At 51.9% G+C, this 207,984-nt stretch overlaps 2 protein-coding genes across 9 annotated transcripts; one reads left to right on the top strand and one right to left on the bottom strand.

Moving 5' to 3' along the window:
• Positions 1-10,262: 10,262 nt before the first annotated feature.
• On the top strand, positions 10,263-16,353 carry TIMM22 (translocase of inner mitochondrial membrane 22). Of its 4 annotated transcripts, none has more exons than XM_024980096.2 (4): positions 10,263-10,523; positions 12,383-12,579; positions 13,191-13,263; positions 15,009-15,274. In XM_024980096.2, exons 1-4 carry the CDS (start codon positions 10,286-10,288, stop codon positions 15,083-15,085), a joined length of 585 nt encoding a protein of 194 aa, XP_024835864.1. In that variant the 5' UTR covers positions 10,263-10,285; the 3' UTR covers positions 15,086-15,274.
• Positions 16,354-17,744: 1,391 nt separating this feature from the next.
• Positions 17,745-206,242, bottom strand: ABR (ABR activator of RhoGEF and GTPase). 5 transcript variants are annotated; one of them, XM_005220104.5, is made up of 23 exons: positions 205,015-206,242; positions 117,679-117,863; positions 92,217-92,315; positions 84,151-84,336; positions 78,460-78,567; positions 75,615-75,675; positions 70,142-70,194; positions 69,431-69,571; positions 67,167-67,288; positions 65,353-65,518; positions 61,241-61,363; positions 60,829-60,904; positions 60,271-60,375; positions 59,476-59,550; positions 56,962-57,059; positions 56,366-56,497; positions 26,873-26,932; positions 26,492-26,601; positions 25,631-25,770; positions 24,361-24,495; positions 23,217-23,322; positions 20,956-21,103; positions 17,745-20,386 (listed from the first exon to the last, which is right to left on the bottom strand). In XM_005220104.5, the coding sequence occupies exons 1-23, from the start codon at positions 206,069-206,071 to the stop codon at positions 20,297-20,299; spliced, it is 3,576 nt and encodes a 1,191-aa protein (XP_005220161.3). In that variant the 5' UTR covers positions 206,072-206,242; the 3' UTR covers positions 17,745-20,296.
• Positions 206,243-207,984: the final 1,742 nt, after the last annotated feature.

The following is a 207,984-nucleotide window of genomic DNA, read 5'->3' as shown; positions in this document are numbered from 1 at the left end:
TAGGAGTAAACCTACCATATGACCCAGCAATCCCACTACTGGGCATTTACCTTGAGGAAACCATAATTGAAAAAGACACACGTATCACTACGTACAATAGCTAGGACATGGAAGCAACAAAGATGTCCATCGACAGATGAAAAGATAAAGAAGTTGTGGTACAGATACACAATGGAATATTACTCGCTGTATTTCTACAGCTTTTTGAGTTGGTTCTAATGAGGTAGATGAACCTAAAGCCTATTATAGAGTGAAGTAAATCAGAGAGAGAAAGACAAATATCACATATTAATGCATATATATAAAATCTTGAAAGATGATACTGATGAACCTATCTAAGGTTGATAGAGATGCTGACATAGAGAACAGACTTTTGGAAAGTTGGGGAGGAAGAAGGTGGGATGATTTGAGACAGTAGCATTGAAACATATATGTTACCATGTGTAAAATGGATAGCCAGTGGGAATTTGCTGTATGTCACAGGGAACCCAAAGCTGGTGGGTGCTCTATGACAACCTAGAGGGGTGGGATAGGGAGAGAGATGGGAGAGGGGTTCAAGAGGGAGGTGACATATGTACACCTATGGCTGATTCATGCTGATGTGTGGCAGAAAACATACTGTGAAGTAATTATCCAGTTAAAAATAAAATTTAAATATATGGTGGTGGTTTAGTCACTAAGTCATGTCTAACTCTTGCGACACCACAGACTGGAGCCTGCCAGGCTTCTCTGTCCATAGCATTCTCCAGGCAAGAACACTGGAGTGGGTTGCCATTTCCTTCTCTAGGGGATCTTCCTGACTCAGGGATCGAACCCAGGTTTCCTGCACTGCATGCAGGTTCTTTACCAACTCAGCTACCAGGGAATTCCTACATATATATATATATATATATATATATATATATATATATATATATGTATTGTGCTATGCTAAGTCACTTCAATTGTGCCTGACTCTTTGCAACCCCATGGATTAAAGCCCACCAGGCTCCTCTGTCCATGGAATTCTCCAGGCAAGAATACTGTATATATTTACACTTGACTGAGAACTGGGCACAAATCAAAGAAATGACAAGGAGTCCTAAAGTCCAAATTCACCTCACAAACACTAAAGACCACACGTTATTGGAATGATTCTGAGCCACCACTTCCAGATCCAAAACAGATTATGGAAAGAAGACCACTGGAAATGGAAATGTTCAAGAAAGCACTAAGCTTGGACAGAAGCATATGTCTTCCTGGGCACAAGTTGTAGAAGCAACACATCAAATATAGACTTTACTCTGACACAGAGAAGAATTCTGAGCAGGACATATGATCACGCTTTGGTGCTGAAAGACCATCCTGTGGATGGTTTGGAGAAGAACAAGACCAGAGGCATGCACAACAATTAAGAGTCAGTTATTAAGTGAGAATTGACTAGAGGGCTTCCCTGGTGCTCCAGGGGTTAAAGAATCTGCCTTGCAATGCTGGGGACACGAGTTCGATCCCTGCTCATGGAAGATACCACATGCCTCAGAGCAACTAAGCCTGTGGGTCACAATAACTGAAGCCTGAACACCTAGAGCCCGTGTTCTACAACAAGAGAAGCCGCTGCAATGAGAAGCCTGGACACCAAAGCTAGAAAGTAGCCCCTGTTTATGGCAACTAGAGAAAGCTTACACACAGCAGTGAAGATCCAGTGCATCCAAAATTTATTAATTACTGAAAGAAAGTTGACTAGAGGCTAAATCAGAGCATTGAGTCTAAAAAGGAAGGATGGGTTTAAAAAACATTTAACAGGCATACCTCAAGAAACAAGAAAAAAGTCAAATACATAAGCTAACTCTACACCTAAAGCAACTAGAAAAGGAAGAAATGAAGAACCCCAGGGTTAGTAGAAGGAAAGAAATCTTTAAAATTAGGGCAGAAATAAATGCAAAAGAAACAAAAGAGACCATAGCAAAAACCAACAAAGCCAAAAACTGGTTCTTTGAGAGGATAAATAAAATTGACAAACCATTAGCCAGACTCATCAAGAAACAAAGGGAGAAAAATCAAATCAATAAAATTAGAAATGAAAATGGAGAGATCACAACAGACAACACAGAAATACAAAGAATCACAAGAGACCACTATCAGCAATTATATGCCAATAAAACGGACAACTTGGAAGAAATGGACAAATTCTTAGAAAAGTACAACTTTCCAAAACTGAACCAGGAAGAAATAGAAAATCTTAACAAACCCATCACAAGCACGGAAATTGAAACTGTAATCAGAAATCTTCCAGCAAACAAAAGCCCAGGTCCAGGTGGCTTCACAGCTGAATTCTACCAAAAATTTAGAGAAGAGCGAACACCTATCCTACTCAAACTCTTCCAGAAAATTGCAGAGGAAGGTAAACTTCCAAACTCATTCTATGAGGCCACCATCACCCTAATACCAAATACCTAATACCAAAACCTGACAAAGATGCCACAAAAAAAAGAAAACTACAGGCCAATATCACTGATGAACATAGATGCAAAAATCCCTAAGAAAATTCTAGCAATCAGAATCCAACAACACATTAAAAAGATCATACATCATGACAAAGTGGGCTTTATCCCAGGGATGTGAGGATTATTCAATATCTGCAAATCAATCAATGTAATATACCACATTAACAAATTGAAAAATAAAAGCCATATGATTATCTCAATAGATGCAGAGAAAGCCTTTGACAAAATTCAACATCCATTTATGATAAAAACTCTCCAGAAAGCAGGAATAGAAGGAATATACCTCAACATAATAAAAGCTATATATGACAAACCCACAGCAAACATTATCCTCAATGGTGAAAAATTGAAAGCATTTCCCCTAAAGTCAGGAACAAGACAAGGGTGCCCACTTTCACCACTACTATTCAACATAGTTTTGGAAGTTTTGGCCACAGCAATCAGAGCAGAAAAAGAAATAAAAGGAATCCAGATTGGAAAAGAAGAAGTAAAACTCTCACTGTTTGCAGATGACATGATCCTCTACATAGAAAACCCTAAAGACTCCACCAGAAAATTACTAGAGCTAATCAATGAATATAGTAAAATTGCAGTATATAATATCAACACACAGAAATCCCTTGCATTCCTATACAATAATATGAGAAAACAGAAAGAGAAATTAAGGAAACAATTCCATTCACCATTGCAATGAAAATAATAAAATACTTAGGAATATATCTACCAAAAGAACTAAAGACCTATACATAGAAAACTATAAAACACTGGTGAAAGAAATCAAAGAGGACACTAATAGATGGAGAAATATACCGTGTTCATGGATTGGAAGAATCAATATAGTGAAAATGAGTGTACTTCCCAAAGCAATCTATAGATTCAATGCAATCCCTACAAAACTACCAATGGTATTCTTCACAGAGCTAGAACAAATAATTTCATAATTTGTATGGAAATACAAAAAACCTCAAATAGCCAAAGCAATTTTGAGAAAGAAGAATGGAACTGGAGGAATCAATCTGCCTGACTTCAGGCTCTACTACAAAGCCACAGTCATCAAGACAGTTTGGTATTGGCACAAAGACAGAAATATAGATCAATGGAACAAAATAGAAAGCCCAGAGATAAATCCACGCACCTATGTGAAGAAGGCTGAGTGCCGAAGAATTGAGGCTTTTGAACTGTGGTGTTGGAGAAGACTCTTGAGAGTCCCTTGGACTGCAAGGAGATCCAACCAGTCCATTCTGAAGGAGATCAGCCCTGGGATTTCTTTGGAGGGAACGATGCTGAAGCTGAAACTCCAGTACTTTGGCCACCTCATGCAAAGAGCTGACTCATTGGAAAAGACTCTGATGCTGGGAGGGATTGGGGGCAAGAGGAGAAGGGGATGACAAAGGATGAGATGGCTGGATGGCATCACTGACTCGATGGACGTGAGTCTGAGTGAACTCTGGAAGTTTGTGATGGACAGGGAGGCCTGGCATGCTGCGATTCATGGGGTCGCAAAGAGTCGGACACGACTGAGTGACTAAACTGAACTGATGGACATGTTATCTTTGACAAAGGAGGCAAGAATATACAATGGAGAAAAGACAATCTCTTTAACAAGTGGTGCTGGGAAAACTGGTCAACCACTCGTAAAAGAATGAAACTAGAACACTTTCTAACACCATACACAAAAAATAAACTCAAAATGGATTAAAGATCTAAACATAAGACCAGAAACTATGAAACTCCTAGAGGAGAAGATAGGCAAAACACTCTCCGACATAAATCACAGCAGGATCCTCTATGACCCACCTCCCAGAATATTGGAAATAAAAGCAAAAATAAACAAATGGGTTAAAAGTTTCTGCACAACAAAGGAAACTATAAGCCAGGTGAAAAGACAGCCTTCAGAATGGGAGAAAATAATAGCAAATGAAGCAACTGACAAAGAATTAATCTCAAAAATATACAAGCAACTCCTGCAGCTCAATTCCAGAAAAATAAACGACCCAATGAAAAAATGGGCCAAAGAGCTAAACAGACATTTCTCCAAAGGAGACATACAGATGGCTAACAAACACATGAAAAGATGCTCAACATCACTCATCATCAGAGAAATGCAAATCAAAGCCACAATGAGGTACCATTTCACGCCAGTCAGAATGGCTGCTATCCAAAAGTCTACAAGCAATAAATGCTGGAGATGGTGTGGAGAAAAGGGAACCCTCTTACACTGTTGGTGGGAATACAAACTAGTACAGCCACTATGGAGAACAGTGTGGAGATTCCTTAAAAAACTGGAAATAGAACTTCCATATGACCCAGCATTCCCACTGCTGGGCATACACACCGAGGAAACCAAAATTGAAAGAGACATGTGTACCCCAATGTTCATCGCAGCACTGTTTACAATAGCCAAGACATGGAAGCAACCTAGATGTCCATCAGCAGATGAATGGATAAGAAAGCTGTGGTACATATACACAATGGAGTATTACTCAGCCATTAAAAAGAATACATTTGAATCAGTTCTAATGTGGTGGATGAAACTGGAACCTATTATACAGAGTGAAGTAAGCCAGAAAGAATAACACCAATACAGTATACTAACGCAATGATAACCCTGTATATGAGACAGCAAAAGAGACATAGATGTATAGAACAGTCTTTTGAACTCTGTGGGAGAGGGCGAGGGTGGGATGATTTGGGAGAATGGCATTGAAACATGTATAATATCATATAAGAAACAAATCGCCACTCCAGGTTCGATGCATGATACAGGATGCTCAGGGCTGGTGCACTAGGATGACCCACAGGGATGGTAAGGGGAGGGAGGTGGGAGTGGGGTTCAGGATGGGGAACACATGTACACCCATGGTGGATTCATGTTGATATATGGCAAAACCAATACAATATTTTAAACTAATTAGCCTCCAATTAAAATAAATAAATTTATATTAAAAAAATAAAAAACATTTAAAAGGTGTATAGGAGATGCAGGAGGAATGGAATCTAAGACTAATGGAGCACATGGAAGCACCATTCACCCGGTGGGAAGCTCAAGATGAGCAGGTTTGAGGAGGAAAATAAGTTCTAACTCAGGTCCACCTGAAACCTGTAACCCTACAACAGGATCTGCCTGTGGGTGCACGATTAAAGCCACACCCCGTTAGATGAACCCTCTCTTCTGCCTCTCAGATCTGCTTCCTTAACCCTGGGGAGCCTGATTTGGAAATCTGATAGTTTTTTTTTTTTCCCCTGGCTAACTGCTCCCCTGATGGGTTCAGGCTGATCTTTGCTCTTTTTCTTTTTCGACGGTTAGTGTGTTTATTTCTTTATTTTGATCTTTGCTTTCTGAGGTCTCCTACTGGGGCGAGAGGCTTCTGTCCTTTCACTCCCAGTTTACAGTCCAAAGCATTTCCTGCCAACCTCACACTGGTGCTGCCTCCTGAGTGCTCACAGAGCCCATTTGGGGCCAAAGTCTCTTCTCTTGGATGGAGGGATGGAAGTTTCCCTCTAAAACCCAGGCTGGCCTCAGCATCCTGAGACCTGGTCCAGCTCTCAATCTTACAGCTTCTTCTCATCCATACAGGGCACTGACGCCCAAGCACTGCATTCAATGACAGGCTTATTCTTCCGTCTGCTCAGAGGCCTACCTGCCAGTGTTCCTTGCAGATCAACAGAGCTCACAAGTGACTGAACTGTGGCTAAAGAAGTTATTTACAAGCGAAAATAATACCTGCCCTGCCTGGACCCAGGCCCCAACAAAGCTGCATGCCTGCTGTGCTCCTCCTAGGAAAGTTCCTTCTTAAACCCAGAGCACTCCAGGCTTTCTCATTCATCTATCAGGACATGGAAAACTTTGGCTTTGGGGATGGTGACGAGTGGGTAAAGGGATCACTGACAGTTTTGTGCCCGGAGAGTGAAGCAATATGGCAGTACATCCAGGTAGGGGCAGCCTCTGTTCGGATGGGGTGTCTCACCATCATTCCTTCCTAACCAGAAACTCTAGCCAACAGATGTGCCAGGCTTCAGGTGGCCATCTGTTAAAGTTCACCCACTGCCTTATGTGACCACGTGTGACAGGGGGTGCCAGAATTGTACTAAGTCTTTTTTAAAAATATATTTATTATTTTATTATTTATGTTTGATTGCACTGGGTCTTTGTTGCTGCAAGCAGGCTTTCTTCAGTGGTGGCGAGTGGGGGCTCCTCTCTAGTTGTGGTGCTCAGACTTCCTGCAGTGGGTGCTCTTGTTGTGGAGCACAGGCTCTAGGCTCACAGGCTTCAGCAGCTGTGGTACCCGGGCTCAGTTGCTCTGTAGGATGTGGAATCTTCCTGGACCAGGGATCAAACCCATGGCAGGCAGATTCTTAACCACTGCACCATCAAGGAAATCCAGGATCGTACCAAGTTTTGATTCTCAAATATCCTTGGATTTCTTCTCTGACCTACATTCCTCACATGAAGAGGAAGTCATCCTGGGGATGCTGGTGAATACTGTCACCTTCTCGGGGTTCCTGAGCATCTGCTCCAGCCAAGCTTCAGCCACTTCTTGTTAGTATCTTCTTCCATGTGTTTCTCAGCTGCCATATTTCCATCCTTAGCTCCTAGCTGTGCTCTGATTTTGAAGGACATGGATCAGGGCCCTTTAAATACAAAGTCACTTATCCAGTACCCACCATCCAGGGTGACTCAGTTGGCTACTCAGTTACCTATGTGGCCAGACCTCCTGCTAGCAACGGGACTATTCAGACGAATCGCTGTTACCAAATTCACATACAACTCAAATCCACACAGGACACACTGTGCTTCTCAACTCGGACCTCCTCATTCCATCCCACTCATGCTGTTTCTTTTACTCCTGGGCTCCTGACAAGCTGAGGCAATTACAGGCCAGCCAGGCTCTCCCAGACACCCAGGACCAGAGATGATCAGGCCCTCCTCCAGTTTGGCACCTCCCCATCTGTGCCACTACCCATCAGTCCAAGTGATGGGTCATCAATTCAGAGTGTTCTGACTTCTCTGTGAATCTCATTTATCATGAAGTGTCTCCTGTTCTCTCTGACCCACTGAGATGCTGCCTCAACCCTGTATCCCTGTGGCCAGAACAGACAACGTGAGAGCGACTGGACTCCCGTGAGGCCATGACCAGATAAAGTCCCTAGAGTACGGGCAAAGGTTCAGGCCAGGGAAACAGAGATGGGAAACAACTTCTTACTTGTGGAATATGCTTGAAGAGGTTCAAGCTTTCCATCAGGTGAAACCCATTCCACCTATGGAAGGAGATGGGTGGGGGAAGAGAGGTACCGGATCAGGGTATCTGTGTCTCCTTCTGTGATCCAGGCCATCATGTTCCAGAAAAGGCTTCTCCCCGCCTCACCATGGTCACACTGGTACCACAGCTTTAAAAAATTTTTTTATCTTTGCCTGCAAGCGTCTTTGTTGTTGCCGTGCAGGCTTTTTCTAGTTGCGGAAAGCAGGTGACTTTGATTTCACTTGCTGACTTTGATCTCATCTGCACTCTGATGCAGACTCTTCATTGTGGGATTGACTCTTGCTCTCTAACTCATCCCAGGGATTAATTGTTTAGATCGTTCCTTGCTTTCCAAGGCCACCTTGCCTGAGACTTGCCTAGGAGTCTGTCCCAACTTCTCTCAGATCCAACTTTGGCTCTTAAGACCTCTGCGTGAATCAGAACCCTGGACCCCTCACTCTTCTGGAAGGAATGGGTGGTTGGCAGGTTGTGCTGAGTTAAAGATGCCTGTAGGGAATGTCTGGTTCCCATGCTGATGAGAAGGCTTGCAGCTGGAGATGAAGATTTGAGAGTCACTGCTGCAGTAACAGGGGCTTACCAGGTGGCACTAGTGGTAAAGAATCTGCCTGACAATGCAGAAGAGACACTGGTTCAATCCCTGAGTTGGGAAGATCCCCTGCAAGAGGGCATGGCAACCTACTCCAGTATCCTTGACTGGAGAATCCCATGAGCAGAGGAGCCTGGTGGGCTACAGTACAGGGGCTCGAAAAGAGTCAGACATGACTAAAGCGACTTAGCACACATGCCTGCATGCACCCTGCAGTACAGGTGGTAGTAGAAGTCAGGAGCGTGGATGAGCTGCCCAGACAGAGTGAGGATAAAGGATGAAGCCCCGAGGGGACCAACAGGAAAGGGTCAGGCGGAGAGGTGTCAGCACAGAGGACTGACAAGCTGGAGAAGCTTTGGCAAAATGAGGAGAGAGGAGCTCCACAGAAACTGAAGAAACTTCAAAGCAAATGCAGCTGAGCCATCGAGTGCAATGATGAACTCAACAGCTGGGAAGCTACCAGTTAGGATGAGTGGGTTCATGGTCTGGTGGGAGCTGAAGCAGGGTGAACTGTAGGTTCTGCCTGGTGACACAGACAACTCTGGCTGCCAAAGGGGTCTCTCAGTCTCTGTTGACTGGCTACCCTCCCCATCTTCTGTTTCCATTTATGTTTCTCTTAGCTGATACAACCAGATATGCTGCAAGTCTGGATCAATACAATAGTTTGGGATCCATTTTGGTACCACAGAAACTACTGGGTTCATACACGGTGCTATCTCTCAGTTAACCTCCAGGTTCTGAGTTTGCAAGCTAGTAAACACTTCAGCTGATTCAGCATAATAAAAGTGGCTTTCACCGCAATGCTAGTGCCACATCGTCAACTCCATTGACAACAACTGGCTGGAGGGAGTAGCAGCCTCGGCCTCCCTCGCTCTCCATCTGGCCATAACCACCTCGTGCTTAAACTCGGCTAGTTTCACTAATTTTTTTTTGGCTGCGCGGCTTGAGAGATTTTTAATTCCCCCATCAGGGCTGGAACCAGGGCTCTGGGAAGTGAAACACGGAGTCCTGAGAAGGCAATGGCACCCCACTCCAGTACTCTTGCCTGGAAAATCCCATGGACGGAGGAGCCTGGTGGGCTGCAGGCCATGGGGTCGCTGAGGGTCGGACACGACTGAGCGACTTCACTTTCACTTTCATGCATTGGAGAAGGAAATGGCAACCCACTCCAGTGTTCTTGCCTGGAGAATCCCAGGGACGGGGGAGCCTGGTGGGCTGCTGTCTATGGGGTCGCACAATCGGATACGACTGAAGCGACTTAGCAGCAGCAACAAGCAGTGGATAGCCAGGGGATTTCTTTTTTTTCTTCTTTTTTTGTCTTAAACTTCACTCATTTGTTCACTCATTTTTTTGGCCCCTTCTCTCTCCCCTCAACGGCTCAATTACTGAATAAAACATTTATTCCTTACATTCATACCACGTTTTCATGTTAATTTGCAAAGCACCTCACCCCATCCGCATCTCACAACACACTCTGGGAATTTCTAGGCTGGAAAGACAGTGGCGAGGCGCGCGCACCCCCTGCTGGTGCCCCGGCACGCTGCAGCCTTCCTGCCCTCCCGCCCGGCAGGAGCTCGAGAGGTGGCGGAGACGCGCGTACCCGCGCAGGGCTTCCTGGGAAATGTCTGGGGTGTAAGTGTCTCAGAACTACAAATTCCAGTACGCCCCGCGTGCAGCCGCGAAGAGGGCGCTGTCTGGTGATTCGAAATCTTTTGTCAGTGTCGTTAGGAATGACTCACAAGCTTGACTCAGTATTCACAGGAGGTTTTGGGAGAACATGATAGCTCTTCCGCCGGGTGTGCACGAACGGACTTGACTTCCGCGGCTTCCTCGAGCTCGCTCGGTGTGGCGAATCTGCCGTTGCGGCACGGTGGCTGGGCGCGCAAGGCCCGACGGGAAGCTTGTGGAATCTGCTGCGGGAAGAAGAACGCCAGGTTTCCTGGGCAGCCACAGTCATGGCAGCGACCGCCCCCAAGGCTGGGGGATCCGCACCTGAGGCGGCGGCTTCCGCCGAAGCTCCGCTGCAGTACAGCCTTCTTCTGCAGTACTTGGTGGGCGACAAGCGTCAGCCCCGGCTCCTGGAGCCTGGGAGCCTGGGCGGGATCCCGAGTCCAGCCAAGAGTGAGGAGCAGAAGATGATCGAGAGGGCGATGGAAAGCTGTGCCTTCAAGGCTGCATTGGCCTGCGTGGGAGGTGAGGCGGGGCCAAGGGCCCCTTGGGAGGCTGAGGGCTTGGGCTGCAGCGGGGTCCACTGCTCAGAAGACCACGCACCTAGGAGGCGAGGGGGCCCTGGGCCGCGACCTTGACCCACCCCCGCCTGTTAGTGAACTTGAGCAGCGCCTCCCTAGACCCCGAGGTTGGCTTTCGCCTCTGGAAATTCGATCAGAGAATCGGTCCTGGGTCGGGACCTGGGGATTATAAAATGGTTGACTTCATTCATTCATTCATTCGTTCGCTATAAAATAATTACTTTTCAGCAAATTATTACTGAGCAGCTGTCACGTGCCAGGCGGTGGAAAGACAGAATGAGAGACAAGAGCCTTGTTCTCATGAAGCTAATATTTTAACATATACAGAAAGGAGAGTGTTGAGAAGGAGGACAGTGCTGCAGACCTGGGGCGCAGCACTCGCAAAGGTCTGGCCGGAAGTGACTTCAGGCTAGAAAAAACAGAAAGGCCAGTGAGCTCAGTGTGACTAGACAGCTGGAACGAGGGGGAAAGAAGTCTGGACTTGGCATGTTTTTGTTTTGTTTTTTAATCCTTTGAGGATTTGAGAATGTAGGCGTCCCTTCTGTGTGCTAAGAGGCTGATATTTGCAGGTGAGTTGAAGTCTCATTGAAATGAAAGGAAATTAAGAAACGAATATAGTGAGGGTGGAAACGTGAAGTTGAGCAGAAAGAAGAAAGATCTTTTTGTTTGGGAGAAGGCCACAAGAGGTGAGACTGGAGCTTGTGTCTTGAAGGATTAAGAGAATGAGGGTAGACAAAGAGAAATGGCATTTCAAGTTGGGGTGGAGTGGTGCAGGTTGAGCTTTTTGCCTGTAGGCATTAGGGCAGTCATTGATGGGTTTTTAGAGTTACCAAGAGCTTGATGACTCATGGTGGAGTGTGCAAAGGGAAGGAAAGTCAGTAGGCAGGGCGACCATATAGGGAATTTGCTAGACTGAAGCTCAGTGAGACATGGACTGGGTCTTTGTTCATCATTGTGTTCTACCCTAGATCTCTTACATATCTTATTGAAATAATGAGTGAGTCTTTGTAGGGCTCCAGGGTGGAAGTGATGAAGGCCCTAGGCTGGATGATAATTGTGGACTTAGTGTCACAGGAGGGAGCAGAGGAACAGCCTTAAGTGCGCCTGAAGTTTGGCGCGGGAGTGACTGAAGAACAGGAGCCGTGAGCTGGGAGGTCTGGAGGGGAGGTGTCCATGATTTCGTTGAACACATACTGTTCAACGAGGTGGCGAGAGGACATCCATGTGGAAATGTCCAGCAGGCTCAGGAAGGTCAGCTGTGGACCACAGTGTGGCATTTGCCGTTTGGGAACTTTGTGACCCTAGGGAAGTTAGTTTACCTCTCTGAGCCTCAGTTTCTTCGACTACAGAAAGGAATGGAAAATGGTATCTACCTCACAGGATTACTGCAAGGAATAAGTAAGGCTGGGACAGTTAAGTGTCAATGATTGGTATATGGTACTTACGAAATGACTTTTATGAATGTCACCATTGTCAAGGGAGTGATTTGCAAAGTTGATACCTGAACTTGAGGGTTTACGTGTGAGAGTGTAGAGAGAGAAAGAGGGTTAAAGATGGAATCTTGAAGAATGTTAGAAAATGAAAGGAGGAAGAAATACAAAAAGAGTCAGAGAAGCAGCTGCCAACTAGATCGACCTTGGATTTTGTAATGTGGAAACCAGGCCAGTGGAGAGTTTCTGAGGCAAGAAGGGGACGGGGTATCCTCTTCACTGGCGGCCATCCAAAAGGTGCAATTTGAGTATGACCCTATTACAGTCATCTGAAAAACGTGCCAAGGAAATCTTCATCTCTGTTCATTTTTAGGATTTGTCTTGGGAGGTGCATTTGGGGTGTTCACCGCTGGCATCGATACCAACGTGGGCTTTGACCCTAAGGATCCTTACCGCACGCCGACAGCCAGAGAAGTTCTTAAAGACATGGGCCAGAGAGGAATGTCCTATGCCAAAAATTTTGCCATTGTGGGCGCCATGTTTTCTTGCACTGAATGTTTGGTAGAATCTGTAAGTGTCCCTGCCTCCTGAGAAAGCCTTGCCTGTTTCCATCCTGTGAGTTCTCAAGAGAAATACCCAGTGCTACTAGAAAGCAGGTCAGAGGTGTCCGATACTCGCTAGATTCAGTTTCCATTAAATAGTCCCTAATGTACACTTGTGAATTTGTGATTTGGGCTTGCCTTATTTTTTGTTTTTATAGGCCAGAAGTTGGCTAATTATTTTTTTACTATTGCTTTTGGCTGCACCTCGTGGCTTGTAGTGTCTTAGTTCCCCAACCAGGGGTGGAACCCGGGCCCCTTGCAGTGGAAGCAAGCATGGGGTCCTAAGGATTGGATCACCAGAGAATTCCTGGTTAATAATTTTAAAGAAGACTTACTGGGGAACCTGAGAAGAGATTCTGATTACTTCTCAAATGTGACACTTGGCTCAGCGCTTTGGTACCGTGTGCAGGAAGCATTTGTGAACACGTTCAAATTTTAGGAATTATACTTTTGAAAGAAAAAAAGATAGGTTTCCTTTGGGGAGGGACTAAATTAGCCAGCTAGAAACCCTGTCTTTTTTCCTTAGTTTCCTTGTCTGGCTTGTTTCTTTGGCTCTGAACTGCTCTTCTCCACCCACAGTACCGGGGAAAATCAGATTGGAAGAACAGTGTCATTAGTGGCTGCATCACTGGAGGAGCCATTGGTTTCAGAGGTTAGTAAACAATTCTCACATGCTTTTCTTTGTGGCCTTGGACAACATGCTGAAGTTGAGATTTCCAAACACATGAGTGTTCCAATGACAGCTCAAGGCATATGTGGAACTTGATATTCTCCTCTCCTGACAAGTAAATCACATTTTCTGTGTTAACTCAATTTTGGAAACTTCTAGTATCTAGATCAAGGTTTCTGATCCTTGGCATTGATGACATTTTGGACCAGAGGAGTGTTTGCTGGCCCAGGGGAGTTTTGTTCCTGGCCTCTCCCCACTAGATGCCAGTAGCACCCCCTAGTGGTGACAAGTAGAAGTGTTTCCAGTGTACCTTGGGGGACAAATCAGTCAGTTCAGTCGCGTCCAACTCTTTGTGACCCTATGAACCGCAGCACGCCAGGACCCCCTGTCCATCACCAACTCCCGGAGTCCACCCAAACCCATGTCCATTGAGTCGGTGATGCCATCCAGCCATCTCATCCTCTGTCGTCCCCTCCTCCTCCCGCCCCCAATCCCTCCCAGTATTAGGGTCTTCTCCAGTGAGTCCTCTACACATGAGGTGGCCAAAGTATTGAAGTTTCAGCTTCAACACCGGTCCTTCCAATGAACACCCCGGGCTGATCTCCTTTAGGATGGACTGGTTGGATCTTCTTTAGAAAAGGCAGAGGAACAGAGATCAAATTGCCAACATTAGCTGGATCATCAAAAAAGCAAGAGAGTTCCAGAAAAACATCTATTTCTGCTTTATTGACTATGCCAAAGCCTTTGACTGTGTGGATCACAATAAACTGTGAAAAATTCTGAAAGAAACGGGCATACCAGACCATCTGACCTACCTCTTGAGAAACCTGTATGCAGGTCAGGAAGCAACAGTTAGAACTGAACATGGAACAACAGACTGGTTCCAAATAGGAAAAGGAGTACTTCAGGCTGTATATTGTCACCCTGCTTATTTAACTTATATGCAGACTACATCATGAGAAACGCTAGGGGACAAATAGCCCCAGGTGAAACCCATGGAGAACTATATCTATCTTAGAATAAAGAACTGTCCCCATATTGAACATATGGGAAGAACTCATAATAATAAGTAATCTCTGGAATGTGTTGCTCTGCAGGATAGAACAGAAGCATAGCTGGACCCCATTCAGCCCTGGGAAGCCCGTTTGTCCAAACAGCAAGCTCTGCTTAACTTTCAGCTCCACGCATTTCAAACAGGCATCTTTCTTCATACTGTGCAGTAGTCATTTTAATTCTATATATAAGTTCTCACAGTAATGTTTTTGCAGTTTAGGGTTCTTAGATCTTCACCCTTTGAAAGCCAAATATAGGTATCCTAGAAATGTTGGATTATCTACTGTAAGCAACCAAGAAACTGGTTCCCTGCCACTTCTCCCTGTTGGCGTATCTATCAAGAGTGCAGAGCAGGGCGTCAGTGACTTAACTTCCCCAACAGTGTCTGTCACTGGGCCACTCTCCATCTGCTGTGCCCAGACCTACCCAAAGCAAAAAGGCTGTTTTCTCATTTTCTGAAAGGCAGGATGATTTTCTGTCATTAAAACCTGATTCTCCTCCTCACACAGCCATTTGTGATTTATGGCGTAACTTCTTTGGTCTTCCCATCTCTCAGCCTTGTCAGGGCCTTTGAGAGGCTCAGCTCCCTCTGGGATTGCTTTGATCACCTTCCCAGGAATTTATTCCATAAACAAATCAGAGTAACAGGCCATATGCTTTCACTTGATTCCAAGGGCTGGTTCTGTTAACCACTTTCCTGCCTGTGAGGAGCTGTTTTCACGAGACTAGAAATCGCAGTTCTTTGGAATGAGAAACTTAAACGAACATACAGTTAGATAAAAGCACACTGGATCAGCTCGTGTGCACAGCCTCACTGAAGTCTTCCAGCTCTGCTATGCTGAACGACTGAGAACATGTTCACCAGCTTCTTTACATCTCTAAGTACCCAGACTCTTCCTGAGTGCAGCTTGACCCAGCGTCTCTCACCACAGGTAATGTCATTTGTGTTTGCTTTACAGCTGGCTTGAAGGCTGGGGTCATCGGCTGTGGAGGTTTCGCTGCTTTCTCCGCTGCGATTGACTATTACCTACGGTGAGAACACTGGTGTCCGGCAAGGACAATGGCAGCCCAAGATCAAGGCTGCTCTGTGGAGGGCAGTTTCTGCACCACTCCAGGGCACTTGCTTCAGAGACTGAAGACATTTGTTTTCTCTCACATAGTTGGTATTGTGAGGGAGCCGCCTGGCTACAACCGGCTACCTCTGAGCAGCCATGCTGTCTGCACCTGGACTCGAGCCAGTCTGTGCAGGGTAGATGCCATGACAGACTCTCTCTTTTGGGCAGTCAAGGAGTCAGCGTGTAGACCTGTAGGAACTGAGTCCCACAAAGGTTCAGCCCGAAGACTCTGGTGCTGTGGGGATGGAGAGGACTTGACCCACGCCTGCAGTCACCCATCTCAGACCTCAGGGCAGGGCCGAGTGGAGCCGTGCTGTCTGACCGGTCGTGTCCTTTTGTTGAGTGCCCTGCTATCCTTGTTATATAGATGTATGTGTATAAGTATTTATATTACAGTTCAGAAGTTTGGCTTATTTTTATTTTCAAATTCCACAACTCCCCAAAATAGTACCAGGTGGCCCAAAGATTGAACATCCAGAGAGAAAGCATGAGCCAGCTCCTGAGAAGTCTGGGAATGCTCGACTCCCAGGGTCCGCAGAGCAGCGTTATCCTCACTGAGATTGCTGCAGTGGCCCAGCCTTCCGCTGAAGAAGCCTGGCCTAACCGTGTCCTAGGACGCAGTGACATTCCACGCGTAACCCTGCTGGCCTCGTCTGCGAAACCCTCGGGCTGGCCGGTGGGAACGCCCGCGGTCTGAGCCACATGTGGGTGTTCTGCCCTGACCATCCGCCCAGGCCCGCCTCAAGGACAGACTGTGAGGGTTGTGTTGCTGTGGTCATCCTGATGACCCAGTTCCAGCAGCCGCTGGTAACAACCAGACTGTGTTCAGGAGCTGCTCACCAGCACCCTGTTCCTCTGATGTCAGGGGTTTGTTCCTTACTTAAACATTGGTGTTTTTGACTTGACCTGGTAGCCTTTCTCTGACAGTAGCAGCTCAGCCTAATTGTGTGCTATACACAAAAAAAACGCCCTTTTACAATCGGGACCTGCTGCAGATGCTGCGTTGCTCTGGTGCCTTGGTGGTGGGGTGAAGATGAACTTAAGACCAGCAGGGAGCACGGTGGGGGCCTGTAATTCCAGCCGCCTGCAGCCAGTGGTCTTGTCTCCTTTATCCCATAGAGTCATTCCTGTGCCTTTTTTGGCTGTCTCCCCCACTGTGGGCTGTCTTCTAAACCTTAACCAGAACTCAGACTCAGCTGAACCATCTAGACATCCTGAGTGTGTGTGTGTGTGTGTGTGTGTACATGAGTGATGATGTCAAGCCCAGCTGGTAACACCTTCCTCTGGCCTTGTCTGCTGTTGCCTTTGGAATGAGCATGAGCTAGTGCACAAGGCTCGTGCCCTTCTCAGGGGGAGGAGGTGGAGTAGTTCTATAGAATGCCTGTCCCAGTCTCGGTCAAGAGGCTTCACTGCTGCTAGGCTGCCTGGAGAATCCTCACAGGTCTGAGAACAAATGTTGGAGTGGGTCCTCCACTGTCCCTAAACAAGGCACCTGTAAGCAGTTAGAGCAAGCGCAGACACTCTTACCTGCCACCTGTCAGCAGTGCCAGAAGCCTGGCGTCTACAATCCAGTCTAGCGCATGGGGTCAAACGACCAAGAACAAGCACCGCTGCCCTCGAGGCTGCCTTGGGAATGACGAGTCCTGGGCTGTCAGTAGCCGTCAGTTCAATAAGCCAAGCATTGTCCACTCTGACTATTCAGTCAGGAGAGGAGATGAATAGTTTCCTGTTTTAGATGGCTAAGGAGGCAGTATGAGCTCATAAACCAAACACCAATTTTCAGAGACATCTGTTCCCAATCTCCAGAATAAACACAGTGTCCAATGGCTGAGGCTGGTGGGAGCCGACATTAACCCCGCTAGCTCTCCTGAGGGAGGCTGGGACCTCTAGAGGATCCAGCCTCCCCAACAGAGATTAGGCCAGCAGGCTGCCCCAAAGACCTGCAATTTCCAAGGAAATTGTAGAGATGTTTGCATAAAATAAACTCCACTTGAATAGACAACTTCCTGCCATCTCTGAGGCATATTGATGGCCAGGTCTCTGGTGGGGCATTTGTATTTTCATGAAAAGAACTGGCTGGTGACAGCTGCGGGCATTTGTGAAAGAGCAAGGCGAGGGCGTGGGCTCATCTCCCAAACTGCCATGGTCCCCACAGGCCGAAGGGACGCACCAGGGGGAATTCACTAGTAAGGAGATTCTTGGAAACTCACATCTGGATGCAGCTGGAAGAGTTAAATATTTAGATTGGTGATCTTCCCTGGACTCCCGGGAACACAAACGTCCACACCGCAGGGCTGAGTTGTGTGCAAATATCAGGGCTTTGCAGGTTTTTTTTTTTTTTATTAACATTTTCCTCTCACGTGGCTTACATCAATTTATAATAATCTACATAAGTTGAAACAGAACATAGACCAAAGAAAAATATATCCTTACCAACTTATGAAAGTCAAATATTAATGAAGGGTCCCATCATACCTGTAACAGCACAACACCGGCAGCCCGCAGCCATCGCCAGCAAGGACAGGTGTGTGGATTCTTGTAGCCTGTCTGTGGGCTCCTGTCGGCACAGCCTGCCCTGCTGGGCACAATGGCTGGGATTCTGTACAGTCCCTGTCGCTCAGGAGAACCCATGGGCTGTTCCTCAGCGCAGCTTAGTCCAGGTCTGGTACCCACCCCTCCTGGTTCTGGGGGTCGTTGATAAATATGCTGAGCCTTTCCCATTTCTCAGCCCTTCCAGCCTTCCTCCCATTCTCATCACCTAAGAGGTTGGGGGGCTGCAGTAGCTACCTGACGCTGAAGGTGGGAGGCACCTGTTAGGGGCTGTAAATAGCTCTAGGTGGGGCTCCAATTCATTCCAGTTAGTAGCCGTGGAAGCAAGAACCTTCCAGGCCACCTGCCGGCTCCCGAGTGTCGAGCAGGCTCCAGGGATGGTCAGACATGGGGGATGTTCAGACTGCAGCATTCTTTCTCCACCTGTGGCTCAAGCCCTTCATCTTAGGGAGTGGGGCTCCTCGCTCAGCTGCTTAGCAGGCAGCCAGGGCGTCAGTACCTCTCTCCTCTTGGGCATCTATCCTCCGATGTTCACAGAATGTGTACCGTTCTGCCCACGCCGGGGCCACAGGTGTAAACGAGACAAGAACGGGGCCTTCCTTTCACTGAGCCGGTACTAAGGCTTCAGGGCCCCAAACCCTTCTTTAAAACCGCCCTGAGCTCAAGCTATGGGGAGCTCTTCTCCCCAACCCCCAGGGCTTGGAATCTAGTCTCAGGAGAGCCAGGGAGCCCTGTCCTGTAGCTCCAGCCCCTGCTGCCAGGGCTGTCTCCTCCCAGGTGAACTGCTGGAGGCTGGCAGCGCTGCTCAGGAGAGAAGAAACTGCACATTGCAGGCGCTTCTCTCTCCTTTCCAGTACTGAGCAGCGGCCCTCAACATGGGGATAGGACCCTGCGGATGAGTCGAGCATCCACCACCAGGGTCCCCTGCAAAACCCAGTCCCGAGACAGGCAGGTACCTGGCACACCCCAACTCCTAGAGTTCCCCCGAGTTCACCCACCAGGCTGCGTTCAGAAGCCAGGGGCAGGAGGCAGCACCATGACGGCTGGCTACTGCTGGACCGCGCCTGACTTTCCCAGGCCCTGGGGCGCACGTGGCCGTGGGGGCTGCCCCATGGCAGTGCTTGGCTGTGGAGTGTGTAACGTCTAAGGCAAAGGTACCACGAGGTATGGGAGGCACCAGGAAGGGCTAGCCCTCTCGGACGGAGCCTGCCTGTTTCGAGACGTCTGCTTCAGCCCTCGTGGTTGCCCTCCCAGAAGCCTGGCTCCACCAGAAAAGCCGCCATGACAACTCCTTGCTCCCAGCCCAGGATGCCCAGCACTCCCTGGCACTCCTCTCAACAGCCCACTTGCTCTGTCTCCTTGGCAACCTGACTCTCCCACCTCCCCCGATTCTTTCCTGACCCTCTAGCTGCCTTGACAGCAGGTCTCTGGTGAGTCTCTACACTCAAAATAGAACAGCAGGAGAAAAACTGAAAAGCAGAAGAAGAAACAGTCAAAGGCGCCTCACGGGGATTGGAGACAGAACAGACACACCCCAGAAACGGAGGTTCTCAGGTGGAAAAAATCCCAGCAATCTGCTCTCCAGCCTGTGCTGAGCCGAGGATCAGTGCAAGTCTGTCTCCTTGTCCAACATTTGCACAGGCAGCAAGGCGGACAGGCGCGCCTCCACAGGTGGGGGGCGGCAGCATCGGACCGGCCGCCCCCCGCCACCGCTGCCCAGGGCCGCCTCAGAACTTTCGAGGTGATGGGTCAAAAACCAAAGCTGCAAATGCATGCAGGCAGGCTTGGGGGGGGCGGGGGGGGAAGGATGGGGCAGAGGAAGACCGAGGGGAGGCCGCCAGGAGACTGCGATCTGGGAGCAGGGCCAAGAGAGGCGAAGCTGGCAGCAGTTACAGAGCGCAAAATAAAAGCCTTTGGACCGGACTCAGGAGGAAAGAAAGTGTTGGAGGAAATCAAAGAACAAAGCAGGCTGCCTGTGTGCCCACACCGGGTCGGCCACTACCTTTTCTGCATGACAAATAGACATAAAACAATTCCCGAACAGCACGGAGCATTAGACACGACTAGAGGAACGGAGGGCAGAGCCGGGGTGCGTGGCGGGGCCGGGGCCGGGTCGGCTGGCTTTGTACAAGGTGGCACAAAAGATACACGTCTTCCAGTTCTTGGAAATCTGTGTCCCTTGGAGTGTGGAGCGCTGGGTTTGGGAGTTCTCTATTGCAGTCCTTCAAGTCTGGGTTGGGTCCCTGGCTGGAGAGGCTGGCTCGGAGCTGCCCTCCCACAGCCGCTCCCACCTCGGGCTACACGTCAGTGGAGAAGTACAGTGTGTTCCGCTTCAGTTCTGCGAAGGAGATGGGAGGATGCTGCAGGTAGTAGAGGAGGACCTGGACCTGTGGGGAGACAGGGGAGACTGAGGCTGGGGTCCTCACCCCGAGGGCTTCCTCCGACCCGCTGAAAAGACACGCTGTCTGGCCTGGGCTTCTGTGGCTCCCCGCTTCCCCTCTGGCTGGCTCCAGCCACTTACCCTTCCCTGGAAGCCCAGGTGTGGCTGCCCGTTTGTGGCAGTAGGGGGTGATGCAGGGCAGAGGGCAGGGTGTCCAGGGCCACTTCCCCAACCTCAGTCCTGTTCCAGACCAGACCCTGCCCTGGGTCTCACCGGGCTCCCCCCAACTTCCACACATGAGGGCAAGGCCCCAGATTTTCCTGACACCCCTGGGTTTGCTTCCCGAGGCTCAGGCAGCTCCTGGGACTGCAACCAGTATCTGGGACACCCATCCTCTGGGCTCTTGGTCCAGATGCCTACTTTTTAGCAGGACCATCCAGAGCCCTGACTCCTTGGTGGCATCCTACAGATCCATCAGCCCCGCTGCTCAGGATAGGAGGCGGGTAGGAGTCCACCACTCAGGGGGGGCTCGTTTGACCCCTGCACCTGCCACAGGCCCGTGCAGCATGGAGGTACCTGCGCCATGACATCGTGAGACCAGATGTCGGCAGCCGATGTGAGGTGTGCTTTGCTCTCCACTTCCGAGGGTCTCAGTAACGTGGGGCCAAACACGGTAGCCAGGTTGTGAAGGGACATTTTGTTGACGGGCTCCTTCTCAGCAACCCTGAAAGGGACGGGAGGGGCGGAAACACAAGTCACGTCTGGCCGCCACGTGGAGCTCCAGACCCTTGGCTAATATTGCTCCTGGGAGGATTCCCCGAGGGGGTCACTAGCCCGCCCTCTCCTGAGGGTAGAGACTGCTCCGTGAGGAGGGGACTCAGCCAAGGGCCCATGTTCCCAGCTACGTTCCAGTACATTCCACTGACAGATTCCCAGCTCCTGGGCCACCCCCTGAACTGATGGTAAACTGCGAGAGCCAGAAGGACCCACTCCAACTCTCCCTTGCCTCAGAGAGACTATTACAGGCCCAAGAACTTTCCCTGTAATAACTCATGCTTGTCACAAGCAAGCCTTTGGGTAGGTAACAGTTTCATCCCCCCTGGAGAGATGAAGAAACCAGAGTACAGAGAGGTCAAATGGCCTGCCCAAGGTGACCCAGCAGGTGGCAGAGCAGGGATCCGAACCCAAGAGGTCTGCTTCCTGAGCCCATGCTCTTCCCCACCCTGTGCGCTGTCCACAATCAGCCCAGCCGTGGAGAGGGGCCCAGAGGAGGAGTCCCAGGGGGCGGAGGCCAAAGGCCAGAGGCTCTGCCTGCTGCGCTGTGGCAGGAACATCCCTCGTCACAGATGGAGCCCAGGGGCTGTCCTCCCAAGCTTTTCCAGAAGGGTCTGCCTCCTGGGATCCCGGAGCTGCCTCCTGGATCCTCCTCTGCTTCTCTTGCATGATCAGCCAGATGTCTGTAGCTTATTTCCCGAGTGACAGCAGGGGCTGCCATCTGGGGCTGGTGTCCAGCAGGCTCGGTACCACCCAACACATCAGAGACCCTGCACCTCCCCCCGATCCCAGGCAATGTTTTGGGGTGAGACCCAGCCGCCCCAGGCAGCACCTCTGACCCCAACTCCCACTGCAGCATCACCCCACCCTCCAGGCAGGAGCCGTGGATGCGCCTGCTGAGCACCTTGGAAACGAGCAAACACTGCCATGCCAGGAGGCAGCTGTGCAGCTGGCCCTGCCCCTCACCAAACACACACACACACACGCACGCCAGGCGCCCAGATGTGGGAACAGACTGTGCCCGGTTCCCAGGGTGGAAAACCTAATGAATTTTCCTCCCCACTCCTCTGTGTGTCCTCCCCACAGTGCTCGCCAAACTATCTGGGGATTGGTTGGGACCTTGGTCCCAGCCAAACCAGAGGGAAAATGTCTCATAATGGGAAAAACAAGACGGCAGCCCAGGCGTTCCCAGGTCTCCGCTGGCCCTCCAGAGCCTGGCCTGGCCTGGCCAAGCCGCCACCGGGGGCCTGAGGGCTCAGAGCCCCTCACCGGGGGTGCCCTGGTCCTGGATGGCAAGTGGATTTAAGGGACGCCTGGGGACGTCTCCTCCCCACTCACACCTGGGGCCAGTCCTGGGCTCCAAAGTGAGTGACGAGGTCACAGTCAGGGCTAGCTTCCGTTCCTAACTTAGGTGGTGTCAGCTTTGGCAGCTCTTGGTTTGACCGGACTGTGGAAGGGGCAGAGCAGAAGGTGGGGTGGACCACAGTTTAGGATCTGGGAGATGTGGACTCCAAGGGCAGAGCTACTGGTAAACCCCAGCAAGTCCCCATCGAGCTGGGGACTCAGATTCCCTACCTGTTTGATGAGGTGTGGGTCAAGACCAGTGGGCTTCAGGCTTTTTGGACTGTGACCCATAATAACACACACGCTTTACACGATCATCCAGCACACGCAACCAGAGTAACTGAACAGAACAACATGCACGCTTGCCCTCTGCAGTGCACCCTGGGGCTGTCTCTCCTACTCTGTTTAAAAAATGCTAAGTGGACTGAGTGGCCTACTGACTGGAAACTCCACCTACAGTCCTTGGCTCTAGCCCTGCCTCTCTAACTGTTCTATGGCCAATATTTGAGGTGGCCCCTGGGATCCAAATATTTCTCCAAACAGAAGAATCTGAATGCCAAGAATCTGAAGGGCAAACTCTCACCTGGCTGCGGTGGCCCAGAAGAGACCAGCACCCACAAGGAGGTGCCCAGGATGTGGCTTCCCAGGGCATGTGTCCTGCCCAGCTGGAGCCCGCCCCCCCTCCACCCCCCGGACTGGGCAGGGCCCCTGCCCATTACCTTTTCAAGTGTTCCAGCAGGAATAGGAAGGTGATGAGGTTGGGGTCGGGCAGGGAGCGGAGCAGATGCATCATGCAGTTCTCCTTGGCAGCAGGATCTGACAGGGCTGCAGGGACACGAGGGGTTGGGGTGGGGCTGGGCTCCGGGCGGGGAGGCCTTGGCCAGCACCCTGGGGTCAGGAGGCTGCGGGACCCTGGGGTCAGGAGGCTGAGGGAGCCTGGGGGGAAAGCCTGGGCTGCTAGGGGTCAGGGGGGCAGACCCAGCAGGGATGGGGCTGGTATTTTCCCAGGGGTGGGCTATTAACAGGCTTCTGCAGGAGGCCCCACTCATGACCTGGAACCCAGCCAGGAGGCGGGCAGGTGGGGAGCAGACACCCTTCTTCCCTGCAGGGTGTGGGCCTGTGGGGCTGGAGCCACTCCACCCCTGGTCTGTAAGGATACAAGGATGCCCCTGGCGTCAATGTTCTTTTTTTTCGGCTGCGCCACTCGGCTTGCAGGATCTTGGTTCTCCAACCAGGGATGGAAACCAGGCCCTGGACAGTGAGGGGCACAGAGCCCTAACCACTGGACCACCAGGGAATTAACTCCCTAAATGTTCTCTTTTTTAAGCACTTCTGATGCCAGAGCCTGCCAGCGGCCCGCCTTCCGCTGGCTCTTCATTCCACTGACTGGCCCAAAAGAAGGCGAGGCAGGAGGGATGCACCCAGGCCTGGATCTGGCTCAGCTTGGGGGGAGGCCACAGTCCTGCCAGGCAGGGCCCTTGGCTTCCTCCCAACCCTGGGCATGGGTCAGAGAAGAGAGCGCGCTCTTCTGGAAGGCTCGGTACCGCCGTGTCGAGTGCACTCCAGGCTCGCTTCTCCCTGGGCCTGGACCCCACACCCTTGGGGCAGATTTCCCTGGTCCTAGGGCTTCTAAACAAGGAGGTCAGCGTCCAAGGAGGAAGCACAGAGGGCAGCCCCGAGGAGAGATGGGCAGGGGTAGAGTGGGCCCAGCCTCTGGAGCACCAGAAGGCCATGTGGGCCCAAGGCACAGAGCAGATGGACATGCCAGGTCGGGGGTGGGCAGGTGGGCACAGATATCTCATTCTCTCTGCTGGTCAGGGAGGCCTGGCTCAGCCTAGCCCTCAGACCCCCGCCGCTGCTCACCGATGCCCTCCATGAAGGCGGGATACAGTCGGTCTGTGAGGAGGGGCTCGGGCAGCTCCCGGAAGTAGAGCTTGAGGGTGCCGGCAATGGCATTGATGTCCATGTCGCTCAGCATCAGCAGGATGTCCTTGTTATCTGTGGGGGCGGCGGGAGGGCAGGGGCTGTGCTGGCTGAGCCACCTCCCACCCCCATGCAGCCCTCAGCGGGACAGGGAGCCCCAATCTGTCCCCCCATCCACCCTGAGACAGCCTGCTTGGGGCATGCACCCCCAACCCACTCTGTCTCTGGTCTGGTCTCCCCAGCAAAGGCAAGATGTAGGTAGTGCCCACAGGTGGTCTGTGACTCAGCTCCGTGGGGGAGAAGGGGAGGGGAGCACAGTTCACCATCCAGAGTCCTGGAGCCACATTCACACCGCGTGTCACATGCCCCCCTTCCAGCTGCAGTCTCCCCGCCGCTAAGCCCCTCTCTGGAAGGCACTGCGCATTTTTATGCCTAAAATCATGTTCTGACAAAGCTTTGGCTTCCGGGTGGCATAGAGGAGCCATGTGCCAGCCTGTCCCCAGCTTACCCCCCACCCCCAGGTTCCCTGAACATGTCTGCTTGGCAGCTGCCTGGAGACACCCACCAGACCCCCTCTCAGCTCCCACAGGATCAGCACTGCCCAGCCAGTTCAGGGGTCCTGACTGCTAGCAATGCTGTTGCTGCAGCCTGAACGGCAAGATGGGGGAAAGAACCAGAAAGGTCAGGCCCTCCCACCGAGGGGCTCAGTCAAAGTGAAAGGTAGCAGCGCCTCTCCCAAAGGGCACTGGGGAACCGCAGAAGGTGGGGGTGCCAGAGCCAGCCAGCCCGGCTGAAAGCTCTTTAGTTTCCCTGCAGCCTGGGAGGCCAGCAACAAAGCCAGGAACACAGACTCTGGAGTCAGCAAGATCCGAGTTTAAATCAGGCTCAAAGCTTATGAACTGAGTAATCCTGAGCAAGGTACTTGGCCTTTCTGAGGCTCTGCTTCCTTATCTGTAGCAACGGAGGCAAGACTGGAGGGCAACGGATTACATGAGAAAATGCAGGGCAGGCCCATGTCACAAGGACTCAGCAATGGTCCACCCCATGCCATGCCGGGCCAGAGTGTACAGTCCAAGGCTCCTCTGCCATCGGCTAGTCAGGGTCTTTCCATGGAGAAGCCTCCTGCTTTCGTTACGCTCTCCCACCAGCTCTAGGAACCTGCTGGAGCGCCCCCTCCCCACAACCACCGGGCTGGGCCTCCCAGACTCACTGGCATCAAAGACGGCCTTCAGCGCCTGGATGTCTGTGGCCACCCCTGATATCCGGTAGATGCCAACTTCCTCGATGCCCCGCTTCTCCACCTCCTCCACACACTGCCGCACGATGTAGGGCACCTTGGAGCGCTCCCGCCTGGGGGTGGGGGTGGGGTAAGGATGTGAGAGGAGGGAGGGGAAGGGGGCCCCCAGTGATCCCTGCATGCAGCCCCTCCCTCTCTGCAAACCGTGGCCTTGGAGCGTTTTGGCCTCTGGTATCAGGAGATGGGGGACAAGGAAAGGGCTGAGAAAGAGGCCATGCTGCCACCCACCACCCGCCGCCACAGCCCACCCCAGGCCTGGGTGCTGAGGGACAGCAGGGGCAAAGGCAGGAAGTTTTAGGAGATCAAAGCCTGAAGTAAGAGCTTTCCTCAGAACAGAGGGTTCATATTTAAATACTAAGGGGGACCCAGTGGGTCACCTACAGAGCAGGGTGGGCCAGACCCTGAAGACAAAGGGAGGGGAGGGGGCTGAAGGATGCCTTCTCCTGGGGGGCAGCCACTTCTGGATTCCAGCCGGCCGCTGCCACACCAAGACACAGATGTACATCTGTCATATCTCCCCACTTATTACAGGATGCTGAGGATCTGGGGTTTTCACGTGCAACCTCCCAGTGTCTTTAAGTGCTGGCTCATTTATTTCTAAAGCACTGTGTGAGGCAGGGAACACACTTCTGCTGGCCACTTTTGCCCATCCAAGTGGCCGTTGTGACTACTGAACTGGAGGGTGACTGCTGGTGTGCCAGACATGGGTGGGGGGCCTGGAAGGCGGGGGCCCTGGAGAGCGGGGCTGGCAGGGACCCCAGACGCAGCACCTACTTGGTCACCACGCTGATCTTCACACCGAAGACGCCGCTCTGCTTTTTGGAGGGGGTCCTCTTCAGGCTCATGTCTCGGCTAGTGAATTTCATGGAGAATTCCACTTTGATCTGGTTGGGGGCAAGGCAGGCACAACCCCCCAGGGCATGAGTGCCCAAGGAGTGCCCCCCAACACAGGGGCCCCCCAGGACTGCACCCGGGGGCTCCCTGAAACACTCACAGGGTGGGAATGGGAAGGGTGCAGGTAGAGGAGAGGGGGGAGGGGCTGGATGAAGGGGGCAGGGGGTGGGTGGGTTGGGGGAGGGACAGCACCCCAGGGCACCAGCCAGAGGCTCGGCCGCCCACCCACTGCGCAGACACTTCCAGTCTCGCCCGACTCACCCCATTCATCTCAATCACATCGGTGTGCCAGTTCTTGGTTTCTACAGTTTGTGGATCCAGCTGCAGAGAAAGAAAGAGAAGGTGAGAAAGAGAGAGAGGTAACAGCAGAGACCAAACCAGAGCGCCTCCCTGCTCCTCAGGCTCAGACGTTGGCTAAAAGTTCAGGAAGATGGAACTGGGGGCTGATGCTCATCTTGACATCAGTCCTTCAGAGGCTCCACGCCCCAGGTCCTTCCTGCCCGTTAGTGAAGGATTCCCCCAACTCTGGGAAGGAGGTGGGGTGCGCTCTTAGACGCATTCACCCATCACCTCTCATTCACTCCTGACCCTGCCCTGGGAGAGGTGTACTATCACCCCATTTCACGGATGCACAAACTAAGGCTCACAGTCTATCAGAAACTTGCTCAACTGCCTGTATTGGGGTCAGGAACGCTGCGGGCACAGCCCATGTACCTGGAGGTGGTAAACAGGAGGCGGTGCCACGCAGAAGTAAAGAAGAGCCCTGGGTCTGAACCCCAGCTCAGCCACTTCTGGCCGGGTGACCTTGGGAAGTTTCTACCTTGCTAAGCCTCATTTGTTTGGTCTGTTCATTGCCAGTAAAGACCCTGCCTTGCTGGATTATTGTGAAGACTCATTTAGATAACAGGTAAGTGGCTGGTCTCCCAGGAAGCAAACACGCTGTAGAGGGGGCCCCCAAACTGGGCAGGAGCCCCAGGGAGGTGGAGATGGCAGGGGAGGCCCAGAGGTATCCCTCGCAGGTGACCAAACAGGGCTCGTTCCTCTGGCTCAGGGGCCTTCGAATGTTTTTCCTTGTCCATCCATAAACTGACTTGGAAAAACAATGTACACCCTGGCACATTTTTAAGTCAACATCTGAATATTTCCAAATCAAGTTTAAATAGCTGCAAAGAACATAATTTCCAGAATAATGTAAATATTTACATCTTGAAACAAAACTGTTACATCATTCTCTTAAATGTATTCAGTGGAATCCAAAAGCCATAGTGATTTGATACTCACCATCATCCATTTAAAAAACACATAAACAAGTTCTCTTTCCCTCGTAGAAACCTGTAACATTCCTTTTTCTCCTTGATTTTGTGTTTCTAGTCTATTTCACCCAAAGAATTATGCCCTCGTTTGTGTTTTTCTTTTTTAAAGTCTTTTATTCTTCACCCTATTATATTTTGCTTCAACGAAAACATCTGTGTAAATACAAACGAGAAATTTCCTGAAACCACAAGGCTCCAAATGTTCAAAACATATTCTGGATTCACTATTACAATGATCAGCAGTATGTAATAAAAAATTTAACCAACATATTCAAAATTTTAATAAACATTCAGCAGCAAAGTACCATTTTGGTGGAGCTACATCTCTTAATGAGATTGGGTAGAGTGCTTTTTCTGTTTTAGTTCATGTATGTACATGCATATTATTTTTTGCTAGGGTGAAATGGGGTTTCAGTTCAATACTTTTATTTTTTTGGTTTGGTTTTTTAAGATGTAAAAGATGAAACATCTGCTCACATAAAACAGATGGGGCTCAAAATAGTTTTTTGGGTTTTTTGTGGCCGCATTGTACAGCATGCAGGATCCTAGTTCCCAGACCAGGGACTGAACGCCCCCTTCCTGCAGTGGAAGCACAGTCTTCATTTCTGGACCACCAGGGAAGTCCTTTTTTTCCTTTCGTTTTTGAAAATAGTTTCATTATAGCAATGTTTGCATTTCTTTAACCTCTTTCCTCGGTGTTTGCTTTAAATTGCATATTATCAATATTTATTTTAAATGGTCTCTCAGCTGACAATTCTGCCACTTTGGTGGAAACAAAAAACCGGAAATTACGTGATTTGTGAAAGGATCAGAAACCCAGCCTTTTGAGTCTTTTACCTTCTCAACTCCCACATCAACATTTTAAGGGGCCCCCCTGTTGTCACCGAGGGGCCCTGGGAGCCCTGGGCAGGGGTCTCCAGGGGGCCTTGGGCTCCTCTGCAGAGCAAGGGGTAGGGCAAGGCCATTCGCTGGTGAGTCACTTTTGGGGCAGCAGCACTTACGGGAGCTGAGGATCTGCAAGCTGATTCTCTTAGAATGCTCCTGCCCTCGTACCCCTGGATGACTCCCACCCCCAGGGCCTATATAGCATAGTCTGAACACTTCTGTTCTAACAGGCCCCTCACTAGAGTCTGGGTCCGCCCAGCGTGGCCTGGGCCCTGGGGCTTCTAACAGCTCGAGGTATTGGTAAGTCTTCTCCCCATCTTCTATCACCACATACCTGCTGGGGATGGGGGCACCTAAGCCTGCAATGGGGTCTGGGGGCCTGCATCTGAGCCCAGGCCCTGCCTCCGGCTGGCAGTCCCCTGCCCGGAGAAGGGAGGAAGTGGAGAACAGGACAGACGGAGAGCCGTGTGGAGAGGACCGAGCATCTCCTCAAACATGCAAAGGAAGAGTGCGGGGCTCACTGGCTGGCTGCTGCCCCAGCCCTCTATTCTGGAAGGCCCCTGGAACCTCCCTCCCCTAAACTTTATGTCCCACAGCCTGTGGCACGGGCTGCCCCTGACAGCTTCTTTGTCGCCTCCAGAATGCCAGGTCTTGGACACAGAGCCTCAGGGCATCCCCAGCCCTGTCCTCCATCAGTGACCACCTGGAGCAGAGAGATCTCCACTGCCCTCTGCCAGCGGAGGCGGCTGCTGCCCTTGGGGGACACACTCTGGAACAACCACCCCCTTCTCATGTAGGTCTCTCCTGGCATCAGCGTAAACCTCAAGTCAATTCCGTGGTCCTGGCCCCTAGGGCCCCTCCCCTGCCCTAGCTCCCCCGGGGTTGGACCTGAAGTGGCATGAGGACACAGCCCAGGCGGGGAAAGTGCAAGGACTGAGAATAAGACTGATCTGGGTCAAAATGTCCACTCTTCTACTCAACTGTGCGAATCTGGGCAGGTCACTTAACTGGAACCTCAGTTTCCCCACGGTGGGGCAGGGTGTCCACACCTGCCTCAGTGTTGCTATGGAAAACAGTAACACTGACCGGATATGTTGTAAGCATTTCCTGTAAGTCTGGCTCCAGGACAAACCCCTTACTTACAGCATCTTGCTCAATCATCAGGCCCATGAGGTACAAGTCCTCCTAGCTGTTTCCATTCTACAGATGAGAACACTGAGGCTTTAAAAGAATGAGGAGTATGCCCACTGCCACATGTCTAGGAAGTGAGAGCTGGCGTGCAAATTCAAGTCTCCCTGACTCAGCTTGGCTAGACCTGCAAGGTCTCATGTACAGCACCCAGCCTGGCGCCTTCGCCTCTGGCAGCTGCTGTGATCAGTGTTTATCTGAAAGGGAGACATGAGGCCTCCACCGTCTGGCACCACAGGCTGACCTGGGGGCTGGCAGGTCGTCTCCAGTACGATTCTTTCATTCCTTCCCTCCCCCTCGCTTCTGTTCCAAATGCCAAGTAGCAACCCCACGTGTTCCTGGAAGCACCTGAGACAGGACCTTCGCAAGCCTGATGCGAAGGCTTAGTCCCAGCCCTGTTTCTTCCCGAGAGCCCTCTCAGGTTAACTCCAGGCCTCAGGGATGCTCACTCCCCTCTGCCTCCCTGCCACACTACCACCCTGTCCCCTGAACCGTTTGCTGTTGCTGCAGTCTGTCCCAGGCCAGGTCTGGGTAAGGTGGCACCGTCACGTTTCGCCGTGAGTCCCATCACCACCCTATTCCAGACTTCCCTCTGCAGGTGCGGCCCTGGCACCCGCGGTGGGGAGGGCGACCCAGCCCCTCAGCGCCCCGACAACGCAGCCCTGTCTCCTGGGAGGCCAGCACAACTCCAGAAATCAAGTCTATTTCAGGATGTCATTTAAATACAGAGAAGGGAGGGTGCGGAGTAGAGACGGACATGGCACATTTTCCAGAGAAATGATGCTGTCTGAACTGCTGTGGTTATTTATAACCCCTGGGAAAAGTGGACTTTGCTATTTCCTGATTAGATTAGTGCTGGGGGCGGAGGAGCCAGCCTCCTGGATGTCAGTGGATAGGAACATCGATGGCTCACCATCCAGTCCCAGCAGATAGGTGCCGTCCCCTCACCTGGGGACCAGGTACCAGGGGGACACTAGATCACCTGCGGGAACGAGACAGGCTGGGGAGATCCCCCATCAAAGAGCGCCTCCTTCACCACACAGGTCACAAAAATGCCACGGGCCCACCCCCAGGGAGCACAGGCAGGAGACAGAAGCAGGTCCCAGAACATCCTGGAGAACGTTACCAATGAGTGGCCGAACAGAGTCTCTGGGAGCGGCTCACCCATGTCCTTTCTGCCTTTGCCTTTAGACCTGGTGAGGTCTTGGCTGCACGTTCAGACCTCTCCCAAGGAGAACCTGCTGCCCTCTGGGACTGATATCCCCCAAAGAACCGCCATCCCCCAAGGGAAGGCCGCATCCCAGGCAAGGTGTCTGCAGAGTCTCCCAGAGAACCGGCAGGTGGCTGGGAGGCCACCTTCCCCTCTTGGCGTCAGCAGCCTCACGTTCAGGACAGGAAATGGGCTCCCCAGACTGGCAGGGGGCTCAGAGGAGGCTGCCCTGTGGGCACCCAAACCCCCTCCGGGTGGTGGGTGCCACCTTCATTTCAGAAATGCCCTCAGGGGTTAAGCCCTTCCTCCTGCCCGTTTCTCCCCAGCCTGGGACAGGAGACCCCCAAAGCCCTCCCTCTCTCTGGCTCGAGGGCTGTTCACGGCCATCTCCCAGTGCCTGGGAGGCATCAGTGAATTTGGGGGCCCCGTTCCTGCTCCCTCGAGTCAGAGTCCTTCTGACAGTGGGCACTGTCCCCCCACCATCCCACACTCCCTCCACCACGCAGCTCGCTCAACCCTCTCCTGGTGATTTCTGCTGCCGCCCCTTCCCCCACTCCTATCCCGGGCCTCACGTGGGCGCCTTTAATCCACAAGGAGGGGGCAGGGGAGGGGGGCGGTGAGCCGTAAGAACTGGCAGCTGCCATCCCAGCAGAGGGGGGCGCAGAGCAGCGGTGGTTACTTTGGCAGCTTACGTGGGGGGCTTGCAGGTGACAGGGGCCCCCACCTCCCTGCCTACAGCCCCGTGGCGCTGAGCCCCTTCCCTCAGCATATCACTGTCATCTCCCCAGCACAAGCCCCACAAGTCCTGAGGAGCCCGCCTCCCTGGGCCCTCTCCCACCCTTTCTTTCACTGAGCACATGCTCTGCCCTCTGCACCCAGGGCCTGGCATCCGGGCCCTGTCCTGGGCGGTGGCGTGGACTTCACTCGAAGCCCAGAGTTGTTTTTAGGGCTACTGAAAATTAAGTGCAGTGACCCAGCATGGCCAAAGCTGTCACCCTCACAGGTGAACGGGACACTGAATAGAAAGCAGAGGCGGGACTTTCCCTGGCGATCCAGGGGTTAAGAATCCGCCTGCCAATGCAGGGGACACGGGTTCGATCCTGGTCCAGGAAGGTTCCACACACGCCATGGGACAAGGAAGGCCACGTGCCACAACACTGAGCCCGCACACCTAGAGCCGTGCTCCACGTCAAGAGAAGCCACCACGAGACGCTGATGCGGCGCAATATAGAGTAGCCCCCGCTCACCACACCTAAGAAGGCCCACACGCAGCAACGAAAACCCAGTGCAGTCAAAATGAATAAACAACTTAACACACAGAAGGCAGAGGTGTGTGGCTGTGTCTTGGGGAACGGAGGCTGAGCGCTGGGTCGTGAAGACCAGGCCCTGAGCCAGGTGTGTTGTCTGATGGGCGTACACTTCCCGGGGCTCCCGGTCAGTGGCCACGGTGGCGGTCCTGGCTGGCCTTCCCCTGCCCTCCCCAAAGTGCATCCACACGCTCTGGGCTGGTCCTCCTGGGACACTGAAGCCAGCCTGTCATTGGGGCAGACCACAAGCGTGAGCGGCATGGGCTGGCAACAGGCCGAACAATGGCGCTGCAAAGAGCCTGCCTCCCTGCCCCCTCACCCCCCGGGAGGGCACTGGAGCTTCTGTCAACGTGGCCATTCGAGAGACACTTGCAGAGAGGCAGGGCGGAGCAGGAGGGGGGCGTCGGGCCTGCACCCTGCTGTGTTAGGGGGAGACCAGGGTCAGGCTCAGTAAACTCACCGTTTTCCCAGAGGCCAGGCCCCCCACCATAAGGCCAAGCAAGCTGTGTCCCCCTGCCCCCCGGCCCCGCCCTGCAGGGTGAGCTACTGACGGCTTGTGGCACCGGCATGAGGCCACTTGGCCTCTGCTCGCCTCCCCTCCCCCCAGAACTTTGAAGTTCCCAGAGGCCCACGTATGAAGGGGTCGGCAGCTCTGAATGTGGCTTTTATTGAAGCCAGGTTAGCACCCATGGTGACCCGCGTTTCAGGGCTCAGCCTGCCCTGCGCTGCCATCGAGCCCTCAGGCTGAAACTTGGAGTGGGCACATCTCTCCCCGAGCCTTGGGGCCCCGGCCTCCAATGCCCGCCCTGCCTGCAGACTTCACTCCAGAATGAGGCCTGTAACCAACAGCCAGGAAGCTGCCCCGCCCCAGCTCAGGGACACCAGCTGGGTCACTCTTAGGAAAAGGAACTGGTCAGGGCTAAATCAGGGCTTCCCAGGGGGCACTAGTAGTCAAGAACCCGCCTGCCAATGCAGGACACATAAGAGATAAGAGTCCCATCCCTGGGCTGGGAAGATCCCCTGGAGGAGAGTATGGCAACCTACTCCAGTATTCTTGCCTGGAGAATCCCATGGACAGAGGAGCCTGGGGGGCTACAGTCCAGGGGGTCACAAGAGTAAGGACACGACTGAAGCAACTGAACATGCACACACAGGGCTAAGGAAACACAGAGGCAGCCCCCAGCAGCTCTGTCTCCAAAGGGAAGGGGCCACCTTAGAGGTCAGAGTCCCAAGCAAGAGGCTCCCCGAGGTACATCCGGGGAGTGTCACGCTGCGGCCACAGAGAGGACAAGGGCTTCTGGGACTGCTGTGGGCTCAGGGGCCTGCCTCTGGACTTGGAGCGGTTTGGTAAGAATTACGAAAAGTCCTCCTCTGAAACTGACCTCATCCTCTCTGCCCCTCCATGAACACTGTCTGGGCACAGAGCCTGCTGGTGGGAACGAGGCACAGCAATCCCCCAGCCTGTGCCCACTCTGAGGGGCCCCTTGGTGGATTCTCCCCAGGTCCTCCCCACTTGCAGGCTCAGCTTGCGAGGTGGGGCTCCACACCTCCGGAAGCTCCCCACCCAGGGCACACAGCCTTGATCCCGATGGGGCTCTGTGACCAACCAGGACAATGAAGAAATGGCCAAAAACTCAAGTGAGCCCTGGGTTGCACAGGGGCATGAGCGGTGAAAGCACTTCCTGCACTAAGCCACTCATGGGACCTCATCATGTCACCCTCTAAGCCTATCAGCATCTTGGGAATTATCACATCGAGAGATAAGAATGATGTCTGGAACTCAGTACATGCTCAAAACGTGTCTGCATCACTAAAATTGGGCTTAACCTCCCCAGTGGCTTCCCACCACACTTAGATTAAAAGCCCACCTCCTCCGAGGCCGCTGCCCACTCTGTCCAAGGTCATTTCTATGCTCCATGCAGCCTCTCTCTGCCTCCAAACACACCATGGTTGCCCCAGTTCAGGGTTTTCACCTCTGCCTGGAAGGCACCCTTCCCAGATCTTTCAAGAATCTGTGTCATTTAAGTCTTAGTTCAAAATTATTTTTTCAAGTGAGGCCTCTCCCCTCCGCTTTGCTCTCTGATCTGTTACCCAATTTTATCTTCCTCACAGTACTTGTGCAGCATGAAATGATCTCATCTATTGCCTGACTAATCCTATGGACAGAAAATTCCATGAGAGCAAGGCCTCTCTGCCCTGGGCCGCCTCTGCAGTGCCCAGCACATGAGGGTGCCCCATCAGTATTCCAAGGCCAAATGAATGAATCGGGGTATATAGGCTGGAGAAAGCAATGTCCTTAAGCCAGGGGTCCTTCGGGACAGGGGTTGAGAAGCCCCACACTCCTGCTCACCTCTCTCCTCCTGTGGTCAGTGAATGGCTGGCTGTGGCCCAGGGGTAGCCCTGTGACCTCTTCCACCCAGACTTTCCCAGCGTGTTGAGAGTTTTAAGGCTTAGGCGTAGGAATCTTGAGACGTGGCCAAAATCATCATATGAACTGGATCTAGGAGATCATCCTGTTCAGATCCTTCTTATACTGAGGCCAGAGAACCAGAGAGGTGAAGAGATTTGCCCAAGGTCACACAGCAAGTTAAGACAGTAGACTCAGGATTAGAAAAACAAGGCCTCGTGACTCCCAGTGGCCCAATGCCTTTCTTTCTCTGGCCTCCTGGATTGGAGGTGGGGGTGCTCCAAGGAGGGGGCCAGAGCACAGAGGGGACACTCAGGCATTCAAGGGGAAGAGGAGCTGTAGCTGCCATGGGACCCTGGCTCTGGTCACCGTTCAGCAGAGAGGGGGTTCCAGCTTCTGGCTCAGGCATGAGTCCCACGTTCTCTTAGCCAAAGCAGAATCAGGGAAACCACTGTGGGGCTCCCTGGAGAAGGCAATGGCAACCCACTCCAGTGCTCTCGCCTGGAAAATCCCAGGGACAGAGGAGCCTGGCAGGCTACAGTCCATGGGGTTGCAAAGGGCTGGACACGACTGAGCGCTGAGGGACTAGGGGGCCTCCTGGCCTCTCTGCAGCAGAGTTCCCCTAGCACTCCACGGTCACTTCCCACCTCTCTATGCCCACCTTTGGGGGTGGGGGGGGGCAGGGAAAATGGGGCCTTAGTCTAAGGCTCACTAGGATCCAGGCTGACTCTGGCTTTCTCCTGGGGATTGGGGCAGGAGGCTCCAGATATGGGGATGTGTGTTCCTTTGGGTGCTAGGAAGACATCAGAACACAACTCCCAGTGAGATTTGATAGGGAAAAGGAAGCCCAAACAGCACCTGCTGATTAGCTCCCGATAATCTGGGCAGACGGCAAGGCCACTCAGCAGAGGACTGGGCCTGGCCAGACTTGTGTGCCCTGACCCGCACCTGGCAACTCCCCCAAATGGACACCTGCAGAAGTTTCTGGGCTCTTCCCAAAATATCTGCTCTCCTGGGGCTTCGCGACCTTTGGCTAGTTCTGCACTACTGGGCTTGGGCAGCACTGGCAGACTCAGCTCCTGCTGGGCTGAAGCCATTCAAAAGCCAGGGGCACCAAGCCCGGCATGGCTGCCTGGCCAAGCCACCTGCGGACTGTGGAGATGCTGGAGAGGGCTGGCGCCCCTTCTAACCTCCCCAGGAGCCAAGAGACAGCAGCTTGCCAAGTGCACTAAGAGCAGGGGCTCCTCCTCTGTGAAGGGATCTGTGACCTCAGAAACAGCACAGGATAGTGGGAGTCGTTCAGTCGTGTCCGACTCTGTGCGACCCCCTGGACTGTAGCCCACTAGGCTCCTCCGTCCATGGGATTTTCCAGGCAAGAACACTGGAGTGGGCTGCCATTTCCTTCTCCGGGGGTTCTTCCTGACCCAGGGATCAAACCCTGATCTCTTGCACTGCAGGCAGATTCTTCACCATCTGAGCCACCAGGGAAGCCCGAAACAGCAGAGAGTTTGTGCATGCATCTGGCTTTGGGCCTAGGCAGGGCTCCATAATTGCCATCAGATTCTCTGAGTGGAGGACTCCTGCTCTGTGGAATCAAACAGGCCTCTTGGGAGCCAGCTTCAGGGAGAAGTGGGAGCAGCAGGGGTCCGGAGACCACCTGTGAGGCCCCAGGAGTAAGATCTTCTCCCTCTGGGGAATATGTGTTAATATAATGGCTGCAGGAGCACAGGAAGATCTCTCTACTCTGCCCTTCAGGCCCCCAAACCAGCCAGGGTGGACACCATCCTGGGCCCACACAGAGGCCCGGACAGGGAGGAAATGGGCTGCCCACGGGGGTCTCCAGCCCTCAAGAGAAGTGTTACTGCCCCTTTCCTGCAGCCGAGGGATGACTACAGGGGTGTGAGTGGGCGTGTGAATGGTGAAGACAGGACGCAGGTCCCTTCCGTCCAGCAGATAAGGTGTGTGGGGTGGGTGCCAGATGGGGGCAAGGGGGCAGGGAGGTGGGCAGCCGGGGCAGGAGAGATATCTTGTTGCCTAAGGTTTTAGGATCTTTTTTGATGCCCACAGCCAGACGCTGAAGGAAATGATGATGGAGTAAGAGTAAATGAGCCTGAGACATCTCTCTACCCCAACACCCTTGTACTCTCCGTGCCTGGAACAGCCAGTAAATGGCAGACTGAACCTTGGGGACATGCACGTGGCTTGCATACCTGATGCTACCTGTAAGGGAACTGTCAGGTTAAATGACAGACTCTGGGAGGTGCCAGGAGCTGACCAGTGGATGCCTTCAAGATGATGAAGAAAGGGACCTTCTTGAACCCTAAGCTTCCCCAGATGAGCGGGCCAAACCGCACCCCCTCCATCCTTTCTTGGGTAGCACCTCTGACCCTCCTGAGCAATAGAGGGGAGCAAACCCCATCTTAGAGCAGGTGGCCCTATCCCGGAGCTCAGCAGGAAACATCTCAGTTCACCTTGCTGGCCTCTGCCTTCCCGAGAGACGCTCTTCGGAGTGGGTAATTCCCAGACCCCTGAAGCAGAGGTAGGGTCATCAGGAACCATCCTCAGTTCTCCCCCACTCCCCTGGACCCTCCTAGTTCAGCCGAAGCCTCCACCTCCAGCCAGTATCTGGCCTGGTGTGGGTCTCGACGTCTCCACTTGGGCTGCAGGGCGACAGCAGGGGCGCGGATTCCTGCCCACCCACACCCCCCACTCCTGAGACAAAAAGCTCTGGCCTGGCCACTGCCTCCGTGGGGCTCTACTAGCCTCTCTGGCTCCCACAAGTGACCCCATTAAAACCTGTGGACACTTCTGGGGACAGGATGGGATTCCTCTTTCAGCCCTTCTCCCTCCAAAGTGCAATCTAAGGATCTAGAAAGAAGCAGAATGGGAGAAAGATCAGGCACTGAGCCTGGTCTCCCTGAGCGTGATTTAAAGCCAAGGGGAAAAAAAAAAAAGGAAAAGGAAAGTAGAAATGTGAAGTTAAACGCAGAGAGCACTGGCAGAACCCACAAACTCAAATGCCACGTGTCTCCTCTGCTAAGCGCTTGCACAACAAGCCGACTGCCAAGTAAGAGCCTAGTGTAAAGCTCCAGCCCCAGGAGCCTTACCCTCCGGGATAAGCACAACCCCAACCACAGCCCCCACCCAGGACCCAAAGGAGAGTCTGCCAGTGGCTCCTGCCACCCCTCTTCCAGCAATTGCGGACTCCTGGGGCCAGAGGCTCTACAGGTTGATAACACTGGGCTTTTCCCATTCAAACAGATTCTTCAGCCCCAGCACTGGGTCCCCAGATGAGTCACTTGCACCCCCCTCCAGCCTTCCTGAATCTTTTAGTTAAGAGGCAGCAGGAGGGCCACAGGTGTCTCTGGCATCCACAGCATCACATCCTTGTGGCAAAAAAGCTGGATGAGGAGTTAATGAGGAGACCCCTCCTGCCAGGCTGGGCAGTACCTGGCTCCCTTCCCCCAACCACCTAAGCTGCTGTCTGAGTCCAGCCCCCTCATCTGGCAGTGAGCCTACTGCACTGAAAAAAAAAAAAAAATAGGTTAATGCAGCTGGGAAAAGAAAGGAGGTGGGCAGCAGGTCTGGTTCCACAAGTCTGCCTGCTCATCTACCCAGCCCCAGGCACAGCAGGGTGAATGGATGCCCCTCTGTCACCCACGGCACAGACCCTTGTGTCCGTGATACTGACATACTGTGTCGCACAGCAGGGGCTAGGGGACTGAGTCATCTGCCCCACGGAGCATCCCAGAGCCACAGCCACCCTGCAGTTGTGCGGACGCTGATCAGCTTGGCAGCCCAGTTTGGTTGGCCCGCCACCCTTTGCCCAAGGAGCTATCAGATACCAAAAGAGGCGAAGCTGGCTGAAAAATTCCTCAAGTGACTTTTTCATTTTGTTATTCACTACTGCACAAGGGAAGAACTCAAAGTCTGGAGTTTTTAGGTTGACAAACTGCCCCCTACCTGCCAGCCCTCTCCCCGCCTCCTCCCCACCCCCCGCAAAAAAAAAAGGGCAGGTAAACCAGAAAGCCTCTGGCTGGCACTGGGCCAGGAAACTGCAGGATCCCTTTCTTGCCAAGCTCTAGGTCTGGAAATGGACAACGAGCTTAGGGCTGGTGTCTGCTGGCCTCAGCAGGGGGTGAGAAGGGGGTCCAGGCAGGGGATGGCTCCGAGCTGCCGGGGACAGACAGCTGTCTCAGCACAGAGGGGCTCTGGGAGCCGCTGAGGCCAGCAGGGCTCTGCAAGTCTGGTCCCTGGAGAGGCTGAAGGTGACACAGGGGCCAGTTGCGGGCCAGCTCAAGTTGCTGCCCAGCACTTTCCAGGACTGATGTCACCTCTGGGAGGTCACGTATACCCCACTGGCAGGGGATGAAACTAGACAAGGAGCCAACAGGCCCCAAGATCACTTTTTCTTACGGGTGCCAGGAGCCTCTATGCTGCCTGGCAGTGAGAATCTGGCCAGGGGGTCCCTCTTGGAGCTATAGGAGGATGTGCAAATCTCCACCAAGTCACACAGACCAGCCCAAGCCTCCTTTATCACTACCTTGAAGGGCAGGCACCCTGCAACACTTGCTGAGGTACCTGATTTGGTCAACAGTTATCAAGCGCTTCACTGTGCTTGGCACTGGTCTGGCTCTTGCTCAGATGCCCCATGCCAGGGCCCAAAGCCAGCCCCGCGGCAGCCTGCCCAGCTGCAGGACAGTCAGCTTCTATCTCAGATTTTCATCCCCACCCAAGGTCTGGGGCGACAGGCAGGACGGGCAGTCTGCCCTGGCTTGGTCTGAGCTGCCCGCTGGGTCAGGAAACCCCTGGCACACTGATTGAGTTGCCTGGTGCCTGGCTGGCACTGGGCCAGCAGGCCTCTGGGTGGTCCCTGAAGAGGCAGCCTAGAGCCCCCAGACCCGGCAGCACCACGACCTCCCCACAACCTCACACAAAGAAACCTCACATTGGCCAGTGGCACTGAGGTGTTTCTGAGGTTGCCTCTCAGCAAAGGTGCGGCCAACTGCGTTCTGGACACAGGGGATTGGGGCTGGGCTGGGCGCAGGAGAGGAAACTGAGACTCAGGGGCCCCTCGCCTCTGTCAGTTCGTATTTCTGAGCCCACAGAGACTCAGAAAGGAGCCAGGCATTCCCCTTTTCCTAAGACAGGGATAGATGCAGAGAAAGTAGGGGTGTGGGTAACAACGGCATTACTCATATTGAGGCCGTTTAGAGCCAACCCACAGCTCACCCCAGCCTCTGTCCTAGGACCCCATGGGCAGGCAGGAGGCGCAATGAGCTCCCAAAAGGGGATGCCCAGGGGCCCAGCACCCCCCCACAGACCTCAGTCCCTCTCTGTCCACCCGCTCCGGCCCCCTCGCACACCTTTTGGCGGAGGAGCTTGCTGCGCACACGGCCCCAGAGCCGCGCGCCGGTGTTGGGGGGCCGCTTGCTCCCCGGCTCCTCCAGCGGATCCAGGCAGCAGCGCTCCAGGGGCTCGCACACTGCCTTCAGGCTGCAGTCGGGCTGGGGCAGGACGTCGGTCATGCCGGTGGTGGCGGCAGAGCCGGGCCCGACGACGGGCGACCCAGCCTGCGGGGCCAGCTCGTCTCCGGGGACTGGGAGGCGCGGGCGGCCGAGGGGTCCGGAGCCGCTGGAGGGCGGGCAGGCGGGCGCAGTTACTCGAGCCGCACAGGGAAGCGCATGGTGCGGGGCGCCCCTTTCCGCTCCCTCTGCGTCCTCCCTCCCCGCAGACGCTCGGTTGGATTGCGGTCCGGCCAGGTCCGGCCAGGCGAGAGGGCTGCCAGCGCGAGCTCTCCGCGCAGGCAGCGCCCGAGGCCGCCGGGGAGCCCCCGCCCCCACCGCCCCCACCGGAGGAAGTGACTCAAAGGAGGCGCGGGAGGCTGCCCCCTCCAAAACACCCAACCTCCCGCTTTTAACTCTTGGCAGGCCGGGCCTCCTCCTCACCCACCCCGAGGCCCTCCCTTCAGCCCCTACTAAATAAAGTTTGACAAGCAGCGAAAGCAGCCAGTCCCTTCTCCACTAGAGCCCAGGTTAACCCCTTCCCCACCAGACAGCGGTGCCCTGCGGCTGAGCTGTTTGAGGCAGCGGCTAGGGGAAGCCAGAGGGGGTCTGCAGTGCCAGGAGCCATCAACAGCTGCCCTTGTCCCAGGCAAAGAACTGGGACTGCCCTGGAGCTCTGCTTTCCCTCCCCCAACTCTGGTCCCAGACGCCTCCAGCGATGCCAACTCAGGGACCGGGCCAGACCCGCATGGACTGGCACTCACAAATCTCCTCCTGTGTAAAGAATAATGAAGACCCCCTAGCTGGGCAGCTTCCTGGGCATTCGCAGCCCTGAAGGAATTGGCTACTACAGGTTTTCTCTGGGGACCTGAGTGAAAAAATCCAAGGATGACACTGGTCACGAATGTCCAGCAAGAGGTGCTTCTTTCACGGTGGTTTTTAACCATGGCCGGTGCCCTTCACCAGAAAAGCCACAAAAGGGGCTGTGCTGCTAGCGGTGGAGAAAGCCCACTGACAAAGGAGCAGTGAGCCACTGTGTGCCGGGTGCCTCAGGACAGCAAAGGAAGAACCTGCTCTCCTCCACCCTCAAGTTGATCAGTGTTCATTTAGCAAAAGGCCTGAACCCCAGATGATTAGGGTCCAAACAAGCCAGAGGCATTGGGATGTCACACCCTCCAGAGCTTGACTAGGCAGAGGAAGGAAACCAGCAGTGCCAACCATAAGCCGAGTCCCGTGCAAAGGACGTTCAAATATCCGCTTAGGTGGAAGCCTCGTGACTTTTGTGACGTTGGTGTTACCGTTTAGAGTTGTGAGGACCGGGGCTCAGGGAGGTGAAATTCTTGCTTGAGGTCACGGACACTCAGCTGGCAAGTGACAGGTCTCCTCCAAAGACCCTGGGGCTCCCCACCACTGAAGGGTGGCTGGTTCTCTGGATTCAGGGGATAGGGGGGACAGAGCTGCGGGGGGGGGGGGGGGGGGAGCTGGGTAAGGCCCCCAGGGCAGGTAGGTGGGGGCCCAGAATCAGCCCCTTGGCATCTAGAATACACCAGCTGAATCCCAACCAGCACGCAGGTCTTTGGGTTAACGTCGGAGCCTGTGGTGCTTTTCGAAAAAGCAGGGGCTTCATCACAGAGGTAACCAAGACCTGGTCACGACAAGGTGACCCTTCACTGAGTTTACTAGGCGACAGGTACCACGCTAACCCTCCACGTGCTCTTCACACGCTAACCCTTCACAGCTCCCCTGACCTTAGGAAGTATGTCTTGGCACCCTCATTTTCCATTTGAGGAAACTAAGGGTACAGAGAAGGTAAGCACTTGCCCAGACCAGGCTGGGCCACGAACAGAGGTCTGGCAAGGCCCTCGCCATCGGGATGACGTTCCAGTGTGCTGGGGGCTGGCCCTGCACTGCCCTGTGCCCTGGTGGTGGAGGCAGGGTCCTGGGACTCTGCTGGTCCCTGCAGGGTAGCTGAATCAGCCACCAGAGCTCCACTATTCACACCCCCTTCTGCACAGCACAGACAGGGCTGAGCTGCCAAGGCTGCACAGACCCTCTTTCCCTACTTGAGCCCAAGTTGCTCAAGCCGGTGCAGCTCAGTGGGGCCACAGTTCTCCCAGTAACCCCTGAGGGGGAGGGGAAGAAGCCCACTGAGGCAGGGGTGTGCCTATGTCCCCTGGGGCCTGACCTACTCTTGATCTGCTCCCCCAGGGAACCTGGGTGCTACCTTGGAAGAGAGTCTTCCTCCAACCCCATGAGGGGCCAGCAGCTTCCCCTCCTCCCCCACCAGCTGCATAAAACCCACCTCCTCCAAGGCTTCACTCATTCCTGGGGTCTTCACCTCTCCATCCCAGTCATTTCATTCAAGAGGCACTGCCTTACAGCCTGGCTATGTGCCTGACTCTCGAAATCACAAAGAAGAACCAAAAGCCTGTGCTTGGGACTTCCCTGGCGATGCAGGGTACTTGGGTTCGATCCCTGGTCCGGGAAGATCCCACATGCTTCAGAGCAGCAAAGCCCCGGTGTGTGGCAACTACTGAAGCCCGAGCACCTAGAGCCCATGCTCTACAACAAGAGGATCCACCTTTGAGAAGCCTGATCACTGCAACGAAGAGTAGCCCCTGATCGCCACAGAGAAAGCCCAAGTGCAGCAACATAGACCCAGCACAGCCAAAAAAAAAAAAGGCCTGCGCTTGATAAAGTTGACAGCCCAAGAGAGGAGAGGAGGTGAAGGCTTAAACACCTCCAATGGGAGACAGAGAGGCATTCATACATTTAGCATTTATCAGCTGTGCAACTACCACGTGCCATACCCAGATGGACAAAGCACTGTCTTTCTGCCCTCAAAAACCCTGTCTTGGGCCACAAGGAAAGCACAGATCAAGTGCCATGGAAGTTGAGAGAAAGGAGAGAAAAATTCTAGCCAGAGGGCATCAGGGAAGGCTTCCTGGAGGAGGAGGGGTTGGCCTGGGCCAGAAGAAAAAAAAGGTCACCCTCCCCAGCTTTGTTCTGCATCCCTCAGCTGGTTGTGTAACTGGCTGGTAAGGTGCCATTATAATTGCTGACCATGCTCACCTGCTGCAGACACGTGGTCCATGCTGGGCACTGCCAGCTGTTAACTTCAGAACTGGCCCCTCGCTGGCTTTCTAAGGTTCTCTGCCCTCTATCTGGGTCACATGCCACAGGGTGCAGGTAGGGGATGCTGTGCAAGGTGCGTCCCCCAGCAGGTGTGTGGGAGAAGGGGGACGGTGCAGATCCTGTCCCCAAAGCCTTATACTTGTCTGTCTTAGGAACTCCAGACTCAACACTTGTCTGGGTAAATCGAGCTCTGATTGGATGAAAGATGGCCAACTGGTCTCCATGGTGACATAAGCGCCTTAGCAGATGGGTAGCTGTTGGGAGGCTCTTCCCTTGAGATGCTCATCTTTCCTTCCTCCCCGTGGGCTGGGGGTTCTCCTCCAGGGACAGCACAGATTTGCCTTCTCTTCCCCAAGCTTGACTCACTCCTTCCTGGAAGCAATGGTTGAGGAGCAGGCTGTGGGGTGGGGGGCTGTGCAAGACAAATGTTCCTGAGAAGTTCCTCAAAAGCGGTCGTCTGAGTTCTGGTCCCTCCAGCGCACCACAGACCCTTCCTCAGCTTCGCTGGGTGTCCCGGCCACCCAGGAAGTGACAGCACCCCCTCCCCCTCTGTCCATCCCGCCACACCTGGCAGAACCGGCCTCTGAGGATGAGCAAGGGCCCCCTGACTGGATAAACAGAGCCTGGGTGGGAAGGCCCACACGAACAGATGTCACTGCCTTTGGAATTAAAAACATTCCTAGTAGACCATCCCATCCTTCCTCACCCCCCTCCCCAGGCTCTCCGCCAGAGCAATGAGAGGGGCCGTCCCCAGGGAGGTGCGGGCAGGACCCTGGGTTACCCCGAGGGAGGGGGAGACACCTGGGGTGGCTGGGACTGGCCACCCAGCACAGCGGTGATGGAGGCAAAATCGGGCTGAAGTGATCAGCAGCGGCATCGCTGAAGAAAAAAAGGTCAACGGGGAATAGCAGCAGCTGAGCTGTGTGGGCAGGCGAGGCAGGGACTGCCACTGGGCTGCCTTGGCGACAGCGGTGGGCAGGGACGGCTCCAGGCACGTCCTCCAGCCCGTGAACACGAGGAGGAAAGTTCTTTCTCAGAACCTTGCGGAGCTGCTGCAGCTTCTCTGGACTGACCTCCTTTTCCCCTCGGTGCAGGCTGGAACCCTGACTCCCCATCCCTGTCCTCCAGCCGAACGACTCGAGGGCAGGAAAGGGGGCTCCTGCGCGGCCAGCTAGACCAAGTCCACGGGCACTCCAGCGAGGACAGCCTGGGAGTGGGGGCAGGAGACAGCCCCCAGGGGCGACCTGGAGAGGCCAAGTGCTGGCACTGGAGCCTGAGAGGAGCCGGGGCTGGCGCTGAGGTTGAGGACCGCGAGGGAAGTCCAGCCAGAAAGAGAACCAGCAGGGCACGCAGCACCCAGGAGCCCATGCAGAGGGCGTGTGAGTTGGCAAGGAGGGCGGCACACCACAGGAGAACTAGGAGAAAGGGAGGCAGAGAGTGCCCTTAAGATGTACAGCTCGGGGGTCCCTGCATTGCTCATGGGTGTTCTCACCCTGCTCTGCACCCATCTTGACCCAGACTGTGGACTGGAAGGGCAGAGATCACCAGAGAAGGAGAAAGGGAGACTCGTTTACGTTTCTCCATCCTTTCCGAGCATCTGCTATGTGCCAGGCCCGCGTTAGGACTGGAGATGGGAACACTTTGCTCAAAGTCTCCAAGTAGCCAGTGGCAGAGCTGATCCTAGAAGCTACATTTTCACTCATTTACCCAGTCACCCATCACTGAATAGACACCCACCACATGCCAGGTGGGGAGGACCCAGGACGCAGCTCACTCGGAGCTGTGACACTCCAAACCAAGCCCTGGCTGCCCCACCACTGACCTGCCCTCCGAGGAGATAAGTGTCAGCAACGGAGGACTCTCCCAGGCATCCAGGCCAGGACTTCCGAGCCTGAGTCCTGCCTGCTAACAGTGTGCACGGGGTTGCAGGTTTCTGAGCTCTGGCGCCTGGACTCTGCAGATAACTGGCTACTGGTGGCTTTAGATGGCCACCCAGGGCGGGGGTGGGGAGCAGCTTTTGACCCGAGGTGTAAGGTGTTGGGTCAGGGGTCCACCAGGATTCGAAGGCAATTGCTCCGCAGCCTAACCTCAAGGTGTACTTCCTGTCTCCCAAGGCCCAGCCGAGTCACAAGTCAGTGCAAATGACGCACTGCTCCCCATGCACTCTGCGCGGCCACCCCAGGCTGGTGTGTCTCTGGAGTGTCTGGGGGCTCCAGGAGAGGATGAGAGAGCCACAGAGTTTGTCCATTGCCAGGCTGTCCTGATGGCGCGTCCCTGGCAACCCCGAGTGATTCTCACAGCACATTTGGTCACGGAAAAGGATGGCAAATCCACTTGAGCCTTTGGGAACATCCTGCTTACCTCAAACAAAACCCACCCAGGACAGAGTGGGCAGAGCACGCCCACCACACGTCCGATCCATTCCTTACCGCACAAGTCATGATGTAATTCACGGCCAGACTGACACCCAGACCCCCTTGGCCACCTGTTTGCTCCTGCTCCCAGGAAGGAAGCGCCTGACCAGGGGGGGCTCCCACATAGCAGCGGGTGGGCAGAGCACTCCATGGGGCCCGCCAGGCCGTGTACTGAAAACATAACAGCCTCAGGCAGGAGGGTTTGAAAGGAGCTCAGGGTCCCCTGAGCCTCCATGCTTTTTTCTCTTTCCCTATTATTAAACAACTCTTTTTTTTCCCACCCAACACTGAGCTCCAAACAAGCAGAAGACAGTTCTTGGGAGCCAGGGAACCACTGTGGCAGCCACTCCCTCTCTCTGGACGAAGCTTTCACACCTGTCCAACAGGAGCCTGGACTGGACAAGTGGTCAGTGATGAATTTTTTTTAAAGCAGAGGACACACCCTGCTTTCTTTTCTTACGCCTGCCCCCATCAATTAAGGGCAGAAGCAGGGAGCCCCTGGCTGAAATGGGAATACAGGACTTGCCACTCCCACTGCCTTTGTCCACCACTCCCTGCCTTGGGGGCACTTCAGGTCACCTCAGTAGCCCCCAGGCCTGCAGACCTTGAAGCCTCTGGTCCTTCTTTAAGCGGATGGACCGTTCCCATGAGAACTACTATTCCTCTACCACAGCTACTGCCCCTCGGTCCCCTCCAAGGTGGGTAGATTAGGGGCTTTTTAAGGAAACTTCTGGGTCAGACTACTGGATCTAAAACTTATGTCTTAGCTCTACTTTTCTCTCTGCTTTGACAAAGCTCTGGGTCTCTGCTTTGCTGGTGTGGGTTCCCTTCGTTGGCCTTACAATAGGGTTAACACTTATCTCATGGAGTCAGTCTAGCTGGTGTTTTCTGGGTCACCTCCGCCCAGAAGCCAGCACAGCTCAGCTCTTGCCTCTAAGGGTATGAGAGGCTATGCCCAGCTTCCCCTGTGTCAGCCCACATGGAATGGGCTGTGCCTGGGGGTCAGACCCTCACAGAGAGCTACCACACAGCTCCTGCCACGGCCAGGCTGGGCTGAGTGAGGGGTGGAGGTAGGCTCTGCAGCACCTGCAGTGAGGGAGGCCAGCAGAGACCACCTAAGGTGCCCCCGATCTGCATTCATGTCCAGCCTCAGCCCTCACTTGGGGAGTCCTTGGCAATTCCCCCACTAAATCCTCTTCTCAAAGGTTTTGAATCAAATCAAAAGCAGGACCATCCTAGGAGGATGGAGTCACAGCTTCCGCCTGCAGGGAGGTTAGTGGTTCCTGGAGCATGCAGTAAGCCAGGCGTTGTCACCACAAGGACTCACCTAGGCCTCACACGGGTCCAAGAGGAAGCACTCTGAGAGGTCACTTTGCTATTAGGTGGTGGAGGGCGATAAACCCCGAGTCTTTCACCTCTGAGTCTAGGGGACAACACCCTCCCTTGGTTTGTTAAGACTCAGGACTGTGTGTTCTCGGGGCCTGCCGGAATCAGTTCCCAAGTCCTCTCTGGATCAGTTTCTCTGCTGTCTCTCACCCCTGCCAGGCGGGCGGGGGAGTGGGCACCACGTCCGCCTGCCAAGGGGGCATTCCCACGCAGGGCAGGAGGGAGAGAGGAGACCTGAGCCTCCATCTGCTTCCTGCCCAATGTTTCCTGTCTCCAGAACCCACTTGGCAGAGCCCAGGCTCCCCAGATCAGGAACACCCGGGAGACGAAGGCGGCTGAGCAGGGGCCGGAAGAGAAGTCGTCTGCAAGTTCAGGGAGGCCTGTGGACAGCAGGACAGGCCCTCTCAGGGTATTCTGGCCCTGGCTCTCGCCAACCCCACTGCCCACTCCAAGTACAACCGAGCCATCCAGACCTGCTGTGAAGATGGCAGGTGAGGCACTGAACAGAGAATGGATCCGAAACAGCTCTAATCACCTGGGCCCTGGGAGGAGGAGGGGAGGGTGTTGGAAGCAGGGAGGGGAACAGTCCTGGTGCCTCCAGGCTGGCACAGGGTGATGATGGCAGCCAAGGGAGGGGGCCCCCTGGGGACCTGATGAGAGCAGCTGGCAGCAGGGATCTAAAGCACGGACTCCAGATGCAGATGGTTCCCAGGACCCGCACACCCAGCCCAGGCTGGGGGCAGGGAGGGGCCCATCTCCCAGTGGAGAGCCTGGAAAGCCGCACTTGGCACGACCACTGTGGTGTCCCAGGACAGGGAGCTGCCTAGGGCTGTGAGGTGCCAGGCTGGGCGTTCGGGGCTGGGATGAAAGCTCTGACTGCCCCTGCAGGCAAGGTTTTCTCACAGCTGCCCCTAATCCTAGCCAAGACCAGCCACTCTCAGGGGACAGGGCACAACTGTGGTAGGTGTGCCCTGAAGGATGCCTGGGAGAAGGTGCCAAGGACCCACTGTAACGCCCCTCTGGTCATTCCACCCATGGAGGGATCCAGGCATCTTGTGGTACCAGTTCTGAGGAACCAGAGCAGAAGGGGTTCCAGGTCAACCCAGCTAGCACCCCAGAGCCCAGCTCCCCAGGCAATAGAGCTGGCACGCTAGACCCTCGGGCAGAGTCAAATGGGGACAACAGGCCCTGGGGGACCAGAGGGAGGGAACTGGGCTGGAGTAGCCCTGCACTGCCGCCCCAGCAGGCTCCTGACCCATGCTCACTCCCAGCTCCCGCATGCCCTGCAGAGCAATTGAAGCCAGACGCAGCTCCCTCCAACAATGACCCCCTTTTCCCAGCTCATCACTCACTCTGGGCCTGACCACACCAAGCCGAGGTGAGCACAGCTCCAAGGGGACAAGCCTGGAACTAATTAGCCTGGGGTAGGGGCACGGGAGGGAAACTTCAGGCTGGCAGGCAGTGAGGACCCCCACCTTGACCTCCCGCCCCCTCAGAGGTTGGTTCATCAAAGCCCGTCTGGATCCACCAGCCTAAGAAAACAGACATGGCCTTGGCCAGCCTAAGGCCCAAACACAGGGGCCACTCGCAGGTGACAGCCTTTGGAGGCAGGAATGCTTCGACAAGCTACACGCAGAACACCCACAGGAAGGTGGAGGACAGTGGACCTGGTCCTGCTTGGCTCAGGCAAAAAGCTGACGTCACTAGACAGACTCTGTGCCAGGCCCTGCAAAGGGCCTCACGCACTTTCCCATTCAGTTCTCTTGACAGCCCATTTTACAGGTGAGGAAACTGAGGCTCAATGAGGTCAAGTAACCAGTTCTCCCAACTAATGAATGGAGAAAGCTAGACTGAAGCCCAGATCCATCTGGCCTCAAAGCCCCTCCAACACTGACTGAATGATCCCAGTTCTCTTCTGCTCTCTTCACTATGTGGGGAGGTCCCGTTCATTCTTTGCATCTATTGCACAGTGCCTGCCACTTAGATGGAGCTCAACAAGCAGAAACGCAGGGATAAACCAGCGAAAGCATGGATGTGCACTGACCAGCTCTTTCAGGGACATTCCATCCTTTGAGCCTCATGTCAAGCCTATGACAGAGGCAGCGTGGGGGTAACTGTCCCCATTTAACAGATGAAGAAACTGCGGCCCCCAGAGGTCAAGGGACCTGGATGCTTTCTCCGACTCTCAGTCCAGGGTTCTTCCTATACTGTCAGGGTAAACCGCACTCCAAACTCAATCTTTCTAAACCACTGACCAAAGGGAGGGCAGCCAAGGAAGGAAAGGAGACCCGAGGAGACGGGGCCTAGCTAGGGTGGGGGTGGGGTGGGGGGAGAGAAAGCGGTGGGGCAGCTCTTTTCTTTAACTGGAAGAGGCTAATGGTGAGCGATATAAGCTTTTATATATAGAATGGATACATAAGAAGGTCCTACTGTGTAGCACAGAGAATCATGTTCAGTACCCTATGATAAACCACCATGGAACTATGCCGCACAGCAGAAATTAACACAACAGTGTAAATCAACTATACTTCAACTTAAAAAATGATGCTTTTTCAAAAAAAGAAGCTAACAGTGACCAGTTGTGTCCTGGGGGTGTGGAGGCCTGCTCTCCTATTACATCCGAAGAGAGATAGCAACTATGGGTGGGGGAGGGACATGGTGACCCTGGGCCTGGAGGGAAGGAGCTGAGAAACTCCATCCTCAGAAACTATGCTCTTTCCTTACTTAAATGTAAGAGTCAGGGACTTCCCTGGTGGTCCAGTGGTTAAGAATCTGCCCTGCAATGCAAGGGACGCAGGTTTGATTCTTGGTTGGGGAACTAAGATCCCACATGCCACGGGGCTTGTGCCCTAACTATGGAGCCTGAGAGTCGCAACGAAAGATCCCACATAATGCAGTGAAGACCTTACGTGGCGCAACTAAGACCCGATACAACCAAATTAATTTTTTAAAAAAGTAAAGTCTAAGGTGGAAACAGCCCAAACGTCCATCGATGGATGAACGGATAAGCAAAATGCAGTTTACACATATAGCGCTGTTCAGCCTTAAAAAGGAAGGAAAGTCTGTTGTTCTATCAAACTACGTAGACCAGACTTAAAGACACTGGGCTGTATGAAGTAAGCCAGTCACACAAGGATAAGCGCTGCAGGATTCCATTTACATGAGCTACCTGGAATAGTCAAATTCCGAGAAGATAGAATGCTGGTTGCCAGGGGCTGGGGAGGAGGAATGGAAAGTTTCTGTGTAATGGGTATAAAGCTTCTTTTTGGGAAGATGAGAAAATTCTAGAAATGGATGGTGATGATGGCTACGCAACAATGTGAATGGACTTAACGTCTCTCAAGTGTACACCTAAAAATTATTAAAATGGAAAATTTCACAGTATATATATATATTTTATCACTGTTGAACCAAAAAGTAAGTGGGTCTAGATATTGTCAGATGAGCCAATCTGGGCTCTAAGAATACTCTTAGTTCTGAAGGCAGGGGACTGGCCTTCATGACCTCCTCCCTGAGTGTCATTTCTAATAACTAACCCCTCATAAGCTTCCAAGTAGCCAGGTCAAGAATGTCAAAGAAATTACTCTCCTTTCCCGCTTCAGACACAGGCTTCAAGCTCCAGATGGGAGGAAGACGAGAGGGCGGAGGCTCTCACAGGCCTGAATGTTGCAATCAGGGCTGGGGGAGTGGGGGGCAGTCGGGGGGAGGCAGGGAGTTATCCCTCCAGGCATCAGGACAGCTGGGGCTTCCTTCTGGGCCTGGAGCCCTGCCCCTGCCTCACCCTGGGGTCTTGAGTTCTCCTGTGTCCGGGGAGGGCAGCCCCCAGTCAGCTCACAGGAGTGTAGCTGCCTTCCACCAGGGAGAAGAGAACTGAAGGTTGGGGGCCCATCCCCAGGCTTCTGGCTGAACTGGGAAAGGGGGAGCAGAGGCATGAAGGGGCTCCTTGGTCTCAGACCCCTCTCCGGTCTGAAGTCAGTGGCAGGAACTGAGCTGTGAGATCCTTCGGGAGAACTCTCCCCTCTGGCCCGGCCAGTCAACCAGGGCTGGATCCTGGGAATAAGCTCACAGGCCAGCGAGCAGGTCCCAGTTGAGACAGCACATCTGGAGCCCGGAGTGGCAGGGCTGGAAATAGACAGGGATAAACACGCAGGAGTCTCCTGGGGCTGGGGAGCCAAGGCGGAGGAAGGGGGGCCTCCTGGCTGAGGGGTTCCTGGGCTGGGCGGGGCAGCAAGGAGGAGGTCTGGGGAAGGAAGGGGGTGATCAGAGACGCTCCACGCTGGGGGGATCTTCTACCAAAGTTGCAGTGACAAAGGGCAGACCCCTGAGTCATGGGCTGACATCCCAGTCTGCCACTGCCCCATCCAAGAGTTTTCATTTCCCTCATTTGGCCAGCAGCCGACCAAGCAAGACCAAACTGGGACCAGGATCCCAAATCTGGGGCCCCTGCTCAACCACTAAACAGCTGTGTGACTGCGGTTATGTCACTCACTCTCTCTGGTCTCAGTTTCTTGCTCCCTGCAAATCAGAATTGAAAAAACCCTCCAGAATTCCTGCTGACATGAACACTATGAATCCCTCCTCTTCTATTCATTCCTTCAACCTCCCTCTTACTGGCACTGCTCACCATAACTTCAGCGCAGGGCAGGCGGGCTCCTTAATTTCCTGGGACACTCCCTGTGCATTCCTGCCTCCCTTCTCTGGGCCACGTGGGCCCTTCCCCCAGAATCCCCACTCCTTTCTGCTGATCCAGAGCCTGCCCACCTTGTTAGAATAACAGAGCCTTAAAATGGCAATTAATGGGCTGGCCATTATGCAAAATGATTTTTATAAAGTACTTTTGACAATGTAACCCCAAAACAAGGCAATTATAAAGACTACCTTCAGCCCTAGAAAAAAGGAGGTTTATGATAATGTTACGTGAAAATAGAAAAAACAAGATAAAATATGCACTTATCATTAAAACCACATAAAAATCTACATCCCTTTAAAAAAAAAAAAAAATCTACATCCCAAGGAAGGGAAAAGGCACAAAATAAAATGGCTGGTTCAGAGGAGTGGGAGTCAGGACGGTTTGTGATTGTGTTTCAAGCCTCATTATTATTATTGCAATTTTCCTTTTAATATAAACATAGCTTTGGGAATCAAAAAAACCCAGCTCTCAAACCTCTGCCACTCTACCTCCTCCTGGAAGCCTCCCTAACTCCTGCCCACCAGGATCTCTCCTCGTTTGAATTCCTGGGGCATAAGTTTGTGTCTTATTATGCAGGGAACAGTGCGGGGAACAGAGAGCCCTGGGGAGGGCCAGGCAGAGGCCCTGGAGAGTTCCACTCTCCTACTAGCTGCCTGGCCTTCGGCAGGTTCCTAAACCCTTTTCTGCCTCAGCTTTCTCAACTTTAAAATTGTGAAGGGGACTTCCCTGGTGGTCCAGTGGATAAGACTTGGAGCTCCCAATGCCGGGGACACAGGTTCAACCCCTGGTTGGGGAACTTAGATCCCACAGGCTGCAAGCAGACAAGCCGGCACACTGCAACAAAGACCCGGTACAGCCAAAAAGGAAAACCAAGAAAATTAAACTGTGATTACTTTCCTACCCTGTAGGAGACTATGAAGGTCCCCTGGGGTAACCGCTGTATTAGCCCACTGTGGGGGTCAGAGAAAGCTCTCTGATGGGAGGGCTCTTATTCCCAAGCCCCTCCCATCATCATCATCACCCTCTCCATCATCGTCTCTGGCGTCTTGCTTTGTGGCCGAGCAGCCTGGCATATAGGGATACGCCTGTCTTTCCAATCTGGCAGTAGATTCCTTGAGGCTGGGCGCCCACACCTCAGAGCAGCCAGTCAGTGCCAGGCACACAGCAGAAGCAGAGGAAGTCCCCCTCCCCTGCTCTTTCCCGTGAACACTCATTCTGCTTCCTTCCAGGTACACCAGGCAGCAATAAATGTCCCTCGTTGGGAGGTAAGAGGACTCCAGACAAAGGAAGCCCTTTGTTCACCATGTGCCATAGAGCCGGCTTCCCAGGCGGCGCAGTGGTAAAGAACCCGCTTGCCAATGCAGGAGACACAAGAGACATGAGTTCGATCCTTGGGTCAGGATGATCCCCTGGAGAAGGAAATGGCAACCCACTCCAGTATTCTTGCCTGGATAATCCCACGGACAGAGGAGCCTGGCGGGCTACAGTCCAGGGGGGTCGCAAAGAGTCGGACACGACTGAGTGACTGAGCACACACACAGGCCACAGAGCAGGATGTGGGATGGGAAGTCGCCCCGGCTCCTCCCCCAGGCCACGAGCCACCGCAGTGCCCTTCACCCAGGCTGGGGGACTCCCTGAAGGCCTGGCCCAAGGGGACACAGCGCAGAGGAGAGAGCGGGGCCTTTCCTGCACTGCCAGTAGAGACGCCAGGGCCGCTCCGTCCTTGTCTGTAAATGGGGCGGATGCGACTGTCCTTTTCCCGGAAGAGCTGTTGCAAAGACCACATGAGAACATTTGGGAACAAGCCTCCAAGAGTGCAAATGCTGGACACACACGCTGGTGATTAGCGCTGCTGTTTGTCCGTCACTCCAGGCCGCCCCTTCCTCGCCCCCAGCCTGCCGCTCTGGGGTCCCTGCCCCCACCGCCAACCAGAGAGGGAAGCTCACCTGGGAGGAAATGCCTGGGGTCTCCGGCTGTTCCCTGGATGGGCTGAGAGGAGGGCCTTAGGAAGAAGTGGGGGCCACAGGGGGCGGGCCTTCTCCCCCTGCCTTCCTTCAGGCCAGCTGAACGGCCCCAAGGCCTCGGCCCCTACTGTGAGGCCACCTTTAGTGCCATCCTTGGCGCCTGCTGAAGGGGCACGGAACCAAGTGCCAGAGGCTGGTGCCAACTCCCTTCCTTGGACACCAGCGGGAAAGGGAGGTGGGAGTGAGCTGTGGGAACAGACCATTCCATGGCTCCGTGGGGCCTGGCCACGTGGAAATGGCTCCGTGTAGCCTCTCCAACCCAGCCCGGGCATCCTCAGAAGGGTGAGTGGACTTCACACGCACGGTGCACCCCCTGGTGGGGACAGACCACCCCCTCTCCACACCCCATCCATAGGAAGAAGGCGGGCAAGACAGTTCCATGGCTGAAGACCAAGGGCTGGGCCTCAGAGGGCTGAGGGCTGGGCGACTTCAAAGCCCTCCAGAGGACGCTGGCTCTGAACTGGCCGCTCACAGGCCCAGGTCAGCTGGCAGCAGGAAGGTTTGTGTTTCTTTTAATATCAACTCCCAGGCGTTTAACATTCCTCGAAGCTTAAACACAGAAACGTTTTCCTTACCAGACTGCGCTCTCGGCTTTGCCAAACATAACCTGGCTTCTTCCCCTTCCCCCACAACCTCCATCTGCTCCTGTCTCCAAGATGTAATGATTTATGGCGTGCTTCCCCTGGGCCCATGCAGTTGACAGCAGCGAGAGGGAGGGAAGTGACAGGACTGCGAGTCCAGGTGGGGATGAGGCCATCGAGCCCTGGAATCCGGGTTTGCGGAGCCCTGGGGGTTGGCGTCCATGGTGCTCCCTGAGCTGGCTGCTCAGAACACCATTTTAACCCTTCCATCCCATAGCCACTAATGGCCTGGAGGGCATGGGCACCGTCATGCTTTTTGGCTGGGCATCTCCTGGGGCCAGATGGGCAGCCCAGGGACGTGGACATGGGGCTCCCAGTCATTATTCTGCAGGAAGTTGCTTCCCGGGACTAAATCTAGAGCTCACTCGCATCAGCTCCTGTTCCCTAAATAATGAAGGACTGGCTCCTGGTTGCCTGGCAGCACCATCTCCCTGGCGACGGTGCTGAAGAGTGAGGTGCAGGTCCTCAGCATTAAGAAGGGATTATGCTCAGGAACACTGGGTGTCATGAGGCGGACGGCCGGGCCCCCACCGAATAGTGCCATCTTCCTCGTTCACACACAGGTGCCTGAGACAGGGTAGGGGGAGCACACAAGCCCCCAAGGGGACACTGCCTCTGAGGACACCCAGCCAAGAGTCAGATACCAAACTCTGCGGCCTCAGCAGCGCATCAGAGAACAAACGCTTCCTGGGAAAAAGCATCATTCAGCTTCAGCTCCTGCACCCAGAGGACACCTGGCACAGCTGCTAAGAAGCCCAGAGCACCCAATGCCCACCGCTCAATCCCAGGGCGTGTCAGTTACGGATTCCCTTGATTGCACGGTCAAAGAATCCACACCCAAACCAGGCCACTTGTGTGATAAGCACAAGGCCACACAAAGTGCCAGACAGAATGTGGACAGCTCCACACCAAACGCCACGCCTCCAAGCCTACATCCCCTTGACAGGCTAAGTGAACAGCAACCATCTTTAACAGAATTTCCAAACTCACAGGCTGCAAACAAAGCCCTTTTCCCTACGTACATTTATAAGGCAAAGAAAAAGAGCTGGGGTGGTGCATATATCTGGACTCAGGACCTATCTTGATCTGCTTGGACCACAAGACCCACCCTAAGCCAACAAGCTCCTGGCACAGGCGAGTCAAGCCCAGCAAACCTTGCAGTGGGGTCAGAGGTCAGCCCCTAGCAGCCCAGCTACATCCTCAGCCCTTCCAACAAAGCGGCACATGCTTGGGGTCTCACTGCTTCCATGGCAGACAGTGCTAATCTAACACAGCATTCACGATACAACCTCAGAATCCTTCTTAACATAGTATTTCTGGAAAAGAGCCATCAGAAGGCCACAGACTGGATGTGTAAACAGTGGCACTGTCATCCTTCCAGGCTACCCTGCAGGAGTGTGGATGACCTGAGTGCACAAGATGTGGAAGCCCAAGGAACCAGGCACACATGGACTTCTGGGGCTAGAATACGACAGCATCTCCAGCAGGGGGAGAATGACGACCTCGGGGAACTTGGCTCAAGATAGCTGTGAACCCAAGTCACAAAGGCCAATACCTTGACCGAGAAGGTAGAAGAGAAGGACACCTTCCCAACTGGCACTGCCTCCCAGGCACCCTTGCCTTGGTGCCCTGGCCGCGCCTGCTTCTCACCTGAATCTGCCCTTTGCCCATGATCTTATCCACGATCTCATTGTTGTCCTTGTTGACCTTGGTCTTGTCATAGCACTTCTCATAGCACAGGATCCTTAGGGACTGAGAGCCCTCCAGCTCAATCTCGAACTCCTGGGGAAAGACGAGACAGGATGCTGAACACCTGCAGCTGACCTGGGTTCCCAGCAAGGGTGGGCCCCACCTTTGCAAGGGTGAGAGGGGGCGAGGCGGGCCCATGAGGACCACGTCATGAGGTCTGGAGCAGCTTCCTCATTCTCTGGAGCTCCGGAGGCCTAGGAATCACTGAGGAAGGGGAGTATAGACCCTGAACTGTACGCTCCTTATCTCATCTGATCTTGGAAGCTAAGCAGGGTCGGGCCTGATTAGTACTTGGATGGGAGACCCCGAACTATAATATAACCCTGTGTCTAGACACAAACCCAAGATCAGAAGCCAGATGAGCAGGGAGAGGAGGGCAGAGGGACAGAGCTGGCCCAGCAGCAGGCTTGGCCATCCCCAGACAATAGGACAAGAGCGCCGGGAGCAGGGTGGGCACGGTGGGGGATGAGCCCGGGGTCCCTGCGGGGACCACTCACCTCGTCCCACTTGGGCTCTGTTGTGTCCCGGAACACCCTGGTTTTGGCTTTGCTGACAAAGTAGCCAAAGGAATCCACCTCCAGGGTACAGTACAGGTCTGTGGGGACAGGCAGAGACACCGAATGAGGCCCAGGGCTCAGGAACCCAGGAGGGAAGGGGGATCATGCATCAGTCTTCCCAGGGTTCCCGTGGGCGCTCTGCAAATCCACATGCACGCCCAGCCTCAGGCCCCGCAGCCTGCCCCTCCCTGGGCACTGACTAGGTTGTTTCCCAAGGCAATGGTGTGTGCTGGGGGGTGACTTTGGGGAACCACAGCCAGTCCTCTAGTGTGAATCAGGGGCAGGGGGCGGAGGTCAGAGGGTGGCTGTACATGCCCTTCCCAGGCCCCAGGAGCTACCCAGCTGGGCTGTTCTCCATCAGGACTCTCCTGCAGAGCTAAGACTGGGGAGAGCTGTCCCTCACTGTGTGTGATGGAGACTGGATGTAACCAGGTATCTGAGCACAGCAGGTATCTGAGCAGGGCGCAGGTGAACAGGCGAATGAAGCAGAAGGCCTAACGGGCCCCCATCAGAGCAGAGAGCGCGTCTGGGCTGCTGAGAGATGGATGGGCATGAAGTGTCCCTTCACTGGCTCCCCTGTGAGGGAATCCCCATCAGGGACTAGTTCTGGTATAAAAGGGAGGGCTTTGGAGTCGGCCTGTCTGGGTCAAATCCTAGCTCTGCGCAAACCACCCCCTCTCTGTGCCTGACTGCTCTCCTCCGGTCAAGATGATGGTGCCTGCAGGCCAGGCTGGACTGTGTGGACCTGATCAGTTTACTAGGACAAGCAGCCGTGACTGAAGATTCACAAAGCCTGAGTCAGAAGGAATGTCCGAGCGGGTCAGGGGGCTGGCGGAGGGAGGTGAGGACTGGCTGGAGGCAAGGGAGACTCTGGAGCCGTAACTCACCCCGTGTCTGAGCACCCCAACCCAGTCTGAGAGGTCGGACCCCTGCTCTGGGGGAGTGGGACGCCCCACCCTAATGGGCCTGCTCCTGAGGCCTATTCCAGCTGACAGGAGGCAGAGAGACAGGAAGGGGGAGACATCTGGTCACCATGGAGACATGAGGGCCCCCGTCCAGCTCAGTGGGCTGCAGACTTGGTGTGTGGAGCAGCCCCAAGGAGCTGACTGATGAGGAATATTCCCAGGCAATGCCCCCATCAGCAGATTCTGTGGGTTTGGGGGCATCCAGGAAACTGGTGCTGTTTCGCCAGCACAGCCCGAGTGATGCGCGAGGGGGTCCTGGCCACACTGAGAGAAACGGTGCTCTAGAGGGGAAAGCATGGGCCTTGGTGTCAGAAGGCATGGATTCAACTCCATCATCTGTGTGCTCTGCTGGGCCGCCCTGGGAAAGTCCCTGGAGCTTTCTGGCCTCAGCTTCTTTGTGTGACAAGTAGGAATGGCATCAGCAACCTAGAAAGGGTGCCAGGAGGCTCAGAGCAGATAATGCACCCGAAAAAGCTCTGAATGTGCCAACCACTGTCAGCTCACTGGCCACATCTGCATTTTCTCTAGCACCTAGTAAGGGACCCGGCAGCACAATAGGCATCTGGAAATAAACTACTTCGTTCAGCATTTTGAGCTCCTGTTCATTCAGCGATGAAGGAGACGTGGCTCCTGTCCTCTCAGAACTCACAGTGCATGAAGCACATTTTAAGTGACAAAAAAGTACGACAGGTGCTGCCCCAGGGTGATAGGAACACAGAGAAGGCAGGCAGATTTGCTGCGGGAATCCAGGTGTCACAGAGAATGTTAATTGAATGACTGTTTGCAAGTCAATGGCATACCCTCTGTGTGGTGCGCTGTAGGAAGAGAGGCAGAGGGCAGATCTTACCAGAGGGGAAGAGGAGGGAGGGAGAGGAGTCAGGTTTCTGATCCTATATAATACCAAGTCCTTTTCTTTCTCTGTGACTCAGTTTTCTCATCTGGCAAATGGGAAGAAACTATTAGCTGCCTAACTCACAAATTCCTACAGGGAGAAAAGTTAGATAAAAATGTAACCGTATCTTGTAAAATACTAAGAACTGCATGGACGCAGCAGATGGTGATAAAGAAGGAAAAAGAATGTGTAGTAGCAGGGCACTGGCCCTATACATAAAGCTCATACTTAAGCCAGCTCTTAGGTAAATATTGCCCTTTTTGTAGAAAAAAGAGAAGGCTCAGAGAGGTTAAGAGATTTGCCCAAGGTCACACAGCTTGTGATCTGCGGATGTGGGATTGGAGCCCCATATTTCTGATACCTGGGGGTAGAGAAGGGCTTAGGGCAGAGCAGACTTTGGAGACAGAGCGCAGGGATGAACCCCTGCCAAGAGGAGCTAGCTCCTGACCTTTAGGGGAATGCCACACCTCAAAGCAGCTGGCAGTGCCCCAGCCTGGGCAGACCAAGGCAGAGCAGGTGGGAGGCCCCATGCAATGGGTCCACAGGAAGGATGAACAACGAAGCCTCTTCCTGGGGCAGGTGGTCATGGGTACTTACTGGCTGACTGCTTAAACCCCTTGGCAGAATGGACGATGACATGGAGGAAGCCATAGAGCCCTGGAGACTCGTCGTCTGCAAGAGAGAAAAGCCCCCCAGGGAAGACGGTGATGAGAGGCCTGCTTCCTCCCGGGCCTCACCCCTGGCTGGTTGGTTACACAAAGGATGGGAGCAAGTCTGCACCTCGGTCCGACAGCACCACCTGGTGGCCAGAGGAAGAAGCGTCCACAGTCTGTTGCAGCCTGGAGTGCGAGCTGACGCACTCCCTCCACTCAGCCTGGGTGGTCAGTCCACACCTTCCTCCTGGGCTGGGAGTCCCGATCCCTGGGAGCACTTTCCCTCCTCCTATGAATCCTGCCTATCCCACTGCTGCCCTCCTCAGTCTAGCCTTCCAAAGTGGAAATTAACCAACATAAGTCACTCTGTGCCCAAGAGCGGGTCCAGCCTTATTTCTCACACTCTAATCCACACCTTGTGCTCCACCACCACCCTGCCCCAGGCTTAGCCTTCTGCTTCCACAAACATATTAACATCACAGTCCCAGTGCACCAGGACGCCAGATTCTTCTCTTCAGCCAGAGGTCGCCAGGGAGGAGTTGGGCATCATCCAGGGACTCAGCAGAGAAAAACATCTGTTCAAACTCCCTGTGTATCTGGCAACTGAGTCTTCCCAGCTCAGCGGAGCAGAGGTCAGCTACTGGTAGCCAAGTGACCAGCTAGGTGTTTGTGGAAGGCCCTGGCAATACCCCGGGGGCTTGGACCCGCTGATTGAGCAACCTCGGATTCCAGATCTTACCGTCTTTATTGCTGGTGACAGGAATGTTGTGTACAGTCCTAAGTTTGAAACAGGATCCTGTGAGCACCTGGAGCTCCACCGAGCTCAGGACAAAGGCCTGAAGATCTGTAGGAGGAGCCAAGAGAGAGCGGAATGTCCTCACAGGTCCACTAGGACCCACTGCTCTTCTTTGAGGGCTACCTCAGGAAACAAAGATTAGCTCTAAGGGCAGAGTCGGTCATTGGAAGGGGGAGTAGACACTCAGCTGGGGAGAGTCAGGGGTGCTGCCAGAAGGATAAGAAGCGCAGGATCTAATTGGAGAGGTTCATGAATTATGTACATGACAGCAAGACAGACGGGTAACTCTGGGCTCTGGGTCCAGTCCTGCTGACAATTCACTATACATTCTTAAGCAAATCACCTAAATTCTTTGGGCCTCAACTGATCAGTAACATCAGTTAAGATGTTACTGCCCTGGCATCAGAGGAGCCAGTGGACATCAAAGTGCTTGGAAATGCAGAAGGCCCTCTCTTGCCACGGACACCAGCAGCGCAGCGTAGAGTAGAGGTGGGGCATTACCTTTCTTCTGCAGTTTCTGAATCGCTTCTCTCCACTCTGACCTCTCATAGTCTGAGGACAGTAGGAACAGGTAGCTCTGAAGAGAGGAGATGACAATTCACTAGAGTGACCACAGTCAGACCCAGGACATTTTTGGATTCTGGGGCCCCCAATAAAGCGCCTTTGTACCCAGGCACCCCTAGGCTTGGAGAAGAAGGCAGGTGGGAGGAAGGCCTTCCTCCTAGGAAGCCAGGTGATGGGAGTGGCAGTGCCAGTGATGGCCCGCAGAGGGCACTGGCTGTCCATGAGTGGGGGAGGCAGTCCAGGGCAGGAGCCATGGCAGCCTTGTTGGGAAGGTTCAGGGCCAGGAGCCATAGCGAGTGGGCAGCCCTGGAGGAAGGGGGCTGTCTGTCCTATCTCCGTCCTTTCTGACCTTTCCATTCCGATTGTGGATCCGAAACGGGATTGTGGGGGAATTGAGCAGCAGTAAGAACTCATTCTCAAACATCTTCTTCTTCAGGCGTTCGATGGCCCGGCTCTGTCCTTTGTTGGCTTTCTGCAGGGGACAGAGGGCACAGGCGGTTCTCCTTGCACTCAGACTCCACTTGTCACCCTGTAGTTCTACATACAGCATTCCTCTGTACAGTCATCATTTTTTTTCCTATATTTTATGACAATTTGATGTCTTGGGAGGGCCAATCAGCCACAGAAAAAAATGCTCCTCGCAGGACATGCTAATTCCTAGGCTACTACATGACTTCCCTGTGAGTGCATCTTTCATGTGCAAACCAGTCAGTCTGGAGTCCACACCCCTTATCCTCTCCTTTAACACAAGCCAGGATTTCTTCTGCCCTAAGTACCCCAGGGCAACTAGATATGACCGCTCTAGCCCAGAGCCTGCTGACTTATTCAATTTGCCAGTCCTAAGCTGTTTCTTGTGGAAAACACAATCTAGGCTCTGGGCCACGCACTTGCCATGCTCCTTCTGCCTCTTTTTTTTTTTTGCCCACTCAGCATGGCATGCGGGATCTTAGTTCCCAGACGAGGGATGGAACCTGTACCCCTGCATTGGAAGCACACAGTTTTAACCACTGGACTCTCAAGGAAGTCCCTCCTTCTGTCTCTTGACCAAACCTCATGCTTTCCCACATAGCCCTGCGTGGCGTGGCATATGCCACCTACTCCTGGAAACTATAAGTAATAAAATAAATCTAAGGAATAAAAATCTTCCAGTGGCATCAAGATCTCTGGGCGATCACTCAGTCATCTCCATAAATTAAATTCTGGGTACCACCGAGACGCCCTGCTTAAAAGCAGCACACACCTTTCAGCATAAAGCCCCCACTGCCTCTGGCCCCATGGGGCCTCCCCAGGCCTGGGTTCTAGCTTCCACGCCCGCCACACATCCCCTACATCTTCCACCCCAGGCTCACGCTATTATTCCCTGCTCTCTAACAAGCTGCTCCCCATCTCAGCTGTCTCCAGTTTTTCCAGTCTGTATCGTATAAAGGATCCCTTCCCTTTTATGAACCACTATTATGCTTCACATCTCAGTGCCAATGCCATCCTCAAGCTCTACAGCTAGAATTCATCTCTGCTTTTTTTTTTTTTTTAACCCACTAGACTGGCAGAATTGTGACAATTGCTCACAGCCGGTGCTGTGACACTGTGGGGGAACAGATGATGACACACTGCTGGAGGGAACACAATCGGATGCAAACTTTGCAGACGTAAACCTGGCGATGAAATGCGCAAGCCCTCTGCCCCAGACATCCCGCTCGTAGGGGATCTGCCGGGAAGAAATAGAAGTGCCGAGGAAAGAAGGAGAACCCATCTAAAGACCCAAATATGTTGTGCCGTCGAGTGAGAACAGGAAACAGTTGTGAAAAAGGATCTGACAGATGAAACTGCAAAACGGCACGTGTAGTCTCATCAAAAAATACATAGACACACACATGTAAACACAGGAGCGTCTAGAAGAATATATCTCAAACTAGGAATGATGGGGGGAAGGTAAGAAGTTCTATTCTACGCACTTTGGTATTGTATTTCTTGTTATAAAAAGTCAGTGTGACACTGGGGATTAGGGAAAAAATTAGGCTTAAAAATATTATTGAAAGAATAAATTGCTGCTGCTTCTGTGACTCAGAGAACAACACCGTGCATCTCCAGTGACTCTCATCACGCTGTGTCACGTGTTGCGGTCACACAGAAGAATGTGTGCCTTCTCCACTGGATGAGGAGGTCTGTGAGCATCTGGCGCAGCCCTGCAGCCGTCAGTAAGCATGGATTCAATGAAGCAGAAGGCCACGTCTGCACACATGGGGCAGGACGGAGGGCCCAGAGCCTGCAGCTCCCAGGACCGGGTGAGGGACACACATGCGGGATGCCCCTGATGTGCAGATGCTGGCAGACCCAACTGAGGAAATAGGCTCCCCTGAGGCTGGCTGTTTAGGAGGACACCTGTGCTGCTCAGGGGGCTCCCTCCGGGCAGGTGTACCCCAGTCCTAGACACTGTGAAAGTGAAAGCCGCTCAGTCGTGTCCGACTCTTTGCGACCCCGTGGACTATACAGTCCATGGAATTCTCCAGACCAGGACACTGGAGCAGGTAGCCTTTCCCTTCTCCAGGGGATCTTCCCAACCCAGGGATCGAACCCAGGTCTCCTGCACTGCAGGTGGATTCTTTACCAGCTGAGCCACAGGGGTAGGACATTCTCATGACCCAAACATCCCTGGGTTATTACTGTGGTTTTCCTCTCCTCTGTTCAGAGAAAGATATCTGGGTTGAAAGAATCCTTAGAAGCCATCTGGGCATGTGTCCTTCAACAACTTTTCATAAAGCACCTATTTATTACATGTTAAGTAGTAGGACATAGGGGACTTCCCAGGTGGCACAGTGATAAAGCATGTGCCTGCCAATGCAGGAGATGCAAGAGACGCTGGTTAGATTCCTGGGTCTGGAAGATCCCCTGGAGTAGGAAATGGCAACCCACTCCAGTATTCTTACCTGGAGAGTCCCATGGACAGAGGAGCCTGGCAGGCTAGCAACTGAGCATTAGCACACAGAACTGAAGAAAACAGTCCCCTCCCTGGAGCTGAAATTCTAGTGGGGAAGGGAGACAGCAGAGTGTGCAATAACAACTCAGCACCAATAAAGCCAAGCAAAGAGGTAAACATCAAGAACCAGGAAGCCAGGCACCCAACCGAAACCCCCAACAGTGGGGAGACATCGGGGAAGGCTCATCTGGGGACGCGAGGCCTAAGCCAAGCCTGGATGGGTGAAGAGAAGCAACAAGGCCAACTAACCAAGCCCCGCCATGCTCTTCTTTCCATTCCTGGGGAAGGTTCCTTCTGGGGTGTTTTCCTCTAGCCACTGTTTTCAAATATAATGAACTTAAGGCTGTACATTTTCCTCTAAAGAGCACTTTGGCTGTATCCCCTGGGTTTTAATATGGAGTGCTCTCATTTTCATGCAGGTCTAAATAATTTGCAGTTTCCCTTTTGATTTCCTCTTTACCTGGAAAGTTTTAACTTCCCAGGTATATAATTTAACTATATTCTAGTTGTTGACTTCTAATTTACTGCATTGTTGTTTGTGAACATGACCAGTACACTTTTTTTTTTTTTAAACTTGAGATTTCCTATTCCAAAACACTGACACTTCTGAATTGTGGTGCCAGAGAAGACTCTTGAGAGTCCCTTGGATTACAAGGAGACTAAACCAGTCAATCTGAAAGGAAGTCAACCCTGAATATTCATTAGAAGGACTGATGCTGAAGTTCCAATACTTTGGCCATCTGATGGAAGAGCCAACTCATTGGAAAAGACCCTGGTGCTGAGAAAAACTGAGGGCAGGAGAAGGGGGAAAGAGAGGATGAGATGGTTGGACGGCATCACTGATTCAATGGACATGAATTTGAGCACACTCAGGGAGACAGTGAAGGACAGGGAAGCCGGATGTGTCGCAGTCCGTGGGATCACAAAGAGCTGGACATGAACTTAGCAACCGAACAACAGCAAAACGCAGCCTAATACATGTTAAATTATCTGTAAATGTTCCATGTATGTTTGACAGAATCTCAGTTCTCTATCAGGATACAAGCTTCTGTGCATTTTTAGACCAAATGATCTCCAAAGCCGCCTCTGTTTATTTATCTGCCTACTCGACCTGTCAATTTCTGAGGAGACTCCCAGGCCCTTCCTTTCTCACACATCCTGCTTTTCCTTAAGAAGACTTTTTCTCCTCTTGCTTTTGCAGTGTTTGGCATACACTGTTCCCCAGGAAACGTCCCATAATTAACCCCACTAAATTCTGAGCACTGACTCCTTGGCCCGACTTCTATCTGCCCAGTGCTCATGTGTCATGGTCAGACATGTTATCTTGAAGATTGTAAAGAAAGGCCTTCCTCTCTTACATCCTGCCTCCCTTGTCAGACTCCCAAATTTTATCACTTCTTCCTCCATTTCCCTGGCACACCCAATTCCAAGGTCCGCAATGAAAATGGCCAGCTTCTCAGCCCCAGCTGATGCCAGGCTCTGCTCACCTCCTTCTGGATCTCACTCTTAAGGGCAGAGATCTTCATTTTCATGTCCTCCAGCTCGTGGTCTGGGAAGGGGTGCACCTGGGGACTGGCTTCAGACTCCTCAGGGGATGGAAACACTAGGTCAGCCAGGGGGATGTACCATTTGCAGTCATACTGCTGGTGCTTCCTGCAAACAGGTCAGAGGGAGATGTGAGCCACAGAGGAACTGGTCTTCAGGCTCGAATCGCTAGAACCAAAACCACCTGACAGGGACTGACTGAGAACTCGTCACAGGCAAGAATGATCCGTAACCTGAGGAGCCTGATCAGGAAACATTCGTGGAATAATGATAGTCAGAGGGTCAGGCAATGGCAACCCACTCCAGTGTTCTTGCCTGGAGAATCCCAGGGACCGGGGAGCCTGGTGGGCTGCTGTCTCTGGGGTCGCACAGAGTCAGACACGACTGACGCGACTCAGCAGCAGCAGCATGGTCAGGCAGCGGTAAGGGCTCTGGACCTCCAGCCTGACATTCTTCTGGCCCAAGACGACTGACATTCTTAGGCAGCCCAAACCTCTAGTGTCTCAGCAAGAGTGGTCTCTCCTGTTCCCCATCCAACTCTTCCTTCCCTTCCAGCTTCTCTATACATAACTTACATTCTTTATCTTCTTAGCTAGAGATACAATACAGATGTAATTTTGAATGCCACCTCTTCTCAATAGAAGTCACATGGGATAATGAGTTGAGGATTATAAAGCCACATCCAGGTCCAACGAGAAATAGTGCTGTGATCCACTAGTAATGTCTGCCGTGGGCAAAGGACTTAACGCAGAGGTATGTGTGCTTACGACTGTCACCTCTGCTTTAGAATCATCTCAAACGTCATCCCCTCTACTGAAACTCAGAATAATAGCTTCTCCTTCTCTCACTTTCCCCAGGACTTCGCTTTGTACCTCCCTGCAATATTAAGCCTGTGGCCTGCCTCCCTCAGCACACCATAGGTGGTAAGAAAATAAGGCTGGAAGACCGTAGGAATACATATTGAAGAACCTTTTCTGCTTGTGACAGAGACATTCTAGTCACTGGGTACAGAGATGGAGCTCAAAAGCAGCTTTCAAGTCAGATGAAGGTTCAAATCCTGTTTCCTCTACTTTAGTTCTATGACCTTGGGCAACTTATTTCACTTTCCTAAGCCTTTTTTCTCATCTGTGAGATGGGGATAATAATACCTACTTTGTGAAGTCACTGGGGAGATTAGAAATAATATATTCAAAGCATTTGTCATGGCACCTGGCATGGCACAAGCACTCAATAAATGGTAGAATCAGATTTAATGAATATTCACTGAATTGCAGTTAGCAAAAATTTAGAGCTGTCTAATAAAAGGAGAATGCTTAAGTAAATTATGGCATATCCACTTGTAACATCATGCAGGAAAGTAAAATGATGATTATGAAGATTAAGCAGCAACAGGGAAAATGCTTATGACGTGAAATGGAAAAAGCAGAGCCCCAAATTGGGTATTCACTCTGATTACAAGTATATGAAAAAAATAAGAACATTTAAAAAAAACTGGAAGGAAATATAGCAGCAGGAGACTGATGCTTATGTTCGGGTGGGTGACAGGGTTTATTTCCCACCCCCTATAATTTGGTTGTATTATATTTATAATTAAAACCATGATTTATTTTTAGAAAAAGGCTATGAAGTAAAATAAAATTAATTAATATGTTTTTAAAAAGGGGGGAAAAAATGTAGATGGCCCCAGGCTGCTGACAGGCTCCACTGGGGGGTGGGGTCTAGTTCCCCCCGCCCACCAACCCCCCTGCACACTCACCCCGCTGATGTCTTCTTTAGCTTGGCGCACAGGAGGACGTCGGTGAAGAGGAAGACGTGCCGCAGTTTCCGGGAGCCCTCTGACACTTCCACTAGGAAGCCGTCCTTCACCAGTTGCCGCGTCTGAGAGAGACCCACCCCCGCCTGCTCAGGGGGGTCAGCCCAGGGCCCAGCCTGCACCCATCCAGCTGTGGGGGTGGGGGTGGGGGTGGGGGTAGGGCTCCAGGGAGGGACCATAGTGCCTGGTGGTTAGCAGCACTGGCTTTGGGGTCAGGCACCCAGGCTTGGGGATTCCAAGGTGGCACAGCGGTAAAGAATCCACCTGCCAGTGCAGGAGATGCAAAAGATGCGGGTTTGATCCCTGGGTCAGGAAGATCCCCTGGAGTGGGGAATGGCACCCAGCTCTAGTATTCTTGCTTGGAAAATTCCATGGACAGAGGAACCCGGCAGGCTACAGTCCACAGGGTTGCAGAGTAGGACGTGACTGAGCTCATAGCTAACATCTAATCTACCATGGGCTTAAATCCAGATTCTGCCACTTCCTGGCTGAGATCTTGGGGGTAAGTTCCCCGACTTCTCTGAGCCTCAGTCTTAGCATCTGTAAAACGGAGACAATGACATTGGCCCCCATAGCATAGGAGCCATGGTATATGTAGAACAGTCAGTAGAGTGCCTGGCATGTAATATATGATCCGCAAGTGGTAGCTTTCCATTTCTCCGCAGCCCTCAACAGCTCATCCCTGGATGGACCCACCTGGGTCATACATACCCCACCCACCTCCACCCTAGAAACGCCTCCCTAACTCTGCCTAAGATGTTGATCTCGTTACAGCGGAACTTTGATCTGCAGAACCACTCAGGCCTCTGCTTCTTGAGTGGCTTCTGCAACCCGCCTCAGGCGGCTGGATGGGGGACCCTGGGCTTCCCTCCGTGGGGCTGTCGCAGTGTCCTGGGGATCCTGCAGCTGTCTCTACCCTGGGCTCTGGCTGGTCTGGAGCATTTCGCTCCACGCATAACTTCCAGAGCCTCCTCCCCACCACCCTGAGCCCGCGGGCCTCTGTGGGGCTGTCACGGTCTGTCTCGGGCTTCTCTGTGTGACCTATATATGCTGCGTATGTAGGTGAGCACGTAGAGAGCACACTATTAAAACGATCCCAAACTGGTAGTGTTCGAGGGCCTCTGGAGATCTCTCAGACATCCTCAGAGTCAAACCAGCTGGTGACATTCCAGGGTCTGCAAACCGGGGCTGGGGCTACATGCAGGGACAGCGCGCTGGTCCCATTAGCCAATCCCCAGATCCTGCCCCTCATTACTTCCCTCCCCAGGAGACACTGGAACTTCATAAACACTACAAAGGAGCAGAAAGGCAGCCAGCCTTCACTCCTGAACGCCACTTAATTACCTCTTCTGGACAGGAAGCTCCATATGTGGGTCAGGCTGCTGACCCACGCAGCTAACTGTCCCTCTGATTCTTCAAATTGCTTCCCCTCACTGAGGCACCCCCACTCCTCTAGCAAAAAGGGCCCCCAGGGAACTGGAGCTGCTAGCCACATCCAGGCGCCCACCTGGGACAGTTCAGTCACCTGGCAGCTTCAGCCACCTCTCCCTGACTCTCCAAGCTCCCTCTGCCTGAGCCATTATTTTCCAGAGGACCCTGAGAACACCATGCTGCCCAGAGGAGGTGGCTGCATTCAAGAATGAGACAGACAGAGCCCTGGTGCGGGGGTCAGTGCCTGAGGCTTGCTGACAGAACACCCCAGCTATGGCTGCGGTCCCCAATCTTTCCAGCACCAGGGACTGATTTCGTGGAAGACAACTTTCCATAAACGGAGGGTGAGGGGGATGGTTTCGGGATGATTCAGGCTCATCACATTTACTGTGCCCTTTATGTCTAGTCTAATGCTGCTGCTGATGTGATAGGAGGTACCAGTCCACGGCCCAGAGGTCAGGGACCCCGAGCTAAAGGATCCAGTTCCAACACTGATAGCCAGGAGACCTTGTGCGGGAGACCTGGAGAGACTCTCCAGGCCCCAGTTTCCTCATCTGCCTCCGTGGACCATTATGAAGATTAATGAGATGCTGGACTTTAAGCGGTTGGCCCAGGACCTGAAGGCCTGTCCTTGGCTGGGACTGAGCGGTCAGGGTTGGAGAGCCACCGGGCATCGGGCGGTGGTGCCCATGTGTGCAGGAGAGCAGGGATGGGCGAGCTGGTGCCGGGCACCCTCCTCACCCTGGGGGCCAAGCCCCACTAGATCCTGAGCTCACCTCCCCCTTGGGGGTTGTGACTGCAGTCCGGCGGGGGTCGATGTCCTCGTTGATGCTGGACAGGAAGTTCTGGGAGATGCGGAGGGCATCCTGTAGCAGCGGGTAGTCTGGGTGGTCCACAGGTGTGTGCTTCAGCAGGTCCTGGGAAGGATGGGGTGGTGAGATGGGCGAGCGGGGTGGGGCTGAGCGAGAAGACAGCGGGGAGAACTCAATCCGCACTGAAAGAATTCCAAGGGGGCCAACTAGGGACCTTACTCTGACTCGGTCATGCCTGCAAACGCTGAGCTAAGAATTAGGGTCAGAGCAGCAGGGCAGTGGCGCCCCTTTATTACTGCTGCAGTCGTTATTCTTCTCCCTGGTGCTGCAGACCAGGTGGAGTCTCCTCTCACCAAGCAGCTGGGAGAGACACCCCCCACTTACCCTACAGCTGCTCCAAGGACACTGGAGACCAGGCAAGGAATGAGGAGGCAGGAAGTGCCTGCCTCCCAGGGAGCATTTGGCCAAAAGTCAAGCTTAGTGGCCAAGCTATTTTTAGGCCCTGGGCCCATCAGCTGGTCACCACAGGCCAGGCAGGTGCAGTCAGGGCCCAGGGACCCTCTGCCCAACTCCCCGCATGGGCTGTTGTCAGTGACTCCGGCGCTTGTGCACCCTGGGCTCAGTCTCCCACCCACTCCTAAGCCCTCCCTGGCCACTCGGCAGGGAGACACTCACGTGTAGGACCAGGGTGCTCCTGGTGACTCGGTCAATGGGCTTGTAGAGCAGAGCTGTTGGGGAAGCAGGAACAGGGACAGGTCAGATGAAAGACAGGGAGGAGTTTGAGACCTGAAGGGCCAGCCTGTGCCCCGAGCCGCCTCCCTCCCCTGCATGGACGTCCACTCACAGGAGGCCAGAGTGGATTCCACAGCAACCACGCCTCCATTCTCACCCCAAAAGACGGACACACAGCTCTGGTGACCTCGGCCCCTTCCACCCACCTCATCTTGACTCCCACTAGACATGATTTCTTGAAGGGCTATTTGTCCCCCAGGCCTGTCCCAGCCTGACCAGGCTCATAGCAGACACAGATGCTCCTCTGGACTCTGCTGAAATCACACAGCCTTACCCCTAACAGCTCCAGGACAGTGGGGGTCACACCCAGGACCCCAGACTGCAAGAAGGAGACACTGTTTTCCCAGGGAGGGAGGTATCCCCAAACCCCATCATTCTCATATCCCTCTGGTCCAAGGCCTGGCCCCACCAGCTGGGAACGTCATGCTTCGTTCTGACCCATGTTGTTGACCTCATCTCCACGAGGAAGACCCTTATCTGTGCCCTCAATGCCCTCCTGGCTGAGGACCAGGGAGGCACGCCTGATGGCCACGGAGAGGCTCTGTTCTCAAGTAGCAGCTGATGGGGTAAAGATTTCCGAAAGGAATTCAGGTGGGGCTTTGAGTCAGAGAGCCCCTGAAGAGGCTTGGAAAATGCAAGCTCAGCAGGACCTCCCCTCCCCACAACACCACAGGCCACACCCTTCGGCGACCAGGATACCAAATGAGGATGTCCAGGATTCAAGGGAACAGGTGAAGGCGGCAGCTGGCCGACCAACACTTCCGAACAAAGCTCCTGCGGCAGCTGCGCCCTGCCCCTCCCAGCCTGGGTGGTTCAGCTCCGGGCCTGCACCTTTGCCCACGGGGTCATGACCTCTGCCCCCCTGCTGAAGGAGCAGTAAGAGGCAGGATGCTGGTCTGGGGAGGAGGTCCAGAGTGGGTATCCCATGGGATCAGGCTGTGACAGGTACCAGGGCTGACACTCATGTTCCAGCCAGCCCCCAAACCAAAGAGTTCCCCAAGGCCCTGGATATTAATACCCTGCGCATTGCTAAATGGTCACTTGGAAACAACTGCTGGCTACGGAGAAGATGCAGTCTCAGCGGTGTGCCCTGAGCCTCATCTGCTGGCTTTGCTTGGCTGCCCGTTAGAATCAGTGGGGAACTCTCAAAAGATTCAGATGCCTCTTTTTCCCTCTCCCATCAGCTAAACAGCAGGCTCTGCTGGGCAGAACCCAGGCATCAGCATTTTTACAAAGCTCCTTTGTGGATTCTGAGATGTCATAAGGGTTGAAAACCACTGCTTCAGGCAAACACACCTCCCATGATTTATTTGCAGCCCTTTCTTAATCTAGCAACTTCTAGAACCCCTCCCTGTCCAAGGGCAATGGGTGCTAGAATGGACAAGATCAGGTTGGCCTATCCTGGGCCAATGAGGATACAGATCGGTCACCAGCCCAGGAGGGGCAAGTTCTGAGGCTGTCTAGGGCAGCGGTCCCCAACCTTTTTGGCGCCAGGGACTGGTTTGCTGGAAGACGGGAAGAAGGGCATGGTTTCAAGGTGATTCAAGTGAATTGCATTTATTATGTACTCTGATTTATTATTATTATTACATCAGCTCCACCTCAGATCATCAGGCATGAGATCCTGGAGGTCGGGGACCCCTGGTCTAGGGTACCCACCTGTGGCTCAGCCCATCTGCAGGGCAGGGGGAAATCACTCTCTGAGAACCCGAGACCCAGAGAAAATCCAAGTTCAGCAGACACCAGCCAGGGTGGGCCTCGAGTTCCTGCCCAGAGAAAGTTGATACTGCAGTGTCAGCCCCCTCCATCCCTCTGCTGGGTCCCAGGAGGAAGAGGTTTCTGACTAAGCTCAGAGGTCTGCACAAATGGCAGGTTGGGTTTCAGAGGGGTTATTAATATGCCTCGAGTCACCTCAAGAGTCCACTTGATTGTGGCCATGGAATGAGTCCTAATGTATCAGCCCCAGATTGGGGAGGGGCAGCTGGGAGGAAGGTGGGGAGAGGCCAAGAGCAAGGACAAGGCCCCGGGGCCGCGGTCAGATATGGAGGGAACCAGGGCGGCCGTGATGGGCGTGCCCCACACCTGCTTCCCCTGAGAATGCAGAGTGCACAGCTCACCCCCCGCCCCATACACACCTGCTCCCTGCCTCTGCTCCTCCCCCTCTCCCTGCTCCTCAACATGTGGTTCCCATTTCTGGGGCACACACCGTTGACCAAGTTGCAATGCCCGTCTCTCCCCCTCCTCCTAAAAGCCTTCCCCAATCAGGACTTTCACAACCAACATTCACACAGCCTAAAAGACAAACCATGACCTGTGCAAGGTGGGCCTCTCTCTAGCTTGCTGAGTACTTTACTCCGTGTCCAATGGCACTGTTTTACATGTGCTATTTCCTTTTAATTAAAAAAGGAAGGGACTGTCCTGGTGGTCCAGTGGCTAAGACTCCACGCTCCCAATACATGGGGCCCCGGGTTCAACCCCTGGTCAGGGAACTAGACCCCACATACCGCAACGAAAGATCCTATGTGCCACAATTAAGACCAGGCACAGCCAAATAAACAAATAAAGGAATAAATACACTTTTTTTTTAAAAAAAAGGAAAGCAATGATCACTAGTCCTATTTTACATATGCAGAAAATTCTCCAAAGTACAAAGAAGTTTTATGTAACTTGCTCACAATCACAAAGCTGTAAGAGGCAGCTGGGTTTTGAATGTAGGTCTACCACTGCTCCCTAATTTTGAGCCGTCCCCCTCCATGGGGGAGGGCAGCACCAGCAGAAGCCCAGTGGTCCTTGAGAGGGTTCTGGGAAAGATTCATCAAGGAGTGGATAAGCTGGCCTCTCTTGTTGCCAAGGTGAGCCCCCTCCTTAGGGGCCTGAGTCAGACTCCCTTTGCCTCCCACCCCCCCAACCATGTTTGGCATGGAGCCCTGGAGAGTGGACATTCGGTACCTAACCACTAAGGCAGACAACCACAGTGGTGGTGGTTTAGTTGCTAGGTCCTGTCCGACTCTTATGACCCCATGGATTGTAGTCCACCAGGCTCCTCTGTCCATGGGATTTCTCAGGCATGAATACCGGAGAGTGGGTTGCCATTTCCTCCTCCAGGGGATCTTCCTGACCCAGGAATCAAACCCAGGTCTCCTGCATTGCAGGCAGATTCTTTACTGATTGAGCTATGAGGCAAGCCCAGAGTGAGCCCTAAGTCACTCAGCCTCTCTCAGACGTCAGACCAGCACCCTTTGGAGGGGCTGAGAAGGTTCAAACAGTGTGGTCAGTAAGGGCCCCTTCGCACCTAACCCCTCACACTTTGAAGCCAACTTCATCTCAGGGGTGGAAGAAACCCTGAACTTCAGGTCCTGAGCCTGTTTCACTAAAACTAAGCTTCCTTTTTGGGGAAGAAAGAGGAAGCAAAGGGCCGACTGTTTCCTCTTTAGAGAAGCAGAGTGGAGACTTGACCAACTCCCTGGCCAGATCGAGAAGGGCATTTCCCCTCCGATCTTCAACCAGGCCAGCTTCAAGTCCAGACTGTCAGGATCTGAGCCGAGGGGTGGGGCCCAGGGCAGCCTCTGCCTGCTAACTAGTGCTCCCCGTGCTGTCCAGCTGGGACAGCCAGAGAGGGACGACTTCAGGGTCTCTCTCCATCATGAGCAGTCTTCTATACAGGACATCTAAGAAGGGGAGGGGACAGCTGATTGTGCACAGAGGTCGCAGGGAAGAGCCCGGAAAACCTCAGCATCGCTCCTCCAGCAAGCTGCCGCCCGCCTCTGTTCAGCCTTCAACAAGGAGCTCCAGGTTACCACGGAGACATGAAAGCAAAGTGACTGAGAGAAGCTGAGACAAAACGCCTGCCTGGTGGGAGGGAAGACGGTCCTGAAACCAGCCGCCTGCCCTAGGGGCCCAGAGCAGCAGGCCGGGGGCATCACTTGACCCTTATGCCCCTGCCAAAGGCAGCCTGGGTCATCCCGAAGGTACCTCTTGCCTTGGAAGGTGGGGCCTGCCGGCTTCCGGACACCTACCTCTTTGCCTAGGCTGGTGCCAGTCTCCTCTGAGCCGAGAACCTGGGTGGCAGCACACACCTGTCTTGGGACCCCTGTCCCTGAGGGAGCTGCAGAGGATGCTCCGTCTGCCCCCTGGCCCCCCACCCATCATACAGTGGGGGTGTGACCTTCACAAAGCAGAACCTGCCACGCCCCCCTCTCCCACCAGCACTCACCGCGGACCTTCTGCACTAAGCGACAAGACCTCAGCTCAAGGGTCTCCAGTGGTTAGAACGAACCCCCTGGGGGCTACCCAATTCCTTCCTGCTCCCAACCACATTCACGTTCTCCAGTCGCCTGTGCACAGAGCAGAGAGCCAAGGCAGCGTGTGCGCTCCAAGCACACAATACCCTGGTCGCTCACCATCCTCTCCTCTCGCCCTAAACAAAGAGACTCCCAACTTCTCCCTCCAGCAGGAGCTGGCACCCTCCGAGCCCAGGGCACTGCCATCTGGACCACCTGGCCCTCTCCGACCGGCCCCTGCTGACCCCTCTCCAGCCCCGGGGTGGCCACCCCTGCAGGTGCAGCCTTGTCACTTTCTCTCCTTGACAGCCTCTCCAGGAAGTTGCTCCCAGCTTCTGGAGCTGAGCCGCGAATTCCCCCCACAGATCCTCGGAGGAGCCTGGCCCCTTCAGCCCGGTCCTCCCATTTCCAAGCCCCCTCTGCCTGGAGGGGCCCCCAGACTTCAACTCCAGGTTGGAAGCTGGCCGCCCGCGGCTTAACACAAGTCCAGCCACTTGTTCCCCCTCCCTACCCTGCTGCCCCCCACCCCCCCTTGCCGGCCACATTTCCACCCCTTCCATCCACCCACTCCATCCGGCTCCCAGAGGTGGGAGGACACCCCCACCTCCCGCGAGAGGAGGCCTGGGTTACCATAGGTGCAGTTACAGCAGAAGCGAATGATGAGAAGTATTTCCATGGCAGCCTGCGTCCCCGTGGCGGGAGCGTGCGGCCATCGCTCCGGGCTCCCCGGCTCCCCTCAGCGGCCCGGCCACTCAGCCACCTTCGCGGCTGCGGCTGCACAGCCTCCAGAACCAAGCAGCCGCTTCTGAGTGCGCCTCTAGCCAGGGGGAGGGGAGGGAGGGCGGTGCGCGTGGAGCGGGGAGGAGGAGGGGAGCGAGGCGCCTGCTGGCATCCTAAGGAGGAGCACGTTTGTAGCTGGCCAGCTGCCTGGGGACAGAGGCTGGATTCCTCCTCGCGTGCACGCGCTCACACACACACACACGCGCGCGTGTGAGTACGTGTGCACACACCTACAAGCAAGGCACAAAGCCAGACAAAGGAAGGTGACTGTTAATCCAACCCTTTCCCCATAGTACCTTCCATAGTGACTGACGTGTGGCTGTCCCTGGAGTCCTTGGGACCTTTCACCTTGAGTTCCTGCCAAACAGAGGAGAGGAATCACTCTACCAGGCCCAGCCCCACCCCCCGGGCCTCCCCATTCCCCATGGTGAACACAGCAGGAAACAGGGCTCTGAGACCCAGGGGTGCAAACAGGAGCAAAGAGACAAAGACTGACAGACATGGGTGGGCTCTGTTCTGCCTCTCTGACTCCAGAGCCCCTGGCCACACCCGTCAACTCCTGGAGCCTCCTAGGGTCCAGTGGCTGATGCAGGCAAGAAGGAGGGGCTCTGGGGACCAGAGAGGACTGTGATCACAGTCAGTGCTCCTCAGGCCTGTCCCCTAAAGCCCCTCCTCAGCGACTAGGAGGGCCTTCAGAGGATGAGCAAGAATGGGACCACCCTTTCCCCACCCCCAGCAGCAGCCACTGCTGCACAGCAGCTCAGGGCACACAGGGTTTTAGTGGACAAGCACCAGCATACCAGCTGGTCTTTGGGCATGAGCAGCCCTGGAGAGGAGGAGACAGGGGTCCCACACGCCTTTATGGGGGCAGCAGGGACGTGGTGCACCTGGGGCCGAGAGGTGCAGGGCAGTCCGACCTCTACTTCACCCATACCGAGAGGGACTCACCCAGCCACCAGCCCCAGCTGCACTCCCCACCTACTGTGCCTGGGCTGGACATCCAAGCCCACAAACTGCCAGGAAGGAAACAGCAACACGCCCCCCTGGATGCCACACAAAGGGACAGGGGTGCTGGCAACAAGCCCCAGGGATGGCTTATCTGATCCTAACCTCTTTCATCTGCCTTCAGGACAGAGGTTCCAGCTCCGGCCCTTTGCCAGTAGACCAGTGTGGCCTGTAACTGGAGTCGTAATGCAATCCCCACCTTGGAAGACTGAGTACATGGAGTGGGGGCTCCCAGGGGACTGTCAGCAGGAAGGCGGGGGTGAGGTGAGGCCAAGGTCAGGTACCAGGTGATGCTGTCTGCTCTCCCTGGCAGGAAATGCCCAGGCCACGGGCACTCTACACTTGCTACTCCTGCCTCAAGCTGTTTCTAGACAGAGAAAACCCCCAGGGATGAGCCTGGGGCATGGGGGTGGGGAAAAGTGAGGTTCCTCAGCTTCTCAAGGCTGTGTCTCTGGCTGGTGTCTAGATTCCCAGCTTTAGGGAATTTTTCTCCATGCGCGCTTCCAGCGCAGCCTAGAAGTACAAAATCACTCCGCGGCAGAGAAGGGCCTAATTGCAGTAATGAAGCGGCAGCACTAGTAGGGAGCGACTGCGACCGCGCATGAGTCAGGGTGAGAAGCCACTGGCAGCCGGCCATGGGCCTCGCTCTGCCCTTGTAGGGCTGGCTTGGAGGGGAGCTTGGCGATGAGCACAGGGGTTTCTGCTGCTGCTGAAACAGGGGGAACAGAGAACAGGCAGCCAGCCCAGGCTAAGAGGAGACCCTCTCCCACTCTCTGGACAGTACATGACCCGGGCACCCAGGCAGCCTTGGCAGGGCCACTCGAACACAGATAGGGACCACCCTTTCTCCAGCCTCACTGTTCCACGTACTGGGACCTTCCTACCCCTCGCTCCATGCCATCCTTCCAGGCAGAAGGTGACTCACCTGACCCCTGGGTTTGGAAACAAAACAGAGCTCAGCTCTCCTCTGTCTGCCCCCATGAAATGTGTTTGAACGTGGAAGGGAAGTGTTAGCAAACCCAGTGTGGCTACAGATCCACATCCATGTTATTTCAATCCAGCTTTGATGGGTAATCAAGCTCACACTTTCATCTCCATCTGCCCAACACATGTGTTCCCTCTCGGCTGATTCCAAACTTGGGTATAACCCTGTAGCTTCCCGAAAATTATCCTGCATCTCACCAACTTTTCTAGCACTGGAGCTGAGAAAGCAAAGGATCAAGAAAGACCTATAAAGAAGGACTTCCAAAACTGCAGAAAGAGCTCCCTCTCCTTGGAACCAGACATTCTCTTACCCTGAGCTTGGAGCTGGGAACTTTGATTGTAAAGCCAGTGCCTTAAGGCATATCCCTGAGATCTTTTTGGCTCAAGGGGTGAGCTGGGCTGTGCTCCTGAAGAATTCTAGGACACTTCCTGGACACAAGTGTTGACGGCAGATGATGCCACATCTTTGCCTTGTAGAGGAGGATGGAGTTGGGATTGGATGCTCCCCAGGAAGGACAGGCATATTCCTAGCCAGAGGGTCTAGAGCTTCTTCTCCAGATAAAGGGCCCTTATCCTCTCTCTGTGAGATTTCAAGGATCTTAAAGGATCACCTAGTCCAGACTCCTTCAAGCCACTCTGATTATAAAAATCACCTGGGCAAGCTTGTTTAAAAACAAAATAGACTCCTGGGCCCCGCCCCAAACCTTCTGAATTGAAGCTCCAGGGAAGGTGCCTGAAGATCTGCATTTCAAACAGTGGGCAGGTGGTTCTTGTCAAGCAGACTTGGGGTAAGCTGGACCAATCCAGACAGCTCATTCTACAGCAGAGGAAGTAAGCCCAAAAGAAGGGAACTGATTTGCTTAAGGTTACCCCAGTGTGGGAGAATGCTGCCTTTTTTCTTTTTGCTTCCCCTGTTCTAACACAGAATAACCTAAATCAAAATAACAGAAAAATAACAGAATCATATAGAAATTGATATTCTTATATTAAGAAGGAAAATGTCAAGGGCAAAAAAGCAAATGTCAGGCTGTTACCCATCAGGAGAACTATTTTTCTCACGGGCAAGCAGAAGAGGAGAGGCTCTAAGTCTGGAAGGCTCTGACCAGCCCCTCAAAACCCTGAGTAGGGGTGGCAGTGCAGGGAGCTGCCCACCTCGGAGATCTTCTGGAACTGGTTGTTGGACTGGCTGCACTTCTCAGCTGTCTCCAGAGCGACTTTATAGTTATCCACAAATGCTTTGTACACACCAAGCTGGCTGGCCTGCAGGGCGGAGAGAGAGGAGGGCAGGAGTGGGATGGGGAGAAAGGATTAATGAATGGATGAAAGCATAACCAGAGCACCTGGAGCTCCCTTAGCGCTCAGAACCTCTAACTCAGTCCAAATGGCTAGCTGCGAGCAGAGAGAAAAGGCAGGAATGAACATACTACGGCATCCCTTTGAACTCCACAGTTTCCATGGAAACTGGCTCAGCCAATAAGGTTAACAAGGGGGTTTGTGGGGTTGGGGGGAGCAGGGCAGGGCCTTTGTTGGCTTGCTAAAACTCAGCTCATAGCAGCATTTGGCTTTATTTAGCATCATCAAAGTCTTGCACAGTTTGAAGCCCCTTAATGCCTCACACGTCTTTCACATCCTGGAATTAGCTGAAGCACTGGGAAGGGGGGTGGGCACGTGTGGCCCGCTCAAGGCTCCACTCCCCATGCTGAGACTGGGAAACTGCATTTAAAGGCACAGTCCCCACTTCCCTTGGCCTCCAGGTCCCTGTCCCCACCTCCTCAGCCTTCAAGGAACCAGAGGTCCTTCTCCTCTACACATCTGCATGTCAGTCTGCACCTAACACAAAGCTTTCCCCGGCTTAGGACCACACAGAGCCTCGCCTTCTCGGGGAGGCAGAACAGATGCCATCAGCCCTTACTGCAAAAGGGGAAACCGAGTTTCATTAATTCAATTCTGCAGGTGTATTTATGGAAAGCCTTCTCTGTGCTGTGCATGTGTGTTTCCTCTTACAGGAGCAAAGGGCGGAAATTCAAATTGAACCACAACGAGATACTATTTCATACCCATCAATCTGGTCAAAATGTTAAAGTCTAATGATATTAAGAGTCAGAAAGAATGTAGGAAAACAGGAACTTTTAAAGACTGCCTGTGGGTGGGTGTAAATTGGTATAATTATTGGGAAAATAATTTGTCAATAACCAATAAGGTTGAAAATATGTTCAGTTCAGCCTATTGAGCATATCCTCTCTACATACAGACCCCAGGGCTACGCTGTCCAATACGGGAGCCACTTGCTACACGTTAGTCAGTCGTGTCTGACTTTGCAACCCCATGGACTTGTAGCCCGCCAGGCTCCTCTGTCCATGGAATTTCCCAGGCGAGAATACTGGAGTGGGTAGCCATTCCCTTCTCCAGAGGATCTTCCCGACGCAGGGATTGAACCCGGGTCTCCTGCATTGCAGGAAGATTCTTTACCATCAGAGCCACCAGGGAAGCCCTACACATGAGCACCTAAAATGTGGCTAGTCCAAACGGAGGTGGGCTGTGAGTGTAAAACACACACTGGGTTTCACAGGCTTCGTATGCAAAAGAGAACGTAAATTATCTAATTCCTTAATCTTGACTGCATGTTGAAATGGTAATATTTTGACTCTATTAAGCTAAATAGAATATATTCTTCACATTAATTTCACCTGTTTATTTCTACTGAGTGTGGCTGCTGCTAGAAAAATTATATATGTGGCTCACACTATTATTTTTACTAGAAAGCACTGCTCTAGAGAAACTTGCATGTGTGTGTGTCCAAGGAAATGTAAACATGGGTATTTTACCCACTTCATTTTTTCTTTTGTGAAAAGACTGCAAACCAATGCTCACAAAGAAAGGAACCCATACACACTGTGCAGTTAAAATGAATGAACTAGATCTCTGTGTAGCAACGATGAGAAGTTTCAAAATGAATGCTGATCGAATGGCAAAATATGATACATATATACATATTTTTTTCTACACTTTAAAAGTAAATGCAATGCTTTAAGAAGATACAGATATGTAGCAAAACCCACAAACTGCAGCCTAAAAGACTACACACCAAATTCATGCCAGTAGCTGCTTCTAGATTGAGAGGAAGGGCAAGAGGAAAGGGTGGCAGAGAGACTAACTTCATCCTCATTTGTAATTCTTTAGCTTCTTGATTAAAAAGTCTTTCCCTGTATCTTCAGAGAGTTGCTATAGCTCAAACCGTAAAGAATCTGCCTGCAATGCAGGAGACCCGTGTTCGATCCCTGGGTCAGGAAGATCCCCTAGAGGAGGGAATGGCAACCCACTCCAGTATTCTTGCCTGGAGAATTCCATGGACAGAGGAGCCTGGTGAGCTACAGTCCATGGTCGCAAAGAGTGGGACACGACCGAGTGACTAACACCACTACTACAAGCTCTGAATTCTTCAGAGCTTAGTGTCTGTTAATTCTGGGAGGTGAGTGTATTGTTGTTTGCTACATTATTCTCTAGATTTTCTGGTTAAGTTGTTTTTCAATGAAGTAGCAAGGAAATTCAGCTGCTGGGGCCTTCTACCCACCAAGGTGCGGGGAGAAGGGTGGGTAGGGGAGGAAGTCTGCTGCCCCTGAGGCCTGCCCAGACAGACTCTGCTTTCTGCACAATACCTGCACTCCTCAAGGACCCAAAGAGGTGGGCTAGGGAACCTGGAGCCCTCCAGGGCAGAGACAGCTCAAGGAAGCTGGCAGGTGGGGCCCAGGAAAGCCAGAGGAAAAAGTGAGACCCAAGATGCTTAAGAAGCCAGGGCCAGAGCCATGCAGGTCTCAGCCCCAGATGGGCCAGACTTCAGAAATGGGCAGGGGTGGGAAGGGATGGAGTCCGTTTCCTCTTTCAGGGAGTGTCCTGGCCCCTGGTATCTTAGGCTACAGGGGTTGTGCTAGACAGTTGCTTCCTAAACCAGGATTACTGATATCCTTCCAGGTACACATCTTCCTTGTCCACCTTTCCATGAGAGGGATAAAGGCTGGGTGCTCAGGGTGGAATGCTACCTTCCTAACCCACTGCCAAGGGTGTAGCCGGAAACAGGCTGCAAGCAGGAGCCCCCTGGGCAGAAGGCCTGTGCGCAGGGGTCACCGGCCATCCAGGCACCGCCATCTGCATGGAGCACCCGAGTCTGCGGGGCCCGACGCCTGGCCTGCCTGGGCCATTCCCTGGGAAGTGGAGGTTGCTTTGGAAACAGCAGCTTGGCACGGGGGTGATCTCATAAAACAAATAACAGAGATGCTAATTCCCCTCTCTCAGTAATGGATAATCAAATACCCAGAGGCCAGCTGGAAAGAAACTGCCTCCAGATGCCTGGGCTGCCCCGGCCTTCTCCCAAGCCCGTAGGCTCAGGGGCTTCAGGAGTCAGTTCATGAGGCAGGGGAAGAGAAGTGGGGGGTGGGGGCTGGGGTAGCAAATACATGGCCAAGCCAGTGGAGCTCAAACCAGAAGGGGGAACCCTGGTGACAGCAGGGTCCAAATGACAAAGACAAATTGGGCAGGCATTCCGCTATGCTCCCAGCTACTCACTCCTCCCACACCCCCACCCTCCTCTCTTCTGCCCTCCTGAGGGCTAGGAGAGACTCCCCCTCAAGCCAGTCAGCACAGGCTCCTGGACCAGGTGGGCGGTGATGACTGGGTGTTCATCATCCCTGAACGGGGGCTAGTACTCTGGGGCTGCCAGAACCGGAAGTGTGGGGTTCCCTGGCAAGAATGCCTTTTGCAGGGGCCCCTTCCTAACAATAGTAATAACAGCAGTAATAATAGTAATAATGGTAATGATAATGACTAAGTATTAAGTATTTCCTAACTTACTATACTCCAGGTCCTGTTCCAAGAACTTTTTAGGTATTAACTCACTCAGTCCTCACAATCCAACAAGGTAAACACTATTATTATCCTCATTTTTACAGACGAGGAAGCTGAGTCAGGAGAAACTGGGTACATTGGCCAATGTCACATGTTTACATCTAACCTGTGGCAGAGCCTGGATTCCAACTCAGCTGTGACCTGGATCTAGAAACTGTGTTTATCTCTGTGTGTCCCTCAGGACATGGACCTCAGGTCCTGTGATGTCTCCTCAATGCCCTTCCAACTTCTACCTGGCCCCAGGGGCCAAGAACAAGGTGTACTCCATTCGCCCATTCATTCATTGGCTCATTTGTTCACTCATTCACTCACTCACTCACTCACTCATTCACATATTGAGTTCTAGACTGGTTCTGAGAGTCCAAACTGAAGAAAACACAGTCTGTCCTCCTGGAGCATATTCTGGGGAGTCAGGCAGTTTCGTGTTCATGGAGGGTGTAAGCACAGCAGCTGCATTCAAGGGGCTGCAGAAGCGTTCTCCACAGAGGTCACTTTTAAATTGGAAACTGACCAGAGATGCCAGACAAGACAGAGAAGGACATTTGAGGCTAGAGCCGCAAGTACAGAGAGGTCAAGTGTATCTGCGGTGTGAACTGAGAGACCAGGGTGGGGAAGGCAATAGCCAGAGGCCAGGGTGGATCGAGGCCAGCAGCAAAGGGTCTCATAAACCAGACAGCGGAGACTGGTCTTTATTCAATGGCTAAGGGGAGACCCCTGAAGAGATGTGAGCAGGGAGGAAGTGAGGTCCAGGCAGGAGTTTAGAAAACATTCTCCTGTTGCTAGGTAGAGGCAGGCCTGGGGTAGAATGCATTCCTGAGCCCACAGCAGTGGTCCAGATGAGGGCACTAGCAGGTGGAGAGAAGCAGGTGGCTGTGAGCTTTAAAGAAGTGGACTCTAAGGGATGCAGGGAGGGGAGGTGCCAAGGATGAGTCCTAAGGAGTCACGGATATCCATCCATGGGATGTGGCCACACCCACTGAGACAGAGGCAGGGAAGACAGCAAAGAACCTCAGAGCCAATGAGTTCAGTTTTGAGCATGCTGAGCTTGTGGCCCCGGAGCATCCAAGCAAGAGTCTTCTCTGGGTAAGAAAAGCAGAGGCCTATCCATTCAACGGGTCCGACCCCTGCAGAGAAGTCCTACCCCTGCTCCCTGCCCCCCACCACTTACACCCAGAGGACAGGACCACAACTCCTATGCTCCATCCTGCCTCTTGGGCTGGCGAAGTTATGGGGGGCAGAGCCAGATTGGGGGGGGTCCATGGGTCTGACTGGGGGTCCTCGGGGGACATTGCCAGAGACAGACACTGAGCTGGAGCAGACAGTGTCACGGAAGCCCCAGGAGCTAAGACCTCAGGCAGCCTTTCCCAACACCAAAGCCACACGATACTTCTGCCTCCTCCTTCCTTCTCCCTGCCCGGCCATGGTAGGGGGCTGGGCTCTTAGTGCTTTCCATCCAGGGCCCTCAGCAGAGGATCGTTAGCTGACACTGTCTTCCTCCACCCCAACTCTTCACTTCATAGGTACCACGGAAGTGAGGAGAACGTCTGAGGTCTCAAGTGAGGGATGCCTGCCCCTCCACCCAGCACATGCCCCTCCATCAGCTGAGGCCCGCAGGGGAGCCTTCGGTCCAGCCCTGAAGCCCCCTGCCAGGGGCACCCACGTACATGGCCTGTCTCCGGCAGCCCTAGAAGAACTCTAGGGCTTCCCTGGGGAGGCCGAGAGCCCAGGCACGAGGCAGGTTCCCCACAAGGCAAAAGCCCAGGCTTTTCTCCAGGACTCAGAATGACCCAGTGTCAGTAATGCCCATCAGGAGCCGTGTTAGCCATTACCAACAACCCAGGCCTTCAAGAAAGCCAAGGAGGTCTGGGGCCAATCAGTTCTCTCTCAACATCAGTGGCTCCACTGAGACCCCAGGTAAGCACGTTCCATCAACAGGAGACTCACCAGCTTTTGGAAGAGGTGGCCCATAGTGACCTGGCTGTCCCACTGTTGCACCTTGGGGCAGAGGTTGTCATAGAACTCCTTGTGGATCTCGTAAATGTCCTGGATCTTGTAGAAGATGGTCTCGATCTGCTGGATGGTGAGTACGGGCTGGGAGGTGGTGGCAGTGGCCTTCAGAGGTTTCATGGGCTAGAAGAGAAAAGGAAGAAAGAGCAGAAGTGAGAGGGAAGTAAACTGGAGGGTCAGCAGGCTCAGGGCCCAGGTTAGGCCTTCCTGGTGCCCAAGTTCCCCCCAGACAAGGCCACTGAGGGCTGGACACCCAAAGTTCGGTTTGGATCTAGCAGCAGATGTCACAGGCCCCAGCAAGCCACGAGCAACTGCAAGAAGAGGGCACCTGATAGCCAGAGCCTGGCCCGGCAGCTCTGCCAGGCCCAAGGGGTAGTGCCTGGACACACTTCTCCCAACCCTTGTCCCTCGAGGGGGCCCAGGTTCCCAGCCTGTCGTGGGTTTGCCTGAGGGTCTAACAGGATCCAAAGCTTTCTTCCACAATGGCCTCAGGCTCGGAGTCATAAACCCCCTTGCTGTGCTTCAGTGGGAAGGAGGGTTGAGTGAGAACTCAATCCCTTAGCTGTTTCCTTTCAAGAAACAGAACATGATTCTAGGACTTGGGGGACAGAGTTTCTAAGGGACCAAACCGATCTCAGCTGCACTGACATCTTAAGTTCCCATCACTCGGTATACAGAGGGCGAGCAGGTGGCACCCACACCACTGTCCCACCTGGACCTGTGGCAGACATGACTAAGCGATCACAACATCCTTCTCACTGAGCCTGGTTGTAGCCTCAGACCAGTTCTCAACGCCAAGGCCGACATGCAAGACAATCTGTCATCTCTGCTTGTCTACACCAAGATGCTCCCAGGCCTGCTGGTGGAGAGGGTGAGGTGACAGACAGAAACTCAAGACCATTCCCAACACTTGCTGAGAGCTGAAATCACCATTTTAAAGCCCAGCATTAAGGGAAAAGGAGGCTTGGATATGTTTTCTTCAATGTGATTTCGGTATTTTAGAGTTCCCCGACAAGGACTGAACCTATGCCCCTTGGACTAGAAGCATGGAGTCTTAACCTCTGGACTACCAGAGAAGTCCCTGTATTTTCTAAATTACCTCCAATGAGTAAATATTTATTTTCTAATCAGGGAAAAATAGGTATTAAAATGCATAGTTGAAACAAACAAAAAGTGATATTGAAGGGTAAGGAGCTCCTCCATGGTTGATCTTCTTTCAGCCCTAAAGTCCCCAGAGATGCCCAGACTGTCCACCTTGGGGGACAGGGTCTGGAAACCTTTCCCACAGAGAAGGCACAAGCGGGGAGGGTGTGGGGGGCGGAAGTTTACCTGGGAGAGAGAAGCCTGAGTCAGACATGGTGGGTGTTCTTCCTCTCGCGTGTAGATAAAGGGCTGGGTGGAGAGAGGCTTTTGACTTAATCTGGGTCATTCTGGAGACCCAGGAGCAGAAAGGAGAAGTTGCAGGAGCAGTTATGGGCTCACAAAGCCGCCCTCCATGATCTCACAGGATTAGGTAGTGAGCTTTTTGATAAGAGAAGCATTCAAGCAGAGGATGGGCAACTCAAGGCTGGATTCAGGGAACACCTCCTCTGGAGGGAGGCCCAAGTTATTGCTGGCTCACCCCGAGAGAAGACACCTGCCCCCCAAACCCCAGCTCGAGCCAGCCGCAGCAGCCAGATGCCCAAGCCAGGCTTCCTTGTATCTTTCCATCTATCTGTCCACATGAGGAAGTCCCATCTACTTAAAAACCCAGACAATGCTCTGACTTCTGGTTCCCCATCCTCCCAGCTCTAAAAAGTCCAGACAGAAGGATGAAGGCAAGAAAAAGCAGAAGTCCTCCTTCTGACCCTCCTAGCGCTGGAACCAACAAGGCCTTCGCATCCAGCCCTTTGCTGGGAACGCTGGATGGGGTCTGACCTGGTGCAGGCCAGGCAGTGTGGGCCAGAGTCCCAACTTTGCCACTTGATAGCTCTGGGCAAGTCACTAAGCATCTCTGGGCCTCAGCAGCCTTATTTGTGGAACTGGGATAATATTATCAAATCCATAAGCCATAATTTATATAAAATATTGAGCATATGCCTGGCACATAGGAGGCAATCAATAAATGCTAGCTGCTACTATGATTAGTATTCACTCCACAAATAATGGACCGAGTGCCTACGTGGGGCCAGACCGGGGTTGTGTGGAAGGTTATTCAGTGTTTCACTAGTCACTGCCCCCATGAAGCCTCCCATGGAGAAGCAGAGACAGACGAAACACAAGGACACAATCAAACACAAGATCGTACATAAATGCAGTGAAGGAAATAAGAAGGGGACGTCGTGCGGGAGGACAAGGAGGGGATGCTGACTTGAAATGGAAGCATAGGAGCAAAGGGGACAATATTCTAGGCAGATTTCCCCAATGCCTGAGACTGAGGCAGGAATAGCTTGGGAAGAGAGAGGAGCTGGAAGCAGGCTGGTGACCCTGCGTGCAGCGAGCAAGGGGGTTGGCAAGCAGAGCCCTAAAGCAGGGCTGGAGGGGTGAGCAAGGCATGGATCACACAGGGGAAGGAATGCGGCTAAAAAGCCCGTGAAATGACCTGGCTTTCCCTGGAGGGATTGACAGGGTCCAATTTTCCCTTTGGAGATTATTTGTATGACTCACAGTCCTTGTTCTGCAGAACATTATAATCTGTTCGGGTAAGGTGGACCAGCACAAATGAAACGTTCTTGTGCACAAAGCAAGATACGGTTATTACTCAACTTGGACTGCAAATACCAACCAACCGGTGCCAAGGTTGTCCTGGCCCAGCTTGGAGAGGGCTTCACAGAGGTGATGGGAACAGGGCCTCGGAGGGAAGCTCTGAGCAGGTGGAGAAGCGGGGCCTGGGGAAGCCTGCAGGCAGGAAGGAGATAGAGGGAATCTGGGCCAAGAGAAAGGAAGAGCATTGTCCCCACCACAGACAGGCGCCCCATCCAGCTCGTGGCCCCAGTGCTCTGTGAAGGATACTGAGCTGGCTCTCAGGACTGATCAGAGTTTATCCTTAAGACTTTTTTGATGTGGACCATTTTTAAAGTTTTTATTGAATTTATTAAAACATTGCTTGTGTTCTATGTTTTTGGTTTTGTGGCCCCCATGCATATGGGAATCTTAGCTCCCAGACGAGGGACAGAACCCCCACCACCTGCATTGGAAGGTGAAGTCTTAACCACTGGACCACCAGGAAAGTCCCAGACTTTATCCTTTTTTACTTCTATCTACCCATGCCGATGACACCACCCTTATGGCAGAAAGCGAAGAGGAACTAAAGAGCCTTTTGATGAAGGTGAAAGAGGAGAGTGAAAAAAACTCAACATTCAAAATACTAAGATCATGGTATCCGGTCCCATCACTTCATGGCAAATAGATGGGGAAACAATGGAAACAGTGACAGACTTTATTTCTGGGGGCTCCAAAATCACTGGAGATGGTGACTGAAGCCATGAAATTAAAAGACACTTGCTCCTTGGAAGAAAAGCTATGAGAAACCTAGACAGCATATTAAAAAGCTGAGACATTATTTTGCTGACAAAAGTCCATATAGTCAAAGCTATGGTTTTTCCAGCAGTCATGTACAGATGTTGAGAGCTGAATCATAAAGAAGGCTGAAAGCCGAAGAATTGATGCTTTTGAACTGTGGTGTTGGAGAAGACTCTTGAGAGTCCCTTGGACTGCAAGGCGATCAAACCAGTCAATCCTAAAGGAAATCAACCTTGAATATTCATTGGAAGGACTGATACTGAAGCTCCAATACTTTGGTCATCTGCTGTGAAGAGCTGACTCATTAGAAAAAGACTCTGATGCTGGGAAAGATTGAGGGCAGGAGGAGAAGGGGATGACAGAGGATGAGATAGTTGGATGGTATCACTGACTCAGTGGACATGGGTTTGAACAAACTCTGGGAGATGGCGAAGGACAGGGAAGCCTGGTGTGCTGCAGTGCCCATGGAGTCGCAAAGAGTCAGACACGACTGAGCGACTCAACAACGACCACCACAACCCAGGTCCAGGTGAGGGGCCAAGTCACCACAGAGTCCCTGTTCCTGCTGGGGTGTAATCCCACCCAGGGTGGGAATAAAGGAAATAGGAAAGAACAGCCTGGAAAGGCAGGGGTGGTCAGGATTTCTCAGAAACTGCAGGGGAAGCACTCAGGGCTATGAACAGACAAGACACAACCACTCTGCTTCCTCCTAAACTCCCACTCCGTCTGCAAAAGGGGAAGAGCCGGCGCTCAGCAGGGCGGGTCACATGGACAAGGCCAGCTCTTGGGGCGTCAGGCCGGCTTCTCAGGACAAGGTTGGGGGCCTTTGGGGGAGGGGAAGTGCTGTATGCGTGCCCCTGGCTGGCCTGAGACCCTTGGAGGCAGTTATTTTTATCTGGTGAAGCTCTGAAAATAGGTCTCAGGCGGGGAGGGCTGGCTGAAAGGCACAGGCGGCCCCACACTGAGCTGGGCTCCGGTCCTGCTCTCCTGACAGAGCAGCTCCAGTCCTGCTCTCCTGACAGAGCACACTCAGTTAGCCCTGCTTCTAGAATCCTGCAACAGAGGATGCAGTGCTGGCTCCCCATCTGATCAGTTAACTCTGGCTCTGGGTGTCCTGGAGAAGGAAATGGCAATCCACTCCAGTATTCTTGCCTAGAAAATTCCACAGACAGAAGAGTGTGGCGGGCTACAGTCCATGGGGTCGCTAAGAGTCAGACACGACTCAGCACGCATGCTCCGAAACAAACTGGGTGTCCCAAGAAGGGCTCCTCAGGGAGGCGGGCCAGGCGGGCTTGAACTTGTTCGTGACTTCACACTGTCATTTGTTCGCTCTGTCCCCCAGCAATTTGCTTTCTGCCTTTCGAAACAGGGGAGAGAAATCGACCCACTTCCTCCACCTCTGATTCCAAAAGGCTTGGAGGCTGCCACATGCAACTCTGCTAACTGTCACCAGAGGCTGGGGGTAGGGGGGGCATCCTGAACCTATTTTACAGATAAGAGACAAAGCAAACTCCAGAGGGGAGTCTGAGAGAGGGGCCCAGCGGTGGGAGGTGCTGAAGGCCCAGGAAGCCCAGCCGCAGCACCCAGCTCACTAACCAGCCTGGAGACACGCAGCATGAAGTGCAGTTGGTCTCCTGCCTCCCTTCTTCCACCTCAGCCCAGGCTCCCAGACCCTCTTCCTTGTAACCTGAGCCCACCAGGAACTGGAAGGTGCTTGGAGGTTACCAAACCATGCCCAGCCAGCAAACCAGGCAGCGTGAACAGAGGCTCCTGCTGTGTGTCCCCAGTCCTGGGTGTACACACCCAGCCGTTTGCATAGCAGGAAGTGTTAAACCAATAACAAACACACAGTCTAGTGGAGCTGTGGGAATGGGGGCAGGGTGGAGAGAAGGCGCGCTGGGCGTAGGAGGAGGAGGGAGCTCGGGAAGGCAGGTTTTCTTCTCCAAACCCCTTTGTCAGATCACCTCTCAAGAGCCAAGGGCTTAGCTCCTGGAAGGGCCCCAGCTCTAGGAGAAGAGGGCTTGAGTCCTTAAAACCGAGGCTTATCAGCTGAGACTTGTACTGTGGGGGGGCCCACCAGTCACAGCCCAGGCCGCCTAGCTCGTCTCTCCCTCACCCTTGCCTCTGCTCAAGAAAGAGCCAACCCAGGATGAACAAGCTGGGGGGAAGTGGAGGGACCTACCCTGGGTCACACCCTGGGAGTGGGAGCCCCAGCCTCACGGTTTTTGTCTTGAGAGCATGAGCTGTTAGAAAGGCGAGCCGGGAGGGAGTGTCTTGGACCCTAAATCTGTTGTTATCTTTACCCAAACTGAACTCAAATCAGGCCCAACGACAGATGAGAACCGAGCTGGGCCCCTCTCTAAGAGGGGCCCGCTTCCAACGGGAACATGCACCTCCCCTTCCTTCAGGGAACGGGTGTGTGGACAGAAACAAACAGGTTCTAACCTGCGCTCCCAGAATGGGAGAAAATAATAGAATATGCTCTCACTTGGCCTCAAAGAGCTTCCCCTACAGACTCACTCACCCCTCACAAAGACCCCAAGAAGAAAGGATGAATATGAGTATACCCAGTTTGCAGATGGACAGAATGAGGCACAAAGGTCCATTAATATGCTGAAGATCTAGAGCCAGCAGGCGATCAGGTGGGGATTCAAAGCCGTTCCTCTGAGCCTCTTTCAAATATGCATCCTTTTATTCATAGTAATGACAGCCATGCCCCTTTGTTTAGCACAGCAATTCATAGTTTATAAGGTGTTATTTCTGGGACTTCCCTGGAGGTCCAGTGGTTGAGATGCCAAACTTTCACTGGGGGACTGGGTTCGATTGCTGGTCAGGGAATGAAGGTCCTGCATGCTGCACAGTGAGGCAAAAAAAAAAAAGGCTATAAGGTGGATTTTGGTTGCTTGTCCTCCCCTTCCTTTGACTGATATTTGAGTGTCTAAGAACCTAGCATTGTACTAGGTCCTCAAAATGATCTTCTCAACCACATAAAGGACAGAGAGAAGGTAATGGCATTGCTCTCATCTTCAGATGAGAAAACTGAGGCTCAAGGAGATTATCCATGGCTTTAAAAAAAAAAAATTTTTTTTATTTAATATTTTTAATTGGGTGAGGGGCAGTGTCTCATAGCATGTCAGATTATAATTCCCCAATCAGGGATTGAACCCATGTCCCTTGCATTGGAAGTTCAGAGTCTTAGCCACTGAACAGCCAGGAAGTCCCATCAGTGGTTTTGAAAACCAACAACACACGTCAGAAGGCACATGGCCCAGTACATACATACACATATCCACATAAACCAAAAGCTGCCTGAAACAGTACTTATTCTTACTACGTGGGATGCATGCTGACGTTTTCTTTCTCGTTCGTTTTAAAATGTTGGTTCACTCCACTTCGCTGATTGAACAATCCACTAGCAATCAAGACGCATAGTTGAAAGGCTGGGCAGTAAGTCCACTATTCATGGCAGCGTCAAGTCTTGCCCCAGCTCCGGCCCCAGACCAGAGTCCTGATCGACCTGCCAAACTGTTCCTCCCTTGAAGAAATAACTGTGAAGACCAACAGATTCCCAGTAAGACTGACCACCAACTCATTCCCCTGTGTTACAAAGCGGCGACACACCTCAACAGTTACTCCTGGGGAAACAACTGGTAAGCCCCCTGGGATTCCTGGCGACAGCAGCTCACATCACAGCAAGTACATAAATGCAGATCTTACAGTACTTTCCACTGATCTACATCTTCATTTCTTATTCCTCCTTGTTCTGGTATCATCTGATGTCTCAGTCTGCAAAACACCCCGGGCAGAGAACTTTCCACGCACAATTACTCTGCATAATATCCAGATGCATCTAATACGCACTTTCTTCAGAGGCAAAAACATCTTACATCTGTGGTTACTTCTACCTTTTGAAAACATTGTATTCTTCCCCTCCCGGTCGGATTCTCACAACAACGCCTCCAGCTTGGAGAAGAAACTAAGGCACATTTCACAGAGGGCGGCGGTCTGTCTAATGCCTCAGAGCTATGGTGCTTCTGAAAACGACACAGACAGCCTTCCACCTCATTTCCTGCCAGAAGGCCTCAGGATGGTGCTAATAGTTCACCATTCCAGGCAGGAGGAAGGACTGGGACCAGGGATGACAAAGAGGCCTCAACATGATTGATTGGTAGAGACTGCCCACAGCATCAGCTGGAGGCAGAGGCTAAGATCCCACCTGGACAGAGCACTGTGATCCATTAGTAATGTCTGCACTGTAGTTAGGGGTGATGGCGTGTTTGCCACCCCTAACCAGGTGGTGCTTCTTCTTCCACCTTTCCCAGGGTAAGTAATGGAGAATTGGGATCGAGAGGCACGGGCCTCTTCTGGCAATGACCTTGGCTGCCAAGCTGTAGGCAGAGCAGTTCCACAGACCCCGGCCCTGGGAAGGACTGGTCCACCTCTCTCTCTCTCCAACTCCAAACACAGTCTCAGAGCACAAAGACCCTAAAATACATACTTACCAGCAACAGAGCTTCCAGCTGGTTAATATAGATCTCTTCACTGGCCAGGAACCCCGAGAGAACCAGCTTCCTCATCTCCAGGCCCTTCCCTGCTTCCACCTGTAAAAGCAGATCAGAATCTGAGCAGCCTGTTTTCTTGCCTTTCCCCCCCTCTTCTTTAACATTTTTGTAAGGGGGCAAAAGCCAAATACTTATTATAGAAAATTTGGAAAACACAGAAATATAAAAGGAGAAAAAAAATCATCCATACTCCTACTGCTCCCTTCTCGCTTAATTTCTTTTCCATCCTTTTTTCCCCCATGCTTCCTTATCTGATACCCATCTACCCTTATATCTTCCTGCCTCCAGGAGCTCAAACCCACAGCCAACAGAGGAGCCTGGCAGGCTACAGTCCATAGGATCACACAGTGTTGGACATGACTGAAGTAACTTAGCACAGCACCCTTATAATGGCTTCCCTGATAGCTCAGATGGTAAAGAATCTGTCTGCAGTGCGGGAAACCTGAATTCAACCCCTGGGCTGGGAAGACCCCCTGGAGAAGGGAATGGCCACCCACTCCAGTATTCTTGCCTGAAGAATTCCTCAGACGGAGGAGCTTGGTGGGCTACAATCCATAGGGTTACAAAGAGTCAGACACGACTGAGCGACTTAAATCCTTTCACCCTTATTAATAGTGAGCAAGGTAAAAAAAAGAACCTGAGCCCATGTGTGGGAGCAATTTAATGGAGGAGGGGAAACAGTCAGTCAAGGGAAATCAGAGTCATGACTGAGATGGGCATGGTCACCTGGAGAGCATAGCAGGGGCCAGAGAAGGTGCTCGATGAAGACATGTATGAAGAGAGAGGAGGAGTAGGGTCAGAGATGACGGGATGGAAGTGGCCATGGGACTCCTGGCCAAGCGGCCTTCCAGCTACACCTCTGACTTTATCTTCCTGCCCCCAGGAGCTCAATCCCGCAATGGAAGGTGCTGGCTGTGGGCCCTCAACCTTACCCCTTGTACCCACCCCGCCCCCAGCATCTCCTGACCCCAACAGGCCTCCTCCCCGCTCCAGAATTCTTTCTCCTCTATGGCAGAGATCATACCCCATTTAGCTTTGAATGGCCACCAACTAGCCAATGTTTCCCGTTGTATCTACAGGATAGGTGGGGCATGTGTTGAATGAATAGATAAATAAGTGAAGAATCTACTCCAATTCCCCAGTAATCATTTTTTGCAGTATTAAGTGCCACCAACAGTTCCTGGCACAGAGAAAATGCTTGAACACTTTTTCTGAGTGAAAAGACATATAACTTTTCTTGTCATCTAAGATCCCCAAGTCACTCCTAGCCTCTTCTCTCCTTCTCCTCTGCCACACGGAGTCCCCAGTCCCTTCAAAGTGTTCTAGCTCATCTCTTACGAGGATTCCTTCCTCTGCTCCACCCTCTTCGCTGTTGTAATTGAGGCCCACAGCAACCTAGTCCCCACTGGATTCGGACTGCCCTCTGCCTCTCTCTCCTGCCTCCACTGCACTCAGAGTCAGATCAGTCTTCCCAGAATGCCAGCCTACACCTGATGCTTATCAAAGACTTAATACTGCAAAAAGTGATTACTGGGAAATTCAAGTAGGTTCTTCATTCGTTTATTCATGCAACACATGCCCACCTATCCCGTAGATACAGTGGGAAACAAGCATTCGATAGCCCTTACTTTCATATGGCTTATAATCTAGTGGGAAAGAAACACGTTAAAACCAAAGCCAAGGATTTCCCTGGTGGTACAGTGCATAAGAATCCGCCTGCCAATGCAGAGGACATAGGTTCGATTCCTGGTCTGGGAAGATTCCACATGCCACGGAGCAACTAAGCCCACAACTACTGAGCCTGTGTGCCCCAACTGCTGAAGCCCACTTGACCTAGAGCCTGTGCTCTGCAACACAGAGAAGCCACTGCAGTGAGAAGCCCACACTGCAACCATAGAGTAGCCCCTGCTTATCACAACGAAAACCCAGCACAGCCAAAAATAAATACATTACAGCAAACAAACAAAAACAAAAGCCGAGTAAGTATCAATATATGACTATAAAGTGTGATGGGGTCCAGCTTATTCTTTCCTTAAACACCTGCAATGGCTCCCAGCACCTCTCCCCACCCTTCTGATCTCTCCAACAGCCATCTGCCTTTCCAACAGGCCAGAATGCTCCAGCCTCCAGACTTTGGTTCTAGCTGACCCTGCTACCTGTAATGCCTTCTCCCACGTGAGCACTTCTCTCCTGAAGGCACAGCTGAAGGCCCTGGCCCTGCAGCTTCGGCTCTCAAGGAGGCAGTCCGCTGCCCCTGACACATGCCTGATCTTGTTACCTGCCCGGTGATTTTGCAGGGCCACCTGTATCTTGCTCCTCCGGAATCCGCCCCCTCTCCCCACAAAGCCCAGCACCACGTGATGCTCCTGACATGTGGGCACCTGACACTTATTAAGCCTTGTAAGTTCTTTCCACTCTCTCATTCAGCTTCATTGCCCTCTCAAATACCTCTCCGACGGGGGTACTATATTTTTCCATGATACAAATGGAAACAAACAAATAAGACTTAAAAAGAGGGAGGGGACCAGTCCAGAATCACATAGCCAGAAGGTGGCAGAGCTGGGACTCCCTTCTCCTCCCAGGTCCTTGAACACCAAATTCAGGGCTCATCTCCTGCTCTGATGATTCCCTCACTCTTATGTTCCTTTGTCAAGCTTCAGATGCTTACCTAGAATCTCAAACAGTTCCCTCTTTGGGCATTTAAGCACATACCCTTAGCATAAGCTGAAGCTATGCCAAGCTTCATATTTCTGAAGCTATCAGAAATCTCCTGGGTCCCAGGAGAGCTGCTTCCTGCCTGCTGCTTGGCTGCCTAGCAAGTTCTCACAGGCCTTGCTACCCTTTCCCCAGGTGAGGAACTCTTGATCTGCTATCAGCAAACCAGTTAGCAATTTTGCTGGAGGCAGTCTTTCCCAGAGTCTCTGAAATAAAACCTGATCTTATAATTGGACATTCTGCCAAAGATGTCTACCTCCTCAGCCACAAAGCCTGCGACTATGCCACCTTAGTGGCAAAAGGGAATTTGCAAATGTGACTATGGATTTTTAGGTGGGGAGGTTATCCTGGGATTATCAGATAGAGCCCAGGTAAGAGACCTTTTGGGGTTTCCCAATGGCTCAGTGGTAAAGAACCTGCCTGCAAGGCAGGAGCCACAGGAGACACGAGTGTGATCCCTGGGTCGGGAAGATCCCCTGGAGGAGGGCATGGCAACCCACTCCGGTATTCTTGCCTGGAGAATCCCAAGGACAGAGGAGCCTGGTGGGTTACAGTCCACAGGGTCGCAAAGAGTTGGACATGACTGAAGCAACTTAGCACAGCACAGCATGCATGCCAGAGACCTATGAGCAGGAGACAAGAGGGTCAGGGTCAGAGAAAAGGCGACTAGCTCACAGAAGGAGAGAGAGAGGGGATGGGGGCGGGGACAGGGAGAGATTGAGTGAGAAACTGAAAGATGTGACACTACTGGCTTTGAGGACAAAGGATGGGACCACGAGCCAAGGAATGCAGGGGCCTCTAGAAGCCAGAAAAGGCAAGGGAACAGGTCATCTTTCCTAGAGCTTCCAGGAGGAATGCAGCACTCCTGACCCTTGAGACTTGCAAGAGAATAAATCTGTGTAGTTTTAAGCCACCAAATGTGTGGTAGTTGCTTTTGGCAGCATTAGGAGACCAGTATGGGTGCCAAGGTTCAGGGAAAAACAATAGTTACTTATCGATGGCTTCACAAGTACCAGGCACAGTTCTAAGTGCTTTCCGAGGATTAACTCTCTGGAATCCTGCAGTCTGGATGGTGTTATCATTATCCCTCTGAGGCACAGAGAAAGGAAACTGCCAGCTGTCTAGAGCCATGAGAATCGCAGGCAGGCAGCACCACCTCCGAGACTGGAGCTTGGAGCAGGGCCCACAGGCCCTGGAGGCGGAGGTCAAGGTCAGACCCTGCTGCTTCTGCCTGACAAGTGGGAACTAGCCCTCTATGTTGGGGGCCAGCACTTCCCTCCTGTATCCCATTCCCTTCCTGTTCCCTGCCAACCCGGGATGTGCCCAAGGGCTTGGCAAACACGCTCTCCAGAAGTCACTTGGGGGCACAGTGTGAGCTTAACTGTAGGCCTGGCTGGACAAAGTCCAGGGTGAAGAGCTGGTGACTCATGGCTCCCACCAAGCCTTTACATTCCACCCCAGGCACGAGTACAGGCCCTGGGGTCAGCCCCCATGACAGCCCAGTGCAGCAGGACCCCCTCCTCATGAGACTCCAACCTCGGAGTCCAATCTTGAAAGAATCCCCCCAGATGCAGCAAGTAGTCACTCCCAAGCAGCCCCACTCTGGGCTGTATTCATTCTGATGTTTTGGCTGGTGAGGGGATGGAGGCAATGGAAAAGGATGTGAAATTAACCATTTTACCAACAGCTAACCTGTTCTCAGTTAACACCCCAATCCTCTTCCATCTTCACTTTCCTCAGACCCCACCTGTTCCTGGTTTGGAGTTGCCTGGAAATTCACAATTCCTTTTTCAGTCCTCCTGGGGCTACTCTCATCCCATAAAACACTAGGCCCCAGGATTTCCCTGGTGGTCCAGTGGTTAAGACTGTGCTCCCATTGCAGGGTGCCTGGGTTCAATCCCTGGTCAGGGAACTAACATCCCGCCTGCCGCACGGTGTGGCCACAAAACAAAAAAGCCACCAGGGCTCAGCATCCATTCACTCATACCTCACTGTGTGCCCAGCACTGGGAAAAAAGGGGAGAGGACAGTCTTGACCCCCAAAGACCCCCCCAGAGGTGCCTACATGCCCAGAATCACCGGGGGGAGTTCTCGGGAGTTCAGGGCCCCCACAGCCTGTGCCAGGCTGCCTGCCAGTCCTGCACACAGGGAAGCTGCCTTCTGGGCGACACTGTCCCCACTTCCTCCCCAAGCAGAGCTTATGAAACTCAGCAGCCATGGTGGGCTCGATCATGGCCAGCATTTTACACAATCTGCTGGGCTGGAAGGCTGTCACAGCCTGAGGCCCCAAATCCAAGAGGTTAAGTCACTCTGAAGGGGACAGTAGCTGCAAGTTAGGCTCAGCTGGCTCTGGCCTGGTCTTCTACAGTCTGGGCTAAATAAAGCCTCCAAGGCTTTGGCTGCAGGCCAAATCAAGACACTGTCTCTAGGAGCCTTAATCTCCTCCAAGACAGCAATGTGGGCTGAACAGGCAGGACCACCTTAGGCCAAGTGGCTCTGCAAACAGCAGAACTCAGCCCATTGGCCACACTAGTATGCAAGGGGCAAGGAGGTGGCGGTGGGGCTGTCTGGCCAGAGTCGATGCCACTGAGTCTAGGCGCTGGGTCCATGCCAAGCATCAGCCTCAGAATAGCTGGCCCCTCCCTGAGTTGAGTCGATGCAGGGAACTCAGCCATTCTCTCCTCTTCCCAGCCCTAGGCACCGGGAAGTTCTCTTTCAGTTAGTTCCTCAGCAGAATGGAAGGCAGAGGACAGGGGCCACTGCTGGGGGACTCTCCTGAAAGGCGGAGCCCCATATTCCGGGCTCCCTGCTGTCTGAAGCCACAGGCAGGCCCCACGGGATCCAGCAATACTTCACATCCCACATCTCTGCAGTTGTGTCATACTCACATACCACCAGCATGCTTGCTTAATACTGTTCTTTACAACTGGCTTCTAAAAGCACAGCCTTGGGCTTCCCTGGTGACTCAGAGATAAAGAATCAACCTGCCAATGCAGGAGATACGGGTTCAATCCCTGGTCCAGGAAGATCCCACATACTGCAGAGCACCTAAGCCCATTACACCACAGCCACTGGGCCTGCCTCTAGAGCCTGGGAACCACAAGCGCTGGAGCCCATGTGCTCTAGAGCTTGGCTCCCCAACAAGAGAAGCCACCACATAAGGAGCCCACAGACCACAACTGGAGGGTAGCCGCTGCTCGCCGCAACTAGAGAAAAGCGTGTGCAGTAACAAAGACCCACACAGCCCAAAAGAAATAAAATAAGTGAAATTAAAACAAAAACAAAAACACAGCCTTATCCCAAGCATTATATTTGAACACACAGGAAAGATGTACAAGTCAAACCCGCACCAGCTGCGGTGGAAGCTCGGCGTCTTAACCACTGGACCACCAATCAAGTTCTTATTTTTTTCCTAAGATACATTAAAATGTATGCTTAACTGTTAAAATGCAAAATCTATATGTAGGTGCTACCTAAAATCATCTCTCAAATCATCTCATCTGTGGTTCACACTTCAGGGAAAAACCTGAGTAGGAAACACAGGCACGGCCATGGCTACACATGGTCAGGGGGAGCAGAGATTTGGACAAGTGAAACAGAAACACAGGCAGTTGAAAATCCATTAAAAATCGGCACAGAATTCACCTGAGGAGTTAATCTGCATTACAAAAGGATTAAAAAATTCCTGACAATCGAGTTCCTTTAAATAGCAGCTTTTACATAGCAAGGCCTCTATCAGCCCAAGGTACCTTTAAATAGAATCGTATGTAAGATTTGGAGGAGGTTCATAACACCTTACGGAGGGGGGCGATGCCGCTCTCGGTATTCATGCATTATTCTTAGTTTATAGACTATTAACTCCCCAAAGGGAGGTGTGAGTTGAAACACATTCCAAGCTCCAGCCCCAAGCTCCATGGAGAAAACCACGGCCATCTTCATACCTGTCCCCTGGGCAGGATGAAGCATCTCAGAAACTACACTGAAAACAGGACTGATTTGACCTGTATAATAGGACTGGTGTTTGGACACTGTTGAAGGTAAGTACTCCTGAAGTAAAGTAATAGCAGCAAAGAGAGAACGGCCCTGGACTCCTACCAGGTGTCAAGAAGAGTCTACCAAGCAGGAGTGTGCCAAGCCCGGGACAGAAGCACACCGTCCAGAAAGGAGACTTGACCTCACAGGTGTACATGCCCACCCCCACACCCACACCCATCCCTGACTCAATGAGAAGCGTTCTCTCCTAATCTGAATTTAGTACCCTTTTATCAGAACCCTTCTCCTGGCTCTGCCTATTTTCTCTTTATATTCCTATTATCTGGGCACTTGCCCCTTGCTCTGAACTCTTTATGAGAGAGGATCAAGTCTTTCTCATCTCCTCTCCTCCCCAGTGCCAGGCATCCTGCTTTGACTAGAACAGAACCTGAGTGTTTGTTGAATGAATCAGTGAGCTTTCTGCCTGCTTTTCCCTCTATAGATGGCCAAGCCTGGTGGTGGTGAAGGGCTTCCTAGATGTGTTCAGGTTGAGACAGGGGGCCTGGAATTCTCCAACACTCAGGAAAGGGCCCTTCTCCCTGGAGTCAGGTAGGTACAGGAACACTGTGGCGGCAAGGCAGAGGGGAGGACTCAGCCAGGCACTCACAGGGCTCCTCTGGGAGGAACAGCATTTTTAGGTGTGATGTGTGCCTAAGCCCCCATGGCATCCACATGCTTCCTTCTTACAAGGCCAGGGACATCGAGCCTCACTCAACCCACCAATCCACCGGACACCAGCCACACAGCAGGCTCTGTGCAGTGCCCACCATGAATACAAGAGGGCTCTGCCCTCGAGGAGAACAGAATCAAGGAGGCGGAGTCTGGAGTTCCAAACAGAATGAAATATGGGCTAGGCTGGAATAAACCAGGGAGGAGACCCATAAGGCGGCACAGGAGTGGGGTCCCATCTGTACTGGGGAGGGCGTCTCAGGGAAGGACCATTAGGAACCCACGTAGGTCCCATCCCACAAACCACTAAACTCCCAGCAGGTGCTCTTGGTTCATAACCAGACTTTTCCCCATCCTGTTCCTGGGATGGCTGGTCAGACCCCAAGGGCAAGGCCTCAGGGGCCCAATTCGAGACATGACTTACTCCAATGTGCCAGGCTAGCACCAGATGAGCAGCCCAGGGGTGGGCATCAGCCACTGCCAGCCTCCCATTATAGCTCCTCTCTGCCCCACACCCAGGCCTACAGCTACTGCTCCGCCCCTTCCACACATCAGCCATCTACCGTGGGCCTGCAGTCTATTTTTACCTCCATTAGCTCCTCCTCGGAACCAGACTGTAGCCCGGATGGGGCAGGGCTCTGATGCCCATCTTACAGGAGGGACAAAGGGGCCCAGGGAGGCTCAGTGACAGTTGCCTCCTGCCCACAGCAAGGCTCTGTGCACCAAGCCCTCTGGGGTGAAGTGCTGCCAGGGCAGACGGGCCGGGGCCCACAGACAGGCGCTCTGTGTTAGGTAGCCTGGCTTGCAGCCTGCAAACTCCCTGCCAAACGTTCTCACTGGCCCTCCCTTCAAGCCGCAGAATAGGGAGGAGGTGAGCAAAACACTGAGGTCAGAGATCTTAGAAGCGGGCCTAGGTGAAGGAAAGGAAGAATATAGTGTGGTGTGCAGCACTGGTGTGCTTTCAAGGGGAAGCCCAGCCCCTGGGGCGCAGGTGAAGAGAAGGGAGGGGGTCTGAGGCAGTCCCGCCCCTCCCACTCTACCTTCAAGGCAACTTCTCCAACGACACAAGGGCACCACTGCAGAGAATGCCCACAGCCCAGCGTCGGTGGGCTGTTATGCTTCCTGCCAGTGCCCACCTTGGGTAAAGTGCCTTATCCACCCAGCTCTGGCCTCCAAGTGGGCTGTTTCCTCCCCTTTTCGGCTCATCCAACTCTTTTCCTTCAAGGAAGCCCAGTGACCCCTGGTTCTGGATCCCTCCAAACACCCGGAGCCCTGGCCCAGATGCTCCAAGTCTCCTAGCTGGGAAGAGCAAGGGTCCCCTTGGCCTGAACTTCCCACTGCACTTATCCCCCTGCTGCCATGGAAACAAGGAATTATAGCTTTCTGGTTTCAGGTCAGTCGACTCCTGGGGAGGGGGGGTGGGGGGCGGGAAAGCAGGCTCACACCCCTGGCGTGCCCCCCAGGTGACTCATGTCACTGCCAGAGAAAAAGCCACCGCCACCCCCGGCCCCCGAGCTGGTCTGGGGAAAGCCAGCAGCCACTCCCCTCCGAGGACAACTGGTCCAAGGGGAGGAGGCCGGCACTGCACCTCTCCCCCGGGAAAAACTGCCCAGAGCACAGCCCCTCGCATCCCCTGACGGGCGGGCGGCCGGGCGCCGGACCCCTCTCCGGTTGGGGTGCTCCAGCTCAGCCACGAGGCTGGTGCGCAAACCAGCCATTTCTGCAGTCAGAGCTGCGAGCCCTGCCCCCTCCCCCGACAAGCATCCAGGGCGTGTCACGTTCCCACCTTCACAGTCACCAAGAAGGGGGACCCTGAGCTGGGGCTGGTCGGGGTTCCCAGCTCGCACTCCTCCAGCAGAAACACATCTTCATCCTCCAGGACCTTGTCCAAAAAGCCTATCGCCTCCTCTTCCTCTTCCATGGCAGCCGGAGCCGCGGAGGGCAAACAGGAAGCGGGGTCCCGGCGGCAGCAACGGCAGCAGCCGTGGCCGCCGGCGCCCGGGAGGGAGCGGGGCGGGCCGGCGGGGACGGGAAGAGCGCGCGGGGCAGGCCTACACCAGCACGCGGGCCTCCCCGGAGTCCGTCCTGGCGCCGGGCCACCGGCTGCCGATGAAAGGGTCCATTATGAACCTTCTCGGGCCGCCGGCTCCCGGCCCTCCCGGAGAAAGGGGAAGCGGGGCGGCCCCGCGGGTCCTGGCCGCCTCTTGCGGGGAGCTCCAGCCGCCGCCGCCGCCGCCGCGATCCTGGGGCCCGCGCGCCCCTGCCCGCCGTGCGCGCCGGCTCTCCGGGCAGGCGGGGCCCCGCTCCCCGCGCCGCTCCCAGCCCGGCCCGGGCGCCCCGCCGCCGCCGCCAGCCGCTCGGATCCCGCCCTCCTGGACGCCGAGGCTCGCGTTCGCTCTCAAGGCAGGAAATGCACGACTCGACGGGCGAGGTGGAGCCGTTCCCCTCTCTGCGGTCGCCGGGCCAGCCGGCCGGCGGGAGGCTCCGGGAGCGCGGAGGAGGGGCGACGAGGCCGCAGCCGGGCCGGGCGCGGAGGGGAGGTCCGCTTCCCAGAGACAGGCTTTTATTTACAGCCCCTCACCGGCCCCGCGGGCTGGGCGGGCCGGCGGGCGGGGGCGGAGCGGAGGAGCAGCTGCCCGCAGGGCCTCGCGGGCCCCCGGGCCAACCTCGGTGTCACCTTGGGATGCCGACCAGCCCCTAGTCACTTCCGCCCCAGGCTCTGACACCTTTAGGCCTGGTGAGAAACCATAGTTTCCATCGCCACCGTGGTTGGGGCTTTGTGCAAAGGAGGCCTGACCTGCTTTCCCGAGGCAGAAGCACAAGTGCCAGCCAGGGGTTGCAGCGGGGACCGCTTGGGGCCGCCAGAGGTACCACACCTCTTTCTTACAGATGCTGCTGAGATTAGCAGCACCACACCTCTTTGGGGCTCTTCTCCTTCAGGAAGGGCCTCTGGGCCCAGTAGAACCAGCCCCGCAGAGAAGGGTACACTGAAGCCAGGATCACGAGCATCGCCAGCCCTGCCCATCCCAGCCTGATTCCCCTGGCTTCCCATGCTTCCAGAAGCTAAATGCATCCGCACATCCCCGGGTCCCCCTGGCCCCATCCAGAGATGTATCAATACATCCACCTACTCTTGCCGGGAAGGAGTTTCAGGGCGGCAGCTGGGAAAAGCTTTCACAACACAACATCTAGGACAAAGGTTGCAAACTCCAGGCCCCAGGAGGGTGTGGGTAAGATCGGTTAGTGAATGAGCCAGGTAGGGACCAGGTGAATTCAAGAAAATGTCACTCAGCTCCAGCTGCTGGCTGCCAGGGGCAGTGCAGGCTCACGGTTGCCCCCACCCCCTCCACCCCGGATCTTGGATTGTTCCAGAGAAGCCGGAATCTGGATTCTTAAGTGAGAGCTCTCAATTTAAAAATGATGGCAGAGGGACTTCCCTGGCAGTCCAGTGGTTAAGACTTCCCCTTCCAATGCAGAGGGTGCAGGTTCCCTGGCCTGGGAGCTAAGATCCCACATGCCAAAAAACCAAAATATGAAACAGAAGCAATGCTGTAACAAACTCAACAAAGACTTTAAAAATGGTCCACATCAAAACAATAAAAATAAAAAATAAACCATGGCAGAAGAAACAAGGTGCAGTCTAAATGAAACATCTGTGCACTGAATCAGGCTTACAGACAAGACTGCTGCCTTCTTACAACTGGTTGTTTCTTTGAGAGAAGTTTGGGAGTGTGTGTGTGTGTGTGTGTGTGTGTGCGCACGCGTGGGTGAGGGTGGGGGGGTGGGGAGAGGGTGTTGGAGGATGGTCCTGAATATTACCTCTGTCCCATTTCCTCCTGGTATCTTGGAATCAAATTCAGCTTCACACATGATCAGTCTACCACTTTGTAAACCTGTATAGTAAGTGCCACCAACCAGGCAGGTCAAGTGAACACTCTGGATTCTGCGTAATGAGCCCTGAAGCTCCAACTCCTTTCAAGCACCCCCCACCTGCCCCCATCCTGCCAATCTCCCACCAGCCCCCAAACTATGTCTCTAGTCAGGGATTTGTGCTTCTAGCTCACAAGTGACTCTCAGTACACAGTTGCCAGGACCAGCCAGTGTGGTTCTTAATGACGCAGTGTCTAAGTTGTCCCTAATGCCTTGTGTGTCTACCAGGACCTCCTTATGTGATGGTGCATCCCCGTCTGGTGGCAGGTGTATGGCCAGAGAGGGAAGAGTCCAGCTCTTTGGGACTCATTTGGAAATGCATTCCACAGTGGGGTCAACCATGGGCCACCCTGGGCCCACCTGGGGTCATCACCTCTCCTTCCAACTGAGTATCTCAGCTGAGAATAGGGTCCTTGGTTGAGCCTCCAGGCTGGGTGGAGAGGTTGAGGAAGAGGGAGGAGGGAAAAGGAGAGAGGTGGACGTGGTTTCTCATCCCAACTTCCCCCAAAATCTTTGAAAGTTATGATCTCTAGGTGGGGCTCCTGCCATTCTATTACAGCTGAAAACCTGTCTTCTCCAGTAAAAGATTTCTCCCTGTCACTGTAGCTGAAATACAGACCAAGGGATTTGGCGTAAGTTCTCTGGGGCCTCAGGGCTGACGGGGTTCCACACGGGCACACCCCACCCTACACCCGCCCTCTCCATCAGTCCCTGTCCCTGCCCTGGCTGGGTTATATATAGCCAGGGCACATCAGAAGAGCCACAATTCCTCATCTGGTGTGGGCGGGTGAGGCTGTTCTCAGGGCTTGGGAACAACCAGGGCTGGCATTCCCCAGGGCAGAAGTGTGCCAGCCCAGGGCTCTGTGCCAGTCTCCCACCCTGCAGGCTCCAAGTGCATGGCATATGGGGCTGCCCTCACTGGTCGGACAAGCAGGTGGCATGGGAGAAGGGCCTAACAGCCCGGGGGCCCCCCGTCTGCCTTCCCCCACCCAAAGGAACATGAGGGGCCCTGAGGGGGTCTCCTAGAAGTATCCCCCTCTGTTTCCCCAGGCTCCTCCCCAGCAGGGCAGGATCGACACCCACTTCTTCTGAACCCTGAAACCTCAGAAGCTGCTCCCTGAATATCCAAATATCTCCACTCCACCAGTCCTGGGGTTGGCTGGAAATTCCAGTGAGTAACTCGAGTGCCCTTCCATCTCCCCTGGGCACACAGACTCCACTCAAAGGCCCTCAGTCCTGCCCCTGGTGGGAATGACTCACAAGTCCCAGGGGGTATCCCCTCCCTTTCCCTGGCCCGTGCCCTGAGCCAGCCCTGGACCGGGCTTCCTCCCTGTGTCCTCTGCAGCTCTGCCTGCTCCGCCTAGCTCCTGATCCTCCTCTCCAGAGAAGCCGCCTGCTCCAAAGGCCTCACAGCTGCTGTATTCCCAAGTCACAGGCCCCCTTCTCTACTCCTTGGCCTCTGCGGTCTAGATGCTCTTAAACACCTCAGCTCCCATGGCCGTGTCGATGCTGCCTCTGACCACTCTGGTTTAGGCTGGCCCTTCTCTCTCCTGCTCCCTAGAAGATGGGAGTCACCCAGTTGGACCCAGGCCTCTGCACTTTGCTCTCTACCCTTGGGGAACTCATCCCCTGTCGCTGCTAGCCTGTCCCCATCTGCAGCCCCAGCGCCCTGCTCTGCTCCCAGCGTGATATCTGGGCTGTCAGCTGGTTCTTCTCACTTGGAAGCCCCACTGGCAGCCCCTCAAACGCCACTTCTCCAGACCCAACGAGCCTTCTCCGTCTCCCACCCAGCTTCCCCTTCTGGCTCCTCCACTTCTGTTGGTGGGGTCACCATCTTGTGACTGTTCCTTCCCTCAGGCCCCACATCCTTTTTACCAAGTCACTTAGTGCTTCCTTCTTTTCCTTTTCCAAAGCCACCACCCCAAGCAGGGTTTGCAGCATCTCACACTACACAGCTGCAATAATATTCCTCTTTGACTCCTGATCTTGTCTGTCCATCTGACGGTTCATTCATACCCAGAGAAGGCCTGGCATTACAAATACACAAACCTGGGGGACACAGCCCTTGCTATTAGAATGCTCTCAACTCAAACTTCCCTGGTGGTCCAGTGGTTAAGACTCCAAGCTCCCACTGCAAGGGCCATGGGTTCAATCCCTGGTTGGGGAGGATCCCACGCATGCCTCACGGCAAAAAAATGAAAACGAGGAATGCTCTCAACTCAACTCAGAGAGGGTGACGGGCCTATAAACAGATGAGGCAGTATTCTCACTGGTCAACACAGCGGGAACAGAGGACAAAGGCACTAATCCTGCCTGAGAGGAAAAGCTTCACAGGAGAGTGGTTTCTGAGCAGCATCTTGAAAAGGGGAAGGGTTTCCAGGCAAAGGGAGGAAAATGTTTTGCAAGGAACCCCAGGAAACACAGCAGGAGGACAGAAGAGAAAACGGGCAGGTGATGAACTTGGAGGGGTAGCGGGAACCACTTCGTGGAGGGCGAGGGGCATGGGCTCCCCCATGGGCAAGGGGCACAGACTGAGATTTCGGACACCTGCCAAGCCTACACTTTTCCAAGCCACCAACAGTTTACTCTCCCCAAACCCAGCAGCCTTCTTTCACACTCTTCTCCATCCCCTCATTCCCTTCCCCCTCCATCAACAAGTATCTATTCATTGCCCACAGTGCCTGCCAGGCGCTGGGGTAGCGCTCAGAACGTAGCCACCGTCAAGAGCATTTGTCTACCTCCGTGGAGCTGACGGTCTCAGGGACAGACTGGCCACTGCTCGCCAAGGTAGGGCCAGGGGAAGGGTACAATCTCAGAACTATTGGGCTGAGGTACAACCCTTTCAGAAAGAATCACTCGGAAATATCTATTGTGATTTAAAATGTTCACACCCTCTGACTCAGCACCTCCACTTTAAGGGATTTTTCTGCAAAAACATTTCTACAAGGGCTCAAAGATCTCTGCACAAAGATGTTCACTGCAATGATGGTTAAACCAGTGAAAGACTGGAAACAGTCCAAATGTCCATTTGAAGGGGACTGGCCAAGTGAATTATGGTACATCCGTTAAAAGAAGCACTACATACAGTTGTGAAGGAGAATGAGGTAAGTCTTTAATTACTGATATGCAAGATGCCCAAGACTTATTAAGTAAAATAACCAGAGCAAATTGCATAAAGTATCAATAGTATGATCCAACTTTAAAAAATATATATATGCTCACACACATATACACACTTTAGAGAAAGAAATGGCAACCTACTCCAGTATTTTTGCCTGGAAAATCCCATGGACAGAGGAGCCTGGCAGACTACAGTCCTTGGGCTCGCAGAGTTGGACACGACTTAGCGACTAAACAACAATATATACATATATACATATATATAGAATGTGCTTATATATGTATAATGCATATATAATGTATTTATATATTAATATATAATGTATAAGTAAATATATATATATTGTATAATGTATTTATAAACATACATAGAAATGTATCTTATGTATATAATATCTCACTTGAAAAAATAAGGAAAAATATACAACCATCTCTTAACAGATATTCTCTCTATAAAAGGAGACTTAAGGAGACTTTCACTTTCCATATTATACATTTCTATAAAATTAGAATTTTCCGTGATATAACCAAAAAATAAAGAAGTTAAAAAAAGAAGTGTGTTAAGTGCTACAATTGGGAAAGTAGACTGAGCTCTGGGGGCATAAGACACGCACATCTGATGCGGCAAAGGGGAGTCACAGGAAGTTCTCCAGAGAAGGTGGCCTTAAAACTCCTACCTGGGACTTCCCTGGTGGTTCAGTGGTTAGGACTCCACACTTCGACTGCAGCGGGGGCAATAGGATCCCCGGCTGGGGAACTAAGATCCAGCATGCCACAAGGCACAGCCAAAAGATTAAAACAACAACAAAACTCCTCCCTGAAAATCAACAGTGACCAGCCATGCCAGTGGTGACACGCGGACAGGCAGGATAGCATGAGGCACAGTGAAACGAGTTCAGTCTGGGTGGCAAGGCTTCATTCACTCAACCAGTACTTACTGGGCATCTCTGACGTGCCAGGCACAGTTCTAGGTACTAGAGTTTGCAATGAGCAAACATTTCAGTACAAAACTGACAGAGCTCCATGGCAGAGCTCATGTTCTAGCTGGAGGGCTGGTGATGAGGTTGCAGAGGTGGGCAGCAGTCAAGTGGTCAGGTTAGGCATGGCCTTGACAGCATTGCTAAGGGCAGGCATGGAAAAATCTGACTGGGAGTGACCGGACAGCGTTTCAATGTGTCCCTCCCGCTGACATCAGATTACTCTTTCTAACACATTGCTCACTCTGTGTCCAGCAGGAAGCCACCAAGTCAGCCCAAACAAGGACAGTGGGGCCCTTGCTGATGACTCAACTGATCACACTGTTGACAACAACCACCTCTGCTGTTTGCTGTCCCCTGAAAGGGCCAGGCGCAGTCTCGCCTCCAGGCCTGATCCTGGCTTGGAGCCCCCGCTCCCTCTTCTCTGCTTATCCCTGGCCCCTCCTACTTCCTTAGCAGGAACTCAAGCCCCACCCCTATGTTTTCCAGAGCTCGTCAGACCCTGGGCCAATGAGAACTGACCCCGGGGCCGGTGCCACGAGTAGACCCAGGGCCAGCATCCACCGCAGATACAATCAGGTTCATCATCTTGATAATCAGCCTCCTCCCTCTGACTTCCCTTTTTCTGCTACAGCAGAAGTCACTACAAACATCCCAGAGAGTTCAATCACATGAAGCAAATGTTGGATATAAGCCAGTACACGACACTGTTTATACAGTAAAACAACAACAACAACAAAAAACTCTCCTGGACTTTAGACTGGAATCCTTGTTCTGCCTCTTACCAGCTGTGTGACCATGGGCAAGTCATTCAAACTCTCTAGGCCTCGGTTTCCTCATCTGTAAAATGGGGATAAGTCTAACACCAACTCTAGGTTTGCTGAGGGCTTCCCAGGTGGCACTAGTGGTAAAGAACCCACCTGCCAATGCAGGAGACATAAGAGATGCAATTTCGATCCCTGGGTCAGGAAGGTCCCCTGGAGGAGGGCATGGCAACCCACACCAGTATTCCTGCCTGGAAAATCCCATGGACAGAGGAACCTGGTGGGCGACAGTCCATGGGGTCACACAGAGTCGGACACGACCGAGCGACTTGCATATTGCATAGCATATATGCCAGGTCTGCTGGGAGGACTTGTACACGTGGGGCAGTGTCTGGCATGTGTCGAGTCCTTGGCAGGCACCAGCTATTCTCCTCTCCTTTGGCAGGGGTGCTGGGCTGTGGAGAGTGCAGGAAAGGGGAGCCCTAGCCCAATCCCAGCCTCACCTCCCACCTCGTCCAGTGAACCCAGTGCTCCAGCCCCACCAGACCATTCCCCTCTTCTCACACCTCCAGACGTCTTCCCACATTCCAGAACTTAAACAGCCCCCTTTATCTAGAATGTCCTTCCTGACCAGTGCCCAGGCAGAACACTACCTACTTTCTGAGGCTGCCTCCTCCATGCTGCCTTCCTTGATTCCCGCACCTGAGGCCACATGGCTTCTTCCTTGAGATGCTGTATTAATACATCTCTCAAACCTTGAAATTGAGGGATTGTGTGCATGTGTGTGCATATGTGTGTGTGAAAGGGGGGGATGGTGAGGGGCAATTCCTGTTTATGCCACAGCACCCAGAACAAGAGCTTATAAAAGGTGTGCCCTGGTGGTATAGTGGTTAGGGCTCTGGGCTTTCACTGCCATGGTTTGGGTTCAAAACCTGGTCAGGGAACTGAGATCCTGTAAGCTGCAAGGTGCAGCCAAAAAAAAAAAAGGGTAGGTGCTCAGAAAAACACATAGTGAATAGACTTGACCTCAGGAGGTTTACAGGGCAAGACAAAGGGTCTCCCAAGAAGATAAATCAAGAGGTTCAGGTTGGGTGGATGGTACCTGAGGAAAATGCGCATCCACCGTGACACCCTCCAGAGGGGTCTCTGCCTCCCAGGCATGCCGGGGGAGGGGGATGCTGAGCCACCTCTGCTAGGACTAGAGTGGGGGTGGCAGGGCCCAAGGACAGCCAGAGCTGGGGACCCACGGAGAACTGGGTTCACATCCCAGGAGAGGGTCAAAGAGAACGATCACCTGAGGAGCTGTCCTCCTGGGGATGCAGACTGTGTTTTCACAGTTGCTGTGTCTCTTGGTCCTCCCAGCAGCCCTTCCAGATAGGAGGGATTTATCCTTATTTACAGCTGTGGGACTGGGACTCTACTGGTTGTTTCAACTTACAGAGCCAGGAAGACGTCAATCGAGCGCACCAAGACTTGTCCTGGACAATTGGTAGAGAAGCACGGAGATGAGCAGCCACCACTCATCAGCTCTGGGGCCTCGGGTGGGTTGTGTCACCTCTCTGTACCTCAGTTTTCACATCTGGAAAATGGGGCAGTCACAGTGCCTACCTCCCAGCGTGTGGTGAGGACTAAATGAGTCAGTGTCTATAAAGTGCTACAACAGGGCCCAGCCTTCTGTAACTGCTGTGCAAGTGTTCCTCTTCTTTCTGTCACACAGGCAGGAGGCGGGGGGGGGGGGGGGGGGGATCTGTGTGGCCTTCCAGATAGAAGTGACCAGCTCATAACCCTGTGGGAGGAAAGTCCACAAGAGCAGTGGTCCCCAACCGTTTTGGTACAGAGGGACCAGTTTCATGGAAGATAGTTTTTCCATGGACTCAGGTGGGGGGAGATGGTATGGGGATGAATCAGATACTTTATATTTATTATGCCCTTTATTCCAATTATTACATTAGCTCCACCACAGGTCATCAGGTTATTAGATCCCGGAGGTTGGGGACCCCTACATGAGCTCATCATCAGAGCATCATGGTGGAAAGAAAGCGCTAGCGCCCACTAGTGGAGGAACCAGGTGCGTGCGTGCATGATGTGCTGGGTCACTCAGCTGTCTGACTCTTTGTGACTCCATGGACTATACAGCCCGCCAGGCTCCTCCGTCCATGGGATTTTCCAGGCAAGAATCCTGGAGTGGGTTGCCATTTCCTTCTCCAGGGAACCTTCCCGACCCAGGGATCGAACCCACATCTCCTGGTGGATTCTTTACCACTAGTGCCACCTGGGAAACCAGAGGAACCAGGTGAAGATGATGGAAAAGAGAGTCCGTAGGTAAGATCCAGCCTACCACAGGGACATTCCCTGCCCTTCTTTGCCCTGGTAGAGCCCAGAGGCCATCCAGCCTCTGCCCCTTGGCGGCTCAACTATGTGGCCAAACGTCTCAAAGTGAAGGCATTCTCGGGGCAATTTCACATCTGTTGGTGTGAATAATGCAGGTCAGTTGGCCTCCCTGCCCCACCCTCAAAGACTCCAGAGCTTCAAGGGCAGAGGATGGGTCTGGCTGGGCTCATTCTCCTATCCACTGTCCTGGGATCTGCAGGAGATGAACCGACCTTCACCGAATACAGGCTGCTTTGGAAGTAGCCTTTCTAGCAAGTGTGAAGCATGTTAATGAACCACGATCTCAGCACACTAGCAGGGAGAGGGAGCCCCCAGACAGGCCGTGAGTGCTACAGGGATGCTCCAGGTTGGCCAGGTGTGGCAAATCAGGGAAGCCCAAATCCCATCCAGATGTGAAGAGGGGCGGGGGGGGGGGGGGGTTGGGCGGGCGGCGATGAGCCAGAGAGGCCAGGGAAGGCCAGCTGTGGAGGGGCTGAGGGCCACAACCAAGACAGTGTCTCCCCACTTCCTATTTACATCCTCCTTGACTCGGATAAGCCAAGCAACTGCCTGAGCCGTAGATGCCTCATCTATAAAATGGGGGCTCCTCCAGCAGTTGGAGGGCTGGGTGGCAATGAAGCCGGGCACTCAGCACAGCACCTGGCAAGTAGCAGGGCCAGGCAGGCTCCTTCTCTTTGCAGCGGGACCAAAGATCCAGAAAGGAGCCATGAGGAGCAAGGCTGCTGAGGCAGGAGGTTGGTAACTTGAGGAGTGATGCCTGGTTTTATCTGCAGCTGGAAACCCCTGAGAGATGTAAAGATCAGGGGCAGCCCCAAAGCCTCCCAACCCAGGCCTCAAACACCATCCAAAAGGAGCATACTGGGAAGCCAGCTGGGAGGCTCCTGGCTCTCCACGTGGCTTCTCCTTTCACCTAGAAGGAAGTTCCTTGTCCTGCAACCTCAAATCCTAAACCACAAGCCTCGGAACAGACCAGGAAGGGAAGAAGGGGCAGCGATTCATCCCAGCTTCATTCCCTGAGACTGCATCCACCTAACTTCCCTGCTCCCCGGCCATCCTGGTACTGGTTGGTTCAATTCTACAACACGGGGTGAACACCCCTAGGCGGCCAGGAGGCGCTGATAGGGTCCACAGAGATGATTGGGGATCAGAGCTCTTGATGTCAACAGGGCAGACGTGCCCCTCAAGTAACTGTGCACACTCCCCAAACACCAGAGGGCTCAGCCATGGGCTGGGAAATCTTCAAGGGGAGATGTCTGACTGGACTTGGCAGCACCACACAGACTCCAGCATCAGAAAAACCCACATTTAGGGACTTCCTGGTGGTCCTGTGGTTAAGACTGAGCTTCCAGTGCTGGGGGCGCAGGTTCGATCCCTGGTCAGGGAACTAAGATCCCACATGCCAGCATGGGCGAAAAATAAGAAAAAGAGAAAGACCCAAGTTTAAATACATCTTTGGCTCCTCTGGCTGGTCTTGGGCAAATATGTCACCTCTCTGATCTTCCATTTCCTCAGCAGTAAAAATGATGATCATTGCATCTACCACCGAGGGCTGTTGTGTTAGTTGCTCAGTCGTGTCCAGCTCTTGGTGACCCCCATGGACTGTACCCCTCCAGGCTCCTCTGTCCATGGAATTCTCCAGGCAAGAAGAGTGGAGTGGGTTGCCATTCCCTTCTCCAAGGGCTCATCCTGACCCGGGGATCTGAACCTGGATCTCTCACATTGCAGGCAGATTATTTACCATCTGGACCACCAGGGAAGCCCACATAGGGCTGTGGTGAGCCTTACGCGAGACAACCCATGTAAAAGGCCCAGGGTAAGTAGTTGTGGGGAAGAAAGGGTATTGGGGGAGGGGGAGGGATGAGAAGGACGACAATGGTGATCATCTCAAATATCCCCTACCCATCTTTAAACTGTCCTGCCCTGTGGAGAGTGAAGCCCTCAATTCAGCAGCTAGTGCAATCCTAACACGTACAGACCTTACAAAGCGCTCCACCTGGCACCATCTTATGGGAGCTTCCTGACAGCTGTGTGAGGTCAAGAGAAAGGAAATTCTCAGTATCTTCACCTTATAGATGAGCCAACTGGAGCTCAGAGAGGTTGAGTGACAACCCTTAGGTCACACAGCTAGAAAGTGGTGGCACTGAAAGAACACCCAGATATTCTCTCTGCCTTGTGACCCCTTTGCAGTGTGCCTCCCGAGAAGGGAGTCCGAGGAGTCCATGGTTTGCAGGGCGCATGCTTTTCTGTAAGACCAGGGTCCTGGCGGAGAAACACTTAACCCGCTTGTCACTGAGAGCGAGCCCCGCCCCTCCCTCCCAGGGTGAAAGCAGGCCCTCTGCTGAAGCCACCAGAGGGCGCTCTGCTCAGCCCGGGTTCGGGGAAAGGAATGCTCTGCAGGGCGTTGGGCTTCACTTTTGACACCTCACTGGGCTGCACACTGGGGCACGTCTAAGGCACGAAGCACAGTGAGGCTGCAGCGGTGAGCTGGGGAGCGAGGAGCATGTGTCCCGCCGACACCAGAGACCCAGCTTCATCTGGGCTCCTGCACCTGCGAGGACAGAGCCAACCCCAGAAAGGAGACTGCAAAAGCAGAGTCAGTCGTTGTCCCACAAACATTCATTAGACTGGGTCCTTACCCCTCTTAAGGCTGGTGAGGAGAGTCTTGTGGGCCGCCATCACCAAGAACTGAGTACCCACAGCGCACCAGGCCCAGCTCTACAGGCCTCACTGGGGCTATCTCAGTCTGTCCTCTCAACAACCCTTCAGGTATTTAGTCCTATTTAGACATGAGGATGTGGAGAAGGCAATGGCACCCCACTCCAGTACTCTTGCCTGGAAAATCCCATAGACAGAGGAGCCTGGTGGGCCGCAGTCCATGGGGTTGCTAAGAGTCGGACACGACTGAGCGACTTCACTTTCACTTTTCACTTCCACGCATTGGAGAAGGAAATGGCAACCCACTCCAGTGTTCTTGCTTGGAGAATCCCAGGGACGGGGGAGCCTGGTGGGCTGCCGTCTATGGGGTCGCACAGAGTCGGACATGACTGAAGTGACTTAGCAGTAGCAACAGCAGCACACATGAGGAAACTGAGGGTCAGAGGGGTTATGATACTGGTCTAAGGTCCCACTGCTAGAGAGCAGCACATGTTCATCTATCAAAAGCTCATGGCCCTGCCATTCTCTGAGCTGCTGGGAGAGTCTGACCATAGGGTTGGTTTTATGAGCCAAACCAACGGGGCTACAGGTGCCCAGACATTTGGCTAAATGTTATTCTGGGTATGTCTGTAAGGGTGTTTCTGTGTGAGATTAATGCTTGAAACAGTTGACTGAGCAAAGCAGTTTGCCCTCCCCAATGTGGATGGGCCTCACCCAATCAGTTGAAGGTCCAGATGGGCCTCAGCTAATCAGTTGAAGGTTGGGATAGCCCAAAAGGGTGACATAAGGGAAGAATTGATGCTTTTGAACTGTGGTGTTGGAGAAGACTCTTGAGAGTCCCTTGGACTGCAAGGGAGATCCAGCCAGTGCATCCTAAAGGAGATCAGTCCTGGGTGTTCACTGGAAGGACTAATGATGAAGCTGAAACTCCAGTACTTTGGCCACCTCATGGGAAGAGTTGACTCATTGGAAAAGACCCTGATGCTGGGAGGGATTGGGGGCAGGAGAAGGGGACAACAAAGGATGAGATGGCTGGATGGCATCACCGACTCGATGGACATGAGTTTGAGTGAACTCCAGGAGCTGGTGATGGACAGGGAGGCCTGGTGTGCTGCGATTCATGGGGTTGCAAAGAGTCGGACACAACTGAGCGACTGAACTAAACTGAACTGAAGGGAGAATTCACTTCAAGGTGGCTCAGTGGGAAAGAATCCGCCTGCCAATGCAGGAGATGCAGGTTGGATCCCTGGGTGGGGAAGATCTCTGGAGAGGAAATGGCAACCCACTCCTCTTGCCTGGAAAATTCCATGGACAGAGGAGTCTGGTGGGCTACAGTCCATGGGTTCGCAAAGAGTCGGACATGATTGAGTGACTGGGCATGCATGCACAAGGGAGAATTCACTCTCTGCCTGTCTTCGAGCTGGGACATAGGTCTTCTCCTGCCTTTGGACTCAATACGGACTAGAACTTCCACCATCAACTCTCCTGGACTTGGACTGTAACTAACTATTCCATCAGTTCACCTGGGCCTCCAGCTTACTGGCTGCAGAACTTGGAACTTCTCAGCTTCCATGATCTTAGTGAGCCAGTTCCTTTTAATACATCAATTCTTCTTCCTCTGTATCCTAAAGGTTCTGTTTCTCTGGAGAACTCTAATGCAATGACTTGTTCCTTGGGCTTCCAGGAACAAGTCGGCTACATATTTGGCTGTGGAATGCCCGGCTGCGAAAGGCCATATCTCTGAATGTCTAGAACAATCATCTGATTTGGTCCAAAAATCCCCTTGTTCCCAACGCCCCAACAGGAAGCCTGGCAGGGAGGGGACCTGCCTGGCCAAATGAGCAGAGCCAAGTAGCAGAAACCTTGGCTTTCTTTTTCTTTCCTTCTTCTTTTTTTTATAATGCTGAAACAGTTCCTAAGTACTCAGGAAGAAGTATGTGAACTCTCCAGCACCCCATTATAAACAGCAATAGTTTCTGTGTCCACTAGATGGGGCCAGTGGCACAGCAGAAAGGGCAGAAAGGCAACTCAGGAGAGAAGGTAGGCAGGCAGGGGGGTGCATGGGGCTGGAATCTTCAGTTGGGATCTTCAAGTTGGATTAATGCTTCCCAACCCTATCTTGTATCATTTCTAGCCAATGGCGCAGAAGTTAATCCTGGGGTTTCCAAGCCCTTTGGTCAGTTTTCACTGTAGCATTTCTTGGATTTTAGTCCTCAAACCTAGTTCTTCTCTTGTGAGTCACCAAGCAAAATGGGCAGTATTGTAGTAAAGGAAGTCCTTGCCCCAAAGCCCCAGGGCTCCAGGCGGGGGCATCTTCCTGTTATGCCTGGGATCTGTTTCACTAGAGAAAGCACCTGAGTACCTTTCACCAGGGCATCTAAAAGTTGATGGACAAGCATTCCTGCAAGGTAGTCATGTGACAAGGAAAGGAGACAAGACAGGAAGTAAGGAGGAAGGCAAAGAGGGGAAAGGAAACGGCTTTTCTCTCCAGCAAGCAGTTCTAATCTGGCCACACGTTCTCAGCTCTCAGCCAGCATTCCTGGTGCTGGGTTGAGTCCTGCAGTGAGTCTTTCTGTGTCTGCTCACAGCGGCAATGACGGACACTCCCCAGGATGTCTCTAAGCCCTGATGTGGTCAGAGACCTAAAGGCAGTGTCGGAAAGCAGTTTTCACCTTGCCTCCCCTGCTTGGAGTCAGTTCAGGTCCCAGAGCACCCTCTCCTCCATTAGTAGCAAATCCTGCCCTGCAGGTCCACGATGGCTGTCTCTCACCTGCCACCCTTCCCTAGGACCACAGGACAGCACCCCAGAATGCTGGTTGTGGGGGGGCCTGAGCCTGACCAATACCCTTGCCCATCATCTCCTCCTCCCACCTGCCCCCCCTCATCCCTTTCCAAACTTGTACTGCCTGGCAGCTGATAAGCTCTGCCTAGGCCTCTGTTGCCATGGCAACAATGTGGCTTCCCCCAAGTGGGAAGCTGGTTGCCAAGGCCCTTGTTGCCAAAGGCTATAACAGCCACCCTGGTGTGCAAAGAGGGGGTGAGAGCTCTCCGCAGGGGTGGAGGGTGGCCGAGGAGGTTGGGAGGAAGGGAAGCAGGGGTTTCTCAAGAAATGGTAGAGTCCAGGCAGCCTTCCGGCTGGGGCGAGCAGCACTGGGCCCTGAAGGAGAGAAACAAGTATCTCCCAGCATCTCAGCAACTGCTCCTCAAGGGTATTAGAGGGAAGAAAGGGGACTCCCTACAAAACACAGCCAGACAGGGCCCTTACCAAGTAGGACCGAGCAATCCAAGCCCCCCCCTCCACCGGGTAGAAGAAGAAATGGTTTTGATTCTTCCCAATTTCAGAAGAACAGCCCCCAGTAACCCCTCTGTCTCACTTCTCTTGTGTATCAGACACGTGGCACAAGCTGGGTCCAGACAAAGCCGGTCCCTGTGGCCAGGAACAGCATTAACTACCAGGATTGCAAACCTCCACACATCTTATCCCCGGGCCTGTCTCAGAGCCCATCCTCAGTACTGCTCCTGAAACGCTTCTCTTTGGAGCAGAGCTCTCACCAGTGGACAAGAGGAGAGGAGGACACCATGAGGGCTCATTCCCTTCCAGAGTCAGCAGAGGAGGGCTGGACGGGGCCGGGGTCCTCAGGGAATGCTACAGAGGCTGCTCACCGCCCCCCACCCATGGCCGGCACCCAGGCCAGCCTTGGTTTGCTGAGCCAGCATCTGTGCCCTTTACAGCCTTTAGGCCACATATGGAGCCAGTGCCCGGCCCGGGGCCCAGAGAGGAGAGCCTGTTCCCTCCACGAGGCCCCATCCTGCTAGAGAGGAGCTGAGAGAGAAGGCTGAAAGAGGTGAGGGGCCCAGGAGGCAGGGGGAAGCAGATGGCTGGTAGAGAGGCAGGGACAGGTACCGGGTGGCACAGAGAGCAGCAGGTGGTGGCTGGAGGCGAGGGCTGATCGGGGAGGGCTAGTCTGAGAGTCCAGGGCCAGAATGAGACCCAAGGGCACCAAGAATGGCCAGGCCCCAGTTTCCCAAGTCCAGCACCCCAGGAGCACCCCAAGCAGAGCCTGGCCCATGGCACCATGCCTGCCTACCCCTCCTCCTCCCCACAAAACACCCTCTTCCCCAACCTGGAAGGAAAAGCAGGGATACCTACCCCAGGTGCCAGCCCCTCGGGTGGGGTGGGGGAGATGCTGTCCCCGCCGCCCTGGCTCCGGGCGCTGAGCTGCGGCGACATGGTGGGCGACTCGTCGATGTACGGCATGGTCTCCGAGCCCTCAGGGGGCCCCTTCTGCTCCTCATTCCCCTCTGCGTCGTAGTCGTCTGCCCCGTAGCTGAAGTCTGAGACAAGGAACAAGAAAGGCCACTGAGAGTCCTCCACCAGAGCTGCCAGGGACTGGTAGCGCAGTGGGCGGCGGCGGCGGCCCCCGGCTGCCATGGCCCTAGCCCCACCATCCACGCCCGGCCCGGGCAGGGCTGCGCGGCCCGGGGCGCCAGCAGGCACCCGGCGCTGCGGTTCAGGGGCCGCGGGGAGTCCAGGGGGGGCGGCTCCGCGGTTGCCACCCGCTTAATAACATGTCAGTCGCGTACTTCGAGCTGCTGTTTCCTTTGCCTCCTGCCTAATTCCAAGTCTAAAAATTAGCAGTGGGAGCAGGAGGCAGGACGCTTCCAACTCTCCTCTCTGAGTCACCATTTTGCTTTTTATAGGGAGCAGGGAGGTGGGGGCGGGCCGAGCGATGTCACTTCCTGCGCCCCTCCTCCTTGGGTACCATTTGTACACGGAGCCCCATCCCTGGCTGGTGGGGAGCAGGGCTGGGTTCGGGGGGTGGGGGCTGAGGAAGGGCCCCCGAGGGAGCCCTGGCCCCTCTGAACAAGGCTCCGCGCAGGTCGGAGCCCAAGGCTGGCAGAACGTGGGCGAGAAGGCCGCCCGGGCCTGGCAGGGACCTGGTGGAACAGCAGAGTCCTCAAAAGCCGGCACTTATTTCTGTAATTTCCACGGAGGCTTCCTTCGGAGAAGGAGGGCAAAGAAGGCCGTAGGGAAGTCAAGCTGCCGTTAACCCTGCTGGAGCTGCCAGCACCACTTGGAGGCCAGGGCCCCCGCATAGACACCCCCTCCCTGGACAGCAGGCCGGGTCCGTGGGGCAGCCAGGACAGGACAGCACCTGAGAAAGGCCTCCATCTGACTCCATCGGTGGCGAGGTCTCTCCTGCAGCGGCCTGAGGGACCCTCCTCCACCCCCACCCCTCGTGGGGTCTGTCCCATCACCCGATCGGACATCACTTCCTCCAGGGTGCCCTCCCTGGTGTCCCAGCTCAGAACTCCTACAGCGTGTGGCCTTCTAGCGCCCCTGGTGATCCTGCCCATTTGTCCCTGAACCCCTGGGGTGGGGACTGGGTGTCAGCCCTCGCTGAGGGCCCAGCACCCACGGCCGACGCGAAGCAGGGCCTTGGAAACGTGCAGAGAGTGAATGGGCAGAGGAATGCACTGTGCCGCTCGGGTCCAAGGCTGGAGCCAAGTTCTCAGTGGGGGCCCTGGCTCCTCCGCTGTCAAAACACGCCGGCCCCCGGGGCAGCCGGCAGCCTGAGAATGGTGTCAACAGGTCACCAGGGCACCCGCCACGGCCACACTCAATCCAATCTGGCCCTTTGGCAGCTGAGGCCGCCCCCCCGCCCCCCACGGCCTCACTGCACCTGTTCCTGCTGACTTCCTCTCCTGTGCCGACGGCCCACTAAGCTGTCAGGGCTGTGAGCTACTATTTTTTTTCCCAGGACAGGCATGCACATGAAGAACCACAGGACCTAGCGACCCAGCCGCTGGGATATGTGTGCCCTGCACTCGGGAAATGGGACCCACTGATGGGGGCACACAGGAATTCTCCTGTTTTCAGGGGCCGAGAGGGAGGAAGAAAAGCCACAGTATTCAGCCTGCCCGAGTCTGGCACTGTGAAGGGGCCTGGCTGTTTGGTGAGATGCACTCACTCTGGAGAAGCACAAGGGAATGAAACGCCACATTAACCCTCCATCTGTCCTCCAGGAGGCTCCAGGCTGCCCTATTAGTGCCTGGAGTCAAGGTCAGGGGTGTGAGCCATGGTGAACCCTGCTCTGGCCAACAGTTCAGACTCCAGCAGGCTGCACTGATTCTCCTCTACACTGACCAATTCCCAGGGGTCACAGGACCAGCGCCTTCACTCTCAGGACATTTCCCCAGGGCAAGGGCAGAGGGGCCACAGGGAGGGTGGTGAGGCTGGACTCTACTGCACAGTCTGGAACTGCCTGGGTCATAACAGGGTGGGAAGTTTGCTGCCAGCTTCCCCGATGTGTGCCCAATTCATCCTTATCAGAGTGGGAGCCATGGACCACAGCTCAGCCCAGACACGTCGGTGAAGCTGCTCTCACTACCACCAGTTCACAGACGGAGTCTCTGAGTCTCAGAGAGCTTTGCACAGAAAGGATCTCAACCCAAGTCTGTCTGTCTCCAAATGCCATCTTTCCCCTTCTGAATCTCATTACTTTCTAGAGGAATCTCTTTCCATCAGTACAAGGATTGGAGAAGAAGCCCTGCTTGTCAGGGGAGGCTGACCAAATAGGCAAGGGAAGAGTGCCAGCCACAGCAGCGGGGATACCCAGGGGTGGAAGAGAATGCCCATAGAGCTCTCTGCAAATTCCCCATGGATACTGCCTCTTTCATTTCACACTCCAGGAGACCCCAATAGCCCAAGAAGCCAGCCAGAGACCCTGGAAACTCCTACCAGAAAAGACAGACCTACAGAAAAGATAGAGACACCACCCCTTCAAGAAGGAAGGAGCCCTAGGAACTTGGAGGATGTAAATCTGCCAAGCACAGCCTTCAATCTGCGTAGGTCCCCAGACAGGAAGGCTGAGTGGACATGGCTAGGCCACCAGGTGTCAAAAGAAGGAGAAGGGGATTTCCCTAATGGTCCAGTGGCTAAGACTCTGCACTCCCAATGCAGGGGGCCCAAGTTCCATCCCTGGTCAGGGAACTAGATCCCACATGCTACAACTAAGAGCTCTCACGCCACAACTAAAGATCCTGCAAGCTGCAATGAAGATCAAAGATCCCGCGTGCCGCCACTAAGATCCAGTGCAAAATAAATAAATACTATAAAAAAGAGAGAGAAGGTAGAAGAGGCTTCTGACAGCCAATATCCATTTCCCCTCCTAGTGTCAGAAATCTCATTATCTTGGAGTGGCAGTGTGCTCAGTGGCTGCTCTTCCTAGCGGTACAGAGTATGTGATGAAGTTCTGGCCAATGAGTGTTAAGTGGATATGTGTAGAACTTCGAGGAAAGTTTCTGAGATTGCTTCACCTAGAATGTATGTTTCCCCCGTCCCCATGCTTCCTCCTTCTGTTACCAGTTTGGAAGGCAGATAGGATGGCTGGAGCTCCAGCAGCCATACTGAACCATGAGGTGACCCTCAGGATAGAAGCCAGTGCTGAATACAGCTGAGCACAAAGCTAGGAGCCTGGGCCAGTGATGGCACAGCGAGCCAACATACCACCCCAGGGCTGTCTATCTCTGGACTTCTTCTAATGAGAGAAGAAAAATGCCTGTTATTTAAGTCACTGTTACTTAGTTTTTATGTTATATGTAGTCAAACCTAATTATAACTGATCCAGATGGTTTTCCTTGACATTCTATCTGGGTGCTTTTCCTACTGCCTTCACTGTTCCTTCTAGTATCCTTGGTAGAATCCTATCTCTCTGTCCATCCCTTAAAAAAATTCTTTTTTTTTTGGCCACACCTTTGGCTTGTGGGATCTCTGTTCCCCAACCAAAGATTGAATCCATGCCCCCTGCAGTGGAAGTGCTGAATCCTAAACACTGGACCACCAGGGAATTCCCCCAAACTGTTATTCCTACACATCTTTACAGGCTTCCCTGATGGCTCAGTAGTAAAGAATCTGCCTGCCAATGCAGGAGATGTGGGTTTGATCCCTGGGTTGGGAAGATCCTCTGGAGAAGGAGGTGGCAACCCACTTCAGCATTTTTGACTGGGAAATCCCATGGACAGAGGAGCCTGGCAGGCAACAGTCCATGGGGTCCCAAAGAGTCAGACACGACTTAGTGACTAAACTACACATCTTTATAATAGAATACTGCTCAGCAATAAAAGGGACAAGCTACTGAGACACAAAGAAATGACTCTTCACAGGCATTATGCTAAGTGAAAGAAGCCAGATACAAAGGAACACATCTTGTATGGCTCCACTTACATGAAGTTCTAGAACAGACAAAACTAATTTATGCTTGAAAAAAAAGAAAAAAGAGAAAATAGCAGTTGCTTGTAGGGGTCAGGTGGGGACAGGATTTGGCTGGAAGGAGCACAGGGAATTTTCTAAGGAGATGGAAATGTATCTTGACAGGGATATGCGGGTACACAGTGATGCATTCATCGACTTCATCAAATAGTACACTTAAGATTTGTGCATTTCACTAAATGTTGAACTCTAGTGATTGATTTGCATGTTAATGTATCGAAGAAAACAAGATGCATTGATGATGTTCAAGAGGGAATGGATAGATGTGTGATAAAGCAAGTGGAGAAAAATGATAATTATCGACTCCAGATGGTGGGTCCATGGGTGTTCACTATAAGATACTTTAAACTTTTATGTAGGCTTGAAATTTTTCACAAGAAAATGAGGGGGAGAAATTGGTGTTCTCCAAGCTTCTGTCACTTCTTTTACTCCCCTCTCCCAAATTTTATTTATATTCCAGGGAGAGGTCTGGGCTACAGACCCATCTCTTTGATCGTTTCCTCTACATCTCCACCCCCAGGAAATTCAAACCCAACCTTTCCCTGAAGTTAATGTGCTAGATTACTCAAGTTGGAAACCAAGGAGTCATTCCAGATTCCTCCCTCTTCCTGTTCATATCCTACACCCTGAGATATCCCCACTCCCCATCGTTTTTCCCATCCCCATCAACTCTTACAAGGACAATACCAACACTCTTTCCCCGAGAGTGCCAGACTACAGATCTGATGATTCAAAATTCAACATTTCCCCATTCACTTCAAGGGCCAAGCCAAACTCCTCAGCAAAAAGCCTTTCATGGTCATCATCTGCCTCTTCCTTTACAGAGTCATATTCTGCTGTTCTGTAATATCAGACATTTTCTAGGTATGTCCCTGCAAGCCCCTAGAGATATATATATATATCCAAATCCTAACCTTGGCACTCATAAATGTGACCTTATTTAGGAAAAAGTTCTTTGTAGATGTAATTAAGTTAAGGATCTCTAGAAGAGATGATCTTAGACTAACTGCGTGCATGCGTGGTAAGTTGCTTCAGTCTTGTCTGACTCTTTGCGACCCTATGGAATGTAGCCCACCAGGCTCCTCTGTCCATGGGATTCTCCAGGCAAGAACACTGGAGTGGGTTGCCATGCTGTCCTCCAGGGGACCTTCCCGACCCAGGGATCGAACCCGTGTCTCCTGCATTGCAGGTGGATTCTTCACCGCTGAGCCACCGGGGAAGCCCTCTGGACTCAGATGGACCTGAATCAGATGACGTGTCCTTGTAGGTAAAGCAGGGAGAAGACACAGACACACAGAAGAAGGCCATGTGCAAATGGAAGCAGAGATTGGAGTTATGCAGCCAGAAGTCAGGGGACGCCTGGAGCCACCAGTTGGAAGAGGCAAGCAAGGATTCTCCCCAGCTTAGTGCCTTGGCAGGGAGCGTGGCCCAGCCAACACCTTGATTTTGGACTCTGGCCTCCAGGCTCTGAGCAATTAAATTTCTGTTGTTTTTAAGTCACCAAGTTTATGCTAATTTTTTCTACTGGCAGCCCTATGTCATTAACACAGGGACCTAACGTGCTCGTTGTTTCCTACCTCTGAACCTTTGCCCGTGCTGCTCCTACACCTAGAACCCCCTCTTCACCCCTTGTCCGCCTGGCAAAGTCCTATTTAGCCTTCAAATACAGCTCAGTATGAACCCTTCTCCTATGAAACTCCTTGTCTCCTTCATATAGGAAGTGCTTTTGCAATCCAATGAGAAAAACTCAACTTGCTAAATGAGTTAGAGAAATGAACAGAAAATTAAAAGAACTGTAAGTGCCCAGTGTGTAATATGTGTGTGTATATATATATAAAATGTTAAATGTAACCTCAGTTGTAACCAAAGAAAATGCAAACTTCTATACTTTGCAATTTTCCTATCAAATCAGCAAGGAAAATACCCAAACTTGTACGGAAACAGGCATTCTTAGAATTTCTTGGAGGATATGTACAACTGGCACAACTTTTCAGGAGCCAGTTTGGTATCAAAAGCTTTAATAGTTGGTATAGTTTTTGTTTATTTTTTTCTGCACTGGATCTTTGTTGCAGTGCATGAGATTCTCCAGTTGTACAGGATGGGCTTACTTGAGGTGTGTAAGTAAGGGCTTACTTGAGGTAAGGGGCTTAGTTGCCCCACGGCATGTGGGATCTTAGTTCTCCAACCAGGAACTGAACCCAAGTCAGTCCTGCACTGGAAGATGGATTCCTAACCACTGGACCGCCCCGGAAAGTCCTGGTACAGATTTTTTGTTTGTTTGTTTTGATTACAGAAAAAAATTTGATTGCAACCAATACTTTCTTAAAGCAACAACATTGGTTTACAGGAGTTTAAGATAAAAGTACCACAGATGAACCTTGAAATCAGAAAGATTAACAGGATAAAACCTACATCTGACATGTTTAGCTCTATTCCCTCTTTCAGGTCTCTGGATTGTTGATATAAATTCTTCACAGGATGGGGGAGTGAAGTATATTACTGGCTAGAGTGATTATTTGACTTTGACTAGTTGCTGTGTTGATTCTCTCTGCTGCTGCTGCTGCTAAGTCGCTTCAGTTGTGTCCGACTCTGTGCGACCCCATAGACGGCAGCTCACCAGGCTCCCCCGTCCCTGGGATTCTCCAGGCAAGAACACTGGAGTGGATTGCCATTTCCTTCTCCAACGCATGAAAGTGAAAAGTGAAAGTGAAGCCGCTCAGTCGTGTCCGACTCTTAGCGACCCCATGGACTGCAGCCTACCAGGCCCCTCCGTCCATGGGATTTTCCAGGCAAGAGTACTGGAGTGGGGTGCCATTGCCTTCTCCAATGGTACAGATTTTAACCCAGCATAATCTAAGACTGTGTACTAAGAAATTAGTTGTAAATGTGCATAAAATAAAGTTATAAGATTATTAATCACAGGGCTGTTTATGATTGTGACATTAAAAACAAGCTGAATAATTATAGGGAATTATTGAGTAAATTATGGTATTTCATCAAGATGAACTACTACGTAGTCATTAAAAATTATATGGATGATTTACATCAGCTTATTAAGTAAAAAAAGAAATTAACAATAGTATGTACAGAATGTTGTTGTTCAGTCGCTCAGTCGTGTCTGACTCTTTGCGACCCCATGGACTGCAGCACACCAGGCTTCCCTGTCCTTCACCATCTCCCGGAGTTTGCTCAAACTCATGTCCTTTGAGTCGATGATGTCACCCAGCCATCTCATCCTCTGTGGCCCGCTTCTCCTCCTGCCCTCTATCTTTCCCAGCATCGGGGTCTCTTCCAATGAGTTGGCTCTTCACATCAGATGGCCAAAGTATTTGGAAAAAAAAAAAGTTTGTATGCTTATATCTGTATGTTGCCTAAAAGGCAACAACACAAAACAATTATAAAGCATTCAGATTCTAAGGATTTGGGAGAAATCATTAATAATTCATAGTCTCTGTTCTCTAGGCTACTAGCAGACACTGCTTGTCTTCTACTCGGTATCTAGCTTCTCTTCTTCCCTCATGCTGGTTTTCTATGAAGTGACAATGAACCCAGTCCCAGGCGAAATATCCACTTTCTCTGCCTCTCTTACAACCAGGAATGGCCACTTGACATAGTTCTGGTCAATGAGATGCTAGTGAAGGCCTCTGGCAAAGCATTTGCTTTAACAATTAAAAAGGGACTTTTCACCTTCAACTCAGATGTGATGAGTTCCAGTGGCCATACTGCTGCTATGAGGAAATAATCAAGAAAGAACACAGACATTTCCCTGATGCTACTGAGCCACTTTCACTTTCACTGAGCTAGGAGCCACACTAGAAACAGCCTACCTCATTTCTTGCTAAACAGGAACTATAAGCCCCTATATATTGGATTTCCTGCCAATTAAAACGAACACAGTCTTAAGTGAAATCCTTACAGCCCAGTAGAGGAAGACAGTCCAGTAAGCACAAAAACCTCCTAGATGCTATGACAGAAGCACCTCACAGGCAAGGCAGAGAGGTGGGAGGAAGAAACAGGATGGATGAGGGAGTGGCTGGATGGGCTTGGGTGATACTCCAAGGAAGGTAGTTTATCACTGTGGCGAAGAACAAGAACCCTGGGTTCACACAGGTGCGGCTCCAATCCGGGCTCCATCACTTCCTAACTGCTCTGTGCTCAGAGGCAGCCACTTACAAATGGAAATTGGTTGCTGTGAAAGAGGATGACGTAGAGATGGAGCGCACAGGGCTACTTTGAGGATTAAGCTGGATAACGCAGGCAAAGCACTTAGCACATAGTAAGCACCCAATAAAGCTTAGCTGCTATTATTAATATAATTAATTGAATAAAGATGTGTGGGTGCTTGCCAGGCAGATGGGGGACAGGAGCAGAGTTCTAGGCAACGAGAAGAGGCTTGGCAAAGGCACAAAGTGTGAAACAGCAGGGCCCCTTAGGGGGACTATAAATAGCCTGGCCTGGCTGGAAAACTGAGTGAGCAGAGGGCAGTGAGGGGCAGATAGCGCTGGAGAAGTGGGCACAGACCAGCACACCAAGGGCCTTGTGAGCTAAGCGTCAGGCAGGACCACTGGGGAGAGTTGATTTGAACCATTATCCACAGTGGGGTCTCACCAGCCACATTGTTGCCGAGCATCGCTAACTTTAGATAATGCTTCCTGGTGCGTATGTTCCTGTCGAGTTACAATGCAGGCAGCATCCTGTGACCTCCAGATTGCCTAAGAATCACCCAGATTGGGACCACATGTGATCACAGAGTTACCTATTTCAGGCCTGTGATGGAGCCTCTGCCAGATGCCAGGATATGAACCAACCAGTGTCAGACCATCTCAGACACGCTCCTTTTGGGTAATGTGAAGAGGTGGCCAGAGGCAGTAGGTTCAAACCCAAATGACCAGCCCTCACTTCTACCACCTCCAGCTCTAGTGGGCACAAGGGGGAGGAAGGGGCACCCAGATGGCTGGAGGCACACAGGTGTCAAGCTATTTACAACCTTTTCCTGAGAATGTCCAGTGACCGATGGACATCGCCAAGAATCTATCCTGGTATCCCGACCCCCATAAGAGATGCTGAGGACAGTTTGAGGGATCTTTCCCATCTCCTCTTGGACACTCTAAGAATCTGTGGGTACAGGATAAAGATGAGCTCCAGGTGTGGAATGGTCCTTCCCTACCAGCAGGGGAGGGACAAAGGCTGATAAACTCATTTTCTGCCTTAGAACTGACAATGGGAGTGGGGGTGGGGAAACCTTTGGAGACAGCAGAGGGAGGCTCAGGCCTGACCATGCTTCCCACTAACACAGCATCAAACATCTTCAGAGAGCATCAAAAGTCTCTGTATGTAGAGACTTTCCTGGTGGGCCAGTGGCTAAGACTCTGTGCTCCCAAAGCAGGGGGCCCAGGTTCAATCCCTGGTCAGGGAACTAGATCCCATATGCTGCAATTAAGAGTTTGAATGCTGCAACTAAAGATCTCGAGTGCTGCAGCAACAAAGATCGAAGATCCCATGTGCCGGACTCATACCTGGTGCAGCCAAAAATAAGTCTCCATATGCCACTCGCTGTGTCAGGTGGTAACAGAGCCAGGGGCACAGACCATCCCCGCTTCCCGACCTCACAGGGTGGTTCTAGCATCACTGCCATCCGTGCCTTGTCAAGCCCTGGGCTGTGCACGCACCTCTTTTCACCTTCAGAGCAACTCTGTGATAGACGAATCTTACAAACAATATGCTGAGCAAAAGAATCCAGACACAAAGGAACACACACCGCATGATTCTATTCCTATGAAGTTCAGCAGCAGGAAAACAAACTGACGGTGATGAAAGTTCACAGGAGAGGCTACCTGTGGGCGGGCCGAGGAAGGCAGTGGGTATTGACTGGGAAGGGGTATGAGGGAACATTCCAGGTTACTGGAAACATTCTACAACTTGATTTGGGTGGGTACATGAGTAGAGGTATGTAACAGTTCATATTAAACTGTATGCTTAACATTGGGCTTCCCTCGTGGCTCAGCAGTAAAGAATCCACCTTCAATGCAGGAGACGCAGGTTCTATCCCTGGGTCGGGAAGATCCCCTGGAGTAGGGCATGCAACCCACTCCATTATTCTTGCCAGGATAATCCCATGGACAGAGGAGTCTGGCAGGCTACAGTCTATGGGGTCACAAGAGTCAGACACGACCTAGCAACTAAACCACCACCACATACTTAACATTGGTGCACTTTAAAAAGATTTTTAAGGGACTTTCCTGGTGGTCCAGTGGTTAAGATGCTGAGCTCCCGATGGAGGGGGCCCAGGTTCCCCGAATGCCACAACAAAGAGTCTGCATACTGCAATTAAGACCTGGCATAACTGAATAAATTAAAAAAAAATTTTTTTTAATTAAAAAAAAAAACAAATTAAGCAGTACCATTATGATTCTCATTTATAATCAAGGAAGTGAAAGCATAGGGGGCTAATTCGGTTGCCCACAGTTTAAAAGGCTGTTAAATGGAGAACCAGTCTAAATACTAGTGGTGTGACTCTAGGACCTGTGCTTCAACCATTATAATAGGTACGACCTGTACAAATAGGAAGGGGAAAAAAAAACCCACCACCTGGGCAGGTTGCTCTCAGGGCCCTTGAGGGGAAGAGGCAACCTGTGGCAAAGCCTGAGGGAGAGGGCCAGTTGTCGAAGGGTCTGGGGGCGCCTTGAAGAACTGAGAGAAGAGGGGAAGGAAGAGGCCGTTCCCTGAGGGGACAGAGCTTCAAAGACGGGGCAGGACCACGCCCTTCTGCTCGGGGAACTGATGAACAGGCTGGTGAAGCTGAAGCCGAGGTCCTGGAATCCCTCCTCCTGCACCACTAGAGTCCTTCCAATTTGCCATTCCTGTCACTGTTGTTAAGTTGCTAAGTCGTGTCCGACTCCCAAAGACTGTAGCCCGTCAGGCTCCTCTGTCCATGGGATTCTCCAGGCAAGAATACTGGAGTGGCTTGTCATTTCCTCCTCCAGGGGTTCTTCTCGACCCAGGGATCAAGCCCGCATCTCCCGCATTGCAGGCAGATTCTTTGCCGCTGAGCCACCAGGGAAGCCCATTCCTGTCACTAGCTCCCAGCAAATGGTTCTGCCCCCTTCTCAGACCTCCCCTGGATGCCGGGCAGTGGATTCAGGCCGGTGCTGATTCAGGCCGGTGCTGACGCTGCTGTGAAACCATGAGCAGGTGGTTTCCCGATGTTAACCCCTCCCCCAGGAGGTACGCAGAGCTGCCGCGCGTGGGCACTCAGTCACTTTGGTCATGGCCAATCTTGTGACACTATGGACTAGAGCCTGCCAGGCTCCTCTGTCCATGGGACTTTCCTGGACAGAGGAGTGGGTTGCCATGCCCCCCTTCCAAGGGATCATTTCCCCCCAAATCCTTAAACTCCCCCCACCTTCCCAGCAAACCAGGACACCCCCGACAAGTGGGGTCGGTTCTGAGGCTGACGACCCTCATGGTGGCCCTCATCTCCTTCACACAGCTGAGGGGTACACAGGGCTATGAACCTTGCCCTCCCCTCCCCCCACAATCTGGTGGAAACCAAGACAGTCAAGGCAGACTCGGAGTCTGGAACTGAGCAGCCATAGAACCCGGAAAACTGCTCTGCGGATCATCAGCTAGTCGGCTCTGGCCTCCCTCTGAGCTTCTTTGAAACAAGAATAAGTGTCATGTCTCAGGCTGGCTGTGGGACATTAAACGTCATGGGGGTGAAAGAACTTGGACAGCATCTGGGCAGAGCAATCCTCAGTAGAGGTCAGCTGAAGGCACCGGAGAGCGGGCTGGACACCTTCAGGGCCCTGTGACCCCAGATATCCCATTGGGAGTCCCCTCAGAGGTGGCATGGCACCAAGGTGAGGCCTTTTGAGACCAGCATCTTTCCCACAGGTCAAGTCGCCTCATTCTCAGCACCTCCTGCTCCACAATTGATGGAAGAGGGAGCTGGGAGCCAAGACAGGACAGTGGTCAAGGGCCTGGGCTTTGAGTCAGACTCAGGTTCCAATCCCAGTATTGTCACTTAAAAGCCATGTGACCTTGGGCAAGCTACTTGACTTTCCAGAGCCTCAGTTTCTTCATCTGTGAAATAGGGATAACAGACAATGCCTATACCTCATGAGGTTTTTGCTGGGTCCCCATGAAAAAGTAGGGCTTCCCAGGTGGCACTAGTGGTAAAGAACCTGCCTGCCAATGCAGGAGAAACAAGAGACACTGGTTCTATCCCTGGTTCAGGAAGATCCCTGGAGGAGGGCATGGCGACCCACTCCAGTATTCTTGCCTGGAGAATCCCATGGAGCTAGGAGCCTGGTGGGCTACAGTCCATAGCGGTGCAAAGAGCTGGACACAACTAAAGCAACCCAGCATGTAGCATGAAAAAATAAGGGGCTTCCCTGGTGGCTCAGTGGTAAAGGATCTGCATGCAATGCAGGAGACGTGGGTTTGATCCCTGGGTCAGGAAGATCCCCTGGAGAAGGAAAGGGTAACCCACTCCAGTATTCTTGCCTGGGAAATCCCATGGACACAGGAGTCTGGTGGCCCATGGGGGTGAAAAAGAGTCAGACACCACTTAGCAACTAAACAACAACATGAAAAAATAAATGCAAAGCAAGGCACCTGGTTCACGACAGGTGCTAAATTAAAAAGTAACTATTATCCTCACTACCCCAGTCTTCTTGCTGAGCAATAAGGGCCCTTCGGGATCTCCTAGTCCTTGAAAAATAAACAAACAAACAAAAAGCAAATCGGAGCATTGAAAACATACAAATGGGCTAGGCTCCAGCAGGCTTTGCTTCATCAGTAGACCCAACTGTTCATTGGTCAGCCTGCACTCAGTAGGCTTAGCATCAAGCAAGGCGTCACAGGCCACGGGAGTATTTAAAATTTGAACTTGGGAATTTCCTGGTGGTCCAGTGGTTAGGACTCGGCGCTTTCAGTACCGTGGTGCAGGTTCGATCTGTGCTCAGGAAATTAAGATTCTGCAAGCTGCCCAGTGCAGCCAAAATTAAAAATATATATAAAAAATAAATAAAATAAAATTTGAACTTCAAGACACCAGCTCCAACCTTTTCTACACATTGGAATTCCCTGGGAAGTCTGGTGTCTGGCTCCCAAGCCAGAGATCCATATTAAATTGGTGAGGGGTGGCCAGGGCAGCAGGGCTGTTAAAAGCTCCCCGGGTGATTCTAATGTATTATAAGGTTGAGAATCACCAGTTTCAGATGAGGACCCCGAGGTCACAGCCCCTAAAGTCAAATGAAACTCGATGCCAAAACAGCCCCAGGAAGCCATCAGCCAGGCTGTCTGACAAGCACAGGAGAGGTGACTTGTAAGAGGCAAGGTTTGACTTAAGCCCTGAAGGACTGGAAGGATTGCTGGTGAAGAGGCGAAGGAGGTGCACAGACAGGGCTTTACTCTGGGCGAGCACAGGGGGCAGCCCCTGACACATTCACACGGCGGGGTTGGGGGGCTCAGCCTCGGCCTGCAGCAGCTGCCTGGACCGCAGGATGGTCTCCTCCTCACCCACAGGCCTCCAGGCAGGCCTGGTGCAGGGGTACTAGCCACGCGAAGGACCAACAGGAAGACAGAGCAGAGGCGCCCCGACAGCTGGTTCCCGGAGGTGCGGGCCGCTCAGCCCGAGCGCTCGGTTCTGGCTCCGCCCCCGCTGCTGAGAACAGGCTCAGACCCCCCGCGGGGGTGAGGCTCGGCCTCTCTGGTTGCCATGGTGACGCGATCCTCTCCTCCACCTCCCGGCTCCCCCGGGGAAGGAGGCAGAGACCGTGGCCGCCTGGAGAAGCCAGGACTCCAAGGCCTGAAACAAAGGAGTCCTAGATTTGGGGGCAACCGTAGCAAGGGCCGAAGAGGCAGGCGAGGGATAGGGAACCCGCCAAAACCGGCCCTGGGCAGAAAAAGGAGAGCGGCTTCACAGTGTCCAGGCTCAGAGAGACAAATGAGAAATGCTATTATCTGCACCATGTTTAACAGTACATATCAAGCCCACAGCCAGGATCTCATTTCATTCTCAAAACCCAGGGATGTTGTCAGAGTAGATATTACTCGCCCATTTTACACAGGGGAAGACTGAGGCTCAAAGAGGTTCTGGGTCTCATCCACAGCCACCTGGCTAAGAAACAACTGAACCACACCATCAAGCCTGCTCTTTGGACCAAGTCTATTGCTTTTTGTACTTGACCTAATTCCCCACTCAGGTAGAGGGGCCTAAAATTCCTAATTATTCTGTAGGAAATGCAGTTATATGTCCATCAAAACATATAGGAATAATGGTGCAGAACGACTAGATGACCTCACCACAGTGGAGAAAAACCTACTTCATGTATAAATGGGCAGCAGTCGTTCAACAAACAGCTCCTAAATTATGTACCAGACACAGTGACAGGAACAGACCCCAAGCAGGACTCAGTATCCCCAGCTGTGCTACCATCAGCCAGTCAATGGGATATAATGAGTGGACACTGGGGCCAGAAGTCAGATCTGGGTTCTGGTCCCAGCCCCACACAGCCCCTCCTTCCTCACTGTAAAATGGGGATGACACGGCTGCCCTGCCCAATCCACAGGGCTGCCCTGAAGATCAGGGAGGGATAGCAAACAAGGAAAGTATTCACAAACAGTACATTAGCCAATCAGACCCAAAAAAGAAGAAAAAAAATTCTTCTACGAAGAAAGTCAAGTTCATATTCATTTGGTCTTTGGTATATACTCCTCCTGAGATGGTAAAAGAATCTGCCTACAATGGGGGAACCAAGGTTCAATCCCTAGGTGGGGAAGATCCCCTAGAGGAGGGCATGGCAACCCACTCCAGTATTATTCGGAGAATCCCGTGGCGGGCTACAGTCCCTGGGGTCGCAGAGTCGGACACAACTGAGAGACTAAGCACAGCACAGCACATACTCCGGCTTACCCACTAGGTGGCAGAAGTCTGGAAGACAAGGATGGCCGTCTTCTATTCACTTCATTTTATTCATGGCACTCAGGACAGCATTCACACACAGTGGATCCTGGATAACTGTCATCCGGCTGATACACTCCCTTAAAAATCCTCTAATCTCATCCCATAATAGCCAATTCAATTACTTAGGGTCTGAGGCCAGGAGGTCACTGATAAATCCTATAGGAATTCTAACCTTTGATAGAGTTAACAGCTTTCCCTTGCCTCCTGCTTCCCCTCTGAACTGTCATGAATTGATAACAAGTAATGATCCTGGACTGATTTGATTTATTAAGGCTCTGCTCCTCCTCCTCCTCTCTCCCGGCTTGCTGGTAGGAAATGCGACTGGCCCCCCCAGGGGGAGAAGAAGCAGCCAGGAGGCGACGCAGGAGGAAGAATCAAAGGACCATTATGACAATGACCTTCGGATCCAAGTCCACTTATCACCAGCCTGGGCTGGCCTCCTCAGGGCCCCTCTCCCATATATGGTTTCATGAGTCCTTGGGGGTATTTATGAAAAATTAAATGACTCTCAATCTAATGCTGAGAAGAAGGCAGGGCCAGTTCAGAGGACAAATATCTAATACAAGGTCCAGAGAGGTTGGTAAGACGTTTAAAGAGGCCTTCACACATTGGTGGCAGCCAGGATCAGAATCTCTGCCCCTACCTTTGACATCATCCCTTCAATCCCAGAGCCTGGCAAATCCAGGCTCCCGCCTCTCTCTGCAGAATCAGCCAAGACATTCCCAACCTGCACACACCTGTACACCCTCACCCGGACATCCTCAGACACCCTGTACCTCTGTGCATCGCTGCCCGGCTCGCTGGCATTCAGTCCAGTGTGCTGGTGCTCCACACAGAGTCTCCCTAGACCCTAAAAAAAATCTCTATGATTGTCCAGGGTCATAAGAAGCTACCTCAAAACTCACTTCCTTCTCTCTTCCCTTCAGAGGACCAGGGGTTTCGCCTGCTCCTGCTTCCTTTTGTCACCCACCGAGGGGAGATGAGGGGAACTCCCCAAATCAATGGCTGCTTCCTGAAACACCAAAGTCATCTTTCCTCTGGGTGGTGCAAAGCCAGGTGAGGGCTAGGCTGGGGAAGGGCAATGGGGTTCCCCCAGCCAGCTCGTTTCTGCTCTTTGCCCACATGCATACACACACACACACACACATACACAGACACGCCCACCTCCTTCAGGCCCTGACACCTCTGCCTCCCCCTGCTCTGATGAGCCCCTGTACACAATTCTCCTTCTCCTTCTTCCCCTGCGGCGGTGACCTTGGAGGCCGAGGGTTCCAGATGCTATAGCCTCCGTCAGGCTGGGTCCCTGAGTAACCCTGTGGAGCAGACCCTGCCGTCCTTGCCGTGGACCAGCGTGAGCAAGCAGCAGACCTTGCCTGTGCTCAGTCACGGGGATTTCAGAACCACGCTGGTTCCCTGGTATCACCAGCCTGCCCTCCAGCCCCTCCATGGGAGGTCAGTCAGCCACCCCAGTCTCAGAAAGGTTCCATGTCCCCTACCCAGCGCCTGACACTCCCTTCCTCCCAGGACCACCCATGCCAGGCTCACGGTGCGCCCCTGCTGCTCTTCTCCTGTTCCGAGAGAGAACCAGGGACACAGCACCCTCTTCCAAAGGCAAAGGGGAAGGAAATCCGGAATGTCCTCAAGCAGCAGGCTGAGGCCAGGAGTGCTGACGTCTTAGTTTTGGTAGAAATAGACACCAGGGCGCCAAGCTTGGTGAACCACCCACTCTCCCGGGGCAGAGTCCGAGGGCCCATCCCTGGCCAAACCCCAAGGATGGCCTATTGCTGATGTCTGAAGCAAGCCCCATGTAGACAGGGAACACCCATGTTCACTGCAGCACTATGCACAACCATCAAAAGGTGGAAGCAACTCAAGCGTCCACTGATGGATGAATGGATAAACCAATTGTGGCATATATACACTGTGGAATATTACTCAGCCTTGAAAACGAAGGAAATTCCAGCATGTGCTACAATGTGGATGAAACTCGAGGACATCACGCTAAGTGAAATAAGCAGTCACAAGAAGACGGTAGGATTCCACTTATAATGATGTTCTCAGTCAAATTCAAAGACAGGAAGCAGAATGATGGTTGCCAGGGGCTACGGGAGGGGGAAGAAGGGGCAGTTAGTGTTCAATGGGTGCAGCCTTTCAGTTCTGCAAGATGAAAAGAGTTCTGGTCATGGATGGTGGTGATGGTTGTGCAACCATGTCCTTAATGCCACTGAACTGCATACCTGAAAATGATTATGATGGTAAATTTGATATGTGTTTTACTGCAACTTTAAAACTAGAATAAAACATAACTTAAAAAAAAAAAAAAGCACATAGCCAGACTTCCCTGGTGGACCAGTGGCTAAAATTCTGTACTCCCAATGCAGGGGGCACAGGTTTGATCTCTAGTCAGGGAAATAGATCCCATATGCCACAGCTAAGACTCAGAGCAGTCAAATAAATAAACATTGTTTTAAAAAAAAGAAAGAAAAAAAAAGAGCACAGAGGGAAGAAGCAACAGCAGAGAAACTCTTTCATGGGAATTAGCAGAGGGCTTCCCTGGTAGCTCAGCTGGTAAAGAATCTACCTACAATGCTGGAGACCCCAGTTTGATTCCTGGGTTGGGAAGGTCCCATAGCGAAAGGATAGGCTACCCACTCCAATATTCTTGGGCTTCCCTGGTAGATCAGACAGTAAAGAATCTGCCTGCAATGGAGGAGACCTGGGTTCGATCCCTGGGATGGGAAGATGCCCTGGAGGAGGGCATGGCTACCCACTCCAGTGTTCTTGCCTGGAGAATCCCATGGGCAGAGGAGCCTGGTGGGCTGCAGCCCATGGGGTCGCAAGGAGTCGGACATGACTGAGCGACTAAGCAGAGCACAGCACAAGGGGACTAAACTAGACCCGGAGCCCATCAGCTTCCAAAGAGGGCTTTTGAGCCATCTTCTGAGTTACAAAGCCACGTTCCATCTTCATAGCTTGTTTCAACTATGCTGCCAACTTCCTGGCACAAGACAAGCCTGGCTCTGCTCTAGGCAGGGGCTGCCAGGCATTTGTCAGCTCCAATTTCAATACTCCTTCCCCCACCAGGCGGCACCCAGGCGCCCACTACAGGTTCCACCTGCCAATGCCAGTGGCAGTGTCCCAGGGAGCATGCAGAACCCCAGGGGTCACAGCCAGATATGATACTTGCCCCAGGTCACCCCTGGCTCTACCCCTACTCCTCTGCCACCCCCAAGTCCTCCACTCACATCCACACAGCTCCTTCCTCCCACCTGGAAGCAAGAGATGCCTGACCTCACACAGGAAGGCAGCCTCCTCTGAGATTCGAGCTCAGGACCAGACATGGCCCAGAGGCTGGCCAGGGACAGAGATTAGGAGGGGCAAGTGGTGGCAAGGAAAAAGACATGTTTCATCTTGGCCCTCATAACAAGGGTGGCTTTAGACCACAGGTCAGACAAGATAGGAGAGAGAAAAGCAGCGAGCCTCCAGGGCTGGTGGGACCCACCCTACCCCTGGAGCTACCTGTGTGCAGGCAGATGTTGGGTGAGGCCAGAGCAGTAGGGGCTGTTAATTACCTCAGCTCCCCGGAGAGTTCCTGGAAACGTCCCTTCCGTGCCTGAGCATCTGAGCAAGGGGGAGAGCGGGGGAGGGGGCACAGCTCCCACAAAAACTGGCTGATGTCAGAGGCCACATTTCACCCACAGGACCTGTGGGCAGGCAGTGTGCACAGCCCAGTCTCTCGGGACAATAAAAACAAGATTCTGAGTTGGAGGCAGAAAAGGGTTACAAGATCCGGAGGCTTGCCTTGGGAGCCATGAAACGGCACAGCTGTGTCCTGTGCTTTCCTAGCACTTGCTCTGGAACCCGGCTGTGTGTGCATGCTAAGTTGCTTCAGTCATGTCCCACTCTTTCTGACCCTATGGACTGTAGCCCACCAGGCTCTTCTGTCCATGGAATTCTCCAGGCAAGAATACTGGAGTGGGCTGCCATGCCTTCCTCCAGGGCATCTTCCCTACCCAGGAATGGAATCTGCGTCTCTTACATCTCCTGCATTGGCAGGTGGGTTCTTTACCGCTAGCGCCACCTGGAGCTTGGCTCTGGGAACATAAATCCCAGTTTTAGCTGTGTGATGTCAGGCAACTTGCTTAACCTCTCTGGGCCTTAGCATCCTCCTTTATAAAATGAAGATAATAATAATAAAACTATTTCATAGAGCTTTTGGACAGTTAAATGAGTTAGTCCAAGTAGAGGCGCTAAGACCATTGCCTGAAAGTGAAAAGCGAATTCGCTCAGTAGTGTCCAACTCTTTGCAACCCCATGAACTGTATGTAGCCTACCAGGCTTCTCTGTCCATGGGATTTTCCAGGCAATAGAACTGGAGTGGATTGCCATTTCCTTTTCCTGCCACGTAGTAAGTAAGGTTGGTTGTTATTATTGTTGATTTCATTATTTTTATTATTATCTTACTTCTCCCTACAATCCTGCCCCTGGGGAAGATAGGCAGCTCAGTTGGTCTGAGAGCAGCTGCATGTTGTGTGGGCAGCACACAGGTGACCCAAGCACCAAAAGAGGCACAAGGGAATGGCCCCTCCCCACAACAACTGTGCTCCCACTTTCCCCGCCTGCTCCTCCTGGGGCCGCTCTTCACCCTCAGCCCAAGATCTGAGCTCCTTCCTGGAACCTTGGGCCCTTTGATATTAGGCCAGCCATCCAGGCTCAAGGTCTGCAGTTTAATATCCTCCACAGCTCTACACCGAGTGCCTGGCCTCCTGGGAGACACACAGGGAGGCAGCGAAGGAGGAAGGGCATCACACACAGGTACAGGTCCCCCTGGGCCCCCGACAAATACACAGGGGCCGCCACCAACACAGAGAAGCTCCCAAGTAGAGCCACGAGCCTTCCCTCCCATTGCCACTATACTGGTGCACGCGTGTGGGTATGCATGTGTGTGCACGCATGTCTGTGCAGACACATATGCCCATACACACTCCTCAGGGTGGCCCACACAAGCTAACTCACTATCAGCTTTCCAGAAGGTACAAGCAGAGATGGTAGAATATTTTGGTCAAGAACTCATACTCTGGAGCCAGACTGCTTGGGCTGGAATCCCCAGCGCTACCTCTTAACCCGCTGTGTGGCCTGGAGCAAGTCGCTCAACCTCTCTATGCCTGTATTTCATCTTCAAAATGGAACAGTACCAACCAAACTCCCAGGGATTCTGTGAAAATGAAATGAGTAACATCTAAAGTGCACTTAAGAGAGTGGCGCCCCCCTCTGGGTATTAACTACTGGTACTCTGCCTCATGCGCTCAGTAAGTCAGATCTCATCACTGACTGGCAGGCTCTCCCTGAGGGTCTAGCTGTCCTCTGCTTCTACATCTTACTCCAGACCAGTCCACCAGACCCCTCTCTGCTGAGAACTCATCTGGCAATTGGTCCGCACCCCTCAAGGGCCCCAGGCAGAAATCCCCGGCTGTCTCCATACCAAGTCTGGACTTTGTCAACGCCCTGTCCTGACCTCACCAACTGCTTCCTGAGTTTGCCTCTGTCCGCAGGCAACACCCACATCTCTCATTCTTCCCGTTCAGAAATCAGAAATAGCTCCAGTCAACCATTCCCCACCTAGAAACTGTTTTTCTCTGGGGAGAGAGATGGCCAAGATTTTTCCACTAGAAGACGTACTGCGTGTCTCTTTACTGGACATCCTAAGAATCCCTGGTCCTAAGGGCATCTAGAATCCAAAAGAACGCTGGACATAAAATGCGAAGATTTAGGCTGTCTTTGGGCCAGTGACTTAAACTCTCCAGGTCACAGGGCTTGCTCCCCTGCCGAACATGGACAGCATCACCTACAGCCTGGTCAGTGCAGCGGTAAGGAGACAATGAAATGATGAGACAGTGTTTAGTGTTTAGTGTGCCACCCAGCACACAGAAGGTGCTCAGTGTGGCTAGAATGTGGACTTTTTACCTCCTTTCCCACTGCAGGCAAAATCGGAACTAAGTATTAAGAGTATGGTGCTGGCTTGGCCAAGCAGCCATTACCTTTAGCAAGTCGATGAGCTCTGTCAGGTGGTTTGGGGGGAAAAAAAATCATGATGCAGCCTGAGCAGCTTTCATTGGCTGGGATTCAGAGGAGCCCTCCATTCTGGGTGAAAGGTTGCATCCTGGTCCCCTCCCTTCCCCCAGAAGCTGGCTGACTTGGTCAAATCACCCACAGCCCCCAGTAGGAGGTGGAAGGTAGTCAATTGTGTCCTCCGTCACACACACCCAACCTGGGCAATGTCAGTTTCTGGAGCAGCTGTCTATCAAGCCCACCTGAGCAGATGATGCATCTTCCCCTGGAAAGGCTAGGAATTCAGACCCCGTGTGCCTATCCCAAGTCATCATCCCAAGGCAAGAAAACCACACCCTGAGACTAACCCATCCTTTTCACTGGTTTGAAGCCTAGTGGTCACCATAGCAACTGGCTCCCGCTCCAGCCTGCCAGGCGGGGCTGATGCAATTCTCAGGCAGTGAGCAATTCCAACTCAGCTCACACCGCTCTGCTCCCACTCGGGGGCGGGCAAGGGGGGAGAACAACTGAAGAGGGAAGAGAGGGGCGCACTTTACAGAAATCTCTCCTCTCCCCCAGTGCTGCCTCTAGGGATCTAAGGAAGAAAGAAGTGGTTTCTCCTCCCAGGTCCCTAACAAATACAGTGTCACTGCAGTGGCTGTCATTCGGGGAAGATTCATCTCCAAAGCCTCAGGAGACCTGGAGGGACAGGGGACACACTGAACCCTGGGCGTCTCTACTACATGTGGCGCCCTTTCCCCCTTCTGAGCCGGCACCCCCCCAGCTAGGCATGCTCACTTTGCTCAGCCCACAGGCAGCCCTGCCCTGCCAAACCCAACGGCATTAATACAACTTTACACTTCTCTGCTCAGGTGCGTTCTCTGCCTGGGTTCCATAAACCTGGACCTCTGTGCAAGCTAGAACATCCCCAGGGTACCACGGAGAGCTATCCTCCCAGCTCTCCATCCCACGCCACAAGGGTCTCCGGCTGCCCTGGGGAGTCTTATTCACTGGCTGGAGTCAATGTGAGATAACAAAGTACTCCACCAAGGACATACTGGCCAAGAGCCACTGACCTCTTAGAGCACAAAAGTCTTGCAATCAGAAGAAACAAGCCCTCAGAAAGGATGGGAGTTGAGTCACCGGCTCACAGCACACACACACACACACAGATACACATAAGGAAATGGGGATGGAAGCCACAGCCTGGCGATACTAGTGGCCCTCTCTAGCCTCCCCGTGCCTACCCATGGATGCAGGCTCTCCCTCCTGAGGCCGCAGTCCTGCCGAAGATGCCTCTAGTGCCAGGAATGCTCCCCTCCCTTCCATCCCAACGGCCACTTCCCGCCCTATGCTCCCTCCTACCTGGCCCGCATCAAGGGCATCCACCCAATCAGGAGATGGGCCTCAGCACAAACAGCCCTGCTCTGGGACCTTGCACCCTGCTCTGGGAGGAGATGTGCAGGCTTGCCAGTGCGGGGAGGGAAAGCACATCTCCATGGAACCCTCCCCCGTGTGCCCTTAAGGGCCGGTCACACTGGGCCCTCCCCGTGGTCACCCTGACAGATGCAAAAAGTGATTAATTTCAGGGGCCACTAGGGAGATCACGCTGGGCTGTGGGATGTTCCCTTAGCACTTCCTGCGGGGGGGGGGGCTTCCAGGACTATCGAGAGCAGATGGGCAGAGTCGGTAAACTGTCAGAGATGGAGGTGGCTCTCTAGATAGACGGATCAATGAAGTAGACTCGAGAGTCCAGAAATAAACACATCCATGTATGGTTGGCTGATTTTTGACAAGGGTGCTGAGATCATGCAATAGTTTTTTCCAACAAATGGTGCTGAGGCAACTGGATATCCACCCACGAAAGAATGAAGTTGGGCTCTTACTTTATATCACACACACAAATTAACTCAAAACAGATCGAAGAACTGCAAAACTCTTAGAAGAAAACAGGGGTAAAGCTCATGACCTTGTATTTGGCTAAGGATTCTGAGATAAGACACCAAAGGCACAAGCAACAAGGAACACAGAGATAAACTAGACGCCATCAAAACTGAAAACTTCAGTGCTTCAGAGGGGGACTTCCCTGGAGGCTCAGTGGTAAAAAGTCCACCTGCAATGCAGGAGCTGAAAGAGACCAGGGGAAGCAGCTTCAATCCCTGGGTGGGAAAGATCCCCTGGAGGAGGAAATAGCAATCCACTCCAGTATTCATGGAAAATCCCATGGACAGAGAAGCCTGGTGGGCTACAGTCCATGGGGTAGAAAAGAGTCAGACATGACTGGGCAACTGAGCACGCATGTGCTTCACCAGACACCATTAAGAAAGTGAAAAGAAGGACTTTGCTGGTGCACGGCTTCAATCCCTAGCAGAGGAACTAGGTTCCCACATGCCAAGTGGCGCAGCCAAAAATAAAACAAATAAAATACGCATAACATAAAAAGAAAAAAGTGAAAAGACAACCCAAGGAATGGGGGAAATCTGCAGATCACATATTTGATAAGGGACTTGTAGCTACATTATATAAAGAAATCTCACAGTTCTACAATCAAAAGACACATAACCCAACTTAATCAAAAAATAAATGAAGGAGCTGAATAAACTTTTCTCCAAGGAAGGTAAACACAGCTTCCCTTCATTCAATCGACAGATAACCTGATGTCACCTACTATGTGCCACGTAGTAGGGACACAACTGGGAAGCAAAGCAGATTCAGCCTCCACCCTCAGGAGGCTTTATCTGGTGGGCAGACAGTTACCCACTTACCATATGACTGGTCCACGTAGTAATGCATTCAATCCCCATCCCCCATGGCTACATGGCTAGTTAACAGAGGCGCTGAGATCTGAATACACGCATCCTGAGCGCAGAACCAGCTCTTCTAGCCACCTCCAAGTTTCTTTTAACTGGGTATTTTGACCTCTTCCCAATATAGCTCCTGTGCCCAGGGATGCTAACAAAGAAATGGATAGATTTTGGCCCCGATGCCCAGCTGGGCTCTGTAGTAATAATAGCCCACACTTACACAATGAACTAACTCATGTGAGCCACACACCACCCTATGAAGTAGGTACTACAGTTGTAATCTCCCCATTTTACAGATGAGGAAACTGAGACACAGGTCACATGTCTGACCCAAGGTCACACAGCAACTGGATGGCTAAGCTTGGAATCCAGACAGTCTGATTCCACACACCACCCCCTCTCTTGCTACCTGACTAAATCAGTAATTCTACTGCACACACAATTCTAACACGCTCCCAGGTTCTGATGTCCCTCACGCCATGGTCCATGAGATGCAGCAACTACAAGGGCAAGGCCATAGCTAGAACACACCCAACAGGAGTGGGAAGAAGCCTATAGCCTGGACAGCTGGAAGGACGAGAACCACCGTGGTCTCGTGGCAAGCAGTGGGCAGACAGCCCTGAGGGAAGCAGCAGGGCCATGCCCTGGGCATGTCTGCTGGGCAAGTGGCCACCAAACTGGACACTCGGGGGAGAGCATCCAGCCACTGCAGCTTGACCCATTAGTGGATCATGCAGTCAGTTTGACAGGTCATTTTCTTTTTAATTATTTACTTTTGGCTGTGTTGAGTCTTTGTTGCTGGAAGTGGACTTTCTCCAGTAGCGGTGAGCGGGGCTACTCTTCATTGTGGTGTATGGGCTTCTCATTATGGTGGCTTCTCCTCTCGTAGAGCAGGGGCTCAGTAGCTGTGGTTCACAGGCTTGGCTGCCCATGGCACGTGGAATCTTCCTGGCCAGGGACTGAACCTGTGTCCCCAGCACCAGCAGGCAGATTCTTCACCTGGCAAACCACTTTTAAAACGGACTGAAAAGGAGCACCTCACATACTAAGGGCGGATGATTTTATGAAACTAATTCAAATAGATATGTGTACATATATATAAGGTGTGTGAGCTGCGTTGTAGACTAAAATGATTCTCCAATTTAGGATTTTGTCCAAAAACGGAGGTGTAGCATTATTACCACTAAATATGCTGTAGTTTATTCATATAATGGAAATTCTACGCAGCTTTGACAATGAATAATCTAGAGCTATAGGTAAGAACAAAGACCAGTCTCAAAACCATACTTTAAAGCAGAAAAAGGCAGTCACAGAAAAACACTTCTACTATTAGTCTATTTATATAAGTTGCGGGCAAAACTACGTTTATATAATTCAGGGACACATGCCTGAGTGATAAAACTCTAAAGAAAAAGAGGGAATGATTCACACAAAATTTAGGATGGTGGTTTTACCTCAGTCTGTGACGGGTGGGGGGCTTCCCGGGTAGCTCAGATGGCAAAGAATCTGTCTGCACGGTGGGAGACCTGGGTTTGACCCCTGAATCGGGAAGATCCCACGGAGAAGAGAATGGCAACCCACTCCAGTATTCTTGCCCAGAGAATTCCATGGATAGAGGAGCTTGGTGTCCATGGGGTTGAAAAGAGTCGGGTACACTGAGAAACTAACATTTTTACTTTTTTTTTTTTTTTCACATGAGTGAGGGTGAATGTGAGGGATTAAGACTGACACATTTTGGGGGGGACAAACTTAACCCCTCATCCCATCAGCTGAGGGATGAGGGATGCTCGTAGATCCTCCGAGCACTGGCTAATGGTAATGACAGCATCCATTCTCCTCTGAACCCCAGTGAGGTATATTTCACCACAGGGAAGCTCATTAAATGACTTGCTCGATGCATATGAACATTAAGCAGGGGCTCTGGGATTCAAATCCAGGCTCTTGCAATTCTGCAATTTCTCGTTCCTTTACCCATATGTCCCTTGAAAATGAGACTCCCCAGAAGAAGTGAGAATGTGTAAGACACATCCTGTGGGGGGAACCCAGTGAGTGTTTATCAACAACAACAATTATCCCTTACTCTGGTATTAAATGATTCGATGAGCACACGTCGTCACTGTTCATTATCTCAGCTGATTTTTACAACAACCCCAGGACATGCATGGGGCAGGCATTTCTTTCTTTCTTTTTTAATATTTATTTATTTGGCTGCATTGGGTCTTATTTGTTACATGCGGATTCAATAGTTGCTGGCACTGGCTTAGTGGGCATCTTAGATGGGCATCTTGTGGGATCTTAGTTCCCCGATCAGGGATCACACCCAAGTCCCCTGCATTGGAAGGCACATTCTTAACCACTGGACCACCAGGGAAGTCCTGGGGTAGGTATTTCTAACCCTCCCTTTGCAAATGGGGAAAAATCCAGAGAGCATCATTTTACCTGGAGCACACCCCTCCAGGTCCATTCTCCTTGGCTCTCCACCCTGTTTTCTGCCCCAGCCGGAGGTCACAGGAAGGGAGGGGTGCCAGGCTGGGCTCTCTCTCCCAGCAGCTCCTCCCTGTGGGCCACCCAGGCTGCGTGCTTTCCCTGAAGGTTGCAGCTCTTGCCAGGAAGCCACCCACGGGGCCTCTGTGTCTCCAGGTGTGGGATCCAGACCCTCCCCTCGCTCTGCCCACATTTTGGTCATAGCCCTATTCCAAGCTCTCTCCAAACCCCCAGGCTGAGTGTACCATCTGTGTTCTGCTGCCCTGACAAATACAGCAGTTAAGTTACCAGGTTGGGGACACTGATCTCCTGATGAATGAACCAGGGCCTCTCTGAACCTGCCAACAAGCACCTACCGAGCAGTCTCTGGGGGACAGGGAAAAAAGGGAGACAGCAGATATGTGGAAGGAGCTGGGAGCAGAGGCAATAGGCAAAGCTCTCGGTCTCAGATTTCTCTGTGAATGAACTGGATTTAACCCTCAGAAAGTGAGGAAAGACCACAACACTGAGAAGCTGAGCCTGGGGGAGGCCTGTGGTGGGAAAAGAGGCGGGAAGACTTGGATTCTGGGCTTCAGGCCAAGTAGAGCCTCTAGAGCTACCTACAAAGTATGCTGGAAACTGAGCTCCAGTCCTAAGCTGGGATGGGGCCAGGCAGCCCCTTTCAACAACAGGCACTTCCGCACTGCTGCTCCTGGGGTGGACGGGGGTGAAGAGCCAGCCAAGACTCTAGAAAAGGCAGGATAGCACCTCCTGGTTTCCAGATGCTCTTTCTGATTCACCATTCCCTTTGGCATAAGCATCCAGGGGTGGTGCTGGGACATTCGAAGTTCCATCATGCTCTGGCCTAGGTTTTGCTGGGAACGCACAGTCAGGCTGCAAGGCCAGACCCTGAGCAAGGAGCAAGGCCAGAAAGGGAAGAGCAAGGAGGAAGGCGTCATCTCAGGGCTGGGGCAGCGGCACGTGGATTGCCTTCCTTCTACTCTTAGGTTTTTTTCTGCCCCTGCTGCTTAGTCACTCAGTCGTGTCCGGCTCTGTGCGACCCTATGGACTGTAGCCCTCCAGGCTCCTCTGTCCATGGGATTCTGCAGGCAAGAATACTGGAGGGGGTTGCCATTTCCTTCTCCCGGGAATCTTCCCGACCCAGGGATTGAACCGGCTCTCCCACACTGCAGGCAGATTCTTTGCCACTTGAGCCCCTTAGGTATTTTTCTAGTCCCCAGTAACTTCATTTTGTTGTTGAGTGTTGCTGTTGTTTTAGTCGCTCAGTTATGTCCAACTCTTTCATGACTCCATGGACTATAGCCCTCGTGGCTCCTCTGTCCATGGAATTTCCCAAGCAAGAATACCAGGAGTGGGTTGTCATTTCCTCTTCCAGGGGATCTTCCTGACCCAGGGATCAAACCAGGGTCTCCTGTATTGGTAGGAAGATTCTTAACCGCTAAGCCCCCAGGGAAGCTAACATTCACTTTATCAAAGGAAAGGCATTCTATCCTGGAGAATCATGAAGAATTTCAAGAAGACATCCTATTGTGACACAGTTATCTGTGAGTTAATAAGATTGAAAAGGACTTGATTAGGGTCTGCAGGACTCCAGGAATGAACTATCCCCTGGGGCCAGCTCATGCCCCCAGGTGACAGGCTGGTACATGGCCCGTACCTCTGTGACATTCAGGGGTGGTGGGGGGAGGAAATGATAAACGCCAGCGTGAGCTCCTCATGCCTGACTGAACCCTGTCTCCGTCCAGGATCTCAGGGGACCCTGGGAAGTCACACCCTGCTCTGGGAGCACGCTGTGTTATCACCTGCTTTGGGAAACCATCTCTGGAGGTTTCCACGTCCTTGGCCTTAAAGGAACTTTACATCTTTAGCTGTGGCAGTCGGTAGGCAAGATGCAGTGTACTGTCCCATTTAACACCAACGATTTGAGGGCCAGATTGCTTGGGTTCATATCCAGCTCATCACTTACTAGCTGGGTGTCCTTGAGCAGGTTACTTATCTATTCTTTGCCTCTGTGTGCTCATCTGGAAAGTGGAGATAAGTGTCTTCTTCATAGGATTACTGTGAAGAGTAAGGGGGTTAACATACAGAAAGTGCTTGGAACATCGTGGGACACTCAGCTAGTGCTGGGTAAGTGACAGCTATTTTTACTGGCATTTTCTCACTAGTCGTTCATTACTTTTTGTGTCAGCTCTACAAAAACAACCTCTATATTTCTATGACTACTCCAAAGAAACAAACAGCTCAGCCTCTCGGGGTCAGGGGGTGGCCGAGGAGAGAGGGAAGTAATGAGATGAACAAGGAACATTTAGTTGGGTCTCTTGGTAAGTGTTACATACACACCATTTCATCCAGAGGTAGGGACACCAAGTAAAGTGCAAGACACCCAGTACAATTTGAACTCTGGACGAGTAACAAGTTTTGAGCGTAAGTATGTCCCAAATGCTTCCCCCGTGGCTCAGTGGTAAAGAACCTGCCTGCCAATGCAAGACACGCAGGTTTGATCCCTGGGTCAGGAAGATCCCTTGGAGAAGGAAATGGCAACCCACCCCAGTTCTCTTGCTTGAGAAATCCCATGGCCAGAGGAACCTGGCGGGCTACATACAGTCCATGGGGTCACAGTTGGACACAACTGAGCACATAAGCGCATGTCCCAGATATCGCATAGGATATACTTCTGCTAAGACAAGTATTCATTGTTTTAACTAAACTTCAAATTTAACTGGGCATCCTGTGTTTTTATTTGCCAAAAACTTGGGCAACCCTACTGGTGGGATTGATAAGATTGTTCCCATTTTATACGAGAGGAAAAGGAAGCTCAAAGAGGTGAAGTTAATCACCCGAGGTAACTGTCCCAGCAAGTGTTCAAAGGCTCTGTCCCATGCCCTCTGGCTGCTCTGCGCTCAGAAGGGCTCAGGAATCAGAGATACAGCCCTCCATCACCTGCAGAACCTGCTCCTCAGCCCCCAGGCAGGAGCCTGAATGCAGGAAGAGACATATTTTTATTTTTTTCCAGAGAGAGGGGTCTACTGCTCCCCAAAACCAGTGCACTGGGGGGGGCTTCCTGCAGGGGAGGGAGCTCGGGAGGCAGTCCCCGTGGGGGCTGTGGTCAGCCAGGGCGGCACCCTCAGCTCTTCCGGGAGCTGCCCCTGGCTGGGGCTGAAACCTGGAGGCAAAACAGCCCAGGAGAAAACTCAGGAAGCACCAAAGGAAACTTCTCCGGAAGTCCTGAAATATTTCCACAGCCAGGAGAGAAAAGCTTAAAGTGAAAGCAGCTATGGGCTGGCCTCTCAGAGCCCAGGGCATGACCACAGCATCTGGGAAGCCCCGGCCCAGGTCACACGGCCCCCTTCCCAGAGCCCCCACAGATGGTCTGGCCTCGTGGGCTCCGCAGAATGGCCCACCTGCTCCACTCTGCTCTCCCAGACCAGACTGGGGCTCCACTTCAGTCATTCTCAGCTCTATTTTTAGTGGAAGGTGACAAGACACAACAAATGTTCAAAGCAGGACAATGAAATCACCTGATTCCTCTGCAGGGTCAGGGACCTTGGCCAACCTTTGCTGAGAGCAGGGACAAGAAGGGTTCTAAGAACCTCCAGGGGGCTTCTCTTAGAGCTAGGGGTCTAGAGCCCACTCCCCAGTCTGTAACTTCCCAGGAAGGTGACCTTCAGCTTCATCCTCACCTGGCTGAGAAAGGCCAAAGCGCATGCCTCCAGGCAAAGTAACAGCCTGTGCAAAAAGCAGGCAGCTTTGACTGGGGATGGTGGTGTGTCTAGGGAGCTGTGAAGAATTCAGTGGGGCTGCAGGGTGGGGAGTGTGATAAAGAGAGCAGGAGGTAAGGCTAGAGATGGCTGGAGACAGTGTCTGAAAAGGCTCCCACCATGCGTGCTAAGGAGTTTAGATTTTATCCTCTAGGGAGGAGGGAGGCAGGAAGATGGTAGACTAGTGAGTGATGGAATCAGATCCTCCAGGAGGGCTTGAGAAATCCAGGGCCTTCCTACTGAACGGGCATAACCTGGAGGCTTGTTAGAAATGCCAAACAGGAGGCCCTATCCAAACCTGCTGTACCAGGATCTGCATCCTTATAAGATGCCCCAGCTCATTAGTGGGTCAAGGTGAGGTCAACCTGATTAGTGGGTCAACCTGGATTATGGTTGGGGCAGAGACAGGGTCGATGGTTTGACCTCTCCAATAGCCTTTTCTTTCTGTTTTTTTTTTAAAAGAGACATTTTATTTTACTTAATTTTGGCTGTTTTGGCTCTTCCTTTCAGTGCACGGTCTTTCTCTACTGCAGCACACAAACTTAGTTGCTCCAACCATGTGGGATCCCATGTGGGGTCTTAGTTCCCTGACCAGGGATGGAACCCACGCCCCCTGTATTGCAAGGTGAATTCTTAACCACTGGACCACCAGGGAGGTCCCTCCAATAGCCTCTTCTAACTCCCCATCTGTTTTCCCCCGCTCAGCTCCACTGCCTCCTTGCATCCTCCCTGCCCCGTGATTCTCTTAGGTGGCCCCTATATTAAAACAACACATCCTTCTCCTAGAGCATCTCCCCCTACAGCGTCCTTCTCTTCATAGCCCCTTACCCCCTATAATGCATTTCCAAGCTCTCAAGTGCTCAGGGCACTGCTGAGTGTTGAAAAGGGAGGTGCATGCAGTGGTTAAGAGTCAGTCCCCAAATCAGACTGGGTGTGCAGAGGAGCTGTGCAAACACACAGATGCCAGCGGCCAAGCCCAGGTTCTCACGCTGAGGGCCCTGGCATTTGAGAATCTCTGGTGAGGAGCATAAGCCAGGGCATCACACAGACCTGGGTTTAGAGCCCAGCTCAGCTCTTCCTAGGCCAGGTGACCTTAGGAAAACTGTTTACCCTCTCCAAAATCTTGGGGGGAAAATGGATAAAAATAGTTGAGAACTCTGCAGGGGGGTTGAAGATTAAATGGGACATTGTTTGTCAAGTGCTTAAGGACACTGTCTGACACCCTATAAATGGCAGCCTTTGTTATTCTTCGTGCCTCTAAGGAGTTTACAGTCTGGCAGAGAAGAAATGACAACAGGCACAAAGCCTACATTGGTAAACACTACGAAACAATAGATAAAAGGGCTCAGTGACTTGGCCTAAGCAAGGAGTGTTCAGGTTCTGAGCTGGGATGCTCACTGAAGCCAGTGCATAATCAGGCAGAGGGGCTTCGTGGAGGTGGTGGTAACCAGGGCTGAGGCTTAAGCACAGAGGTTGGCTGTGGAATGGTGAGGGGTCTTAGTGGCTAGAGCAGGGGGATGCTGGGATGCTGACAAATCTGAATGGATAGTGCGAGGTGTGCCACAGCACAGGGAATATCTTGAAGGCATTTGGATTGGATGGGGAAGAAAATGCCCCACTGAGGAATGCTGGGCAGAGGAGAAGTAGATGGAAGCAGGTTGAGTGTGGGTGGGCACATGTGTGCGTGCTAAGTTGCTTCAGTCATGTCTGACTTTTTGCAACCCAATGGACGGTAGCCTGCCGGGCTCCTCTGTCCATGGGATTCTCCAGGCAAGAACACTGGAGTAGGTTGCCATGGCCTTCTCCAGGGAATCTTCCCAACCCAGGGATTGAACCAGCATCTCTTATGTCTCCTGCAATGGCAGGCACCACCTGGGAAGCCCCCAGCTTGAGTGTAGTACCAGCCAACTGGATGGAGATGGCGTCTCAGGGTCAGGGAGGGAGTTTGCTCAGGTGTCTGCAGCAAGGGCCTGGCTGTGATGGGAGCTGACCAGCCGTCCTGGGTCCTCAGGCAAGATATAGCTCCTCATCAGATTTGCATCTTGTCCATCCTTTCCAGAGAGCGAAGACAGGACCCAAAGTTCCAGTGGTCCAGCGGTTAAGAGTCCACCTTGTAACACAGAGGACACTGGTTTGGACACTTCCTGGTCCAGGAAGATCCCACGTGCTATGGGGTCACTAAGCCCGTGCATCACAACTACTGAGACCACACCCTAGAGTCCGTGCTCCACAACAAGAGAAACCACTGCCATGAGAAGCCTACACACCTCAACTAGAGGGTAGCCCCTGCTCCTGGCAACTACAGAGAGCCTACACGCAGCAACCAAGACCAGTGCAGCCAACGGTAACTTAATTAAAAAAAAAAAAAAAGCCCCTGCTTTGGGTCTCTAAAAGTTCTGCACCCAAAAATAGCACAAGATGCCCACTGACTCATCCAAGTCAGGAGCTGCCACAGAGTCTGCAAAACGTCTGCAGACCAAATGCAAAGGAAAATGCCTTCCACAGAGCTGGGTGGCACACCAGCTGGTTGCTCATTAACCCTCTCAATTATGCACTAGAAAATTAACAACTGAGGTTTTCTGCTCCATTAACACCAAAGTTTGCTCTGGGCAGGGGATGTTGGGGGGTAGGGACAGGAAAGGTTTTGTCTAGACAGAAGAACTCATGAAGGCCAGCTGCCTGGGCTTCTGTCACTCAGGAAGAGGGTAGGCAGAGGGGATTTAGGGTGTTCCCCATGGCAGGTGTCCCCACTGCCCCGGCAAAGTCCCCAGGAGAGGCCAGTCACAATGGCCACTCCCTCTTCTCCTTAAAATGAGAGTAACAACATTTCACAGGTTTACTGTGAGAATGAAATGAGATTGTGAATGTGGGAGCACCAGCTCAGGTACGGTACTCACCAGGTGTCCCATCAATGGCTTCATCATTTTGATTGGGAAACAGAAGGGTCTGACTTGGATCAGGGTCCCTAGGAGAGGGTATAAAGAACCCTGAGGCCCTGCTACCCAAATTGTGGTCCCTAGACCAGCAGTAGCAGCACTGGCATCACCCAGGAACTTGCTGGAATACAGAATCTCAGGCCTCAGCCCAGTTCTACTGAATAAGAATCTGCATCTTAACAAGATTCTCAGGCCATTATTCCTGGTGGCTCAGATGGTAAAGAATCCGCCTACAATGTGGAAGAACTGAGTTGAATCCCTGGGTTGGGAAGATGCTCTGGAGGAGGGTATGACAACCCACTCGTATTCTTGCCTGGAGAATCCCCATGGACAGAGGAGCCTGGTGGGCTACAGTCCATGGGGTCACAAAGAGCTGGACACTGAGCCACTAAGCACACACAGGCTATTAAGATGCACACCAGGGACTTTCCCTGGCGCTCCAGTGTTAAGAGTCTGCCTTTCAATGCAGAGGGTGCAGGTTCAATCCCTGGTCGGGGACCTAAGATCCCACATGCTTCGTGGCCAAAAAAACCAAAACAGAAACAATGCAGTAACAAATTCAATAAAGACCAAAAAAAAAAAAAGAAAGTCCATATAAAAAAATAATCTTTAAAAAAATGCACAATAGAGTTTGAGAATCTGCTCTAGTATGTTTGTTCCTAGGAAAAACCAGTTTCTCCCCTCCCCTCTCCCAGCTCAGGAAATATGGGGCCCAGGACGCCAGGTGGATAGAGGCAGAGGATGCGGATGCCACAGCCCTCTAATTAGCACCTGCTTGCTTGCCATGCTGCACTGAAGCACACCAGAGCACATGTTGAGAAAATTACTCCCTTCCTGATTTCTTTCAATCTTTCCTGCTACTGTTTGGTACCAGTATGTCTTTAATATCTATCTTCTGTGTCCTTCCGTTTAAACAGAGACACAGGAGGCTCAGACCTAGAGCCTTCCAAGGGCAACAGTGTATAACTAGAACTAATAACACTGTTGAGTATTATTTATTTGCAAGGAAACTATTGCAAGAGATACATATTTTTTCTTTCTAGGTAAATGATATTTAAAATAATGAATCAAGTGGAAAGAAAAACAGTTCAGTCCATAATGACAGAAGTGTGTGAATCTGGCAAAAATCACAACAGTGGTACATACATTATTCCTTACAGTGCATCTCGTCCACTTATTTTTTTCCTATTGCAGGTCATGAAATCAATATCGTAGGTCATGACCAACACTTCTCGGGTTTGTTTTTAATGCAGTGGGCTGGAACAGACTAGAAGGGCACAAAATGATGAGTACCTTGCAAATGTGATGAAACAGTAAGCACTATCCCATAAACTTTTGTTTCAGTTTGTGTGCGCCCTGGCTCACAGTGTAAAATGTCTGTATTCTGTACGAGCAGTAGTCCAAAGAGTTAGTGAGTCACTCGTCTAGTCCAGGGCTTCCCTGATAGCTCAGTTGGTGAAGAATCTGCCTACAATGCAGGAGACTGCGGGTTGATCCCTGGGTCGGGAAGATCCCCTGGAGAAGGGATAGGCTACCCACTCCAGTATCCTGGCCTGGAGAATTCCATGGACTGTACTGTCCATGGGGTCGAAAAGAGCTGGACAAGACTGAGCGACTTTCACACACACACACACACACACACACATCTACCCCAATCTCCCTTTGGTAGGGGCCCCTGGCCTCTGCTAACTTACCCACTGCAGTATCCTGGCCTGGAGAATTCCATGGACTGTATTGTCCATGGGGTCGAAAAGAGTTGGACAAGACTGAGCGACTTTCACACACACACACACACACACACACACACACACACACATCTAGCCCAATCTCCCTGTGGTAGGGGCCCCTGGCCTCTGCTAATTTAATTCCAATGGTGGGGTGGGGAAGAGGGGGAAGGGGGGAGAAGTGGGGGAGGAGGGGAGTGGGGGAGGCGGGGAGTGGGGGAGGAGGGGAGTTGACTCCTTTGGCCAGGCCACCCATGAGCAGATCTCCAGGTCCCATCACAGCTCTCTGGCTCCTCTCTCACGACAGAACTGATAACAACAGCCCCTCCCACGAGCTATTAAATGGATGCTTCCCGGTCCTGCTGAGGTGAGGAAAGGCTCAAGCATCAACCCAGAACGAAGAGTGGAGACTCTCGAGTGTGAAACGTGCCATTTTTGGAGGGACAGGATTCCCTCTCCAGGCCTTCTCAACCCTCCCCGGCTTGGGCAGCCCTGTTTCATTGGCCTTCCCCGAAAGATGCCTTTTCCCTCGACGAGCAGCGAAGGAGAGGGGGAAGGAGGCTGGGGGCGGGGCCGGAAGAACGGGAGAAAGCTCTGGGTGGGGGAGGGGACAGAGGTCACCACCGGGTGGCACTTGAAGGATGCACTTGTCAAGGTGGAGCCTCTGGTCTGCTTGCATCCCGGACTCAAGCAGAGGGCAGGCGCACACCAGGGCAGCAGGAGGAAGAAGGCTGGGGCAAGTTCAAGGTGGTGGAAGGAAGGAGTCAGGAATGCCTAAGACTGTGGGGCAGCTGAAATTTCACATTAGCCTCTCTACAAACAGAAGAGCCAGTGAGGGGGGTGGTTTATGGGTCCCTACACCCTACCAAGAAGGAGTTCCTAAAAACGACTGCAGACTAAGAAGGAAGGAAGCTGACTGACATTTTGAGCAGCAAAGGGAAAGGAAGAGAATGGAGGCGACCCTCCCCTCCCCTCATCTACACTTTTATCCTCCTGCTTGGGTGGTCAGCTCAGGACAGGCTTTTACCCCGTTTATCATCACCCCTGAAACTCTCCACATACCAACCCTCTGCAGCAAACCCTCAGATCATGTCCTAGCCTTTCTGGCTCCACCCAAAGAGGGGCCTGCTACAGTGGAAGGCCCCAGATACCAGCCTCCACAGAGGCCTGAACTTTGGGCAGGGGACTCTGGGCCTGCGCTGGAGCCACCCCATCATTAGCATGCTGTGCGTGGGTGAGTTCAAATGCAGAAGCTGGATCTGTGGCCCAACTGGCCCTGGGCCTCAGAAAAGGACCTTGGTGCATGGTGGCCTGATTTATGGCCGAGAGCTCGCTTTATTTCCCTTTGGAAACTGTGGAGGTGAATTTAAAAAGGCCTGAGATCAGAGCCAATGCGCCAGGGCTCAGCCAAGTCCTCGCCTTCCCTAGTCCCCACCCATTTGTCCTTTGCCTTGCTCGGCTCTTGAAAATGGGCCTTAGCTGTTGCCCGCCCCTGCCCCCCAGTCTATTTTCTCTCCTTCCTCTTTATTTATTTTGGGGTTAACACAGAGTAGCTCTTGCCAGGAATCCAGGGACGAGGTAACTCTGGGATAGGGGCTCCAAGTACCCATGGGAGGGTTCCTCGGGATCCATTTTTAGGAAGAGGCAGCCCAGCCAGTGGGCACTTACAGGGCACCTGAAGGCTGAGAGCTGTCCGAATACCATGGGGGGACCAAGACCGTCTCCATAGCTGTCCTTCTAGTTAGAGATGAACAGATCAATCAACCTCCACAAAATACAGCTGCCATGAAACCCAAGGGAGTCAGAGAAAGAGGGGTTAAGAGTCAGGCCAGGGGATTTCCCTGGTGGTCCGGTGGTTAAGACTCCATGCTCCCAGTGAAGGGGGCTCAGGTTTGATCTCACATGCCACTAGGTCCCCATACCACAGCTAAGAGTTCACACGCTGCAACTAAACATCCTGAGTGCCACAACAAGGATAAAGACCCTGCATGCTTCAACTAAGATGCAGATGCAGCCAAATAAATAAAAATGCTGCTGCTAAGTCGCTTCAGTCGTGTCCGACTCTGTGTGACCCCATAGACGGCAGCCCACCAGGCTCCCCCGTCCGTGGGATTCTCCAGGCAAGAGTACTGGAGTGGGTTGCCATTTCCTTCTCCGAAATAAATAAATAAATATATATATATAAATGAGGCCAATCCTACACTCAACTCCTGGCTTGCACTCTAGGACCTTGAATTAATTACTTAACTTCCCTGAGTCCCAGTTTCCTCCCTGTAGTGATAATTCCTTCTTACCTCATAAGGTAGGGACTATTGAGGATTAGTGATAACACATGGGCAGTGCCCAGGGGCGTGCTGACACACAGTAGGTCCTCATGGGCGTTGGCTAAGATCATTATTGCTGTTGGCAGTTGAATCGGCTATAGGTAGAGGTGCAGCCATCTGCAACTCAACTACAGTTGAGAACTGACCCGGCTCAAACCAGGAGACCTTCGGCAATAACTTAACCTCCCAAGGCCTTGGAGTCCTCATCCATAGGCCGGGGGGATGATAAAAGGTGGCTTGGTGAGTTGTTAGGGTAATGTAAGGAAGTACCTAGCACAGCATCTGATATACAGTAGGACTAGTTAAACATTATGGCTTCTTCCATTCTTCCCAAACCAAACAGAGAAATCTAATATCTATGAGCTTGGCTGGACTACTGGGCTTTCTTTTCCTTGGGCCCAGTGGTTGCGAGAGACCCATGGATGAGGTTTCCATGTGGCTTTGCAGAGCTCAGACATATGTCCCTAAGAGGTCCCACAGCACAACTCCAGAGGTGCCATCACATAGAGCACACAGTCACCCAGACCCCTGACCTCTCAGAAAGGGATTGTTCTCCTAAAGCTGTACCTTCAAAGGGAGACATTCACTCAAAACGATGGACTGTATGCTGCTTAGGCCCAGGGTAACTTGCGACTGAATAGGGTGACCACAAGTGAGGAAATCAATTGCTGCTGTGGGGAGTGGCTACACCCAGCTCGGAAAATAACTAGGCTTAATTATACAACATCTTCGGTCTCCATGATCTTGATCCATTAAACCCTCACAGCTGGCCAGGAGGCAATGCCCAGGAGGAAGGGGTTAGCCCAGCACACTAATAGGATCAGCCCTTCAATCCCATGAAGGTAATTATGGTCACATTCTTCACCAGCAGTCCTGAGTACACCCACAGCTCACGTTCGTGCTCAAGTTGCTTCGGTCATGTCTGACTCTTTGTGATGGTCCATAGCGCACCAGGCTCCTCTGTCCAGGCAAGAATACTGAAGTGGGTTGCCATGCCCTCCTCCAGGGGATCTTCCCCACCCAGGGTGCCAAAAAGGTTGAGGATCACTGGTCTTGAGGAGCATGAAGACCTCAGAGGTGAGGGTGGAGGAAAGGGGGAAGGGCATGTGACCAATTAGGTCATCACGGAGCCCACCCTGTCTCCCAAAGACCATGCTGACCCTGTCAGTTTCTATGTGGCCAGTAAACCCATATTCGTTTTTCATCTAGCTGTGTGGTAGGGAAGAAACGGCAGGAAGAGAAGACAGGAATAAAGGGCAAGGGCAGAAAACCAAGAGAGGCCCAAATGAAGTCTGAGCCTGGGGAAAAAGATTTGGCTGCCCCATCTGCAGTGGGTCACGGGTCCAGCTGGCCCCATCTCAGCGGGCTCTGTGCCAGATGCCCTGGGCAAGGGGTAGGCTTGAACCTCTATCCCCAACCCTCCTATCCAGGTGCATCCTATCATTTGCCTGTAGCCCTGACTTCTTTTTTCTCCCCCATTTACAGGATCAGGTTCTCCCCGAGCTGCGGGGACAAGCAGAATGCTCCCACTGCCCCCAGGGCATCCATGGCTCCATCCAGCCATATCTTGCCCAAAGGAATGCAAGCAAGGGCAGACCAAGGCCACAAGTCAAAAGAAAAATCAGCTGCTTCTATGCAGCCCCGGAGAGAAGTGAGCCTGCAGGCCTCTTCCCTGGTACTCAGTGGAAAGTGCCAAGACCCTGTAGGTAGAATGTGGTGGGTCCTCCAAGCCCCATGGATCACCTCAGCCGACCAGAGCCAGGGGCCTGGCCGAGGCAGCTGATGATGTGGAGATGACACGCGGTTGTCCTGAAGCTGCCTGTTACCCCAAAGGGCTCAAGCCAAGCCAAACAGCTGCAGCACCAACGCTGGTGGCGAAGGCTTCCAATCACGTAATCACAAGCCCCAGCAATGCGTGGGACTCCCCTGGGGGGTCTCCGACTCCACTACAAGCTACTACAATTACCAAATCCACACAGCCGGAAACTTGTGAATGGGCCAGCTAATGAGTTTCTGGGGTTTCGGATGGAGTAAGGAGTTAAAGAAGTCAAGAACCCAGAAGTCTTCTTTTCCCTCTCATACTCACTCGTGCAACCAAAACTTACTGTGGGCTTACTACGGCACAAGGCCTTGGGCCAGGCACCAGCGAAGAACCTGGTTCAACACTCTGCTCCTGCCCGTCCCCTTGCACCCTTCCCAGCCCCTTCCAAACTCCTCGGGCAGCCTTTCGTGGATCTGCTCAGTGACAAAAGCTGGGATGAGCTGGACAGCTGAGCAGTTCAATAGCACTCCTCCTCTTCAAAACATTCGAGAAATATTAACCAATTAATCTCCATTGCACCCACGTGAGACATCAGAGCTTCACTCTAAAGAGGAGTGTGCATAACAAAGGTGTCAGAATCGCCCCCGGACTCAGAGAACAACCCAAGTTTTCCCTCCTACCCACTCTCCTCCCATCTTCTACCCACCTAGCTGATTCTTCACAAATGTTCTTGTCACTCCTTCCTATCTCTAAAGAACAATAACACCAGCAATCACAACAATGACGAAAAACTACATTTCTCTGAGTAGGAGACTTAATTCTTCTGCCAGGCCCACCTATGGGACTCCAGCAGTCATGTCAATTATGGGCTGGTGATGACAGACAGGAATAAATGACTGGGGCTTAGCCACCAAGGGACAAGAAAGCATCCATTTGCAGGTGTTCACTGGCACACACTGGGTTAGTCTGATGTGGCCTGAGTAAGAGAGTTGCCCTGATCAAGCCCACACCGACTGTCAGGTCAGTGGCTTGGTCTTTGGTGCAGCTAACATAGGAATATGGTGGGAAACTGAGACAGGTTCATGGTCATCTGGAGATGGGTTTGTATTCTCATAGCCCCAAATGGTTTCCTGGCCATTAGACAGGGCACCGAGTCTGTAAGGGGTTATAAAAATATCACCAGAGACAGAAATTTCCCTTGGAAATGCTGTTTCAGGTAACAGAAGTGAGCTCCGAAAGGCAGGTTTTTATAACAGATGATCATGCTCTGCCTTCTATGACATCCCAATAATAGAGGCTTTTGCTTGGCTCCATAGAGTCAGCATGTTTGAGGCCAGAGTTAAATCTCCTGGGACAAAAAAGAGGCTAGAAGGGCAAAGGGATACCTTAAATGTACCTTAAATTAGTCCTCAGTTCTCTCTTAAAGAAATCCTGAACATATAGTGAAAGATTTTCATCTCCACTCAGAGGGACAAGAGAAAGTTTCAGAGCCCGATCCAACCTGATCCCATGGTACAGAAGGAAGCCAAGAGAAAGTGGTAAGTATTTAGTGGAAGGAGTGGTGAAAGAGAGAAGATAAAATGAAGAACACAGGCAGAGAACACATACAGAGAGAAAGACAACAGCTTCGTGCAGACAGAAACACACCAGCTTCAGGGAAATAATCTAGGCGAGGCATTGAGAGGCACAGCTGATGCTATGACGTGAATGTAGGAAAATGAATGGTCTAGGGACAGGAAGTGGGGTGGCAGGAACCCTCATCCACCACACTAGCTGACCACGGGCCAAGACCTTGCTCCAGTCTGTCCCAGATCCACACGGGCAGCTGGGAGCCAACCCATCTCTTTGCGCCATCACTGCAGACCTTCAGGACTTCAACTACAGGGGAAAGAGGGAGTCTGCTATCTACCCCTTATCAAGGGACCATCAACCTGCCATGGAAGTGTGTACAGATGCTAAAGCCAGAAAGAAATGAGCTGACAATTCCAAAGGCAAGAAGTGTGTGAAGGGAGGGGCTGGCATAGAGAGCCAGTGGCATAGAGAACCACCAACCTCAGTGAAATCAGACAGAGCCTCAAACACCCCTGCCTTGGCTTCAGGACCAGTCTCCAGTTCCTCCAAGAGACATAGAGTCAACTGAGGCTCAGAATCACTGAGACCCCTTACCCTGCTGGACCATTTTGGGGACAACGCTGAGACAGAGGACCAGCGTGACAGATGTCCCCCATTCCAAGACTGTGAATAAGTTCAGACATATCTGGGTGACACTCAAGAGTCTTCCTCAACATCCTAGGGTAGGATCTGAATCCCAGCTTTGTCACTTATCAGTCATGTGACCTAGGGTAATGATTTGAGCCTAGCCAGCCACTTTTCCCATAAAAGAGAGATAAGACTACCCGTCTAGCAGAGTTGTGAGGTTTGCAGAGACTGGATGGAGAGCAGCCAGCACAGTGCCTAGCACACAGCAGGTCCTTGGAGATGCCACTATCACTGCCACCAGGGCTTTCACATCCCTGAGAAGTATCCTGGGCACCCTGTGCCCTGTGTATACCCCCTTTATGATTCCTGATGGATGTGGCTTTTGTGGGGACTTGCCACCCCAGGACAGTGAGACCTGTAACCAAACAGCTTCCCGAGAGGCATGGGAACTTCCTCGGGGAGCCATAAAACCATGCCGCCAGGCAAATGACAGCTCGGGTATTTGTTTTAATTTAGGCTCTTGTCAAGAGGAAACTTCATGGCTAACAGCCCAAACATGACTGCACTGCACCTCCCCAGGAAACCTCATTCTACAGCTCTCCAATAAGCTGTTTGGAAGAAGGAGGCAAGGACTCCTCACACTGCTGCCAAGCCAGTGCCCCCCGCCTCCCCTCTATCCAGGCTGCCCCAGGAGCCCAGAGGCCAAGGCAGCAGCAGAAGGGTAGACAGCTCAGATGCCAGACTGCCTGAGTCAGGGCTGATTAACAGGCACCCCCCACAAAGAAGCCCTCAGTCGAATTCCCTTTTCCAATCGCATCTTCCTCTAGCTGGACATTTTCAAAGCAATTTTGCTGCTTTGCTCCAGGTTGTTTATGTGTTGGGGGGAGGTGGGGTGGAGAGACAGGTGTTGGGGTAGAGTGGAGGATGTCAGGAAAACTTGGAATTGATCAGGCAGGGGAGGCTTCTTTAAGGCAATGAAGAGAAAGCCAGAGACAGCTTTTCATAGGAGTCTATGCCTTGGGAAATAGGGAAAGAAGGACTGGGTTTTGCAAAGAGCCAGAAATATTCAGGAACATAAGCTGCATGTGAATATGAGGCATTGTTATGACTGTTTTTTGCAAGCGCACAGTGAAGAGGAGGTCACTAATCCTCCCTTTGGGGTCAGGAGCTGATCTGCAGCCGGGCTCTGAGCAGATGTGTGCCCCCATTCAGGCAAACACATGTGTGCACACACGCCACACAGCAGCCGTGGACCCTGACCTTCACCCAATGGTGCTGGCCTCTGCAGGGGAAGGAGCAGATGGAGTGGCTGGGCTTGGCGCAGGACTGACACCCAGGGGATCCGGCTTTGCTCTTTTGATGTTGAAAAACCAAAGCAGAATGAACATCACAAGGAGAGCTGCTGGGGGGAGGAAAGGAAGGGAAAACAGATTGGGAGCGGGGAGGGAAAAGGATGGAGGGGGAGGAGGAGAAGATGGGGGAGAAAAAGCTATGGGGAATGATGGGGACCCAAGGGGATACAGAGGTCAGAGGCTGGGTAATGAGTACTGAGAAGCCTCCAGGGCAAGAATTTGGGGTTCAAGGCATCAACTTGTCCACTCTCCCCACCATTCAAACCAGGTTAACCCTGACATGTAGCCTTGTTCCATGGCATCTAGAGTCCAGAAGGGGGAACCTGGTTCCACCTGCCTGCCCCATGGGACCCTAGGCTGGGAGACCCAGCAAGAGAAAGTGGGCCGGTTCCACTGAAGCAACCAGGGAGGGTAAAATCCACTTATTACCTTCTTCAGGAGCCAGTAGAACCCTCTCTCTTCCTCTATCACTGAAAGCTTGGGGACGATGTCTCAAGGGAGGGGTGGGCAAAATGCAGTGCTTTAGCCACCTAAGCAAGAGTGAGGGTGGGGTGGGGGGAAGGGGGTGAGGGAAAGGGGGCGCTCAAGGCTGGGCATAAGCCCCCAGAATGTAGGCGTGATCACTTACACATCCCCAGCACCAGTGCAAGAGCAATCACATGATAGAGACAGATTTGGGAACAAGGGGGGTGGAGACGCGGAGAAGGGTTTTTGTTTTTGTTTTTTTTTCTTTTTTGGGGGGTGGGGTAGGGGAGGAAGGAGGGTGATGGTGGGGATGATGATGAGCCTGGCAGGAAAGACTGCTGAGCTGGGGGTTTTCAGGTCCTTCATCCAAACGGCCCCCACGGAGATCAACACCTAGTCTCCCTTACCATACGACCCCACCCCCACCCCGAAACACCCTGGCCTGAGGGTGTCCCTGAGAAAGTCCAGGCGCCAAGGACTTCACCAAAATGGCCTTTCTGCTTCGGCGTGCACAGAAGGAGCAGCCAGTCGGGGAGCGGAGGGTCAACACACTACGGGGCTCTTCCCCTCCGCTCCAGGGTTGGGGAGAACTCGGTTACACAACAGGTGGGAGAGGGGTAACACAGCTCTCCTGGCCCCGTCGATCCACTGCGCCCCCTTCACCCCCGCTCCGGCTGGAAGTCCACTCTGGGGACGCCATCCGCGACTGATCGCGGGGCGCCAAGCCGCTCCTCCCGCCTCCCGGCCCGCCAGGCACCTGGGCGGCCGTGCCCGCCGCTCCCAGCCCGCTCCAGCCAAGCCGGGCAACGCGAACCCCGGGGGCCGTCGGGGCTCCACGCGGGGCTCCGGGACGCGTTCCCGCCCGGCCTCCCTGGCCCGCGCGCACAACGTACTGCTGTAGAGGGTGTCGATCCAGGAGAGGCGCGGCAGGCCCCGATGGCTCAGCGGCTCCATGCCCGCGGCTGCGGCGGCGAAGGCTCCGTCAGATCGGAAACCCGACCCTCATCGCACAACAAAGGAGGGAGGGCGCGGGCGGCGGGCCCCGCAGGCCGAAGTTGCCGAGCGCTGGGTGGAGGCGAGGGGGAGGCAGGGAAACAGGTAGCAGGGAGGAGCGATCGGAGCCGCCCGGGAGGAGGGGGAGGGCGGGCGAGGGCCGGTGAGCGCCCCCGGGAGCCCTTCCGGCCCCTGAGGCCGCCGCGAGCCCCGCTGCGGATCCCGGAGCTGCGGCCCCGCAGCCCGCCCGCCAACTAGCAACTTCCCCGGGGCTGCGCGGAGCCCAGGGGCGGAGGGCGGGGGACGGGGGCCGCGACCAATCGGCGCGAGGCTCCCGCGCCCCCTCCCCCGCCGCGGCACGCCTCCAGACCCCCGGCGGAGGTGCGGGGAGCAGCCGGTGTCCCCCACCCGGAGAGGGACTCCAGCGGGTGACCGAGGAGGGGGTCTGCGGGGGTCTCCGGGGGGCGACGCAGACCCAGACTCCTCTTCCTTCCCCTCGCTGGGCTTGGCCAAATTCTGGCAACCCGCAGACTAGGTGCCGCGGGGAGACCTATGGGCCCGCAGGGGTGACATCACCTGCCACCCCAGGATCTCTAAGCGCAGTTTCAGGGGCCAGTGCGGCTGCCTGGCCCCTCCCCTCGGCAAGCCCGGGGAGCGGCGCGGACGGGGTTAACGTCCAGCCCGCCCGCGGGAAGCGCTGGCTGCTCAAGGACTCTTTGCTTCCAAACCTTAACATTGCCTCGTCTATTTAGACACTCTTGACCTAAAAGCCAGGCTGCTCCCTGCCCTTCACACCAGGGAGGCGGCGAGCAGAGGAAGGCAGGAGGCCGAGGGGGTCGTCGAGGGGCGTGGAGGACAAACAGGGTTAGAGGAGAGACCCCAGGGTCTCCGCTGGGTCTCCCAACACCAAGGGTGCATAATTACAAGTTGAGGGAAGTCTGGGCTCAAAATGCCTCTGAGAAGAGACCCCCTGAAACAAAATTCCTTCTAAGACCACCGCCGGCCCCCCACCCCCCAAAAAAACAGGCAATGAAGAACCTGGAGTCGGAGAGTTTTATGCCTTCCTCTGGGTGCTGGTTCTAAGAGACCCAAGGCAACTCAGCTGCAGGCCTCCTTGGACCAAATGACCCTGAAGAAGGGACTGGAGGGGCCTGAGGGTCAGGCTAGGGTGGTCCAGGGCAGGGGGCCGGAAGCTTGTTTCCTGAACCCCAGGGAAAGGAGGCAGTGGGCCCACAAGGGAACACCCGCCCTGGGCCACTTACCCTGCTTTCACCTCAGAGAGTGAGGTTTCTGCTGATGCAGCAAACCCTTCCACCCCTCATCCCTAAGCTGCCATACGGCAGTGACTGTAGGGGACCCAGTTCAATGGACAAGCCTACAAGATGAAGCTCACCTGGCCTCTACATGGAGGAGTGTTGTCAGCATCCCAGAGCATTTGGGGTGAGGGGGGGGATGCTATTCTCATCATTCCAAACAACCACAGATCTAATTCTTTAAAAAAAAAAAAAAATGAAAAGCAGTATCATTGACATGCAGTATGGCATTAGTTTCAGATCTTATTCTTAAAAGGAGAAGCAGACCCTTTTGCATGATGCTGAAAGGAAGCCTGAATCCAGCCCCTGCAGCAGCTTAGGTAGCACCTCCAGAGCTGCCCCAGGGGAGGTGGGGGCTATTGGGCTCACAGAGGTAGGGTGAGCCCCTGGGGAAGATGCAAGGGAAGATGCTTTGGGGGTGCAAAGCACCCGCAGGTGGCTACAGTGGGTGTTTTTCAACCTGGAGGTCACACCGGCCTCTCCTTGCATCCACTGGGCTCTCCCCCACCCCAGGCCTCCGGGCTCGGGCTCTGACTTTGGCTCTTGTGGGTCTCCCTGCTCAGCTGTCACCCTCCCACCATCTCTGACTTGCACACAAGACTGGGAGGACCAAGCAAGCAGGCACCTGGAGCTTGGCAGAGAGGGGGGCGTGCATCTCCAATGAGATGCTCCAGAAATAGAGCTGGGATGGGAGAGGAAGCAAACGGGCTCCTGGAGGAACCAGAGGGAGGACGGTGAGACGGAGGAGCAGAGAGGGGCCCAGGGCCTCTCTTCTTCCCACACGGAAGGCACAGAACCCAGAAGAAAGGTGCAAGCAGGATACCAGCCCAGGTAAGCAGCAATACTGCCCCCCTCCCCAACATCTCCACCACCTCCCACCCCCCTGCACCCTCCACCCCTCCCCAAGGCAGCCTGGGCCTTCTCTGAACACTGCCTGATGGCGACATCTGGGCACTGACTGTGAGGAGGCCATGGATGTATGTTTCTGCGTGAGTCACATACATTTGCATACATTTTACATTTTTATCTACAAAGGCTTAAACAAGCTATTTTCAGCATTTTTTTTCAAGCTAAAATGTTAGTTGCTCTCCTTAGCTCTGCTTTTCCCCCTACATTCTGTCCAATCCTGTTCCAAACCTTCCAGTGCAGAATGCAATATAGGGGGAGGGGAGTGGGACCTTAGAGGCCGATCAGAAGGAGCGCTTCTGATAATTAACGGAGAGTGCCTGCAGCGGACCTGGCTTGCATCTCAACGCTTTGCTTACACAACAGCCTCACTATTATCTCAGTCCCCTCCATTTAGCAGATGAGCAAACCGAGGCCCTGAGCAGCTAAGTAACCCATCCAGACAGTAAACGGAGGGCCACGCATGCTATCTCCACTGTCAGGGTTGAAAGCACGGTGGCAGAGGTCTCTGGAAATCTCTGCTGGACCATGGGTTAGAGACTATCTTCTAGAAAACTCTTCCAGTCCTATTCCATCTCTGCACAACTGTCTCAAAACCTATGTGTCCCAGGAAAGGGCGGTTACATCAAGATCCCTTGATGGCTACATCGGATGGCTTCCAATGGACATTACCACCACAGGGCTTGACTCTAACCTTGGCTATAGGACAAGTGTGCGGAAGCAGCAGGGTGACAGGAGACCAGAACAGAAACCTCCAGATTCCTGGCACTGACTGGAGAGGCGGTGGGGGAGACCCAGTACCACATCCTAGGAAGGAAGGAGTTAGAGCCATTCTCACCCACGTTGTGCCCAAGGTGAGGTGATCTGCCAGCAACCCCCTTCTGTCAGAGTAGCTGGGGGATGTTCCTGTGGACAGGCTACCCTGATTCAGCTAAGTGTGGACCTGCCCATGCACCCCAAGGCACTGAGCACCCATCACAGCTCGTCCTCCAAGCCTGCACTAACCATTTGCTGCCTAGTCCTTTGGGTGAACACACTCCACCTTCCCAGCCCTCCCTCTGGCCTGTGTACTCAGCCTGTCCTTGGCTCCTCACCTCCCACAGCAAGCGGCTGCTCCTGCCTCATCAGCATATTTAAGGGGGATTTAAGTGTTGGTTGGGCTTCCTTGGTGGCTCAGAGGATAAAGAATCAGCCTGCAATGCAGGAGACCTGGGTTCGATCCCTAGGTTGGGAAGATCCCCCGGAGAAGTGAATGGCTACCCACTCCACTATTCTTGCCTGGTGAGTCCCATGGACAGAGGAGCCTGGTGAGCTACAGTCCATGCGGTCGCAAAGAATCAGACATGACTGGAGCAACTAACACTTTCACTTTTAAGGGCTGGTTGCCAGGAGCACCGGGCTGATGATGTGGGCCAAGTGGGAAGAAGATATACCCCATCTGAGGTCAGCAGTCTTGCCCTTACATAACCCCCAAGGATGTGCTACGCCCCACCTCTCCATTATCCAGCTCTTGCCTCTACCAACCACTTGGCCAGGGTGGAAAAAACGGGACCATGCTTAGAACCAAAACTAGGTATTTCCACTTCTCTTCCCCCATCACTGTTAGCAACCCAGCTCCACTGGGAACAATAGGAAGGCCTGGAGTCCCTGCGGGGTCACTGGTGATGAAAAGGATGTCCTTGCACCTCTCCCCACTCTGAGGTCTGCAGGGAGCACCAGGGTGTGCAGGTGGGATGTACAGGTGGTCGGGGTGGGGTGGGGGTGGTCTCCGCATTCGAATTAAAAACCAAAAAACTGACCTGATAGACAAAATCTCTTTTGTATCTTTCCTGGCAGATCAGCTCTTTAAAAGCTGGGAAGAGGGACTTCCCTGATAGTCTAGTGGTTGGAACTCTGGGCTTCCAATGCAGGGGGCAAGGGTTTGATCCCTGGTCAGGGAACTAGGATCACCCATGGCTGTGCAGCACAGCAAAAAAAACCCCAAAACCTGGAACTGTGTTTTTCACTGCACCTTGCCCAGTGGATGAATGAGGCTCAGGTAGACCTCTAAGGCAGTCGTAACTACACCATGCCCCTGGATCAGTTTTCTGCCAAAAGCCCAATAGACAGGCATTCAATAATACATGCTGAATAAATAAAACTAACGACAGCTAACTTTGATTGAGTACTTCTAAAGTGCCAGGCACTGCTGCATGTGCTTCCCATAGACTGCCTCCCTCAGTCTTCATAATAAGCCAATGAGATAGGCATTGCCATTCTCTCCATTCCTTCCCATAGAAACAGGAAGGTATGCTATTGGCCAGCTAGGAAATGAACCGAGATTCTGAATCCAGAGTCCACATGGGTAATCTCTGTGTTGGGCTGCAATGAGTGACTAAAAATGAATAAACAGAGTGAAGTTAAACTCAGGGAGGAAGCAATCAGAGCTACAGGAGGAATGTAACTCCAGAACCCCCCACAGCCACCAGTGATGAAGCAAAATGAGAACTGGTTCCCAGAGAAAACCACATCTCCTCCATCGGGCCAGATGATCCAGGAGCCAAGCTGGCTGCAATCAATCCAGTGACAATTTCCTGAACTCCAGTCCCAGCCAAACCCCACTGCTTCTATGCTTCAGGCCAGTCTTGAGACTTGCCAGCCTCAGTTTTCCCATCCGTAGGTGCGCACCCAGATGATGTCCCTCAGGCTTCCTATCTGCCCAGTAGCCCCCAGGATGGCCTGTTTCTGGCTCCTTGCTCCATTTCCTTTAAGCTCAGCAGAGCAAAGCAGTGCTTACTCTTCTAAGATTCACCCTTAGCCCTTGGGCCTGAAGAGAAGAAAATGCCCCAGGCCTCTCCTGGGTCACCTCTAAGTGGGCAGGTCTGGCTTAACAGTTCTGTCCTCTGCCCTCTTCCTCCCCGTCTCTTCCCAGCCTCCTCACTCTTCCAGCAGGCAGTGAGATCTACAGGGAGCATGGATTTACTGAAAGCCCTCCCCACTTCTTCATCTTCTCTTCCAAAGTTTATCTCAGCTTGAGTCATGGGAAAGATGTAAGAGTCATGGTAAGATGTAAACTAGAAAATTCCATTCACCTTCTTGTTGCCTCCCTCAGTACCATGGCCGAGAGAAGCCTGGTGACATCCAGGTCCCTGCAGTGTTGAGGCTCCCCCCACGTCCCCCCACGTTTCTTGGGAGCTGAGTTGAAGTGCCACTCCCATGGCTAGGGCCACAGTGAGTCCAGCATCCTGGGAAGAGCATACTAGGCAAGCTGCAATTTCGGGAGGGTCTCGGGCCAAGTTCTAGCTAAAGTGGCCCTCATCCGACATGGCTCGGCTTGTTCCACCCAGGGGTCAACACAGAGGTTTCCGAGAGCTGATCCGAGGGATCAACAGTAGGGCCTGGCACCCCACCCCCCCTTCCTAAATGACTTACCACAGCGTCCCCATCAGCATTTGGAAAGAGGCAGACAGAAGAGACGGAAGGATTCTCCAAGTCCCCAGAACCCAGAGACAAAGTTCAACAGCTCCAACCTTATCAGCCCCAAGTGAAGCGGAGGCAAGTCCATCTGGGGCCAGAGCTCACAGGCTGGCCCTCTGCCCTCCTGTGGCCACTATTCTCCTGAAGCTGGCTGTGCTTCTTGCTGTCTCAGCCAGAGTTCTGCAGATGCCTCTCAGCCCGGCGCTCTTCTGCCAGGAGCTCTGACGCCACCAGCCAGGCTGGCCCCGTCCCTGTGAGGTCCAGGGGGGCCCGCAGGGGCTGAGGGCAGGTCGTCAATGAGACCAGCTCCAAGAGGTGGCGGCTCAACATTCGAGAAAGTGAGGACAAAGGAGCATCAGAGCCTAGCCAGTGTTGCTTGTCATCAGGAGAGTCTCGTTTCGGGATTACCGTTCAAGTTCGCGGTGTGTGGCCCTGTCTCTTTAAGGACCAGGCCTCTTTAAGATGAGTTCCCTCTGCAGTCTCCTCTGCCCCCAGTGGTCCTGCGGCAGACAAGGGGGGGCTCCCGAGCGCCATCTGGTGGTCCAACGGAGCAGCGCCTCAGCCAGCAGACTGTCCTGCCACCCTGGACACCGTCCAGCCAAGAGGCCTGGAAATGTCTGCAATAAAATCTCAGCTTCATCCACTGGATTTTTCACAGGGCTGTTAGGTTACCATTGTGAGCAAAGAGGCTATCGAAATCAGGGGGAGCTCCATTTGGGGCCAGGAGACAGCAAGAGCCCCCATGAGTGGCCTGGGAAGAAAAACCATCCCACTGGACAAAAGCTTCATTAAGATATTTGGAAATGCGGGGACTTATCCAGTCTCTCTGTCAGCCATCTGCAGGACATAAGGCAAAGCTCTATGTATCCTGTCCCCATAAACAGTGGAGTTAGTAGCTCTCAATTAGAGGTAAAGAATCCGCCTGCCAATGCAGGAGATGCAAGAGATGCAGGTTCGATCCCTGGGTCGGGACGATCCCCTGGAGAAGGAATAACAACCCACTCCAGTATTATCACCTGGGAAATCCCATGGACAGAAGAGCCTAGAGGCCCATGGGGTCACAAAGAGGTTGGACACAATGAGCACACACATGCCATGCCACGCCCCACCAGGAGGTATTTGGAAATGTGGAGGAGCATTATAAAGCCAGAGATATTAAGATGTCCTGCAATATACAGCACCATCCCAAAGAATGTCTGTCCCCAGATACCAATAGCGTTAAGGACACTATGTGGTTAGGAGGAACAGAGGCTTTTGGAAACTTGCTGAGGTTCCTTAGCAAGCTCATACCCACCCTGTTCTTTTCCCCATCTTTCTGCCTTTGGTGTCCTCCCTACACTTTACCTTTATAATGTTTGAGGTGGAGAGAGGGACTGATCTGGCCCAGGCCACCTTAACCAGGGATGCCAGAGTCCCTGGCTGTCCCACCCCAAAAGCTAGGCACACACCTGCCCCCAGTATGCGTTGGGTCATCATGCCCCTTGAATGGGAAAGGCAGACTGGACGGCAGCCTGACTCAGACTGCTGGGAACCAGCAGATGGATTCTGAGAAGAGATTACAGAGGATCAGCCGCTCCTTCCCTCAAGGGAATACCCTGCCTTCCTTCCCCCATGGGTGACTCAACCTAGCCCAGTGCACTGTCTCTAAACTGTCCCATGACATCCATGTTTTACATAAGGCACTTGCAGGTGCTGATCATGAAACCTGGTCATGAGTCCTAATTTCTCCTTCCCCCAAGCTTACTGCTGCCTGTCCTGGACTGATCAGCTTAGTCTCACAGTCTGTTGCCAGCGGCTGACATGAGAAACCAACACACATGACGTAAGTTCTAAGGAAGAGGGTAGAAAAAAGAAATGAAATGCTGTCTGCTGTGGTGAGTGGAAGCCCCACAGTGGTCACATCTGAGCTGGGTCTGCTGGTCTGAGAAGTCGCAAGCTCGTGAGGCTGACATCATAGCTAGAATGATCAGGTGGAGGAAACAGTTTTCCAGCATCCCACAGCAGCTTGAGAACACTTCCCATCGCTGTCAGAAGGAAAAACCACATCCCTGTAGTGGCACACAAGGCTCTGTGGCCCGGCCCCTCACCTCCTCTCTGCTTCATCTGCCACATTTTCCTCCTGGCTCTCTCTTGCTTTCTCAGAACTTTTGTACAGGATGGTATCTCTGGTCAAAATGTTCCACCCGACTCTGCCTGGGTATCTCCTACTCTTCCCTCTAGTCTTTTTAAATTTTTAAAAATGTTTTGGCTGCACTGGGTCTTCACTGTGGTGTGTGGGCTATTCGCTAGGAAGCTCTCCCTAACTATCAGACCAGGGAGCCCTGCATTTCTGATTATTCAGTGCTCTTGTAAATCACCTAATGCCTATCTCTTCTGTTAGACTGAGAGCTCTGAGAAAGTGGGAACCTCATCTCTCTTGTTCACACTATACACTTGGCACCTTGAAATAGTGGTTTCAATGAATGAGTCAGTAAATGAATGCATGAATGAATGGCCAAATACACTCTTGGTTGCAAAGACCCTAAAATAGTGAGTACAGAAGCTTCAGCCAACCCAGCTCTACCAACTGAAAAAGAACTGTTAGGGCCGTTTGGAACATCGTGTTGAGAATAGAGTGGTCACGCTCTTCGGAAAGACTCAGACAAACAGCAGGATCCTAGAGTCAGATCTGGGGCAGGAGAATTGCTGTTCCAGTTAATTCTCTAACTGCTCACATGAAATCCCAACTGAAAACTCCCCAGTGCCCAGGGCTCCCTTGCTCAGCAGCTAGAACTGGATGCTGTACTCTTTTTCACCCAATCAGACACCAACACGGAAATGGAATAGAAGCCGAGAAATGGTTCAGCCCACTAAGGGAACTTTGGTCTCCATTCTCAGAGTCCTTCTCCTGGACCTGCCCCCAATTTGCATTTAATTTTGTTTTTAGACGAGGGAGGCAAATTGTAGTCCTCCTCTGGGAAAAAGAGGTCTCTTGGTGTGTGTGCCTGTCCTGTCTCACCTCCCGGTAGGATGTGGACTCTGAGACTCAACTCCCCAGTCCCAGTGGGGCTGTCAGCTGAAGCTGTCCCTCACCGGTTCCCAGTGATAACTTTGATGCCCCTCCTACCCGGTGGCTCAGTGATAAAGAATCTGCCTGCAGTGCAGGAGACACAGGAGATGTGAGTTCGATCCCTGGGTTGGGAAGATTCCCTGGACAGACGCCATGGCAACTCACTCCAGTATTCTTACTGGGAAAATCCCATGGACAGAGGAGCCTGGCAGACTATAGTCTGTGGGGCCACCGAGGAGTCAGACACGACTGAAGTGACTGGACGTGCACACACACAGCTGGACACATGGGAAATCTTGCTTTCAACCCTGTGATGGGAGAAGGACGATGGAAACTGATTCCGGACACCCTGTCCTCCCAAGGACCTAGCTTGAGAGCTTCTGTAGGCTGCCTGACAGATGGACAGACAGACAGAGGGACGGAGCTTGGGCAGACCCTCTGCGGCTGCTGCATGCACTGAGCCGAGGTGACCACTGAGCAGGCCTGAGAGCCTTGGAGGGCAACATGCCAGACTCAGCCAGTCTGCTGGCACCTGCAAAAAGGGAAGCAGGTTTCCTTTCAGTTTCTCTTCAGCACAGCACAGGGACACATACAACACCCAATTATTCGTCCAGGTCTGACTTGTTGGGCCTGACATCTATGATGGTCCAGAAAATCACCCTAGGCCACTGGGGTCAGTAATCCAGATGGTTAGTCGTCTAAAGTACCAGCCCAGCTTCTCACCCACTGCTTCGTAAAGACGTTCTGGCATGGTTAATACCCGCCGTGTACTTCTCTCCCCTGAAATGAAAGGAAAGGACCTGGTGGGAGGAGGAGGGGTTGACAATAAAGTACAGAAGAACCGTAACAACAGAGCCAGCAATAACACTGACACGCTTACTGCGGCTCGGCTGATCTAAGGGCTGCATGTGTTAAGGCCCTGGATGATCACAGTAACGTCAACGCTCTACTCCCTCTCCCCAACACAAGTCCGCTGAACCTGCTGTGTGACCTTAAGGGACATTCTTTCCCTCTCTGGGCCTTGGTTTCCTCACCATGACATGCATGGGTGAAGGTTGCCCAGTCTATGAGTCTTTGAAAGACAGCAACCAGAAAATAGCTGAGAAGAGAGAGGAAAGCTTTCTTTCCTATGCCTCAGTGGCCCAAGACGTCAGAAAGTTCCATGGGTTTTGAGGGCTAGAAAACTTACTCATTACCCCACTGAATATTCCCTGAACCCTATATAAAGCGGATTGGGGTTCTTTTGCCCAGGATGCTATGACAGTGGATTTGAGATGTGCCCAGAAGTCACCAAGAGGCAAGGCAGCAGCTGCTGGGCCCCGAGAGTGGTCTGGACAGTATGTAATGGAGGGAAGGGAGAACTGAGTTGATGGAACTGAGTTGATGACTAAACGCTCCTTGAAGGAAGTGCCATCTGAACCCCGGGCCTGGAAGAATGTCTCATATGTCGCTGGCAAAAAAATGGAGGGGTGCGGAGACAGGGCATTCTGGAGGGAAGGAGAGCATAAGCAATTACACGGAGGCAAAAAGGGGGTGAGGAGGGGACCAGATGGATGACTGGGGAGAAGGTTCTTTTGGGAACTAGGGGAATATATTGCTAATCTGACATGTGACCTCAGCGTGAATCAGGGACACGACAGAATCTACAGCTTCTCTTAGGCCCGTCCTTATAGAGAAGCCTGTCTGGGATACCTCCTCCCCGCTGCCGTGCCCACAAAGGCCCAGGGCCACCTCCCTTCCCTGTGAGTTTGGGGGCAGAGACATCCATTCCTGAAAGCCCTTTGGGCAACGTGTCCCTGGCTTCACCAATATTTATGTTCCGGGCACTGTGTTGAGCACACGACTCTTACTCTTTTCTTTCCAGCTTTATTGAGATATAACTGATGAGTGACATTGTGTAAGTTTAGGGTCTACAGTGTCATGAGTTAATATAAGTATGCATTGTGCAATGATGACCACAGTAAGGTTAGGTAACACGTTTGCCATCACACATCGTTACTTGTGCGTGTGTGGTGAGACCACTTAAGATCTACTCTCTGAGAAGAGTTCTTTAAATTATTTATTTATTTCTTGGGCTGCATCGGGTCTCAGTTGTGGCGTGCACGATCTTCAGCTGCGGCATGTGGGATCCAGTTCCCTGACCAGGGATCAAACCCAGGGCCCCCTGCACTGGGAGCTCGGAGCCCTAGCCACTGGACCTCCAGGGAAGTCCCTCTGAGAACATTTCAAGAATTCGGTACAGTATTGTTGACTAGAGTTACCATGTCATACGTTAGGTCCCCAGAACTCATTCATCTTATAACTGAAAGTTCGTACCCTTTAACCAATATCTCCCCATTTCCGCTGTCCTCTAGGCCCTGCTCACCACCATTCTACGTTTTTATGTCACTCTGACCATAGATACATGACACTTCGATGTGGCAGACACAATCATCAGCCCTACTTTGTAGAAGAGACTCAAAAGTCTAGTTAGTGGTAGAGCCAACTTCACACTCAGGTCTGTCTCGGGGCAGAGGCCAAGCTCTCAAAGGCTTTTATGGACTGAATGTTTGTGCTGCTACTGCTAAGTCACTTTAGTCGTGTCCGACTCTGTGCGACCCCACAGACAGCAGCCCACCAGGCTCCCCCGTCCCTGGGATTCTCCAGGCAAGAACACTGGAGTGGGTTGCCGTTTCCTTCTCCAATGCATAACAGTGAAAAGTGAAAGTGAAGTCACTCAGTCGTGTCCGACTCTTAGCGACCCCATGACTGCAGCCTACCAGGCTCCTCCGTCCATGGGATTTTCCAGGCAAGAGTACTGGAGTGGGGTGCCATGTTTGTGTGTCCCCCCAAATTCAGAGGTTGAAGCCCTATTCCTCCATGTGAAAGTATTTGAAGGTCTTTGAGAGGTAATTAGGTTTGGATGAGGTCACGAGGGTAGGGTCCCCATGATGGGACTGCTATTACCCTTAGAAGAAGAAGAGAGGGGGACTTCCCTGGTGGTCTGGTAGTTAAGAATCCACCTGCCAATGCAGGGGGCACGAGTTCGATCCCTGGTCCAGGAAGATCCCACATGCCGTGGGGCACCTAAGCCCATGAGCCGCAACTTCTGAAGCGCACGGGCTCTAGTGTCTGTGCACGCAACACAGAGAAGCTCCCGCTCGCAGCAATGAAGACCCAGCACAACCAAGAAAACAAAGAAAGAAAGAAAGGCACTTCCCCAGTGGTCCAGTGGTTAAGACTTCATGCTTCCAATGCAGGGTGTGTGGATTCAATCCCTGGGTAGGGGAACTAGATCCCGCATGCTGCTGCTGCTGCTAAGTTGCTTCAGTTGTGTCCGACTGGCATGACCCCCCAAAAAAGAAAGAAATACCCTAAAAAAAGAAGAGACCAGAGGTCTCTCTCTGACATGTGGACACGCAGCATGGAGGCACCGAGCAGGGAGAGAGGCCTCACCTCACCAAGAACTCGATCATGCTGGCACCTTCATCTGGCACTTCCCGGCTTCCAGAACTGGAAGAAAGCAACTCTTGTTGTTTAAGCCACTCAGCTTATAGTATTTTGTTACAGCAGCCTGAGCTAAGACACCCACCACATGACTGTGCCTGTCTACCAGTCCTGACGCGGCAGAAGGCATCTTAGCCTCTGACATCACAAGATTCTTCACTGGCAAGGGAGTCAGGTTCCTGGGCATACCAGGCAGCTTTGACACCTGATGCTAACATGGATTTATCAGCAGAGCTCTGAGAGCTATTCTCCAGACAAAAAAAGGGCACAAAGGAACTTCCCTGGAGGTCCAGTGATTAAGACTCTGTGCTTCCCCAGCAGGGGGCATATGTTTGATCCCTGGTTCAGAGCTAAGATCCTGCATGCCACCTGGCACGCTGCCCCACAAACCAACCCCCCAAAAAAGCCACAAACACAAAGATGTATTTCCGTCCTCTTTCTCCTCAACTGAAGTCTGATAAGCTCTGGGATCTTTCAACTACTCCTTAGTCATGAGGCCTGAACCTGGAGTGTCCCTGGGGGTAAGAGTACTTTGCAATACATTAGGAGGCGGACCCGGCAACCCGCTCCAGTATTCTTGCCTGGAGACTCGCCATGGACAGCGGAGCCTGGTGGGCTACAGTCCACGGGGTTGCAAAGAGTCAGACATGATTAAGCGATGGAGCAACGACAAGTCTCCGGGATATGTCTCTCACATAAGCAGCCCCCAGCCTTGCCTGGCTCAGGTTCAGCCAAGTATGGTAAGGAGCATTTTAAGGACAATTAACCTTTGAAGACCCTCTTGATGGAAAGCAGGAGAAAACTGGGGTATCAGCTCTACATCCTATGCTATCCAACTTTTCATGTCTTCACTGTCCTGGCCCTGAAAAAGAAAGAAGATCAGTATGCTCAAAACTTTTCTCGAAATTTCTTTGTTTTCTGAACAGAGGTAGATGTCTGTGGGAAGATAACACCACCTGGTGAGGGAAAAGAGATTCACTTTCCTAGGGAAGGACCCTGTACTTCTGAGAAACCTTCCCACAGAACCTCAAAAGGTAAAGGCTCTGAGGAATTTCAGTTCCCCTTGCAGTGCCACTTGGTCAGAAGGATTTTTCAGAGCTGTGTTCGTGCGTGCTCAGTCGCTTCAGTCGTGTCCAATTCTTTGAGACTCCCAAGGACTGTAGCCTGCCAGACTCCTCTGTCCATGGGATTCTCCAGGCAAGAATCCTGGAGTGGGTTGCTATCCCCTCCTCCAGGGGATCTTCCCAACCCAGAGATCAAACCTGCGTCCCTTATGTCTCCTGCCTTGGCAGGTGGGTTCTTTACCACTAGCGTCACCTGGGAAGCCCCTTCAGTGCTACAGGGGTTGGCAAGTCTCTGAGACATCACTCATACAAAGGCAGCCCCCAGCCCTACCTGGCCCAGGCTCAGCTGAGAATTAGTATTATTTTTTCTAGTATTTATTTATTTGGCTGCACGGGGTCTTAGTTGTGGCATGTGGGCTCCAGTTCCCTGACCAGGGATCAAACCCGGGTCCTCCTACATTGGGAGTGTGGTCTTACCCACTCAGCTGAGTGTTATTAAGAGGAGCTTAGACTCTTTTCCAGAGCCACTGGGAAACAGGGCCTGATCTCAAGCTCTGGGTGGAGAGGGTGAGGACTGGGAGCTGCAGCAGCCTCGGCTTCCTGCTGAATGATTTCAGCTGTCTGCCCCTGCGCATCCCTTCCACGGTGGGCCCCACACCCAATGTCTAGTCTGATGGGTGGCAGACAGGAAGACGCTGTCCCTCTGCCTCCTCACCCCTCCAAAGTCTCAAGCTCTGGAGACATCCTTAGATCTTAGTTATGACTTGGATGAAACGTGGCTCCTCCCCCTAACCCTGCTCTCATGGCCTGGAGTCTTTTAGACAGCTCGTTGCCCAATCCCCTCCATGCCCCACTGAGTTCTTTTTCAGGTTCCTATTTCTATCTGATTACACAAGTTTCTTTCCTCCAAGAAGCCACATGCTTGTTACATGGGGGTGCCTATAGGTCACCAGCAGAGGGATGGGGGTTTCTGGGAACAGTCCCCTTTCTGGACCCCAGGGCCTTCAGGGGTGCCTCCCCACTCTGGGACCACCCAGGAGAGACAGTGCAGCCCCAAATGATGTCTTGACTGGGTTTTCTGTTTCCCTAGACAGCAGTCTGTTTTGCAGGAGGCCCCTGCCCATGGGCTGTATGCCAGGCAGTCCCAAGCAGAAGATAGTAGTGGCCACTCTTTACAGTCCAGGAAGGACGTGGAGCCTCTTCTTAGCACCAGCTGGACGTGGCTCCAGGCCCTCTCTGCCCTTCAGGTCCCCAGCTCTTCGGGCAAATGCACTGTTGGAGCAAAGCTGCTGAGACAGGAGGCTTTGGGGCTGGTTGGCTAAGACCTCCACACAGGAAGTTAGTTCTCTGGGTACCCTGAGGGAGGCTGGGGCTTCCCAGGTGGCATTAGTAGTAAAGAATCCGCCTGCCAAGGCAGGAGATGCTAGAGACGTGGGTTCAATTCCTGGGTCAGGAAGACCCCGTGGAGGAGGGCATGGCAACCCACTCCAGTATTCTTGCCTGGAGAATCCCATGGACAGAGAAGCCTGGCAGTCTCCAGCTCATGGGGTCGCAAGGAGTCTGAGCTGGCTTTTTTCTGAAGGTAAGAGGGATGCTTTTGTAAAATGACACCCTATTTGCCTCCCACGGCAACTAACCACAGATGAGGAAGCAGCCACAGAGAAGCCCTGGCTGGGCTCCTGGCTCCCAGGGCCACACATGGTGCTGTACACGCCAGCAGGTTCCTGCAAGACCACGAACGCCAACAGCAGGACATGTGGGCAGCATTTCTGCTGACTTCTAACGTAGCTTTCAGGACCAAAAAGGGAAGAGATTCTGCCTTGTCTGGGAGAACACGGCCCGGGCCACTAACAGCAGCTGACTGTCCACCTGGCTTGCCTAATCTTGCAGGCAAAGGAGCCTGGTCCCAAGGACGAGACACTTCCTTCGCAAGCCTGTTCTTCCCAGGGAGCTGGTGAAGCTTCTGTCGGGGAGTGGTCAGGGTCACAGAAGTCTTGTTTTGGAACACAAGTTCTCTCTGGCTCTACAGCTGGCTGGGATGAATGGGGAAACAGGAACCAGGCTGAGGTCCTGCTGTGAGAACACCCAAGCTGTTCACTCAGAAGCCATGCTGCAATTAGCACCCCGTCATTTGCTCATTTGTATGCATTTCACATGGCATCAGAGACCTCAGGGAAGGTGTGAAGTGTATAGGCAGTTGGCTTTTTTTTTTTTTTTCAAACTGTAAGTTTATACAATTTGGTTTTCCTGTTGTGAAATTAATAAAGTCACGATTTAAAAAAAATTTAGACAATAAAAGAGTAAAATGTGATCTGTGAATGTACCACCCCGTTAGCATTTTTCAGCCCCTGCTGGTACGTGCACAAAGGGGTCTTTTTTTAAAAAAATTAGAGTACAATTACTTTATAATGCTGTGTTAGTTTCTGTACAACAACATGAATCAGCTATATGTATACGTATATCCCTTCCCTCTTGAGCCTCCCTCCCAGCCCTCATTCCACCCCTCTAGGTCACCACAGAGGACCGAGCTGAGCTCCTTGTGCTGCACAGCAGGTTCCTCCTAGCTGTCTATTTCACACATGCTAGTGTATATACTGAGGCTTCCTAGGTTGTGCTAGTGGTAAAGAACCAGCTTGCCGATGCAGGAGAAGTGGGTTCGATCCCTGGGTCAGGAAGATTTCCTGGAGGAGGGCATGACAACCCACTCCAGGATTCTTGCCTGGAGAATCCCATGGACAGAGGAGCCTGGTGGGCTATAGTCCATGGCATCACAAAGAGTCGGACACGACTGAGCAACTATCACTCAGCCATAAAGCAGCTCTCCAAAGCGTACGCAGGAGCTTCTCGACCGCTGATCCTCAGCCTGTCCAGCTCTCATTCTCTCCGCCTGTCCTGTGATGTCCAGCAGGCCAATTGTGCTACCTAGATAAGCTATGACCTCACTCTGCTCAGGGCCTCCTTGACCCCAAACCCAAAGATAAGCTCCCATGTGGAAACACTAGTTCACTGTCCAGGTTTGTTCACAGTGCAAGGGAGATGTCGCTGCTTCCTTGGGGGAGGGAGGGACATCAGCTGCTGGTCAGCACCATCCAGGGACACCACAAGTAAAGTCTCATCTGCAGAGTAGGAAGCTGAGAGCTGCTGGGGTCGGGGTAGGGGGCTGGGAGTCCTGGGGTGGCCCGGGGCTACCCACTTGCCTCGGAGGGGCTGTCCTAGTGACATCAGCAAAGGAAACTGAGGAGGAGGAGGGGAGGAAGAAGCAGGGAGAATGGGAGACAAACTCAGGCGTGAGTTCACTGCCCAAGGCCTAAACCCTGGCAGAGACAGAAAGAGTGGAGGCTGTTCCCACCTGAGGAGGGTAGGACAGAGGAGCGCCTTTTTCACATGGTGGCACATGCAGGAAATGCCAGTGTTTGCAGAGCACCCTGAGGAAGCAGACGAAGCTGCCAGCTGTCAGAGGTGAGGAGGGCCATTCCTCTGCCCCATGACTTGGCCTGAGGCTGAGATGTCAATATTTCTCCACACCTTCATTGAGTTCTAGGCACCCAGATCGGGAAGCTCTGGGAGAGGGATTGGAGGAGATGGTTTTCTGCTTCCAACAAACGCTCTCAAGGTACCACAGGCTTCAGAAGCATTTCTACTTTTTAAGCTAATTATTTGGCTGCACTGGGTCTCAGTTGCAGGATCTTCGCTCTTCGTTGCAGCATGCAGGATTTTCAGTTGTGGTACATGGGATCTAGTTCCCTGACTAGGGATCGAACCCAGGGTCCCCTGTATTGGGAGCTCTGTGTCCTAGCCACTGGGCCACTAGGGAAGTCCCTCATAAGCATTTCTGAATTTAGAAGCCCTCACACTGCCAAGAAAAAAAATCAGGTGAACCCCTTCTAGGGCAGCAATGCCAGCCCCCATCTCAGGTGAAGTGAGGCGACGTCCAGGTGAATTCACTCACACACCCAGACTGGGCTGAGGGCACACGTCCCAGGAGGACACCTTACCTGCTGGGCATGACTGCTGACAAGGCAGAACTGATAGCCTGGAGGTGAATGCCACAGCTTGGGCCAGAAGTTGGTTGTGCCAATCTTGTCAAAAGGTTCCTGTTTCTCAGCCAAGGCGGAGACTGATACTTACTTTTACAAAGACAGAACTGCCAACACAGTTCTGTCAACAGGAACCTTTTGACAAGATTGGCACAACCAATGTCTGGTTGCACCTTTGTAGCAGCTCTTCTCTGATGCTCCGAACCTGGGCTAGCCCACCCTAGGTGCCTGGGGGTAGAGACACCTGCTAATTCCCCGGGGCACTGCTACCAGGTCAGTGCAAGTAGCTGCATTGCCCAGAGCGGCTCACAACAGCAACAGCCTCAAAGGGTCGGCTTCTGGGCTGCTTCTATTCCGGATGCAGAGCTTAATGGTGAAGGTCAGGATGTGGGTTCTGGACCTGGGTTCAAGATCTGGTGTCCTTAAGCAATTCAACCTCTCTGAGCCTTAATTTCTTTCATTGTAATATAACAGTAATGGTAGCTGTCTCAACAGCACGGTTGAGAGGATCAAATGAGATTAACAGATGTAATACCCCCAGGGCAGTGCCTGCCCCATCCACCCAGGCAAAGTTATTATAGCTATTAACATTATGTGGGTTGAATTTTGCATATGCACACACACACACTTTATACCTCTCTCTTGTGAGCCAAAACAAGGCAAAAAGTGAAACAGCCTGCTGAAAAGATTACCGCAAGCCTAAAGCAGAGACACGATGACTGATACTGAGGCCCCCAAAGCCAAACCACACTCTTTGTTCTCTGTAGTTGTCTCATTGTTACTGCAGAGTTAATTTTTAAGCATTTTTTAGTCTCAAAGCAACCCTATTCTTCTTAAGTGTGTCTCCTTGTACTTTGTTATTCAATAGCAGCTGGAATAAGAAAAAGAAAAACATAATCTCTTTGCCTTCAAGTCAGGACTGTCATACTTGAGTGAGGCAGGAACTTCCACATTGCTAAAGGTCCTTGAAAGATTTCAGGGGCAATGGAAGCTGAAAATTGTATTGAGTACAATTTATAAGCTCTCCTGAGAAACAGAATTTTCTCCAGGGCACCAAGATAGAGTACCCTCTTTGAGAAAAAGGGAAATTGAAGTCTGAAGTGTTAAAATGTGTTCAAAGCAAAAAAAAAAAAAAGTATGTATAGTCAAAGCTATGGTTTTTCCAGTAGTCATGTACGGATGTGAGAGTTGGACCATAAAGAAGGCTAAGCACCAAAGAATTGATGCTTTCCAACTGTAGTGTTGAAGAAAACTCTTGAGAGTCCCTTGGACAGCAAGGAGATCCAACCAGTCACTCCTAAAGGAAATCAATCCTGAATATCCATTGGAATGATTGATGCTGAAGCTCCAATTCTTTGGCCATCTGATGTAAAGACATAACTCAATGGAAAGGACCCTGATGCTGGGAAAGATTGAAAGCTAAAGGAGAAGAGGGCAACAGAGGATGAGACAGCATCACCTACTCAACAGACATGCGTTTGAGCAAACTCCAGGAGATGGTGAAGAACAGGGAAGCCTGGTGTGCTGCAATCCATGCGGTTGCAAAGAGTCAGACATGACTGAGCAACAATTTTATGTTAAAATGATAAACCTTGTATTACCCAAAGTAAATACTCAATCAAAATATTTGACCAATGTACTTCCTTGGCAGTCTAATGGTTAGGATTCTGTGCGTCTACTGCAAGGGGCACAGGTTCAATCCCTGGTCGGGAAGCTAAGATCTCACGTGCCACATGGTGCTGCCAAAAAAAAAAAAAATCCTGGACCAAGAAAAAAAATTTCCTAAAATCTGAAATTCTCATATCCACCTCCCCCTTAACGCACACACACTACACAAACTTGTACACAAATTATAAATTTTAAGGTATGTCTGAGTATTACAAAATGGACATGTGATCCAGAAGGACCTCTTATAACAGATTCACCTATGCTAGAACCCCATAGCTCACATCAAACAGAAAATGTCTATTGCTCAGCTTGAACTTCAAGTGTGATGGCTCATTCTAAACTGCAAATGGAAAGGTTATCCCTCCTGTCTTTTCATATACTCTTCAGCGAACAGTACCCAAACATAAATGAGCTAGGAAAACACACATGCACACACACACACACACGTTCATATTTAAGGGCATTTAAGGGTATTTCCCCTGTGGACAAGAAGGTCCAACTTCCCCACACTCTTCTGAAGGATCCTCCCTCCCACACAGTGTGCCCACTGGCGCTTAATAACGCTTTCTCATGCTTTCACGTATTAGCTCTTGGTAAATGTTCCATGAAATCTGATGATCCTGTTAGAAAGGGAAGATGATTCATTATCATCTATTTCTAACCCGCAGACCCTTGATGAAAGCCTGCCTAGGTTTAGGGTTTAGAATCACGGTGGCTGGAAAACAGTTGGCTTGAAGATTAATGGCTCTCTCATTTAAAGGAGGCGGCCCCAGACGCCTGCAGCAATGGTAAATTCCGCTCCCCTTGCCACCAGCTTCTCCATTAGGTCACATGAACTAATGGAGAGGATCCTGGGGAAGCGCCCCTCGCATGGGGCTTCTGACCCTAGCAGGGCTCTCCGCCAGCCTCCAGGGGGCGGGGCCGCAGGCTCCGGGTCATGTGACGGGGGCTGCGGCATTTAAATGTGAAATTGAGCACCGGCAGCTAAACCTAACCGGCAACCAGCGCTGCCCCCGCTTGCACGCATGACTAATTGACATCAAATCAGAAACCCCTTGGTGGCCTGCAGCTCAAGGAGGAGCCGGGTAGGCGAGGCGGCCTGGGTTTCCGAGGTCTACGCAGTTAATTGCGATGCAAATGAATTCTCGCAGGAAGCCAGATGCCACAATGCTCTGGGGGCCTCAGCATTTGGGGGGTGGTGGTGAAGGAAGGCCTAGGCTCTCCCCAAAACCGAGGGTGTAGTATTTGTTGTGGGTCTTGACACGCCTAGGCCAAACAGCAGGAAGCGGCAGAAGTGACAGGGGGAGGTGAAACCAGCTCCAGCCTTTATTCTGTCTTTAAAATAAATACATAGGTTAAAGAGTTTTCATTTTCTGGACTTGGTGCTGGGTCCATTGGGGAAATCCCTGGAGCAGAGCGGAAGTGAGGGAGAAGGCACAGGTCCACCTGCCCAAGGCGCCAGGCCGGCCCCATTTCTTCTCTACCTCGCCTCCAGCTCTTCCCAGCTGAAGCCACATTCAGGGTCTCCAGGACTCCCCCAGGGCACTTGGGGAAAGTGTTAAGAGTCCCCAGCACCAGAAACTTTTCCTGGAGGCACTTCAAGGATGGCTTATTAACACGTCCTAGCAAAAGGGAAGATCTGAAATCCAGATGTGGGTGGCCTGAAATTCAAATTATACACCTAGGTCCTGCCCACTCAGGTCTCCCAGAAGACAGCTGCCAGAGGACAGTACAGCTGAGCTGAGAGACCCCAGTGTCTCTTGGGACTCCCTCAGACCCATTTTGAGTTTGTAAGAAATACATCACTGAGCAAGACTCATTTTTTTTCTTTTTTGAATGTAACAAAGAAGAGGAAATAAGAATAGACAGCATATTAAAAAGCAGAAACATTACGTTGCCAACAAAGGTCCGTCTAGTAAAGGCTATGGTTTTTCCAGTGGTCATGTATGGATGTGAGAGTTGGACTGTGAAAAAAGCTAAGCGCCGAAGAATTGATGTTTTTGAACTGTGGTGTTGGAGAGAACTCTTGAGAGTCCCTTGGACTGCAAGGAGATCCAACCAGTCCATTCTAAAGGAGATCAGTCCTGGGTGTTCACTGGAAGGACTGATGCTAAAGCTGAAACTCCAATACTTTGGCCACCTCATTCGAAGAGTTGACTCATTGGAAAAGACCCTGATGCTGGGAGGGATTGGGGGCAGGAGGAGAAGGGGACGACAGAGGATGAGATGGCTCCATGGCATCACCAACTCAATGGACATGAGTTTGAGCAAACTCTGGGAGTTGGTGATGGACAGGGAGGCCTGGCGTGCTGCGATTCACGGGGTCGCGAAGAGTCGGACACGACTGAGTGACTGAACTGAACTGAACGTTTTTACTTATTTTTTAATATTTTAAGCTATTTCTTTTTTTTTTTTTTTGGTGAACAAGGCCCGCACTTTATTTTCCAAAGTAGTTTTTATACCTTAAGTTATGCATAGAGGATAATGGGGGAAGGGGTAGAGTCATGCAGCAAGCCAGGCTTTCTTCCTGCAAACTTATCATATGCAAAAGCTTAGGTGATTTGCATCATCTTCTTAAGCTATTTCTTTTAAAAATTGTTTATTTATTTATTTGACTGCTTCGGGTCTTAGTTGCAGCCCTCTGGCTTCTCTCTAGTTGTGGTGCGTAGGCTTAGTTGCTCTGTGGCATGAGCACACACACGAGGGATCTTAGTGTCCCTACTGCGGATTGAACCTGCCTCCCGTGCATTGGAAGGTGGATTCTTAACCACTAGATCAGCAGGGAAGTCCTAACTATGAATATTTTAAATGCAAATATTTTTCAACTTTGCAATTCCCTGTCTATTTTCTAGAGAAATATTCACGCAGGTGTACCCACGGACTGTATACCATTCATGGTTTTCCACTGTGGCGTTGTTTGGAGTAGCAGAAATTGGGATACCCCACTAAGGATGAGATCTGTCCTGTTGCCTTTTCTCCAGTAAGAGAGGTGCTGGGGAAAAAACACTCTTGGAATCACAGACCTTATAACCTTATCATTCCTTGGGCAGCCTCTCTTGGAAGATCAACCACTTTGGAGCCACCGACTTCAGAGACGGGCCTCCCTGCTACAGTCTAGGAAAGAGATTATCAGAGGCCTGCCTGGGTTTGAAAAGAGAAGTTGCCTGACCCTCTAAGGGTCCCCAGGGATGGAAAGGAAGTAGTGGTGGAGGCTAGAACTTGTCCCGTCTGGCCTCCCCAGGCAGACTGACACATGGGAAGCAGCTCTGCCTGGGACCTGAAGGACGAAGGCATCAGGAGCTCCCCAGCTGAGCTCAGCGTGGAGGGATGGACATTCTCCTCCCCAAGAATAGCAGCAGCCTGTGCGGGGTCTTGGTCAGTGCATTCCCACGCCACCTCTGTGTCCCAGGGGCATCTGCTGGCCTGTGAAGTGAGAAGTCCTTCTGGTTAAGGAGACCCACGTCCTCTGCCCACTTGGGTGTACCAGCACCAAGGACGGCTCCCTCTTTGACTCTGTAAAGGAGAGCTTCGAGGATCTGGGAGGACTTCCTGCTGGTAGGCTCATGGGCACCGGAGCTGAAGAAAGAAGCAAAAGTACCAGGGGATGTGCCCTCAGCATTGCGGAGCAGGTGCTACCAGTTTCATAACTACTGGTCAACCAGCGAAGATGTGGTTAGTATTTGAACAGCACTGGCTGCCAACAGTTTGGAGAGACCTACCTTGGGTCTTATGAGGCAGCTGAAGATGGCAAGCCCATAGCATGGATCTCTACTGTCTATACATTTAGGTGGTGAAAACCAGCTTACCAGCCTAGTTCCACAGGGAGATTGAAGGCCCTTGAAGCAGAGGTTTGAACCCCTCCTGGTTCACTGCTTGGCACAATTCAGGTGTCCATAAAGTTGCTTTATTGGTGCCTGTCTCCCTTTCTCCTAGATAGGAGTTTATGATAGCCCAGAATTGATCTCTCATAGCCAAAAAAATCAGACACACAATGCTTTACTCTTGGGAACCTGTTTTGAAGTAGGTAGTGTTTTATTGTCCAAATTCTTCTCTTTTAACCCTCTAATACTTGGTGATTTAGATACCTCATAGACACTGAAAATTAGAGTGAAGGTATTTTATTGACCTTTTTATTGATGGGTGTAGAGGTTATAAGTACTCCATGTTCTCACAGTGACTTTCAAAAAAATACCAGAAAGCGTACCATTTATCAAAGTCCACCAGGTCTGCTATTGATAAACTCAGCAAATTTACACATCACAGCAAAACTGTCATGTTAATACCACACTGGTCCCTGCTTCCAAAGACCACACACACACACATGTATTTCATGCCACCGAAATCTAAATCAGTGAAGGCTGATCTCTTTGAGAGAGACAGAAAGTAATGGAATTCGGAAAGGCAGAAATTCAGCCTGCCTGTGTTGGGACTGTCGTGTGTCACCTGGCTGGAAAGATGTGACCCTCCCTCAGTACTCTTCTTTCTGGAGCTCAGCGGGAAGAATGAATGAGTTCACAGTCACACCTGATACCTGATACCTTCAAACCCCATGTCGTTATCTCAGGGCAGCAAGAGGGTTACCTACACGATCCAAAGCACACCTGGCCAGATCTCAATGGATTTCTCTGTACCACTGCCCAGGTCTCACTCAGCTTTCTGCTGCTGTGTTTGCCTTCAGGCCAAAGGTCACCTTAGGCTGCTTCCTCCCTCTGACTGCCTGCTGGCTCCAAAAACAAATGGATTATTTTATCAACTGTCTGGCAATTCTTTATCTACTCACACAAACTTAAAAGGGCTTTTTTTCCCCTCCTTTTGCTTAGAAGCATCTAAAGTTCTTAAGTAAACTGGAGATTTTTTTTTTTTGGCTTCCTATTTAATGTCAACCTTTGGGCTGTATGGACAGAAACAGCCTCACCAGACATGAACCAGCAAATTCAACTCCGAGTATACACACAAAAGAATTGAAAGCAGGGTCTCAAAAAGACCTGTATGCCAATTTCACAGCAGCATTATTCACAGTAGCTAAAACATGGAAGCAACCCAAGTGTCCACTGATAGGTGAATGGATAAACAAACTGTGGTGTGTACTGGAATATAATTCAGCCATAAAAAGGAAGGAAATTCTGCCATCTGCTACAGCATGGATGAACCTTGAGGACACTGCACTAAGTGAAATAAGCCAGTCACAAAAAGACAAATACTATATGATTCCACTTCTAGGAGGTACTCACAGAGCAGACAAATTTCTAGAGACAGAAAGTTGAATGGTGGTTGCCAGAGCCAGTGGAAAGTAGGGGGTGGAGAGTTAGTGTTTTATGGGTACAGAGCTTCAGTTTTATAAGATGAAAAGAATTACAGATACATGGTGGTCATGGCTGCAAAATGTTATGAGTGTACTTAATACTACTGAATGGTACACTTAAAATGGTTAAAAATGATAAATTTTGTTATGTGTAGTTTACCACAATAAACTTTTTTGAAAAAAAAATATATATAATTTAGATAGCCTTTTCATATCTGGGGGTAATTGTAATAAATTTTCTTTTCAATAAAACTATAAAAATGCACATCAAAAAACAACAACAAAAAACACCAGGCATTGACCACCACCTCATATTAAGCACCCAGCAAAGCCTCCCGGACTCTGGGGAGCCGGGCTGGCTACTGAGAATCCCCCTGGACCTGTTAAAATTCAGATTCCAGGTTTTGTCCACTAGGATTCCACTTCAATGGGATGTGGCAACAGCAATCTGTCTTTTTAAAGTTTTCCTGAAGAGAATTCTGAGTTGCAGTCAGTACTTTATCTAGATGATTCCAGAAGTAGAAGAATGATAGTTTAGTAATTTCCTTAATTATTCTTTCAAGTTAATCAGCAAACACGTGACAAGCAGGTAGGATGCATAAGGCAGTGGCCAATGCTAGGATAACAGAGGACAAATAATAATATGAGTTATTTACTGAGCGCTCACTAGGCACAGAGGTGAAATAACTTTTAAAAGATCCTCACAGCTAGTAAATCTGACTCCAGAGCCCACCCTGTTTATCCCTAGAAGACAGTTCCTACCTTCAGCAAGCCTTGTGAGGTAGGGGTGTCACTGAAGTTACCATAGTAAGAGGCAGAATGAAACAAGTCTTAAATTGAGGTGTGAAAGCAAGTCCTGGGGTAGGAGCCATATCTGGGACCAGAGTTTGGACTCCGGAGATTATTTTCACCAAACAGCGAAAGGACTGTGAAATTCCCCAGCCTATTCTGGAATGGAGTCACGGAGCATCAGCCCCTCTGACCATGAGACAGAGCCACAGTTTTTTCTAATGGATCTTTCTTTAAGACATGGTCCCAAACTACAGCCCAGGTACCAAGGGAGAAAGCTGGCTATTTCCACTTTTCAGTTTCTAAAACCTCTGGATTTTGTAATGTGCTCAGGGTGGGAGTTGGATCAGACAGGAAGTGGTCAGAGGAAAAACTGCAGATTCTGAGTTTTCTTTCCACGTGGTGCCTGCAATCAACTCACCCAGAGGCTGTGATTCAGCATTAGAGACAGCTGTCCATCAAGGTGGGACTTAACAGCAGGAAGATGACCCTGCTGCAGGTGCCTAAGCAGATATTATTTAGTCTGAATTAAGGCTTCAGAGGTTGAAGATCATTCCTAACTCAGAAGAAGTTCTTCTATACTGGCAGAGACACTGTATTAACCCCACAGTGACTGCGTGTCTTTAAAGATGACAGGCTGTGTGGCTCTAAAGAAACTGGTTTAAAAAAAAGGCATCAATGTAAGATTCTATTTTGAGGAAGTGTGAAATGCTCTATGGGGGCTTCTTTTTTTTCCTCTCTTTTTTTTTTTTCGGTCCTAATCCATTAGGTATTAGAGAACTGCTCCAACCTAAACATTTATTTTGGCTTTCATCAATATTTAGAATTTGTGATACTAGTATATTTTACTGTTTATTTTATTGCTCTTTCTCTTTCCCTTTCAGTTGTTTTTTTCGGCCGTGCTAGGCCTTCGTTGCTTGGCGCGGGCTTTCTCCAGTTGTGTCAGTCGGGGGCTACTCTTTGCTGCAGTGCTTGAGCTCCTCTTGTAGCAGAACACAGGCTCTAGGTATGTGGGCTTCAGTGGTTACAGCATGCAGGTTCAGCAGTTGTGGTGCACGGGCTTAGCTGCTCCTCAGCATGTGGAATCTCCGCTGACCAGGGATCAAACCTGTGCCCACTGCATTGGCAGGTGGATTCCCTGCCACTGTGCCACCAGGCAAGTCCTGCCTTAAGTTTTAAGTTACCTACCTTAACAAGGCTAAATGCTAAATGTGTACAATTAACTTGAAGCAAAGAGAGACTTAAGATTTGAAAATAAAAATTCTGATTGTAAATGTCTTTTTCCCCATTACTTGGGCAGCTATTTCAATATATATGTAAGCACAATGCCTAAGTTCTATTTCTTTCCAAATAAGTAACACGGGTGAAATACAACTGCTCAAATCTAATTCTGATATCCTAAATCAGTGCTTTCATAGTCTGTGTGAATTTGAAGCATAAAATGAAAAAAAAAGTTGTTTCTCTCCTTCTTCCCCCCATCAAAAAACCCCCAAAACAATGCACTCACCCTTGCAGACATTTCATAGGTGAAATGGAAGAAAAGAGGCCCAAGGAGATGTCGATTTGGAGGCTTATTTAATAAGATCCTGGTGGCAAAGACAAGTGAGGGTCCACCAGAGATTCCTGCCCCAGTCCCCTCCCCAGAGTAAGGCTGTTGCTGGGGACCAACTACTCAACCAGGGGCTACACGTGCCAGGACCCCTGCATCTAAGAGGGCCCGTGCTTCATCTTTGCGAGTGGAACATAAACAGAAGAAATGGGCATCTGTTCCGGGCTGAGAGAGTTAAGAAGCAAGTGTGCCTTCACTCTCTTGCCGCCAAGTGCCCTCTGATGACTGAGAATGACAGGGATCCAGAGGAGGGTAGATCCAAGGGGGTACGGAAGCCTGGATTCTCAGCAATACCATGAAGCAAGCCAGCCCACCAGGAACACGTGCAGACACTACACTTAGCCTGTTAAGCCGCTGATACTTCATCACAGAGGGGCTTCCCAGGTGGCACAGTGGTAGAGAGTCCGCCCACCAATGCAGGAGATGCAGGAGACGTGGGTTTGATCCCAGGGGAAGATCCTCTGGAGGAGGACATGGCAACCCACTCCAGTATTCTTGCCTGGAAAAGAATGGACAGAGGAGCCTGGCGAGCTACAGCCCATGGGGTCACAGAGTCAGACATGACTGAGCGACTAGGCACGCATTTTGTTAGAGTGGGCATGTTAATTCCAAGGTGCTGAGACTGGGGACTGGAAGAGGGAGGAAACACTTATTAGTGAGTTAAGAGGCACACTAGGTAATAAATACAATTTTTTCTTCTATGGAAAACTGATTATCATCTCAAATGTCTAAAATGCTCGGCAGGTATGTAGTGTCATACTAGCGTATATGAACACCTAGGTCGTTCTTATTATGTAACAAGCACACTCTATTCTAAGCACTTATTCTAACTCACTTAGTTCTCACAGATTTGTGAGGTAAACAATTATAACCCCCATTTAGCAGATGTGGAAACTGAGGCCCGTAGAGGTTAAATAATTTGCCTAAAGTCACACAGGTAGTAAGTGGCAGAGGCAGGATGCAAGGCCAGGCAGCTCTGTTCACACAATACACACACATCTCACAATGTGGGTGGATAAAGGTGGATGAAGCTGAGACAATCAGTGAAATCATGTCCAGTCTCAAGGGGTCAGCTACTCAGTGCCGCTCACACGTATTGTCGACCTTCCTATCTTTCAAGAAAACTCAGAAAATCCAAATTTTATGTGAAATCTCCCAATTAAAAAAAATTTTAACCCCCTTCAGCCCAAACAAAGCATATCAACAGACTGCATGTAGCCCGGGGCCAGGCCAGCCACTTGCCATTCCTGCTTTCAGAACAGCTGTCTCCAAGGACCACACTGTCTACCGCTTGTCCAAAGGCCCCTGGGGAATTCTGGGTCTGGAAGCCAGAAGAAGCGTCAACTCTGCAAACAACAGCTCCTTCAGGCCCACTGATATGAATAATTAATTTCTGTTTTCTCACTGCCAGCCCACAAAGGTTACCAACAAGCCCGGCATTCAGGAAGAACACCATGCCCTTCTGAGACAATGAGGACAGGCGTGGGGGGTCCTGGGGGTGCATGGGGAGCCCCATAATGAAGTCCAGCATGGTGGCCTGGGCTCAAAGGGAGCCTGTGGCTGCGGGCACGGGCCTGTGTGCGCGCTCCCCGCCTGGCTGCCTCCACGGAGCCATCAGAGTGGCCGAGAGGCTCGTTAGAGACGTGACACTCTGTGGCCTTCTCGGCTGACTGTCAGCGGGAAAGGGCTCTGAATTCCTCGAGATGCTTTAAAATAAAACAAAAAGGCACAATTATGCAGCCAAACTGAAGGCAAGGCAGCTGCATACAAAGCAGGGCTTTCTTCTAATAGGACCACAACCTCAGCTCGACAGTGCTGAGCCCTCACCTTCCTCCCCGGCCTGCAGCTGTGAAGCATCCGTAATTGGACGCTCCACTGCTTCAGCTCTTGGATTATTCAAACTGCAGGATTTCCAGGAGCCTCGGGTTTCAATTAAGGATATGACCAGGCAACAAGATGAGCACGATCCTCTTACCATCTATTTCATGCACATATTTCATGCGCATGGCCAAACCAGTAATGTCTGTGATGATAATAATAATAAAATTAGCCAACATATACTGTTTACTACATGTCAGGTGCTAAGTGCTTTATATATCAGGTTATTTCATCTTCATACCAATTTCATTAGGTATTCATCATATTATTATCATTCTCCAAGATAAGGAAACTAAGGCCCCCAAAATTTCAGTTAGCTCAAAGTCACACAGCAGTTAAGTGGCGAACTTGGGATTCAAGCCCAAGCAATGTGGTCCTAGACCGCATGCTCCTGAGCACCATACCAGTGACTGTACATTTATGCAGAGCTTCTTGTATGCCAGACCCTATGCTACATATTTTCTGTATATTATTTCATTTAATCTTTATAACATCAGGTGAGATACGATTATCTCTGTTGTACAGAAAAGAAAATAGGTTCATAGAAAAATGAAGTAATTTGGTTAAGGGCACAAAATAATAAACAGCCTACAGCCTGGATCCAAAATAAGTTCTTCTGATTCAAAGCCAAGCTCTTAAAACCATTGGTACATAGTCCCAGCCCATCTAATTTACTAGTGTTCATGAAATTAGTCCTGGAACATCATCTAGTCCAATCACCTTATTTTAGAAATGAGTAGCTGTAGCCTGGAAAGATGAAGATTTAGTGGCGAGATGGAGTAGACTAACTTTGACTCCAGAAAGAGCTGGGCTCTAATCGTAACCCTGTTCCTTATTAGCTGAGTGACTCATTGGGTAAGTCACTCATTGAGTGACTCAATGTTTCTAGACATTATTATTATAGAATAAGAATAATAATACTTAGCCTCATGGGGCTGTATTGATTAAAGTATGTGTGTAATATATACTTCTACTAAACACTCAGAATGGCAAAACAATATCATTATACTCAGGTATTCCCAAATTACAGACTGATAGTTTCAAAAAGTCTATTCTTTATGATTTGAAATAATAGTATAAGTGGTTGAGTAGGTTGTGAGGAAGGCCCCCCAAATCTAATCAACAGACAAAGATGCCAGAAAATTGCATTGTACTTCTGGAACTTTTCTGAGTGTCATGCTAATTCCAAATGTGCAAAATCCCTGTGCATTCCATTGTCACAAATAAGTTAATATTCTACTAGAACAATGACACTGTGGTGGACATGACTGATCACACATGCATAATCCACATGGTTTTAAACTTCTAGTGTCCTTTTCATGATTTTGCATCTGGAGCAACGGACCATGCTTGTCAGCAGTGCACAAATATCAAGATTGGTAATGCAATCTAGCTACATTTCGAGGGTCCCTCTATTTGGTTGCCATGATTGGCACAAATATGCCCATGTGACCAGTTCCTCATAAAAAGCCTCAAAACTTTTATTCTAATAGTTTTTTGGTGGTATCTTTAGGATTCTCTCTCTATATAGTATCGTGTCATCTGTAAAAAGTGACAGTTTCACTTCTTTTCCAATCTGGATTCACTTCTTTCTCTTGTCTGATTGCTATGGTTATGACTTCTAATACTATGTTGAATAAAAGTGGTAAGAATGGGCATCTTTGTCTTGTTCCTGATCTCAGAGGAAATCTTTTAAGCTTTGAGTACAATGCTGGCTATAGGTTTGTCATAAATGGTCTCTATTATGTTGAGGTATGTTCACTCTATACTAACTACATTGACATCTTTTACCATAAATGGATGTTGAATTTTATCAAAAGCTTTTTTCTGCATCTATTGAGATGATCATATAATTTTTATTTTTTAATTTGTTAATATGGTTCATCATATTGACTGATTTGCAGGTATTAAATCATTCTGGCTACCTTGGGATAAATGCCACTTGATCATGGTGTACCATCCTTCTAATGTAGTGTTGAATTTGGTTTGCTAATATTTTGTTGAGGACTTTTGCATCTATGTTCATCAATAATACTGGCCTATAATTTTCTTTTTCTTATGGTATCTTCATCTGGTTTTAGTATCAGGGTGATGCTGACCTCATCGAATGAGTTCAGAAGTGTTGCTTCTTAAATTTTTCGAATACGCTGAGAAGTGAAGTGAAAGTCACTCAGTTGTGTCCAGCTCTTTGCGACCCCATGGACTATACAGTCCATGGAATTCTCCAGGCCAGAACACTGGAGTGGGTAGCCTATCCCTTCTCCAGGGGATCTTCCCAACCCAGGGATCAAACCCAGGTCTCCCACATTGCAGGCGGATTCTTTATCAGCTGAGCTACCAGGGAAGCCCTCACTTTGAGAAGGGTACATGTCAATTCCTTAAATGTTTGGTAGAATTCACCTATGAAGCTTCCTGGTTCTGGACTTTTGTTTATTGAGAGCTTTTTGTTGTTGTTTTTAATCACTGATTTAATTTCTTTACAGGTAGTAGTCTGTTCATATTTTCTATTTCTTCCTGATTCAATCATGGATAGTGTATGTTTCTAGGAATTCATCTATTTCTTCTAAGTTTTCCATTTTGTCAGTGCATAATTATTCACAATAATCTCTTGTGATCCTTCGTATTTTCTCTGGTATTTGCTGTAACTTCTCTGTCTTCATTTCTGATTTTACTTATTTAGGTCCTCTTTTTCCTTTGATGAGTCTGGCTAAAGCTTTTTCAGTTTTGTTTATCTCTTCAAAGAATTTGGTCTTAGTTTCATTGATCTTTTCTACTTCTATAATTTAATTCCATATAGAATTAATTCTATATTTCATTTATTTCTGTTCTGATCTTTATTATTTCTTTACTTCCATTAACTTCGGTTTCGTTTGTTCTTCTTTTTCTAACTCCTCTAGGTGTAAAGTTGGGTTGTTTATTTGAGTAAATACTAGGATAAAATATTATTGCCATAAACTATGTTTTATTCTGTCAATCAAATAAAATAATTTGCATAGAGGTAATCTATTCTTTATGGTAAAAAAAAAAAATTCAAACCTGAGATTCAAACAGACTGCTTTGAGGGAAGATATTCCACACGTCTTCATATTAATAGTTTGCTGTTAGAACATTCCAACACGGCCTCAGACAAGGAAGGGCATCAAAGGCCTGTGCTGGACCTCTCTGGAGTCTGTTGATACACACATTTTTTTTCTTGCTTTTTCTCTGAATCCTCTGTAAAAAAAATCTTAGTCATGAGTACAGTCTGCTACTGAGTCTTATAAAGTGAAAATGAAAGTCACTCAGTCATGTCCAACTCTTCAGTTCAGTTCAGTTCAGTCGCTCAGTCGTGTCCGACTCTTTGTGACCCTAATTCTCCAGGCCAGAATACTGGAGTGGGTAGCCTATCCCTTCTCCACCGGATCTTCCCAACCCAGAGATTGAACCCAGGGCTCCTGCATTGTAGGCAGATTCTTTACCAGCTGAGCCACAAGGGAAGCCCAAGAATACTGGGGTGGGTAGCCTATCCCTTCTCCACCGGATCTTCCTGACCCAGGAATTGAACTGGGGTCTCCTGCATTGCAGGTGGATCCTTTACTAACTGAGCTATCAGGGAAGCCTGAGTCTTATAAATCCTTCCAGCAAATCACTGAATGAAACAATGGTGAAACTGTTCAGCCATTTCTGACATTGTTTTTCACACTTTTGAGACCCACCCTCTCAAATACATAAACAAACAGCTATGGTTACCACTTGGCCTTAGTGAGAAGGGAACTTGGAGATTTCCAGGACATTACTTTGATTTTTGAGGCTCAGGGAGACATTCTTCTGTATGAATATAAGTCAGGTGTTTGTATCAGCCAAGATAAACGAGGTAATGCTGCAGTAACAAATAGCACCAAACATTTCAGTGGCTTAAGATAACAATGGTTTATTTCTCACTCTAGGATATGTCCACTGAGGGTTGAATAGGAGCTCTGCTCTGTATTGCCCTCTCTCTAAGACCCAGGATAATGGAATTGCTACTGTTTGGAACAGCATATATTGCAGTAGCCAATGAAAAAGAGTGCTCTGAAGAGTCTCACTCCAACACTAAATGCTCTGCTTTGGAGGTTGCACACATCATTTCCATTCAAACTCACTGGTTAGAACTAGGCAAACAGTCCTACTCATTTTGAAGGGAATCATGAATATAATCCTACCTACCGTGTTCCTAGACAGCAAAGGAGAATCTAAATATTTAGTTTATGGTCTTAATGACAAGCACAGATCTTCATTAGCTGGGGAAGGCCTAGTTGGGCAGATCTGAAGTATTGCACTGACCACCTTCAAGAAACAACACACTCTATCAGAAAGAGGGATGCAAAATGGCAAATTCTCAATAGGTAGGATGGATATGGTAGCAAGCGGAGGGCACATTTCAAAATCTCCCTGGGGCGTGTTTGAAATGGCTGATGTTTGAAATGATGATGTTTGAAAATGGCTTCAGGAAGAAAAGCACAACACAGCCCTTGAGAATCATAAGCTCTAGAATATGTCCCCAATTGGTCCTACTTGTCCAAAAAAAAAAAAGAAGAGGAGAAGGGGAAGTAAAGAAGAGGAGAAGGGGAAGTAAAGAAGAAGAGGCAGAGAAAATGAAAAAGGTGTTAAATGCTAAAGACCCCAATAGTCTGTCCATGAAATTCTTACTTGAAAAATAAACAATCTTTCTCTTGTTGTTTAGTCGCTAAGTCATGTCTAACTCTTTTACGACCCTATGGACTGTAGCCCACCAAACTCCTCTGTCCATGGGATTTCCCAGGCAAGAATACTGGATGGGTTGCCATTTCCTTCCCCAGGGGATCTTCCCAACTCACAGATTGAACTCCTGTCTCCTGCATTGGCAGATAGATTCTTTATCACTGAGCTACCAAGGAAGCCCACAGTCTTTCTCTTATTGTTCATTAAATACAATATGCCAGCATTGTGTTAGAGGCAGGAATACTAGAATTTTCTAAAATGATGATCTAATGTACACAATTTACGGACTTGAAATCCAGCAGGGGAACAGAGAGGCAAACCATTTTAATCCATTTTATAACTGTTCAAATGAATGTGCAAGTTCAGGCAAGGATTGTGGGGCCAACACTGCACTGGTTTTCCAAAAGCCATTCACAGTTCCCCTTCTCCCTTAACATTCTTTACTATAGACGCTGAAGACTGAAAATTCGTGATTCTCTAAGCCCTCCTGGCAGCTCAGGCCATACTACTCAGTGTTGGCCAATAGCATGGAAGTAGCAGTTGCTAGGTAGGACTTGGGGGAAAGTCTTTTAAAGGGCCAGACAGCTAGTATGATCACTTCAGTCTGTCTAATCTCATTCGATTTAGGGGCTAGAATAATCACTTTGTCTTTAACGCAGAAGATAACTGGGGCTGGAGGAGAAAGGCTAAGGGCAGAACAATAAGTTATGGCAGTGATTTAGATTGGAGGTAATGGAATAAACCTCTGCATATTCATGAACATTTATAAGCACCTCCTATATGTCAAGAACTATGACATTCTGGGGCTACAGCGACAAATAAGATACAGGTCAGTATAAGGGTGCCTCTCACCATGTCAATCACATTCCCAGGGCAGGAATGAGAGATTTTCTGCCCCCTGCTCCAAGTTCAGGCAACACAAGCAGGGATGGGGCCCAGATAAATTAAAGCCAGCCCCACTCTGCAGCAATTCAAAGGGACACCAGGACTGCTACAGTAATGGAAAGAAAGCGACTTAACAGGCGATGCTCTTTTTATGTATATATCTCACCCAAACTAGCCCTGATGTTGCCCCAAATCCGGTCTAGTTATTTTAAATCACTGCATGTGGCAAATTAGAAGATGAAATGGCACAGTTGTAGGAGAAGCCTGGACTCAAAACAGTCCCACTTGACTGGTGGGAATGGTCTAGAATTACAGAGTGACAATTACACAACTTGGCGAATACAGTACAAAACTCGACTGTCCATTTTAAACAGGTGAATTTTATGGCATGTGAATTCTCTCTCAATAAAAGTAATCAATTAGTTAATTATTCGGATGGGAGAATAAACAGTCCCACCACTTAGCCCTAAGCAAACTTGGGCTCGTTGGTTAACAGGTCTGTTTCCTCAACTGCAAAACAGAGAACAGTATTACCTCTTTTACAGTAAGAAAAGAACAGTAGACTGTTCTGAATATTAAATGTGATCACGTAGGTTAAGCATCTAACACAGTGCCGTGCAGGTAGTAGAAGCAAAATATCTTCTAGTTTCTTTCTTCCTAAGTGCCAATAAAATTTTTAAAACAATCATTTTTGCAGCAGCCGCAAGACGTGACATAAGCTCTAGGCAACCTCCCTTCAGACAGTCTTATCTCAGGCAGACAAGAGCAGGGATCAAATGGGAAGACAGGAACACGAACCAAAGCTCTGCTCACTGCAGAAAGACTGCAGATTTACTCTGCAGCTCCGCAGTGCAGAAATAATGAGCAATTCACGCAATGGAAAAAACAGCTACACAGACAGAGCAGTGGTAAAGAAAGTCGGTCAGGCACAGACATTTCTGCCTATAATTCTAGTTTAGAATCCAAACAGAATCATTTCCTAAATAGCCAAATCCACCCCAACACCTGGTCAAGTCTGTGTGGCCACAACACCCAGCCCTGATGGTTAGAGGTGACCCAGGTCCCACTCTTGCTATGGTTCCTCAAAACCAGACTGAACCCAAAACAAATCTTACATAACCAGAATCGTCGGGCACAGTACCACACTGGAATTTAAGTCTCCACTGAGCTTCTCCTTTGTGACTCTTAGAAAATCAACCAGCTACTTATCAAGGGAAGATCCCCTAGAGAAGGAAATGGTAACCCACTCCAGTATTCTTGCCTGGGAAATCCCATGGACAGAGGAGCCTGGCAGGCTACAGTTCATGGGATGACAAAAGAGTCGGACATGACTTAGTGACTAAACAACTTATCAAGTACCTGCTGTGCACCCAACCTTGTGAAAGATAGATACTGTTGTGAGGGAGAAAAAGGATAAGCCATGATCCCTGCTTTTGAGGAGCCAGCTAACCTCTTAGTTTGAGAGCAACACTTTAGAGTAAACATATAAAGGCATCGTGCCTTGCACAGAGCAGTGGTTCCGTTGTTATTTGTTCACTGGGTCAATGAATCAATAGATGGTACAATAATAAAACGACTGTGTAAGTATGGGGCTCACTCGAGGAACCACAAGATGGGTTGGAGTACTTGGAAAAGGCTTGTGCCAGAAGCTGCTAGTTGCCTACTCAATATCAATTCTCCCATTTTTCCTTGCAACAGAGACCCTATTTTATTTGAGGTGGCCATATGCCCAGATAAAATACTACATTTCCCAGCCTCCCTTGTAGCTAGAGATGGCTAGTGAACTCTAAACAAAAACCGTCAAGAGAAGCTTCTAGGAAAGTGCCTTAAAAGGCAGACCAACAGCTGCTACTCAGTCTTATGTCCTTTTCCCCTTTCTTCTAATTCATGTCTGAAACAAGAATGTGATGGCTGGATTTCCAGTAGCTTTTTGGACCATGAGGAACCTTGAGACAGAAAAGCAAAAAGAAACGTAGATTCCTGACAATTATAGGCTCGCCATTCTCTCCCTGGACTGTCTGCCTCTAGAATTCCTTTATATGAGAGATAAAGAAACCTCTATCTTGCTTTTTGGGGGTTTTGTTGAATGCAGCAAACCCATACCTTAACTAATACAAGTTTCCACAGAAAAAGCCAGGCCTTAAAGGAAAGACTCACAACTGGGGAAGAAAAGGAGGGAGGGCATCTCAAATGCCAGAAAAAGCACTGGAAAAGACACTGACAAGAATGAGCACTGGCTGAAGCCAAGACGCTAGAGAACAGGAAGTAAGGAGAAGACAGATGATGGTTTTGCAGTGGAGACAGGGCTTGATTGGGGAAGGATTAGGGACCACAGATTTGCTCCCTCTGAAGGAGCAAAACATCATTGGACCTGGAGCGAGGTAAGAAAGGAGAGAAAGAGGCAGATGAAGAGGCTTGGGGAACTTCGTTCCATGAAGAAATATAAGTGTGAGCTGTGGCCTGGGTCAGCCGACTGAAAATTCCTGGACTTAAGGGGCTTGATTGGGGAAGGATTAGGGACCACAGATTTGCTCCCTCTGAAGGAACAAAGCATCACTGGACCTGGAGCGAGGTAAGAAAGGAGAGAAAGAGGCAGATGAAGAGGCTTGGGGAACTTCATTCCATGAAGAAATATAAGTGTGAGCTGTGGCCTGGGTCAGCCGACTGAAAATTCCTGGACTTAAGACAGTAACAATAACACCATCTAAGATTTATTAAACACTTATGTGCCCTGTTGTGTGCGTATGGACTCTACACACATTATCTGACTGTGGCTTCATGACAAGAGTATCATATAGTCTTATCATTATCACCTCCACTTGGCAGACAAGGGATTGGGGCTTAGAGAGAGTCAGTAACTTGTCCAAGGGAAGCCATACAACCCTGCAAGCTAGGCAACATCCAGCCCATTCTTCAGAGGCGGAAAGTGTTTGCACCATTCTTTCAAAGCCAGGAAAAGGTATGAAGATCCTGAGTTCAAAACACAAAGATCCAGAGACTTCCCTGGTGGTCCAGTGGTTAAGGCTCTGAGCTCCTAGTGCAGGGGGCCTGGGTTCGATCCCTGATAGGGATACTAGATCCCACACGCTGCAACTAAAAGATCTTGCATGCTACAATTAAGAACCAACTCAGCCAAATAAATTAATTAAAAACAACAACACACACATACACAAAGATGCAGAGTTAAATACAGAGCCAACTGCTTTGTGAATAGACTCTTCATCAGAAGAAAAACAGATCAGAGGAATGCAAAAGTTTTCAGGCTTGGGTGCATTTACTACTTGTAGAGGAGGAAGACATTGCTAACAAGCTCACCCACACCTGCCTGGCTGGCTGGTGTTCATGAAATGTAGACAGCCCTAAGATGGTGGAACATGCATTAGAAAACCAAGCAAACAGTGATGGCATCCGCATCACTTCGGTTACGAATGAATTGTAGCCAGCCACCAGCTCCTGTATCTCTAACAGTTTTTTTAATATCTCTCCACAACAGAGAATAGGGGAAAAAAATTACTTTATCACATCTAAGGCTGAAAATTTTGAGTTAAGACATTCAGACACAGCCACCGAACACAAGAATTTCTTCCTGAAGCAAAAATCTCGTTAGTCACTAACGGGAAGAGAGAAAATAATCTATCAGGTTACAAATAAACTAGGTAACATGAGTACCTAGTAGGAAATATATTTCCCATGAAGATTAAGAATAAAAAGTCTCCCTTGGTAGCCTGGCAGAATCTAATGCCAGGGCCTCCCAAGTAGAGAAATCTGGAAATCTACACCAGGCTCAGGAAAGCCTTACATATTGGAAGCTAGAAAGTGTCAGCTTTGTAAGACTGATCCAAGTTCCATGCTGTCTCCACTACAAGCTGTTTGAGGCTGGGTAAATGTCTTCACCTCTCCCAGCCTCCACATATTCATCTACAGAGTGGGAAGAATAACTTCCACCCACTAAATGAGGTTAAATGAGACAGTCTGCTGCGCCTGTTACTATGATTTCGACAGGACTCACATCTTAAGCGTTCTCGGCTTAAAATCCCAAGAAAGAAAAGACCGTCGGCTACAATGGAAAGAGCCCCGATCTGGCTCCTAGACTCTGCTTGAGGGTCATGACCGTGTGACCCTGAGGTTATTATTTTTAGGGCTCGAGGATCCTCATATGACTGAGGAGGCGCAGGAAGACTCTCAGACCAAATCTAAGATCCTTTCTCATTTGAGGCCCTTGCATGTCACTGAGGTTCTAAATGGCAGGCCTTACTTAGTCACTCATTTCAGGATTTAACAAGTTACCTACTGGAAAGTTGTTCCTTTATCTAAAAAGAAGCAAAAAAGTTTCTACCCTAGAAGCAAAAAGGCCAACGAGAACCTTGAGGATAGGTCACTGATTTTTGCAGTCTTGACCCTTAACACAGACCCGGCACAAAGCAAGACTCAGATAAATCCTTGATGAGTGGAATGGATGAGTAAATGAACGAAGGATTTTTGAGGGCTGGCAAAAATAAGACTGTTTGTCCTCCACTAAGCCAAGTTTAATGCAAGCAAAAAAAAAAAAATGCTACCAATTTAAAATATTAATGATATTTACTTCATCATCTGAATGACGATCAGAATACCAGATGAATGGCGCTGCCAGTCAACGTGGGCTTTTGCTGGGAGAGTGCACTTTGGTCCACGTGTGGCAGAGGGGACACCATAGTCTACAGAAGGGACACATAAACTTTGAAGAAGGACATGTCACCCAGGGTGCAGATAGCAGGGGTGATACAGAAGCATGCCAACATGAAAGTGAAAATACCAGGGCCTCCACATGTGGCTGGCCAGTTGTTGGGAGCCCAAGAGCTCCCAGCTGAGGCGGGGAGACCTAAAATCCAGCAGGCAGACTGCTCACCTGTGAGGCCAAGTCCATGAGGAGTCCCATGGGCAAGCGGCAACCCTCATGGTTGACCTCAGCAGATGAACTGGGGTCTGTTGGGGACTTTAGTGACAAAATAATATATGAATACACATATATACACACATATGCATTTAAAGGTCAGTGTGTGAATAAAGTCGTCAGCTCTTTAAGTATTTTATTGTACGTCATTTTCATAACTATCCTGAGATGTAAGTGCTATCATTGGAGGCAGTATAGCTTGGTGTTTAAAGGCACAGACTTGCAAGTCAGACTGCACTCATTCAAATCCTAAGTGCCACTTAGGGTAACCTTGTGGGTTACCGAGGTACCCAAGCTGGGTAACCTTGGGCAGGTTTATTTAAGCCCTCTGAGCCTCATGCTTCTCATACATAAAATGGAAACAGTAGTAGGGCCCGTCTTATGAAACTGGTGTGTGGTATACATGAGTTAACACGTGTAAAATGCTTAGAACAGGAACAGGCACAAAGCAAGCCCTCAGGAAGCGTTAGCTTTTCTTGTTATTTCTGTTAATAGAGACTGAGATGTAGAAAGGCCAGCGGCTCATTCACGGCCTCACGCCTGCTGCGGGGCTGAGCCTGAGCACACAGGTGGGTCTGTCTTCACAGCACATGTGACCCAACACGGCTGATTCTAGCTCTGCAGCCCCCAGCCCCACCCCGTTCGCATTGCCGCCTTCATTCATGCCATCCATGGCCTCAGTACCAACAGGGCAATAAGACGCGAACTGGAAGATACTAAAAGAACTGGTATTCTAGGGATTTCCCTGATGGTCCAGGGGGTAAGAATCCGCCTTGCCATGCACTGCAACTAAGTCCTGTGGCAGCCAAATAAATAAACACTTTTAAAAAATAAAGAAAGAAGAACTGGCATTCTAACTCAAACCCTGATTTGTCTATTATGTGTAGAACAAACTCAAATGTGTCTTGGTACGGGGGTCTGCAGCTCAGCTAAGAGAAAACGACCCTTTTCTAAGGAGGAAGGCACTTCTGCCTTTGGGCCTTTTTATGTGAGGTCTCACATGCTCTCTCTCCTTGAAACTCTGAGAGGAAAGCAAAGCCTGAATTGTGCAATAAAACCCGATGGGGTGAGGCTCTCTGAGTAGTGACAATGGGCATGCTTCCTGGTGGAGAGGGAGGAGCTTAAGGGCCAATCCAGCCAGAGAGCCTCATAAGCCAAGATCACCACCCTGCCCTGGGTCCTGCCCTGCTTCTGGAAGGTTCTAGAAAGAGTCAGAGCCTGGCTAGGAAAAAAAAAAAAAACACAAAAACACAAACCACCCGTGATCCAGAATGATCTGAGAGTGGAAAGCTCTGAAGCACTGACTCAAAGAAAACGACCCAGAGTTGTAGTTAGTTGTAGTTTGTTAATACTATGGGTACTTACTATTGCCAGGCCCTGTTCAAAGCCCTCTAGAAATGATATCCCATTTATTCTTCATATCAATGGTATGATGTCACCTGTGTTTATTAGTCCCATTTAACTGATGAGAAAACCAAAACACAGAAAATTCAAATAACTTCTCCCAAGGTCATACAAGCAGTCTAGCTTCAGAGCCCATGGTCTTTATCAGCATTTTCAAATCTTTAGAACCAGCCCTTAGCATGAAATACATTCTACATCAGCAGCCAGTATACATTCACAAGTATACAGAACCGAAACAAAGTTTTAAAGCAGACTACCACTCACCATTACTGTGTGCAATGCACTCTGATGTTTTCCATTCTATTCCATTCCATTAAAAAAAACAAAACAAAACTATCACTCAGCAAATATTTATGGAACACCTATTATGTGTTAGACACTCTTAGGCTTTGGGGCTATGTCAGTGGATAAGAGATAAAAATCTTTGCCCTTTGGAGCTTGCATTTTACCAGAGAGAGAGAATGAATAAGATCCACGTGCAAAATTGTAGCATCTGAGATGGTAATTTGGCAAGAGCTATGGAGAGAAGTGAAGCAGGGAAGGCCAAGGGCAGGCAGCCAGAGGAGGCCTATGACGCTTTCTCTCCCCATCATGCTGATTCCAGTGGGCTGGCTGTCACCCACAGCTGGAAAAGCCTGTCCTCTAACCTCTCCACTCCAGCGCCCTCTGTATGTCTGAAGGCTCTTCTGCCTAGACTCTGTGCACGTGACACTCGTATGTGACCATGTGCACGTGTGTATACCTGTTATAGGAGTGCATGGATGTTTTGCATGCCTGTATGAATATGCATGTCCACCTCTATTCGCTTCCTCACTGGGGAGGTTTGGGAGACACGAGGCAGCGCCCCCACACGCAGCTTTCCAAGGGCTCCCTACACAAGCCTGCCCTGCAGAAGGATCCTGGAATGGAGCCTGAAAACCAGCTCAGGCACCATGAGCCAATGCCATGAGTGCCAGACATGTGCCCTGGCTGGAGTCCTCAATTCAGAGGAAGGGAAATTTTGTTGTTGGTGGTGGTGGTGGTCCACCCAGAGAGACCACCTCTTGTAAATCGTTAGGGCAGAGGGAATTAGTTTCCAACCTGAATCAAGGTGCTCTATGTGCTAGAGTGCCCTTAAGGAGAGAGGAGAGAACAGAAATCAAACCACTACCTGGGGGAAAAGCAGTGCATCAGGCACACCTGGCAGACTGATTGATGTGGGTCTGCGGGGAGACGGGATTGCAGCCAGCTCTAAAGCGGCCCTGGGCCCCTTGGGTAGTCTCTATGGAGGGCATTTGGAACTTGGCACTAGAATGAAATCTTCAGACTCTAAGTTAAAGGGGGCACATAAAAATGTGACTAGCATGGGCAGCAAAAGCATTGCCTATGGGAGAAGCAGCCAATCTCTGCTAATGAATAAGCATAATTGATCACAACAGATGACTTGATGGCCCTTCCAAATGTGCTTTTAGCAAAGTGGACAGTTTTTCATTCAAATGCAAGCTCACCCAGATAAGATCTAATAATGGAGATTTTGGAAGAATCCCAGCATCAGTGATTTCTTCTTTTTTTTTTTTAATCCTTCACTGAACAGGGAAAACATCTTAAGTTCCTGGCTTGACCCAACCAGAGGACAGTTTATGCTTTCCCTATGGCTGAGGAGACTCTGACAGTCCCTGGGGCAGCAGAGGATTGGTCACAGGACAGCCCACATTCCTATCTGTCTTTTCCTCTTGGGCCCCTTTCCCATTCCTGACCTGTGGGGAGCTGGGTGGGCAGGAGACTGCATTCAATTCAATGCAATCATCCATTTATTCAATAAATACGTATTGAGCAAAAGACCCTGATGCTGGGAGGGATTGGGGGCAGGAGGAGAAGGGGACGACAGAGGATGAGATGGCTGGATGGCATCACCGACTCGATGGACATGAGTTTGGGTAAACTCCGGGAGTTGGTAACAGACAGGGAGGCCTGGCGTGCTGCGATTCATGGGGTCGCAAAGGGTCGGACACGACTGAGCGACTGAACTGAACTGATATGCAAGGCACCGTGCTGACCATTGAAAGGGGATTCCACCACAAGATGGCTAAGCTCAGGTCCTGTCCTCAGAAGACAGGGCAGATATGAGGAGAAACAAGAAAATGACAGGAGGCCCCAGGGGAGGTCCCAGCTGGCTCCAACAAGCACTTAATCTTTCTGAGCTTAGGTTTCCTCCTTATCAAAGGAAGGCCCGGCTGTAGGCATGATCTCTGCCCATTCCGCCAGCTCAAAAACTCTATGATTCTAAGCCCTCCCCTTCCCACTCAGGCTCCTAGGAAGCTGACAGACCAGGCGCTGCCTTCTAGGAAGGAGACAGTCAGCAAAGGAAGGGGGTGCTGAGGGTATAATGGACCTTTCCCAACGTGAGAGCTTCCTTCATTTTGGCCAGAACACAAGCTACAGGCTGGAGAAGATGCGAGAGCCGTTCAGAAAATTAAGTGGAAGTTTGAGACTTCCATATCGAGGAATCTAGGGAAATGGGAACCGCTGGAGTCTGTGCAGGGAAGGATATCAGTTGTGGCGCCGGGGAACCTAGCCGACCTGCGAGGATGAGTTGGAGGTGGGGGTGGCGGTGATGCTGCAATGAAGTAGAAAGGCTGAGGCCCCAAGTGAAAGATTCCTCGCACGGTGTGGTCGAGGGCATCATCTTTTCATCCCCTGTCATCGTCATAATGTTTATTTTCTCAAACTCGCCCAACCGAAATCCACTTTGCACCATCATTTTTAAGTTCTACAAGTGCCTTCAAGGTACACACGTAAATCATGTCTCCCTTCTGCTCAGGCGCCTGAGGCCAAACAGGACCATCAGGGTGTGCCAGGAAGGGGTGGGAGATTCAAGATACAGGATACAAGAGGCGAGGATGCACACAGGGGTGCGCCTACCTGCAAAGGAGCCGTCCTCGTGGTCGGAGCTGTTGCGGCTGCAGTCACTGCCCCTCTCGGGCGAGCTGTGGCTGGGCGAGTCCCGCTCGGGCAGCCCTAGGAACCTCTTGCGCCGCCACTGGGGGAGGTGCTCGCGAGCCCGACGCCGGGGGGGCTCCTCTGCCGCTGGGGGCGAGCCCCGCCCGTCCTTGGCCTCTGCCTCCAGTTGCTCCAGGTCCCGACTCCCGCGCACCTGCCGCCGGCCCCCGAGGATCAGGTGCATCCAGCGATGGGAACCGTACGCCCGCGCCGGCTTTTCGGCCTCATCGCAGGTCCCGGGCCGGCAAGGGGCCACAAGCAACTGGCTGAGGGCGAATTTCTCGTTCAGATCCACCATCTCGAAATCGTGGTCACTGCTGTCGCCCCCATCGTCCGCGCCCGAGGCGGCGTCCGCCTCGCCCTCCTCCGAGCCCCGCCCCGCGCGGAGCCCGGCTGACCGCTCCTCTCTCCGGGCGCCGGGAGCCGTGCCATGGTGGCCTGGGGGCGCGCAGTCCTCCCGGGGCCTGAAGAGGAGGCGAGGCTGCAGGAGCTGCTGGTGGATGGCGGCGGTCAGGCTGCGCACCGCGCCCCCGGCCCCCGCCGCCCCGGGCCACGTGGGAAGGTCCAGGCACGCGTAGGGGGGGCTCTCGGTCTTGGCGGCCACCGCCGGGTCGGGGAGCGAGGGGCCCCGGGGGTCTCCATCACCGCCACCCGCTGCGCCCTTCTCCTCGCGCTGCGGCCGCGGCGGCGGCTCCCGCTCCGGTCGGGCCGGCGCCGGCTCCTCCGCGGAGGCCCCCCCGCAGTCGCCGAGTCCGCCCCCCGGGCGCCCGCAGCCGAGGTCCCGCTTCTCCAGGGCCGCCTGCAGGTAGACGGCTTTGAACTTCTCCTCGGCCAGCACCTGTTGCAGCCACTTCAGTTTGAGTTTGCTGCGCTCCAGCTCGCGTTCCATGTCCAGCACCGAGTCCAGCTGCATAACGGGCACCTCCTCCCCAGGGAACTCGGCCCGCCAGTGGCGCTCAAAGTCCTGGGGGTCCCACATGCCGGGCGCCCCTTCGGGCCTCCGGGGCCCAGCGCCTCCGCGCGCAGCGGGTTGGGGTCGCGCCCGGCTCTCTCCGCGCTGACGCAGTCGCCTGCTCTTTACTTCTGCTCCAGATAGAAAATAAGGGAAAAAATAATAATAATAAAGTTTTTTTCCCCTTCCGCCCTCGAGCCCTTTTCTTCTTCTTCTGGGTTTCGCCTCCCTGACGTCAGCGGCCACCGGCGGCGGCGGAGGCGGGGGCCTCGGGGCCCTGGGTCCGCCCCCGGGGGCAGGACGCGAGGAGCCCGCGGTCTGCGGCCGGGGCTCAGTGCCCGGCGGCCCCCGGGCTCCGACGTCTGGAGAGCTGCGGCGGGGGCGGAGCCTCGCGGGCGCCTCTGGGCGGCGCGGGCAGCTGGGAGGCTGCGAGAGCGCCCGGCGGAGCGGGCCTGCAGAGCAGCCCACCCCGTAGGCGGCCGCCGTGGGCGCGACTCGCATCTTCCCGGCCAGTCCCGTTGCGCAGCTCCCGCCGCCGCCGGCGCAGACCGCACAGGCTCTCCGCTCCCGAGCGCGGGGCCGCGAGGCCAGGGAGGCGAGAGCGGCGTGGAGGGAGCGCGCGGGGGCGCCCTGGGCCGCAGCCAACCTTCAGCCGCCCGGCCCTCCGCAGTCTTGCCCGTCCGGGTCACGGCGGCGCCTGGGACCAAGAAGGAAAAGGTGCGGGAAAGGCGATGTGGCCGTGCGGCGAGGGCAGGTGTCAAGGGAGCCGTCGGCGAACCGGCGGGGTTGTCCCTGCCTTGGATTTATTGAGCGCGTTGAACTACTAATTCGGGCCTCTCTGGTGTCTCAAACGGTAAAGAATACGCCTGCAATGAGGGAGACTTGGGTTCGATCCCTGGGTTGGGAAGATCCCCTGGAGGAGGGCATGGCAACCCACTCCAGCATTCTTGCCTGGAGAATCCCCATGGACAGAGGAGCCTGGTGGGCTACAGTCCATGGGATCGCAAGGAGTCGGACACAACTGAGCGACTAAGCATACACACACAATTAACATGTCCAAAATCACCGAGCTCCTTAATCCAAAACGGGATGAGACTGTGTGTGTGTGTGTGTTTGAGATCCATTAGAGCTTTCTCTCCACTGCTCACTAGAGCTTTTCAGGGGAGACACGGGCAAGGATGACAGCTCCAAGTGACTCTGCTTAGAGGCCCCTGTGACTTCAAAGCTGAGGATACCCCCATGTGACTCCTTGTGACTGAATCAAACCAGGGCTGGCAGGGGACTTAGACGCTGACCTGGGCGTCTAAGAGGACCCTCCACTTTGCTTCCTCTTTGTGGCCTCAACAATTCCTCTGAAGAGAAAAAGAAAGGAGCTGGGGACCCGGGGCTGGGCTGACATTGGGAGTGGGGCAGAGGGAGGGCTCCCGCCTCACCCGCCTCACCACCTCTTCACACCTGGCTGCACCCCTTCTCCAGGGTCCTTGGTGAGGTCCCACTGTCTTCGGAGAGAGGGCCTGATCAACTGTCTCATGCTCTCTGCAAGGGAGGACCTTGTTGGTGACTCACATTTTCTTCATTTTAAGGATGAGGAATTTGATCCTGTAAGAGGCTTAAGTGACTTGGCAGCTAGGAATTCTTCCTGGCCACAGTGCCCTTTGGGGACTGGAGTTAAACTCAGTGACCCCTCCTCTCCAAGTTCTCACCACTGGCTGCTCATATAAACCATCTGAACAGACCATCCTTCTTCCACCTTTCAATCCCTTTCAGGCTGTCCCTCAAGGCTGGTTAATGGGAAGATATCAGAAAGATATTTCTTAACCACAAATGGGGCTTCCCTGGTGGGTCAGCAATAAAGAATCCACCTGCAAAGCAGGAGATTGGGGTTCGTTCCCTGGATGGGGAAGATCCCCTGGAGGAGGGCATGGCAATCTAGTCCAATA

Source organism: Bos taurus, chromosome 19, assembly GCF_002263795.3.
Source record: "Bos taurus isolate L1 Dominette 01449 registration number 42190680 breed Hereford chromosome 19, ARS-UCD2.0, whole genome shotgun sequence".
Lineage (NCBI taxonomy): Eukaryota > Metazoa > Chordata > Mammalia > Artiodactyla > Bovidae > Bos > Bos taurus.
The sequence above is the reverse complement of the archived record's forward strand: the minus strand, read 5'-3'. Positions and strand labels throughout refer to the sequence as shown.

Excerpts from the sequence above, each read along its gene's own strand:
- TIMM22 (XM_024980096.2), top strand. The coding sequence starts at position 10,286 with ATGGCAGCGACCGCCCCCAAGGCTGGGGGATCCGCACCTGAGGCGGCG. Across the intron at positions 12,580-13,190 it reads CTGAATGTTTGGTAGAATCT|TACCGGGGAAAATCAGATTG; the intron begins GTAAGTGTCCCT and ends CTCCACCCACAG. Across the intron at positions 13,264-15,008 it reads AGGAGCCATTGGTTTCAGAG|GGCTGGTTCTGTTAACCACT; the intron begins GTTAGTAAACAA and ends CTTGATTCCAAG.
- ABR (XM_005220104.5), bottom strand. The coding sequence starts at position 206,071 with ATGTGGGACCCCCAGGACTTTGAGCGCCACTGGCGGGCCGAGTTCCCT. Across the intron at positions 59,551-60,270 it reads TGTCACCAGCAATAAAGACG|ACGACGAGTCTCCAGGGCTC; the intron begins GTAAGATCTGGA and ends TCTCTCTTGCAG. Across the intron at positions 56,498-56,961 it reads CAGAGCCCAAGTGGGACGAG|GAGTTCGAGATTGAGCTGGA; the intron begins GTGAGTGGTCCC and ends GTCTTTCCCCAG.